This window comes from Acanthochromis polyacanthus, chromosome 3 (assembly GCF_021347895.1).
Source record: "Acanthochromis polyacanthus isolate Apoly-LR-REF ecotype Palm Island chromosome 3, KAUST_Apoly_ChrSc, whole genome shotgun sequence".
Classification (NCBI taxonomy): Eukaryota; Metazoa; Chordata; class Actinopteri; family Pomacentridae; genus Acanthochromis; species Acanthochromis polyacanthus.
In genome coordinates this window covers 44,006,598-44,250,390 of record NC_067115.1, presented here as the reverse complement: position 1 = coordinate 44,250,390, position 243,793 = coordinate 44,006,598, and the positions used below count along the sequence as shown (strand labels likewise).

General features: G+C 41.4%; 8 protein-coding genes across 10 annotated transcripts in view; 5 read left to right on the top strand and 3 right to left on the bottom strand.

Moving 5' to 3' along the window:
* Positions 1 to 596: 596 nt before the first annotated feature.
* On the bottom strand, positions 597 to 63,934 carry LOC110968691 (zinc finger protein 236-like). The gene is made up of 19 exons (XM_051946005.1): positions 63,228 to 63,934; positions 62,449 to 62,579; positions 58,439 to 58,573; positions 55,361 to 55,427; positions 50,884 to 51,718; positions 46,942 to 47,261; positions 43,137 to 43,207; positions 40,578 to 40,689; positions 30,865 to 31,895; positions 29,858 to 29,880; positions 25,345 to 25,652; positions 19,887 to 19,990; positions 19,687 to 19,804; positions 17,577 to 18,301; positions 8,169 to 8,256; positions 6,410 to 7,163; positions 3,138 to 3,177; positions 2,512 to 2,821; positions 597 to 2,258 (listed from the first exon to the last, which is right to left on the bottom strand). Exons 1-19 carry the CDS (start codon positions 63,514 to 63,516, stop codon positions 1,618 to 1,620), a joined length of 6,102 nt encoding a protein of 2,033 aa, XP_051801965.1. The 5' UTR covers positions 63,517 to 63,934; the 3' UTR covers positions 597 to 1,617.
* Positions 63,935 to 72,019: 8,085 nt separating this feature from the next.
* On the top strand, positions 72,020 to 105,456 carry ero1b (endoplasmic reticulum oxidoreductase 1 beta). 2 transcript variants are annotated; one of them, XM_022218635.2, is made up of 16 exons: positions 72,020 to 72,502; positions 77,590 to 77,709; positions 82,334 to 82,417; positions 82,569 to 82,610; positions 85,376 to 85,458; positions 87,302 to 87,375; positions 89,076 to 89,196; positions 91,916 to 91,962; positions 95,388 to 95,399; positions 95,500 to 95,526; positions 95,636 to 95,728; positions 96,225 to 96,471; positions 97,489 to 97,558; positions 97,816 to 97,902; positions 100,510 to 100,643; positions 103,079 to 105,456. In XM_022218635.2, the coding sequence occupies exons 1-16, from the start codon at positions 72,338 to 72,340 to the stop codon at positions 103,137 to 103,139; spliced, it is 1,467 nt and encodes a 488-aa protein (XP_022074327.1). In that variant the 5' UTR covers positions 72,020 to 72,337; the 3' UTR covers positions 103,140 to 105,456. The 2 variants fall into 2 exon arrangements, with proteins under 2 accessions (XP_022074327.1, XP_051801366.1); XM_051945406.1 differs by having other exon boundaries at positions 91,916 to 92,064.
* LOC127533118 (GATA zinc finger domain-containing protein 14-like) lies at positions 92,090 to 95,214 on the top strand. The gene is made up of 2 exons (XM_051945409.1): positions 92,090 to 94,221; positions 94,282 to 95,214. The coding sequence occupies exons 1-2, from the start codon at positions 93,505 to 93,507 to the stop codon at positions 94,864 to 94,866; spliced, it is 1,302 nt and encodes a 433-aa protein (XP_051801369.1). The 5' UTR covers positions 92,090 to 93,504; the 3' UTR covers positions 94,867 to 95,214.
* gpr137bb (G protein-coupled receptor 137Bb) lies at positions 95,866 to 128,825 on the bottom strand. 2 transcript variants are annotated; one of them, XR_007940805.1, is made up of 9 exons: positions 128,267 to 128,825; positions 116,265 to 116,314; positions 115,924 to 116,146; positions 115,618 to 115,767; positions 113,254 to 113,382; positions 112,817 to 112,938; positions 111,049 to 111,243; positions 100,892 to 101,015; positions 95,866 to 97,960 (listed from the first exon to the last, which is right to left on the bottom strand). XR_007940805.1 is itself a non-coding variant. In XM_051945414.1 (7 exons), exons 1-7 carry the CDS (start codon positions 128,660 to 128,662, stop codon positions 111,129 to 111,131), a joined length of 1,185 nt encoding a protein of 394 aa, XP_051801374.1. In that variant the 5' UTR covers positions 128,663 to 128,825; the 3' UTR covers positions 106,074 to 111,128. The 2 variants fall into 2 exon arrangements, 1 of the variants encoding a protein (XP_051801374.1); XM_051945414.1 differs by lacking the exons at positions 95,866 to 97,960; positions 100,892 to 101,015 and having other exon boundaries at positions 106,074 to 111,243.
* Positions 98,295 to 98,867, top strand: LOC127533264 (keratin-associated protein 4-7-like; the record flags this gene model as incomplete). The annotated part of the gene is made up of 1 exon (XM_051945877.1): positions 98,295 to 98,867. A coding segment is annotated over one exon (573 nt), but the record flags the coding sequence as incomplete, so codon positions are not given.
* On the top strand, positions 99,787 to 105,456 carry LOC127533122 (keratin-associated protein 4-3-like). The gene is made up of 2 exons (XM_051945418.1): positions 99,787 to 100,643; positions 103,079 to 105,456. The coding sequence occupies exon 1, from the start codon at positions 99,789 to 99,791 to the stop codon at positions 100,548 to 100,550; it is 762 nt and encodes a 253-aa protein (XP_051801378.1). The 5' UTR covers positions 99,787 to 99,788; the 3' UTR covers positions 100,551 to 100,643; positions 103,079 to 105,456.
* A 9,979-nt stretch (positions 128,826 to 138,804) lies between the features above and the next one.
* Positions 138,805 to 216,557, top strand: LOC110970081 (nidogen-1-like). Its single transcript, XM_051945396.1, has 20 exons — positions 138,805 to 139,130; positions 160,706 to 161,008; positions 161,526 to 161,755; positions 161,836 to 162,659; positions 162,793 to 162,933; positions 163,461 to 163,712; positions 163,968 to 164,168; positions 164,389 to 164,622; positions 176,445 to 176,582; positions 177,460 to 177,588; positions 178,500 to 178,643; positions 185,243 to 185,365; positions 194,920 to 195,162; positions 196,525 to 196,697; positions 197,690 to 197,816; positions 198,747 to 198,918; positions 201,145 to 201,302; positions 201,393 to 201,516; positions 207,803 to 207,915; positions 214,284 to 216,557. The coding sequence occupies exons 1-20, from the start codon at positions 138,924 to 138,926 to the stop codon at positions 214,400 to 214,402; spliced, it is 4,155 nt and encodes a 1,384-aa protein (XP_051801356.1). The 5' UTR covers positions 138,805 to 138,923; the 3' UTR covers positions 214,403 to 216,557.
* A 4,651-nt stretch (positions 216,558 to 221,208) lies between these two features.
* The window catches only part of tbce (tubulin folding cofactor E), a 43,617-nt gene continuing 21,032 nt past the window's right edge, over positions 221,209 to 243,793 (bottom strand). The window contains exons 6-17 of the mRNA XM_051945407.1: positions 241,940 to 242,039; positions 241,730 to 241,832; positions 233,764 to 233,840; positions 233,586 to 233,678; positions 229,761 to 229,825; positions 229,555 to 229,619; positions 229,265 to 229,417; positions 228,422 to 228,560; positions 227,550 to 227,618; positions 227,394 to 227,453; positions 227,173 to 227,264; positions 221,209 to 221,827 (exon numbers count right to left, since the gene is read on the bottom strand). Coding sequence (XP_051801367.1) covers positions 221,732 to 221,827; positions 227,173 to 227,264; positions 227,394 to 227,453; positions 227,550 to 227,618; positions 228,422 to 228,560; positions 229,265 to 229,417; positions 229,555 to 229,619; positions 229,761 to 229,825; positions 233,586 to 233,678; positions 233,764 to 233,840; positions 241,730 to 241,832; positions 241,940 to 242,039 — 1,112 coding nt within the window. The 3' untranslated portion in view covers positions 221,209 to 221,731. The remainder of the gene's footprint in view (positions 221,828 to 227,172; positions 227,265 to 227,393; positions 227,454 to 227,549; positions 227,619 to 228,421; positions 228,561 to 229,264; positions 229,418 to 229,554; positions 229,620 to 229,760; positions 229,826 to 233,585; positions 233,679 to 233,763; positions 233,841 to 241,729; positions 241,833 to 241,939; positions 242,040 to 243,793) is intronic.

The window sequence follows — 243,793 nt, the reverse complement described above, 5'->3', positions numbered from 1 at the left end:
CCATTCACCCATCCAGGCCAGAACATGAACCGGGGATCTCCTAGCTGCATGTTGACGGTGCTAACCACTGAACCACTGTGCAGCCATAAATTAATCAGTACTGTACAAAAAATAAACAAACAAACAAACAAAAAACAGGTTAGTCGAATTTGATTACTAATATTTCAGAATGAATACAGAAATCCATCCATCCTCTATCCACCGCTTTATCCTCATTAGGGTCATGGGGGGTGCTGGAGTCTATCCCAGCTGACTCGGGTGAAGGCAGGGGACACCCTGGACAGGTCACCAGTCTGTCACAGGGCTACATATACAGACACACAATCACACTCACATTCACACCTACGGACAATTTAGAGTAACCAATTAACCTCAGCATATTTTTGGACTGTGGGAGGAAGCCAGAGTACCCGGAGAAAACCCACGCATGCACAGGGAGAACATGCAAACTCCATGCAGAAAGATCCCAGGCCGGGATTTGAACCGGGGATCTTCTTGCTTCATGGCCAAAGTGCTAATCACTCCCCCACTGTGCAGCCCAATACAGAAATCATACAAAATATTTTTAAAGTCAAGATAATGAGACGAGACCGAAGCACGTTCCTTCAAACCTTTATTCTGATTAGAAATACATGATGGCCGTACAGCAGAGCCGAGGAAAAACCAGTGGTCTGAGGAACCAAGGAACACAAACAACAAACTGTGACAAAATAATTAAGTCAAATTATTTTGAAAACAATTTTTTAAAAAAGAAAAAAAGTAATTTATCAAATGAATCAATTAAAACAAGAAGATCTGGAAATGAAATAAGATGACATTAAAAACAGAAATCACCCAAGACTGCTGCAATTGGTCAAGAGTTAGCAGCATTAGACCCGGAACCTGGTACAACTAAAAATCATTTTAGTTATTGTTTAATATTTTAAGAGAATTGCAAAACTATACACGTTGTTGAGGATGAATGTAGTTGAGCCCCAATTCAATGTAAAACTGGCAGTAAAACTTCTTTAAACACACTTTTGGTAACAGAACATCATTAGAATTGAATCTGAATGTTTTTTCAGATACAGCATTTGTTCTTTCCATTTGATCCTGGACAGTGTGGTTGGCATTTTGTTAACAGAAATGAGGAGCAGCTGGGAAGGTAGCCGGTGGTAGTGATACACCATAGAGTGTTTGGTGGTCGAGGCACAACGATGTCACAGATCTTAAGATTACCGTCCTGCAGCATAAACAGTGGTATTGAGTCTCCACGGCTCTCACTGCTCAGTTCTTCTGTTCGCACCTGAGAAACAGCTAGAGGAAGACCAGACAGCTTTTTAGTCAAGTATAGATGGCATTAATACCATGGAGTCCAATTTTTTTAATGGGTTTTTATAAACATCTGAGTGGTTTTAGTGAATGCTTATTTCTGTAAATGTTAAAATGTTGTCAGTGTTAAAAATGAAAATCCTTCTGATGAAGTCATGCAAGTCAAAAAATTTAAACTTTCAAATTAAAGAGTCAGCAGCAAAGTCAGTGCACATCATTAGTAGCTCTGAACACACACATGGTGGTGAGTATCTGTGTGAAAATACAGCCCTAGTGGCATTAACAGTCGTCTCCAATCTGCTGGGATCAGTCCAGTCCTAACCCTCCCCTGGTCTGGGGTCCGCAGCCGGTAGCGGACTGTTGGTGAGTCCTCAGGTTGCAGATCCAAGCGAACCTCTTCCCACAGTGGTCACAGCTGAAGGGTTTCTCTCCGGTGTGAACCCTCTGGTGTTTTTTCAGGTTCCCGGCTTCTGAGAAACGTTTCCCACAGGTGTTGCAGCAGAAAGGTTTCTCCCCAGTGTGGACTCTCTCATGGGCCTCCAGGTTGGACAGGCCAGAGAAAGCCTTACCGCAAGCCCGGCACACGTAGCTCCTCCTGCGACGCTCTCCTGGAGCAGTGCCGGCCGGCTGGTGTTTACTGTGGCGAGCTAGAAGGCTGGCCTGATGACGAGCACTGATGGACACTTCGCAGGCAGATCCCCTGGTAGGTAAGGAGGACTGTGGAGCTCCAGAGCCCCTCATGGTCTTTATGGTGTCGCTACGACTGCTGTTACTGGAGGACAGAGTGCTTTGTGCAGAGGGAATGCTGTGCTGCTGCTGAGAGATTCTGCTGCCGTTACGATGCAGCTGAGAACTTCTAATGATGGCTGGAGATCTGCTCCATGGAGGCTGGAGAGGTGGAACTGGCATCCTCAGGCGTGCAGACCCAGAGTTCTCTGCAGACGGGCCTGAAGCAGAGGAAACGATTCACTAAGATCAGACTCCATCAGAAACTCAGTGGGTTATAGACGTAGACATGGTACTACATCCTGTCAGACACGTTTCCATGGATGCATCAGAAAAATGCTTCAGTCAACAAAGAAAACAGCGTGAAACTGTTGAACAAGCATCAGGACAACAAACCAAACCACTTGAACTGCACATTTGGTCAACATTATTCTAAGACCTGGACCAGGAGAGCAGCATGAAGCCTGATGTTACCTTGTGATGTAGAGGAGGAACTGCTCCCTCCAGTCAGCCCTGCTTGTGACTGGGTCTCTACAATAATAACTCCATCCTGCTCGTAATCTGTTGAGTCTTCATTGGTGAAGGAACACTGTGGGCCGTTAGGAGCCGATGCAGGGTCAGTGTCAGGGGCCCAGCGGGTGAAGAAGGTCTCCAGTTCAAACAGGGAGTATTCACTGCCTCCATGCTGCTGGTCTGTGGAGGGGTTGGAGGGCGTGTTGGTGTCTGGGACCTTCAGCTGAACTTCCACCACCCTGCTGGAGTCCTGGGATCCCAACGCTTTCAGCTGAGTAGCACAAGAGATACCAAGGTTTCAGAAAGTCAGCAGGTTTGACGTTTAGAGAATCTGAGCTGTCCTGCACATGTGAAGATAAAAAACATTTTCATGTCTGTGTGTTTACAGATAAAAATACCACCCCATAAATTAATTTAAAAATCCATGATGAGATGTAACGGGACGGCTTTGACAGGGGGCTGGTCCTGGGCCAAAAGACTGCATTTCAAATCTCACATTAGGAGGTAAACTCCAGCGAACACCATGGTCCTCAGCTTCAACTCCTGCCTAATGTTGGTTTAAAAGTTTAAATTACCAGTAAATCTACGTTCCAGTTCATATTTTTGGTCTTGAGCTTCGAGTACAGACTGGAAGAATGAAATCACGAGTTTATTCATACAGTCACATCCCTCATAAACCTACTGGCACCCTAAAACAATGGTGTAAAAATGATGGACACTTCCCTTCCACAATTAGAGAAACCTGTCAGTTAATCCAGCATTTCACTTCGTAAGCCATCACGCAACAGTATTGCTCTGATCTTTCCATCAGTGGTCTGAAGCATGTCGCCTTACAGTGAAAACCAACCTTCAGCACTCTAAATTATCATAACTGCATATTACCAGTTTTAAAGATGATGACTTTGATGGTTTTTCTATCTTGATATATTTGAGCACTTAGGATAAAACTAATCCAAATATTGCTTGCAACCTTTTTGGACAGCACTGCTTCAGTCATGGAATAACTGTGATTTACAGTGTTTCCTCTCATGATTGATTGGTCTAAAAGCCATTTTGAACTTTACTGAATACTGTTTGTCTGCATGCAGTCCAGTGTTTCAACCAATGTTTACCTGTACAGACTTCTGAACGCTGCTAGAGCTGTAAAAGTCTCCCACCCACAGCATTCATCCTTGGTTTTAGTTTCCTAAACAGAACGGTCATTCTGTCAGAATGAAATCTGATCTAGTCTCATTCAACTGACATGCAGACTTTAAGGGAATCTGTGTGCAATCTTTACAAACTGAATGAGATTTGCTTATAATACTGTGTCACAATTTTGCATAATTTATAATAAAACTGATAATTCACATTAGTGTTTGTAGAGGTTTAATGACTTGCATTGAGTAGCATTTTACTAAACTGTGGCACAATAGAAAAGCTTGTGTTACATTTACCACACACAGCAGCAGACATTGCTTTGAACACACCAGTTAGCCAGAGGGTTTCTGGATTTTTACTGTTTTCTACATTGTTTGGTGAAATATGGAGGTCTAAGGAGGGTGGAGGAGTGTTCTGCTCAGTGTCTTGAAGAACAAAATGACGGCTGCACTAAACTCAGACCACATAGGAAAGAAATCTCCAGCAGGTTCACCAGCGGAGCTCTCGTACAGCATCATACCTCCTCCTCCATGCTTCAGGCTGCTAACCCCACATCTGATCTACGTCTCACAAACAGCAACTGAAATCAAAAGTCTTACACTTGGACTAATCAGACCATCAGTCTTAGTTCCTTCAGCCAGTTTGGTGGTTTTTGAGACAGCACTTGAGAATTAAACTAAAACATGAAATATATGTTTTTGCTTTGTTTTTCATAACTTCGATGTCTTCAGTTTTGTCTCTTACTGTAGAAAACAGTCTGAATACAGGAAAACTGTTCAACAAACTCCTGACTTTTACTGTGTGTCTATAGTAGAATGATATTTAGCACAATAGTCACAGTTTAAAATGAAAGAATCCTCAAGAAAGGATCAATCTTCTAAAACTATGTATCAGGAGTCCTGTATGAATAAGAGAAGATTCAAGACATTTTTTAAAGAGAAAATGTGATCAAAAAGGGTTAAAAAATTGTGCATTATATTGCTGACGAAATATTGTCCCCAACAGTTTCTTTTAACTGAATGCTCAGTCTTACTGAAACTGTCTTGTTTTGTCTTCATAATAGCCCCCCCAAGACACAGCCGTATGAGCGATATTACCCTAAACTGTCAAATAATGGCCCTTTATTCAGCTTGACTGCAGAAAGATCTAGGCCGATATTTAAACGAGCCTTTACACTTGGAGATGTCTGATCTTAGAGGACATTACATCCCACACTCACATTCATTCGTTCATGTGATTGCTGTCAATGAAACCCAAACTTTCCACTAATATTTCACATTCAAAGCCTTTTATTGCCTCAGGTAGGGATCTGATGTGATGAATCTGTCCAGGAAGTGGTGCATTTCATACCTGCCAACTCAACACAGATTAAAAAGAAACTAAACAGAGTTCTGTTCTACTGATCAACCTGCTGCTGAGTTTTCGTATCTCAAACACAAACACCGTCCTCGGTTCTTTAGTTTGATCTCAGGTTACCGTCAATAACACCCAATGAAAATCTTAAAAATTGCTAAAGGGTCTTAAAATCCCTTCTTCTAATGCCAGGGTTCTATTTGATATTGGTGTAGGAAATGAGAATGACATGACTTTGTCGTCATACTAATGAAATCTGTGCACAGAAATGCACATTTTACCACATGGGCTGTTAAGAGTTCCACGCTTCCTTAATGTTCGTGAGGTCCAGCCTCCATTTGTTTGAGATTCAGTCACATAACTTGTATGCATTTAATAATCTACAGTAGTTTAGTAAAATGCTCTGAAGTGATTTCTACAGTTTTTCCCTGATATCCAGTCTGGGTGTAACGGTACACAAAGCTTACGTTTTGCTTGGTTTTGGGGCTGTGGTTCAGTACAGAATAAACAAAAGAAATGCATAAAATATCATTTTTGTCGTTTATTTAGAAAAATGTTACCATTCATCAGCGGCTCGGACCATAATTCTAACTCTTACAGGTAAGGCACTCAAATGAAGGAAGCAAACTTTCAACAATTAAAATATAAATTACACAAACGGTGGTATCGACCCGATGACTCAGATTAGACATAAATCATATGGAAAATGTCCACTAAGACAAATGAAACATGATTAACTTAAAGCTAGTAGTGCTCTATCAGCTCTAGACTTAAAACACTGCCTTCCTCTGCTTCTTGTCAACACTGAGAACACAGCTGGCTTGTTTGAATCAACTTTATTGGAACGGTGTTTAAACTCAGTGTGAGCTCAGCATGCTGGCGGTCAGCCGACCCGTCCAGTGTGAGCAGAGGAGTCCGACAATCTGGCAGCAGGAAGGTCCACTACAACATACAAGTTCAACAGAAATCCCACAGTGTCAGCGGCTTCACAGGCTAACGCTGCTAATATGCTAATGCTGCTAACATGCTAGAGTTGATCACACTGTAGACTTCCATGTCTGGACCACGTGAACAGACAAAATGTTGGGATGGCGGAGTGTACTGAACCAAAGAAGTCTCACCCCAAACCAGACATCGTGGACAGATATACATGTACTGTTACACCCTTCATAGCTACGGTACGAAGATTAACTTCCTGTTGCCTGATTTGACTCCAGGATGACCAGCTAGACTTAGTGATTGTTTTACTGGCGTCTTATGATAAATTTCAATAGCAAAGTCATTTCAGAATATACGGTTTGTTCTCATAACTCTAGAAATGACTCATGTTTATTAGACAGAAGATCAGAGTGCTAGCTACTCCCGCTAAGGTCTTCCTGACTGCATGCCTACGTCCTGTGGGTGGTGTCTCTTCTGGTGTTTTTTCAGGTTGCTCGGGTCAGAGAACCTCTCGGTGCAGAGGGAGCACTGGTATGGTCTCTCCCCGGTGTGGATGTTCCTGTGGATCTTCAGGTTCCAAAACTGGGAGAACTTTTTGCCACAGATGACACAGCCGTACGGCCTCTCTCCAGTGTGAGTCCTCAGATGGGATTCTAAATTTGCCGGGGCATTGAACTGTTTCCCACAAAAGGTGCAAATGTAAACTCTCTTCATGAGGCCCTTTGGGCCCAAACCCGGACCGGGGTCCAGGAAGGGTTGGGGCCCCTGAACAGATGGCGGCCCCACCTGCATCTGACCTGACACCTGACTGGGGCTGGACTCCTCTGACAGATCGATAACGGGAACATTTGGCTCAAAGGAAAAGGGTGGGAAACTTCTAGCGTTTCCAACAGCCAGTTCCCTCTCTGCAATTTTCTCCATTCCCCTCCCAGAACCGCCGGGTTCTGCTCTAAGGATGGAACCCGGCAGGTATGAGAGGGGAGAACAGTGAGAGGACGGCCCTGGGAGGCTGGCATCGTAACTACCCTCCCCATTAGTCCACAGCGAAGAATGGCCATAGCTGACCTCTGAGAAGCCCCGCCCAGAGTCCTGCTGGTCAGACAGCTGATTGGTGGATGCTTGTACGGTGTCGTCCAATGGCAGCACTCCTCTGTAGTCATCTGTGCTCGATTCCACCAAACCTGGACACAAAGAGAAACAGGCTAAGAAATGTTCTCTGTCAGGATTAAATGCAGCATTTCTGGACGCTCTGTCCTCCATGTTGACAGAAAGAACAGATTCTATCATTCTAGTGCATCTCAAAACATTTGATCATCTAAAAATTTCTTCCATCAGTTATTCAATAAAGTGAAAATGTGATTTAATCTAGACTCATTACAAGTAAAGTGAAATATTGTATTATCTGTATTGATTTGATGGTTATGGGTTACAGATCATGGAAATTTCAATCCCAAAGTACTATTGAAAATGAGACCATTCGAGGTGTCAGTGGAATCCATCTGACTCTATGGATCTGACTCCTGGTCACTACCGAAGACTCTCTCAAAAAGAACTGATGGGATTCTACTAGAATGCTACTGAAGGTACAAAACACCTCCTGGAAATCCCATCTCACCAACAAGTCACTATACGGTCCACATCCACACTGGTCTACCATCGTTAGACAGCATAGACCAGCCCTGGATGGACATGTGGAGAAAACCATGTCAGAAGATCCTACTTGGGCTAAGGCTGAAAACACCTGGACTGCTGCTCAGTGGTCAGAAGTTGGGTTTGCAGAGGAAGGTCAAGTTTGCATTTTATTTGGAAAATGAGCTATAAGCCAAAAAAAGGCTAGAAATATGTCACTTCACATATAATAAGTAGAGGATATATGAAAGTTTACCTTCGAGTTTAGCTTGGAAGAAAAATGGCTTTTTCACAACGGTCACATTTTTTGAGATGCTCTAGTATGAGTAAAAAACTGGACAAGAACTACACTCTGACAGGCTCTTATGTTCTCCAATCTGCTGCCATGAAGTTAAAAAGAGGACTTCAGAGTGGTCCAGTATTTAACATGTGATAAAGGTTTTTTTTTAAATTGTCTTTTATGTTTCATTGCTTAGGTAGTGGGCATTTGGCATAACCATACAGGTTTATGTACTCTGTGGTGGTCAGATGATCCCACAGTCTGATGGTCTGCTCACCCTCCTGAATGCTGAGGCCTGTCCGAGGTCCCGTCACCGGCTCCATCTCCTCCACCTTCACCAGCACCACATCTGGCTCCTCATCTTTCTGCACACAATAATAAGAGGAAACATGTCTGAAAATACTGCACCACAGAACAGCAACACATATGACAAAGAGCACACTCTGACTGACAAAGAAACCAAACAGAAAGAACCAACTTCAGTCAAAAACACAGATTATACACACACACACACACACACACACACACACACACACACACACACACACATATTAGGGCTAGGACTTTAACGCGTTAATATAGATTAGCTAATTACAGGTAATAGACCACTTTAAGACATTGAAAGTCTGAGTTTTTAAAAAGTCTGAAAATGTTGAATATAATTGCCATAACTGCAGCTTGAGTTTGCAGTAATCTGTGAATGCAGTAAAAAGATGAAAAATGCAAATAAATATAAATGAAATAAACAGTTTGGTTATACAAGGAGAATCAACATGACCGAGCCACAGAGGCTATGTGCGTTCTGAAGGTTAGCTGGTCATCCATCATGACACCCAAGTTTCCGTCAGACTTCGTGGGTCTGAGTTGTGTTGATTCAAACTGGATGTTGATTTGTGGTTGAACAGACGGACTGGCTGGGAGGACGAGGAGTTCAGTCGGGGAGAGGTTAAGTTGAAGGAGGTGTTTTTTCATCAATGCCCAGGTATCTGCAGGCATAATGAGATCTGCACAGAGACTGTGTGGTCGTCTGGGGTAACGACAGGAAGAGCTGGGAATCATCAGGATAGCATTATATCACATTAAGACATTTGAGTGAGTTTGACAAGGACCAGATTATAATGCCAGAGGACTGGGTCAGAGCTTCTCCAGAACTGCAGCTCTTGTGGGGTGTTCCTGGTCTGCAGTGGTCAGGATCTATCAGAGTTGGTCCAAGGAAGGAACAGAGGAGAACCAGAGACAGGGTCATGGATCATTGATGTACGTAGGGAGGAAGGCTGGTCTGATCCAACAGATGAGCTGCTGTTGCTCAAACCGCTGAAGAAGTTAAAGCTGGTTCTGACAGAAAGGTGTTAGAATACACAGTTTGTTGTTTGTGGAGCTGAAGATCAGTCAGGGTGTCCATGCTGACCCCTGTGCACCACCAAAAGCACCAACAATGGACATCATAACTGGACCATGGAGCAATGGAAGAAGGTGTCCTGGTCTGATGGATCATGTCTTCTTTTACATCATGTGGATGGCTGGGTCGCTTACCTGGAGAACACATGGTACCAGGATGCATTATGGGAAAAAGGCCAGCCAGTGGAGGCAGTGTGATGCTTTGGGCAATGTTCTGCTGGGAAACCTTGGGTCCTCCATCCATGTGGATGTTACTTTTGACAGCTACCTCCTACCAAAGCATTGCTACAGACCATCTACACCCTTTAATGGAAACGGCATTCTCTGATGGCTGTGGCCTCTTTTCGCTCCAGGAGTTTGAGGTGTTGACTTGGTCCTCAAATTCCTCAGATCTCAAACCAATCCAGCATCTGTGGGATGTTCTGGACACACAAGTCCAATCCATGGAGGCCCCACCTCACAACTTCCAGGACTTAAAGGATCTGCTGCTAACATCTCGGTGCCAGATACCACATCAGACCTTCAGGGTCTAGTGGAGTCCATGGTTCACCAACAGTCTTGAAGGAGTTCCAGAGATGCTGAGCATTTGTTGGTCCTTCTACCTTCACTCTGTGGTCCATCTCATCCTAAACCATCTGGATTGGGTTTAGGTCAGGTGATTGTGGAGGTCAGGTCATCTCCTTAATCTCTTTCTGGTCAGACAGTCCTTCCACAGCCTGGAGGTGTGTTTAGGCTCATTGTCCTGTTGGAGATGAAATGATGGTCCAACTAAACCAAACTGATGGGATGTCATGTGTCTGCAGGATGCTGTGGTAGCCATGCTGGTTCAGGGTTCCTTTAGTTTGGAATAAATCCCCAACAGAGACCATCACACCTCCTCCTCCATGCTTCATGGTGGAACCATGCATGTAGAGACCGTCCCTTCACCTTTTCTGGTCTCACAAAGACATGGTAGGTGGAACCAAATATCTCACATTTGGACTCATCAGACCAAAGCCCAGATCTCCACTGGTCTAACGTCCATTCCTGGTGTTTCTGGGTCCAAACTAATCTCTTCTGCTTGTTGCTTTTCCATAGTAGTGGTTTCTGAGCAGCTATTGGACCATAAAGGCTTGATTGGTCAGTCTCCTCTGAACAGATGATGTGTCTGTTACTAGAACTCTGGGTGGCATTTATCTGGGCTCTAATCTGAGCTGCTGTTAACTTTCCATTTCTGAGGCTGGATGAACTTGATGGTACTGATCGAGAGAATACAAGGTCAAGGTTTCTTTATTCGTACCCGTGGGTAAATTTCTTTACAAAACGGAAAGCAGCAATCCCAAACAACCACAAGAGTAAACAATAAAAACACAAACACAAACATTGTCTACCTGGTGCACTATATCTACAGTCTTCATAAAAAGTCACGATACATGGAGGCCTACAGAGGCCTCAAAAGGTGATGAGGTTACTATTCAGACCCCATCCCCCTTTTGTTCAAGTGTGCAACGGCTGCAGGCACAAAACAAACCATGCATTTCAGGGTAAAGGAGATTATTTTATTTCATTAATAAACTGCTGCACACAAACTACAAACACCCTGTAGAATGCTCTGAAAGGTTTCCATAGAGTGCCTGTATATCATTTTGAGACCAGGTAAGTAACTGAATACAATTAAATTCAAAAACAGGTATTTGTAATGAAAATCACAGTAGGTAATAGTCTGATCACATTTTAAAATCACCTACACACCGCTGAAGTGGAAGCAGTTGCTCCCATGGTGCTTTTTCTGTCTTTTTGTTTGATTTTCCATTTTTCTGACTAATCTTTATGTGTCACAGCTGATTTCCATTGAGACTTGGTTGTAAAACTGCAGTTTGCCTCCATACTAACTTTAATCAAACCAACATGCAACGCAACACATTCATATTTTTCCCATTTTAACTGTATTACTGACAAACAAACAGGAGACCCAGGAGGAGCAAAGACGTGATTTCTCACAGGACTGTACCTGAAAAGATGATGTGTGAAATCTCTAAAACACTGCCAAGTTCTGTGTTTGCCATGCATGTACATTTTTTAATCTTTATCATGGATCACGCACAACATTAGGCCAATACTAATGTAAGATTCACATAAATACACTTGGAGGCATCAGTTCATACTGACACTAAAAGGAAATACAAAAAAACCCCTAAACTTTCTGAATTTCACTGCTGTAAAACGTAAGAACGAACCCAGCCCTCCATGGTGCTGAATGCAGGCAGCTGATGAATAAAAGCTGAACCAAGTGCTCTAGCTCCCCTGATGCCATGATTTAGTTCTTGAAATTCCCTTGGGATTAATCAAGTATCTATCCATCCATCCATCCATCCATCGCTCTAAGAAATGTGAATCATTCCAGCTGTAGAATGAGTCTTCTACATATAAATTTTGTTCCCTGTGCATTTAAACGGGTTTTTTGATTGTCAAAATGACTGTAAATGTTTGAATGGAGCAGCTGCTGAGGGGGTGAAGTGGTAGAATAGTGGTTCAGATTCACTGTAGTCAAATCCTCGGTGGTGCGTGGTCAGGAAATAAGCCGACTGTAGAGTACGCATTACAACCAACCACACGGTTTATTTTGATCAACAAGTTACCAGAACCCTACTTCCTAAAACTCTCCATAGAGTCTCAGTCATACAAGCCTGTTAAAGAAAGAAGAAAGACAAACATGTCCCGTTCCTCGTTACACTAAAAATGCTCACAGAGTTCACCTGTTGGTGTCCATGCTAAGGCTATCACTGATGGTGCTTTTCCTCCAGCACCTACTTGGCTCGACTCTACTGGGTTTGTGAGGTTTTCCATCAGGACGTAGTTCCTGGTACCAGCTACTGTTTTAGTTCCTACTGGGCCGGGGTTCCCAGAGAGCTGATTGGAGCCGATAATGTGACGTCTACAAAGTTCAGGCCTCTGATTGGACAGGGAGTGATGACACACCAGAGGGACTCCTTCATCAAAACCAAACCCGACATTTAAAACAAAAACTGGCAACAATGACGATGGCGCATTGCTCCTCATGGAACTTGGTAAAAAATCCACAGACGGAGCAGCAGCTACAACATCTCCTCCATGTCCTTCATTGTTGTGTTGCACACAAATGATGTTAAGGGACTTCTGGACTTTCGTGCTACGACAACTCCACCCACCATGAGGTGGTACTCAACTGGAATGGAAAACCACCTAAACCGATCTGAGTCAAGTAGCTACGAGTGGAAAAGCACCTTTAGTCTGTGGTTGATCTCTCCAGAGTACCACAACATCTTCCTAAAATAAGACACGTCTCTAGCAGAGATACTCCCTCCAAAAAAGCAGAGCCACTGCCACAAATCCAGATATCAGCTTCTTTCCCTGTGGCTAAAGACTAGCGGCTCAGTTGGAACGCAGCACAGATTACCCCAAACAGTGTCTGATGCTTTAAAGATATAATAATATCCAAGATAAGCACCTTAGTGGGCAACAGAAGTGATAGAACAGGAAAAAGATGAACAAAAAAGAAGCAGGAGACCAGCAGTTCAGTCTTAATAAGGTGATCTCATAGAGCGTTGAGGAGTCATGTGACCCTCTGACATCATCATGCCATTTTCTGTTGTACATGTTAAGCTTCAGTGATCTTTAGCTGTGACTTACAGGCTCCCTGCTATCACATGCTATTCATACAGTATCTAACATTTAGCACATATATGTCCATATTCAGGGGCTGCAAAGTGGAATAGTGGTTAGCACTTTGGCCTTGCAGCAAGAAGAATCCCGGCCTGGGATCTTTCTGCATGGAGTTTGCATGTTCTCCCTGTGCATGCGTGGGTTTTCTCCGGGTACTCCGGCTTCCTCCCACAGTCCAAAAACATGTTGAGGTTAATTGGTTACTCTAAATTGTCCGTAGGTGTGAATGTGAGTGTGATTGTGTGTCTGTATATGTAGCCCTGTGACAGACTGGCGACCTGTCCAGGGTGTCCCCTGCCTTCACCGAGTCAGCTGGGATAGACTCCAGCACCCCCCATGACCCTAGTGAGGATAAAGCGGTGTATAGAGGATGGATGGATGGATGTCTATATTCAGTAACAGTAATCCATAATAATAATTCAATTTTCAATCCAATTTTATTTATATAGTGCCAATTACAATTCAAATTGTCTCAAGACACTTTACAGAGCCCATATGCCTGATAGAGCAGCCTAGGTAGCTATTAATATACAACATTTAATGAATATTGGTTCCACATGTCAGTTATCAATCCATTCATGATTCTTTATACTTGATATTGACTTTAACCCCAAAAGAAAAACAAACACTGGCTGATCCGTTGTGTGAGGCCAAATCAACACCAAATATTCCACTTTTAAACACTATCAAAGCCTGATATATCATATTCCTGTCTGTTATTGTCTTCATTAGCTATTTAAAACACACCAATGAGTCTCACTGCTGCACTTTTATACCGTCTTTAAAGCTCAGTGAGGTTTATCACTGTCAACATCCTCATTTCTGTAGCCAAACTATTTCCCTGTCACTGGCAAAGCCCTGCTGTTTGCAACCAGAGCTTGTTTTTCAGTTTCTCTCCTGTTCCATGCTAGTTTAGTTTGCTGTGCACACACTGAGCCTGCACGTTAACAACTATGTCATGTAATACAGCTTTAAAAAAAACAAACAAAAAAACCCAACTCTCCATCCCCAACAATGGAGACCATCAGACTGAATTCTCTTGTAGATCAGTCATGGAAAATGAAGACATGAACTGTGGGAGTTTAACTTTCGTATAAAGCAGCAAAAGAAGTGGTAGCACGATGTGCTTGAGTAAAGTTTCCATACTTCAGATTGCACTTCCTGTGATATGATTAATAATTATTCTTATTAACATTTAGACATCTGACAACCTCTGTAGCAAACATTTGGCTTATTTCACCTCACTGTACCAAATTTTGAAAAAGTTAACGCCAAGTGGTGAATACTCATTGAGTTGACCGAATCTGGGGTCATTGGCCCCAAAAATTAAAAAAAGACTCCTTAAGAGACGTGCGGTCATTTCGACTATTTTGTTGTTTTCTTCACACCAATCTGTGGAGCACCGTTTGATCTGCCATAACTTGATAAAAAATGTAGTTAGAGACCTGAAGCTTCATGTACATATCGTCTTCAATGATACAACCCTGCTTTGATTTGCCTAATACAAACCACTGATGATGATGCCAATCTGCTCCATGTTTTTTTCTGTTCTGATCTTCCACCAACCAAAACTAAAGAGGCTGAATGTTGTTTTTGTGATTAGCACCAATAGGAGCTCTATAGATGTGGAGTATGATGCTGGTCAGAGCCATAATTAATAAGAAAACAATTCAGGTATGACAGGTGAAGCCACTCTGACTGGAAGGGTTACAGAATACTGTTACCATGCCAAAGGAAAAATCAGGCTTTTTTCAACTCAGTGCTGTGAACGATTTTATGAAAAGTGGCACCACTGTGTTTATTATCTACATGCCAACATATTTCTCCTTGTTTTCTTTCTCCAGATCAGTTTTAATTCATTATAATCTTGTTAACCGAGAGAGTCACATAGAAGCATTGCGTTGGGAAAGTTGGCAGCATTAATACACGGTGTAAATCCATGTTTTACAGTCGTTCATGTCCAGTTATCTGTGCTTTCCCTGTTCACTGCCTCTTTCTGCAGTATTGATGCCGATGCTGTTAACCATGAGGACAGATTTTCCAGACTACAGGAGGTCCTCAGCGCTCCGTTTATACAAGTTGATGGAAGTCGATTTTCACCCTAAGTCTGAAGAAAACGTAAACAAATCTGTTCCATGCATCAAAATATCCATCAGTTCCTTATGAAGTCATGAATACCAATGACTTTTATGCATGCATGAACCATTTTACTAGAAGATAACAGAACATGTTGACCTGACATGTGTGGGTGTGTGAGTCTGTGTGTGTGTGCTTGCATGGGTGTGTGCATGTGAATGGCTGTCTATATGTAGGGAGGGTGGAGAGTTGTTTTTGTTATTTTTATTCCTATTTCTAATTGTATTTTTTATAGTCTTTTTTTAATTGCTTGTGAAGCACTTTGTGTTGTTCTTACATGGAAAGTGTTAAACAAATAAAGTTTGACTTTGACCTGTTTTTACAACCTGATCTAATAATGCTGATGTTCGTCGTGTTTCTGTTCAGAGCGTTTTATTAAATCTAATTTGACTTCCATGGTGTGTTGCTCTTAAGGCAGAATTATCAATGCTCTTTTATTTTGAAAAAGCCTTTATTTTGAAGTTGTCTGCTGTCACTTGTCTCTTCCTGTCCACTATTTTGATGTTTAGATTTACACCCATATGCGCTTTTCTGGATGCACGGCTCTCTACTTTGTAAACTCCACAGAGTCGTAAGTAATTAACTTCATTTTAGGACTGACTGGTTCAGTGAAAGGATTCATTTACACGCATTTATGTTGTTTTATTTTGGTTTTGCTGCGGTTTTCACTCTGTAATGTATATCAAGAGCCACAGTAAACCAGTCAAGTTTGCCACGACTCACGATTCATTTTGCGTTTAGTTTAACTAGTTGGATGGCTGCAGCTTTTACCATCACTGTTTTCTTCTTTCTGCCATCAGAAGAGTCTGACTTATGCTGGGAGCCATAATGAAGGACAAAAAGTTAGTGAATGTAGCACAATCCAAGGTGGAGTACAACCAGAGAATGGAAACAAAGCCGTCAGATAGCGCCGCGTGATGACATATTCATCCGCTCTGCTCATCAACTAGTTCCACATGACCAGTTCTGACGTGACGATGAAACGCTGTAGGTAGAGGACGTCGTAAACAGAGGACCTCCTTTATTCCTTTATTATTTATTGCTGATGTCATACAATTTGATTTATATTTTGTGAACATCTGTCATTCCTTCTAAGAACATGATCTGTTGGTGATAAACTTTGTTGTGGGGCATCTTGACAAACCGTGAAAACCAACCGTTTCCATCAATGATACACCTTAAGCATTGTTCTAGAAGCATACAGTTTCAACAATGTGTAAACTGTGAAGCACCATTTCATTCACGCTTGGTTTTGCACCAACCAACCTTTCACTTGACCTTACAGACAGAAAATCAGTCCAATTGAACACTGGAAAGTCATTGCTTTTGGCACCACTCTTCATAAAATCTTTTGAAGCACGATGGTTTTTCTTTCAGCCCAGGAACAAAATCACAGTACTCACCTTCATACTTGCTCAATGAATGTCCCAATGCTGGCCATAAATGCAAAAAAACCTCATTTTAATCATTTTTTTTCTCATCAAATATAGCTCTGATTGGCTCTATACTCCAGAATTTTACACCCTAAAGCTCCTATGTGAGCTCCTGCTGCCTATTTATCTGATTACCACTACTAAACACATGTATATCGTTTGCATTGCTAGTAATTTTCCTTTTTCTTCAAGTCTTGACTTCCAACTGGGACTCGAGTAATAATTTCGTGCCACCTCATGTGAATACGTGTGCTGCCATGACAACAAAGATTCTTAAACCCTATTGCAGCCAATCACAGGAAACAAATCAGCCTGTTAGGGTGAAAAATGAGGGTTTTATGTTGGTGGAATTTCAAAACAGAAACATTGACATTTCATCATGTAACTGGTATTATTCTACCAAAGGGTTGTACCGTTGAAGACTATATGTACACATCAAGAAACCTGCAAAATATCAGGATTCCAGCTGCATTATGTCTCCAGTTCTGGCAGATCAAACATTGGTACAAAGAAAACAATGTGAAAATCGCGTTGATCTCATCCTTCTTTGAGGATTTTTAGTTCAAAAATAATGCTACCTAGAACCCCAGATTGTACACATAAATCAAGATTTAACATTTTTTACAAAATCTATCAAATAGGAGATGGTTGTACGTGGGGCATTCGGTGAATTTAGGTGGAATACGCACATATCTGACTCCTGGTACATGCTGAATATGTGCCAAAAGCTGAAGTTGGAGACGAATCATAGTAGTACCTGTGTTTGGATTTCATCCTTCTGGAAAAACAAAAGCTGCATTTAAGGCCACATTTCATCTTCCTCGCACAGCCCTAACTGTTATGTACATAAAACTATGGCCTCTTTTAGGCGAGCCAGTCAAATGTAAAGGATTCTGCAAACTAAATTAAATCAACATATTCTATTTGTGTAAGAACGTAAAACACTCCAAGAAGGTCCCATCCACAGATCATTTCCATTCTGTGGAGCCAAGCTGCTGCCAGCTTCAGTCTCTGCTGGAGGAAGATGGTTAATTAACATTCTCTTCAGCATAAATTTCAGGGTGGCTCTTTTGCTGGTGTGTTTTCAGGTTTCGTATCCAGGCGAAACCTCTGCCACACATGCCACAGCTGTACGGTTTCTCCCCCGTGTGAACTCTCTGGTGTTTTCTGAGGTTTCCGGCCTCTGAGAACATCTTCCCGCATGTAGAGCAGCTGAAAGGTTTCTCCCCGGTGTGAACGCGCTGGTGGATCTCCAACTTCTTCGGCCGGTTGAAGGTTTTACCGCAGTAGCTACAGACAAACAGTCTTTCCTTGCTGACTCGAGGCGGCGCTTTGCTGGCGTCGCTAAAGGGCTGAGGCAGCGGGAAAGCAGGTCGGTAAGGAGTCCAGCCGTTAACAGAGGAGGACGACGGGAAATCCACTTTCAACGCCCGAGTTTCCACTTCAACGCCCGAGGGCTTGTCAAAAAAGCCCTCAACCAACGAGTTACTACTTCTATCACCGTCACACAACACAATGCCGCCGCCATCGGTATACTGGTGTGGGTTTACTGCTGGCTGGAGAGAATGTCTGCCCTCTACAGAGCCACTCAGTTCACACTTAAGGAGAGGAGAGGAGCCACTGACCTCCACTCCTCTGCTGCTGCTGTTCTGGCTCTGGACCTGGCTCTGGACCTGGGGCTGACTGGAGGTGGACTGGGAGTTCTGGTGTTGCAGTCGGGGCCTCTGAGCTGCGGCACCACGGGGGAGAAGCTCCAGCACTCCTTCAGAGAGACGATGTGGAGGGAGGAAGAGACAGAAAACAGAAATTATTAATAAAAGCAAGATTTTTTCCAGAAATAAGGTGTCATAAGGTGGAAAATATCAAATCCCAAAATGCATCTGAAGACAGAATGAAAGCATGAGTCTAAACCTCTTCAGCAGTCATTTTACCAGCAAACACAGCCTGTGTGTCCTCCATGTACGGCTGCTATTTAGTGCTCACAGCCAGCTCACTTCATCTCACAAAGCTGAAACATCTTCTCAGCATCTCATACAACTGTTTTCTGACATGTTGACCATCGTGTTTAGTTCTCAGTTGTGTATGAAGCTGTGCTTTTAGGGCTTTCAATCACACAGTTTGTTCAGTTTGCTTCACTAAACACTGGAAGGGTCAACTGCCACAACTGATGTGGGTTTCTAGCTGGTGGTGTGTCTGATGGTGGACATATCTCAGCAACTGTTGGACAGACTGACATCAAACTTCATTTATAATCCCCCTAGAATCAATTCTCAGAACTCTATCTCCTTGATAGTATGCTTAAACACTAGAGCGCAACTTATAATGAATTTTTTGAGAAACCAAATATCACATTTTGGGAGTAAATTAACTGTCTAGTCATATTTTTTAAAGAGAAGACGGCTCAGATCGTCCTGTGACACGACGGTTCCAAGTTCCCTCTGAGGAAAATTCAGACAAAGAATCATCAGATGATCTGGTGCTGAATAAGGCAAACACACTCGCCCAAAAAACAAAAGACACAGAACGACAAAAACGAGACTGAAAATGACAAACATGAGTCTGAAAGCAACATAAACAAGTTAAAAAATGACAAAAATGAGGCACAAATCGACAAAAACAAGACTGAAACAACAAAACAAAACACAAAAAAGAGACACAAAATAATAAAAATAAGTCCGAAAACGACAAACAAGACACAAAACGACAAAAATGACAAAAACAAAACACAAAAAGAGACACAAAATAATAAAATTAAGTCCGAAAACGACAAACAAGACACAAAACGACAAAAATGACAAAAACAAAACACAAAAAGAGACACAAAATAATAAAATTAAGTCAGAAAACGACAAACAAGACACAAAACGACAAAAACAAAACACAAAAAGAGACACAAAATAATACAAATAAGTCCGAAAACAACAAACGAGACACAAAACGACAGAACTGAGATCATTTTGTGACTCTCTCATTTAAAATAAAACCGCCCATCTTTAGTTCTGTAAATTACCTATTTATGATCAAAGCACTCATTAGAAGAAGAAGATGGAGAAGATAAGAACACGTGAGCTTTAAGTGTTCATTCTACACTAACACTAATGAACAACAAAGCTACCACAGAAAACAGAGAACAGAATCTGTACTCACCGTCCTCTCCTATCAGCGCTCCGTCTTCCTGTCCCTCTACAACCCGTGACATGTTGGCCTCCATCTTCTCCTCCTTCACCACCAACGTCTCTGGCTCCACCAGCTCCACACCTGGAGACTAACAACAGACCAGGTGTGTCACTGATGTCCAGCACAGGTACAGCCCAGCACTAGCATCATGAGCTCTGGTGGCGTCTCACCTTCCTCTGCAGGCTCTCAGAGAGGACCATCTCACTGGTGGAGGTCCTGCTAGCAGCTCTACCAGACCACAGGCTCACGTCCACTGGTCGCTCAAACACACCGTCTGCACAAAGAGAAAACAGCTGCTTTAGAAGAAGCATGGAAACAAAGGTCAGCATGTTGTTGCTAAGGGATATTCATCAGTATATTACAATTTTTACGCCACAGTAAACTAAGGCTGACGCTAGAGCTGCAACAACGAATCAATAAAATCAATAATAAACGATTATTAAAAGTGTTGACAATGAATTTCATTATCGATTTGCTGTGGCGCACGATTCATGTGTCACTCACCATGTTGTAGAGCTTTACCTGTCTACTTCACCTGCAGAACTTTGTCAATGCTGGCGGACCGAAATAAAGTTTTTATGTTTTTTTGCCTTTAAAAACTTCAACTTGCACACAGTGGTAGTAATAATTTGAAGATTAAGCCTCAAGTTTTAATTTTCTGACAAAGTCTGAGTGAAGACACTGGTCTGTGTTGGAGTGAGGCAGGATGAACTGCATTTAGAGGTTAAAGTAACTGATTACATCTACTCAACATATGGAATGAAGTATTTTTTAAGGTGCTTGTAAATAAAGTATATATACGCTGCTCAAAAAAATGAAAGGAACACTTTTTAATCTAAGTACAGCATCAGGTCAGTGAAACATGTGGGATACTGATCTGGTCAATAAGTAACTGAGGAGCTTTTTAGTCAGTTTCAGCTGCTTTGGTGTTCATAAAATTAACAACAGATGCACTAGAGGGGTAACAATGAGACACCCCCAAAACAGGAATGAGTTTACAGGTGAAGGCCACTGATGTTTTTTTCCTTCCTAATATTTTCTGACTGTTTTTCACTAGTTTTGCATTTGGCTAGGGTCAGAGTCATTTCTGGTATCATGAGGCGATACCTGGACCCTACAGAGGTTCTACAGACAGTCCAACTCCTCCAGGATGAAACATCAATGCGTGCCATTGCCAGAAGGTTTGCTGTGTCTCCCAGCACATTCTCAAGAGCATGGAGGAGATTCCAGGAGACAGACAGTTAGTCTGGGAGAGCTGGACAGGACTGTAGAAGGTCCTCAACCCATCAGCAGGACAGCTATCTGCTCCTTTGTGTAAGGAGGACCAGGATGAGCACTGCAATAGCTCTACAAAATGACCTCCAGCAGACCACTGGTGTGAATGTCTCTGATCAAACAATCAGAAAGAGATGAGAGTGGTCTGAGGGCCCAGCGTCCTCTAGTACCCGCTGTGCTCGCTGACCGGCACCGTGGAGCTCGGCTGGTATTTGCCATAGAACACAGGAATCTGCAGGTCCACCACTGGTGCCCTGTGCTTTTCACAGATGAGAGCAGGTTCACCCTGAGCACATGTGACAGACATGAAAGGGTCTGGAGAAGCCGTGGAGAACGTTCTGCTGCCTGTAACATTGTTCAGCATGACTGGTTTGGTGGTGGGTCAGTGATGGTGTGGGGAGGCATATCCATGGAGGGACACACAGACCTCTACAGGCTGGACAATGGCATTCTGACTGCCTTTAGGTATCAGGATGAAATCCTTTGACCCATTGTCAGACCCTACATTGGTGCAGTGGTCCTGGATTCCTTCTGGTGCAGGACAATGCCCAGTCTTATGTGGTAAGAGAACTCATGCAGTTTGGACAGTGCAAGGCTCTCTGTTTCCCCTTGTAACTCTGATTTAAAGAGGCCATAAGTGGCGTGTGATAATACTAAATGCTACAAGTTATTCTAACAGTATCACAAGTAGTACTGGATTTATTTTTCAGCCTTTTGCATTAAAATGTTTAAAAAATTTTTTATCACAAATACTAGTCTCTGTAGCTGCTGAAAAAGAGCAACAGGGCCACATTTATGGAGGATAAATGTTGTTTGAAAAAACAGTTTTTGTCAACATGAACTTTGAAAAGTGTTGAATAAACACATTAAGTGCATATATATTCCCTTCTTCCTTGAGTCTGTTTGCTCATACAAAATAAAACACAATCAATATAGATTAAAAAGGAATGATATTGAAATTAATCCACAGCAACCTTTTGATTAATCAGATTTTTTTTAAATCATCTGACGGCACTAATATATATTTGTACATATATGTATATAATGGTTAGTTGCAGCCCCAGCTGACACTGCTCTGGGTCTTTGTTCACCAGAACTATTCTGTAGTTGCAGACCAGGTTTCTACAGCTCAGTACCTGCACAGGTGTTGTAGTTTACCTGTGTCTCTACGCATACCGTGGTGAGGAAAAATGTGTTATCCAGTTCTGAACGTCTCAAACATTTTCCGTTCAGTCACAGGCTCTGATGTTTTCCTCCTGACCTAAACAGGAAGTAGAACCTTTTCTAGAATGTTGCTGGTCTACTATTGTGCATTAACAGAGGAACCTTGAGGAACAATGAGCAGCTCTGAGAGACCTGAAGCAGACGTAGACCTCCAAACCAGACTATGGACACTGGATTCCACCATCAGAAGATGGAACTGTTCCACCATCATCTGTATGGACACGGTGGTTTCAGAAATCAGAAGTGAGGACGTTCATCAGAGAAGATCCAGTTCTCTATTCTGTAGGAGTCAGAGTTCTGGACTTCTTTGTAAAGCCAGTCTCTTCTCCTTCTGCAGTTTGGTGAGTCGTGGGGTACGTTGCCGCTTAAAGCTTTCAGCTCAATGTTTCTGTTAAATAACTCAGAGCTCTTAGAAACATCTTCTTAGAAAAACTACACATTTAAAATCATTTCTAGACCGTGACAAGTTGTCTTGACCACAAAGTAAAATACTAGATTGTTCTTTGGTCTTTTGTCATTGTGTGTCTCATTTTTAAAATATTTTGTCTTGTCTATGCTGTTTTTTGTCTTTTCTGTCTTCTTCTGTGGTTGTGATCCTCCAGTAAATCCTCTGGTTCAGCTCCAGATGACTAAATGTTGTGTTCCTTTGCAGACACTCTGTGATCTGGAAGTTGTGATGTGGAAATGATAAACTGAGGATGAATGTTGATGAAACTGAATTTATTATTCTTCATAAATTTCAGTTGTTCATGATGTTTTGTAAAAAGATTTTTGCACTAAAACAAAGCAACCATTTGGAGCTGTGGTTATTTATAGGTTATTATGCTGTGGTTTTACTGGTTGAAATCAAACTGTGCTGAATGTGGAACCTGGACTAGGCTGAGTTTCACAGCCCTGATCACACATAGACCTGCTGTATGTTTACAGGGCTGTACAGTGCGAGCGTTTCACTCGCATATGCGCCTAAAAATAGATCGGTGCGAGTAGAAAAAATAAAAAGGAAGCACGCGTGTGAGTACAGATGTCAACCCTGTCATTCGCATTTGCTCCTAAAATAAATCCACACAAAGTGGATCAAACTAAAAGTCACAGCCTACACCTTCTTCTTCAACAACTTTCTTTCACATCGGCGCGCTACAACAGGACATGGTCAGAAAACCCGTGAGCTCCTCTGACTCTCAGGCCGTCTCCCCCATAGATCTATACAAACATGTATATATCTATGGTCTCCCCCCACAGTACCGAGCATCACACAGACCGACGCACTTTCTTAAAGCGACAGGCTCCTATTTCTGTCTTTAGCTTTTATGAACACATTAACTTGAAATAACCAAATACTGTGTCTGTCTAAATTATAATAATGCAAATGACACTAAATTAAGCATGTAAAAAAGTGTAAATACCATAAAGTAATAACTGAACTAAAATTGTCATCAGTTAACACAATCTGTGCATTCTGCCCCTATAATCAGACTCCCCTAAGAATGCAAGATATGGCCTCAAAATATGTCTGGTATTTATGTATAAAGTCTTTAATATAAGTATAGTTCTTAAGTATAAAGTCATTTGTTATTTTTGTTGTTTTTATTGGGCCAGTTAACAATATAATAGAATTTAAATTCTTTATCCCACACCTGGGAAATTATTTGCTACAACAGCTAAAACACCAAATCATGACAAGTTTTTTTTTGTTTGTTTGTTTTAAAAACTAGTAAATTACAGTCTGTAAGAACAGAAAAATACATAAGGGGCTAAATGATCACAGTATGGCAGATTAAGAACAGAGAGACTATTTCAAAACTAGGACTTTAACAGAAATATGCAGGTTGAGTTAACTGTGCAGATTGTATGAGATGAAATAAAATCTGGAGTCAGATTTTGTTGGGCCACTTAACAAAATATGACTCCACTATTATTTTGGGGATGCAAGAAGTCACAACCTCCAAACTTTCTCAGCTCCATCTGCTCCTCTGCTGCTGCTGTATAAGGTCTTGTGTACATGGTGGCTTCCACCGAGTTTTTTGATTGGAAATTGGAAAAATGTAACACAATGCCATCTGAGCGATAATGGAAAATATGACAAAAGAAAGAAGTCAGTAGACCAATCACACTCCAAATGAAAGGAAGCCATACTGGTGAAAGTTTTGTTTTCTTTTGTGAGAACAAAATCAATAATTCTTTACAAACTAATTACAAAATACACATGCATATGTACACCTCCTTTTATGAGAACAAAATCAAACATAATTCTTTGCAAACTATTTACAAAATACACACACACACACTCTCTAAACATGGGCTTTGGTGTTTCCTTGTGACGGATGTAGTATAGATGTCCATCTGTAAAAATACATTGGTTTATTAGTTCACAAAGTCCTGAGGACAATGAAGCTGATCTGACACTGGTGAGGGATGATAATCTATTTTGTGGGAGAAGCTTTGTTTGTGCAATGTCACTGTTAGAACTGCATCCATTTATTTGACCACCACTGAAGACCTCATGAGGATCAGCTTGGAGGGGCCATGGCTGGAGGACTTTGATCCAAGTCCTGCTGTGGACCACTGGATGAACTCAGCCAAGTGTGCCAGGACGACGAATACAAAAAGATGTGGGACAGGGATGTTCTCTGTGTTAAAGAACTGAGGCTACTGCTTGGCTTGTTGTGTGAATATTGATAATAAAATTGTGTGATTCATAGTGTAAATTCATAGTGCTCCTAATTTTTTTTCTGTGCTCCTAAATTTTTTCATTTAGGAGCACCTGTGCTCCTAGTGAAAAAGCTCAGCGTACAGCCCTGTTTATATCAGACCATCAGAGCTGTTTTCTATCATTCTACCAGTGTTGGAGGAATCCTACAGACCTACTATATGTTTATATCAGACCATCAGAGCTGTTTTCTATCATTCTACCAGTGTTGGAGGAATCCTACAGACCTACTATATGTTTATATCAGACCATCAGAGCTGTTTTCTATCATTCTACCAGTGTTGGAGGAATCCTACAGACCTACTATATGTTTATATCAGACCATCAGAGCTGTTTTCTATCATTCTACCAGTGTTGGAGGAATCCTACAGACCTACTATATGTTTATATCAGACCATCAGAGCTGTTTTCTATCATCCTACCGGTGCTGGAGGACTCCTGCAGGCTGCTGCTGATCTGAACCCTCGGTCTGCTGCTGTTGTTCATGGCGCTCTCCCGAAGCCTCCTCTCTGCGTTCCCCCGGGCCATCTTCAGCTCCAGCAGATGCAGCTTCCTCTTCAGCGCCTTGTTCTCCCTCTGGCACTGAGACATCTGCAGACTCACCACCGCGTAGTCGTCGTCCACTAGCTTACAGATCTCCGCCACCGCCGCGTTAGCCAGGACCTCCATGATGGAGGCCAGCTGGGTCTGAAAGGCCAGCCGGCTGGACATGGTGTCTGCCCGCTCCGTCCTTTAGAGATGCAGCTCAACTTTTACAGGATTAATGCGTAGTAAAAGTACAGTCACAGCATTTTAGAAACACGACGGGGTCAGAAGCTGAATGTATAAACCGTTACTACCGCTAAGAAGGTAAAGCTAGCTTCTACACCGTCCACCGCCGCCTACCGCAAACATAACACGTCACATCCGGTTATGGAAAGCTCACCGGAAAGTGTCATCATGAGTTTATTGTCTTTGTTCATCAATAGTTTCCCTCCTCTATGTACAGTTTTTTGTATTTAAAGATTCATCTGTAAAACCAGTAATTATCATGATCGTAGTGTGTGACCTCGTTATTGTAGTGCGTTTTCATACAGATAGATAGATAGATAGATAGATAGATAGATAGATAGATAGATAGATAGATAGATAGATAGATAGATCAATACACTCAACAAAAATATAAACGCAACGCTTTTGTTTTTGCTCCCATTTTTTATGAGGTGAACTCAAAGATCTAAAACTTTTTCCACATACACAATATCACCATTTCTCTCAAATAGTGTTCACAAATCTGTCTAAATGTGTGATAGTGAGCACTTCTCCTTTGCTGAGATAATCCATCCCACCTCACAGGTGTTCCATATCAAGATGCTGATTAGACACCATGATTAGTGCACAGGTGTGCCTTAGACTGCCCACAATAAAAGGACACTCTGACAGGTGCAGTTTTCTTTTATTGGGGGGTCCACTCCTCTTCAATCTCTGTGTGAAGTTGCTGGATGTTGGCAGGAACTGATACACGCTGTCGTATTCGCCGATCCAGAGCATCCAAACATGCTCAATGGGTGACATGTCCGGTGAGTATGCTGGCCATGCAAGAACTGGGACGTTTTCAGTTTCCAAGAATTGTGTACAGATCCTTGCAGCATGGGGCCGTGCATTATCCTGCTGCAACATGAGCTGATGTTCTTGGATGTATGGCACAATAATGGGCCTCAAGATCTCATCACGGTATCTCTGTGTATTCAAAATGCCATCAATAAAATGCACCTGTGTTCTTGGTCCATAACAGACGCCTGCCCATACCATAACCCCACCGCCACCATGGACCACTCCATCCACAACACTGACATCAGAAAGCCACTCACCCACACACGCTGTCTGCCATCTGCCCTGAACAGTGTAAACCGGGATTCATCTGTGAAGAGAATGTAGTATCTGACCAGATGTGCTGTTAGAATGTGATTCTCATGACTTGAGACGAGTGATGTTGGTGTTGCTGAGCATGTGCTATATGTCAGAATGGAGTGTATCTTCTTGTTGAAAGAACTCAGTGTTGTATTAGTAGTTCCTGTGTCTAGGGAATTAGCCTATGGATTTCGCCACAGGGTTTATCAATGAGGCTCTTGTTTTTTGGTCTTCTGATACAAATCACATGTTGTGACAATGGTTCCACTTGTTTAAAACATATAAAAGTGACCTCCGTTTGCTGTTCGGGGAGATTCATTTGGCCGGATCCTCCCAGACAGTCTCTCTGTCTGATCGATGCTGTTCTTCCTTATAATAAGCTTATTAAGCAAGTCAGTGTCACGGACATTTCTCCTTCACCTGCACATCACGGACATCAGAGAGAAACCACGACAAAAGCAACACCAAATTCACTTGTCTCAAGTCATGAGAATCACATGTCTAACAGCACATCTGGTCAGATACTACAAGAACACCTCTCCAACGTGCCAGACGCCATCCAATGTGAGCATTTGCCCACCTCTGAACTTTAAGCACATCCATCATGGTGGAGGACACAGAAGAAACACTAAAAAATGTCTGAATGTCCAAATATTTATCAGACCACAGCTCAGAAAAGATGAGCACACACAGCACAGTTCATTGCAAACTTTTACATGTTTAATGACACCGATATACTTTGAACACTGGAACATGTCATAAAAGAATACTAAAAGGCAAAATGTCCATCGTAGCTGTTCACCCTACAGCTGGTGCCACTGACATTCAAACATTTACACACAAACACTCTGATATATGCTGAACTTTACATTTTACACATCTTTATTACATATTGAATTCAGAACAAAGAAAGTTTGACATTAAGAAGACTGGTGAAGAAGAGAGACTGTAACGCTGCCCAGTTTCAGAAACAAACCTCAACCTTCTGGACAATATATTCCCCCTCTATTTGTAAGAAGTAAATACTGCTGACAGTCAACCTGACAAACACAGTCATAACATCAGAAGGTGCAGCGCTGTGGGACAACATCTACTCAACAAAATCTCTCTCCAGCTTCTCAGACAAGGCCACTCATGGATGACACTGAATGTGAGGAATATGGAATGGAACACAGTGTTGGGATTGCAGATTTTGCCAGCGGCTTTTAACAAATTGCTATGGTGCTATCTTTCTCGCTAAGAGATTCTTCTGATAAAACGGCATCCTGCTGTGGCTCAAAACAACCTCATGAGGGCAAAGAACAGAGAAAATGATTAAACTGGAAGTTCAAACAGAAATGCTCAATCGGTACATCGCAAAATGTTTTCACGCTGTAACTTGATCCAGTTTTATTCTAGTATTTATTAAATTCTGGTTATTCAGTATCCAACAGATGTGAGTGCATCCATGTGTAAAATCATCTAAATGTGGAGAGGATAAAAATGACATTACCTCTTAAATCTTACATTATTTTTGACACTTATTTACGAGTAATTCCATTCGGATGTTTACCACAGGACTGGAAAAAAAAAAGGACAAACATCTACTGCATGTTTTGTTGATTGAAAGAAAGAAATCTATAACTGAGAAATGACTATAGGAGGATATTCATGTCAGCATGGAGGGATAAAACACTGGATATTTATGAAATGGAAGAGATGACAGCGTTTGTAAACCAAAAACTAGACCAGTTTGTAGCGTGTTGGGAAAAATGGACTGTGTTTATAAAAATTAAAAAGCCCAATTTAATTGTGAGTCTAAAAAACTTAAAGAGAATGTAATGGTCACTCCCTGATGTTACTAAAGATGTTCATGGTTCTGTTTATTTTATTTGATTGTATTTAATTAATTTATTGCTCTTATAATCAATCAAAAACTAGTTCTTTGGACAGGCTATGTTGGAAATACAGGCACCAAAGTAGAAACTCAACGCAACAAACGTGAATCCACCCTGATCACTGACAGACTAGTTCAAGAAATCTATCATTTTTAAAGCAGAATTACAAATTAGTTGTGAAAATGATCACTGGTAGATAAATGTTTTAGATAAATGAAATAATCTGACAGTGAGACTTCTGAACGATGGAAAGCTAGGCGACCAATCAGTGGGAAACACTTCCAGCGAGTATCAGAGGACAAAGAGGTAAAAGTAGTATAAATCAGATCATTAATCCTGCTTTAAAGATGCCATGGACAGTCCACTGCATGCACAGTTCAGCTTTGATCCATGGACAGGTAGCTGTTTTAAACTCTCCAGACTAGTTATCGATGGAATTTAGAGTTTCTGTGACAGGTCAGTGTGAACTACTCTGCACTACATTTATCTCAATAAAGAAAGACGCTTGCTGTTTGGCACAGACTAGCGAGATGAAACTTTGTTAAATATGAATTAAAGCCTGAAGACTACTGGAGAACATTTGTTCTGTTTAGATGGTGTTCAGGATTTCTCTAATCAACTTCTCCAGGCTGACCGCAGTGAACGCATAGTCCCGACAGTGAAGCATGAAGAGTAATGATATGGTGCCGCATGACGACAAACATCCCAAAATACTGCCCTACAAGATGATTCCCAGTTTCCAGGAAGAATATTCCAACATCGTAGTGATGCAGAGCACAACTCCACAACCAGACCAGAGTTTCTAAGGAAGAAGAAAAGGTGCAAACTATTATCTGGGCAAGTTTGTTGTTCTGCTTCAATCTAATCCAACACTTTGGGGTTTTACAGAGATGTTTAGAGCAACACAACCTCTCAAAGAGTGGCTGAAAAAAGTGTTTGATGAACAGCTCTATCCAACGATATGAATCTCAGCAATGAGGGGTGTACTGACTTGTTGCAGTTATTACTACTGGAGGGCCCGTATTTTTAAATACATTATGAAACCACAAGTTTTTAATTTACTTAACAACAAATATCCGACTGTCGATCTGGGAAGTAATTTAATTCCTGCATATAGTCTTTGAATCATTGGGGATGACTAGGTGGTATTACCCAGGGGTGTACTCACTTCTGTTGTGTACTGTAGGTGCTCTGAGGGCAGCCAGACCAGTTTAAAGGTGCTGTAAAGTGTTTAACTGACAGCTAGCATCGATGCTAACAAAATCAACTACATGAAATACAGGACATGGAGCTGTTTGAGTTTGTCTGAGCTGTGATAACTACCGATAACTACCTTCTCATGGTAGCACTTAACGGTGTGTGGCTGATTTACTAATTAATTATAACAATAATACATTTGATCTGTAATGCACTTTTCATTCAAGCAAATTCTTAAAGTGCTAGTGCCAATCTAAATCCTGCAATCCCATTGGTCCTGTACTAACAATAGAGCCCAAAGTGTGTAGAAAACAGAGCAGAAAGGGCAGAAAGAGATTTCTTTTAATGACTGATGGATTCAGCTCATTACTGAAACACTAGAAACTAAAAGCAAGAATAGAGTTTAACAGGTCAAAGATAAGCACAGTTCATAGTATATTTGTGTAGGTAGATAGAGCCTATATTGAATACCCTTTAACTGCCTCTTAGTGAGAAAATGTGTTGAAATGGGAAATTGAGTGAAGAACAGTTTTAATTTGATATCTTGGTAGAGGTGATCAAGTTATGGCTGTTGTTCATCCTGTCTGACTGGGTGGAACACTGGTGGACCACAATGACCATTCAAAACAAGCCAAGACCCTCCTGTCCATAATCAGCCCGAGCCACAGGAACCAGATAGTTGATCACAAACGAGACCATTTACGGGCTAATGGATGAAGTGCTATCTCTGTCTCAGGCACTCTTACACTTCCTTATATGACCCTCTCTGTATGAAACTACAATAAGAAGAGGGTGAGAAGGCTTTAGGAGAAATACACCTTAAACAAAATTCACCAGTTACAGTTATAATCTAAGACAAACATCAAATCTACACATCGTGACTGACAGGATACAGCCTCCTAGTCTTTGTTCACATTAATATAAGATGCACGATTCAGCCTTTCAGAGTCCGACCTGTGAGGGCTAGTGGTCTTTCTACAGGCCGCACTGAGACTGCTGCCGGTGTCTGCGGACGCTACACATCTGGCTGAAGGACTGTCCACAGCGTGAGCAGCTGTAGGGTTTCTCCTGGGTGTGAACGGTGCGATGCCTCTTCAGATGGCTGGATGAGATGAAGCTCTTCCCACACAGCGTGCATCGGTAGCGCCTCTCCCCGGTGTGGATGAGGAGGTGGACCCGCAGGTTGTTGGGCTGGGCGAAGCCTTTCCCACAGTGGGGGCAGGTGTACGGTCTCTCCCCTGTGTGAACTCGCTGGTGCAGCTCCAGAGCAGCTCCACTGGGGAATACCCGGCCACACACCGTGCACACCACGGGCTCTTTAGCAGCCGGAGCACTGCTCCGGTAAGGCCGCCGCTGGCTTGCTGTGGTGGCAGAAGGAGCTGCAGGGGGAGGCGGTGCAGGAGGAGGTGGAGGAGGTGCAGCTACAACGGCGGCGGCGGCAGCAGCAGCAGCCATGTCAAAGGAGGCGGCGAAGGCAGCCATTTCATGAGTGCCCCCAGTGAAGAGCATGGTCGGGGGGCCGTCAAGACCTTCTCCTCCCTGTGAGGTGAACGAGGCTGAAGGGTGTCCAGTTTCTGAGTTGCCCAAACCCAGCTGTGCTACGGCATACGCTGCTCCAAGATGGCTGACCCGCTCCTGCATCCAGGCCAGGTCCAGGCCCAGGCTGTTGAGCCGCTCAGGGCTCGGCTCGTCCGAAGCTACAGGAGCCGACAGCTGAGAGGGATGAGCTTCATCGTCTGTAGCATCATCTGTCTGGACCTCTGGCTTCACAGCACCGTTCTTTAGGCTCCCTGTCAGGTCTCTGCCAGCAGCTTCAGGGACTGGAGGGACCCCGCTGCTGACTGTCAGAGTGCTGCCCAGAGGCTTGGTGGCTTTACGTTTGGCTCGAGGCCTGCAGGTCAGGTCCATGGTGGCCTCAGTGGGGGGGGAGGACGGCTGGGAGGGGGTAGACACGAAGCTGGTGTCCAGAACGATGTCGGTGTGGGGAGGTTCCTCAGTGGGCTCCAGAGCTAAAGGTAAACAGAGAAAATCAGGAAAAATAGAGGAAAAAATTCACTCAGAAACATTATGGCTGTTCTGTTTAACTTCTGGTTTATAAAAAGACAGATCTGACAGATATCAGATATGAGAAATCAATCAAATACTAGAAATGCAGAAAATCAGACCCGAGATACGGTTTAAATGCAGCAAGTAATGCTCAGATTTGTACATAGGGGAGACAACTAGGCCTGCAGAAATCCATTATATTAGTAGTCAAATATTCTATCGAGTATTTTGGTGATTAATAGACTAATCGGATTCTGTGCTGTTGCAGCATCAAAAGAGGAGTGAGCGTGCTGTGCAACAGATTAACCATCCTGGAGGAACACGGACGGACATCTATGATGTACATATATACTGTAGTACAGGTGTATAGTACATGTATAGTGTAGTACATGTATAGTGTAGTACAGGTGTATAGTACATGTATAGTGTAGTACAGGTGTATAGTACATGTATAGTGTAGTACAGGTGTATAGTACATGTATAGTGTAGTACAGGTGTATAGTACATGTATACTGTAGTACAGGTGTATAGTACATGTATAGTGTAGTACAGGTGTATAGTACATGTATAGTATAGTACAGGTGTATAGTACATGTATAGTGTAGTACAGGTGTATAGTACATGTATAGTGTAGTACAGGTGTATAGTACATGTATAGTATAGTACAGGTGTATAGTACATGTATAGTGTAGTACAGGTGTATAGTACATGTATAGTGTAGTACAGGTGTATAGTACATGTATAGTGTAGTACAGGTGTATAGTACATGTATAGTGTAGTACAGGTGTGTAGTACATGTATAGTATAGTACAGGTGTATAGTACATGTATAGTGTAGTACAGGTGTATAGTACATGTATAGTATAGTACAGGTGTATAGTACATGTATAGTACAGGTGTGTAGTACATGTATAGTGTAGTACAGGTGTATAGTACATGTATAGTGTAGTACAGGTGTATAGTACATGTATAGTGTAGTACAGGTGTATAGTACATATATACTGTAGTACAGGTGTATAGTACATGTATAGTATAGTACAGGTGTATAGTACATGTATAGTGTAGTACAGGTGTATAGTACATGTATAGTGTAGTACAGGTGTATAGTACATGTATAGTGTAGTACAGGTGTATAGTACATGTATAGTGTAGTACAGGTGTATAGTACATGTATAGTGTAGTACAGGTGTATAGTACATGTATAGTGTAGTACAGGTGTATAGTACATGTATAGTACAGGTGTGTAGTACATGTATAGTATAGTACAGGTGTATAGTACATGTATAGTGTAGTACAGGTGTATAGTACATGTATAGTGTAGTACAGGTGTATAGTACATGTATAGTGTAGTACAGGTGTATAGTACATGTATAGTACAGGTGTGTAGTACATGTATAGTATAGTACAGGTGTATAGTACATGTATAGTGTAGTACAGGTGTATAGTACATGTATAGTACAGGTGTGTAGTACATGTATAGTATAGTACAGGTGTATAGTACATGTATAGTGTAGTACAGGTGTATAGTACATGTATAGTACAGGTGTGTAGTACATGTATAGTATAGTACAGGTGTATAGTACATGTATAGTATAGTACAGGTGTATAGTACATGTATAGTGTAGTACAGGTGTATAGTACATGTATAGTATAGTACAGGTGTATAGTACATGTATAGTGTAGTACAGGTGTATAGTACATGTATAGTACAGGTGTGTAGTACATGTATAGTATAGTACAGGTGTATAGTACATGTATAGTGTAGTACAGGTGTATAGTACATGTATAGTACAGGTGTGTAGTACATGTATAGTATAGTACAGGTGTATAGTACATGTATAGTATAGTACAGGTGTGTAGTACATGTATAGTATAGTACAGGTGTATAGTACATGTATAGTATAGTACAGGTGTATAGTACATGTATAGTGTAGTACAGGTGTATAGTACATGTATAGTGTAGTACAGGTGTATAGTACATGTATAGTATAGTACAGGTGTATAGTACATGTATAGTGTAGTACAGGTGTATAGTACATGTATAGTACAGGTGTGTAGTACATGTATAGTATAGTACAGGTGTATAGTACATGTATAGTGTAGTACAGGTGTATAGTACATGTATAGTATAGTACAGGTGTATAGTACATGTATAGTACAGGTGTGTAGTACATGTATAGTATAGTACAGGTGTATAGTACATGTATAGTGTAGTACAGGTGTATAGTACATGTATAGTACAGGTGTGTAGTACATGTATAGTATAGTACAGGTGTATAGTACATGTATAGTGTAGTACAGGTGTATAGTACATGTATAGTATAGTACAGGTGTATAGTACATGTATAGTGTAGTACAGGTGTATAGTACATGTATAGTATAGTACAGGTGTATAGTACATATATACTGTAGTACAGGTGTATAGTACATGTATAGTACAGGTGTGTAGTACATGTATAGTATAGTACAGGTGTATAGTACATGTATAGTGTAGTACAGGTGTATAGTACATGTATAGTACAGGTGTGTAGTACATGTATAGTATAGTACAGGTGTATAGTACATGTATAGTGTAGTACAGGTGTATAGTACATGTATAGTACAGGTGTGTAGTACATGTATAGTATAGTACAGGTGTATAGTACATGTATAGTGTAGTACAGGTGTATAGTACATGTATAGTATAGTACAGGTGTATAGTACATGTATAGTACAGGTGTGTAGTACATGTATAGTATAGTACAGGTGTATAGTACATGTATAGTGTAGTACAGGTGTATAGTACATGTATAGTATAGTACAGGTGTATAGTACATGTATAGTGTAGTACAGGTGTGTAGTACATGTATAGTATAGTACAGGTGTATAGTACATGTATAGTGTAGTACAGGTGTATAGTACATGTATAGTATAGTACAGGTGTGTAGTACATGTATAGTATAGTACAGGTGTATAGTACATGTATAGTGTAGTACAGGTGTATAGTACATGTATAGTATAGTACAGGTGTATAGTACATGTATAGTGTAGTACAGGTGTGTAGTACATGTATAGTATAGTACAGGTGTATAGTACATGTATAGTGTAGTACAGGTGTATAGTACATGTATAGTATAGTACAGGTGTGTAGTACATGTATAGTATAGTACAGGTGTGTAGTACATGTATAGTATAGTACAGGTGTATAGTACATGTATAGTGTAGTACAGGTGTATAGTACATGTATAGTGTAGTACAGGTGTATAGTACATGTATACTGTAGTACAGGTGTATAGTACATGTATAGTGTAGTACAGGTGTATAGTACATGTATAGTACAGGTGTGTAGTACATGTATAGTATAGTACAGGTGTGTAGTACATGTATAGTGTAGTACAGGTGTATAGTACATATATACTGTAGTACAGGTGTATAGTACATGTATAGTGTAGTACAGGTGTATAGTACATATATACTGTAGTACAGGTGTATAGTACATGTATACTGTAGTACAGGTGTATAGTACATGTATACTGTAGTACAGGTGTATAGTACATGTATAGTGTAGTACAGGTGTATAGTACATGTATAGTGTAGTACAGGTGTATAGTACATGTATACTGTAGTACAGGTGTATAGTACATGTATAGTGTAGTACAGGTGTATAGTACATGTATAGTGTAGTACAGGTGTATAGTACATGTATACTGTAGTACAGGTGTATAGTACATGTATACTGTAGTACAGGTGTATAGTACATGTATAGTGTAGTACAGGTGTATAGTACATGTATAGTGTAGTACAGGTGTATAGTACATGTATAGTGTAGTACAGGTGTATAGTACATGTATAGTGTAGTACAGGTGTATAGTACATGTATAGTGTAGTACAGGTGTAAAACTAAAACTAAAGCCATGGGAGCCAATCATGTAAAATCCCATAAATCTGTTTTATGTTTGGTCTGTGGTTTAAACTGCAGCTGACAGAACATAAATAAGAAAACTGATCAGTTTATTAGTATTGATTACAGAGAATATTCAATCAGTAACATCAGTTTCACTTTGATTTGCTCTAATTAAAGTGATTTCCTTCATGCTGAGTCAGTGTCAGACCTACATGACCTTCAATACAACACCATGTTTAATATATGAAGTCTGGTAGTTTTATTGTGCAGCTGTGGTAAAATAAATACATGAACACACATTTATCAGTTTTCTACCAGCATTCCTGTCTGACATCATTTGCAGTAGCAGCTTTTTTTATCGTCAGAATTTTTTATATTTCTTGTTTTATATTAAAACAACCTGTTGACTGAAGCAGCTGAGAAGGATCGGTTCATTTTGTGTAGAAAACGAGTCAAACGATCGTTAAACCTCCTGTTTGTGTGACGAGTTTGAAGCAGAAAGTCTGAGTTAAAGAAAGTAGAAAAGCACCTTCATACCTGTTGACTCTGCTGAGGGTTTAGTTGTTGTCGACTCATAAATAAAGTCAGACTGTGTTAAACTTCTTTCATAGTTCAGTCTCTGATCTGATAAACGCCGTAAACACTAGAAAAGCTGCTCCGGTTGAAACAGAAGCGTCTCGTCAAATTTAAAATCGCCTCATATTTTACTGATTATAGGTATGGGTCTGTATTGGACGGAGTCAGTCAGTGATCGGGGGTCTAGTGGAAAGAGGATTAAACGAAGCCTCCATTCAGAGAATTTGGCCTCCAGGAATTTTAGTAATGGAATTACTGGAATAACAGGAGGAATCATTTCAGACCTAACGACAACAACAGTTCCACCAGCAGCTCAACACAGCAGTCAGTTCACCTGCATCTACACAGACACACTGCCTTGCACTTTACCATTAACACACTACAAATGATGCAGGTGGACATCAAGAAAACCTGCAGACTGCAGGAACCTCTTGGTTTAACCTCAGATGCTCCACTGTCCTCGGCTGAGACCAGAACAAATACTACTGGTAGAAAACCTGAAACCAAGTCAGAGACGTACAACAGGGACAGCATGAAACAGGCAAGAAACCCAAATACTACAGTCTAAGACAGAAATATTCCAGCAGAATATCTGAACCTGAAGAGAGAAACTAGATGAGTCCACACCTCAGACAGGTAGAGGAAAAAACAGATAGGGAACTAAGTCTACGACAGAAGGATGTCTGAGCCAATGACTGGCAGAAGAACATCGTCATTCCATATGTCAAGCACGGTGGAGGCAGTATCATGGTCTGAGGATGCATGAGTGCTGCTGGTGGTGGTCATCTCACTGAACTCTGCCAGGTATTGTTCCATTCTCCAAACCCACATGCTCCCTTCTGCTCTGTTCTGTCGAGGTCAAACTGGATGTTCCACCAGATAATTCTCCTTGAACTCATCCAGGACCAGTAGAACTCATCCAGGACCAGCAGAACTCATCCAGGTCTTATGGTTCTTTTCCACCAGCAGCTACTCTACTGGGTTTGTGAGGTCTTCCATCAAGACGTAGTTCCTGGTACCAGCTACTGTTTTAGTTCTTACTGGGCCGGGGTTCCCAGAGAGCTGATTGGAGCCGATAATGTGACGTCTACAGAGTGCAGGCCTCTGATTGGACAGGGAGTGATGACACACCAGACCTGTGGATGAATGAAGAGACTTTTCTGTCTTTGGTGGTGGACCAAAGAATCCAGAGGGAGCTGGATGGAGAAAATTCATCAAGAGGTCTCTGAGCAGACGGCCGTCCACAGATACAGCAGGACAATGAACAGGGTTCTCGCCAGCGTATTTCAGCGTAACGGCCCGTTACGACAGCGTAACCGGTCGTTACGCTGTCAGTTTAAAAGATTACGCTGTTGTTAACCATTCCTGCTGTCTGCTTCCTGACCGTGGTCGGGAAACACAGGGGAGAACCGTCTTCTCCAGACCCAAACACCCAAAAGACAGAGGCCGTTTTGCCGAAGAGAGGGGCTCTTTATTAACTAACTGCACTGTTATCAGCCACATGGGTCATTCCGTGTGGTTTCACCAGATGGTGGTTGCTGCACCATTTTCAAATTATTCCTAAATTTGCATGCCATTAGATAGTCACAAAAGTACTTTCTATGCAAAATTGTAGGCCTGTAGCTCAAATAGTTTCTGAGTTGTGGGGGTCTGAAATGTTCAGAATTTGGACTATAAAAAGCTTCGCCAGCTTTTTTGCATCTTTAAGTGGTTATTTCTCAGCCTCTAGACATACCAGAGAGCTGTGAGTTGGTAAACAAGGCCTCTGCATGTAGCTGGTGCCCCACAAACATCCCCAGGTGTTTCCCTACACTCTGCAGGCCATGGGGGCTTGATAAAAATGATAAAAATTAAGAGACACCTACTCACGAGTGGAGTTTGGGACCTTGAAAGTACTAGAAATACTGCACAGAAGTGTTCTAACACCCCTGGGTTCCATTCTACACAAACTTGTGTGATAACTTAGCAAACTGGAGCTTTCTAGGTACCTCAGTTTGGAAAATATGAGCTCCCAAAGTTGGACGAGATTTTTAATTGGCTATTTTTGGTGGCAAAAATCTCAGTGTGGGACAGGTACCAGAGCCCCCAAATTTTTCTACAAGACAGTTCCATCTGTCTTCTATCACTGTACAAAAAAGCAGCAGGGTTATATTTGTAGTTACTGAGATATTCTTACTCCAAATGGCATGGGTAATGTCAAAATCGCTTTTTGCTTTTCAGTACTTTAAATTGGGATACAAGTATTAGTAGTCATTCCAATGGTGGTATTATGTATGTTTTGTTCTTTTTGAAATGTTAGTTGTTAAAGGTGACTACCTTCAAAAAGTGTAATGGTATAACTTAGGTATACCTAAGTTATAACTTACATGTATGCATTGCAAATGGGTGTCAACATGTCATGATATCTACAGGTATGGCTCTAAACTAGAGCTGACACAAAAAGGACATTACACACCCCCAAGGAATATCTGGTCATTTCACCTGGAATGACCCACATGCCATTGCTCACTACCTGCCCTGGTCACCGTCTCAGTCGTCTCTCAGCTGCGTCTCTCATACACACACCGGGCGTCTACCTGCTCACTCGACTCGTACACCCAGCAGTGCGCCTCGGCCACGCGCACACACTCACTCACATTCACACACCAAGCTGCCTGAGCTACACTTGACAACCAGACATCTCACAACACTGTGATTAGGGCCGCTGCGCTCTTATTTTGACAGATAACGCCATGTGCGTTTGTTTTTATCGACTGGGTGCCTATCTAGGTTAATTTATGTCTCCCCACCTCAGCCGTACTTTCCTGTCGATTGACCCGTTCCCGTCTAAAATGAAGCGTCGCTTCCAATCTGCGTGACGCTCATTGGCTGACATCTGGGCCGGCCGCTAATGAAGGCTATTGCGCATGTGCATCTGGCTCGCGTGCGGGAGGACCTGCCGTTAGGCTGTAAAAAAATCCTGGTGAGAATCCTGATGAAGCAGTTTCTGGAGAAGATGAAGAAGCTTCAAAGTGACTATCGGCCGGAGTGAATCAAACCAGAGGTGGTGGAAGTGGTTTATCCAAATAGACGCCATTTACGGCACCGACCAGTGATCAACGGGAGGAAGAGTGACCTCGACTCCACCACTGGATTATTGGAGACCATGTTGGAGGACGGAGAGTGTTTTAAGACTCCACTCATGATGAGGCGGTGCTCAGCTGGAATGGAAAACCACCTAAACCGAGTCTAGTGGAGTCTAGCTGAATGTGGAAAAGAGCCTTTAGAGTGTCCAGCTCAAACCCAGACATGATTGAAAACCTGTGGTGGATTATCAAAAGGTCTGTTTCAAAGCAAACCAAAGAATTTAGAGGAATTAAAGCAGTAACTGAAGAAGAATTGGACCAGATGATCCCTGAACAGAGTGAAAGGCTGGTGGAGAACATCCAGGATCAGAGCTCTACTGCTGCTCATAGGACTACCAAACACTAATCTGATGACGGGATGCTTTACTTATTTACTGTTCAGTTTTGAACACGTTCTCTGTTATTTGTTGACTTTGATAACAGCAATGGTGAGAACTGACGGATTGAAACTGTCAAGAATTTGTTAGTTTTTCTAGTAAATAATAAGCAAAAAATATAATTTGCATTTGTTTGTGTCTGTCTGATGCAGCCACACCTTTAGAAACAAAAAATGATTTTCACACAAATATGTCATGATAATATTTGAGATTGTGTAAAATTTTAAAGGTGTCCGAAACCGTTTTGTTTGTTTGTTCTAATAGCCAAACATGGTTTAGGGATACAGGATTAAAAATACAGGTTTTCTTTCATTAGAATATCCAAAAATAGTGCAAGAATCTGACCTCTGGTTCCTCATTGCATGAAGAGCACAAATTTAACTAATGACGGTCAGCCAGCTCACTTTCAGCTGATTGTATCTGCAATGGAGACCTGTCTATGGTTGTTGATTCAACTCAGGATATAAAGGATAAGAAACTCATTCTCTCAGGTTCAGTTACCTCGTTTAGTCTTACATTGTCTAAACTCATAAAATAAATGAATTTTTGAGAGCTTATTGAAGAGAAACACGTTGCTAACCTTTTAGAACGTATCCTCCCATTTATCTCCATATCCCATCCATCCATCATGTTTGAATTTTGTTGTAGTCTACAGTGAATGAAGTGTTCAGAGAGCTACACTCACCGGTGGAGAGGCCACACTCTGCCCTGATGTTCACCTCCACCTTCAGGTCCAGGTTGCAATCATCTCTCTCCTCTTTCTCCTGCTTTACCAGTGGAAAAACCTTCACCTCATCCTGCCGGGTCAAAGTGGAAAGCAGCTCAGACATGACGGGACACATCTGACCAAGATCATGATCAAACAGGGCAGCTTTGTTAGCTCCTCCACAACGTGTTGATGAACCCTCCTGTTGTCTTCATTTACAGACACCAAAAAATATTGTTTCTGTGTCTGAAAAAATCCAAAAACTTAGCAAAAAAACTCCCCAAATTTCAGAAAATTTGCAAAGCCTTCAGGAAGAAAATTCCAATGTCATGTGCTAGAAGTTTTATAGAAAAAATATCCCTATAAATGAGTAAAAATCTTCCTGAAAATCCTAAGAAGTGATTACAGTTATATCAGTAAAACTTTTATTTTCTTGAAGAACATTCACATAAAAATCAACCAAAAAGAAACTTTTTTTTAACATTTCTTTTTTTCCCCATCAAAAAATGTTCAAAAAATTTCCCAGTAATGTTGAAAATGTGGACATCAGAAGTTTCACTGTGAAAATATATACATTTTTTCTCCACATTTTCAAACTTTAAAACGGGTCAATTTGACCCGCAGGACGACAGGAGGGTTCAGGAAGACTGTGAGGAAAGCTTGAAGACTCAGTTGTTCAGAGAACACCTGGGCACTTAATCTGACTCCACCTTAGGGGTAGAATAAGTCAGGTGGTCCAAAACCCAGCACTTATTTAGCGCTGACAAAGTTAAAAAAAACAAAAAAAAGGGGGGGGGGGGTTGGCACTTCTTCTGCAACTTGATGGCAACATCTTTGACCAATCGGACTTGAAGCACTTTTGCACTTACTACAGGTTTTTCCTGATGTCTGAATTCTTGCTTGTGTTGTACGTCGCTTTGGACAAAAGCTTCTGCTAAATGAAACTGTAGAATTGTAGAATTGTAGAAAGCTGCAGGAAGGATTTCAAAATGTTTTCCACCAGAACTGGCTGCTTTTAGCTTAGCATCACACTTTATTTTATATTCCACTTTTATTCTTTCATTGGCAGTTTTCGGATCTTTCATGTAAAACATGCTTCAAATAAAAACAAATTAGTATTTAAAAAATTCTCATCTAGACGCTGACAAATGGAGAGGCCATGAGGAACATAAACTACTTTCTTATTTTCTATAGTTTCACATCAAATAAGAATTACAAAACTGTTTAACTCAGACCTTTCCGTACACCAAGTGTCTACAGCATTTTCAAATCATATTATTATTTGCAGTACAGGACTCAGAAAGAAGTCAGAAATAAAGTTTGGTTGAAGTCCAAAAGTCTGAACATGAGAAGATGATCATCACCAAACTCTCTCTCGCTCCGTCTCCATACCAGAAACCAAACATAGAACTTCTAATACCAGGATGGAACGCTCTATCACTGATTTCTGCCTGTAAATGTGGTCACATCTGGGCAGAACTTGAAAGAGTCTTCAAACATTGGGTCATTCCTTGACATGAGATGGGATTTCTTTGTGTGATAAAGCTACTTAGTGGTGATTTAAAAGCAAAAGTCGAGCAAATTTCGAACAAAGATCAGTATTTCAGCAGCTTTATACCAATCGACACATTTCCAAAAACACAACAGCTGAACTTCCTGTTTTACATCAAACTCCTTAAAACTCAGTTGGAGTATTTCCTTCAGTTATGTCCAACTTACTGTTGAAGAACCTCTGATTACAGCTCATAAGAACGAGTGAACATGACTGGTCTCCACTCCGTCAGACTAAACATCCTCCAGGCTGTCTGTCACTAAACCTGACATAACAGGAGTTTAAATCTGCATTTTTGTCCACCTTAGAACACCTGTTGGTCAGCATAACTACCTACCACTGACCAACACACAACCTGACACCTGTACTCAACATGACTAAGCTTTGATATCAACATTCTGAGCTGCTGGAGTTAATAGATTCAGTGCATCCAGCTGCTCTAGCAGCCTGACTGACTGCTGCTCATTGGTTCTCTTGGTTAAGAAGATGTAGAGATATAAAAGGTTAACACAATCTATAGACAGATGTTCCCCAACCTCTTCCCACCACCTAAAAACAATCTCTCCTCAGACCTGCACAGATCTTGTAGGTGAACTTTTATGATTTCACAGACAGATGAGGGATTTCTATCTCTGATGATTCTACAGGGTTTTCTCTGGTGACTGTGATTAAATACCTACATGCTGCCCATGCAGACGAGGACTTCCATGTCCAAACTTTTGGGCTTTGAGCTGCCAAGTATAAAATGTCTTAATTTGGTCGACAAAGTCCTCCATGTTTCTGCAGTCCTGAAGGATTCTAACTTTAATTCTTGGAGGTTTTCACACCAGACTGATCCGAGCTTGGTCTAACTGATGACACTCTTTACCACTAAAGTTCACGCTTAAATTCAGCAGTTCTACAAGGTTAACATTTTGTACGTGCTCAGTGGCTTCCAGAGCCCAGAGAGACCAACTGTTCAGGTGGTAGTCCTGGTTAGTGTTTACCTTTGACAGGTGAAGGAGGGGTTTGTCAGCAGCAGGAAGTGGAGGAACCAGAGGCTGATGATCGCCTGGTCCTGAAAAACAACACAACACACTGAGCACGTCATGTTCACAGATGTTTCCGCTTTTTATGGCTGTTTTAGCTCATGTCTGTCGGTGCTTGACATCTCCCTTGTCAGAACAAGTCTGATAAAGGACAAAGGGACAAAGAGATGCTGCCAGAACACCTGAGTGTGACCTGTTGAAATCTAAGGCCCCTCATTGGACGGGACAAAAAAACACAGCGGGGGATCCCTGGGATGCAGTCATGACGTCACCGATCCTTTACCTGCTGCTGGGCGGCGCCACCTGCTGGGCTGATGGAAGGAGCTCCTGGAAGGCAGCAACATTAATACTACTGTTCAGCTACTCTGTAGCCTAGCCGCGCTAGACCCAGCTCTGAAGACACAAGGGTCTAGGAACGCTTGACAGGGAGGGAGGCGGGCTAAAAGGTTGTCTATCAAATCCCTCTGCAGCAATTGGGTAGGTATACAACCAATCAGCACAACAAATAGGCTGACGTAGTTCCTAGAGCACCGGCGGATTGTGGCTAAGTCCCATTAGCTTCCCAACCACCGGAGCCAACTGGTATATTAAGGATTTGCCATATCCCGTCGGCATAAGTCCAAATACGTCTTTCTTCTCAATGAAATACTTCAGTGCCGTCCTTTGTTTATCTTTCAAGTTGAATTTTAGCTTCAAATCTTTAAGGGCTGTGGCCAAAGCCGAGTCGAAAGATAACTGTTTATTGTGCGCCGGTTGTTTCTGTCAGAATCGTCACGCCTCTGTCGTCACTTAGTTATGCCCGCCTTCTGACTCTACACTTCATGGTGATTGGTCTGGCCAGTTTTAGGAGAATCCAGCCTCGAGCCTTATGGAGGGTAACTAGACCCACCCTGGCAGAGAGTTAAATTCGTTGCCGTGGGTTGTCTAGCGCTGCTAGGCTAGCTACACTGTACTTCAAAGGAACATGAGGACATCTCTGGTGAGGAACACGATGGATGGATGGATGGATGATGGATGGATGGACGGATGGATGGATGATGGATAGATGGATGATGGTGGATGGATGGGTGGATGGATGATGGTGGATGGATGGATGGATGGATGATGGATGGATGGATGGATGGATGGATGATGGATAGATGGATGATGGTGGATGGATGATGGTGGATGGATGATGGTGGATGGATGGATGGATTGATGATGGATGGATGGATGATGGATGGATGGATGGATGGATGGATGGATGATGGATAGATGGATGATGGATAGATGGATGATGGTGGATGGATGATGGTGGATGGATGATGGTGGATGGATGGATGGATGGATAATGGATTCCCTTTAGCTGGTAGAAGTGAAGGATTTTGGTCAAATATTTCTTCAGATGTAATTTCTGATTAATTTTTCTTCAGAATTGCTTCAGTTTAAATCTTGGGTCATCAGTTCTGTTTAACATAAATCCATGATTACAGGCTTCGATATTTTCTAATCACATCATTTCAGTTTAAATTAGATTACATTAGATAAACACTATTATCCCACTAGGGAAATCTGTCTTGGGCAAAGTGCAACATTCCACATCAACATTAAAAAGACAAGGCATAAAACATCAGTCGTAGGAAAGTACAGCATTTTTGAAGAACACTGGCATGTAGGATACACATTCCCGTTAAGCAACACAAGAAAAGCACTAAGTGCAGGTAAAAGTTAAAAGTGACTTATTGTTCCGTCCTAGTGGATAGTGAAACCTTCCACTGGAACGTCCATGTTGGAGACTCACTGGAATGTGAAACATCTGATTGACTCCATCAGTGTGGATTTTTAGAAAATGATGAACACAAAAGCAAATGTAGAGGAGTTTAGGTCAAACATACGGAAGTGAAGGCAGGGGAAGTTTGGTAAAAGTCAGCCAATCAGACCACAGTGATTTTAAAAGCTTCAGTAAAAACATCTGGTCTTCTCTTTAGGTTCTTAAAGATATTTCACCTCAAATGACCTGCATGGCTGAGAACCTACACAGGTATAATGAAGACATTGAGGAAACTTCATCCTACAGGAACCAGCTTTGTTTCAACCTGAGATACAGAAAACACAGACGGAAGCCTGGTCTTCTAAAAGCTGGTCCAGATACTAGTGAGTGAAAACAACAGGACAAGTCCATTTTAGGAACAGATCTTCCAGAAACTGACAGCATCCCAACCCAGTGCACTGATGGAGGGGATTTCTAAGTTCACTGAAAAGGCACCGTTAGGAGAAAACAAGAAGGGAAAGTCAGTCAAAGAACTCCAGAAGAACATTCAAACCAGCCAGAGAAACATAAGAGGCGTCCACCCCAGTAGAGAGTCAAGACATTTGGGTGAAAAACCACAGGAAGACAGGAAGTAACAGAGAAGGACGTCCTAGCCAGAGACTGAACTTCACCTGATTCCTACAGCAGGTCCCCCTGGTGGACCTGATCAGAACCACAGCAACAGGAAACATTCTAGCAGAAGCAAACTGAGGATTCAGCAGCTTGTTTTAGAGCGAAAAGACCTCCTTCTACCCTAAAACCCAGGAAAGGAAGGCAGGAACATCACGAAGTTGAGAGAGGAGCTTCACCGTTTCCTTTTATTTCTGCACAGCGTGTCGTTTTTGTTATTTTTCTTCATATTTTCATCATTTTTGCCTAGTTTGCCTCGTTTGTCCATTTCTTTGTGACTTTGTAACTTGTCTAATTTTTTTTTATCTCTTTTTGGTTTTGTTTCGTGCCGTTTATCTCATTTTTTGTCATTTGGTTTCTCACTTGTCATTTTCATCTCGTTTTATGTTTTTGTGGTTTCATGTTTCCTTTTTGTCTCGCTTGTGTTTTGTCTTATTTTTGCCATTATGTGTTTCACTTTGTTCATTGTTTTGTGGGTTTTTGTCTTGCTTGTGTTGTTTGTCCAATTTTGTCATTTTATGTTACATTTTTGTAATATTTTGTCTTGTTTTTTTGTCTTTTTTGTTGCTTTATTTTGTTACATTTTTTGATCTCTTTTTGTTTTGTTTCTTGTCGTTTGTCTCCTTTTTGTCGTTTTGTGTCTCATTTTTGTAATATTTTGTTGTTTGTTGCCTGACTCTTGTTTCATGTTTTTGTTGTTTTGTGTTTCCTTGTTGTCTCGCTTGTGTTTTTTTTCATTTTGTGCTTTGCGTTATTCGTTATTTTGTGTGCTGTTTTTTTCATCATTTTTGTCTTGTTTGTCCATTTTTTGCTGCTTTGTAACTTGTTTGCTTCACTTTTTGTCATTTTGCATCTCATTTTGTAATATTTTGTCGTGTTTTTGTCATTTTTTTAAGGTAAAATCCTCCATGGTTCAGTTCCAGATGACTAAATGTTGTGTTCCTTTGTAGACACTCTGTGATCTGGAAGTTGTAATGTGGAAATGATAAACTGAGGATGAATGTTGGTGAAACTGAACTTATTTTTCTGGATAAATGTCAGGTTGTTCATGATGTTTAGTAAAAAGATAATTCCTTAAATGTGAACATTTTTGCTCTAAACCAGAGGAACCATCAGGAGTTGTAATTATTTATGGGTTATGATGCCGTGGTTTAGTTGTCTCTCTGGTTCTACTGGTCTCTTCAGATCAGACTGGGATGGACTAAGATGCTTTCAGGAGCTTCATCAGATCATCTGGAGCTTCTGTCTTTTCTAATCTGTCTGATGAGGATCATTAGAGGTGAGCTCAGGTCGGTGGATCTAACAGAACCTCAGCCTGCCTCCTGCCATTTTCCGTGTCTTTACCTGGTGGGGGCCTAAACTGGGCGCTCTCCTCCCTCTGGATCCGTCTCCTCATCTTCCTCTCGTAGCTCCGGATCTTCACGTCCATCTCCCGGAGCTTCAGCCGCAGGGCGTCCTTCTCCTTCTCGCTCTTCTCCCTCTCCTGCTCGATCTGAGCCCTCAGAGCCGCGTATCCGTCCTCCACCAGCTTGCAGATCTCCGCCACGGCGGAGTTAGCCAAGATCTCTATGACCGAGGCGATCTGCGCCTGGAAGCCGACACAGTCCGCCATCATCCCGGCTCCGTCAGCGGGACGCTCCGCTGCTGCTGCTGGGGACGAGCGTCAGCTGATCCACGCACGGATCCGTGAGCGGAGACATGCACGGCTGAGGACCGGTGCCCCTGTCCGTCAGCCTGTCCGCCTCCTTCAGTTTGTCCAGGAATGTTGTCTGTCGGAGGCGAGAGTCGCCGCCTGATGACGTCAGTTTGTTGTTGAGCATGACGTCACAGGCTGCTGTCTCACCTGGATCCACTGTGGACTGAAGTGAAAATACTAGAAAAACAAGCAACAAAATGACAAAAATGAGACAAACGACACGAAACAAAACAAAAAGAGCCAAAAAATGAGACAAATAGTTATAAAGCCACAAAAATGGACAAACGACAAAAACGAGACAAAAAACCCACAAAATGACACAAACGAGACCAAAAATAACAAAAGCAAGAAACAAAATGACAAAAAATAGATAAACAACACAAGTGAAACAAAAACACAAAATGACAAAAACATGAGACAAAAGTGAGACAAAAAAGACAACAAACAACAAAATATTACAAAAATGACACACAAAATGACAAAAGCAAGAAACAAAAATTGACAAAAAAATTAGACAAAAAAGTTACAAAGCGACAAAGAAATGGACAAACCACACAAAAATGACAAAATCGTGAAACAAAATGACAAAAAACATACAAAACAATGAATAAAGTAAAACATAAAATGACAAAAATGAGACAAAAACGTTATAAAGTGACAAAAACATGGCAAACGTCACAAGAGAGACAAAAAAAAGCACAAAACGATTAAAAAGATGAGACACAATACAGACAAAGAGACAACAAACAACAAATTATTACAAAAATGAGAGGCAAACGACAAAAGCAAAATGACAAAAAAATTACACAAACGACACGACACAAAACAAAAAGACAAAAAATTGGACAAAAGAGTTACAAAGCGACAAAAAATCTATGGCAAAATAAATGGCAAAAAAAGGAAACAAAAATAATACACAAACCAATAAATAAAGCGAAACACAAAATGGCAAAAATAAGACAAAAACCACAAAGGAGACAAAAAGGAAAAACAAGATGAGAAAAACATGAGGAACGACAAAAATCAGACAACAAAATAACAAAGACAAGTCAAAATATTACAAAAATGTGACACAAAATGGCGAAGAGTTGCCAGTTGATGACATCAGTTTGATGTTGAGCATCACTTAACCCGAACCCTTCACCCTGGTACCACTGTGGACTCCCAGTGAAAATACTAGAAAGACAAGCAACAAAATGAGAAAAAAGGAGACAAACAGCACAAAACTAAACAAAAAATAGTCAAAAAATGAGTCAAAATATCATAAAGTTACAAAAAATGGACAAACGACACAAGCGAGACAAAAAATACAAAATGACAAAAAGATGAAACAAAAGTCAGACATAAAGAGACAACAAACAAAATATTACAAAAATGAGACACAAAGTTACGAAAGTGAGAAACAAAATGACAAAAATGAGACAAATGGCACGAAACAAAACAGACAAAAAATGAGACTAAAAAATTACCAATGACAAAAATATGATGCAAATGATAAGTCAGCCAAAAAAAGACGAAAACAACAAAAACGACGAAGTATTACGAAAATGAGACAAATCGACAAAAGCCAGAAACACAATGTGAAAAAATGAGACAAACAACACAAAACAAAACAAAAAATGACAAGTTACTTACAAAGCGACAAAAAAATGGACAAACGACAAAAATGCGACAAAAAATTACACAAATGACACAAATGAGACCAAAAATGACAAAAGCAAGAAACAAAACAACAAAAAAATGGACAAACAACACAAGTGAGACAAAAAATCACACAAAACGACAAAAACAACACACAAAACAACAAACAAAGTGAAACATAGTGGGGAAAAATAAGACAAATATTACACAAGTGAGACATAAAGGAAACACAAACGCCAAAAACAGGAAACAAATGACAAAAGTCAGACAAAACACAACAAAAACAATTTGTCATTTTTTATGACAAAAATGAGACATAAATCGACAAAAGAACAAAGAACAATCTACTATTTTACTTTCTGATCCAAACAACTTGTCATGGTCTAGAAATGATTTTAAATTTATAGTTTTACTAATTTACAATCTGCAGTTAATGTCTTCTCTGTAATTTTTACACTTTGAGGACCGGATTGGACCCTCTGGAGGACCACTTTTGGACCACGGGCCTCATGTTGGACACCCCTGGTTTAGTGGATTGTGAATAAAGTTCTTTGGTGGAATACTGTTTGTTTTCTAAAATGTTTTCTAGAGGCACATAAACAGGTTCCATCAGCAGGAGTTAGAAGTCAAAGTTAATCATCTACTGGCTTACAGGAGTTCAGTCACACAGTTACAGAGCATTTAATCAATGCATTATTATCATTTATAACTGGAATATATGGTTGGTCTGTTCAGAGAAACCTCATGGATGTCTGAGAAGAATCCTGGCTTCAGTAAAAAATCAGCTTCACATCTCATCTACAGGAGATTTTAATCATCTTTATTTCTGACTTGTGACTCATTATTGATCATCAGAAGAAATGCAACACATTTTGATTTGTCTGAAGATTCCTCCTTCTTGACATAGATTGTTGTCCAAAGTTTGAGCACTTTAGGGAAGATGCTTCTGTTTGCAGTCGTTTCACAGATTCCAGCTGACCGTATGGCCGCTGACAGTAGGATGGGAGAGGACCAATTCCAGCTGGAGGAAGATGGAGCTCCACATCCCACCAAGGATCATTCTAAGCCAAAATGGATCTCTCAGGATCTGAATTCAAATCTCACTTCTCTGGGTTTGTCTATGAGAATTAACATATAGTCTCTAAGTTCTCATCCCAGGACTACTGCAGAGGTAATGTATATCTCATCTCACATACTACAGCAGGGTTATTCATGCATGATTTCCTTTTAAACAAAGAGTCCTGTCATTAAATCCACATGAACAGTTGATCACAGGGTCAACTTTGTGGCTATAGTTGGTTTCTCGGTCAAACGTAATTCACCACAATGACATTTTAAGGATCCTTTATTTGATTATAATCCAAAGAAGGTCTAAACAGGACAATCAGATGGTTCTTAATGATTGGAATAACCTGTTTGGAGACCAGAAAAGGAGATGAGTGCCTGTCTCAGTCTGTGGTTGGACATCAGCAGTAGATGATCAGAGGTATTTCACATCATCAGCTAAAGATCTTACAAACTGTGAAACAGAAACCCAACAAACCCTTTGGATTCCCTTTGAGCAGCACTTGGAGACAGAGGAAAGAAGAAATAACCTCTCCTTTACCAGAAAGGACCAAAAAAAAAAAGGATAACAGATGGGAAACAGACTGAGGACACCTGAAGACATTCTGGAGACCAGAGACCCAAACCCAGACCAGGAACAGAGCCAATAAAAACTCAATACAAGAAGAAAGGTGCAGAGCAGAGCTTGGTAGAGGAAGAGTCAGGTGAACAAACAGTGATCTACAAACACTGACTACCTACTGGGTACAAAGACTGGTAACAGGTGAACTATTAAACAACTGAACAGAGAATATCCTGTATTTATGAGCCAAGCAGCAGTCTAAACCCGCAGGCCTCATGTTGGACACCTCTGGATCAGACGGAGGGTTTCCACCTTCCTCTACTTGGCCGAGTGCAGAGCCTGATGCCTGATCAGGTTGCTGAGGAAGGAGTAGTTCTTGCCACACTTTGAGCAGAGGAACCTCTTCTCCCCGGTGTGGACGCTCTGGTGGACCTTCAGGTTGGTGGAGGTGGAGAACTGCTTCCCACAGTGGGGGCAGGGGAACGGTCTCTCCCCAGTGTGGACCATCTGGTGGCGCTTCAGGCTGCAGATCTGGCCGAATCTCTTCCCGCACTGGGTGCACTGGTAGGGTTTCTCCCCAGTGTGGACTCGTTCGTGGCTGCGGAGCTGGCAGCGGTGGGCGTAGCGGCGGGAGCAGAAGGTGCAGCCATAGGGCAGGGAGGGCGGAGGCTGGGATGGACCTGACTCCGGCTTCAGACTGCTGGAAGGCTGGTAAAGCTGGTTGGAGAAGTTGTCCGTCTGCTGTACTCCAGAGCAGAAAGGCTGGGACTGCTGGGAGTCCACCATTCCCGTAGCAACAGGGATGCCGTCGGCTCCTCCACCCTGATGAAGTAACAGCAGTGGTTGGTACTGTGTCACCTCATCAGCTCCATCACCTCCACCAGACGTCCAGGACTTGCTGCATTTGTCCTCCGCCACATGAGAGACTGAGCCGACCGCAGTGGAATCAAAGCTGGAAGCTGGACTGTCCTGGTTCATACCGCTCTTAGACATTTTAGAGACAGAGTGGAAACTGAAGGCCAGGCTGTGGCTGAATGAGGAGTTTTCTGGTTTGTACGTAGAGCAGGACGGTCGCTCCGGATCTTCAGCCTCCATGTTCTGCTGCCATTCCAGTTGGTTCTGGTTCTGGAGTGGACTGGACCTCCCTGGAGGGTCTCCTGATGAGAACAAAGAAGCAGAATTAGAACAAATCATCTTGAACTGGTGACTTCACCGAGCCACTTTCCACAGGATCTCATGCTACGATGGGAAAGTCTATGGAGCTCATCATGGATCTGAAGAAGCAAATTAATTACTGAAGTCAGAAAAAAAATCACTTGGAGCCTTTGAAAAGCAGCTCCAGATCTCAAAATAAACTGTGCAAAACAGTTTGTAAGCATGAAGTGAACGGTACTGTTAACCCCATAGACCTCCACCTGCTGCTGACAGACGCTAAAGTCACTTTTCCACCAGCATCTACTCGACTCTACTCGTGAGGTTTTCCATCAGGACGTAGTTCCTGGTACCAGCTACTATTTTAGTTCCTACTGGGCCGGGGTTCCCAGAGAGCTGATTGGAGTCGATGTGACGTCTACAGAGTGCAGGCCTCTGATTGGACAGGGAGTGATGACACACCAGAGCGACTCCTTCACCAAAACTGGAGAGTGTTTTATGACTTCAAGAAACTTTTATGTTATGTGCAGACTATAAGCTGGCGAGTTAGCCATCTACGCTAACTCCATGGCCAGGCCCCGTGCTATGACGACTCAACCATGATGAGGTGGTATTCAGTGTAACAGAAAACCACCTAAACCGAGTCCAGGTGATGCTAGTGGAAAAGCGCCTTTTGTCTGATGGTCAAGATTGAACCAAGAATCAACAAAAAGCAGGTCTCCAATGATTTCTAAGCTGCTGTCAGTGTCCAGCGTGGTTCACACCATCATGGGCTGAGAGGCTGCTGTGCCAGATGGAAGTCCTTCCTCTAATAAGGACAATACTGATCACATCGACAAAGAAAAGGATCTTTGGAGGAAACTTCTATGGTCAGACCAAACAAAAAATTAGCTATTTGTTCTCAATGGCCAGAGGAGATGATGGAACTTTTCCTCGGTTTATGTCCTGTCCTTGCTGGATCTTTCTGCATGGAGTCTCCATGTTCTCCTATAAATGTGTGGCTTTTTTCCAGGTTCTCCAGCTTCCTCCCACAGTCCAGAAACATGCTGAGGTTAACTGGTGATTCTAAACTGTCTGTAGGTGTGAATGTGAGTGTGATTGTTTGTCTCTATGTGTAGCCCTGTGATAGACTGTTACCTGTCCAGGTGTTCCTTCACCCTCAGTCAGCTGGGATAGACTCCACCCCCCATGACCCTAATGAGGATTGAGCAGTGGATGGATGGATGATGGATGGATGATAGATGCTGGATGGATGATGGATGGATGATGGATGGATGGATGATAGATAGATGATGAATGGATGATGGATGGATGGATGGATGATAGATGATGAATGGATGCTGGATGGATGGATGATGGATGGATGATAGATGCTGGATGGATGATAGATGGATGATGGATAATAGATAGATGATGGATGATAGATGGATGGATGATGGATGATGGATGATAGATAGATGATGGATGGGGCTGCATGGCTCAGTGGGTAGAGCGGCCATCTTGCAACTGGAGGGTGGCCGGTTCGATCCTCGGCCCGTCACGCTCATGTCGAAGGTGTCCCTGAGCAAGACATCTAACCCCTAATTGCTCCTGATGGGTCGTGGTTAGCGCCTTGCATGGCAGCTTCTGCCATGTGTGTGTGAATGGGTGAATGTGACGTATCATGTAAAGCGCTTTGGGTACATTGCAGGTATAGTAAAGCGCTAAATAAATACAGACCATTTACCATGATAGATAGATTAAGGAATGGATGGATGATGGATGGATGGATGGATGAATGATAGATGGATGATAGATGGATGGATGATGGATGCATGGATGAATGATAGATGGATGATAGATGGATGGATGATGGATGCATGGATGAATGATAGATGGATGAATGATAGATGGATGGATGATGAATGCTTTGTCTTTGAATACCTCTACAGTTCTTAAATGTCATTAGATCTGATGTTAAACTGTTTACCATCCTTCTAATGAGTCTTCTTGTGTTCATACAAACTGTACTAAAACAGTGAATAAACAGAATATAAGCTCCAGACCAGGAAGGAATAATGATGCAAACGACACATTTTAAATTAGAACCATCTTATTTGGCAGTCAGAATCCCCAGATGTTCACGTTTTTTTACAGCAGTTCTAAGAACTCTGAGGACCACAGAATAAACAGCACGGCTCAGGGCCTTGGAGGCTGATTTCCAGTTGAGCTACTGGAGCTCATGGTTGGATGTACAGAAAGAAATGAGTTCAAACTGACACGTATTTTCCTGTGTTTACCTGCTGTATGAGCTACAACCATCCAGTCTTTAGATTCAACCTTCAGAATGATGCTAATGTGTTCTACTTATTGACCTTCTTTTCATCAGATCTGATTTTATTGTAGGATCACAACCACAAAAGTCAGACAAAAAACAAAACAAAAACAAGACAAAATATGACAAAAATGGGACACAAAATGACAAAAAATGAGACAAACCACACGAAACAAAACAAAAAAAGAGACAAAAAAATCGATTTAAAAGTTCCAAAGCGACAAAAGAAATGGACAAACAACAGAAACAAGACAAAGAATGACAAAAGCAAGAAACAAAACGACAAAAACATGAGAGGAAAGTCAGACAGCCAAAAACAACTAAAACTAGACAAATATTACAAAAATGAGACACAAAACGACAAAAGAACAATCTAGTATTTTACTTTAGGATCAAACAACTTGTCATGGTCTAGAAATGATTTTAAATTTATACTTTTACTAATTTACAATCTGCAGTTAATGTCTTCTCTGGAATTTTTACACTTTGAGGGATTGGACCCTCTGGAGGACCACTTTTGGACCACGGGCCTCATGTTGGACCCCCCTGATGTAGACTCAGGTCCACATGCCATCCTGCTACTACAAATACCTTAAATACTGACTGAAGCACCATTAGAGGATAATCTGATGCTAAAATGAGTCTCCAATAAACTGCACTGTGTTCTCCTGCTGGCTTAATAAATGATTGAGTCTTTCAGGGTCTCGTTGGTTTCGTTTTACCGGATGCATAAATAGTGAGAAATTATTTAAACGCAAACTCTACTGGTTCATCACCATCGTTGAGTTTTTCTACTTTTCATGTGAAGCATCACAGAAGCTGCAGAACTGGACAGAAAGTTGGATCAGTCTATAACTGCAGGACTTTTTATATCATAGTCGACATTTTAGCTGTTTTCAGGCCTAAAACCAGCAACGCTACACGGCATTTTAGAGAAAGATTCTCCTGAATATTAGATATACAGCTGATTAAAACTGAAATTGAAAGTCATTTCTAAAGGTATTGTGGTAAACCTAATTTTCGAGTCATTCTGGACAGGTTTTATTCTGCTTGGATCTCTTCTCGTCATTTTGGATCCTTTTTGTGTCTTTAGGATAATTTGAGTCACTTAGGACAAATTTCATGTCATTCTGGACTAATTTTCTGTAACTATGCATCATTTATAAGTCATTTTGGACCATTTTTTTTCTCAGTTATAGACTAATTAAAGCTTCACTTTAATTAAACTAAAACAGTTTCAGTCGTGTCTGGAGTTCAGGGATGAAGCTGCTTGGTGAGCTGAAATAGAAATTTCCACCACAGCAGAAATTGTGACAGAAAACTCAGACGATACCTTTGACTTCCTCCACGTTTTCCTTCTGGCTGTGAGGGCTGCTTGTGTTAATCAGACATCCCTGGGCCTGGAAAGAGGAGGAAGGGGTTTAGCCGGACAAAAAAAACCCGACGTCTGACACAGAAAAGAGAATTATTTAAAACGGGAGTCAAAGGGATGAGGTTTGTGACTCTGAGTCCTCGTACTGCTTCCACTAAACAGGAAATAATCAGGCATTAAATAACAGAACGATGAAACTCTTTGAAAATATGATTTATTGGCATATGTGCAAAAGTGTAAATTTCTTTTTCTGATTTAGTGAGCTCATAGATTATAATAAAAACACATTAACATGGTCAGACAGTGTTTGTAAAATAAAACAATAAATACAGAAAACGACGTAAAGCAAAGAGACAGAAGTTCTGCAGAGTAAACACGGGAAACACACGGCTCAGTGACGTACTTCAACACGCATGTGGAAAACCTGAGGCAGGTTTGTAGAGGAGCTCATCCTGATAAAATACAGTCCAGAGTATCTCACAGCTCAGAGGAACTCTCATTAGCAAACAAATCCAGATATTATGATGAGAAAATCATTCTCATTTTTATTTATTAGGTGGAAACGAGAACACTCTGCTGATTATTTTCCTAAGTTACTGACATGAAGGACGTCTTTCTTCCTGCTAATGTTCCTCACAGCTTCATTCAGACACGACCAGATGTTACTGGGACTTCTTCTGACTTGCTTTAGCCAGAGAAGCTCTGGTAAAGTCCAGAGGGATGGATTTAGAAACAACAACCTGTCCCTGTGGATAGCTGAGGGTAAGAAAGACCAATGAAGTCTACAGAGATGGAGAGAAGCTGATGTCCTTGGACTTTCCCTTGGTTTCTATTTTCATGTCTCTGAGGAACACACATAATAAAAGATGCTACTGAGGTTCGACATCTCTGCTCCCTTTTCCACCAACCTGGTCCCAGTTCTAGTTCAGAACCAGTTCCTGACTGAGCACTAGGTCTTTGTTTCCACCACCTAAGCACTGACTCCAGGCTCCAAAAACTGGAGCTTTTCAGGCTCTAACTCTTTACTGGACCAGAGTTAAGAACCGTCAGGGGCAGGGGCTGGGGGTGGGGGTACGGTGACCGACGATCAACGGTGAAAACACAGAACCACCATTTTTAAACAGCCGAGCGAGTAGTGGTAGTAGTAGTACTAGTAGCAATAGTAGTAGTATGTAGTGTTTTGAAAACCAGTAAATCTGGACACCAGCAGTGTGATCACAGATGTACCCAGACAACAGCTGACATCTGCCTCATAATTAACCTTAAGACCATCTGTAAAGATAAATACACATATTATCATCAACTTATTGCATTTGTTTAACCCAGGGGTGTCCACCATGAGGCCTGTGGTCCAAAAGTGGTCCTCCAGAGGGTCCAATCCGGTCCTCAAAGTGTAAAAACTACAGAGAAGACATTAACTGCAGATTGTAAATTAGTAAAACTATAAATTTAAAATCATTTCTAGACCATGACAAGTTGTTTGGATCAGAAAGTAGAATACTGGATTGTTCTTTGTTCTTTTGTGTCTCATTTTTGTAATATTTTGTCTGTCTTTGTTGTTTTTTGACTTTTTTTGTCTGACTTTTCTATTTTTTTTGTCATTTTGTTTCTGGTTTTTGTCATTTTACGTTTCCTTTTTGTCAATTTGTGTTTGTCTTATTCTTGTCATTTTGGGTTTTATTCATCGCTTTGTATATTGCTTTGTCGTTATGTTTCACATCTGTAATTTTTTTGTCTCATTTGACCATTTTTTGATGCTTTCTAACTTTTTTGTCTAATTTTTTGTCTCTTTTTTGTTTGTTTCATGTCATTTGTATCATTTTTGGTCATTTTGTGTCTCATTTTTGTAGTATTTTGTCTTGATTTTGTTGTATTTTACTATAAAAAGACAAAACACATCATTCAGTTCCAGACACTCTGTGATCTGGAAGTTGTAATGTGGAAATAATAAACTGAGGATGAATGTTGATGAAACTGAACTTACTTTGCTTCATAAATTTCAGGTTGTTCATGATGTTTAGATCAAAGATAATTCCTTAAATGTGAACATTTTTGCACTAAACCAAAGGAACCATCAGGAGTTGTGGTTATTTCTGGGTTGAGATTAAACTGGTCTGGATGTGGAACCTGGACTAAGACGAGTTTGACTCTCCTGTTCTAGACGGTGAAAGTCTCAAATGTTCTTCGTCCATCTTGTGTTTCTAATAAAAAGTCTTTGAGAATAAGGCTGAGGATTAAGAGTCAACCAGCAGCGTCAGACCTTCCTCTGCTGCCATTGGAGGATCAGGTCCTTCAGTGCTGGATCTTCTGGTGTCTCTTCAGGTTGCTGGGATGGGAGAAGCGCCGGCTGCATACGGAGCAGCTGAACGGCCTCTCTCCAGTGTGAACGTTGCGGTGGATGTCCAGCTGGCTCTGGCAGACAAAGCTCTTCCCGCAGAGCGAGCAGGCGTAGGGTTTCTCCCTGCTGTGCCGGGCCATGTGCTTCTGCAGGTCCGACTCCAGGAAGAAGCGTTTGGTGCAGCTGGTGCAGCCGTACGGCCGGTCCATGACCACGGCCTGGTAGAAGGCCAGCTGGAGGCTGCTGGACGGGGGTTTGTGGGGGGGTGGGAGGTGTTTCTCACAAGAGGAGTTAATGCTGGAGGGTCCTGGAGGGTCCTCACCAGGAAGAACATCTGTCTGATGTGGCTGATGTTCTGCTGAGTCAAAGCCAGCGCACTGAATCATGGGTGATGGAGTTCCTTCAGGACCTACACCTGCCCACTCACCTGCCTCCCCCTCTATGACTATCACCTCAGCCAGGGAGGAGCTAGCTAATGCAGACTGGTCATCTCTGCTTCCATCCCTCACATCCCCACAGGAAGCCGCCGTGGCCTCTCTGAGCGGAGCGGTGTCGGTGTTAGGGTTTAAACGCTGGCTGCCTCCTGTTCTCATGTTACTTCCTGTTAGCTGCAGCCGGGCATTGTGGGAAGCGTCACGGCTGCTGCTGTCAGTTTCAGCTGTCCTGCCGACAACAAAGGAGACGATGTGGGATCCACTGACCTCCGTTTGGCTGCAGCGTCTGTCCGGCTGGATGCTGGGCGGCGTGTCGATGCAGGGATCAGCCGGTCCTCCAGCCTCCGTCCCTCCCTCCACCTTCACGATCAGCAGCTCCCTGTCCTCCTCAGGCTCTGTCGACTGACAGGACAAAACACCCAGGATGACGGTTTAAAGACTGGATTTAGTCTACAATAAATCATCATTAAGAGGATAAAACTGATGCCTGCTGGGAAGGCAGAGAGTCATGACTAAAGCACAAAAACAGGGTTAAAGTTTTCAGGCTGGACAACAGTTAAAAAGCTTATAAAATATCAGTATCATCATATTTATAGGATCCTGTGTGAGAACAGACTCTAGTTTGTAGAACATGTTCTACTTTAAATTCTTCGTGCCCATACAGACCCACTGAAGACCAAAACACCTCCAGGACTTTAGTCTGCTGATGTGTGACGTCTCATCCGACAAAAATGTTTAGTTTTGAGATTTTTACAGTTTTTATCAGTGAGACCAGCAGAGGAGACAGCAGTGGTTCTGGAGATAAAATCAAACTCTAACGTGCTCAAAACATGCACAGAAATATATAGTGGGTCTTTAAATATATCAACAATGTCAAAATCTAACCTCTAACATGTTTTCATATTTTCAATAACCCTGGAAAACTCACTGCTGAAGAAATAAAACAACAGTTATATGTTTTAAAATACTATTTTATATATATGTATGTGTATACACACACACACACACACACAAATGCACATTTTTGTCAAACAGCAATAATTGACACTAAGTATATATGTTCAATTCAAATTAATTTTGGTTGACAGCTGAATCAACGAACAGACATATATGTGTTTATAATCTAAATTTTATAAATTAATACAATTTTAAAATGGGACATGCAGAAAAAAAGTGATTTGGATGATTTAAAGCCTGGATTTAGTTTGTTTTTTTCCACTGTTTTTCTATAACAAAAGCATAAGCAGTTCAAGGACCTTCAGAAAGTTGAAAATCCACAGACTCATTCTGTTTTCATAGTTTCTGGGTCTTGAATGCTACTCTACCAGGACTGTGTAGATGAATGGTGTTCGGGGGGGGCGAATATTCGGATACCAACCTTAATATCCGGATACCGCCGTAGCGAACGGATACTCGGATATTCGGGTCCAGCCCTAGTCGACACCGATAAAAGTGTACTCAGAGTGGTAGAAGACTGTTTTTATTTGGTTTTTCGTCTTATTTTGTGTCATTTCCTCTTGTGATGCATTTAAAGTGACCCAGACAGACCATAATACTGAACACCAGAGGGCTGTAGCACTCACTAGTGGTGTCTGAGCGCCCCCTACTGGTGGAAAACATAAAAATGATCAGAAACGTGTTGTGGTGGTGATACTTTACATCCATAGCACGCTGAAGGCTGTCATACATGAACATTCCTCATTACAGACTTCAAGTTCTCCCAAAGCTTCGATGGCTCGATGAAGAAATAAAGATGTCTAGGTAAGCATGTTTAGTTTGATATATCGAGGTACACCGTTTCTGAAAACTGCTCTTCGGCAATGATTTAGCGCATTAAAATGTGAGATTTTGTTCAAACCACAATATCTGAGCAATTATTAAAGATATAAACCCTGAAATGTAAACTAGCATTTCTCATTGAGCCGTTTATTTAGATTCTGCAGCGTTGAACGAGTTGATTAGATATTCTCTGATTACGGAGATCTGAAAAAAGTTCCATCTGTCATTCAGAACAATTTTAGAATCATTTGGGAGAAATTTCATGTCATTCTGGACCAATTTTCTGTAATTCTGGATCATTTCTGGGTCATTTTGTACAATTTTAAAGTCATTTTGGACAAATTTCATGTCATCCTGCACATATCTAGTAACATAAACCAATGAAATAATAAAGACCACTGTTCTATGATTTCAGGAACTCCTTCCACACACAGCATGTCTGGGTGTTCTGTTCTACAGAGTTTCTTCACACTCAGAGAGTTCTCTTCACTCAGAGCATCAGAAACTCACCCATATGCTTTCAGCTACTCCAAACACACATGGAATCTACCCCAAACACACGTGGGATCCACCTCAAACACACGTGGGATCTACCCCAAGCACACGTAGGATCCACCCCAAACACACGCGGGATCTACCCCAAACACACGTGGGATCTACCCCAAACACACGTGGGATCTACCCCAAACACACGTGGGATCTACTCCAAACACACGTGGGATCCACCCCAAACACACGTGGGATCTACCCCAAACACATGTGGGATCTCCTCCAAACACACGTGGGATCTACCCCAAACACACGTGGGATCTACCCCAAACACACGTGGGATCTCCTCCAAACACACGTGGGATCTACCCCAAACACATGTGGGATCTCCTCCAAACACACGTGGGATCTACCCCAAACACACGTGGGATCTACCCCAAACACACGTGGGATCCACCCCAAGCACACGTGGGATCCGCCCCAAACACACGTGGGATCTACCCCAAACACATGCGGGATCTACTCCAAACACATGCAGGATCTACCCCAAACACACGTGGGATCTACCCCAAACACACGTGGGATCCACCCCAAGCACACGTGGGATCCACCCCAAGCACACGTGGGATCCACCCCAAACACACGTGGGATCCACCCCAAACACACGTGGGATCCACCCCAAACACACGTGGGATCTACTCCAAACACACGCGGGATCTACCCCAAACACACATGGGATCTACTTCAAACGCACGTGGGATCTACCCCAAACACATGCGGGATCTACCCCAAACACACGTGGGATCTACTCCAAACACACGTGGGATCTACCCCAAACACATGTGGGATCTCCTCCAAACACACGTGGGATCCACCCCAAACACATGTGGGATCTCCTCCAAACACACGTGGGATCTACCCCAAACACACGTGGGATCTACCCCAAACACACGTGGGATCTACCCCAAACACACGTGGGATCCACCCCAAGCACACGTGGGATCCGCCCCAAACACACGTGGGATCTGCCCCAAACACACGTGGGATCTACTCCAAACACATGCGGGATCTACCCCAAACACACGTGGGATCTGCCCCAAACACACGTGGGATCTACTCCAAACACACGTGGGATCTACCCCAAACACATGTGGGATCTCCTCCAAACACACGTGGGATCCACCCCAAACACATGTGGGATCTCCTCCAAACACACGTGGGATCTACCCCAAACACACGTGGGATCTACCCCAAACACACGTGGGATCTACCCCAAACACACGTGGGATCTACCCCAAACACACGTGGGATCCACCCCAAACACACGTGGGATCCACCCCAAGCACACGTGGGATCCGCCCCAAACACACGTGGGATCTGCCCCAAACACACGTGGGATCTACTCCAAACACATGCGGGATCTACCCCAAACACACGTGGGATCTGCCCCAAACACACGTGGGATCTACTCCAAACACACGTGGGATCTACCCCAAACACATGCGGGATCTACTCCAAACACATGTGGGATCTACCCCAAACACACGTGGGATCTACCCCAAACACACGTGGGATCCACCCCAAGCACACGTGGGATCCACCCCAAGCACACGTGGGATCTACCCCAAACACACGTGGGATCTACCCCAAACACACGTGGGATCCACCCCAAACACACGTGGGATCTACCCCAAACACACGTGGGATCTACTCCAAACACACGCGGGATCTACCCCAAACACACATGGGATCTACCCCAAACACATGTGGGATCTCCTCCAAACACACGTGGGATCCACCCCAAACACACGTGGGATCTACCCCAAACACACGCGGGATCTACCCCAAACACACGTGGGATCTACTTCAAACGCACGTGGTATCTACTTCAAACGCACGTGGTATCTACCCCAAACACATGCGGGATCTACCCCAAACACACGTGGAATCTGCCCCGGGGCTGTTCTGAGGACGGGTTCTGGGTGTAGGAACTCGTATGAAGGAACTACCTCGGTTTTGGTGGTGGTGACGACCTCCTGATCAGGATCCTGGTCCAGGTCTATCAGAGGGGTCTTCTGGACCGGCTGCTGGGATCCTGAACCTCGGTTCAGGAACCTGGTCCTGGTCTGCAGAGACGGACCTGATGGGACATCAGGAGGAGGACAAGTAGGAACCAATTAAAAAACATTATGACGGAAGTCAAACCTCATGACATTTAGAGAAAGATTCATCAGAGTATTACAGGTACAACTGAGTAAAATTTTTGAGTCATTTTCAATAAGTTTTATGTCAGCTTGGATATTTTCTCGTCATTCTGGATCATTTTTGTGTCTTTGGGATAATTTTCATGTCATTTGGGACAAATTTCATGTCATTCTGGGCTAATTTTCTGTAATTATGGATCATTTTTAAGTCATTTTTGACAATTTTTGAGTCATTTTAGACCATGTTCGGGTCGTTTTGTACAGGTTTTGAGTCATTTTCAATAAGTTTTATGTCAGCTTGGACCTTTTCTCGTCATTCTGGATCATTTTTGTGTTTTTGGGATAGTTTTCCAGTAATTTCGTACAAATTTCATGTCATTGTGGACTGATTTTCTGTAGTTATGGATCATTTTCGTGTCATTCTGGACTGATTTTCTGTAGTTATGGATCATTTTCGTGTCATTCTGGACTGATTTTCTGTAGTTATGGATCATTTTCGTGTCATTCTGGACTCATTTTCTGTAGTTATGGATCATTTTCAGGCCATTCTGGACACCATCTACTACGGGCCCGGTGCTCCGTACCTGCCGGTGAGTCCCTGCTCTGCCGGTTAAGGAGGCGGACTCCGGGGAAGCGGCTGCCGGTGGAGCCCTCCGGTCCTCGGACTCTCTCCGCTCGGTACCTGGCGATCTGCAGCTCCAGCAGTTTGATTTTCCTCCTCAGGAAGTCGTTCTCCTTCTGGCTCCGGGACATTTCCAGGTGAACCACCGCGTATCCGTCGTCCACAACTTTACAGATCTCCGCTACGGCGGCGTTAGCCAGGACCTCCATGATGGAGGCGATCTGGGAGTGGAAGTCTCCGGAGGAGGTCATGGCGGCGGCCTGGCCTTTCTGCTAGCAGGAGCTGGACGGTAAACAGAGCTAACGGCTGGACAAACGCTGCTCCGCTATCTGGAAGCTATACCGAGGAGCCGCTCCTTCTCAAAGAATGAAAAGAAGCTGCTCTTCTTCCTCTTCTTCTTGTTTTACGGCGGTTGGCATCCTCCAGCTCTTGGTGCATTACCGCCACCTTCTGTTCCGGAGTGTGGACCAGACAGTAGACTTAAAGACTTTCCTTTACCGACCTAGTTCAAACGATCATATCTACAAACACACACCCACAAGACCAAAAAACAAACAAACAAAAAAACACTCTAACTTGTACTCTCCACACCCATGGCTGTCAACAATGCCAACTACAAAAGAAGCTTCGACCACCAGGACAGGAAGTCTTTGTATGATGACAGGAAAAAACCATAGATATATACAAACACTAGATGGCTCATGAGCGCTGTCAGCCTATGGGGAGCGACGTCGCCACATGGCGGCCATCTTGGGACAGGGCTGCTCATCACTCATAACATTAAAGTCAATGGAGCATGGATTTTAAAATCACTGTAGATTGCTCAATTTTCAACCGATTTTACAACAGCTTGGTTTGTTATAAACGTCAGAGATGTAATTCTTTTACTGCTTACATAAGAATAATTAAAACCATTGAATTCATATAATAATGAACACAGATATCATCTTTTTTCAGCATAAATGGATGTAAATGTAATTTTAATATTTAACATTGCACTTCTTTATTACTATCAGCTTTCTAATGCACAGATAAAAACAAAGCTCAACCAAAATCAATGCACAACAAACAGAGATGTTGTCTTTTCTTTTCATGAACCCGGTGCCTACATCACCCACAATGCATTTCGGCTGCAGGCTAACTAATCCAGGCATAGATGTATACAAACAATAAGTCTAAGGTCTCAATCAAAGTCTCTTAACACGCAAATAAATACAACCACAACCACAAAGAATGTAATTTCACCTAAAGATTCGGTTCTAAAAAAAACGTTGGTCTCAGGAAAACCTAATAATTGAAAATCAGATTGTGAGTAACACCATCTTCAATGTGAGTAGCCAGGCAGAAAAGACGCACAACTATGCCGCATTTTTCAAAACGAAAAGCTGCGATTTCGGAATTGAGCCTGAATCATTGCCACGTTAATAAGGCTTGTAATAAACTAAACCGTTTGTAAATCAATCAAGAATTGAGCGAGTTATGAGTGTTAAAGAGAGGAAATCATCCACCTTACCATTGACTACAGTACAGTGCGCCAGAGCAGTCCCCTGTCCTAAGATGGCCGCCAAGTGACGACGCCGCCGACTCCGTCTTGAGACATCTAGTGTTTGTATAGGAGCGCGCAAGATGGCGCTGCTGTGAACGGTCGGAGTTTTCAGGGCTGAGGAAAAACTCTGGACAAACCTCACAAATGACAGCTAAAATCCAGTAGAGTTGCTAAATGGATATTTAAATGTATATAGAACAAGACAACCCCTTCAGACTACACCGGACGACTGAAAACTTTGCCAGCAGCAAGACCGAGCCAGAAGCTAATGTTAGCCAAGATGCTAGCCCCGCTTCCAGCCATTGAGGAGACCGTTGTATCCACGGACATGGAGACTGAAAATGTGAGAGAAAAACGACACCGGATCGCTACTCATTCGTATGCTTGTACCTCAAAAGAAAACGGTGAGTGTGACTCTGGTCCAGAAACACCGATTAAGACTGGAGCATCCAAGAAGAAAGCTAAGCATAAAATGGAGAACGAAGCGCCGCTGTCGCTAAGTGAAGTGCAGGACAACATTATTCGCGCTCTCACCATAAAGACAGACGAAATAAACGGCACCATGAACGAGATCAAAAAACTGGTGAATAAAAACACCATGGACATTGAGGACTTAAAGAGGTCTGTTGAGCATGGCTCACTAGAAGTTGATGGTTTGAAAACAGAAAATGGTATGCTGAAGAACAAATGCCAAACTCTGGAAAAGAAAATGGAGGAATTGGAAAAGAAAGTAAATGATGCTGACTCATACAGCAGAAGAATGAATTTGAAGATATATGGCATTCCTGAAGGTCCAGGGGAAGACATTCGCTCCAAAGTCATGAATGTCCTCCTCGCTGTCCTGCCAGACAAAAACAGAGTTGAAGCTGCAGTGGACGTGGTTCACCGACTTGGAAGACACAGTGATGTGAATGGCGGGAATACTGCAAGACCAAGGCCTGTCATAATAAGATTCTCCAAACGGGATACAAAGGATGCAATCTGGAATGCAACAAAGAAAAATGCCTACCTAAAAGCACACCACCTGTGGTTCAAGCTGGATCTGACAGCTGCTGTCAAGGAGAGGAGAGAGCTTCTGTGGCCAAAAGTGGACAAGGCAAGGAAGGAGAACAAAGTCTCCTACTTCGTGGGAGCTCGTGCTTTCGTGGATGGGAAAGAAATTTTTCCTAACTGAATAAACTGGTAACTATTCAACTGGTCAGTTGGTTAGTAATATCCTTCAAGTATGACTCAAGTTTCTTATGAGGAAAGTTTCAAACTTTTGTTCCAGAGATACGCTCGTGATTTATGCACTTTTTTCATTGTTTTGTTCTAAAAGTGTAGAAAGCAACTCAAAATTATTCCAAGTGAGAAGTCCATTTTGGATTAGAATTCATTAATTCATGTCTATTTCATTGTTCTCTTTTAATGCCAGGGGTCTACGTAATATGTTGAAGAGGAAGTCAGTATTTTTGTATTGTACAAGCAAACGCCATGATTTTTACTTTGTTCAGGAAACACACTCAAATGTTGAAGATGTCATGTTTTGGAGGAGCCAGTGGGGTAAAGACATTTGGTTCTCACACGGAAATAATAAGTCTGCAGGAGTAGCTATTCTACATGGTGAGTTCAAAGGCCAAATTGTTAATTTTGAAAAAGATGATGAAGGTAGATGGATACTTTTGGTTGTAGAAATAGCAGATAAACATCTCATTCTAATTAATATTTATGCCAGCAACAACAAACAACAAAACTCTGCAATTTTCTTTAAAATTGAAACAAAAATTAATCAATACCTACTCAAATTTCCATTTGCTAAAACAATTTGGGGAGGTGATTTTAATACATCACTAAATGATGAAGTTGACAGATTTCCACCTAAATCTAGTACTCAAGCAAATGACCTGCAAAATATATGCTTACGGCTTGATCTGTTAGACATTTGGAGAAAAAATAATCCTGACCAAAAAATGTATACATGGAGTAATTCTACTTTCTCTCAACAATCTAGAATTGATTTCTGGTTAATTTCCAGTGATATAGGTGAAAAAGTTCAAACTGTTTCTATTGACCCTTTTGTTTTATCTGACCACAAAGCCATCTCCATAAAGATAAATTTAAATAATGTTTGTCAAGATAAGATATCTAAAAATTACTGGAAATTTAACAAATGTCTCTTAGAAGATGACAAATTTGTAAGAGAAACTAAAGATATTATCACAAAATTCTGGAGACAGGCATGTGTGAATAAGAGTGCATGTCTTAGCTGGGAACTAATGAAATATGAAATAAGAAAACTGGCCATAGACATAAGCAAAGTAACAGCTAAAAAGAAACAAAAGTCGGAGTTAGAAACTGTTACAAAAATAATAAATCTCTCCAAACAGACACAATTATCTTCACAAGATATTGTAGAATTGTCTAAACTACAGATACAATTAGACAACATATATGAATCCAAAGCAAAAGGTGCATTCATAAGATCAAGGCTTAGATGGATGGAACACGGGGAAAAAAATTCTAAATATTTCTTTAACTTGGAGAAGAGACGGAAAGAAATGTCCTCAATAAAACAGCTTACAATCAATAACACAACAATAGAGGATCCAGCGATTATATCAAAATATTTAGTTGAATTCTATCAAAATCTTTATTCTTCCTCTAATCCATGCTTAATTGGAATTCAATCATTCCTAGATGCAATATCTCATAAAGTAAGGAAAATAGATGACCATTTTAAATCAGTTTGTGATAATCCATTTACTCTAACAGAAATTATAAATTGCATTGGAAACCTAAAGGACAATCGGGCTCCAGGAAATGACGGGTTGACCACCGAATTCTATAAGTTTTTTAGAGATCTTCTAGCACCATTTATACTTCTATTATTTAAAGAAGCCTTAAACAAGCAGGAACTACCTCCATCTCTTAAGCAAGGTGTTATAACCCTCATACCCAAACCTAATAAAAACAAATTATACATTGACAACTGGAGACCCATAACTTTATTAAACAATGATTGTAAAATATTTTCTCTCATACTTGCAAAAAGATTAAAGAGTGGACTTGAAGACATAATAGATGAGGAACAATCTGGATTTATGCCTGGTAGGAATATTCATAATAATATTAGACTTATATTGGACATGATTGACTATAATTTCCTTATACCAAATGAGAGCCTTATACTATTTATAGACTATTACAAAGCTTTTGATACTGTGGAACACCAATTTTTGTTTAAAGTAATAGAATTTTTAGGTTTCGGTCCCAATTTCTTAAAAGCTGTCCAAACTTTGTACAATGGTTGCAACAGTTCAGTAAAACTTGAACATGGTACAACACAAAGATTCCAACTCCACCGTGGTTTGAAACAGGGCTGTCCCTGTTCTCCCTTTCTATTCCTTTTAGTAACACAAATGTTAGCTTCATATGTCAAACAAGATCATTTTAGAGGTATTTCAACTTTAGGTACTGAATTTAAAATTTGTCAATTAGCCGATGATACATCTTTGTTTTTAAGGGATGAAAAGGAAGTCTCTAAAGCTTTACAATGTGTTAACCATTTTTCTTGTGTCTCTGGCCTAAAAATGAATCTCAAAAAATCTGTTCTCTTTCCACTCAAAGAATGTTCTCTTGCTCATATAGATGGAATTGAAGTCAAGGAAAATGTAACCTATTTAGGAATCACCATTTGTAAAGATGAAAAGCAACGCACAAAACTTAACTTTGATCCAGTAATAAGCAATATTCAAAAAAGATTCAATTTATGGTTGTCTCGAGACTTATCCTTACAAGGTAGAGTACTCTTATCTAAAGCTGAAGGCATATCTAGATCTGTATATGCCTCACTTTCCTTGGATATGCCCTCAGATATTTCAAAGTCACTAAATTCACACATGTATAACTTCATTTGGCGAAACAAGCCGCATTATCTCAAAAAGAACATTTTAACTAATAATAAAAGTAAAGGTGGTTTGGGTGTAGTTGATTATGAATCCTTAAACCTCAGCTTTAAAGTCAACTGGATTATTAAATTAATTAAAAACAAAAAAAGTATATGGAATATTTTCCCTGAATTCATATTCAAGAAGATTGGAGGCATTGAATTTCTTCTTCAGTGTAATTATTCTGTAGATAAACTTCCTGTCAAACTGGCAAACTTTCATAAACAGGCATTATTGGCATGGTCTCTAGCATTTAAACATAATTTCTCACCCCACGGATATTATATCTGGAATAATCAAGATATTCAGTTTAAGCATAAATCTCTATTTATTCAAAGGTGGTTTGATTGCAATATATTTCTTGTAACACAACTGACCAATGAATATGGATTATTGTTGTCTTACAATGAATTTCTCAAAAAATATGGACTACCTGTCACACCAAAGGAGTATGCGGTGGTGTTTGATGCCATCCCTCAAGGTGCTCTACAGCTTCTCAAGAACAGCCCCAGAAACATGGCACCTCAAGACACTGACTGGAGAAAAAATATTTTTTTGGAAGACTTGGACATTCTCAACAAAAAATGTAGCAACAAAGACATACGTAATATATTTGTTGGAAACACCACTCCTCCTGCTCAGCATGTCTGGATGTCCTTGTACAGCGATGTCGACTGGAAGAAAGCATGGGGTGTCACAGATGCATACTGCCTTACCAACAAGATCAAGGAGGTGTCTTTCAAGATTCTTCACAGAATATACCCTGCAAAGCATGTACTGGAACGATTTAAGCTGAATATTGACTATTCTTGTGATTTCTGTGGACTACATAAAGAGACAGTTATGCACCTGTTTTTTGAATGTATGTACTGTAAAATATTTTGGATTGATGTTCAGAATTACCTATCCCGATCAATTGGACAAATCATTATTATAAATGCCAAAGATGTGTGCATTTACTATGATCAAAAAATGGAAAAAGATGTAAAATTTGTAATTCAGCTTTACATTTTATTAGGAAAATATCACATCCACAAAATGAAATGGGCTAATAAAAAACCAAACTTTAATGAATTTATTGTAGACGTCAACTTATACATTTCTACTATAAATTTAACTAAAAACAAAAAAGCTGAAAGATCCATTAACAACCTTAAAAATTTTAAACTTAAACCTGGCTCCTCCTAATTGTTTTGTTTCTTTGAGTGTCATTTAATTGTTCACTTTATCTCCCCCTCTTAGGTGATGTAAAGTAGTATATCCCTGGCATTTTTCCTCTTTATTGTATCTTTCTGTAAAATTGCAAATAAAAAAAAAAAAAAAAAAAAAAAAAAAAAAAAAATCTAGTGTTTGTATATATCTATGAAAAAAACTACAAACAAATCCAACTCTGATTCCCTGAGACACGCACAGTAGCGCCCCCAGCGTTCAGGAGCAGACTGCATTCTGCTTTATGATGGTCTTATAACGGGGACAAAAACAGGACATTAAATTTGTCCTAAATGATTCGAAAGATATCCCAAAGACACAAAAATGATCCAAAATTACAAGAAAAAATCCAAGCTGACAAAAAATGACAAGAAAATTGTCCAAAATGACAAGAAAATTGTACTGAATTGCTCAAAAATTGCTCAGATAACTTGAAAATGACCCATAATTATAACAAATTAGACCAAAATGACATGAAATTTGTCCTAAATGACTCAAAAATTATCCGGGTCAATCTATAACTGATGGACTTTTGAAGTCCATGGGATATATCTGCATATATTTTTATTAAAACTTTAAAAAACTAATGTATTTATGTTCATTATGATCACGTCTTTACAAATTCCGTAATTATTTATTATGGAAACAATCACTTATGAATAAAAATGACTGGATATCACTAAAATGTGAACTAAATAACCATCTGAATTTAATAACAACCACCTTCTAATGAGCTAAACAATAATAAAATGAGATTATTCGGAAATAGTTGGGATTGTGTTACTTTTATTAAGTTGAGATGACTTAAAAATTGTCTAAAATGACTCAAAAATTGTTCAGAATGACTTGAAAATGATCCATAATTATGGAAAATTAGTCCAGAATGACATGAAATTTGTCTTAAATGACTCAGAAATTATCCCAAAGACACAAAAATGATCCAAAATGAAGAGAAATGATCCAAGCTTAAATAAAACAATATATATGAGGAGTTTGACTCTTTTAGGTTCTCTTAGTGGCCTCTACGTTAATCGATCATTCATAGAAAGTGTTACAGAACACCAGAAAACTAAAAAAAACTCTAAAATGAAGATAAGTAATTTCCATGACTGATACATGGAAACTTACAGTGCAAAATGACCACAAAGAGAAGCAAAACAGCAGCAAAGACATGCAAAATTACCAAAATGACACGCAAAACAGCCTGAAAGAAACAGCAAGTGACCACAAAGACATGCAACACCAACAACATGACACACAACATGGCCTCAAAGAAATGCCAACAGTTTCTAGACAACAGGTACAAAGAAGAAGAAAAAACAACCTGGAAGAGTCAAAGAACAATGAGAGAGATGTAAAATGATGCAGCAGTCTACCTGTTGAAATCAGGCAGGCATCTTCCACTGATGGATTTAAAACTACGCTGAAACCCACCAGTTTACTGCTACAGATGAGTCTGAAACTGGTTGGTTTACTGATGTCCTTTTCGTTCTTTCTGTATGTTTGTGGATTTCTGATGATTTATTGTTTTTATATGTTTTTTTTTTTGTTGTTTTTTTTTTGTAGCTGGGCCGAGTGTCCTGGTTTTCGGTAATCAACATGTGACCACCCAAACTATTATTTTTATTATTATGAGACACTATATGTTGTTTTTTGATTGTTTGTGGCCATTTCCTGTCTCTTTGTGCCATTTTATGCCTTTTTGTGGTCATTTTGAGTGACTGTGGTCATTTTAAGTCTTTTTGTGGTCATTTTCTGTTCTTTTCTAGTCATTTTATGTCTCTTTGTGGGCATTTTGTCTCTCTTTGTGGTAATTTTTTGTCTTTTTGTGGTCTTTTTGACTCACTTTGTGGTCATTTTATGTTCTTTTGTGGTCATTTTTTTGTCATTGTATGATAATTTTATGTTTTGTGGGTTTTTTGTCTTGTTGCAGTGCTTTTTTGTTTCTTGGAGGTCATTTCCTGTCTCTTTGTAGTCTTTTAAAGTCTTTTTGTGGTCATTTTGTGTGTTCTTGTTGTCTGAGACACTTTATATTTAACTCCACTTACTGCAGATGGGCCCACGCATCTTATTTTGAAATTTTGATCCGGAAGCAGAAGTGATTTCTGTTATTCGCACTGAAGTGGAGGCTGCTGGATGACAAAAACTTCTCCAGAAATGTTCCATTTTTACACGGTGGCCCGGCGTCTGTTCGGGGTGTTGCAGGTCTAGATGTCCGTGTGAGGGTGCTCCGTTACCGGGCAGCGAGGTTCACCGGCCCGCTCTGATTGTTACATCCGCTGTTAGCCTGAAGCTAATCGGCTAGCTACCAAGTCGCCACACAGGCAGCCTGACAGACTGCTTCTGCTTTGTTTTTAGCCTCCCTCCGAAGCCCCTCCAGGACAGTGAGTAATGTGGAAAGTAACGTTGCAAGCGTTCTGTGTTTTGCTGCTGGCCTGGTTTTTCGGGAACTTTGTTCTGGGCTGGTTTCAACAGAACAACGTAAAACCTCAAACGCAACACAGCGAACATCCGAGCCGAGCCCCGGAGAGCCAGGACCAGAGCTGCTTCTGCCATGTAAGTGACCCGAACACCAGGCTACTGTCACCCTGATGTCTGAACTGTTTTATCACGGTTTGTATGTGTTCTGTAAAGCGTTTTTTTCTGTGTCATGTTTTTTGTCGTTCAGGAAATTTTCTAGCACTTTCTGCTGTCATCTTAATTTGACGTCACAGTGGGTAACTGTGACGCGCTCCAGTGCTCAGTAGATTCATAGTTTGTTTTTTTTAATCTTCGAGCACTCAAAAAACGCATAAATGTCGAGCTTCCTACGCAGTCAGCTATTAGCTTACGCGACATTCTATTTTTCTTCATAGCTTTCCGATGGAAAACATTTTGAGTGTTCTAACGAGAGAGAAGAAAGAGGAAGTAATTCGCTACACTGCGTGATTGTCGACTTATTTATCTGTAAACATTCCTGTTTTACTTCGTTACCACTCTGCTGCTGCTTTCTGGAATTATTCGGAACACATTAAATGTAAAACGCCGCTTCCTGAAGTCGCAGACAGATCGTGAGTTTGTTGTTTTTCCATTACAGTGTAGAAAAGCGTGGTGTACTCCGATTGGCTGCGGCGGAGCTCCCGCCTCGTGCAGCCTCATGGGAGTTGTAGTCTTTTGTGCCGCAGCTAATAAGCGCTCTTAACGGCCTGATACCCCACAGAGGACTACAAACTGGGAGGCGGCGGTTTGAGAGGCGGGGTTCAGTTTGACAGCTGGTTGTTTGGAGGCGGGGCTCCGGGTGTGCATGGGGCTGGAGGTCTGTAATGACAGCTCAGCCCACAGACAGGCAGAAGGGCTGCTGCTGCTGGGAATAATAGTTCAGCTTTAGGGGAGTTCAACACAGAAAGCTAAAGTTGGGACAGAATGCTGAGAGCATTTTGTCTCTTCCTGCCTTTCGTAGCGCTCAGTGGACTGCTGCACTCAGAGGTCAGCTGTGTTTTGCTTAATATGATGTCATTTATACCACAGAGAGACTAGCAGGTGTTTCTGAATGTCAACGTATACTGAATGTAATAACAGAGAGTCATAACAGCCATCTGTGATTTAACTAAAACCTTTGAGCTGATATATTAGAGAGGGACCATTAGTGTGTCTCCTGGTGTACTACATTATGCTGTGTATCGCTGGTCTTTTTGGTTTTTATGGATATTTTAAATCTTTTACAATAGCGGTGTCCAACATGAGACCCGTGAGCCAAAACCGGTCCTCCAGAGGGTCCAATCCGGTCCTCAAAGTGGAAAAAGTCCAGAGAAGACATTAATTGCAGATTGTAAATTAGTAAAACTATAAATTTAAAATAATTTTTAGACCATGACAAGTTGTTTGGATCATAAAGTAAAATACTAGATTGTTCTTTTGTTGTTTTGTGTCTCATTTTTGTAATATTTTTTCTTGTTTTTGTTGTTTTTTAAATCTTTTTTGTCCGTCTTTTGTCTTTTATGCTATTTTTGCCCTCAAGTCGAGTGTTTTAAACGGTTCTTTAAAGCACCTTTGTGAATGTTTCTCAGGTTCAAGCCTTAAAAGCTGTCTCCATATGTTTGCACAGAACTTGGTCTGATAATTGAGCTTTACATTTGTTTGTGTTTAAACTGTGAATTTAAAAGTGTGTTTTAGTTTACAATCCTAATTTAAAAATGAAAAAAGCCTTTGCTGCCTGAAAAGAGTGACACAGTTTGGCGATAATTATCGGTAAGACAGGAAACTAGTTGAAGTCACAGAACCAGTCGGGTGAAGTTGAAGCAGAAAAGTGTGATATGTTTGGCTGATTTAAAAATTACAGTCATGGTTAATTCATAAATCTCAGCTTTTTATTTGTGCTACTTTTCAGTTAAAAATATAAAGATGCAGACACGTTTTATAAAGTGGATGAACACCTGTGGCTGTCTCAGAGCCGGTGATCAGGTGTGTTAGCTCGTTTGTTTGTCTGTTTGTGCAAACAGAAAACCCAAAGAGGCTCGTAGGATTGGCAGGTCGGACGCTAAAACTACCAGATGCTTTGTACAGCTGCAGTTGTCCAATTGTTTTGATATCAGATTAATTGTTTTGAGTACTTTTTAAGTAGTACTTATGGTGCTTTTCAAGACACTCAAGTGAGCATTTCTCTTTTTTTTCCTCAATGAAAGTAAACAGAATATCTCTCAGTATTGATTACATTTTAAAAATAACCTATGGAATAATTTGACATTTAAATCTGAGCAATAATCTAAATATCATTTGCAATAATATTTTTTCCAACTTCAGTATCATGTGTAATATTTTATTTTCTGACTCAGTATTTAAATTTTATGTGTAATATTTCATTATGGTGTGTGATATGTACTTATAACATATTGTTTTTCTAGTATCTGGCACAGGAATTGCCTTTAAAATAATTATATTTTATCTCACGCTGTCCCTTAATTGACAGTGAAAATACTTTAGTCTCAGCCCTAATAAACTGATTTACTGACTATAAATAACCTGCAGAGACCAGAGCATGAATTATTGTGCAGTAACACTTTAGGTGGTGTATAATAAGGTGTTCTTTCAACGTACATTGTCATTTTAAGGCCAAAGCTGCTCACATCTGATGTCTAAGAAGTGAATATTTTCTGTTTGTGTGTCTTCAGTTACAATAAACGTGTTATTGTTTTGATCTCAATACATTTAAATAGAGCAGGAAAGTGTGCTGATCATCTCATCTTCTGGGTTATCCAGTGCTCAGAGCACAGCAGCTGACCAGTTAAACCAGATAACTACAGGTGATGGGAGGTCACCAGCTGCTGGACTGTACAGCTGTAGAGTTACTGATAAAACACCACAAGCCTGATTACATGAAGGCCTCTTTACTGAACTCATCTGTGTTTGTTTAACCTGTTGGTAGAGCAGAGTTGGAGTCGATCAGGCGGTGCTCTGGATTCTGTCTCACCTGTAGGGGTTCAGGTAACAGCAGTGGAGGATGTATTATGTATGAAAGACCAGCTAGGAGGTAGTTTGACAGCCTGAGAGCCTCCTGCCGGGACAGAAGGACATTGATCTATCTAAGCCTTTTACAACATGATGTAAAAAGTGTCACTATAAAGAGGATTATTGTTATACGTTCATATGAACATAGTTTTTCTGTGCTGCTAAACGGCAGTACGCAGAGACACTCCAACAACAGTTCTCTCCTCATGACTCCGCTTCTGTCTGGAAAGGCTTGCAAAAAATAACCAATTACAAGCCATGGTCCCCCCCACTCCACCAAGGACCTGTGTCAAGCAAACCAGTTGAACGAGTTCTACTGTCGCTTTGAAAGACAATGGTCAGCTGAAGACCCCATCCCCCCACCTCACACCTCCAGCCCACCTCTTCACACCGGCCCCACACCCCACACCCCAGCAGGGGCTCAGAGCCCCCCACAGTCCAACACTCCAGACCCCCCCAGCCCAGAGAGACGTTAACAGGCTATTCAAGAGGCAGAACCCCACAAAGCAGCAGGACCTGACCCTGTCTCCCCCTCCACCCTGAAACACTGTGCTGATCAACTGTCTCCAGTCTTCACTGACATCTTTAATGAATCACTGGAGACATGCCACGTTCCAGCCTGTTTCAAGACCTCCACCATCATGCCTGTCCCAAAGAAGCCAAGACCCACTGGACTTAATGACTACAGACCTGTCGCTCTGACCTCTGTGGTGATGAAGTCTTTTGAGCGCCTTGTGCTTCCTCACCTAAAAGCCATCACAGACCCTCTTCTGGACCCCCTGCAGTTCACCTACAGAGCCAACAGGTCTGTAGATGACGCCGTCAACCTGGCTCTCCACTTCATTCTGCAGCACCTGGACTCAGCAGGAACCTACGCCAGGATCCTGTTTGTAGATTTCAGTTCTGCTTTTAACACGGTCATCTCTGCCCTGCTCCAGGACAAGCTCCTCCAGTTGAATGTGCCTGCCTCCACCTGCAGATGGATCACAGACTTTTTGTCTGACAGGAAGCAGCATGTGAAGCTGGGGAAGCAAGTCTCTGAGACCAGGACCATCAGCACTGGCTCCCCCCAAGGCTGTGTTCTTTCCCCACTGCTGTTCTCCCTGTACACCAACAGCTGCACCTCCAGGCACCAGTCCGTCAAACTCCTGAAGTTTGCAGATGACACCACCCTCATCTGACTCATCTCTGATGAGGATGAGTCTGTTTACAGACGGGAGGTAGACAACTTGGTGACCTGGTGCAGCCGGAACAACCTGGAGCTCAACGCCCAGAAGACAGTGGAGATGGTGGTGGACTTCAGGAGGAACACAGCCCCCCCCCCCCCCCCCCCCCCCACTCCCATCAAGCTCTCTGACTCCACAGTGCTCACCGTGGAGTCTTTCCGCTTTTTGGGATCCATCATCTCCCAGGACCTGAAGTGGGAGATGAACACACCTCCATAACCAAGAAGGCACATGAGAGGATGTACCTCCTGAGGCAGCTGAAGAAGTTCAACCTGCCAAAGACTATGATGGTGCACTTCTACACGGCTCATAGAGTCCATCCTCTCCTCCTCCATCACCGTCTGGTACCCTGCAGCCACCGCTCAGGACAAGAGCAGACTGCAGCGCATCATCTGCTCTGCTGAGAAGGTGATCAGATGTAACCTGCCATCTCTCCAGGATCTGTACACCTCTAGGACTTTAAGGTGTCCAACCAAGATCTTGGCCGACCCCTCTCACCCTGGACACAAACTTTTTTGAACCCCTCCCCTCAGGCAGGAGGCTGTGGTCCATCAGGACTAAAACCTCTCGCCACAAGAACAGCTTCTTCCCCTCTGCTGCACCGCTGATAAACACTGTGTCACTGCTAATCCGCTCTGTTGACTATACTAATTACTACTGTGTAGTAACTGTACATACCTGTCTATTTGTCCATTTTATCCTATATTTCTTACATCTCTTTACTTACTATTTTAATGTACTTACACCAAGAGCACCAGAGAAAATTCCTTGTAAGTGTAAAAACCTACTTGGCAATAAAACGAATTCTGATTCTATAAATCTGGTTGTAATTCTTATTCCATTGATCAGACGTGTTAAATTTCAGAGCCTCATCCTGATGTAGACGTTGTCCTCCAGACAGTAACACGTTGTTTTTTCTGTGCTCTGCTTCAGCTCACAGGCGTCCTGGACGACTGCTTCTGTGATGTGGAAAGCATCGACGTCTTCAACAACTTCAAGATTTATCCTCGCATCAAGAAGCTGACAGAGAGAGACTACTTCAGATACTACAAGGTGAGATCTGCTGCTTCTCTGCTACTACACAACATCTGGAATACAAACTGGGCCACAGTAGGCTGATTGAAACTTTGTTCCATACCGTTTTCAGAGTAATTATTCACTTTATTTTCCATTAACTGTGTTTCTGTCACTTTCTATTAGTGGAAGTTTTCAGAGGAGCACAAGAAAGAACACAAGCGAGACAAACGGAGAAAGACAAAACGACAAAAACACGAGCCAAGCGACAAAAATCAGACAAAAAAACTAGACAAAATATTACAAAAGGGAGATGCAAAAGGACAAATACGAGACACAAAACGGCAAAAAATGGACAAACGACACACAACTATTTAAGAAGTTACACAAATGTCAGACCAAAAACAACAAAAGTGAGAAATAGAATGACAAAAAAGTAGATGAACAACACAAATAAGACAAAAAACAAAAAATGATGCAAACGATACACAAAACAACAAATAAAGCAAAACACAAAATGACAAAAGGAAACGCACAAAGACAAAAACATGAGACAATCGATAAAAGTCAGACAAAAAACAACAGAAACAAAACGAGAGACGAACAATTACACTAAAAATTACAAAATGACAATAAAATAAAACAAAATGCACAAGTGAGACAAAAAGGAAACGCAAAAGGACAAAAACGAGACGAACGACAAAGTAAAAAAAACACAAAAACGGGACAAAATGTTACAAAAATGAGACACAAAATGACAAAAAAGAAGAAACACCACAAAATAAAACAGAATGGAGACAAACAATTAGACAAAAACTTACAAAATGACAATAAAATAAGACAAAACACACAAGCGAGACACACAGGAAAAGACAAAACGACAAAAATGAAAAACAACCATTAGAAAACATGACACATGACAAGTCAGACAAAACACAACAAAAATGAGACCCAAGACAAAACAAAAAAAGGACAAAAAATTGACAAAAACAATTACAAAGCGTCAAAAAATGGACAGAAACATGACAAAAAATGGCAAAAAAGAAACAAGGCGACCAAAAATTGGCAAGTGAGACAGGAAACACAAAACGACAAAAACAAGAGACAATCAACGAAAGTCAGACAAAAATTCAACAAAAATATTACAAAAATGAGATACAAAGCGACAAAAGAACAAAGAACAATCTAGATTTTAAATTTATACTTTTACTAATTTACAATCTGCAGTTAATGACTTCTCTGGAAATTTTACACCGGACAGGAAGTACTGCAGTAGTATGGAGACTCTGTTAGTTTTTTGCGTTGGAGAAGTTTGCAGAACAGGAAGGAAGTGTTGATGAAACGTTGTGTAACTCCAACTGACAGGAAGGAAGACGTTTGCAGTGAATGCTTTAATTCCTGTCACACTCATGATCCTTCTCCATCAGTTTTTAAAGTCGGCTTTGCTGTCTTGTAAATGTCAGCCCACCACTCCTGACGTTTCCAGAAATCGTGTTCATGTTGTGTTTTCTGTAAGCAGAGGCCTTTAATCTAGGTCACAGCAGAGCCACATCCTCATGTCAGAGCAGAACTGGGTGAAGGGATGGTGCTTGTTGTGTCCTTCACAAAAAACAGACCAGTTTAGTCCAGGTTTCATACAATATAGACCTGATGATATCCAATAATACTCAGATGTTCATTTAAACACCAGTCACTTGTGCTCCAAACTAGAAGGATGCCACTAATGAAGGTCTTAAGATCCCTGACCATCACTAGACCCAACAGAGAGCAGTGATTCTAACATCTCTGGGGTCATCAGGTGGAAACCTCCCTTCAGCGGTGTTTCTCCTGTTTAGTCCCACAACACCTCCAGGAGACTGGGATGAACTCTGGCATCCCAGATTCACCCCCCTAGTGCCAGTTCACACTGCTCCTACACAATCCAGCCAGCACCGCCACGTTCAGCTGATCCAGGCCCATTTAGGAGAAGCTCCAGGCAGTGACCAGATGCTACCAGTTAGCTAGTGCGAGATGCTGAATACCTCGTGCCAACTGCTACAAACATGATGAAGAAACTATACATACAGACCAGGAGAGTCCAACTCATTCTAGTTCTGGTTCCACATTCAGACCAGTTTGATCTCCACTGGACCAGTTTTACTATATGATCAAAATGACTAAAGTCAGATAAAAAAAAGACTAAATAAAACAACAAAAACAAGACAAAATGTTGTGGAAATGAGGCACAAAATGACAAGAAAAACAAGACAAATGACACAAAACAAAAGAGACCAAAATTAGACAAACAAGTTACAAAGTGACAAAAAAAATGGATAAATGACGAAAACCAGACAAAAAAACACAAAGCAACGAATAGAGGAACAACCCAGAGAAAGTTCTTCCTCCACTAGTCTTCTTCAACAGCAGAAAGACACCATGCTATTTAAAAACTGACACTGAGTACTTCCTGTACCTTAAAACATCCTCATTAGAGCGTAATGCCAGCATTTAGACCGCACCTTCACCAGGAAACGGTCCTTTTCTCTGATATTCCATCACATTAGGATGAATTTCACATCTGCCCCAGTGCATGAAGGACGTTCACGCTTTATGAACCTAAAAATATTGATATTCATATTGATCAGAAAATATCACCAGCAGAGGCGTTCATCTCCTTCTGTCAGGAAGGTAGCAGCATGTGGTGATGGTGTTCACTTTAACACGTTAACCTGCATGCTAACTCTAGTTTTCTAGGAATAATTATCAGAGCTGTAGAATCAATAGTTGCTTCTCCAGCTTTTAGCAGTTTGGTTAAAAGCTGGTGGTCCGCCCGTGGTCCGCCCGTGGTCCGCCAGCGGTCCACCAGTGGTCCACTTTTTTTCCACCCGTGGTCCGCCTGTGGTCCGCCGGTGGTCCGCCGGTGGTCCGCCGGTGGTCCGCCGGTGGTCCACCAGTGGTCCACCAGTGGTCCACCAGTGGTCCACTTTTTTTCCACCAGTGGTCCACCTGTGGTCCACCTGTGGTCCACTTTTTATCCACCAGTGGTCCACCAGTGGTCCACTTTTTTTCCACCCAGTGGTCCACCCATGGTCCACCCATGGTCCACCCATGGTCCACCCATGGTCCACCAGTGGTCCACCAGTGGTCCACGTTTTTTTTTCCACCCGTGGTCTACCAGTGGCCCACCAGTGGTCCACTTTTTTTCCACCAGTGGTCCACTTTTTTTCCACCAGTGGTCCACTTTTTTTTCCACCAGTGGTCCACCCGTGGTCCACCTGTGGTCCACCAGTGGTCCACTAGTGGTCTACTAGTGGTCCACTAGTGGTCCACTAGTGGTCCACCTGTGGTTCACCGTTGGTCCACCCGTGGTCCACCAGTGGTCCACCAGTGGTCCACTTTTTTCCATCTGTGGTCTACCAGTGGTCCACCAGTGGCCTACCAGTGGTCCACTTTTTTTCCACCAGTGGTTCACTTTTTTTCCACCAGTGGTCCACTTTTTTTTCCACCCGTGGTCCACTTTTTTTTCCACCAGTGGTCTACCAGTGGTCTACCAGTGGTCTACCAGTGGTCCACCTGTGGTCCACCTGTGGTCCACCAGTGGTCCACTTTTTTCCATCTGTGGTCTCCCAGTGGTCCACCAGTGGTCTACCAGTAGTCCACTTTTTTCCACATGTGGTCCACCAGTGGTCTCCCAGTGGACCACCTGTGGTCCACCAATGGTCTACCAGTGGTCCACTTTTTTTTTCCACCAGTGGTCTACCAGTGGTCTACCAGTGGTCCACCAGTGGTCCACTTTTTTTCATCTGTGGTCTACCATTGGTCCACCCGTGGTCCACCCGTGGTCCACCGGTGGTCTACCAGTGGTCTACCAGTGGTCCACCAGTAGTCCACTTTTTTCCACATGTGGTCCACCAGTGGTCTCCCAGTGGTCCACCGGTGGTCCACCAGTGGTCCACCAGTGGTCCACCAGTGGTCCACTTTTTTTCCACCATTGGTCCACTAGTGGTCCACCAGTGGTCCACTTTTTTCCATCTGTGGTCTACCAGTGGTCTACCAGTTGTCCACCAGTGGTCCACTTTTTTTCCACCCGTGGTCCACCAGTGGTCCACTTTTTTTTCCACCAGTGGTCTGCCAGTGGTCTACCTGTGGTCCACCAGTGGTCCACCAGTGGTCTACCAGTAGTGCACTTTTTTCCACATGTGGTCCACCAGTGGTGTCCCAGTGGACCACCGGTGGTCCACCAATGGTCTACCAGTGGTCCACCAGTGGTCCACTTTTTTTCCACTAGTGGTCCACTAGTGGTCTACCAGTGGTCCACTTTTTTTTCCACCTGTGGTCCACCAGTGTTCCACCTGTGGTCTACCAGTGGTCCACTTTTTTTCCATCAGTGGTCCACTTTTTTTTTCCACCTGTGGTCTGCCAGTGGTCCACCCAGCACTGTAGCAACCAGGTGGTGAATCAGATCACTCCGTGTCAGGTATCTTCTTCCCATCCACTGACCACTGCTCTGTATTTGGGATGTAACATGTTCAACATGGTGGTGCCTCCTTTTTAGGGACATTGTAAGTCTTGTAGGATTTCTTCTCGTGCATTGAAAGACCTCGATAATGTAGTAGTAACAACATGACACCAAGCAAGAACTTCCATTTTTCCTCATGACTGTGTGGATCCATGTGTTCTATAGGTGAACCTGAAGAGACCGTGTCCTTTCTGGCCTGATGATGGACACTGTGCCATCAAGGACTGCCATGTGGAGCCCTGCCCTGAGGTTAGACACCAGTCATCAGCCCACTGCATGCACTGTACTGTCTGAATGTGTTTAGTACCGTTCATACATGTAGGAAACACCGTCTGAATGTGTTTATTAGCGTTCATAAATGTAGGAAACAGCATCTCTTTGTGTTTTCTGTGTTTTCCAGAGTAAGGTTCCTGTTGGCATCAAGTCTGGAAACTACAACAAGGTGAGATCAATATACAGAGTTCATGTTAAACTGAGCTACAGATGGAAATGTGGAGAGTTAATGAAGCTCTTCACACATTTTTAATCAACCATAATGTTTTATTTAAAAATTATTATTCATGGAACATGTCCAACAACATGTTAAAAATAACCTATTATTGGTGTTTTTGTCATTTTGTGCCTCGTTTTTGTCATTTTGTGTCTCGTTTTTGTCATTTTGTGTCTCGTTTTTTTCATTTTGTGTCCCGTTTTTGTCATTTTGTTTCTCGTTTTTGTCATTTTGTCCTTTTTTTTTCGTTTTGTGTCTCGTTTTTGTCATTTTGTGCCTTGTTTTTGTCATTTTGTCTTATTTTTGTCACTTTGTGTCTTGTTTTTGTTATTTTGTGTGTTGTTTCTGTCACTTTGTCATTTTTGTCGTTTTGTGTCTCGTTTTTGTCATTTTGTTTCTCGTTTTTGTCATTTTGTCCTAGTTTTTTGCATTTTCTGTCTCGTTTTTGTCATTTTCTGTCTCGTTTTTGTCATTTTGTTTCTCGTTTTTGTCATTTTGTCCTAGTTTTTTGCATTTTCTGTCTCGTTTTTGTCATTTTCTGTCTCGTTTTTGTCATTTTCTATCTCGTTTTTGTCATTTTGTTTCTCGTTTTTGTCATTTTGTCCTATTTTTTCGTTTTGTGTCTTGTTTTTGTCATTTTGTGACTTGTTTCTGTCGTTTTGTCTTACTTTTGTTGTTTTGTGCCTTGTTTTTGTCACTTTGTGTCTTGTTTGTGTTATTTTGTGTGTTGTTTCTGTCACTTTGTGTCATTTTTGTCGTTTTGTGTCTCGTTTTTGTCGTTTTGTGTCTTATTTTTGTCTTTTGTGTCTTATTTTTGTTGTTTTGTCTCGTTTTTGTAATTTTGTGACTCGTTTCTGTCGTTTTGTCTTATTTTTGTCGTTTTGTGTCTTATTTTTGTTATTTTGTGTCTTGTTTTTGTTATTTTGTGTGTTGTTTCTGTCACTTTGTGTCATTTTTGTCGTTTTGTGTCTCGTTTTTGTCATTTTGTGACGTGTTTCTGTCGTTTTGTCTTATTTTTGTCGTTTTGTGTCTTGTTTTTGTCGTTTTGTGTCTTATTTTTGTCATTCTGTATCTCATTTTTGTAATTTTTTGTCTCGTTTTTGTCATTTTGTGTGTTGTTTCTGTCACTGTGTGGTTTTTTTTGTTTTATGTCTTGTTTTTGTGTTTTTCTGTAAAAATGCTACCGTTGATGTGTAAGCTGAGGCAATCACTACCTATTATTGATCAGTATGGAGCAGAAAACTGGAGAAGAGAAGGCTGATTTTTCATGTTTCTAGAAGCCCAAATGTCCTCCAGTTCTGGAATGATCCATAAACTGTGGCATACAGGACCACACCAAGCTGCTGTAGCTTATCTAATGGAGTTCAGCAGCAGCTGCATTCGTTCCACTACTTTCTGTTTTGTCAGCTGATTCAGTAAAGCACACGTACGCACACGCTCAGACCACTCTCCTTATCTCTGATAGTTTCCATGTAGAGACTGAGAACTGAGTGTTTCCAGCTCCTGGCCTGCTTCCTGATGTTTGTCTAGTGATGAACCAGGAGTGTTTGGACATCTGCAGTCATCTCAGTGAAGGTCCAACGTGTTCCATCAGCAGTTAGTGTTCAGCATGAGTCACCTCAGCAGGAGTTCACAACCACACCTGTCTGGAAACTGGCAGGTAGCAGCAGTCCAAGTGCTTTAAACAGTCAGTCTGTTTAGCCCTGAAGAGCAGGTCACATAGAGACACAATACTGCCTTTTTACTTACTTTTAACCAGGGGAGTCAGACTCATTCTAGTCCAGGTTCCACCTTCAGTCCAGTTTGATCTCTAGTGGACCAGACAGTAAAACCACAGCATAACAACCAATAAATAACCACAACTCCTAATTATAATCACAGCTATCTGGATCTGAACAATATAGGATTTTACTTTATGATCAAAATGACAAAAATCAGACAAGACAATACAGTAAACCCCACTAAAAACGAGATAAAATATTATGAAAACAAGACACAAAATACCAAAAACGAGAGAGAAATGACCAAAAAATGAGACAAACGGCACGAAACAAAGCAAAAAAAAATACAAAGAAATTAGAAAACAAAGTTACAAAGCCACAAAAAAAACACAAAACAATGAATAAAACAAAACACAAAATGACAAACGCGAGAAAAAACAAAAAGAGCGTAAAAATTCGAAAGTTACAGAGCGACAAAAAACTGGACAAACGACAAAACTTAGACGAACAAATTACACAAAACGACAAAAACAAGAAAAAAAATTACAAAATGAGACGCAAAATAACAAAAGAACAATCCAGTATTTTACTCTGATCCAAACAACGTGTCATGGTCTAGAAATGATTTTAAATTTATAGTTTTACTAATTTACAATCTGCAGTTAATGTCTTCTCTGTAATTTTTACACTTTGAGGGCCGGATTGGACCCTCTGGAGGACCGCTTTTGGACCACGGGCCTCATGGTGGACCCTCTGGGTTAAATAGTAAAATATAAGTAGAGCAGCAGAGAACATGGGTGGGTGGGTGGGAGTGTCCTGTAGTTCCTCCTCTTCCATTTTGTCACACAGTGATGAAAACAGGTTGTTTTTCAGGTTTTCATCAGGAGGTCAGACGTGTGGTTCAGAAGGTCTCCTCATGTATGTCATGTATGTCATCATCATGGAGATGATGTCGGTATGATTAGCGTGACATGCTAACACCCTGTGTGTCTGCAGTACTCCCACACGGCCAACACCATGTCCGACCTGACGGAGTGTGAGCAGGCCAACGAGCTGGGAGCCATCAACAGCACCCTGAGGTGAGACCAAAGACCTGCTGCTCAATGCAAAGCAGCTGGTCGTAACCACGGCAACCACCTACCTGCTGCTCTACCTGGAGATGCTGTTCAATGCAAAGCAGCTGGTCGTAACCACGGCAACCACCTACCTGCTGTAATTCCAGTCACAACTCACAGCTCCAAACCAGTGGTGGCCGTTTTTTTGCCGTTTTGTGTCTCGTTTTTGTAATATTTTGTTCTGTTTTGGTTGTTTTTTGTCTGACTTTCATGTTTTTGTCGCTTTATTTCTTGTTTTTGTCGTTTTGTTTCTCGGTTTTTGTCGTTTTGTTTCCTTTCCGTCTCGCTTGTGTTTTTGTCTTATTCTTGTTATTTTATGTTTTGCTTTATTTGTTGTTTTTTGTCTCGTTTTTTGTCGTTTGTCCGTTTTGTTGTCGCTTTGTAACTTTTTTGCCTAATTTTTTGTCTTTTTTTGTTTTATTTCATGTTGTTTGTCTCATTTTTGTTATTTTTGTCTTGTTTTTGTTGTTTTTGATATTTTTTTGTCTGACTTTTGTCACTTCTCTCATGTTTTTGCCATTTATGTTTCCTTTTTGTCTTCTTTGCATCTTATGTATAATTTTTTTGTCATTTTTTTCTCGCTTTTGTCGCCTTGTCTCATTTTTGTAATATTTGGTCTGACTATTGTTTTTTGTCCTTATTTCAAAAATATTTGTCTCTTTTTTTGTGTCGTTTGTTAATTTTTTTGTCATTTTGTCTCTTTTTGCAATGCTTTGTCTTTTTGTTGTTTTTTTGCCTGACTTTTGTCGTTCATGTTTTTGTCGTTTTGTGTTTCCTTTCCATCTTGCTTGTGTTTTTGTCTTGTTTTGTTATTTTGTGTTTTGCTTTATGTGCTGTTTTTGTCTCATTCTTGTCATTTGTCCAGTTTGTTGTTGCTTTGTAACTTTTTTGTGTAATTTTTTCTCTCTTTTTGTTTTATTTCATGTTGTTTGTCTCATTTTTTTCATTTGTGTCTCATTTTTTTCAATATTTTGTCTTGTTTTAGTTGTTTTTTGTCGGACTTTGGTCATTTTATGTTTCCATTTTGTCTTGTTTGCATCTTTTCTCATTTTTTTGTCGTTTTCTTACTTGCTTTTGTCTGACGTTTATTGTTTTTTTTTGTCTGTTTTTAAAAATTTCTGTCTCGTTTTGTGTTGTTTGTCCACTTTTTTTTGGTCGTTTTGTGTCTTGGTTTTGCAGTATTTTGTCTTGCTTTTGTTGTTTTTGTCTAACTTGTCGTTTGTCTCTCGTTTTTGTCGTTTTCTTTCTTGTTTTTGTCTCGTTTGTGTCCATCTGACGAAGCCACATCTTTAAACCCGACAGCAGAGCTTCTAATGCTGCTAAGCTGGTTTGACTGGAAAACCTACATAGAATCAGACCAGAGAGGAGGAACGCTCTTCTATGTACCTTTATTTTCTTTGGACACATTTCTGCAGCCTTCTAAGGAAACTAAAGATCACTAAAGCTTATATTCTCCCTTTAACAGTCACAGTTTTAGTTTCCTTCTAGTGCTGGCTTTCCTGGACTGCGCTGTATTCAAACATCTTCACCCTTTTTGCAAATGCAGTGCAGTTTGACAGCACTACAATTACTCCATGTAGGGACATTAATACTGTTCTAACTGGATCAGTACAATAAATAAAGTCACTTTTGTGGCTAAAATGTTGTATTGAAGTGTTCACAGTGGTTTTACATTCATTTCAAGGCCTAAAAATCTGCCTTTCTGTGTTCTGATTTACGTATTTTAATGTCATTTGCATGTCTACAAGTCCCTCTGTCTCAGTTTCTTCTCTGTGATGAATTAACTTCCTGATTCTTTCTGTTCCAGTAACCAGAGTAAGGAGGCGTTCGCTGACTGGGCGAGACACGACGATGCTCAGGATCACTTCTGTGAGCTGGACGGTGAGGATCTGATCCTGTCTGTTAGTCCTACACTTTGATCCAAACAGGAAGTCTAATCCAGGGGTGTCCAACATGAGGCCCGTGGTCCAAAAGTGGTCCTCCAGAGGGTCCAATCCGGCCCTCAAAGTGTAAAAATTACAGAGAAGACATTAACTGCGGATTGTAAATTAGTAAAACTATAAATTTAAAGACCCACCGAGGAATATTTTTATGCTCGTAACAAAGTCTCATATTAATGTGGATGAATCTTCCTTATTTACACTTATTAATGCCCCCATTTTCGATTCATGAATCATTTTGGTTTTGTAAATATTTGTATTTTATGAATTTTTTGTTGACTCGTCCAGAATTTCCTGTGAGAGACGGAGCGATTTACAGCAAATACGGAGCGTAGCAGAGCGGAGCTAGCTGTTTTTAGCAGTAGCAGAGCGGAGAGTTGGTTGAGAAGACGGCACACATGGAGCGCAAAAGGAAGCGAATGGAGCAAAGTCTGCAAGCAGAAAGGTTGTCAGATCGACAACGAAGCAAAAGAAAAGTTCATCTTGGACAGGCGTGAGCTGCTTGCAAGTGTGAAAGCAACAATACTGGCTTACATTTGTGTAGCCTTTTTCAAGGTTATCTGCAGGCTCCATCCTGCAGATAAGCTTTGAAAACACGGAGGGCTGACAAATATGGCATTAGCCAGCCCATTATAGATAACGTAACCGAAGTAATTTCTGACTTTCCTCTGTATGCTTGTCCAAATAAGAAGCTTGCTAGTAAGTTACTCACCAACACAACACAAAACAGAGGCTAAGTGCATTCATTTTCACGGATAAATGCATGAACTATGCAAAATTCCAGACAATACAGACTGTCAAAACGTTATTAGTGTATAACCTCTTTGTTAGATGTACGTTACCTCGTCGGTGGCCATTGTTCAACAATGATTTCAACTCCGCCGGCTTCCCTGAGGCTCGCTCGTTTACGACGGTTTGCGACAGTGCGCGCTGAGGCTCACGGGAAATGTAGCGTTGCTTCAGCAACGCTACATTTCCCCTAAAATCTTCCTCGGTGGGTCTTTAAAATCATTTCTAGATCTAATATTTTGTCTTGTTTTTGTTGGGGTTTTTTGTCTGACTTTTGTCGATTCTCATGTTTTTGTCATTTTGTTCCTCGCTTTTGTCATTTTTACTCTCATTTGTGTAATTTCTTGTCTCGTTTTTGCCTTTTTTCCATTTTTTTGTTGCTTTATAACTTTTTTGTCTAATTTTTTTGTCTTTTTGTGTTTCGATTTTGGAACAGTTTGCCTTGTTTTTGTTGTTTTCAGTCCTTTCTGTCAGACTTTTGTCATTTTCTGTCTCTTTTTTGTAGTTTTTTGTCTTGTTCTTTTCTTCTTCTTCTTTGTTTTGTCATTTTGTGTTTCCTTTTTGTCTCGCTTGTGTTTTTTGGCTATTTTTTGTTGTGTTGTTCCTTTTTTACCTGTTTTTGCTTTGTTTTGTGTCGTTAATCCATTTTTCTCCATATTGTGTCTCATTTTTCTCTTTTTTTTTTTTTTTTTTTTGCCTGATTTGTGGTTTTAATCTAACAGTAAATCCTCTCTGGTTCAGGTCCAGGTGACTAAATGTTGTGTTCCTTTACTCTGTGATGTGGAAACAGAGGAACCATGAGGAGTAGTGGTTATCTGTAGGTTGTCATGCTGTGGTTTTACTGTGTTCCAGATGAGACGTCTCCTGATGCTGAGTATGTGGATCTGTTGCTGAATCCAGAACGGTTTACTGGATATAAAGGACCGTCAGCCTGGAGAGTCTGGAACAGCATCTACGAGGAAAACTGCTTCAAGTAAGATCAGGCATCCTCCTGCTGTCAGTCAATTAAACGTCTCACATCTAGGCCGTACGGAAAAACGTGACAGTCGCAGACAGAACGTTGTGTGTCACTAGGTGCTTTGACAGGTAGAACATAAAAAATAAATTCAAAAAATTGACAGAAACATCCAGAACGGATCACTGATTAAAATCTGGTTAAAGGACGACATCGCATCAGGAGGTTAAGAGAGAAGCTGAAGAGAAAATAAAAGAAATAAATGAAGATCAGGAGGAAGAAATAAAGACAACTTTACTGGAACTTTACTTTTAGAAGCGATTTGAAAGAAGTTCCTGATTTTAAGGCAGGAAGAAACTGATTTTAGGAAAATACCTGCTGAGTATAAAACTCTGACCCACAGAGGTGGTTTTTAGGGCTCAGGGTGAGGTATGTTTTTATACATACAGTGTCTATCCTAAGTATTCCCCCCCCTTTGATGTTTTACCCTTTTATTGCTTTCATAAATCAATCATGGTCAATAAAATTTAGCTTTTTCAACAAAAACATTTATTGTAAAAAACTCTTTAATGTCAAAGTGAAAACAGATTTCTATAAAGTAATGTTAATGAAAGAAAATTATATAAATGAAAATAGTTGTTTGCATAATTATTCACCCCCCTTTTAATTTAATGGTCTAATTCAATAGAGGTCCATCAAATTGTTGCCAATAGTCTCACAATCAGTGAAATGAAGATCAGCTGAGTGGTGTGGGTGTGTTTGAAGTGATTGAGTTGTAAAACATCTGTCTGAAGGGTCCAGAGAGTGGTTGATTAGTATTCCTGGCTACCATTACACCATGAAGACAGAAGAACACTCTAAGCAACTCAGGGAAAGGGTTATTGAGAAGAACAATTCAGGGGATGGTTACAAAAACATTTCCAAGGCACTGAACATCCCCCGGAGTTCAGTGAAATCAATTATCAAGAAATGGAAGGAATATGGCACTTGTGTGAATCTGCCTAGATCAGGCCGCCCTCGTAAACTGAGTGACCTACAAGTAGGAGACTAGTGAGAGAAGCCACCAAGACTCCTACAACTACTCTGAAGGAGTTACAAACTTCAGCTGCTGAGATGGGAGAGACTGTGCATGTAGCAACTGCTGCCCAGGTTCTTCACCGGTCAAAGCTTTATGGGAGAGTGGCAATGAGAAAGCCACTGTTGAAGAAAAGTCATATTAGATCTGGACTAGAGTTTGCCAAAAAGCACGTGGAAGACTCCATGGTCAAGTGGAAGAAGATTCTTTGGTCTGATGAGACCAAAATTGAGCTTTTTGGCCATCAGACAAGATGTCATGTTTGGGGGAAACCAAACACTGCACATCACCAAAAACACACCATCCCCACTGTGAAGCATGGTGGTGGCAGCATCATGCTGTGGGGATGTTTCTCAGCAACTGGACCTGGAAGGCTTGTAAAGATAGAGGGCAGAATGAATGCTGCAAAATACACTGAAATCCTGGGGAACAATCTTTTTCAGTCTGCAAGAGAACTACGTCTTGGGAGAAGATTTATTTTCCAGCAAGACAATGATCCAAAACATACTGCAAAAGCTACACAGGAATGGTTAAAAAAGAACCAGGTAAATGTTCTGGAGTGGCCGAGTCAAAGCCCAGACCTCAATCCTACAGAGAATTTGTGGCTGGACTTGAAAAGGGCTGTTCATGTCTGATACCCGCAGAACCTGACAGAGCTTGAGCAGTTTTACAAAGAAGAATGGAGCAAAATTGCAGTGGGCAGATGTGCAGACTGACTGAGACCTATCCACACAGACTCACTGCTGTGATTGCAGCCAAAGGTGCGTCTACTAAATACTGACTTGAAGGGGGTGAATAATTATGCAAACAATTATTTTCATTTATATAATTTTCTTTCATTAACATTACTTTATAGAAATCTGTTTTCACTTTGACATTAAAGACTTTTTTCCAATAATTTTTTTTGTCAAAAAAGTTAAATTTTATTGACCATGATTGATTTATGAAAGCAATAAAAGGGTAAAACATCAAAGGGGGTGAATACTTATGATAGGCACTGTAGATGTTGAAATAATTCAGTTTATTTGGACTGTGGGTTTTGTTTCATTTGAAAAGTTCCTGAATGGTGGAATCATGTGCCTTCCCAAACAATGAGTAGAAGCTTTGATTCACACACAACACTATGTTTTGTAGCTTTTTTGTTCTGTTTCATGTCGCTTGTCTAATTTTTGTCGTTTTGTGTCTTGTTTTTGTAATATTTTGTCTTGTTTTTGTTGTTCTTTGTCACATCACTGGATAAACACTGACGTAAACTGATGTCCAGTAGATGCAGGACATGCCGTGTATTTGTCAGTACTCTGTAATCCTCGTGGCTAAAGCTATGCTAACCACACAGTTCCAGAGCAGACTGAAAACACCTGCTAGCCTAGCAGCATTAACGCTACAACCAGCTCAGGGTCACATCTGTTTGTTTAAGTCCTGTGCTGACATGAGTTTATGCAAACAGGAAAAAAAATCTGCTGAAACTGAGATAAAAACATTCAGAATGTTTGATGTGTGTTGGTTTTTTACAGGCTGTTATTCTTTGTGTTTAAAGAAATGTTCCTACAAGTAAAAGGGATGACGTGAAGCTGGTTAAATGCTCTTTTATCTGCCAAGAACAAGTCCAGTGTTTGTGAAGTCGTCATGATCGCTGATTAAAGTTTGTTTTTGTGTCGACAGGCCCAGGTCGGTGTACCGACCTCTCAACCCTCTGGCTCCCAGCAGAGGTGAGTCCACTTTACCGTCTGTACCAGCAGGTTACCGGACACTGGAGGATGACTCAGGTTTACTGGATGACAAACGGTTCAGAAGAAGCAGCAGATTATCAGGTTCACTGGCAGGAGCCTCCTAACAGGAAGCTCAGATGCACATCCAGGTTTCAGGTGGTGGAGATGGAGAGTCAAAGCCTGTTTTAGTTCCAACAGGTGGAGGTGGGAGTGAGCATCTAGTGGGTGGATGGAAAAGCAGAGAAATGCAAGGAGGGAAGCAGGAAATAGCTTCCAGTAGGTCGTCTGACCACTTCCATTACCTCCAGTTCAGAGCAGCGCTGTTAAACTGTATTCTAGTGAAACACACACCAGGAAATACTGGTGGAGGAGCTCGACAAATATGGAGCAATCAAAGGAAATAAATGCACACAATAATTCATTACAGGACATCCTCAGTTTTACTGCGTCATCGACCTACAGCGTTTCATCAGAACTTATGTGGAACTAGCTGATGAGTGGAGCAGATGAATATGTCGTCGCGTTTTCGCTATCAGACACTTTGTTTCCATTCTCTGGTTGTTCTCCACCTTGGATTGTGCTACATTCACTAACCTTTTACCTTCATTATGGATCCCAGCGTAAGTCAGGCTCTTCTGATGGCAGTGTAACGACAAAAACAAGACATAAAACAACAAAAACGAGACACAAAACGAAGAGACACAAAACGATAAAAACAAGAGAAAACGATAAAAACAAGACAAAATGATAAAATGAGACAAAACGATAAAAACAAGAGAAAACAATAAAACGAAACACAAAACGACAACAATGAGACACAAAATGATAAAAACAAGACAAAACGATAAAAACAAGACAAAATGATAAAATGAGACAAAACGATAAAAACAAGAGAAAACGATAAAACGAGACAAAACGATAAAAACAAGACAAAATGATAAAATGAGACAAAACGATAAAAACAAGAGAAAACAATAAAATGAAACACAAAACGACAACAATGAGACACAAAATGATAAAAACAAGACAAAACGATAAAACGAGACAAAACGATAAAACGAGACACAAAACTACAACAATGAGACACAAAACGATAAAAACAAGACAAAACGATAAAGCGAAGACACAAAACGACAACAGCGAGACACAAAATGACAACGAGACACAAAATGACAACAACGAGACACAAAATGACAACGAGACACAAAATGACAACAACGAGACACAAAATGACAACAATGAGACACAAAATGACAACAATGAGACACAAAATGACAACAATGAGACACAAAATGACAACAATGAGACACAAAATGACAACAATGAGACACAAAATGACAACAGCGAGACACAAAATGACAACAGCGAGACACAAAATGACAACAGCGAGACACAAAATGACAACAATGAGACACAAAAGGACAACAATGAGACACAAAACGACAACAATGAGACACAAAAGGACAACAATGAGACACAAAACGACAACAATGAGACACAAAAGGACAACAACGAGACACAAAACGACAACAACGAGACAAAATGACAACGAGACAAAATGACAACGAGGCACAAAATGACGAGACACAAAAGGACAACAATGAGACACAAAAGGACAACAATGAGACACAAAAGGACAACAATGAGACACAAAAGGACAACAACGAGACACAAAACGACAACGAGACACAAAAGGACAACAACGAGACACAAAATGACAACAACGAGACACAAAATGACAACGAGACACAAAATGACAACAACGAGACACAAAATGACAACAATGAGACACAAAATGACAACAACGAGACACAAAACGACAACGAGACACAAAAGGACAACAACGAGACACAAAATGACAACAACGAGACACAAAATGACAACGAGACACAAAATGACAACAACGAGACACAAAATGACAACAATGAGACACAAAATGACAACAACGAGACACAAAATGACAACAATGAGACTCAAAAGGACAACAATGAGACTCAAAAGGACAACAACGAGACACAAAAGGACAACAATGAGACTCAAAATGACAACGAGACACAAAAGGACAACAACGAGACACAAAATGACAACAATGAGACTCAAAATGACAACGAGACACAAAAGGACAACAACGAGACACAAAAGGACAACAACGAGACACAAAATGACAACAATGAGACACAAAAGGACAACAACGAGACACAAAAGGACAACAACGAGACACAAAAGGACAACAACGAGACACAAAATGACAACAACGAGGCACAAAATGACAACAACGAGACACAAAATGACAACAATGAGACACAAAATGACAACGAGACACAAAATGACAACAACGAGACACAAAATGACAACAACGAGACACAAAATGACAACAACGAGACACAAAACGACAACAACGAGACACAAAACGACAACAACGAGACACAAAATGACAACAACGAGACACAAAATGACAACAACGAGACACAAAAGGACAACAACGAGACACAAAAGGACAACAACGAGACACAAAAGGACAACAACGAGACACAAAAGGACAACAACGAGACACAAAAGGACAACAACGAGACACAAAAGGACAACAACGAGACACAAAAGGACAACAACGAGACACAAAAGGACAACAACGAGACACAAAAGGACAACGAGGCGCAAAATGACAACGAGGCGCAAAATGACAACAACGAGACGCAAAATGACAACAACGAGACACAAAATGACAACAACGAGACACAAAATGACAACAACGAGACACAAAAGGACAACAACGAGACACAAAAGGACAACAACGAGACACAAAAGGACAACAACGAGACACAAAACGACAACGAGACACAAAACGACAACAACGAGACACAAAATGACAACAACGAGACACAAAATGACGAGACACAAAAATGAGAAACTGATAAAAACGAGAAAAAAACGACAAGACACAAAACAAAAAAAACGATAAAAACGAGAGACAAACCGACAACGAGAGACAAAAAGGAGGTGAGCTAACTAAACATGGCACGTTCACTGACATTAGGTAAATCTGGAACTGAACAATAAACTCTGAAACCTCAACATCAGTCCGTTACAACATTCTGTTATCTTCTAGTAAAATGATTCATATATAAATGAAAGTCGTTGGTATTCAGGACTTTATGAAGAACTGATGGATATCGTGATGCACAGAACGGATTTGTTTATGTTTTCACCAGAGGTCCGACTTGCAGAAAATCAACTTGCGTAGATCTGTAGGAATGGAACTCCAGGACCTCCTGTAATTACTTGAGTATTTGAATCTACCAGAACCCACATTAATCGGATGTAGATTGGTCCGCTCCTCATTACAGCGTTTAATTCCTGCCTTTCTGCTTTAAACATCGCTGTGTTAGACCACATCTAACAGTTTCTTTCTTCTCTCCTCTCTGCAGGAGACGACGACGGTGAGTGAAACTAAAACTGGCTGCATGTGAATTTATTTTTAGTTCTGTTGAAGTAAAGAACTCACCAGGTCTCTCTTGTTTTCTGTCGATCACATCGCAGGAGAAGGTTTCTACAACTGGCTGGAAGGTGAGTTCTACAACATGTTTCTTCCTGCCTTTACAACTTTAGATTTCTGTTCAACATGTGTACTAAAATAATAAATAAATACATCATGTTTAATGAACTCTCTGTCCAGGTTTGTGTTTGGAGAAGAGGGTTTTCTACCGGCTCATTTCAGGCCTCCACAGCAGCATCAACATCCACCTGTGTGCCGAGTACCTCCTGGATGGTACGAGCACCACACACTACACCAACACCAACACCACATGAGGTACCTCAGCTGGTCCCTAACCCCAGCAGCCTCAAAACCACATCATCCTCTGTCCTTTTTGTTCTGCATGGAATAAAGGAAACCAATGCTGAGGGTTAATGGAGACATTTTTTACTATTTACTCTGATACGACACCAGACTTCCAGAGCTCACAGAGTTTCAGTTCATCAAACATAATCTGTTTCATTGAGCTAAAGTCAAATCTAAACTGTTGTCAAAACACAAACAGCTACACACAAACTTTAATGGGGAAAAACACTCTAATCCAGGGGTGTCCAACTGGTTCTAGTCCAGGTTCCACATTCAGCCCAGTTTGATCTGCAGTGGACCAGTTTTACTATGCGATCAAAACGACTAAAGTCACATAAAAAAACAATGAAAACAGACAAAAGAACAATGAGCTACACCCCATGTTGTGTGAACTGCAGCTACTCTTAGTGCTTTTTCTCCTCAGAGGGCTGGGGCCGCTCAGTCTGGGGTCCAAACGTCCAAGAGTTCCGTCAGCGCTTTGACACGGCGGAGACGAAGGGCGAAGGCACCCGGCGGCTGAAGAACCTCTACTTCCTGTACCTGATCGAGCTGCGAGCGCTCTACAAGGTGGCGCCGTACTTCGAACGAGCCATCGTCAACCTGTACACCGGAAACTCTCAGGAGGACGGAGAGACCAAGGAGCTGCTGCTGCAGATCTTCAACGAGATCAAGTAAGACGTTCTAGTCGGTCCTCTAACCAGGAGACTCCAACTCATCTTAGTCCAGGTTCCACATCCAGGACCAGACCAGTAAAACCAGTAAAACCACAGCATGATAACCTCTAAATAACCACAACTCCTGATGGTTCCTTTGGTTTAGAGCTAAAATGTTCACATTTAAGGAATTATCTTTTATTAAACATCATGAACAACCTGACATTTATGAAGAAACATAAATTCATCCTCAGTTTATCATTTCCACATCACAACTTCCATATGACAGAGTGTCTACAAAGAAACACAACATTTAGTCACCTGGAACTGAACCATGGAGGATTTACTGGAGGTTCACAACCACAGAAGGAAGACAAAAAAAGACAAAATATTACAAAAATGAGACACACAATGACAAAAGAACAAAGAACAATCTAGTATTTTACTCTAGGATCAAAACAACTTGTCATTTTGTGTTTCCTTTTAGTCTCACTTGTGATTTTTGTCTTATTTTTGTCTTTCTGTATGTTGCTTTATTTATTGTTTTGTGTATCGTTTGTGTCGTTTTTTGTCTCGATTTTGTCGTTTGTCCGTTTTTTTGTTGCTCTGTAACTTGTTTTTCTAATTTTTTGCCTTTTTTTGTTTTGTTCGTGTCGTTTGTCAAATTTTGTGTCATTTTGTGTCTCATTTTTGTAATATTTTGTCTTGTTTTTGTCTTTTTTTTATCTGACTCTTGTCGTTTAGATCTTACAGTAAAACTGGTCCACTGCAGATCAAACTGGGCTGAATGTGGAACCTGGACTAGAATGAGTTTGACTGTCCTGGTTTCATTTCTGGCCTCTGAACCAGCTCTGATGTAATTCTGGTCTAAGTGCGAGGGACTAACTGCTATCGTTGAGCATAAATCTGACTCATGAACTCCGATGATTTCCATAAAACCAGACCTTTGTCTGATTCTACTCGACGCTCTCATGCCAGTGATGTAGCTGAATGTGCGGTATTTCATGAGCTCTAACGGCTGTCTTTGTCTTCCAGAGCGTTCCCGATGCACTTTGATGAGAAGTCCATGTTTGCCGGACACAAAATGGAGGCCAAGACATTAAAGGTGAAACCCTGAAGACGTGTTACTGCGCACCTTCTCACCTTCACTCATCTATATTATGCTGTATTTTCAGCAAACAAAAAATGACAGTGCAGTTCATCTTTATTTTTTTTAGTTTGGTTTAACCTGTTTGTGTTGTTTATAGGTTTGCCTTCATAATCTCATAATCCATAAACTCTGAATGTGTCTCGGTACTTGTGTGATCTAAAACATTTGAAGTGACAACAGAAAACTCGTCATGTCCTCCGTCTTCCCTCCAGGAGGAGTTCCGGCTCCATTTTAAGAACATCTCCAGGATCATGGACTGTGTCGGCTGCAGTAAATGTCGACTGTGGGGGAAACTGCAGGTGAGCCGCTCCACTCTTTTCATCATTTACACTTTATTGGCTGTAGAGGATTTTCTCCCTGCAGAACAGGTAGACGGAAATTACCATAAAATAGATCTTAAAGTGTTTTGGCGCCTTCGGTGCATCGTCCATGTTTCTATAATAATAAAACATTTTATTTGTAAGCGCCTTTCTGGACACCCAGGGTCACTTTACAGGAAAAACAAGTAGAACAGCACAGATAAAAAGCAGAAAAAGATAAAACAAAAACACACATAGAGATTAAAAAAAGGATACACAGAGAAAGAGGCAGTTAGAGAGAATAAAAAGTCTCTAACACATGAGTTTTAGTCTGGATTTGAAACATTTCTGTGTAAATGACGTAAAACTGGAACTTGATCACGGTTTTTCTAAATGGATCTGTGTGTCTACGTGTTGTGTGTCTGTGTGTTGTGTCTGTGTGTTGCCTGTCTACGTGTTGCCTGTCTACGTGTTGCGTGTCTACGTGTTGCGTGTCTGCGTGTTGCCTGTCTACGTGTTGCCTGTCTACGTGTTGTATGTCTACGTGTTGCCTGTCTACGTGTTGTATGTCTACGTGTTGTATGTCTACGTGTTGCCTGTCTGCGTGTTGCCTGTCTACGTGTTGTATGTCTACGTGTTGCCTGTCTGCGTGTTGCCTGTCTACGTGTTGTATGTCTACGTGTTGTATGTCTACGTGTTGCATGTCTACGTGTTGCATGTCTACGTGTTGCCTGTCTACGTGTTGCCTGTCTACGTGTTGCCTGTCTACGTGTTGCCTGTCTACGTGTTGTATGTTTACGTGTTGCGTGTCTACGTGTTGCGTGTCTGCGTGTTGCCTGTCTACGTGTTGCCTGTCTACGTGTTGTATGTCTACGTGTTGTATGTCTACGTGTTGTATGTCTACGTGTTGCCTGTCTGCGTGTTGCCTGTCTACGTGTTGTATGTCTACGTGTTGCCTGTCTGCGTGTTGCCTGTCTACGTGTTGTATGTCTACGTGTTGTATGTCTACGTGTTGCCTGTCTACGTGTTGTATGTCTACGTGTTGTATGTCTACGTGTTGCCTGTCTACGTGTTGCCTGTCTACGTGTTGCCTGTCTACGTGTTGTATGTTTACGTGTTGCCTGTCTACGTGTTGCCTGTCTACGTGTTGCCTGTCTGCGTGTTGCCTGTCTGCGTGTTGCCTGTCTACGTGTTGCATGTCTACGTGTTGTATGTCTACGTGTTGCCTGTCTACGTGTTGCCTGTCTACGTGTTGCCTGTCTGCGTGTTGCCTGTCTGCGTGTTGCCTGTCTACGTGTTGTATGTCTACGTGTTGTATGTCTACGTGTTGTATGTCTACGTGTTGCCTGTCTGCGTGTTGCCTGTCTACGTGTTGTATGTCTACGTGTTGCCTGTCTACGTGTTGCCTGTCTGCGTGTTGCCTGTCTACGTGTTGCCTGTCTGCGTGTTGCCTGTCTGCGTGTTGTATGTCTACGTGTTGCCTGTCTGCGTGTTGCCTGTCTGCGTGTTGCCTGTCTGCGTGTTGCCTGTCTGCGTGTTGCCTGTCTGCGTGTTGCCTGTCTACGTGTTGTATGTCTGCGTGTTGCCTGTCTGCGTGTTGCCTGTCTGCGTGTTGCCTGTCTGCGTGTTGCCTGTCTGCGTGTTGCCTGTCTGCGTGTTGCCTGTCTGCGTGTTGCCTGTCTGCGTGTTGCGTGTCTGCGTGTTGCGTGTCTACGTGTTGCCTGTCTACGTGTTGCATGTCTGTGTGTTGCCTGTCTGTGTGTTGCCTGTCTGTGTGTTGCCTGTCTACGTGTTGCCTGTCTACGTGTTGCCTGTCTACGTGTTGCCTGTCTACGTGTTGTATGTCTACGTGTTGCCTGTCTACGTGTTGCCTGTCTACGTGTTGCATGTCTACGTGTTGCCTGTCTACGTGTTGCCTGTCTACGTGTTGCCTGTCTACGTGTTGCCTGTCTACGTGTTGCCTGTCTACGTGTTGCGTGTCTACGTGTTGCCTGTCTACGTGTTGCCTGTCTACGTGTTGCGTGTCTACGTGTTGCGTGTCTACGTGTTGCGTGTCTACGTGTTGCCTGTCTGCGTGTTGCCTGTCTGCGTGTTGCCTGTCTACGTGTTGCCTGTCTACGTGTTGCCTGTCTACGTGTTGCCTGTCTACGTGTTGCATGTCTACGTGTTGCCTGTCTACGTGTTGCCTGTCTACGTGTTGCATGTCTACGTGTTGCCTGTCTACGTGTTGCCTGTCTACGTGTTGCCTGTCTACGTGTTGCCTGTCTACGTGTTGCGTGTCTACGTGTTGCGTGTCTACGTGTTGCCTGTCTACGTGTTGCCTGTCTACGTGTTGCCTGTCTACGTGTTGCGTGTCTACGTGTTGCCTGTCTACGTGTTGCGTGTCTACGTGTTGCGTGTCTACGTGTTGCGTGTCTACGTGTTGCCTGTCTACGTGTTGCGTGTCTACGTGTTGCCTGTCTACGTGTTGCCTGTCTACGTGTTGCCTGTCTACGTGTTGCGTGTCTACGTGTTGCGTGTCTACGTGTTGCGTGTCTACGTGTTGCGTGTCTACGTGTTGCCTGTCTACGTGTTGCCTGTCTACGTGTTGTATGTCTACATGTGCAGACCCAGGGTCTGGGTACAGCTTTAAAGGTCCTGTTCTCTGAGAAGGAGATCCAGAACCTTCCAGAACACAGTCCGTCTAAAGGCTTCCAGCTGACTCGACAGGAGATCGTGGCGCTTCTGAACGGATTTGGAAGGTGAGTTCCATGGAGGGAAAGTTCCAGAACGGTGTCAGGAATTAGATCTAAACATACAGGGACATGTGAAAGTCTCTGATGTACGTTTGCTCATGCTAGGGTTAGGGTTCGGTGGTGCTGGGATGCTATCTATGTTTTCATGCAGGAAGGTTTTCTGGGCTATGGCTGTAGATTGAATGATTTGGTGTTCTGCTGTAGATCTGTGAATAAATTAAATGCAGTTTAAAGCTCAAAATGACCAGACCAACCTTTATTTAGTGTTATGGAAGTTCTGACAGAAATATGGGCCTGTATGGATTCCACAGGCCGTCTAAACCCTCCGTCTGCTGGCTGAGCAGCCAAACAGGTCGAATCAAGCGGTCTTATCCCCAACTATAAGATCACAGCAGAGAGGAGCAGGGTTAGCAAACACAGGACATGTCTGTGCATGTACACGGAAAGCAGGACATCAGCTGTAAAGCTAAAACTTAGCTACTAAACACTGGATGATTGCAGCTGTGGACTTTACAACGGTGAGAAAGCTAATGTGTGTCGTTCAAAGTTGAAGACTATTTTTTGTGTTAGCAGTGCTATCAAAGAGTAGCAACCACAGCTGTTAGCAGCTAAAGAATCTGATGTTGCTTTTCAGCTATTTGACTAACTAGCTATTAGACTGACTAGCTATTTATCTATTAGCTGTAAGCTAGCACCGTTAGTGTTTCGTGTTAGCAGTGTCTTTTACAGTTTGGGATTTGCTAACGGTTGTATTTAGCGTATTAGGTAATAAATTCTTTGGCCTGAAAATTATTGTTGATTGCGACGCACTTTTTCTGCTGCACATCTGGAGGCTAATTTACCACGTCAAGGTGTGTTCATGCATGCAGCAGCTAAGAGGATGTTAGCTAGATATTAGCTAAAGCTAATGTGTCTTGCTGTTCAAATTTGAAGGCTTTTTCCTTTTTCCTACCTATAGACCAGATTTTTACCTCCAAATGTCTCTTTGACAAAGTCCAAGGAGAAGAGTCCTCCTGACTGAGGCCTTTTCTTTCATATCAGTGAGATGTGATATGACATAAAACATACGACAAACCCACTGTACCTACCGGACTCCTGAAGTTAAGAGTCATTTTATCTGATGGGTGTCATTTCATTTATTAGCTTATCTGTGACAGATTATTTTCTGTTTGACTGATTTTCCCTTTCAGCACCCCATAATGCAGCCCTCTCTGTAATTACCCTAATCCAGGAGAGTCCAACTCATTCTAGTCCAGGTTCCACATTCAGCCCAGTTTGATCTGCAGTGGGCCGGACCAGTTTTACTGTATGATCAAAACGACAAAAGTCAGATAAAAAAACACACAACAAAACAACAAAAACAAGACAAAATACAGCGAAAATGAGACACAAAATGACAAAAGATGAGACAAAATATTATACAAACAAGTTACAATATTACAAAACTACAAAAAATGAGACAAACGACACAAAATACAACAAAAGACAAAAAATTAGACAATTTATAAAGCGACAAAAAAATGGATTAATGACAAAAATGAGATGTTTTTTTTCATATGAACGCATGAAAATCTTCCGCTTAATGGGCGTGTTCAAAGTACTGGTGTAGTGATGTAGTCATGATGATGGATGGATGGAGGATGAATGGAGGATGGATGGAGGATGGATGTATGATGGATGTATGATGGATGGATGATGGATGGATGGAGGATGGATGTATGATGGATGTATGATGGATGTATGATGGATGGATGGATGGATGGATGATGGATGGATGGATGGATGGATGATGGATGGATGGATGATGGATTATGGATGGATGGATGTATGATGGATGGATGGATGATGGATGGATGATGGATGGATGTATGATGGATGGATGGATGTATGATGGATGGATGGATGATGGATGGATGGATGATGGATGTATGATGGATGGATGTATGATGGATGGATGGATGTATGATGGATGGATGATGGATGGATGGATGTATGATGGATGTATGATGGATGGATGGATGTATGATGGATGGATGATGGATGGATGGATGTATGATGGATGTATGATGGATGGATGGATGTATGATGGATGGATGGATGATGGATTATGGATGGATGGATGGATGATGATGTACGGATGTATGATGGATGTATGATGGATGTATGATGGATGTATGATGGATGGATCCTTTATTAATCCTGAGGGAGATTCCAGATGATGATCAGTCAGAACGCTGATGATCGTGTGTGCTTATATTTAGATATCTAGTTAATTTGATGCACTCTTGTTTTATATTTTTAGCTGTTTTAATGTTTTCTATCTCTGCCTGTGAGTTTGATCATTTAGTTTCCGTTGGGCTTTAACCTCTCATCTACGTTTGCTTTCTCATCCGTCCCATCAGCTGTTCAACGTGTCGTTTCCCGTCTTCTTTCTGTTCCAGGTTGTCCACCAGCATACATCAGCTCCACAACTTCCGTCTGCTGCTGAAGGAGAACAGGTAACAGGAGGTGATGCTCCACATGGCCACTGGATGGCGCCAGCCCTCACAGAACTGCAGCAGTCTCGTTCCCGGCCAGAAGAAGTGTTGAAGCTGACAACAACCTTCCTCAGATTTGATCTCCTTCCCCCCCGTATCCTCCTCCATGTGGTGGACCATGAATGTTCTTCTGCCTCCTCTGGCCTTCAGCAGATGTTCTTCTCTGCTGTCACACCTGGCTGCCAGGTGACTAACTTTCACCTTTTGTTTTAAATAAGTTTTAGTGTCTTTTGGGACCCTGATAAAGCTGCAGTCAACAGACTGAAGGAGATGATGAGATGTTTGGATGGAAGTTCACCCCTCAGACAGACTGCAGTCCTGATGGAGGGTTCAGTAGAAACGGGCTGGTTTCATTTGTCTGTGAGGAGATCTGCTTCATGAATCCTTCCTACAGAACGTCTCTCTGTGGTTTTCTACTCATCATGTGTCTTTACTGAGGATGCAGGAGAACTTCCAGAAGAAGACCTCAGTCAAGATAAAGAGAAGAAGGAGCTGCCTAGTTTATTTTACCGTTTGTTTGTTTTTCTTAGCTGCCTGTCTTATTGTAGCTTTACATTTTTAGTGTCTTTTTATTTTTTATTCCCCTCATGTCCTTCTCACCCAGAGAGGTTTGGACCAACGTGATCATGATGGAACATCTCAGGCCTCGTTTCCGTCACGCTACAAAAGCTCTGTGTGTTAGTGTGTGTGCAGATGGGAGGAATTACCATTATCGAGTGTGTGTGTTTTCCACAGCTAAGGAGAAGTGTTGCAGTCGGTCTGGTGGATCTGATTCTCTACGACAGGAGAGTTCAACTCATCTTAGTCCAGGTTCCACATCCAGTCCAGTCTGACCTCCAGTAAAACCAGTAAAACCACAGCAGAATAACCTGTAAATAACCACAACTCCTGATAGTTCCTTTGGTTTAGTGCAGGAATGTTCACATTTAAGGAATTATCTTTTTACTAAACAACATGAACAACCTGAAATTTATGAAGAAAAATAAATTTAATTTCAACAATAATATGCCTCAGTGTCATCAAAAAAGGAACAAAATGACAAAGAACAGACAAAAAACAACAAAATTCAGACAAAAGGAAAAACAAAACGACAAAAACATGAGACATGACAAAAAAATGACAAAAAATAAGACAAAATATTACAAAAATGAGACAAAATGACACAAACGAAAACAAAAAAGAGACAAAAAAGTCACAGAGCGACAACAAATGAGGCAAATGAAAAACGATACAGAAAATGACAAAAATAAGACAAAAAGGACACAAAACGACAACAAACATGACACAAACGACAAAAATCGGACAAAAAACAGACCAAAGGTTACAAAAATCAGACAAAACGACAAAGAACAATCTAGTATTTTACTCTGATCCAAACAACGTGTCATGGTCTAGAAATGATTTTAAATTTATAGTTTTACTAATTTACAATCTGCAGTTAATGTCTTCTCTGTAATTTTTACACTTTGAGGACCTGATGGACCCTCTGGAGGACCACTTTTGGATCACGGGCCTCATGGTGGACCCTCTGGTCTAGAATGATCTTCAGTTTTTACACAAACCACAGAGCAACATGAGCTGATGTTTTTTGGACTTAGTGGGAGATAAGAGACGACTTTCAGCTTGTTGGAGGTCAGAGCAGGAAACGGTTGGAGTTTGTTTTAGAGGAAGCTGCTGGTGTGTTTAGGGATCATTGACTGTATAAGACTTACAGTTTTTTTTCTGTAAATAATGCAGAAAATGTAGAGGATAAGGTAGTTTTGCTGTTTAATAAGATTACAGATCCCCTTCAAGGTCCATGTTTTCTAAATCAGTGACTAACTGCTGCTTCCAGTGATAGTTTTTATCTGCAGCGTTTAATGACAGAGTGCTAGAGGAGCTGAATCCTAAACGTTACCATCTTTTACTTTTTTCACACATTCCTGAGGCGTGTGATTTCAAACCATGATTATATTTGTGTTTATTTATTTGTCTGGTTCTGAACTATGTCCTCCAGCAGCTGGACTTCCTCTCCTGTCTGCTCTCCAGCCTTAAAACCAAATCACCGCTTTGGAAAAAGACAAAAAAAGTGAAGCTGCTTCAGATCTTCATGTTGAGTTTAAATCTGTACAGTTTGTAAAGAAGAGAAGGCAGCGCAGGTTGAACTTCTGTTTGTTCTGCTTCCAGAGCTCTATGGACGTACATACATACATATATATATATATATACAGCTGCACCATGCTGATGTGTACCTGCTGAGTATATTTATTTGAAAAGGAATAAATATTTCTGGATAACATCAACTATGTTTGCTTCTGATGTTCCACTGAAGCTCATTTAGTTTCTTTCACTCCTGGTTGTCTTTAAGCTTCGTGTCGTCCTGCAGGTCAAAATTGACTCGTTTTAAAGTTTGAAAATCTGGGAAAAAATCTATATTTTCACAGTGAAACTTCTGATGTCCACATTTTCAACATTTTTAGAAAGTCTCTGAGCATTTTTTGGTGGGAAAAAAGAAAAATTAAAAATGTTTCTTTAAGAACATTCACATAAAAATCAGCCAAAATCCAGCGAATTTCACTGGATTCTGGCTGATTTTTATGTGAATGTTCTTAAAGAAAATCTCAGAAGTTTTACTGATATATGTGGAATCACTTTAGATATTTACTCATTTTTAAAAAATATTTACAAGAATTTTCTTGCCTCATTTGGGGGATTTTCTTTTAAATTAAGCCTTTAAGGAACTATTGGAATTTTCTTCCTGAAGGTTTTGCAAATTTTCTGAAATCTGGGGAAATTTTTTTCTGAATTTCTGAATTTCTTTCAGACGAGTAAACCAGATTTTTTGGTGGGCGTAAATGAAGACAACAGGAGGGTTAAATGTGGCTCCACCGCTCTCAGACAGATGAATCGGGTTCAAACCTTTGTCCTGATAGTCACAACTTGTCTTTTTAATGTTGTTTTTTTTTTGTCATCACAAACACACAAACCACAAACACAAAAGAGCTCAACTACAAAATACGTCCTCCCAGCTGTACAAAGAATTTACAAAACCTGCGTCTGGTAGAAATATAGAGTTTAGGCTTTTTCCAGAGCATCATTACAGAAATGTGAACGCTGCAAAACAAGATCCGTTTCCAGCAGAACTTCCTGGTTGGTTCTGAAGCTTCTGGATCATTCAGTTTACATCACTTCTGTTCAACAGTTCAGTCCTAAATGAGAATTAGTTAACAGCTACTATTTATTTTCATTCAACAGGAAGTCCAATGAAACTCAACACGTTAGAAAAGACTTAGAAACGTGGATGTACAACACAGGAGGTGATTGGTTGTCAGCTTATTGATATTTACATTTATTGATCACGTCCAATCAGGTGACAGTGTTTACATCTGAGGTTCTGACAAAAAATATGTGAACAGAAATGACCTGAGGAGTTTCTCAAGGATTATTCAGGGCAGGAAAGAATCAACTATGTCTAAACCAGTCAGACAGCAGTAAAGAGCACGTCTCCGTTAGTTCCTGTCAGTAGGAAGGAGCAGCAGCTCGACTCTGAGCTCCTTCTGGATGTCTACGGCTGAGTCCAGACGTCCTACAGAGAACCTCACTATGGGCTGTTGGTATCAGAGGTTTTGTTCTTTCAGAGCTCATGAGCAGAGCTGAGGTTTGAAACCGATCAGCTGGTAAGTTAGCAGCTCCTCTTGATCATGGCGGTCCGGTTCAAAGCCTACGTTACTGATTCTGATTCTGTACCTTCCCATCTGTTCATTTCACACTGAAGGTTCTGAGACATTTAAACACCTGCTGAGAAAACGACTCACCCCAAAGCCACTAGTTTCTGGCTCAGACCCTCAGCTTCAGACTAGAAGAAACTGACTCATCCAGCTCCACACTGAAACTCTTACAGACAGAAGTACGGAGACCCTGGCATAAATACACCATTTCTCCCAGAAATTGTTGCAGTTACAAATGTTTTTGATATACAGAAGTTTGAAAAAGAAGAGTGGTCCAGAGTTCCATGTGAGAGGAGTAAGAAGCCTGTTGATGGTTACAGGAAGTGACTGGTTTCAGTTATTTCTTCCAAAAGAAGTGAAACCAAAGATTGGGTTGAAGGTTCCAACAATGTTGTCCGGCCCATTTTTTGAATTTTGTGCAAAATTATGTTAATTTTGGCTTTTTTCTTCTGATTTTTTGTGTTTTTCCAATGCACATCAAGGAAATAAACACGTGTATACCAAAAACATTTGTAATGGCAACAGTTTCTGGGAGAAATGGTGGATTTTCAGGAAACATTCCAGGGGTGCCAATATCTTCGTCCATGACTGTAAATATTTGACAGCACCGATGCTTCTTTCACACTGATTGTTTTCATTGGGAGCACTATTTTTTTTACGAACCAGCACTTTTTTAGCATGTTTCAATCAACGATACGGAATGACAGAACAACAACAACAGCCTGAGATATACATGACAAGAGCTACATCGACTCCAAAATCAGTCAGCTGCATGTCCGAAAGATTCCGAAGGAACTAAGGAGAAGATGATGAGGGAATCGAGCAGGTTCAGCGGTGAGGGGAAAGAAGGTGGAGAAGAAGTGGAAATACAAGTCCTGTCTTCCTGCGGTGCTGATGGGGAATGTACGGTCACTGCTGAACAAAATGGATGAACTCTCGGTCCTTAGAAGTGGACAGAGTTAGTATCTGGAGTTCAGTTTACTGTGCAGGATGGAGACAGGTCTGAACAGGAAGGTACCTGACTGGAACTGGGTGGACAGAGTCAAAGCGGTGAGAAGCCCAATGGAGGACTCGCTGTCTTTGCCAACATCAAATGGAGCAACCTTGGACATGTGACTGTGAGAGGGAAGGTCTGTTTGCCTGATGTTGAACCGCTAGCTGTGGGATTGAGGCTGTACGGTCTGCCTCCAGAGTTTACTGCCACCAAGGCTGCTTAACATGTCATCCATTAGACCACGGTGGTTCTTTTGACACCACATCCCAACACCAGACCACCACTGGCATGATGAGGCCCAGAGGAGCTGTAGAGGGGACAAAGGAGCTTGCTGACATCTAAACATGGTTTTCAACAGGCTTAGCTTGCTGATAAAGGATGTGGCGACATCCACCTCCCCTGAAACCTTCACCCACGCTCCCCTCACTGCAACGTCACAAGACCAGACTGGTGCTCTGCTTCCACCAGACACCACGCAGACCCTGAGGAACAACACCTCCACCTCCCTCCAAGGGAAGGATGATGATGGACAGGAGGCTGGACCAGACAGCAGCCCAAACCCCGCTTCACCTCAAACCCCCCTAGTCTTCAGGACCTGTCAGGTGGGATGGGAACCCTCAAGGACCAGACAACATCAACCCGTAGGTGCTCAAGATGTGCTCAGGACAACTAGCAGGAACCTTCACATACCTCTTTAACCTCTCCCTAAGACTGAAGAAGGTGCCAAAGATCTGGAAGACATCCTGCATAGTCCCGGTGCCCCCAGTGGCTTTGATGTCCCACATCATGAAAACCATTGAGACACTGGTCCTGGGCCTGCTGCAGTTTGCATACCGGGCGGACGCTGGTATGGAGGATGTCCTGGTCTACACACTTCACAGAGCTTATTCTCATCTGGAAAAGTCACAAAGTTTTCCGATTCCTCCAGTTGTTTCAACATGGTGTGGCTCTCCAGTTTGGGTTCATGTGGACCAGGACCTTATGGCCTGGACCTCGGACTACCTGACAGGAAGACCGCAGTATGTCAGGCTGCATGGATGCTTGTCTGATGTGGTGATAAATAACACTATCACACCCCATGGTACTGTACTGTCACCTCTCCTGTTCACCCTCTAACCCTCCAACTCCTGATACTGGAAAAAGGTTAGACTAGTTTAGGCACCAAAACGACCGGGCTATGTCGAGGAAAATGGCCCAGTTTGGGTTAAATACAACCCTGTCACAACATGTTCAAAGCTTCTCCTCTCTTTTTCTGTGTTGCCATGGTGATACAGCCCACCCCTTCTAACATGTGATTGGTTGTCTGGAAAGGACTGACAGTAAAGTAATAAAATAAATGGAAAAGTTGTGAAAAGTCACAAACTGTCGTCCAGCAGGAAGCTAGCTGTAGGAATATCCTGGCTGTGTTGGTGTCAATCTCATCTTTGTCTCCGAAGACCAAGAACCAAGTTAGAAACCTCGGCCTGATCTCCAGCGTTACATTCATCAGTTACAAAGTCTGTATTTTACAATCTTAAAGCAGTGAGGATCAGAGCATTCATGTCCAGGCAGGGCTGAACACAAACCAATTTACGCTTCTATGTTCTCTATTTGGGTCATTTTCATTTGAACACTTTGCTTTTCTTTTTTCTTTGTCTGTAAATGAAATGCACCAAACAAAAGTTGCTTTAGATAAAATGGAGAATGTGTCAGATTCATATCGGAGTAATCCTCATTGAAATACTCCTCAAATGATGAAGAAACATTCTTTAAAAGATGCACCACGACATCATCTACAGAGTACGACTTTCAGCATTCTCTGGAGCAGGGTTCCTACACGCTGTTAGTCTGGAAAAAGATTAGGACCAAATTCCTGCAAAGCTCCTCCATTTTAACCACTTCTCAGAACTCAGTTCAAACCAGCATCACAATCAGAGCAAATATCTTCATATTTCATTACAGCTATAACATAGTTGGTTGCAGGTTTTTTGACGTTGCTGTCACCAAATTTAATGATCCGTCATCCTTAAGCTCACTGTGGTAAATGTAAATAGTAACAGAATTTAGGTTTACAGATCTGTTGGTCTCCATACTGCCTCCATGTTGCTTTGATTAAAAATCCTCATCCAAACAATTATAGAGAAATTTAAAGATCTGCAGATATTAGGGTCCGAGCACCATGTAGTAGTATAAAAAATTTGGTACGCATATATCTTTGTACGTCCTGATGAACTCATCAGGATGTACAAAAAAAACCTCTTGCACCAATACCCAAAACACAACAGGAAGTTGGCCATTTTGAATTATGATTCATATTTTGGAGAATTTTGTGTAATTTTTGGACATTTTTTAAAAGGTATAAACTCCAACAACGTAACCCCGAGAGAGTTCAAATTTGGCCAGGATTTACACCAGTCATGATTGACCAAAAGTTACTAAAATGCTCTGCAAAAGTCTGAGGGCGTGGAAATGGAGACCAGCAGAATGCGGTCATTTTGGGTGTTTCACCATCAAACAGGAAGTGGTGTATAACTGGCCTTTACAAGCACCAATCTGCCTCAAACTTTACATGTATGATCAGAGTCTGGCTACAATGGCATCCATAGGCTGATACACGCTCTCAGTTGCAGCGCCACCTGGTGGACATGCGTGAGATAGCGGAACCACAAGGATGCGAGGACCCGACCAACGCTGCTTGAAGCTTTAATTGACATTATTTTTTGATCTATTATCAAAGGCTTTCTGGTAATGCTTTCATTTACTAGTGTGATATTTTTGAGGAAAATTCCATCTATTTTCATTAAAATGACCTAACATCAAGGTGTAAATTCCAATTAATTATAAAGGAAAACGGGAAAGGTTATTTTAATAAGATTTTAAGGCAAAGCTTGGACAGTATGAAAACATTACATCAGTGAAAAATAGTTCATAAATTAGCATCAACATCTCTCTGAGTTTCCTGAAACGAATGCAGTTCCACCAATAAGCTGCAGAAATGCCAATAATCAAGTCAAGCTTTATAAATTATGAGGAGCATATTTTCATTCAGTTAGCTGGAAAATATGGGACCAATAAAGTGTTACGATCTTTGGATCAGTCCTTTACTGTCACACAGAATTAAGGAAACCTGCTTTTGAACCTGACTGTAATCCATGTAGGAACCCTGTTCATGTTTGTTCTGTGACTCTACAAACCTCTACGTCAGTGATAGAACCAAACACAACGACCGACTGGTGTCAGAGTGCAGAGTGCTGCTGTACAGAGGACAGGAGGATCATGGGTAAGGGTGGAGCTCTCCGGCGGTGGCGGTCAGGCGCTGCTCGTCGCTGTTGGTGTGAACGGTGAAGCTGCTGTGGCGGCTGCCCCAGTCGTAGCAGTCCGATGAAAGACTAGGATGGAGAGAAGAAGAAGAGTTAAATATCCTGGAAGATAAACCTTCATGTCTACAGTATTCAGTCCAGACAGGTGAACAGTAAGTTTTATGTGGATATGTCAGCCATGTATCCATTACATTTAGTATTTTTGTGTAATAATTCCACAACTTATATGTAATTTTAGGAGATTATTTTGACTATTTCCTGTTCCTTTACTGTGAACGTAGATATCGCTATGAAAGTCCTTCCAGCCTCTGACAGTACGATCCTTCAGTTTGCTCATTTAAGTCTGTTACTTTTAGTCACCTATTGAACCATTTTACCATCAACTTTACCTTCTAACACTTTAAGCTTTGCATTAAACTTAATCCAACTAATTCAATTTTATCCATTATTTTTTGCCACTTTGGACCATCATTTCCATTACACTATCTACATACAATGCCTGACCAAAAAAACAGTCACACTCTAATATTTTTGTTGGACCGCCTTTGGGCACGGCAATCATTTCCATAAGCTTCCATAATGTCACAGCTTTTATTTCTGTCCAGACATGCATTCATTTTCTACCAAGATCTTCTACTGATGATGGGAGAGTCAAAGTCTTCTCCAGAACATCTCAGAGGTTCTCAGTGGGTCTGAGGTCTGGACTCTGGAGGACAATCCATCTGATGCTCCCTGATCCACTCATTCTCAATGTGAGCCCATGAATCCTGGCATCGTCATCTAGGAACATGAAGAAAACCTCCACTGATGGAAAGACCTGGTCCTTCAGTATCTTCAGGTATCAGCTGACCTCATTCTTTGGGAACATAACGTTGGTGAACCTGACCAACCCCAGATCATAACCCTAACCCCCACAGGCCATGATGAGGGCATCACTTCATCTGCCTCTCTTCTTACCCTGATGCCCCCATCACTCTGGAACAGGGTAAATCTAGACCTATCATCGAACCACATGACCTTCTTCCATTGATCCAGAGTCCAATCTTTATGCTCCGCAGCAAACTGAAGCCTTTTTTTCTGATCAGTGGTTTTCTTAGAGCTACAGCTGTTTAGTCCCAATCCTCTGAGTTCCCTTCATGTGGAAATGTTCTTCCTTTCACTATTAAACAGTCGTGAGTTCTACTGTTGATCTTCTACAATCATCTAAGAGTTTGTTCCTGAAGATGATGGTTCTCCACCGTCCTTCAGGTTTTAATGATGCGTTGGACGGTTCTTAACCTGATTTTAGTCCTTTCATCTCCTTAGTTGTTTTGTTTTCTTGATGCAGCCCAATAATTTGACCCTTGTGAGACAGACTAACATCCTTTCCATGACCACAGGAGATGTCTTCCAACATGGTTGTTGAAGAAATGGGAATCAGCGAGGGTTAAAGAAGTTGTTTCATCACTGCAGTAATTATCCAATCAAGTAATAATTTTTCCTTCCCCACTAAAACTAACTATCTATCTATCTATCTATCTATCTATCTATCTATCTATCTATCTATCTATCTATCTATCTATCTATCTATCTGTCCATCTGTCCATCTATCTGTCCATCTGTCTGTCCATCTGTCTGTCCATCTGTCTGTCCATGTTCGCACCTCGCTGATGCATTCTGGGGAGGAATGCTCCACGCCAGGTCATCATCGCTGTCGTATCGGCGAGGGTTGTCGAAGAAATATCCTCTGGAGGAGAGGATGTGGTTTGGCAACCCAGCGGTGCTCTGTGGACAGATGTAGAGATTCCTGCTTCAGTTTCAGAAATGACAGCGTAAGGATGCAGCACATTAACCATAAAACACAGCACTGTTAAAGATCAAATGATTACGTAGAAGGCACAGTGACTGTTATCAGTGCTGTACTGTGGTGTTAAGATTTAAGGTGAACTTCTTCTCTTCCTCGATGAATGACATTACAAACTCTAAAGTTACTAAAGATAACAAGCAGCGCGTTTTTTTATTGGGGACTAAAACTCCAAACTTTCCACGGTGAATGTGGAACTGCTTTTAGAGTGCATCATAAGAAGCAGGAGGACTGACCCTGTCCTGAGGAGGTCGTCGGACCCTGAAGAAGAAGACGACCAGCGAGGTGGGCAGCAGCTCCCACACAAACAGAATCACTCCGAACACGACGTAGCCGGCATCTCCCAGCGACGAGCGCAAGTCTGCCTGGAAACACACAGATCAGAGTCAGAAAGACACCCTTTAAAGATGACTTTTCAACAGTGTTGGACTCCGTAGTGTTCTCTGGACCATCCACAGTCTGATCAGAGATAACACGCCATCATTCAACCTCTGGCTGTGGAGGTGGTGTCCAGGAAACAAAGAGGGCTTTATAGACGGTTCTGGGGAAACCTGGTCAGACGGCATACAGCAGCTCTCTTATCTAGCAATATGTCCAGATTTATTTGAAACCTAAAACAGTTCAGAGGTGAGACCAGGAAGCAAAGTCTTATACGTTTATCTGCTGCTTCCTTATGGCTCTCACCCTCCCACTGTCTTATCAATCAGGATTGTTCCACTCATCTTAGTCCCGGTTCCACATCCAGTCCAGTCTGATCTCCAGTAGAACCAGTAAAACCAGTAAAACCACAACACAATAACCTATAAATAACCACAACTCTCCATTTTAATCGCAGGTATCTAGAACTAAACATTTAGTATTTTATTTTATGATCAAAACGACAAAGTCAGACAAGAAAACCCACCAAAAACAAGACACAAAACGACAAAACATAAAAAAATGACAAAATAGGAGACTAACAACACAAAACAAAACATAAAAGAGACTACAAATTCGATAACAAAGTTAGAAAGCGACAAAAAATTGGAAACGACGAGACAAAAAACAAAACGACAAAAATGGTGCACAGAAGAACAAATAAAGCAAAATACAAAATGACAAAAGTGAGAAACAAAATGACAAAAAAGTAGACAAACAACACAAGCAAGACAAAAATGAAACACAGAACAATAAAAATAAGAGAAAAATGACAAAAGTGAGAAAAAATGACAAAAAACGGGATAAATGACAAAGAACAAAACAAAAAAGAGACTAAAATTTGACAAAAAAGTTACAAAGCGAGAAAACCATGGACAAACACCAAAAATGAGACAATAAATTATACAAATGACACAAACAAGACAAGAACTGGCAAAAGCAGGAAACAAAACAACAAAAAATAGACAAAAAACAAGCGAGACAAAACAGCAAAAACGAGAAACAAAATGACAAAAACATGAGAAAAACAACAAGAAGATGACTGATTTAAACAACTTTGAACAAATACAGACAAAATTTGACAAAAATGAGACACAAAACAACAAAAGAACAAAGAACAATCCAGTATTTTACTCTGATCCAAACAACTTGTCATGGTCTAGAAATGATTTTAAATTTATAGTTTTACTAATTTACAATCTGCAGTTAATGTCTTCTCTGTAATTTTTACACTTTGAGGGCCGGATTGGACCCTCTGGAGGACCGCTTTTGGACCACGGGCCTCATGTTGGACCCTCTGGAGGACCACTTTTGGACCACGGGCCTCATGGTGGACACCTCTGGATTAGAGACTGTCAACCCTGTCCATCCTCTGCACCACTTTCTAACCCATGCTACATAAATATACTACTTTAACTGGTCCTGTATTATATTTTAAATACGTTCTTTAATGGAGGTCTAGATTGCCTTTTTAATGACTGCTGGAGGACAACACATGGAAGTTGTCCTTCAGTCTGAATCCACCTTCATGTTTCCTCATCAGTGTCTTTGGACAGCTCCAAACCTGAACTCAGGACAGTGGACTTCTATCTGCAGATGTTCTCCACATGATGGCGACCTCCAGACAGCTAAAAAAGCACCTTCATTTATGTGTAGCTGGATTCATGAAATGGCAACCAAAAAAAACAACTTTATGTGCAACCACCTGACAAGAACAGAGCCAGACACGTAGAACACTGGATGAACTTCATGACTTCACTTTTCTGTCAGATGTCGTGCAGAGCGTCCATGCTGTCTTTAACTGTTCACCTCAAAGTTATGGACAGATGAAGAAACGTACATCATCTTCATGCCTGTCTCACATTGACCAAAGAGATGGAAGTCTTCGTGATAAGCTGAGACCCAACCCTCCTGTCCACATTGTCCTCAGGATGTCGGGTCCAGATGGGTTTGGTTTTCCCACAGAGACTGAACCTGTGTTTCACTGTCTGAGACCTGAGTGGATCCAAATGATCTGCCTCTGACTGGACATCTCTTTTATGAAGGCTGGGGTAGGTTTTCCACCAGTCCAAACACCTCTATGATTAGCAGAGCTGCAGTCCAATAAATGAATCAAATATAACCCTAAACAGAGACACCATGTACAGATTTAAAACCAGGTTCCAGTCTGCAGCTGCTCCTACCTGGTCTGAGACGTTGTACCAGTCGTAGTCAAAGGAGTTGATGGTTTCGATGTTGGTCAGGGCGAGCACCACCAGGTTATAACAGGCTCGAGACGCGTACAGTAAGACCACCATGATGCCGATGAGAGTCACCTGACACACTGACGTCCCCTGAACACACACACATCCATTATTTACAGTCTTCATCCACTTGTACACATTTTGTTCATTACCATATGCAACAATATTTACAGGATTCCTTCCAGTGATTCTGAACTAAAGGTCTGTAATGTTTCTTTCAGCTCTCTCTTGTCATCTGGACCACACCTTTGACTCCAGGTAGATGTTGGCCAGCGACATCTTAGCCACCTTGTACAGGCAGACGGACAGCGAGACGGCACAGAGGACGAACAGGCTGTCGTTGATGGTCACCCTCACCAGGACAATGGTCTTCACATCAGCAGCAGTCATCTTCACCAGCAGGGCACAGACCAGATTCACCACCAGGAAGATGAAACTGACCCCCAGGAAGACCAGGTACAGAGGAAGTCTGGAGGAGGACAGACACAAAGATCTCTAGAAGGACCGTCTGAATTCACTGCTCTGAGACCCAACACAGCGTTTGACTTTGGATCTGATTTATGGCAGAATATGTCAGTTGGAGTTACCTGTACTTCAGCAGGGCAGGTGTGTACTTGGACTTGGCCTTGAAGTAAACCTGTAAGAAAAGACAGAAAGCTTACCCACAGACTTCTTCGTCACTTTGTTTCTCGCTTTTGTCATTTTTTTTGTCTCGTTGTTGTTGTGTCCATTTTTTTGTTGCTTTGTAACTTTTTGTCTCATTTTTTGTCTCTTTTTGTTTTGTTTTGTGTCGTTTGCCTGATTTTTTGTTGTTCTTTGTCTTGTTTGTTGTGATATTTTGTTTTATTTTTGTAGTTTTTTGTCTTTTTATTGTCTGACTTTTGCCATTTGTCTCACGTTTTTGTCACTTTGGGTCTCCTTTTTAGCCTAGCCGCGCTAGACAACCCACGGCAATGAATTTAATTCTCTGCCAGGGTCGGTCTAGTTACCCTTGGTAAGCCTCGAGGCTGGATGCTCCTAAAACTGGCCGACGAATCACCATAAAGTGGAGAGTCAGAAGGCGGGCGTAACTAAGTGACGACAGAGGCGTGACGATTCTGACAGAAACAACCGGAAACAACCATAGAAACAAGGATAGACAAGAAGATGGCTGCACACAATAAACAGTTATCTTTTGACTCGGCTTTGGCCACAGCCCTTAAAGATTTGAAGCTAAAATTCAACTTGAAAGATAAACAAAGGACTTGAGCTTCACCCATTGACTGTATAAATAAGGCTTCACCGAACTACCGCATCCTCTGATTTCCGGCACTCTAGGAACTACATCAGCCTACTCGTTGCGCTGATTGGTTGTATACCTACCCAATTGCTGCAGAGTGATTTGAAAGACAACCTTTTAGCCCGCCTCCCTCCCTGTCCAGAGTTCCTAGACCCTTGTGTCTTCAGACCTGGGTCTAGCGTGGCTGGGCTATCTCCTTTTTGTAATATTGTGAAAATTTTCAGAATGTATTTTTCTGCACTAAAACAGAGGAATCATTAGGAGTTGTGGTTAATTATAGGTTATTATGCTGTGGTTTTACTGGTGTGATCCACTTCAGACTGGACTGGATGTGGAACCTGGACTAAGATGAGTTTGAGTCTCCTGCTGTAACAAAATCTGAACCCATCCTTGGACATTAGTGGAGCTCTATGCACTACATGTACTATCTTTGGGCCCATTTTGGTTTTGGTCCCATTCTTTGCTAATCTATGCACATTATGTTCGGGTACTTTTTTCCCAAAAATCTTTTTATTTAATTTTAAATTTAAAAAAAAAACAAATATAACAATGAACAGGTTCGTAAACACAACAACATGCCCTTTTACAGAAACAAGTCCAAAGCAACCTACTACGTCATCTCTCACACTTCAATGTCCTTAACATACAACATAAAAGGTCCCCAGACACTCTCAAAAATTTTTTGTCTGCCCTTCAGCACATAAGTAATCCTTTCTAGTGGGAGGGTAGACATCATCTGTTGTCTCCACTGATGCAACGTAGGCCCATGGATCATCTTCCAACATAACGAAATGCATCTCTTCGCATTTAACAGGCTTATATCTATAAATACTCTTTCACCTTTTGTATTTATATGTTTTTCTGGGTATAAATCAAATAGGAACAGTCTAGGGTCCAACACAATGTTTTTAGCAATTACTTTCTCAATTTCACTTCTTATTCCTTCCCAGAACTGCACAGTTTTTTTACAATACCACATACAATGAACCAGTGTTCCTCTGGATTCATTACATTTTGGACACACATCAGGACAATTCCGATCATACCTATTAAGATCTACTGGTGTTACATAAATTCTCATTAACCATTTGTACTGTATTAGTCTGAGACGTGTATTAATAGATGTGGAATGTGTCAAGTTGCATGCATCTCTCCAATCTTCCTCTGACAACACCAATGACAAATCTTCTTTCCAAGCTTTAAGTCTGCTGTATGAATCTTCTGACATTTTAGATATCATGACATTATAAATCTGTGATATTATGCCTTTTTTCCGACTATCTTTTGTCGTCATCTCTTCTAAAGTCGATGGAGTAGGTTTTGTTAGAACATTATTCTGATTTTTCTGTATGAAGCTTCTGAGTTGAAGATATTTAAAGAAATATTTTTTCTCTATATCGAATCTATCTTGCAACTCCTGAAAACCCATTAGTGTGTCAGATTCAGATACACACGTGGACAAAATTGTTGGTACCCCTCAGTTAAAGAAGGAAAAACCCACAATTCTCACTGAAATCACTTGAAACTCACAAAAGTAACAATAAATAAAAATTTATTGAAAATTAAATAATCAAAAACAGCCATCACTTTTGAATTGTTGATTAACATAATTATTAAAAAAAACAAACTAATGAAACAGGCCTGGACAAAAATGATGGCACCTCTATAAAAGATTGAAAACTATTTGACCAGAGTGACATGATTAACTCAGGTGTGTCATTTAATTGACATCACAGGTGTTTCCAAACTCATAATCAGTCAGTCTGCCTATTTAAAGGGAGACAAGTAGTCACCCTGCTGTTTGGTGAAAAGGTGTGTACCACACTGAACATGGACAACAGAAAGCGAAGGAGAGAATTGTCCCAGGACATCCGAAAAAAAATGATAGACAAACATCTTAAAGGTAAAGGCTATAAGACCATCTCTAAACAGCTTGAAGTTCCTGTGACAACAGTGGCTCATATTATTCAGAAGTTCAAGACCCACGGGACAGTAGCCAACCTCCCTGGACGTGGCCGCAAGAGGAAAATTGATGACAAATTGAAGAGACGGATCGTTGGAATTGTATCCAAAGAGCCCAGAGCAACCTCCAAAGAAATTAAAGGTGAACTCCAAGGCCAAGGTACATCAGTGTCAGATCGCACCATTCGTCGTTGTTTGAGCCAAAGTGGACTTCATGGGAGACGACCAAGGAGGACACCACTGCTGAAAAAAACTCATAAAAAAGCCAGACTGGAATTTGCAAAAATGCATGTTGACAAGCCACAAAGCTTCTGGGAGAATGTCCTTTGGACAGATGAGACCAAACTGGAGCTTTTTGGTAAGGCACATCAACTCTATGTTCATAGACTCAAAAAGCAAGCATACGAAGAAAAGAACACTGTCCCTACGGTGAAACATGGAGGAGGCTCAGTAATGTTTTGGGGCTGCTTTGCTGCATCTGGCACAGGGTGTCTTGAAAGTGTGCAAGGTACGATGAAATCTGAAGACTATCAAGGCATTCTGGAGAGAAATGTGCTGCCTAGTGTCAGAAAGCTTGGTCTCAGTCGCAGGTCATGGGTCTTCCAACAGGACAACGATCCAAAACACACAGCCAAAAACACCCAAGAATGGCTGAGAGAAAAGCGTTGGACTATTCTAAAGTGGCCTTCTATGAGCCCAGATCTGAATCCCATTGAACATATGTGGAAGGAGCTGAAACATGCCATTTGGAGAAGACACCCATCAAACCTGAGACAACTGGAGCTGTTTGCTCATGAGGAGTGGGCCAAAATACCTGTTGACAGCTGCAGAACGCTCATTGACAAATACAGAAATCGTTTAATTGCAGTGATTGCCTCAAAAGGTTGTGCAACAAAATATTAAGTTATGGGTACCATCATTTTTGTCCAGCCCTATTTCATTAGTTTGTTTTTTTAAATAATTATGTTAATCAACAATTCAAAAGTGATGGCTGATTTTGATTATTTAATTTTCAATAAATTTTTATTTATTGTTACTTTTGTGAGTTTCAAGTGATTTCAGTGAGAATTGTGGGTTTTTCCTTCTTTAACTGAGGGGTACCAACAATTTTGTCCACGTGTGTAGGTAAAGATCTTGAATCATTTTTAATCCTTTGGTTCTCCATTGATGAAATACTGTATCATCTCTCCCAGGTACAAATAACTGATTGCCCCATAAGGGACTGAACTGAGACAAACTGTTTGGTTCTTTTAAGTATTTTTTGACATCCCTCCAGACTCTAATCATATTTTTAAGTATTGGGTTTTTTGCCTGTTTCAATAGTTTTGTAATTGTATTTGAGTACAAGTATGGAGGGAGTTCTAAATGCAACCCTTGGCTTTCCATTTCTACCCAGTGAGATAAATGATTTGTGTAATAAAACATCATAGATCTTAACTGTGCACCCCAATAATATAATTGAAAGTTTGGGCATTTCAGGCCTCCACGATCGTATGGAAGATATAACAGAGACAGACGTAGTCTTGGCCTTCTATTATTCCATATAAATCGTAAAAGCATCTTTTTTATTTGAGAAAAGAAGCCAGGAGGAGGTGGTAGGGGAATATTTTGAAACATATAGAGTATCTTTGGTAACGTGTTCGTTTTTAATATATTAATTCTCCCAATCATAGTTATTGGTAACGACATCCATCTTTCAACTGAATTATTTAGGTCTGTGTTTATGAGACTATAGTTTGTTTCTACTATCTGTTTTAGATCTGGTAAAATTTGGATTCCCAAATACTCAAACTGTGAGACAACATTAAATTGTAATGCATCTTGAATTGGATTGGCTCTCTCCTTTGCATTTAGTAACAAGATTGAAGATTTAGTTTTATTTATTTTATAACCAGAAATACTACTAAAAGAGTTTATTATTCCCAGAATAGTTGGTATTGACTTCTTTAAATTAGACAAAAATAAAATTACGTCATCAGCAAAAAGGGAAATTTTATGACTCGTTGGTCCAATCACAATCCCATTCAGCTGAGGATGAGAACGTATTGCAATTGCAAATGGTTCTATTGCTAGTGTGAATAGTAGAGGGGAAAGTGAGCAACCTTGCCTACAACCCCTACAAACATTGAATGGTTTTGAAATGTTTCTATTAGTCTTAACTTCGGCCGTTGGATTTTTATACAATATCTTAATCCATTTTAAAAAAATTTATTCCACACCCAAATTTTTCAAGGACCTGATAAAGGTATAACCACTCTACTCTATTTAATGCCTTCTCGGCGTCTATTGACAGAAGAGCAGTGTCCGGTGCATTATTATTATAATAAATTATGTTTAATGCTCTTCTTACATTATGAAAGCCCTGTCTACCCATTATGAACCCATTTTGATCTTGATCAATTATATCTGGTAAAATGTTTTGCAATCGCCGAGCTAAGACTTTAGTAATAATTTTTAAATCAGAATTTAGCAGACTAATGGGTCTAAAGTTTTCGCATTTATTGGGGGGTTTACCTAATTTTGGCAAAACGGTAATCATTGCTGTGTTCATTGTAGAAAGGAGACAATTTGATTGGAAAACTTCTTTAATCATTTCCAACAAAGGGGTAATTAATGTGTCTTTGAATTTCTTATATAAATCGATGGGGAGACCATCCGGCCCTGCCCTTTTCCCAGATTTCATACTGTCAATTGCTTGTCCTATTTCTTCTTTTGTGATTTCAACATTTAGAGCATTTTTGTTTTCCTTTGAAATCTTAGGTATATCTAATTTATTTAAAAATACATTTATATTCTCTGATTGTATATTTGTTTGTGCTTTATACAGCTCTTCATAATAACTTTTAAAAGCTGTATTTATTTCCTCTGGGTCCAATAAGATTTGACCATTTGCTTTAACAGATGTGATGGGTATTTTATCTTCCAATTGTTTTATTTGCCATGCCAACAACTTGCCAGCCTTATCTCCCTGCTCATAGAATGACTGTTTAAGGCGCAAAAGACTTGACGCAGCTCTAAAAGCAGAGTATTTATCATATTCTGCTCTCAGAATCAATAATTCTTTTTCTAATTGAGAATTATAGCTTCTGTTAATTTTCTCCTGAAGTACTTTTATTTTACATTCTAATTGTGACCTAAGCTCTTGATTCTTTTTAGATTTAAAACTTGAATAGCTAATTATATGTCCTCTAAAAAACACCTTAAATGCTTCCCATTTTGTGCATGCCGTTGTTTGTGTAGTATTAATTTCAAAGAAATCATTAATTTGTTTACCCGAATATTTCACCAAATCTTCATCTTGGAGCCATTTGTGCTGAAATTGCCATCTTGGGGGGTCTCTTTTAAGCTTAGACTCTCTGTAGACTAAACAGCATGGAGCATGATCCGAAATAACAATGTTATCATAAGAGCAGTCGTAAACTTTGGATTGCAAGATGATGGAGACAAGAAAGAAATCTATTCTAGAGTAACTTTGGTGAGTACCTGAATGACAAGAATAAGTTCTAATGTTCTGATTCCTTTCTCTCCATATATCCATTAATTTTAAGTCTTTCATAGATCTATGAATTGTAGCTCTACAGCCAACATGTGATTGATCGGCTCCACTTGATCTGTCCAATTTTGGGTTTAGTGCACAGTTGAAGTCTCCCCCAGTTATATGGGAACCTTGAAGAGTAGAAAGAGTAAAGAAGAGATCACTGTAAAAATTACTGTCATCTGTATTGGGTCCATAAACATTTGTCAAATTTAGAAATTCAGAAAAAAGAATACCCTGGAGAACTAAGTACCGCCCCCTTTTATCCTTAATAATGTTTCTAATTTGAAAGGGAACTGACTCGTGTATTAATGTTATAACCCCTCTTGACTGGGATGAAAATGGTGCTGTGTACACATTACCCCTCCATCTCCTCCTCACCTTCAAAAGACTGTCATCAAGAAGATGTGTTTCCTGTAAAAACACAATTTTTGAATCCATCTCCTTTAATTTATTCATGACTTGTTTGACTTTTTGAAGGCGTTGCAAACCCCTACAGTTCCACGATACAAACTTTAAATCTATACCTTGAGACATAAATACCATATAACGAGTAACTTGGATCTAAGGCTGCTTTGTAATATGTCTCTGTCTCTGTGTTTTTGGGCACAACAAAAGCAAATAGTAGAACATACCTCCAACAGGTAAAACAATAACACTCCCCTTTAACCCCACCCTCCCTCGCTTTGTCTCCCATTATAGCTAAAGACCAGTCCACCTAGTGAGGATTGGTCAAACCACTTCCTTAAATTACCAATCGCTGCTGCCGCTATATAATACTATTGTTTGATTGAACTCCTGCTTAATTACATTTAAACACAGACTATTTATCTAAATGAATGTAGAAAAGTATAAATCAAATGTATAAGATAAAGGGACCACTTAGCCTCTATTATTAATTTGAATCATAAACGTAATGTCAGCATATAAGATTCAAAAATATGAATTCAAGTAGAAAAAGAAACACATATACTTCATGTATAAATTAGTAAAGAGGTCTACAACAAAAAAGAGTATGTGGCATCTACCCTGAGATTAATAACATAAACATCATCAAAGTAACAAAAGTGTTCCATGAAGTGTCAATCACTGCTGTTTACATGACTTATGAGGACCGTCAGTCACTCCGTATTACAGCTCTTCATGACTTGAGTTTTCCTTAATGTTCTTGAGGAACGCATTTGCTTCTGCAGGTGTTTTGAACACGTGTCTTACCGCTATAAGTCACCAGAAGCTTTGCAGGGTAAGCTACTCCATGTCTAATGTTCATCTTTCGGAGCTCCTCTCGTATGGGGTCAAACTCTCTCCTCTGTTGGATCAGCCCTGTGGCCATATCCGAGTAGAAGCGCACCTGCTGGTTGTTGTAGTGGATGTCCTTTTTGTTCCGCGCAGCCTGGAGGACCTCCAGTTTATCCTTGTAGTTAAGAAAGCGCATTATCAGTGCTCTTGGACGTGGTGCGCCGTCCCTCTTCGGCCCGATCCTGTGCGCTCTCTCCAATATGAATGGCGACAATGGCGTCTCCTCTCCCCCCAGCGCCTCCCCTCCCCCCAGCGCCTCCCGTATCCAGCTCTCCAAAAATGCACACACATTGGCTCCCTCAACTCCTTCAGGCATATTCACAAGTCTTAAGTTGTTTAGACGTGACTTGGCCTGCAAGTCCAAAAGTTTGTCCTCTATAACCTTGTTTTTAGCTTGTAAAGTGCTAACTTTAGCCTGTAGGTCAAGCACCTCATCCTCGGTACCTGATATGCGCTGCTCCGCTTGTGTGACGCGCTCATTGCACTCCTTTATCAGGTCTCGTACGGCCGCAGTCATGTTGTCGAGTTTTGTGTTGAAATCCGTTTTCATTGTAGCAATCTCACTCCTTACAGAGGTCAACATGGCCAGCACTTGGTCCATTTTACCTTCCACAGATCTGTCTTCCTTGCCGACGACCGGCTCTCCATCTGCACGTTCTTCATTAGCGTCCAGCGCGTCCTGCGTAGCCATGCTATCATTAGCTTGTGAAGGTTCACTGCTACGAAGGTTACAGTCAAATAACTTCTTCTGTTTAGTTTGTGACTTTTTCCCCTTTGGCGTCTTTTTAACCATATCTTAATACGATATTCTGGCGATAACGTGTTTAAGCAGGAGTTATTTAGAAATTCTTTTAGGAGCAGCAGCAGAGCGAAGTGAAACACGTCTTCCTCGGCAGGCGCCATAATCGAAGTCCATGTTCGGGTACTTTTAACCAGGACCTCTACAGAGCTGTAAATACCGGAACTCCTCAGCTTCAGAAACCTTCTCCACTGATGTCAGAATTGGACAAACCGCCTCCAGTCTTTTCTGGAACCTCCCAAAGCCAACAGACTCAGACTTCATACTACTTATCATCTGTTTTTATTCTGTTCTGTGACTCTATGTGTGTTCAGGTACAACAATGAATGTGCACAGTTATATCCATAATTAAGCCATCATCAGGTTTTACCAGCAATATCTGCCTTACAGTGTTGATGTCTGTGGCCTTTCTACCACCAACCAGCCCAAAGGCACCAGAGTTTTAAGTGAGAAACATTTTGAGGTACCAAAGTCTCTGAGACCCTCCAGAACGGTTCAGGTTTGGTCTCCAGATGTCCTGTGTGAACGCTGCCTCCCAGCCAGCGGTCTACAGCGTTTTATCTCAGCGGCTCATTGAATCGATTCCATCCTGAAGGTGCCTCGTTATGGAATAAGACACCGTAGTGTTTGGCCGGAGAAAATAACCTGCGTCATCTCAGCTCTCAGGGACGAGTGACTGAAAGCTGCTGGTGAAGAGGCTCTTCTAGAGTCTAAAAAAAGCAGAGTCTTTGTTTTCAGGTCTATTTCAGAATCTCCCAGCTGCTGGAGATGAATAGGTGGAGAAGAGAGGCAGCTGCAGCCCTGATCACAGCCCAAACCGACAGAATTCATGACATCTGATTGTCAGCATCGTGTTTTTTCATGTTCGTACTCATTTATCACAAAACAACGACCATGAATCTGAGCAGTGACGACAGGGGCAGTTTTTTTCTAGCTGGCGGGCTGGATCATCCCTTACATGTTGGGTTCAATGCTTGATTTTCAGTTTCTCTTCGTCATACATTGAGCAAAACCCTGACCTCCAAATTACTCCTGATGTGTGCAGAAATAACAATAATATCCATGACTGAAGGACACAACTGTCTGCTCATTAAAGGCAATGATGGATGCAAAGCTGTTAGTCCTAACAGATTAAAGGTGGGTTGAAGGTTTGTGTTGCATGTAAACTCATACATAACCTGACAATAAATGTAAAAAGGTGTAAAGGATCAGTAAAAACTAAGCCCTCTGTCATGTGTAATGTTGGTCATGAGTGTCCTGTCCTTCTTTAGAGATATTTGAAACCATGTGTAGCTGCTAGTCACGTTGGTTTTATTGGTGAAGACAGATTCTCCAGAGTGAACTGTTCCTCCACCTAAACCTGAACGCTCCTAACTCAGTATTGGACCTCTGGCCCTGTAACGTTGCTTAATGTGGAGAGAAAGGAACAGTGCATCTAATTTATTGCTTTAGCCCGTTGAGATGGTCAGTCATTGGTGAAATATAGAAAAAACTCTTGGTAGCTCTGATCTGGAACCAGACTGGGTTCTGCAGAGTTCAGTGACTTTCACACTGTGATCATCTCAGCAGATTTATTTTTTAATTACAAGTCAGTAGCGAGTACTATGGAGTCTATCCCAGCTGACTCGGGTGAAGGCAGGGGACACCCTGGACAGGTCACCAGTCTGTCACAGGGCTACATATACAGACACACAATCACACTCACATTCACTTTGGGGACCAGTGTCCAGATGTACCCTGCTGACCAGAGCACCAGTTCATTTTAAGAAGTATGAACTTTCTATGTTCATTTCAGTGGACTTCAGAGACATCCATCCATCATCCATCCATCATCCATCCATTCATCCATCTATCCATCCATCCACCGTTCCATCATCCATCAATCATCCATCCATCCATCATCCATCCATCCATCCTTCCATCATCAATCATCCTTCCATCCATCATCCATCCATCCTTCCATCATTCATCCATCCATCCATCTATCCATCCATCCATCCTTCCATCCTTCTATTCATCATCCATCCATCCATCTATCCATCAATCCTTCCATCCTTCCATCCATCATCCATCCATCCTTCCATTCATCCATCCATCATCCATCCATCATCCATTTTCCTTAGATCATAAATTCATCCATCCATCCATCCATCCATCCGTCCATCCATCCATCCTTCCATCATAAATCCATCCATCCATCCATCCATTCATCCATCCATTCATCCATCCATCCATCTGTCATCCATCTATCCATCCATCCATCTTTCCATCATCCATCTATTCACCCATTATCCACCCATCATCCCTCCATCCTTCCATCATCCATCATCCTTCCATCCATCATCCATCCATCCCTCCATTCATCCATCCATCATCCATCCATCATCCATCCATTCATCCATCTATCCATCCATCCACCGTTCCATCATCCATCAATCATCCATCCATCATCCATCCATCCATCCTTCCATCATCAATCATCCTTCCATCCATCATCCATCCATCCTTCCATCATTCATCCATCCATCCATCTATCCATCCTTCCATCCTTCTATTCATCATCCATCCATCCATCTATCCATCAATCCTTCCATCCTTCCATCCATCATCCATCCATCCTTCCATTCATCCATCCATCATCCATCCATCATCCATTTTCCTTAGATCATAAATTCATCCATCCATCCATCATCCATTCATCCATCCATCCATCCTTCCATCATAAATCCATCCATCCATCCATCCATTCATCCATTCATCCATCCATCCATCTGTCATCCATCTATCCATCCATCCATCTTTCCATCATCCATCCATCATCCATCTATTCACCCATTATCCACCCATCATCCCTCCATTCTTCCATCCATCCATCATCCATCCATCCTTCCATCATCCATCATCCATCATCCTTCCATCCATCATCCATCCATCCCTCCATTCATCCATCATCCATCCATCATCCATCATCCTTCCATCCATCATCCATCCATTCATCCATCTATCCATCCATCATCCATCAATCATCCATCCATCCATCATCCATCCATTCATCCATCTATCCATCCATCATCGTTCCATCATCCATCTATCCATCCATCCTTCCATCATTCATTCATCCATCCATCCATCCATCCATCTATCCATCCATCCTTCCATCCATCATCCATCCATCATCCATCCATCATCCATCCACTGTTTAATCCTCATTAGGGTCATGGGGGTTTTAGTCTATCCCAGCTGACTGAGGTTGAAGGTTCACCTGGACAGGTAACAGTCTATCACAGGGCTACACATAGAGACAAACAGTCAGACCTAAGGACAGTTTAGAATCCCCAATTAACCTCAGCATGCTTCTGGACTGTGGGAGGAAGCTGGAGAACCTGGAAGAAACCCACACATGTACAGGAGAACATGGAGACTCCATGCAGAAAGATCCAGGAAGGCCGGGACGTGAACCGGGGATCTTCTAGCTGTGAGGCAACAGTACTAACCACTGATCCACTGTGTTATCCACTGTGTTATCTAATTATTGTTACTGTTGCCATCAGGTACCAGAGGGGGCATCAATTCAAGAATGACTTAAAAATAAAGTATCTATGGATCAAACTAACACAGTTCTGGTTCAGTAGACTAAGGCCTGCCAGAGATCCAACCCTACAGGATCTGTCCCCAGAGTCACCAGTAGAACCAGTAGAACCAGCAGCCTGCTCACCTGTGCACAGTAGAGGTTCATGAGGCTGAGGGTGAAGAACTGCAGGCAGACCGGGAAGCAGTAGAGCAGCCAGAAGGCGAAGGGTCCCAGAGCGTTGGCGGTCACACAGTCTCTGAAGTAGAAGGAGAAGAGGAGGGCTCTGAGGGCGGCCCACAGCAGACACAGGAACAGGAAGGCCGTCTGGTAGCTGAAGCGCTTGTGTCGGTAACGGAGCACCAACCAGAGCTGGGCGTAGACGAAGGCGAACAGCAGCGAGTAGAAGATGGTGTAGGCGATGGTCAGACCCAGCTTCACGTAGGGGGGTATAGCCGGGCTGATGGTGGGAGGGGGAGGGAAGTGGGAGCCGTTACCGGCATGCTGCTGCTGCTGGGATGGATTCCCCTCCATGGCCTCCATTCATCCCCCTGAATGGGACGGAGAGGAGCTCAGAGACGGAGCAGCAGGAGATCCTCCTCAGACCAACCAGGAGAAACGTCTCAGCTCCTCAGACGGCCCTTCATCCATCCACTCTCCTCCAGACACACCGTCTGACTCACAGGGATGGAGGAGGAGGAGGAGGAGAGACACCGCCCCTCTTTTTGCCGGTGCCTGCTGGACAGCGATTGGTGGGAGGCGGTCACATGACGCTGCTCTGACGTACGCTATTGGCTGAGCAGGAGGAGGGATGCTGCAGAGAGGAGAGGAAGGACACACACACACACAGTCACACACACACAGCCACACACACACACACACACACACACACACACACACACACACACACACACACACACACACACACACATTTCTACTGATGGCTTTAGATTCTTACATCCTGCAGCTACATTTTTTTTACACTTTTACCCTCCTGTTGTCCTCATTTATGGCACAAAAAATATTGTTTCCTTGTCTGAAAAAAATCCTAAAATTCAACAAAAAATCCTCCAAATCAATAAAAATTTGCAAAATTCCATGAAGAAATTTCCTTCAAAGTTTCGCTTTAAAGTTTCCTTAAAAAAGCAAATTTGGCAAGAAATAAAACTTTAAAAAAAATTCAAAAATAGTAAATATTTTTAAAAAATGAATAAAAATCTTCCAAAAATCCTAAAAAATATCTAAAGTGATTACATATATATCAGTAAAACTTCTAATAGTTTCTTTACGAACATACATAAAAATCAACCATAATCCACTGAAATTTTTCTGGATTTTGGTTGATTTTTATGTGAATGTTCTTAAAAAATATTTTTAACATTTCTTTTTTTCCACCAAAAAATGTTCAAGAATTTCCCAAAAGTGTTGAAATGTGGACATCAGAAGTTTCACTGTGAAAATATAGATTTCCACATTTTCAAACTTTACAAGGGGTCAGTTTGACCCACAGGACGACACGAGGGTTAAGGGATTGTTTTTTGTTTGAGTGAATGAAACAACAAATAAATGAAGAAAAAAATGAAAGGACAAATGAACGTACAAATGAAGGAATATCATATGATAAATAGTAACTAAATGAATGATTTCAGATGAGTGAACAAAGTCAGGGTGGATGGGGAGGGTCATGATAAAAAACTAAAACCAAACATAAAACTAAAACATTTTTGTTCATGTCTTCTTGAATCCAGACGTCCCTCTGAAACGATTAAAACCATGCAGACGTCATTTTGCATCCAACAACTAACCAACCTTTAGTTCAGCAGAGTCCAACTCATCTTAGTCCAGGTTCTACCTTCAGTCCAGTCTGATCTCCAGTAAAACCAGTAAAACCACAGCATATAGATAACCACAACTCCTCACTGAATGATACAGGATTTTACTGTATGATCAAAGAGACAAAAAAAACAACAAAAAACAAGACAAAATGTCACAAAAATGAGACACAAAATGACAAAAATGAGTCAAACAACCCGAAACAGAACAACAGAAACAAAAAAACAGACAGAAAAAGAACAAAATGCCAAAAAAAGACAAAAAATACACAACAGACAAAAAGGAAACATAAAACAACAAAAACTTCAGACAAACGACAAAAACTAGACAAAAATGAGACACAAAACAACAAAAGAACAAAGAACAATCCAGTATTTTACTTTCTGATCCAAACAACTTGTCATGGTCTAGAAATGATTTTAAATTTATAGTTTTACTAATTTACAATCTGCAGTTAATGTCTTCTCTGTAATTTTTACACTTTGAGGGATTGGACCCTCTGGAGGACCACTTTTGGACCACGGGCCTCATGTTGGACACCTCTGGGTTAAATCTTATTTCATATAAAAATCCATGGCATACCAGCCTGCATCCTTCCAATATCACTACAACAACCCAACATGAAAACAAACATGAGAATACATTTTAAAAATAATTCAGCTTATATAGTTTATAAGTGTAACAGACACTCGTACATTTAAGGGTTCCTTCATTTACATGAGTGTGGTTTTAATGAAGTCATTTAACTGGATATTTATGCAGTTCGAATCATGATTTAACTGTTCATCACATTCCTCTTCCTCTTCCTCCTCCTCCTCCTCCGCCTCCTCCTCTTCCTCCTCCCCTTCTTCTTCCTCTTCCTCCTCCTCTTCCTCCTCCTCCTCTTCCTCCTCCCCTTCTTCTTCTTCCTCCTCCTCTTCTTCCTCTTCTTCTTCCTCCTCTTTCCGTTCCTCCTCCCCTTCTTCTTCCTCTTGCTCCTCCTCTTCCTCCTCCCCTTCTTCTTCCTCCTCTTCTTCCTCCTCCTCCCCTTCTTCTTCCTCCTCCCCTTCTTCTTCCTCTTGCTCCTCTTCTTCCTCCTCCCCTTCTTCTTCCTCTTCCTCCTCCCCTTCTTCTTCTTCCTCCTCCTCTTCTTCCTCCTCCTCCTCTTCTTCCTCCTCTTCTTCCTCCTCTTTCCGTTCCTCCTCCCCTTCTTCTTCCTCTTGCTCCTCTTCCTCCTCCCCTTCTTCTTCCTCCTCTTTTTCCTCCTCCTCCCCTTCTTCTTCCTCCTCTTCTTCCTCCTCCTCCCCTTCTTCTTCCTCTTGCTCCTCTTCTTCCTCCTCCCCTTCTTCTTCCTCTTCCTCCTCCCCTTCTTCTTCCTCTTGCTCCTCTTCTTCCTCCTCCCCTTCTTCCTCCTCTTCCTCCTCCCCTTCTTCTTCCTCCTCTTCTTCCTCCTCCTCCCCTTCTTCTTCCTCCTCCTCCCCTTCTTCTTCCTCTTGCTCCTCTTCTTCCTCCTCCTCTTCTTCTTCCTCTTGCTCCTCTTCTTCCTCCTCCCCTTCTTCCTCCTCCTCCCCTTCTTCTTCCTCTTGCTCCTCTTCTTCCTCCTTCCCTTCTTCCTCCTCCTCTTCTTCCTCCTCCTCCTCCTCTTCTTCCTCTTCCTCCTCTTCTTCCTCCTCTTTCTGTTCCTCCTCCTCCTCAGCTTTCTTCTAGCTCTTACATAACAGCATCCTGTTAGGTAATGGAGCTGCTGTGAGCTTCGTCTCTTCTCACCACGCTGATGACGACCAACCATCATCCTGCAGCTCCGTTTTTATCCACCGCTGAGTGATGATGTCAGTCTGAACCACATCATATTGTACCAAAGAAATGAAAGTCATATTCTGTTCTTGCTCTGAATTTTTATGCATTGTTTACTTTATGTGTAATGATTGACTGTAAAAAGACAATTATAGTCAAATTACACTGGAAAAAAGGAAAAACTTCAGTAAAAATAATAATAGATCAGCAGTGTGTCAGAGAGCTGTCCTCTACATGGTTCACAGTGTTTTCCTTTTGATAAAACATCTGACTCCTCTGAAACATGTAGAAAGATCTGCATCACGTCTACCTGGTAGGAGGTGTATGAACGACTTATAAAGTTTCCAAATAACAGGATCTGATGTGGGCTGCACAGTGACTCAGTGGTTAGTACTGTCACCTTGCAGCCAGAAGATCCCTGGTTTATGTCCCTTCCTTCCTGGATCTTCCTGCATGGAGTCTCCATGTTCTCCTATAAATGTGTGGCTTTTCTCCAGGTTCTCCAGCTTCCTCCCTCAGTCCAGAAACATGCTGAGGTTAACTGGTGATTCTAAATTGCCCGTAGGTGTGAATGTAAGTGTGATTGTTTGTCTCTATGTGTAGCCCTGTGATAGACTGTTACCTGTCCAGGTGTGCCATCATCCTCAGTCAGCTGGGATAGACTCCACCCCCCATGACCCTGATGAGGATTAAACAGTGGATGGATGATGGATGGATGGATGGATGATGGATGGATGGATGACGGATGGATGATGGATGATGGATGGATGATGGATGGATGACAGATGATGGATGGATGATGGATGGATGATGGATGGATGGATGATGGATGGATGGATGGATGGATGGATGAATGGATGATGGATGGATGATGGATGGGTGATGGATGACGGATGATGGATGGATGATGGATGGATGGATGATGGATGGATGGATGGATGGATAATGGATGGATGGATGATGGATGACGGATGATGGATGGATGACGGATGATGGATGATGGACGATGGATGGATGATGGATGGATGATGGATGATGGATGGATGACGGATGGATGGATGGATGGATGGATGATGGATGATGGATGATGGATGATGGATGGATGGATGATGGATGAATGGATGGATGGATAATGGATGGATGGATGATGGATGATGGATGATGGATGATGGATGGATGATGGATGGATGACGGATGGATGGATGATGGATGAATGGATGATGGATGATTGATGGATGGATGGATGGATGATGGATGGATGATGGATGATGGATGGATGACGGATGGATGGATGATGGATGAATGGATGATGGATGAATGGATGATGGATGGATGATGGATGATTGATGGATGGATGGATGGATGATGGATGGATGAGGGATAGATGATGGATGGATGTTGTATGGTACAGCTAACAGATGGAAGAGACATGTATACTGATATTTTTCCTTCCTAAAAATAATTCCCCAAACAAGCTGGGGTTTTAAAAGAGTTTCAGAGATCTTGTCTTCAGGACCCCAGTGTTGGACTTCTCCGTGTTTAATATGAGAGCTAATGCTAAAGCTCAGTATGGATGTAAAAACATCACTGAAGTTCACCTCTGTCACATGGAGACGATGAACCGTCCTTGATGCTTCCATACAGGCGTCCACAGCGGTCCATGCAGATGTCCTCGTGCACTGACTGTGCTGTGAGAGCAGGAGTGTGCATGTGAAGCACTACAAACTGCTGCACACAGTGAACAATCCTCCAGTTTCATTCCAGCAGACTAAAGAATATAAATAATAACAATTATGCATCCCTGGTGTCTGCGTCCACAGCAGAGCAGTCAAGAATAAAGCAGGTATAGAAGTGAACTTAACGATAATACATGAAAATCACACCTCACGGGATATCAGTTATAAAACGTTAAAATAAAACTTAAAAAACACACGTAATGGACTGTATCTGCAACTGTTCAAATAAATGCTGCAATAGGTTTTTACAATGACAGTCCTAAAATATGACAGAAGAAGTGTTGTGTGTGTGACCCATTGTATCATTCACTGGTTGACCCGTTCTGCAGGACTTAGCAGGACTAAACACACTCTGACAGCATGAATATTGTAAAGCTCACTGAAGGTTCAGGAAACGTGTTTTTCTGGTGCAGCTGCTGAACCCACTGAACTCTGATTCAGGCTGAGTCTATACAGCACAGAGTAGATATGCAGAGACACAACATTCTGTAAGGACAGAAACACAAGGTTCAAACAAACAGTAAAGACAGAAGAGACTCACCACAGTCCTGAAGTAACTCTGAAAGACGGCCTTTAAAACATCAGAGGAAGTCCTCTTTAGTCCAGACTTTACTCTGGTGATAACCTGAATGTTCTGAAGCTCCAGCAAACACACCTGAAGAACAATTATAGAACCAAATAACTGAAGATAACACAGATGGAAGAAGGTAATTCAGTAAGAAATTCTTGCTTGTGTTGTACGTCGCTTTGGACAAAAGCTTCTGCTAAATGAAATTGTAGAATTGTAGAATTGTAGACAACATGGAGATGTTCTCTAAAGGACAATCCAAGCAACAAGACAAAGAAGCCAAAATAAAAGAAATCTTTTAAAAGAAACAGCAGCAACTTCAAGGAAAATCAGGCAAACCCATGAAATAAAAGGAAAAGAGACACAAAGTCTAAATAAAATACCACATAAATACAACATCAGTGGTACGTTATTATAAGAACAGGATATATTCATGCTGAAGGAGCTGAAGAGTCGAAGATCTCCTGTAAAGTTATTCTAGTCTGCATTTGTTTGGTGCAACGTTTCTCATTTATCTTGAATGAAAAGTGGAATCTGTCACAAATGTTCATGAATTCCAGAATATCTTCCTCTCTGATCACCTCCTTTAATGACAGTACCAGTATGGATTCCACCAGTATGTCCACCAGTATGAACTCCATCAGTATGATGAGCATGTCATCCCGTTAAGGTCCAGTGGAGTCTGGAGGTCTGACATCTGGAGAGTCCTCAGCACTTCTTGGTCTTCCAGTAAAAGCTCTGAGGTGTGTTTGGGATCATCCTTCTCTCTTAAGAATCCAACCAGAAGGTGCAGCAGGTCTCTGAACACTGAGATGCTGCTTCTGTGGATTCAGTACAGACGTCCTGGTGGTGACTGAGCTCTAGCTGGGATTCATCATTACTTCTCTATCATCCACTGTGAAGTTTTGATGTGTCTTAGAGGTGGTCGAGAGCTGCTCCCTGTCCTCTGAGACTCTACTGGACAGCTTTCATTGGACAGGTTGCAGTCTTTGTCTGTTATCTGGTAAATTCTGCATGATGAAGGTGCTTTAGTTTAACGTATTGATCTTCTCACGGTGTGCTCACTGTTGGTGTGCCTGATCATGCTTTGAACATGACTTATCCAGTTTCTACACAGTCTTTCAGAGTACATGTGCTTCCCCTTAAAAACCTTTAGATGGGGATTTAAAGTAAAGAATGAACCGCTTTGTTCAGAACGGCATCCTTTTTTATGGAGGAGACATAAAGGGACTAATCCACGTTAAATGAAGAAAAGTATCTGAGGGTGAGTCTTTTTCTGTTGCTGTACAGACCAGGAAGCAGCACCTCTAGTGGTTGGATCCAATCAGCTGTTTAGGGCCAAGAACAGAACCAAGAGGAGGAGAATGTTAAGTCATGAGTGGACAGCAGATTAGCCTCCGAGGTTCCCTAAGAAGGATCCCAACAATACATACCACCGTTTGTTCTCCATCTGCTATCCTGTCATCCTCCACCCCTCTCATCCCCACCCTCACCCCAACCAGTCGAGGAAGGTGGTCGCCCTCCCCAAGCCTGGCTTTGGTGACAGATTTTCCCCCTGCCTGTTGAAGATGTGTTTTTTGGTTCCCACCTACTGTTGCCAACTGCTTGCTCAAAGGGAATCCAGAGGGAGCTTTGGATTGTTGTGTTTAAAATTTGTAAGGTCTTCATCTTGCTATGATATGACGTGTTGTGACGCTGACAAGTATTTTATTGCGGGTAAACACAGTTTTTAAAAAAAAAATATTATTGTTAAAGTCCATTGCTTCCTGGCTCTGAATCCAGACAGACCAATCATGGATCACAGGAGGCTGGATGTGGATCAGGACTTGGGATGGATGTCATCATGTCTCTAAACTAACAGAAGGAAGGCTTCAGACTGGTTGGATGTAGAGATAAGCTAAAACAAGACATGCTAACAAATGCTACAGAGAAGTAGTTATCTACAGACTGTACTCTGATTGGTTTAGTACAAGATGTTGGTCTGAGGAACGTTCTTGGATCAATGAATGATGTCAGTATGAGCCTCAACCTGCATCACTGGAAGTTTTTTTGTGTGTGTGATGACATCACTTTAAGACTTCAACACTGGTTTAAAGCTCAGAAATAAAGCCTGTAAGTTTACATTCAAGTAGTAATTATTTGGTGAATCAAAAATAGTTAAAGTCCTAAATCTAGACTCTGGGGCTTTGGGGACTTTTTGTTGAGAATTTACAGTTACTCTATTATCTGTTTGCCATAATTCAATCAATCAATCAATCAATCAATCAATCAATCAATCAATCAATCAATCAATCAATCAATCAATCAATCAATCAATCAATCAATCAAACAGACAAACAGATAAACAACAACATTGCCGTTTCCTGTACTATTTAGCCTGATCATAGCTTGCTAATCTGTCTTCAGTAACGTCCAGGTTATTTGTGTGAAGATTTGATCAGCTGAGCTCTTTATGCAGCTCCTGAAGAAAGTTAGAGCAGAGAGGAGGTGAGGAGAAGGAGGGGAAGGTGAAGAACGTAGTCATGCATTTACAGTCTGTGTCCAGTAGATGGAGATGGTGTTCTACTGTAGAATCAACATGTGGAGGTCTGACTGAGCTGAAGGCAGCATCCTGGACCATCATGTCTGCATTACAATGGACTGTCTTCATGAATTTAAATAAAATAATTATGAAGTTTGCCCAAAGTTACTTTTTGTGCAACAAATTTTAAGTGTTTAGTTGAAGTTTTAGTGTTCAGCTGTTACTGATGAATTCTGCCATCACTTCAAATTAAAAGGTTTTCCTGTTGTTATATATTATTTGCTTTAGTTTTTTTGTAGGTTATTACTCCAGAGATAGAGATAGTGTGAGAAGCTCAGACATGCAGAGGGAGTTCGGAGTAGAGCTGCTGATCCTTCACCTCTAAAGGAACCAGTGGAGGCGGTTTGGACATCTGGTTCAGATCCTGGAGGGAGACTTCCTTTGGAGGTTTTCTGAACACATCCTCCTGGGAGAAAACCCCGGGGTAGAACCAGTATGGATATATAGAGATATATAATCCCCTGGAGGGATTATATATCTCATCTGGCCTGGGAACGCCTTGGGATCTTCCAGGAAGAGCTGGAAAGTGTTGCTGGGAGGAGGAACGTCTGGAATGACCTGCTTCATCTGCTGCCTCCATGACCCGATGCCAGATAAGAGGAAGAAGATGGATGGAAGGATGGATTCAGTATCCATCCATATTGTACACATGTATAACACACACCTGTGCTCAGTGCAGGTAATTTTTTATTAAAGATTTCATCTGTCAGAAATGATACGACTGCTCAGTCTTACAGGAGTACTACTGCTCTCTGAGTGCTTTTCTTGTTTTCATTTGTGCTCATTTTAGTTGAATGTTGGTTGATTAAAACAGTAAAACAGTGAACAAACAGCAGTTTTAAACTGAAAGCATGTGTTAAGTTGGTTTGTGTTGAGTTGGTTTGTGTTGGTTTGTGTTGAGTTGTTTGTGTGGGTTTGTTTTGAGTTGTGCTGGTTTGTGTTGGCTTGTGTTGGTTTGTGCTGGTTTGTGTTGAGTTGTGTTGGTTTGTGTTGGTTTGTGCTGGTTTGTGTTGGTTTGTGTGGGTTTGTTTTGAGTTGTGCTGGTTTGTGTTGGCTTGTGTTGGTTTGTGCTGGTTTGTGTTGAGTTGTGTTGGTTTGTGTTGGTTTGTGCTGGTTTGTGTTGGTTTGTGTTGGTTTGTGTTGGCTTGTGTTGGTTTGTGCTGGTTTGTGTTGAGTTGTGTTGGTTTGTGTTGGTTTGTGCTGGTTTGTGTTGGTTTGTGTTGGTTTGTGTTGGTTTGTGCTGGTTTGTGTTGGTTTGTGTTGTTTGTGTTGGTTTGTGCTGGTTTGTGTTGAGTTGTGTTGGTTTGTGTTGGTTTGTGCTGGTTTGTGCTGGTTTGTGTTGAGTTGTGTTGGTTTGTGTTGGTTTGTGTTGGTTTGTGTTGGTTTGTGCTGGTTTGTGTTGTTTGTGCTGGTTTGTGTTGGTTTGTGTTGTTTGTGCTGGTTTGTGTTGGCTTGTGCTGGTTGGTGTTGGTTTGTGTTGTTTGTGGTGGTTTGTGCTGGTTTGTGTTGAGTTGTGTTGGTTTGTGCTGGTTTGTGTTGGTTTGTGTTGTTTGTGCTGGTTTGTGTTGGCTTGTGCTGGTTTGTGTTGGTTTGTGTTGTTTGTGTTGGTTTGTGTTGTTTGTGTTGGTTTTGCTGGTTTGTGCTGGTTTGTGCTGGTTGGTGTTGGTTGGTGTTGTTTGTGGTGGTTTGTGCTGGTTTGTGCTGAGTTGTGTTGGTTTGTGTTGGTTTTGCTGGTTTGTGTTGGTTTGTGCTGGTTTGTGTTGGTTTTGCTGGTTTGTGTTGTTTGTGTTGGTTTTGCTGGTTTGTGTTGGTTTGTGCTGGTTGGTGTAGGTTTGTGTTGTTTGTGGTGGTTTTGCTGGTTTGTGTTGGTTTGTGCTGGTTGGTGTTGGTTTGTGTTGTTTGTGGTGGTTTGTGCTCTTTTGTGTTGAGTTGTGTTGGTTTGTGTTGGTTTTGCTGGTTTGTGTTGGTTTGTGCTGGTTTGTGTTGGTTTGTGTTGGTTTTGCTGGTTTGTGTTGTTTGTGTTGGTTTTGCTGATTTGTGTTGTTTGTTTTGGTTTTGCTGGTTTGTGTTGGTTTGTGTTGTTTGTGTCAGCTGAATTGGAATCACTTGAACCTTTATTTTGAAAGCAGTCAGAGGTGGGTGTGTGGCTGTTTTCCCGCCGCTGTTCCATCCATTCTCTCGTCCTCCCTCCGCCCTCCTCCATCAGTCCGCCGCCGTGCTCCGCTCCTGCTGCCAGTCGCTCTCACCTCCTCCCCGGCTTAGTTATCTGGGAGCCCCGCTGGTCTTCTGAGTGTGTGGAGCTTCAGGCTGGAAATGAGTCCCAGGTCCTGGAGCTGCTGGTGGTTCTGCTGGTTCCTGCTGAGCCCGGTTCTTCTCACCGGGGCTCTGGAGCTGGAGGAGCTGTTCCAGTTCGGAGAAGAAGCCGGAGACCTCCAGCTTGCTCCCGGGTCAGACTCCACCGCAGAGCTGCTGCTGAACCGCTCCGTGATCTTCTTCAGTGAGGAGTCCAGTAAAGTCCATGTGAGTTTAACCTCCAGCTGGATGGATTTTAATGTGAAGTTCATTCATGAAAACTGACGGAGTGCTCCTCAATAAGAACTAAACAGATATTAGTTCTATGTGTGTTTTTTTTTTAACCTTTAAGCCTCTAAAACTATTTTCTCTCAGACAGACTAAGGATTCTCCGAGCAGAGGTTCAGCTGTACTGGTTTAAAAACGAACAAAGAAAACGATTTCAGAATGAAACTGAAATAAATAAATTTAAAAAATGTAACCAAAGACTGTCAGATTTCTCCAGGGATTCTGTATAACAGTTTAAATTTAAAGCTCTGCTTCTACTAGAATAAAAAGTTCTGTAATCTTAATAAGTAGTTGATTAATGTGATAAACTTCATAACTTTAAAGTTTGGAGCTGATTTAATGGAGCCTAATGTTTCAATTGAAGGTATTAAACCACCTCTTCTGGGTTTATTAATGACTATCTGAAAGCTGTGTTTAAAGCTGGAATGATGCTTGACATGCAGGTTCATTTCTGTTTATCTGCCTCTTTTTCATTCTCTTGGTTTTAGTTTGACTGATCTCTCAGTGCAATCTTCACTCTCAGACACTTTGTATTCCAGGTGAACTTTTCTTTTCATACTATTCATATTATTTATTATATTTTATTCTATGACAAGGACATTGTAGCTGCTACAAGAGATGTTGCAGAATGAAATTACGTTGTAGCCCTTGCAATCTTTTATTTTCCGCTCACAGTGATGGAACTTAAAAAAGATTAAATCAGATAAATCTGTCCTCCTAATGTCTGCTTAGGTTTCTTTGTGGATGTGCAGACGGCTGTAGTTGCTGTTAAACTCTATTTCTAGTCCACTTTGATGACTCACATTTCCTACATGTGAGGATCATGTCTTGGTGTTTCTTGCACACTGTTTCCCTGGTTGGATGGAACCACGCTGACACCAGTTGCACACTCTTACATCTTCACGGTGATGGAACGTAGAGTAGCAGCTTCCAAACTTTAAATGTCTCCCGTCCTCTCTCAGACGTCCTCTCTCAGACGTCCTCTCTCAGACGTCTTCACTTGGACGTCCTCTCTCAGACGTCTTCTCTCAGATGTCCTCACTCAGGCGTCTTCACTCGGACGTCTTCACTCGGACGTCCTCTCTCAGACATCCTCTCTCAGACGTCTTCTCTCAGACGTCTTCTCTCAGACGTCTTCACTCAGACGTCTTCACTCGGACGTCCTCTCTCAGACGTCTTCACTCAGACGTCTTCTCTCAGACGTCCTCACTCAGACGTCTTCTCTCAGACGTCCTCACTCAGGTGTCTTCACTCGGACGTCCTCTCTCAGACGTCTTCACTCAGACGTCTTCTCTCGGATGTCTCCTCTCGGACGTCTTCTCTCGGACGTCTCCTCTCGGACGTCTTCTCTCGGACGTCTTCTCTCGGACGTCCTCTCTCGGACGTCCTCACTCGTCGTCTTCTCTCGGACGTCTTCTCTCAGACGTCCTCTCTCAGACGTCTTCTCTCAGACGTCTTCACTCAGACGTCTTCTCTCAGACGTCTTCACTCAGACGTCCTCACTCAGGTGTCTTCACTCGGACGTCCTCACTCAGGTGTCTTCACTCGGACGTCCTCTCTCAGACGTCTTCACTCAGAGGTCTTCTCTCGGACGTCTTCTCTCGGACGTCTCCTCTCGGACGTCTTCTCTCGGACGTCTTCTCTCAGACGTCTTCACTCAGGTGTCTTCACTCAGACGTCCTCTGTCAGACGTCTTCACTCAGACGTCTTCACTCAGACGTCTTATGTCAGGCGTCTTCACTCAGACGTCTTATGTCAGGCGTCTTCACTCGGACGTCCTCTCTCAGACGTCCTCTCTCAGACGTCGTCACTCGGACGTCCTCTCTCGGACGTCCTCACTCGTCGTCTTCTCTCGGACGTCTTCTCTCAGACGTCCTCTCTCAGACGTCTTCTCTCGGACGTCTTCTCTCGGACGTCTCCTCTCGGACGTCTCCACTCAGACGTCTTCTCTCGGACGTCTCCTCTCGGACGTCTTCTCTCGGACGTCTCCTCTCGGACGTCTTCTCTCGGACGTCTCCTCTCGGACGTCTTCTCTCGGACGTCCTCTCTCGGACGTCTTCTCTCAGACGTCTTCACTCAGGTGTCTTCACTCAGACGTCCTCTCTCAGACATCCTCACTCAGACGTCCTCTCTCGGACATCCTCTCTCAGACGTCTTCACTCAGACGTCTTATGTCAGGCGTCTTCACTCAGACGTCTTATGTCAGGCGTCTTCACTCGGACGTCCTCTCTCAGACATCCTCTCTCAGACGTCCTCTCTCGGATGTCCTCTCTCAGACGTCGTCACTCGGACGTCCTCTCTCGGACGTCCTCACTCGGACGTCCTCTCTCGGACGTCCTCACTCGTCGTCTTCTCTCGGACGTCTTCTCTCGGACGTCCTCTCTCGGACGTCTTCTCTCAGACGTCCTCTCTCGGACGTCTTCTCTCAGACGTCTTCTCTCGGACGTCTCCTCTCGGACGTCTCCACTCAGACGTCTTCTCTCGGACGTCTCCTCTCGGACGTCTCCTCTCGGACGTCTCCTCTCGGACGTCTCCTCTCGGACGTCTCCTCTCGGACGTCTCCTCTCGGACGTCTTCTCTCGGACGTCCTCTCTCGGACGTCTTCTCTCAGACGTCTTCACTCAGGTGTCTTCACTCAGACGTCCTCTCTCAGACATCCTCACTCAGACGTCCTCTCTCAGACATCCTCTCTCAGACGTCTTCACTCAGACGTCTTATGTCAGGCGTCTTCACTCACACGTCTTATGTCAGGCGTCTTCACTCGGACGTCCTCTCTCAGACATCCTCTCTCAGACGTCCTCTCTCGGATGTCCTCTCTCAGACGTCGTCACTCGGACGTCCTCTCTCGGACGTCCTCACTCGTCGTCTTCTCTCGGACGTCTTCTCTCGGACGTCCTCTCTCGGACGTCTTCTCTCAGACGTCCTCACTTGTCGTCTTCTCTTGGACGTCCTCACTCAGACGTCCTCTCTCGGACGTCCTCACTCAGACGTCCTCACTCGGACGTCTTCTCTCGGACGTCTTCTCTCGGACGTCTTCTCTCGGACGTCTTCACTCGGACGTCTTCACTCGGACGTCTTCTCTCGGACGTCTTCTCTCGGACATCTTCACTCAGACGTCTTCTCTCAGACATCTTCACTCAGACGTCTTCTCTCAGACGTCTTCTCTCAGACGTCTTCACTCAGACATCTTCTCTCCTTCAGCTCTGTTGTCTCCTACAAGTTCCTAACCTAAGCTCCTTTCAGTGACGTTTAAGTTCACAGATGTGTCTCTGGGAGTTCAGCTGCAAATCTTTGGCAATAAACACACACGGCTTTTTTTCTGGAACTGATCTTATAGTTTATTTTATTCAGCATTTCTTTAACCAGGTTAGTCCCACTGAGATCAGATCTCCGTTAAGGGGAGTCCTGCAGCATTGTCACATTAAAAACAGGAAACAGCAGATAGAATTAACATTAAAACTCCCATGGAACAGCTAAACACAGACCAGGTAGACTGAAGGATTTCACCAGAGCTTTAAACTCACTCAGTGGAACAAGGGCTGAAGTTGAAGTTCAGATTGTAGTTTATTCTCATCATTAGGAGCAGACAAACTAAAGACTTCCTAGCCCAGTTCAGATCGTACTTTGGGGACGAGTTAGTCTTCGTGCTTTAAACACGGTGTGATTGCTGGTGTTCTAGTTTCTGAGGTAAACTTTGTCTTCTCACCAGACCTGTGAGGGTTTCTGCAGACCTTTCCACAGATGTCCTTCTGCATCCCATAATCTGTGTCTGAGCATCTACACTACAGGGCTGCTCGTGCACGTGCTTGGCAGTGGCGTGCACACAAAAATGTAGAACCAAATCTTTAACATGTAAGGAATGAAGTCCTTCCAGCAGATTGTACAGACTAGGAGAGCAGCAGCATCTGACCAGAGTAGAGTCAGATCTTTACTTCATCCCAGACTCGCATCACTGAGGGTTCTTCAGCTGCTACAACACCACATCTTCCACTGTTTCTATTCTACATTCTTCAGCTGCATCCAGCATTTACACTGCTGAGACTAACCTGACATCATCTCCAGGACTGTTCACCTTCCTGAAGACTTCCTGTTTGGTTTTCACTCTTAGATGAGTTCATTTCCGTCCAGTCTTTAGTTGTATTGAGTTCTTTTCGCTTCACCTGAGTGCTAACATTTAAATCCTCAGCTTCACTGAGTGTCTCCAGTTAGAACTGACACATTTAAAATCACTATCTGACCTCCACATCAGCTTCTCTCAGCATGTTGGCTCTTTCAGATAGTTGAAGTGGGAGTCGCTCACATTCCTCTGTTCATGTTCAGTCCAGCTGCTTTTAGACACTTCAGCTCATATCATCGTCCAACCACATCTGAAACCAGCACTTTAGGTCACTCTTCCAACTCACATTTCCACTCCAGAAGACAGTTTAACTGGACTCAAACTTCTGCTGACAGGTCAGCTTCTACCAGAGCTTCCATTAGAACCTGTTCTGTAACCGAGACGCCACTTCAACCTCTTTAAGTATTTCAGATGTTTCAGCTGTGAATGTCCAGCTGGGATCTCACTGATAGTGTGTAGTGTGTGGTGTGTGGTGTGTGGTGTGTGTGTGTGTGCGTGTGTACTTGTTTCTGCTATTCCGGTGGGGACTTCAACCTGACTATTTGCTATATAGATGGGGACTTGTCTTACGGTGGGGACCTAAAATGAGGTCCCCACCGTAAGACAAGTTTAGGGTTCGGCATTGTTTTGGTCTGGGTTAAGGTTAGGGTTAGGGGTTAGATATGAATGGGAGTCAATGGTATGTCCCCACAGGAATGGCAAAGCAGACGTGTGTGTGTGTGTGTGTGTGTGTGTGTGTGTGCGTGTGTGCGTGCGTGCGTGCGTGCGTGCGTGCGTGCGTGCGTGCGTGCGTGCGTGCGTGCGTGTGTGTGTGTGTACTTGTTTCTGCTATACCGGTGGGGACTTTGACCTGACTATTTGCTATAAAGGTGGGGACTTGTCTTACGGTGGGGACCTAAAATGAGGTCCCCACGGGTGGCAACACCGTTTTCTTGGCCATATTGTTGTTAATAAAAAATGTAAAAGTGCAAAAACGTTTGTTTAGGGTTAGGCATTGATTTGGTGATGGTTAAGGTTAGGGTAAGGGTTAGGAGTTAGATATGAATGGGAGTCAATGGTAAGTCCCCACCGGTATAGAAAAACAAACATGTGTGTGTGTGTGTGTGTGCGTGCGTGCTGGTCGACACCTGATAAGCTCCTCTATTGTCTCATAATTACCTTCACACATTCTTCTAGCTGTTTACTAAATAAGAGTCTCCAGTGTCTGAGCTCTTCTGCTGCTGGTTCTGTTTTAGATTCACATCAACTCGCTGGTTTCTAACTGATTTGTGGTTTTGTGGTGATTGTGTCGAACCTCCGGTATTTATGCGTGTTGTTGGCGTGTAAACAGACAGATGTGTGCAGCTGTGGGTGGAGTTCTGCTGCTGTTTCCCATGAATTCACATTAACGGATTGGAATGTGTCGATTAAAACCCAACACAGATCAGCCTTTCATCTCACACACACACACACACACACACACACACACACACACACACACACACACACACACACACACACACACACACACACACACACACACACACACACAGCATTCCTCAGGTCATGTGACAGCTAATCCAGATTGGAGCGTCTACACTCGTTGTTAAACTGGACTGAGATGATCCAGATTAAACTCCAACACACCTGATTCTTTCTCAAATTAGTTTTATTGCTGGTTTGTGTTTGTGATACAGAGTACATTGTTGTCCTGGAACTTCTGCCACTAAAGTCCAGTATGAGCTGAATGAACAGTGAAGTGAATCTCCAGGTTAACTGAAGATGTGAACTGATGGCTGTGGTGCTGATGTCGTTGTGTTGCTGTTTAATGACAGTACCACACTCACAGAAAACACACTGGATGGTGTTGGAGTATCGGTGTGAGCACAGTTTGGCAGGAGGCATTGTGGGAAGGCAACAGCCCCCCCCCCCCCCCCCCCCCCCCAGCACAGATCTCCCTGGGGCCCCATTAGAGTGATCAGACCGAGTCTGTGAGCTTCCATCGGTTAGATAATGAGCAGCAAATAGCACACAGTGATGTCAGGAAGCAGATAGTGGACACAGTGAAGGATTTATCAGCTAATAAGCCTTATATTCCCTTCAGAGGCTGGTAGAGACCAAAACAGAGCTAAAAAAAAGAGGGAATGTGGGACTGAGTCATCAGAGGAACACAAACTGGACTCGTTTGTTAACAAATTGAACATCCCAGTTTAAAAAACCCCCATACTGTGAGCTTCTTCCTTTTCATTAATCTGGCAGCATCTGAATGTGTTGGCTTCATGTCTCACCATAAAAATCCCTCCAGAGTCAGTTCTAGTAGCATCTACTATACAAAATAGACCCAGCACGAGTCTGATGTATTAACAGATAGAGGCATATTCCCACAGACAGGTTGTGTACCAGAATCCTATGCAGACATTGATCTGGAACAACAGCAGGAACTTCATTAACTCCGGCAAGAAAGCCCTCAGAGCTCAGTCCTCCTCCAAAGCTGCTCATTCCCCCATATGTCAGAAAGGCAGCATTTATTTATTAGTTATTGTTGATCAGAAATCACAGCACCATTTAATATAGACATACCCACAAACAAAGTGCTCTGAGCACAGGCGTGTGTTCTGCATGTGTACGTTATGTACGGATACCAGATCACGTGACCTAAACATGTAGCGGGCGGCTCAGAAACACCCCCACAGTTTAATCAGCTGTTCCTTGGATCATTTCTGATGGATAAGTCCTCAGAGGTGGATTTGTAGAAGGATCACAATCATGGCAGCTGATGTAGTCAAAACTGAACATTTTCATCATCATGTTTATCTTTCTGGCTTTTAAATGATAACAAAAGAAAGAAAGAAATCACATCTACCAAAACAAAGCTCTGTGCAGACGACACAGTTCTCTATTGTCAGCTATTCAAATGCTGCACTGAGCATTTTAACTGCAAAATCCACTTTTTATGAAAGTTAAAACTCAACCTCAGTATGAACAGGACTGAATACTTGCTCTTCTCAGCAGCCAGAGGGCGTCTTTTTAGATCAAAACCACATTTAAATTCCATTTTGACACACTAGTCTGTGAGCTACGACATGAAATTGGATGTTTGTCCAGAAATATTTCTCCTTTTCTCATGTTCAGCTTTCGATCTAGCAGCAAACACTGAAGCAACGTAGCGCTAACTGGTTGTCATGGTTACAGTGACGCTGTGCTGCTATCTGGTAATGATACAGAAATCTTGGCACAGTTTATTAGCTCCATTTAAATACTTTTTCCAGAGCAGATTTCAATTTAATCATTTTATTAATGCATTATTAGGCATTATGTCACGTGATGTTGTGTTGTGTTTCCCTTTCCTCCACGGTGTGTTTGTCTAAATGAAACCATGAGAAAAATGATGTCAGAATGATGTAACAGTCACTGACTCATCTCTGCTGCCCCCTCATGGTCAAACACCAAGCAGCAGGCAGTGGTGAGAAAAAGATCAAAGTGTTTGAAAAAGTCATTTAGTGTTTTCTGTGTGGAAATTGTTTAACATTGTTGTCTTGTTTCATCTAAGGGGTCAGTATGAGGGACTTTCTGTATCAAACCAACATGGCCGCCTATAACCAAACACCACATGACATTTAGAGAAAGATTCTTCTAAATATTACATATACAATGGAGTAAAATGTAAAGTTCTTTGTAAAGATATTGTAGTAAACCTGTTGACTACTTTCTATTAAATAAGTCAAAAAGCCTTGGAGTCTAGTCAAGAGCAATTTGTTATTTTCCATATAAAATGTCATATATTGCCTAAAAGATAAATATCTGTCATATTAATTCATTAATATAATAAAATTATTAATTTAATAAAAAGAACAGAGTCCAAACTATTTGTGAATCAGCTCATTTTATTATTGTTTAGCTCATTAGAAGGTGGTTGGTGTTAAATTCAGACGTTATTTAGTTAATATTGTAGTGATATCCAGTCATTTTTATTAATAAGTGATTGTTTCTGTAATAAATAATTATGGAATTTGTAAAGACATGATGATAATGAACATAAAAGCCTTTTTTTTTTTAAACTTTTAATAAAAATGTATGCAGATATATCCCATGGACTTCAACAGTCCCTCAGTTACAGACTGACTCTAAGTACAAAATGTCACAGTACATACATGTTTTACTGACTGTGAAAGGCATTACTGAGAACAATCAGTAAGTAGTACAAACTTATGGAAATGGGTAAGAAAGTTAAGAAACACTCATAAAACATGATAAACATGTTTAAAGAGAAGGCACTTTTCAATGACAGCTGATGCCACGTGTGACTGAGACGTCTTTTTCACCACTTTTTGATGAACCTCCTGGACATCCAGATGCATCCTGGTCCAGAGTGTTTTCAGTCACCTCACCATTTGTTTTCCATCCCCCTGTCAGAACAAAAGGCTTCAGACCACACAGAGCTCCCTGTTTCAACAGGAAGTAGACGGGACCGCTGAAGGTCTGCTTCATACTTCATGTTGTCTCAGACACTGAGGGTCCAGCTTGGTTCATTCTGAGCAGACATGTAGTCAGGTTTAATCAGTTCATCAGCGTTCACACACCGGACAGGAAGTGTTTGGCTGCTGGCTTCCTGGTGGGTTCCTGGTGGGTTTACCCCATGACCTGAGATGTTTGGTGACTGGTTGGATCTGGTTTCTGATTCTCTGTTTTGGTTTGATAATATGATTATAGATGCATAGACACAAAGATGATGTCATTTCTAATACTGTACTTTAGTAAATGTAAGACCAAAGTTCTAAATTGTTGAGTCAAACACAACTTTTGGTACCAAGGTTTAGGTTTGAGCTTCACCCAACAAATGACATTCTACCAAACTAAAATTGTTTGCAAGATATATCCCATGGACTTCAAAAGTCCCTCAGTTATAGATTGACCCAGATCATTTTTGAGTCATTTTCAACAAGTTTTATGTCACCTTGTATCTTTTCTTGTCATTTTGGATCATTTTTGTGTCTTCGGGATGATTTTAGAGTCATTTAGGACAATTTTCATGTCATTCTGGACAAATTTTCTGTAGCTATGGATCATTTTCAAGCAATTTTGAACAATTTTTGAGTCATTTTGGACAATTTTGGAATCATTCTGGGCAATTTTTGTGTCATTTTCCACAACTTTTGAGCCATTTTCAACAAGTTTTTTTGTCAGCTTGGATCTTTTCTTGTCATTTTGGATCTTTTTTTTCTGTCTTTGTGATCATTTTTAAGTAATTTAGGGAAAATTTTAAGTCATACTGGACGAGTCAATATATAATTATGGGACTTTTTGTATCATAGTTGACATTTTAGTGATAAAGTTCTAAATTTAGTGAAACCCAACTTTTGGTAGCTATGTTTGGGTTTGAGCTTCACCCAACAAATGACATTCTGCACAACAACTGACGAAGGTACTTTTCCACCAGCATCTACTCGGCTCGACTCGACTCTAGACTTTAGGTGGTTTTCCATTACATTGAGCACCACCTCATCGTGGGTGGAGTCGTCGTAGCAGGGCAGCTGGCCATGGTGTTAGCGTAGATGGCTAACTAGCTAGCTTATTTTCTCCATACAGGAGACTTTCAACATATACTTGTTTGTTTAGAGAGGGATAAGGACTGTAAAAGTTTCAACCACTCACCGGTTTTGGTGAAGGAGTCGCTCTGGTGTGTCATCACTCCCTGTCCAATCAGAGGCCTGCACTCTGTAGACGTCACATCGACTCCAATCAGCTCTCTGGGAACCCCGGCCCAGTAGGAACTAAAACAGTAGCTGGTACCAGGAACTACGTCCTGATGGAAAACCTCACGAGTAGAGTCGAGTAGATGCTGGTGGAAAAGCGACTTTAGCGTCTGTCAGCAGCAGGTGGAGGTCTTCTAGTATTCTGTTAAGAACATTCACATAAAAATCAACCAAAATCCAGCGAATTTCATTTGATTTTAGTTGATTTTTATGTGAATATTCTTAAGAAAACATGATTTTTTTGGTGAATGTTCTTAAAGAAACATTTCAACATTTCTTAGAAGTTTTACTGATATATATAGAATCACTTTAGATATTTGTAGGATTTTTTTAAAGATTTTTACAAATTTTTGAAAATATTTACAAGAATTTTCTTGCCAAGTTTGGGGGATTAAAAAAAAAAAAACTTTTAAGGAATTATTGGATTTTTCTTCCTGAAGGTTTTGCAAATTTTCAGAAATTTGGGGACATTTTTTTGGCTGAGTTTTTTGATGTTTTTCAAACATCCATCCATCCATCCATCCTCTATCCACCACTTTATCCTCACTAGGGTCATGGGGGGTGCTGGAGTCTATCCCAGCTGACTCGGGTGAAGGCAGGGGACACCCTGGACAGGTCACCAGTCTGTCACAGGGCTACATATACAGACACACAATCACACTCACATTCACACCTACGGACAATTTAGAGTAACCAATTAACCTCAGCATGTTTTTGGACTGTGGGAGGAAGCCGGAGTACCCGGAGAAAACCCACGCATGCACAGAGAGAACATGCAAACTCCATGCAGAAAGATCCCAGGCTGGGATTTGAACCGGGGATCTTCTTGCTGCAAGGCGAAAGTGCTGACCACTACGACACTGTGCAGCCCTCATTTAGTGTGGTTCCATCTAATATTCAGCCTGAATCTTTGGGATCTCCTCTAGAATCTGAAGTCCTCTGAGTTTGTTTGCAGTAAAGCTTCAGACCTGCAGCTGCCACTGATTATCTCTCAGCCTTCTCTGCTGGGTTTTCCTGCAGTGTGAAGCTCTAGCTGGTTGCTGTGAGTCTGCAGTAATAAAGGTGTGACTGACGTCCTGCTGCCTCCCCACTGATCATCATCTCTACAGGCCTCCTCAGTCAGGACTGATAACTCTCTACTGTGTTCTGGCTCGGCTCCAGGTTTTCCTGCTCTGGAAGTTTTCCAGTCGTGATCTCGATCCGTCACAGGAAACGGAATGTTCCTTGTAGTGTTGGCACATCTGGGGCCTGGAGACATCTGTCCTCCAAAACCAGATGGCAGCGCTCCAAGTGTTTCCTCCTCCCACCGTTCTCACACTGAGAGCGATGATGTCAGGGGTCGGACATGTGTGATGTCAGCGACACGCTGCAGAGTTTAATCCTCAGGACTCCATGTTCCTTAGGACATATGTGTTACATAGGAGCCAGAGAAGGAACACACTTCACTCAGTGCATTTCAGCACATAGACCAGGGGTGTCCACCATGAGGCCCGTGGTCCAAAAGTGGTCCTCCAGAGGGTCCAATCCGGCCCTCAAAGTGTAAAAATTACAGAGAAGACATTAACTGCAGATTGTAAATTAATAAAACTATAAATTTAAAATCATTTCTAGACCATGACAAGTTGTTTGGATCAGAAAGTAAAATACTAGATTGTTCTTTTGTTGTTTTTTTGTCTCATTTTTGCAATATTGTATCTGATTTTTTTGTCTTTTAAGGCAGATTTTTATCATTTGTTTCATGATTTAGTCATTTTGTGTTTCCTTTTTGTCTCACTTGTGTTTTTTGCTAATATATGACAGTTTTATAGACCTTTCAGTTCCTATCATAACAGTATTGATTAATATGATTGCAGTCATGTAATATTAAGTTGGGACATCAAACCAGAACATGAACTTTGTAGAAGCAGTAATGCGGATGCAGGTATTTCTGCCTGTTGACTCACCAGAGTCAGTCTTTAAATGCACACATGTACGGCTTCTGAGGAGGTTCCAGGTTCAATCCCAGCTCCTTTTCCCATCAGTGAGAGGACACCTGTGAAGCTCTTTACAGAATTTATCATTTATTTAGTGCATCTGATGAGTTGTTTTTATTGCACATGCATCACCATCTTTTATTTTGAAAATTTTTACCATCATGTTCACTGTCATAAATGGGGTAAAAGATGAAACTGTTGGGAGTTTTCACTTGTATTTACCTTTAGTGTTTACTTGTTTATACCTTTAGTTTTCACTTGTATTTACCTTTAGTTTTTACTTGTTTTTACCTTTAGTTTCTACTTGTCTTTACCTTTAGTTTCTACTTGTTTTTACCTTTAGTTTTCACTTGTATTTACCTTTAGTTTTCTCTTGTATTTATCTTTAGTTTTCACTTGTTTTGACCTTTAGTTTCTACTTGTATTTACCTTTATTTTTTACTTGTATTTACCTTTAGTTTTTACTTGTTTTTACCTTTAGTTTTTACTTGTATTTACCTTTATTTTTTACTTGTATTTACCTTTAGTTTTTACTTGTATTTACCTTTAGTTTTTACTTGTTTTTACCTTTAGTTTTTACTTGTATTTACCTTTATTTTTTACTTGTATTTACCTTTAGTTTCTACTTGTATTTACCTTTAGTTTTTACTTGTTTTTACCTTTAGTTTTTACTTGTATTTACCTTTAGTTTTTACTTGTTTTACCTTTAGTTTTACTTGTATTTACCTTTAGTTTCTTCTTGGCTTTACGTTTAGTTTCTACTTGTTTTACATGTATATGGAATAACTTTAGAAATTTTAAGATTTTTGGAAGATTTTTACTTACTTTTGAAAATATTTACAAGATTTTTTTTTTTGCCAAATTTGGGGGATTTTTTAAAAATAAAACTCTGAAGGGAAACTTTTAAGGAATTATTGGATATTCTTCCTGAAGGTTTTGCAAATTTTCAGAAATTTGAGGAATTTTTTTGGCAGAATTTTTGCATTTTTTTTCAGAGGAGGAAATAATATTTTTTGGTGCCTGTGAATGAGGACAACAGGAGGGCTGAAACCCGCTGTGTTCCAGTGCCTTTACTTCTGTGGAGAGTGAGAATAAGTGTGTGAAGAAGACGTTTGGTGGATTGAATGATGAGTCCTGACAGCTGGGAGACTAAAGTATATAGATTTACTTCAGTGGCAGCAAACCTGTGATTTTTTTTGTCTTTGGTGCTTCCAGTGGTTAAAGTATAAGCAGCAGGTTGATGGGAGGCTGAAGTTAGAGCTGGCTGCGGTGTTCTGCTGAATGTGTGTCTGTTTTTATCTTTAAAGGTCATTTTTAACACATGAACTTTCAGCCCGATCTCATGAAGATTCGTGAAACTGTCACATAAATTTTTGTTTCGGTTTCGTGTGCACCAACACGATTTCGTCATGTTTTTCGTGCCGCTCACAACTAAATGCACACCAATGTATTTTAAACGGCGGACTTTTCGTGCCACTCAGAACGTATTTCAAACGAATGGGTATATTATATTTTTAATGTAAAAGCGTTGCGAATCCAACGCTATATTTTGCATTACATCATTCCTAACCCTAACCCTAACCCTAACCCTAACCCTAACCCTGACCCAACCCTAACCTAACCCTAACCCAACCCTAACCATAACCTAACCATAACCCGGTGGTACACTTACCAATTTGCATAGGAATTTAAAGAATGTCCGACGGCTGCAAACGCGATTACACAAGCAGTATACGCCGATGGACAGCTTAGATTGTCATGAATCCGCCGGTATAAACCACTTTCAGATGTGATTACCACAGTGGGTTTCGTTGTGAGCGGCACGAAAAACATGACGAAATCGTGTTGGTGCGCACGAAACCGAAACAAAAATTTACGTGACAGTTTCACGAATCCTCGTGAGACCGGGTTGGAACTTTATAACAGCCACAGAAAATGTTAGAAAGACAAAAGATGCATCAGGATCAGGACCTCGGACATTACGGGGCGGAACGAATATTCGGATATTCGTCTTTAATAGGGCCCGAATATTCAGAGGCCGGAAACCACTATTTGGGCCAGCCCTAGTCTGGAGGCAAACGGTGGAAGTTTATGTTTGGATCAGAAGGTTGAAATGAAATATCCGGTGGCTGAATTTAGAGGATCTACATCAGAGGTGTCCAGCATGAGGCCCGTGGGCCAAAAGTGGTCCTCCAGAGGATCCAATCCGGCCCTCAAAGTGTAAAAATTACAGAGAAGACATTAACTGCAGATTGTAAATGAGTAAAACTATAAATTTAAAATCATTTCTAGACCATGACAAGTTGTTTGGATCAGAAAGTAAAATACTAGATTGTTCTTTGTTCTTTTGTCGTTTTTTGTCTCATTTTATGATGTTTTGTCTGTTTTTGTTGTTTTCTGTTTTTGTCTGACTTTATTCTCATGTTTTTGTCGCTTTGTAACTTTTTGGACTTTTTGTCTCTTGTTCTGTTTCGTCTCGTTTGTCCATCTTTTGTCCTTTTGTTTCTAGTTTTTGTCATTCTGTGTCTCATTTTTGTAATATTTTGTGTAGTTTTTGTCTTTTTTGTCTTTCATTTGTTGTTCATTGTACGTTACTGCCTTTTCATTTCTTGTTTTGTTATTTTTGTCATTAATCTTTTTTGTCTCATGTTTGTCATTCTGTTTTGTTTTATGCATTGCTTTGTGCAGCGTTTTTGTTGTTTTATTTCTCGTTTTTGTCCTTTGTACATTTTTTGTGTCGCTTTTTAACTTTTTTGTCTCTTTTTTTGTTTTGTTTCATGTCGTTTGTGTCATTTCTTGTCATTTTGTTTCTAGTTTTTGTCGTTTTGTGTCTCATTTTTGTAATATTTTGTCTTGTTTTTTTGTGGTTTTGATCCTCCTGATCTAGAGTAGTGATTTCCATGTGTTAAATATTTAATGAAGCATGAGCAGTGGTAATATTAAAGGACACAAACCTCTTTAGTAGAGTAAGTCACACAGGAACAAGAAGTGCAGCATCTTCAGTGTAACTTCTATGAGCGATTCTGTAGATTTCTGAAACTAACATGAACTGATCTTAAAATGACTGTGTGGAGGTAGACTGAAGACATTTTGCAGGATGTTGTCCTCCATGTCCTACAGATGAGGAGGTTTGAGCTCTAAGAAGACACATCTGAGCGGCTGTTTAGTCTTTCAGCTGGATGTTCATGGGGAGGAAGGATAGAGGACTGTTAGATCCAGTTTATGTCTGGAGCCGTGATACATTCAAGGCCTCGGTTCATGTCTGCAGCCATTCACAGTGGATGGAGATAATTTCCCTTCTTAGCCCCAACAGGTTTAACTCTCTACTTCCTCTCTGTAAAGTCATTTCTAATGAAGTTCACCTGCTTCACTACATGAAGACCACATTCCATCTGAAAAACACCTATGTGAGATGGACACATGTTTTTACTAAAGTGGTTTAAAGTAAATCATTCAGACATTTGAAGCTCTGTCTGTCTGGCATCCACTCCAGTAAACGGTGTCCATCACCACCTACTCCATCGTTCTGTCCGGAGTGTACAACATCCGTCCTGAAAGTTAAAGAAACTTAAAACCATTTTCTGTGCAAAGCGTCATTCCTCAAGTTCAAGTTTGGTCCAAAACAAATCTCTGTGCTGCTGTTCCCATCAGTACTGTCACCAACTAAAGCAGATCTGTGCTTGTAGTCTAATAGCAGAATTAGTTGTTACTCAGAAGTCATGAAGTCATTTTGTCAGCTTTCACTCATGAATCAAAACATTTGAAGCATCTGCCGAATACAGCTCAGACTCATTGAAGCGCTTTTCCACTAGGACCGACTCGGCTCGACTCGGTTTAGGTGGTTTTCCATTACATTGAGCTCCACCTCATCGTAGGTGGAGTCGTCATAGTTAGCGTAGATGGTTAACTAGCTAGCTTATTGTCTGTATACAGGAGACTTTCAACATATACTTGTGTGCTTAAAGTGGGGTTAATAACATAAAAGTTTCTTGAAGCCACGAAACACTCCCTGGTTTTGGTGAAGGAGTCGCTCTGGTGTGTCATCACTCCCTGTCCAATCAGAGGCCTGCACTGTGTAGACGTCACATTATCGGCTCCAATCAGCTCTCTGGGAACCCCGGCCCAGTAGGAACTAAAACAGTAGCTGGTACCAGGAACTACGTCCTGATGGAAAACCTCACAAACCCTGTAGAGTTGAACTGAGGAGCCGCTGGTGGAAAAGCTCCATAAAAGACCTCTGAGGGTGTTTTTTTTTAGGACATTAGCAGAACATTCTTTAAATGAAGTTGGGATGAGTTGTCTCTGCCTGGATCAGACTGGTTCCAGAACATCTAAAGCACTCTGTGGTCGGTCCATGGTTTGTCCTCCTCATCGGTAGCCGCTCACAACTGCTGACTGAAGGCACCTCATGAGCTTCACCATGTCTGGAGATGTTCCTAAACCATTGGAACGTGTCCGTGGTGAAAGTGGCTCTGTCTGTACGTCTACCCTTCAGGGAACACCTAATTGTTGTCCGTGGCTGAAGTCACTGATTACTTTTTGCAGGAAAAAAACCCAAATCTGTGCTGATGGTGGTGGTGATATCTACAGTCCTTAGGTCTGCCCTACGGTGAGAGGCCTCCTGATCTACAGTTACACATTACCCAGCTGGAAATGTGTGGAATTTAAGAAACACAGTCCCATAATCCTCCAGTAAATAACTGTAGCACTTTATAGCCTTTAGTTCAGAGTGGACAGTTTGGTGTTATTGTGGGTCAGGACAGGTAGAACAGCAGAGAAGCCCTGAAGGTTTAGAAAAGCAGCTTTGTAGCTGAAGCAAACGTAGAAAAACACCCAGAGCTGCAGTCCAGATGAGTTTTCATCCACCACCGCTATGTGCACATCACCTGTTGGTTCGTAAAGGTCAGCTGGTGGCTCTAGTTTTAAACCATAGCAGAAGAAGAGAACACAACCAGAGGACAGAACTGAAAGGGCTCCTGTCCATCCTGGTGAAGAAAAACTATACAGAAAACATGATGGAAATACCACAGTTCTGTTAGTTTCAGGGCTTCAGCTCCAACCCAGCCAGGAAGCCAGTAGACCACGCTGTCGATTCCAGGTTCATCCACCCGTCTCCTCCGGTCATGAGCTCTGGGTAGTGGTTTGAAAAAGGACATTGTGGTTACAAGCGGCCAAAATTAGCTTCAGAGCTCCAACATCTGCAGGGAGCTCGGAGTAAAATCATAGAGTCAAAACGAGCCAGCTGAGGTGGTTTGATTCCTCCTGAGCTCTTCCTACTGAAGGAGACCCTGAGGTGACCTAAAACCAACCGGAGGGATTACATATCTCATCTGGCCTATTAACAGCTTGGGATCCCCAGGAGAAACTCCAGAACATTGCCAGGAAATATGAAAGACCTTCTGACACCCTGACCTGACATGGAGAAGCAGAAAAAAGCTTTGGACAGATGGATGTTAGTTTCATCTGATAATGAGAGGAAAGTGTCAAGTTTTAAGAGGTCATTTTTCACCAAACCACACAAATGAATAAATGAAAGCTTTACTGTTGTCCTCATTTACAGCCACCAAAAATATTGTTTCCTTGTCTGAAAAAAAATCCCAAAATTCAGCCAAAAATTTCCCCAAATTTCTGAAAATTTGCAAAACCTCAGGAAAAAAAATCCAATAATTCCTTAAAAGTTTCCCTTAAAAGTTTTATTCAAAAAATCCCCCAAATTTGGCAAGAAAATTCTTGTAAATATTTTTAAAAATGAGTAAAAATCTTCCAAAAGATCCTAAAAATATATAAAGTGATTCCATATGTATCGGTAAAACTTCTGATATTTTCTTTAAGAAACATTTTTAACATTTCTTTTTTTTCCACCAAAAAATGTTCAAAGATTTCCCAAAATGTTGAAATGTGGACATCAGAAGTTTTACTGTAAAATATATTATTTCCCACATGCAGGACGACACGAGGGTTAAAGTGACGAAACAAAACACTAATGACTTTAACTGAATTTGACTTCAACCCGACTGTATTCTTCAGCATAAATATTTTTATTTCTTCATCATGTGTCCATTAATCAGAGGAATTCTTCTAAAATTAATCACTTGCAAATCCATTTTCTGAATCACTGGCATTCAGTGCTGCAAACCTCGTCCTACAGTTCCTGTACTTTCTGGAAGTACTATTATTTTTAGGGTTAAACAATTTGTTTGGAGCTTCATTTAGACCTGGTTACTCTGATGGAAAGTCTTCAGGTTACGTTCACTGTAAATCCACTTGTATACAATGAAAATGAAACAGAGCCTAAAATGGAGCCTTGGGTTCTGATATGAGGGTAAAATGTAAACCACTCCTCAGTCTGACCATCATCCAAGAGTTTACCATGAGCCAAACAACTGAAGGTTTTCTCGGTGTTTGGATGTCTGTGTTTTAATGTTGGTTTAATGCTCTGTAAACCCAGGCTCTACACCTTTAGAGACGTGGTTCTAAACCAAAGCAGAAGAATGGAGTTAGTCAGAATGTTCTTGGTCTCTGCAGAACGCTGCTCTACTTCAGTCCAACGACTGGTCATGTTCTGAAAACACAGAAGTGGAAAAGGTCTTATCATGGAACATAAAATAAAAACCTCTTGACAGTCAGGCTCAAACAGGTTTTTACTCAGAATGTCTCTGTGAGCTGTCACTGGGACATGAGCCGTGGGTATTTCCTCCAAACCTGCAGCCTTGGATGGAGAGGACACACTCACGGTCACGGTTCATGGCGTTCTGGCCTCAAACATCAACTATGGAATTCAGCGTAAGGCAGCTTTGAGTTAATAAGGTTAAAGCAATCCCATTCTTCTGAGTGAAAGGGAAGTTATTGTGTGGAATTCCTGTGTGCCGACAAAGCGAGCAGATCTGAAGGAGAGTCCTGAATGTTTACGGAGTTTAACTGGAAGTCTTTCTGAGGAAACCAGCCGACCTCATGTCTCCTCTCTCTCCCACTGCACCATTTAAAAAATCAACATGATATCTAAACCAGGGGTGTCCACCATGAGACCCGTGGTCCAAAAGTGGTCCTCCAGAGGGTCCAATCCGGTCCTCAAAGTGTAAAATTACAGAGAAGACATTAACTGCAGATTGTAAATTAGTAAAACTATAAATTTAAAATCATTTCTAGACCATGACAAGTTGTTTGGATCAGAAAGTCAAATACTGGATTGTTCTTTGTTCTTTTGTCTCATTTTAGTCAAACTTTGTCTTGTTTTTGTTGTTTTTGTTGTTTTTTGTCTGACTTTGGTCTCATGTTTTTGTAGTTCTGTTTCCTTTTTGTCTCGATTTTGTTTTTTGTCTTATTTTGTCATTTTGTGTTTTGCTTTTTTCTTTGTTTTGTGTGTCATTTTGTGTGTTTTGTTGTCTTGATTTTGTTGTTTGGCTCATATTTTGTCCCTTTTTTCTTTTATTTCATGAATGTGGAACCTGGACTAAAACTAGTTTGACACCCCATCCTACTCTCTCTTTTCTTTGAATCCTAATATTTTCACAGTCTTGGCTGATTCCTGTTCACAGACCCTTAAGTTTTCCCACCAGGTCAGTAGTCCTGTCAGTCTGGACTATGGAAACCTGTAAGAGTTAAATTTTATTTGGAAATACTCCATGATGCCGACCTAGTTTGTTATAATTGTTGGAGTGATTACAGCACAGTGTTTGAAATGATTAAATAGAATTTCAGAAGTGTATGTATATATAAGGCAGTCCCTCCAGGAATTCGCGATGTTGCGATCGCACAAATTCACGCGAAATCAACCAATCTCCACGAATTTTGCGCGGCCTTGCAATTTTATCCAATCACCGCAGCTTTCCCACAATTTTGGCCTCCTGTGAGTTCCACCAATCACAGCAGCTCCCAGTGCAAATGTAATGCACGTACGTCACCGAATTCACTTCCTGTTTATGGTTTGAAGATGCAGACATGTGAGATACTAATGTCTCTCATTTACCAACAAAAATTACTGCTGAAGACCGTGATAAACAATTAATTCACTGATGTTCTTCACCAAAGCCAAACTGTTTTACAACCGTGCAAAACTGTGGTGGAATACAAAAAAAGAAAAAAATCATCGATTGATACACACTTTTTTAAAACATGAAACATATTAGAACGACTGAAATGATCAGACAACAGACCACATAAATCACCATGATGGAAACTGTTGCATCCAGATCCGTTAGAGCCCTGAAAGAATGAAGGTAAATTAGATTATTTATTCCACCAAAGAACACGGCAGAGTTATGTGACGATCAGCGTGTGTGAATCCTTCCTCTGTTACCAACATCACTCAAAAACAGACTCAGGGATTTAAATGAAGTTTTCAGGGTCGGTCAGAAATGACACAAGGACCAAATGATTAGACTTCAGCAGTGATACGGCTTAAAGTTTGGATCCATGGATTTGTTAAGGATTTCCCATTGAGGTAGAGGCACGGCATCTGCTACCTGCACGGTAACCATGGCAACAGGTGAACGCTACCTCAGCAGCCTGCTGACGATCACATGATTGTGATCCTACAACAATCTACCACTGTGGACGTATCGGAAATGATACAAGGAACAACTGATTAAATTGTGGGGGTGTTTCTGAGTCCCATCAATTCCTGTCGCCCCCTACATAGTTAGGTCACGTCATGTTAAACAGTATCTGGCTCCTGCTAATTTCCCACCATGGTGCGCCAGCTTTTGTGGAAATGGGTCCGAACGTTAAATAACTAATTTCGGAATAAATATTGTCAATTACAGCATTGAAACATGTTCTACAAGCTGGAAAAAAAATGCAGCTTTTTAGCAATTGTCACTGTCTCCCGCAACTTTATCGCAATTTTTTAGAAAAGCTGCTGCGAATTCAGGCATTTTCGGCCGCAACAATCACGAAAAACGCCCACGAAATCCTGGAGGGACTGATAAGGTGAGGTAATGGATTAAAATTCAATATAGATCACCAGGAACCACATAAGTTAACAACAAACAGTAATTATTCACATTATTATGATAAACTTAGTTGTTATTATGAGGTAATAAATACTCATTTTTAGATCTGACCTGAAATTCATCAGAAGGTTTGTTGTAAGATATAAGATTCCTCCTCTTCATGGCAGGACTTTCTCATAATTGTTACATACCAGAGAGTTTCTAATTCTCATCTCCATGTGAAAACAACTCCCTCAAACATTCGAACTCCAAAGATACATTTATATGTTTCACTGCTAGACCTTCATCAGCAAAATTCAGAGTTTTTTCAGTTAGAAACTTCAAGGTCATTAGTATGAAACCCATCATAACTACACCATGTCCCAAAAGTTCCTTCTCCCCAGTGGACAGCATGTTTGAATGTTTATCTCCTGAATGGATTCCACCTGGTCGATCAAGTTCTGTTTGGATGTTTAGATTCTCAGTAGATAAACTTTTTGCTTGATCAGAACGCATTAATCTCACAACCAAACTTTGGAAGCCAAGAGTACAGGTGAAGTAGTTCCTCTTCCAGAGTCTGAGATTCGTCTTCAGGACATTACTGTTGGTCAGCAGGAAGCTCAAGTCGTTGGCCAAAGTATCAGTAGAAAAAATAGTTCATAGAATATCTTCAAATGACGTAAACATGTTTACATACAAACGGGACATAAACTGCAGTCTGAGATCCTTCACTAACACAAACACCTGATCTGTCCTGTTCCAGATTAACACCAATGGATTCGTTGCTCTTGCCGAGCCTCCGGCTCAGCAGGAGTACCTGGGGCAGATGCCCAGCGGTTTCAAAATGATCGCGGCACTGTTGGGAGACCTGGACAACAGCGACGGACACGGTAAAGTTTATTACAGGCAGGACAGCAGCCCGGATGTGCTTAATCAAGCAGCTGAACACATTCGACGGGCTTTTCCCAGCGGCAAGGGAGTGGAGCCCACCAGCGCCCTCATCGTCACCTGGGAGAGCATGGCCGCCCGGGGCACATCTGGACGGGGGGATGGACTGGATGCTAAGGTGGGTTAGGGGGTTAGATTAGGGGGTGGTTTTCTTTACATCTCTGGTCTGTGATTCTGCTTTTGCACCAGAGTCTGACCCAAACACCCAGACATTGTTTTGGCACTCTGAGGTAAAGTAAAGAGACATAGTCAAAGTCATCACAGCAGAAATGCTCAAAACAGATCAACACCTGGTAAACTGAGCTTAGCAGCAGCTATGTGAGGTCCTGTCAAAGACACACTGGTCATGTGAGCTAAGTTCTTAGAAGCTGGGTTGCAAATCTGGTTCATAATGATGCTAAACTGGGCATAATATTGAATATTTTCACCATCTTTGTTTCGTGTGTTTAGGATGATGACAGTTAAAGAATTATTACTACTCCTTGAAATTAAGTCTACAAAGTGAATCAATTTTGGTCTGAAAGCTCTTTGTTATAAACGCCATCCTCACCGGTCTCTGTCAGGACAGAAAGTTAGCAGATCTGTGGACCAAAACTAAGAATTGTTGGGGATAAAAATCTCATTTGTTTTTCCAGAGAAACACCTTCCAGCTGGCCTTAGTCTCCATGGAGTTATCCTCTTACGCCATCCTGTTGTACCCCAGAGACGGCCTGCAGTTCTTCTCCACATCGGTAGAGGGAGAAAGTAAGCTGCTGGAGGCTGGCTTCAGTGAAGGGATCGTGTCCGGATGGTTCTGGAACACCAAACAGGGAACGTATTTCCGCACGACCACCGACGATGAGATCTCGATCAGGGAACTTACCAAGTATGAACCTGCACTAGTAGATGGGAAGTGTTGTTGAACTTCATCCACACTGATTATTATTCTTTGCTGTTTTCAACCAGAAAGACAAACGCAGCTCAGAATGGAGTTTGGGTTTATAAAATCGGTGCCAACATCACACCAGGGATGGTCACTCGCTCTCCTGAGGACAACGATACTACCGTACCTCCTGCCTCCTCCATTACCTATGAAACTTACACAACAATGACCCCTGAAACAGCTCCAGAAGAAATAGAGACGCTTCCAACTGTGCTTCCCAGTGAGCACCATCTCAGGTACACAGAAGCTGAAGATGTCACACCGACACACATCATACTAGGTACTGAAGATCCAGAATATGAAGAACCTGACCAAGAATTCCCTGAATCAGAGACTGTTGCACCAACATCCACCAACACTGAAAGGGTTCATCCAAGATATCCAGATCCACTTGAGACAAGCTACCCTGATGAAACTAAGACCAGATATCCCATCCCTGAAATCTCACAACCGAGATACACCAGTCCTGAACCCAGTGAACCTAGATACTCTCCAGTTGAACCACGGTACACCAACCCTGATCCTGCTGAACCACGGTACACCAACCCTGATCCGGCTGAACCACGGTACACCAACCCTGATCCGGCTGAACCACGGTACACCAACCCTGATCCTGCTGAACCACGGTACACCAACCCTGATCCGGCTGAACCACGGTACACCAACCCTGATCCTGCTGAACCACGGTACACCAACCCTGATCCTGCTGAACCACGGTACACCAACCCTGATCCTGCTGAACCACGGTACACCAACCCTGGTCCTGTTCAACTGGTACCACCGCATTCCCATCCCCAGCACCCCCAGATTGTTGTAGTAGATGAGGATGAGACTCTGAATGTGAACGGTAAATCATGAGAGCTCAGATTTTTGTGTTTTTTGTGTTTTTCTTGTAACCGTCTACAGCTTCTGTGAAATTAGTTGAGTTTGAGTTTTACTGAAGCTAAGCTGATTGATGCCCTCATCGGTTCCTTTTACAGTATTTGCGTACAATTTGGAGACGTGTGCAAACAACAGGCACAAATGCTCGGCTTTTGCTGACTGCCGGGATTACAGCCAAGGATACTGCTGCCACTGTAGGCCTGGTTTCTATGGCAATGGGAGGGATTGTGTTGCAGAAGGTGAGATACTTTTGGTATTACTCTTGCAAAGACATGTCATGACTGTTAAGCTCTACAAAACTGCAGTTACCCACTAATTATGTCAGGTTCTCCTCATTATCTGATCTAATAATGAGTTTCTCAATTAATCATGCAAAATGCTAAAAATGGCCATGACTATTTCCTGTGGCCTACAACCTTTAATGTAGTCATAGTAGTCCAAAACCAAAGATTTTCAGTTTAATGTCACAGAAGAAAGTGTTTCCTTTCATGATTCCTCTTTGTAGTTTTGAAAGTTAGTAAGTTACAACTTTTGATGAGAAAATTCACCATATTCTCATTTGATTGCATCCATGAGTCACAAAGACCTAAAACCTCTTGATTTTATTGAAAATGTGATTTTAAATTTGTGTATCAGAGTTTTCTGTCCCTTTTCAACCTGTCCCATGATTGATCACATCTCTGGTTTATCCTCTAGCTCATCAGAAGGCTCCCAGCTCCCTGAATGTGAACTTAATGCTCTTTTGATCTAAAATGTTGTTTTGCAGGAAAACCTCAAAGGATGAACGGAAAGGTGAATGGTCGAGTGTTTGTGGGGAACTCTCCCTTACCAGTGGAGTTTGGGAACAATGATTTACACTCCTATGTGGTAGCCAATGATGGACGAGCTTATGTGGCTATCAGCAACATCAACGGCACCGTGGGCCCCTCCCTGCAGCCGCTGTCCTCCCTGGGGGGAGTCATCGGGTGGGCCTTCGCCTTGGAGCAGCCTGGTTACCAGAACGGCTTCAGTCTAACTGGTGAGGAGAAACAATGCTGTTAATTCATATGTTAATTTAGTGCTAAGTTATTTTTAACCATTCATGATGATGGCTGGCTCAGCATAAATGGACAGGTGTACCTGAATAGATAATCCTTGTGTGTTGAAATCTGTTGGTTTTAAAGTCGGCAGACCAAGAATTCCAGCGTCACTGACTTGAGTCCAGCTCATTGAATGTTCCTGGATCCTGCATGACTCCGTTCAGACAAACATGTTTCCTTCCACATCCATGCAGGTGGCGTGTTTTCACGGCAGGCAGAGGTGATCTTTCAGCCCGGCAATGAGCGTCTCAGCATCAAGCAGCATTTTAAAGGGATTGATGAACACGACCACCTGGTGGTGAGCACCGAGCTGGAGGGACGTCTGCCGGCCATCCCACCAGGATACTCTGTCCAGATCAGCCCGTACAAGGAGATGTACCAGTACGACAGAAGCCGTAAGGAGCTCAGACCCCATACAAATACAACAAGGCTAAAGCTAAGCTAAGCTAAAGCTGTATGTTTAGTACATATTAACAATAGCATGTTCAGATATTACCATTAGCACGTTAATGTAAGTAAAATGTAAAATAAATAAAGCAGAAGCACAGATTACACTGAATCCCTGTCAGGTGTTCTGATGGTGAACCGTTCTTTTGTTTCTCTTCCTCCTCGCAGTGATCACTTCCTCCTCCAACCAGGACTACGTCATCACTTCCCCTGATGGCGACGTCCAGACCAGGAGCTACCAGTGGCGTCAGACCATCACCTTCCAGAGCTGCCCACATGATGAGAGCAGCAGACCAGACCAGTCCACCCAGCAGCTCAGCGTCGACCAGATATTCGTCATGTTTGATGCCGACAACAACCTGATCCGCTACGCCATGAGCAACAAGATCGGCTCCATCCACAGTGAGTTCTGACACCAGACAGCCATTAAATACTGTGAAAAAAGGCATGAAATACAACAACTAAGAGGTATGGATAGATTCAAGAAAAATCCTCAAGATGAAACCAACAACTCAAAAAGTCCTCATGAAATAAAACAATTTCTGATCTGTAAGATGCCAAATGTAGTCAAATCTAATATCACCAATGATGCGCTGTGTTCTTATATCAATGATAACCTTTTCCTGTCATTCTAAGGAACTAAACCAGGGGTGTCCAACATGAGGCCCGTGGTCCAAAAGTGGTCCTCCAGAGGGTCCAATCCGGTCCTCAAAGTGTAAAAATTACAGAGAAGACATTAACTGCAGATTGTAAATTAGTAAAACTATAAATTTAAAATCATTTCTAGACCATGACAAGTTGTTTGGATCAGAAAGTAAAACACTAGATTGTTCTTTGTTCTTTTGTCATTTTGTGTCTCATTTTTGTAATATTTTGTCTGTTTTTGTTGTTTTCTTGTCTGACTTTTGTCTCGTGTTTCTGTCGTTTTGTTTCCTTGTCGTCTCGCTTGTGTTTTTTGTCTTATTCGTGTCATTTTATGTTTTGCTTTATTCGTTGTTTTGTGTGCCATTTTTGTCGTTTTTTTGTCTCATTTTTGTCGTTTATTAATTTTTTTGTTGCTTTGTAACTTGTTTGTTTAATTTATTGTCTTTTTTGTTTTATTTTGTGTCGTATGTCTCAGTTTGTGTTTGATTTTTGCCATATGTTGTCTTGTTTTTGCTGTTTTTTGAGCTTTTTTTGTCTGACCCTTGTCGTTTTGATCAGATAGTTAAAGTGGTCCATTGGAGATCAAACTGGGCTGAGTGTGGAACCTGAACTAAAGTGAGTTGGACAGGCCTGGTATAAATTATATTTTAGAGGTATGGAATTATGGAACTTCAAAGAAAATGCCTCCTCACGTCCTCCTGGACCTAGCTTGTTTTTTGAATTCCTCTGAAGGACTTGTGTGCTCCTGCTCCCCACACATTTATTTTTCTGTTTGAATTCTTTCGAAGTTAATTTGTAACAAAAGCAATGAAAGTGAAGATTAATAATCAGACTTATTTAAAATAAAGTGTAAAAAATAATGAATAGATTACTTGATTGCGAGAAAAATAATTGCAGAAATGAATTTCCTGAGGTGATGGGTTGCTGGTTGGACAAATCTAGACTTTAAAAATTTTTTTTTATCAGAAATAGTTTCCATACAAAAGTCAGTACCAGGCAGTCTACAGTAGCAGAAGTAAACAAAGCCGTCTAATAGCGTTGTGTGACGACGTATTCATCCGCTCCACTCACCAGCTAGTTCCATGTAAAATGTAAACCAAGCCGTTACGTGCATCTTGATATCGATTCATGCTGGAAAGAGGATAGAGAGGGACAGAAGAGGAAGAGAGGTTGAGAGGTAGAGAGGGGAACAGGGAACATATAACATACAGTTGGATACATGTATGATCAGATAGATGATACATACAAAGTAGAAGCTAACATGTAAACTGATCCATAGTTTACTGTTATGATGTACAGCTCTGGCATTAAATCTACTACATATGTAGCTGGTAGGAAACTCAAAAATATGTAGAAGAGCAGATCAAGTATAGTGAGGGTGATGCAGAGCAGACTGGTGGAAATGAGCAGCTGGAAGCAGAGGACTGGAGGAAGGTCAGCAGCAGCATCCCACAGTGGACATGATGGAGACTGGACCAGTTGGTGGAACATCAACCACAGATCTGAAGCATCCAGCTCTGGGACCAGGGACACTCAGAGAAATAGCACAGGGGGAAACAGAGTGAATGTACTGCAATAACGGTATACATATTAAATGTAAAGGCAGATAGAGAAGGGCTCAGTGCGTCAAGAAAAGTCCCCCAGCAGCCTATAGGCCTATAGCAGCATGACTAGAGGCAGAACGAAGGGACGTCCAAGAAGGAGTCAGCTGTGCAATGAAGACACAAGCCGAACCCCTGTGGGTCACCCAGTCAGCCCCAACTATAAGATTTGTCAAAAAGGAACGTTTTAAGCCTGGTCTTAAAAATAGAGAGGGTGTCTGCCTCCAGAACCCAAACTGGGAGCAGGTTCCACAGGAGAGGAGCTGATAACTGAAGGCTCTGCCTCCCATTCTACTTTTAGAAATTCTAGGAACAACAAGTAAGCCTGCAGCTTGAGAGCGAAGAGTTCTACTAGGATAATAAGGTACTATCAGATCTTTAAGATATGATGGAGATTGGTTATTAAGAGCTTTATATGTCAGAAGAAGGATTTTAAATTCTATTCTGGATTTAACAGGAAGCCAGTGAAGAGAAGCAAGTATAGGGGAAATATGATCTCTTTTGCTAACTCCTGTCAGTACTCTAGCAGCAGCGTTTTGGATCAACTGTAGATGTTTGAGAGAACTATTTGGACAACCCGATAATAAGGAATTACAATAGTCAAGCCTGGAAGTAACAAAAGCATGAACTAATTTTTCTGCATCACTCTGAGACAGGATGTTCCTGATTTTTACAATATTACGCAGGTGAAAAAAGGAAGTCCTACAGACTTGCTTTATGTGTGAGTTAAAGGACATGTCCTGGTCAAAAATAACTCCAAGATTCCTCACAGTAGTACTGGAGGCCAATGTGATGCCATCCAGAGTAACTATTTGCTTTGAAAGCGAGTTTCTAAGATGTTTGGGGCCAAATACAATGACTTCAGTTTTGTCTGAATTTAGCAGTAGGAAGTTAAAAGTCATCCAGGTTTTAATGTCCTTAAGACAATCTTGCAGTCTAGCTAACTGATCAGTTTCATCTGGCTTCATAGATAAATACAATTGTGTGTCATCTGCATAACAATGGAAGTTAATACAATGCTTCCTAATAATATTGCCTAAAGGAAGCATGTATAATGTGAAAAGTATCGGTCCTAAGACAGAACCCTGAGGAACTCCATGATTAACTTTAGTATGCTCAGAAGAGTCAAACTGGAACCTGTCTGATAAGTAGGATTTAAACCAGTCCAGCGCTGTCCCTTTAATGCCAATTGAATAATATTTATTCGGAAGTCCTATACAATCTTGTTGTAAATTGAAATGTTATCATAAAATGGTCAGAAGGAAGAGGGTTCTGGGGAAATACTGTTAACTGTTGGGTCTCTACGCCATAAATGAGAACAAGGTCAAGGGTGTGATTAAAACTATGAGTAGCACTGCCCTCCCTGACTCTGAATAGGGAACTTTAATGAAGAATATCAGCTTAGCTTTCAGGGAGGGCTGGTGATGGTCACACACACACACACACACACACACACACACACACACACACACACACACACACACACACACACACACACACACACACACTAAATAAAAAAAATTCTCCACATTTCTGAAAATTTGCAAAACCTCAGGAAGAAAATTCTAAAAATTTCCCTCAAAAGTTCAATTTAAAAAATAAAATCATCCAAATTTGGCAAGAACATTCTTGTAAATATTTTCAAAAAATGAGTAAGAATCTTCAAAAAAAATCCTAAAAATATCTAAAGTGATTCCATATATATCAGTAAAACTTCTGATATTTTCTTTAAGAACATTAAAAAAAAAATCAACCAAAATCCAGTGAAATTTGCTGGATTTTGGTGGATTTTTATGTTCTTAAGAAACATTTTTAACATTTCTTTGTTTCTACCAAAAATGTTCCATGTTGAAAATGTGGACATCAGAAGTTTCACTGTGAAAATATATTATTTCCCACATTTTTAAAACAGGTTAATTTGACCCACAGGATGACACCGGGGTTGATGAGGCTTCCTGCTGTAGCTGTAGTCTGCTATTTTAATGTACAGTCCATTTTTTCAGTGATGGTGGTGCGTGTTGTCCAACCTCAGATGGATTCAGGTCCTCGTCTCCTGCTCGTCTGTCGGGGGAAACTGATGTGTGTTATTACCCAGAGGAATGCACTAAAGCACGCCTCCAGCCGTTTAGTGCCTCATGGTGTTTCAGAGGAACATCAGAGGAAGACAAACAGTAATCTGAGCCGGGCTGTATTTCCTCAGCTGCTGTCAGAGAGGCTGTGAAGGTTGGCAGGGGGTGACGCTCAGCCACAGAGGTCAGGGAGATACCAACCTCCAGTCCACAGCAGATAACAGGGGAGGGCATCAGGAGGATTTAAAAACAATGAAACTAAGGGTTAAAGGTAAAAATGCAGGTGGGGTTGTTGATGGGGGCACTGGGGGGGTTCTGGGTTACACAAGCAAACAGCGCTCAGCTGGGGTTTGTTGGCAGAAAGTGAAACATCTGGGTCGTGTTTCCTGACCAGGAAGCCTCAAACATGGAGGATTCAGCTGCACAACGGGAACAAGAGGACACCAATTCAGTGACTTACTCCTGTCATTTCATCTCCTGCTGAATCACAAGTACTGAAACTGTTTGTTGATTATCAAAGATGCAACTAGAAGATTAAATTCATGTCAGTTCATTGGTTTGATAGAACATCAGGACACGGTGACAGACCATCATACAGCACAACGTCTTATTCTGAAAGTCAGTTTCACGTTTGGCTTCGACTCTGGGGCTGTTCTGGTCCGTTCCACGTGGTCTCTGGGGAGAACATTCAGCCTCAGTTTGTCATTTCCACATTACAACTTCCAGATCATAGAGTGTCTACGAAGGAACACAACATTTAATCACAGCTGAACCATATACTTATGATAGAATTATAAACAAAACAAAAGAGGCACAAAAAAAGACAAAACAACAAAACACAAGACAAAATATTACAAAAGTGAGACACAAAATGACAAAAAAACGGACCAACGACAAAACCGAGACAAAAAACATACAAAACAACAAAAATGAGACAAAAAACAATGAACAAGCGAAACACAAAAGCAATGCACAAAGGAAATGCAAAATGACAAAAACATGAGACAAAATATTACAAAAATGAGACACAAAACGGACACAAAACGACCAAAGCGACCACAAAATTTGACAAATGACATCAAACAAAACAAGAAACAAAAAGTTACAAAGCAACAAAACAATAAACAAACGACAAAAACGAGACAAAAAATTACACAAATGAGACAAGAAATGACAAAAGTATGAAAAACACAACAAAAAATAAACAAACAACAAAAGCCAGAGAAAAACACAAGACTCAAAACAATGTAAAAAGCAAAACACAAAAATGACAAAAAAGCCACAAAACACCTGTGAAACAAAAAGGAAACACAAAATGACACAAACATGAGATGAAAGTCAGACAAAAAATTACAAAAAACAAGAAAAACAAGACAAAAATTACAAAAATAAGACACAAAAGAACAAAGAGCAATCCAGTATTTTACTTTATGATCCAAACAACTTGTCATGGTCTAGAAATGATTTTAAATTTCTAGTTTTACTAATTTACAATCTGCAGTTAATGTCTTCTCTGTAGTTTTTACACTTTGAGGACCGGATTGGACCCTCTGGAGGACCGCTTTTGGACCACGGGCCTCATGGTGGACACCCCTGATGGGTAAAGCACATATAAGTCCTGCAGTGTTCCATCGTCGTCATTGTCAATTATGAAAAAATATCTTCTGCCAGCATTGTATGTAAAAACAAAAGAGTTTCTTAATCCAGTTTAAAAACGATTCCTCAAAGCTACTGAAAAAAGGAGATTTTTGTAATTTAATAATATTAATTCATATCATTTTTTAATGAGCTTTGCAACCAAAAGAAGTTTACTTTTAATTGTTTTTTGGGGTCGGATGATAACAGAATGTTCTACAGAGGTCAACTTTTAGGTAATTTTGCAGCTTTTTTATGTTTAAATGTGAAATTAACGACAAACTAAATGCTGAAGGACTCTTTGTTTATTGTTGACCAGTCAGATTGTATACAGAAACTAAAATTTGAGGATTATAGCTGCAACTGAGAAGCTAAAAAACTGCTTGAAAAGTCTGCTGTTGGATTTCACCGTCATATTTTGTGTTTTTTTGTATGTTTTTTTGTAAAAAATGCAATGGCATTTCTGCTCAGTTGCTCAGTTGTTTTTATGCTCTAACAGTGTTGTTTTTATGTTTCTGACAGTGTTGTTTTAATGTTCTAACAGTGTTGTTTTTAATGTTATAAAAGTGTTGTTTTTATGCTCTAACAGTGTTGTTTTTATGTTATAACAGTGTTGTTTTTATGTTTCTAACAGTGTTGTTTTTATGTTCTAACAGTGTTGTTCTTATGTTCTAACAGTGTTGTTTTTGTGTTCTAACAGTGTTGTTTTTATGTTATAACAGTGTTGTTTTTGTGTTATAACAGTGTTGTTTTTATGTTATAACAGTGTTGTTTTTATGTTATAACAGTGTTGTTTTTGTGTTCTAACAGTGTTGTTTTTATGTTCTAACAGTGTTGTTTTTATGTTCTAACAGTGTTGTTTTTATGTTCTAAGTGTTGTTTTTGTGTTCTAACAGTGTTGTTTTTATGTTTCTAACAGTGTTGTTTTTATGTTTCTGACAGTGTTGTTTTTATGCTCTAACAGTGTTGTTTTTATGTTCTAACAGTGTTGTTTTTATGTTCTAAGTGTTGTTTTTGTGTTCTAACAGTGTTGTTTTTATGTTATAACAGTGTTGTTTTTATGTTTCTGACAGTGTTGTTTTAATGTTCTAACAGTGTTGTTTTTATGTTATAACAGTGTTGTTTTTATGCTCTAACAGTGTTGTTTTTATGTTATAACAGTGTTGTTTTTATGTTTCTAACAGTGTTGTTTTTATGTTCTAACAGTGTTGTTTTTATGTTCTAACAGTGTTGTTCTTATGTTCTAACAGTGTTGTTTTTGTGTTCTAACAGTGTTGTTTTTATGTTATAACAGTGTTGTTTTTATGTTCTAACAGTGTTGTTTTTATGTTATAACAGTGTTTTTTTATGTTTCTAACAGTGTTGTTTTTATGTTCTAACAGTGTTGTTTTTATGCTCTAACAGTGTTGTTCTTATGTTCTAACAGTGTTGTTTTTGTGTTCTAACAGTGTTGTTTTTATGTTATAACAGTGTTGTTTTTGTGTTCTAACAGTGTTGTTTTTATGTTATAACAGTGTTGTTTTTGTGTTCTAACAGTGTTGTTTTTATGTTATAACAGTGTTGTTTTTATGTTCTTACAGTGTTGTTTTTATGTTTCTGACAGTGTTGTTTTTATGTTATAACAGTGTTGTTTTTATGTTATAACAGTGTTGTTTTTATGTTTCTGACAGTGTTGTTTTTATGCTCTAACAGTGTTGTTTTTATGTTCTAACAGTGTTGTTTTTATGTTTCTAACAGTGTTGTTTTTATGTTATAACAGTGTTGTTTTTATGTTCTAATAGTGTTGTTTTTATGTTTCTAACAGTGTTGTTTTTATGTTTCTAACTGTTGTTTTTATGTTATAACAGTGTTGTTTTTATGTTCTAATAGTGTTGTTTTTATGTTTCTGACAGTGTTGTTTTTATGTTTCTAACAGTGTTGTTTTTATGTTATAACAGTGTTGTTTTTATGTTATAACAGTGTTGTTTTTATGTTCTAATAGTGTTGTTTTTATGTTTCTAACAGTGTTGTTTTTATGTTCTAACAGTGTTGTTTTTATGTTCTAACAGTGTTGTTTTCATGTTCTGACAGTGTTGTTTTTGTGTTATAACAGTGTTGTTTTTAATGTTATAAAAGTGTTGTTTTTATGTTATAACAGTGTTGTTTTTATGTTTCTAACAGTGTTGTTTTTATGTTCTAAGTGTTGTTTTTGTGTTCTAGCAGTGTTGTTTTTATGTTATAATAGTGTTGTTTTTATGTTTCTAACAGTGTTGTTTTTATGTTTCTGACAGTGTTGTTTTTATGTTTCTAACAGTGTTGTTTTTATGTTATAACAGTGTTGTTTTTATGTTTCGAACAGTGTTGTTTTTATGTTTCTGACAGTGTTGTTTTTATGCTCTAACAGTGTTGTTTTTATGTTTCTAACAGTGTTGTTTTTATGTTTCTGACAGTGTTGTTTTTATGCTCTAACAGTGTTGTTTTTATGCTCTAACAGTGTTGTTTTTATGCTCTCACAGTGTTGTTTTTATGCTCTAACAGTGTTGTTTTTATGTTCTCATAGTGTTGTTTTTATGTTTCTAACAGTGTTGTTTTTATGTTTCTAACAGTGTTGTTTTTATGTTATAACAGTGTTGTTCTTATGTTCTAATAGTGTTGTTTTTATGTTTCTAACAGTGTTGTTTTTATGTTTCTAACAGTGTTGTTTTTATGCTCTCACAGTGTTGTTTTTATGCTCTAACAGTGTTGTTTTTATGTTCTAACAGTGTTGTTTTTATGTTTCTAACAGTGTTGTTTTTATGTTCTAACAGTGTTGTTTTTATGTTTCTAACAGTGTTGTTTTTATGTTATAACAGTGTTGTTTTTATGTTATAACAGTGTTGCTTTTATGTTTCTAACAGTGTTGTTTTTATGTTTCTGACAGTGTTGTTTTTATGCTCTAACAGTGTTGTTTTTATGCTCTAACAGTGTTGTTTTTATGCTCTCACAGTGTTGTTTTTATGCTCTAACAGTGTTGTTTTTATGTTCTAACAGTGTTGTTTTTATGTTTCTAACAGTGTTGTTTTTATGTTTCTGACAGTGTTGTTTTTATGCTCTAACAGTGTTGTTTTTATGCTCTAACAGTGTTGTTTTTATGCTCTCACAGTGTTGTTTTTATGCTCTAACAGTGTTGTTTTTATGTTCTCATAGTGTTGTTTTTATGTTTCTAACAGTGTTGTTTTTATGTTTCTAACAGTGTTGTTTTTATGTTATAACAGTGTTGTTTTTATGTTCTAATAGTGTTGTTTTTATGTTTCTAACAGTGTTGTTTTTATGTTCTAACAGTGTTGTTTTTATGTTTCTAACAGTGTTGTTTTTATGCTCTAACAGTGTTGTTTTTATGCTCTAACAGTGTTGTTTTTATGTTCTAAGTGTTGTTTTTGTGTTCTAACAGTGTTGTTTTTATGTTTCTAACAGTGTTGTTTTTATGTTTCTGACAGTGTTGTTTTTATGCTCTAACAGTGTTGTTTTTATGTTATAACAGTGTTGTTTTTATGTTCTAAGTGTTGTTTTTGTGTTCTAACAGTGTTGTTTTTATGTTATAACAGTGTTGTTTTTATGTTTCTGACAGTGTTGTTTTAATGTTCTAACAGTGTTGTTTTTATGTTATAACAGTGTTGTTTTTATGCTCTAACAGTGTTGTTTTTATGTTATAACAGTGTTGTTTTTATGTTTCTAACAGTGTTGTTTTTATGTTCTAACAGTGTTGTTTTTATGCTCTAACAGTGTTGTTCTTATGTTCTAACAGTGTTGTTTTTGTGTTATAACAGTGTTGTTTTTATGTTCTAACAGTGTTGTTTTTGTGTTCTAACAGTGTTGTTTTTATGTTCTCACAGTGTTGTTTTTATGTTTCTGACAGTGTTGTTTTTATGCTCTAACAGTGTTGTTTTTATGTTCTAACAGTGTTGTTTTAATGTTATAACAGTGTTGTTTTTATGTTGTAACAGTGTTGATTTTATGTTTCTAACAGTGTTGTTTTTATGTTCTAACAGTGTTGTTTTTATGTTTCTGACAGTGTTGTTTTTATGTTCTAAGTGTTGTTTTTGTGTTCTAGCAGTGTTGTTTTTATGTTATAACAGTGTTGTTTTTATGTTTCTAACAGTGTTGTTTTTATGTTATAACAGTGTTGTTTTTATGTTTCTAACAGTGTTGTTTTTATGTTCTAACAGTGTTGTTTTTGTGTTCTAACAGTGTTGTTTTTCTGCTCTAACAGTGTTGTTTTTCTGCTCTAACAGTGTTGTTTTTGTGTTCTAACAGTGTTGTTTTTATGTTCTAACAGTGTTGTTTTTATGTTCTAACAGTGTTGTTTTTGTGTTATAACAGTGTTGTTTTTATGTTCTAACAGTGTTGTTTTTGTGTTCTAACAGTGTTGTTTTTATGTTATAACAGTGTTGTTTTTATGTTTCTGTCAGTGTTGTTTTTATGCTCTAACAGTGTTGTTTTTGTGTTATAACAGTGTTGTTTTTATGTTCTAACAGTGTTGTTTTTATGTTCTAACAGTGTTGTTTTTATGTTCTAATAGTGTTGTTTTTATGTTTCTAACAGTGTTGTTTTTATGTTTCTAACAGTGTTGTTTTTATGTTCTGACAGTGTTGTTTTTATGTTCTAACAGTGTTGTTTTATGTTTCTGACAGTGTTGTTTTTATGTTCTAACAGTGTTGTTTTTATGTTTCTAACAGTGTTGTTTTTATGTTATAACAGTGTTGTTTTTATGTTATAACAGTGTTGTTTTTATGTTCTAATAGTGTTGTTTTTATGTTTCTAACAGTGTTGTTTTTATGTTCTGACAGTGTTGTTTTTATGTTCTAACAGTGTTGTTTTTATGTTTCTAACAGTGTTGTTTTTATGTTTCTGACAGTGTTGTTTTTATGCTCTAACAGTGTTGTTTTTATGCTCTAACAGTGTTGTTTTTATGCTCTCACAGTGTTGTTTTTATGCTCTAACAGTGTTGTTTTTATGTTCTCATAGTGTTGTTTTTATGTTTCTAACAGTGTTGTTTTTATGTTATAACAGTGTTGTTTTTATGTTATAACAGTGTTGTTTTATGTTTCTAACAGTGTTGTTTTTATGTTTCTGACAGTGTTGTTTTTATGCTCTAACAGTGTTGTTTTTATGCTCTCACAGTGTTGTTTTTATGCTCTAACAGTGTTGTTTTTATGTTCTCATAGTGTTGTTTTTATGTTTCTAACAGTGTTGTTTTTATGTTTCTAACAGTGTTGTTTTTATGTTATAACAGTGTTGTTTTTAATGTTATAAAAGTGTTGTTTTTATGCTCTAACAGTGTTGTTTTTATGTTCTAACAGTGTTGTTTTTTTGCTCTAATGGTGTTGTTTTTATGTTCTAACGGTGTTGTTTTTATGTTCTGACAGTGTTGTTTTTATGTTATAACAGTGTTGTTTTTAATGTTATAAAAGTGTTGTTTTTATGCTCTAACAGTGTTGTTTTTATGTTCTAACAGTGTTGTTTTTTTGCTCTAATGGTGTTGTTTTTATGTTCTAACGGTGTTGTTTTTATGTTCTGACAGTGTTGTTTTTATGTTAGAACAGTGTTGTTTTTAATGTTATAAAAGTGTTGTTTTTATGCTCTAACAGTGTTGTTTTTATGTTCTAACAGTGTTGTTTTTATGTTCTAACAGTGTTGTTTTTATGTTTCTAACAGTGTTGTTTTTATGCTCTAACAGTGTTGTTTTTATGCTCTGACAGTGTTGTTTTTATGCTCTAACAGTGTTGTTTTTATGTTCTGACAGTGTTGTTTTTATGTTAGAACAGTGTTGTTTTTAATGTTATAAAAGTGTTGTTTTTATGCTCTAACAGTGTTGTTTTTATGTTCTAACAGTGTTGTTTTTTTGCTCTAATGGTGTTGTTTTTATGTTCTAACGGTGTTGTTTTTATGTTCTAACAGTGTTGTTTTTTTGCTCTAACGGTGTTGTTTTATGTTTCTACCAGTGTTGTTTTTATGTTTCTGACAGTGTTGTTTTTATGTTATAACAAGTGTTGTTTTTGTGTTTCTAACAGTGTTGTTTATATGTTCTAACGGTGTTGTTTTTATGCTCTAACAGTGTTGTTTTTATGTTCTAACAGTGTTGTTTTTATGTTCTAATGGTGTTGTTTTTATGTTTCTGACAGTGTTGTTTTTATGTTATAACAGTGTTGTTTTTGTGTTTCTAACAGTGTTGTTTATATGTTCTAACGGTGTTGTTTTTATGTTATAACAGTGTTGTTTTTTTGCTCTAACAGTGTTGTTTTTATGTTTGTGACAGGCGGTCCCCCAGAGCAGAATCCATGTTTTACTGGTCGACACGGCTGTGACATCAACGCCGTGTGCAGACCGGGTGAAGATCTCCAGTTCAGCTGTGAATGTGTGACTGGTTTTTCTGGAGATGGACGCTACTGCCATGGTAACACACCCAACCTTGCAGTGATCAAGCTGATGTGGCAAAAAGTGGAACAGGTTTTTGAATAACCTCATTTCTGCACCAGTTACAACTCGCTGTACATGTAGCAAAATATATAAAAAACAAAATAGACTGAATAACAAACATATTTAAAACATGCTGCATTTCTGATAGCATGACATATGGGGGAATGAGCAGCCTTGGAGGAGGACTACACTCTCTGACTACTTTACTTGTTTTCCAAGATGCTTCAAAAAGGTTCCAGAATGCCTGAAGATGTTCCAGAAATGATCTAACACAAAGAAAATTTGCTCAGAATGACATGAAAATAGTCTAAAATGACTGGAAAGTGATACAAAATTGGTCAGAATTTCTCTCAAATTTTCTCTTAAATCTTTACATCCCTCCTCACTTCTGAATGACACAAATTGTTCTCTCCATTTCAGATTTCTCATCATAGCTAGCACCAGTACTGCTGCTACTAATGTTATTCTTCTACTTATTTTTCATTTTATTCTGACCTTATAGCACACATTCTGAGTTGCTTTCATCATACAGTATATGTGATCACTGCCATCAGGTCTGAGTCAGATTCCGTTTGTCCTGCAGATCCCGTCACATTTCCATCAGCCTCACCTGTATTCTGTGTTTATTTCTTATCATGCCATACTAATATGTCTTTTGTATGTGCTGAACTGCATGATGTCCTTATGATGAGTTCTGTGGAGCTGCTTATTTCTTTACACTAAACCTGATCTACGAGCAGTAAGTTACTACTCTAAGATCAGCTGATACAGGTGATCAAACCATCTGTACACCTGTAGAGCCTTTCTAATGCGTAATTCATCACCTTTACATGTGATTGATCTGCTGTTACCAGATATTGATGAGTGCCAGGCAGGTCTCCAGGTGTGTGGACAGAATGCTGTGTGCAGGAATCAGCCTGGAAGCTTCAGCTGTGAATGCTCTGCTGGCTTTGTGTTCGCCAGCGACGGAAAGACCTGCATCGGTACGATTTAACTTTCCGGGAGGGGGGGGCTTTCTGTGTGTGTTTGAAGAGTCCCTTGTTTCACATTCAAATGTTCCAAAAGCGGCCAACAGACGTAAACAATAAAACCCATGTATGACAGTTAAATGGGAGTCATTCCAGCACAGATTGGAAGTTTTACTTTTGTTGTATCTTTGTTTTTTATTATGTCAGTAAGAACTGAACAAATCTTGTGTGCTTTTTAAAAGTATTACCTGAAATTGTTCAAATACTCGAATTTCACAACTAACAACGAACTAACCTCTAGAAGCTAACATGTTAGCTTCTAGAGTCTAATGTGTTGGCTTCTAGAGTCTAACGTGTTAGCTACTAGAGGCTAACATGTTAGCTTCTAGAGTCTAACGTGTTGGCTTCTGGAGTCTAACGTGTTAGCTACTAGAGGCTAACATGTTGGCTTCTAGAGGCTAACATGTTGGCTACTAGAGTCTAACGTGTTGGCTTCGAGAGGCTAACATGTTGGCTACTAGAGTCTAACGTGTTGGCTTCTTGTGGCTAACATGCTAGCTTCTAGAGGCCAACGTGTTAACTTCTAGAGGCTAACGTGTTGGCTTCTTGTGGCTAAAATTCTAGCTTCTTGTGGCTAACATGCTAGCTTCTAGAGGCCAACATGTTGGCTACTAGAGGCTAACATGTTAGCTTCTAGAGGCTAAAATGTTGGCTTCTAGAGGATAACATGTTGGCTTCTTGTGGCTAACATTCTAGCTTCTTGTGGCTAACATGCTAGCTTCTGGAGGCCAACGTGTTGGCTACTAAAGGCTAACGAGTTAGCTACTGGAGACTAGTGTGTTAGCTTCTAGAGGCTAACGAGTTAGCTACTGGAGGCTAGTGTGTTAGCTTCTAGAGGCTAACTTGCCGTCTGTCTGGTTCTGCAGCAGAGAACCGTCCGGTGGATCACTGCCAGAGAGGAAGTCATGACTGTGATGTTCCTCAGAGAGCTCTCTGCAGCTACACCGGAGGTTCGGCCTTCGTCTGCTCCTGTCTGCCGGGGTTTACGGGTGACGGCCGGGTGTGTCGAGGTGAGTTTACTGCAGCAGCTGTGAGTTAGTGGAGTCAGCAGACTTTAGGCTGAGTAGAGGTGTTATGACTCGTATGAGAGTCAGAAATCCATCCATTCTATACACCGCTTTATCCTCACTAGGGTCATGGGGGGTGCTGGAGTTTATCCCAGCTGACTCTGGTGAAGGCAGGGGACACCCTGGACAGGTCACCAGTCTGTCACAGGGCTACATATACAGACACACAATCACACTCACATTCACACCTACGGACAATTTAGAGTAACCAATTAACCTCAGCATGTTTTTGGACTGTGGGAGGAAGCCGGAGTACCCGGAGAAAACCCACGCATGCACAGGGAGAACATGCAGACTCCATGCAGAAAGATCCCAGGCCCAGGCCGGGATTTGAACCGGGGATCTTCTTGCTGAAAGGTGAAAGTGCTAACTACTACGTCGCTGTGCAGCCCTGAGAATCAGCTAGATGGTAATAATTCATAAAGTCTGAGCTGAAGGTCGCAGCAGAACGAAGGCTGCATCTGAGCTGCTGCTTGAAGAACGCCTTGAAATGTTTCCTTTAACCGTAGATCAGATTGGATGAAGTTTGTTACACATACAAAGAAAACAATTTCCTTCTCCAGTGGAGCGATGAAAGAATAAACAGTCTTTCAGACGTCACGGGGAAACAAGGTCGCCTTGAATTCTGGGAACTACAAAGAACTTTTGACCTTCCTTTTTCTTTTATCTACGGCTACGTGCAGCAATGCAAGCTCAAGGTGTGACACTGAATTAGAAGATCATCCTTTCCATATCAAATTGAGCTGTGCATGCTGATAGCTGAGGCTTCATAGAAACATCTGCACTTTAACATACTCTGGAAAAGCGACACCAATGCTTCCTCAGAACTAAACTGGTAATCAGATATTATTATTTCATCTAGAAATCCAAACCATCAGATGATAAATTCATCCATCGCTCCTTTTTTACACCTCAAAGACTTCATCAAATGAGACTGAAAAATAACCCATTTTGTGGTTTCTGTCCAGCCAACACCATTGGTCCTTTCTTTCACTTAGTTTGGCAGTAACCAGAAGCTAACAGTTTATGGAAAAATAACCTCATTACCTAAATCTGATCTATTATAATAACTAAGAGAGAAAGTATTTCACGACTACAGTTTTGATATCGTGCAATAGTTATAAACAACTAAGCAAATAAGAGAGAAGAAAGCAGCTTTTCTCTATGAGATGTGACTCCTGCAGCCCTCAGACCAGTTCTGATCAAAACCATCGACAGGAAAACGTGGAAGAAACACCAGGAGGAGCAGATCAGGACTTCCTCCTCTGACTCTGACAGATCGTAGATGTTTGCACAGAGAAGACAAGAAGGAGAAAGACAACATTAGTGTCACTCATATTCATAACAGAAAAATTAGTTTGTGGAGCTCCAGAACTTTTCTCCAGCAGAACATGGAGGGTCTTTTGAGTCAGTTCTTTAAAGGTGTAATATACTGTAGCTCTGTGGGAACCAGAGAAGACAGGAAATGTTTCCACTGGGTCCAGAACCAGGCCTTCCAGATGTGCAGCTCATCTCTTACATGTGTAGAACTGTGGAGATGTTTGAGGCAATAAACATAATGCGGAGATGCTTTCAAAGGTGTTAGCACATAGGTTGTTCTGCATCTTAGAGAATTTGTTCTTCTGTGGACTCAGTCTGTCTCAGTGTCTTCTGTCTGTTCCTGTAGTCCAGACGGTCCATCAGGTTTAGATCAGGACTTCTTTACTTCTGGCTGAGATCTTTCTGACTCTGGCTTGGTGTTTAAGCTCATGCTGTTCATACTGGACTCTACTGGACAGAGAGCAGCAGAACAGGAGGACTAAACTCTCTGTACACTGTGAGGTTATGGTGGTGAAAACACATCTGAAGACGTTGACCAGTGGTTTCCAATCTCTTCTCTCTAAATACAGCCATGTCTGCTCAGGAACCATCACCATCAGCTGCATGTCGGACAGTCAGCCCTTTTTTTTCAGTCACGATGTGTTTTCTAGCAGATAAAACACTGTGTGGATGTTTTACCAAGGCCTAATAGAGAGCTCAGATGCAGCATTTCTAAACTGGTGGATCTTGACCTGAAGTTGTTCCAAAGAGCTAAAGATCCCTTCAGTGCTTTCTTATCAGTGTTTCCATTCTTATGTTCTGTTGTTGTTCGTCCATCGAAACGATGAGGACCATGACTTCCCACTATGATGTCGATTGGTTCCGGTGTGTCCGGAGATGGCTGGTGAGTCCAATCCGGGCCCGGAAGTCGCGACCACAATGATGGCACTTGAAGTCGCTCTCTGTTGTGGTTAAGGTACTTGCTAACCTTGCTTTCCTGACGGCTCGCTTCTCCTGAGCAGCTAATGTTCTTGCTTGTTCTGAGTTTTTGGCACCGAGATTGATCATGTAGCGCCAGTTTGATCGATCACTGGCTTGAGATTCCCAACTTTCCCAATTGATGTTCATAGCCTTAAGAGAGGATTTGAGGACATCCTTGTATCTCTTTTTCTGACCTCCCACAGTTCTCTTGCCTTTTGAGAGCTCGCAGTAGAAGAGCTGTTTTGGAATTCTGTAGTCGGGCATTCTGTGCAAGTGACCGGCCCAGTGAAGTTGGCTTTTCTGTAGAAGAGTATGGATGGATGGTAAATCAGCTCTCTTTAGGACTTCTGTGTCGGGAACTTTCTCTTGCCAGTTGATTTTTAGGATTTTACGAAGTCTTGTTGTATGGAAATACTGTAGTTTGGAAGCATGTCTGCTGTAAACTGTCCAGGTTTCGCATGCATACAAGAGAGTGGTAAGGACAATCGCTTTATAGACTTTGAGTTTGGTTGCTAGAGTTATACCTCTCCTTTCCCATACAGTATGTCTGAGCCTGCCAAAGGCTGCACTGGCTTTTGCAATACGATTATTGACTTCATCATCTATATGGACACAGCGAGATACTGTGCTACCAAGGTATGTGAAGCTGTCAACAGACTGAAGTTTGGCACCCTTAACCATGATGTTGGGCTCAATATATGCTGTACTAGGTGCAGGTTGATGCAACACTTCCGTCTTCTTGGTGCTGATGGAAAGACCAAAGTTGTCACATGCCCCTGAGAATTTGTCCATAGTTTGCTGTAATTGCCCTTCAGTAGTAGCAATTAGGGCACAATCGTCAGCAAAGAGAAGATCAACTATCTTTGTAAGGTGTACTTTGGTGGATGCTTTCAGACGTCTTGGATTGAAGAGTATGCCATCAGTTCTGTACCGAATTTCGAGACCGAGATCTACGTCAGTGAATGCATCAGAAAGCATGGCTGAGAACATGATGGAAAATAGTGTCGGAGCCAGAACACATCCTTGTTTTACTCCATTGCTGACGAGAAATTGGTTTGAAGTTTGACCATCATCGATCACATGAGCCATCATTCCATCGTGGAACTGGCGTATCATGGTGATAAAAGTTGGAGGGCAGCCATACTTAGCCAAGATTTTCCACAACCCCTCTCGACTGACGGTATCAAACGCTTTTGTCAAATCTACAAAAATAGTGTAGAGATTCTGATGCTGTTCTTGGCATTTTTCTTGAAGCTGTCTTACAGCGAATATCATATCGACTGTGCCTCTACCAGCCCTAAAGCCACATTGACTTTCCGGCAGTAAGCCTTGCTCTAAGTGTTTTATAAGACGGTTCAACAACACTCTGGCTAGTATCTTTCCTGCGATAGAGAGCAGTGATATCCGCTTATATAGGTGAACGATGGAGGCATCCTTAAAGTCTTGAGGAAGGGTTCCTTTACTCCAGCATGATGAGAATAGCTCAGTCAATTTCTGGGTTAGCGCTGGTCCACCTGATCTGTATATCTCAGCAGGGATAGCATCTGCACCAGGGGCTTTGCCACACGAGAGCTGGTTGATAGCTTTGGTCACTTCTTCAGTGGTAGGTTTCAGGTCGAGCTCTTTATTAATTTTTACTTGTGGGAGCCAATTGATTGCTGCTTCATTTATTGCAGAAGGCCTATTCAGAACGGAGTCAAAATGTTCTGCCCAGCGATCAAGAATTTAGGACCGGTCTGTCAGTAGTGTCTTGCCATCAGAGGACAGGAGAGATGAGGATCCAGACAGTGTGGGGCCATAGATAGTTTTAAGGGCATCATAGAATCTTTTTGCGTCGTGTTGATCAGCATACGACTGTATTTCGTCTGCCTTATTACTGAGCCATTGATCTTGTATGGCGCGGAGCTTGAGTTGCACTTTGCGCCGACATTCTGTGAACGCAGCTTTCTTTGCCTCTGAATTTGGGTCGCAATGAAGGGCAAGATGAAGTCTATGCTTCTCATCCAGTAGGGATTTGATTTGCAAGTTGTTTTCATCAAACCAGTCTTGATGTTTCCTTTTAACTAAGCCCAGCTTCTCTAAAGACGTTGTATAAACCAAATTCTTGAGAGTTTCCCACTCCTCCTCTACAGATGCATTCCCAAAGTTGAGGTTAGCAAGCTTACTGTTGAGGTCATTGATGAGGCTATTAGCTGTATGCCCCTCTTTCAACTTTGAGGTGTCCAGTCTCTTTGGAGGCGTTTTCTTTCCTTGTGGTCTACGCTTTGGTCTGATGTGAATGACAATCTTGGAGATTACTAGGCGGTGATCTGTCCAGCACTCAGCGCCACACATTGCTTTAGTTATGCATACATCACCACGATCTGACCTCCGGGTGATAACATAGTCCAACATATGCCAATGTTTGGACCTCGGGTGCATCCAAGTTGTCTTCTTTCTAGTTGGAAGCTGAAATAAAGTGTTTGTAATGACAAGGTCGTATAAGCTGCAGGTTTGGAGGAGAAGAAGGCCATTACTGTTGCACTTTCCTACCCCATGCCTGCCAATGGTACCATCCCACGCCTTAGAGTCAGACCCAACTCTGGCATTGAAGTCCCCAAGAATAAGTAACTTATCTGCTCTAGGAACACATGATATCAATGAGTCAAGTTCTTCATAGAATTTGTCCTTTGCCTCATCAGGATTAGTCATGGTAGGCGCATATGCACTGATTAAGGTTGCATGCTTCTTGTCTGAAAGTGAAAGCTGCATGGTCATGAGTCTGTCATTAACACCTTTTGGTAAGCATTCAAGCTTTCTTACTAAGTTGGACTTAACGGCAAAGCCTACTCCTGCTTCGCGACGTTCTCCACGTTTACGTCCGCTCCAGAAAAATGTATAACCCGCTCCCTTTTCATTGAGTTGTCTTTCGTCAGCAAAACCTGGTTTCTGAGAGTGCAGCAATGTCGACGTTATAGCGCTTAAGTTCGCTTGCAACGAGGGCGGTTCTTCTGTCAGGTCTAGCAGCATTTGTATTGTCTTGTAGTGTACAAACATTCCAGGAAGCTATGGTGAGCCTGGTCACCTTTGTAGATTTCTTGTTAGTTCGACCGCTAAATGGGATCCCTGCCAGCCGCGGTTAGCTAGCCCGGGTATGATGAAGCAGGCAATGTTTAGGTCACCTTTTCTAGACCCTTCCCCATTCTAGGGGATGAGCAGTGCGATCCTAAATAGGGCTGCTCAGTCACTCAGGATGTTGCCGGGTTCCGCTGCTGCTTTGGTCATTGGAAGACGACCAGAGTCCTGAGCCGCCTGTGTGCAGGTTCGCGACTGCAGCTACCAGTGATTCCACACCTGCTACGTCGCCGCGGGCCTGTCGCCACAGGACTTGTGTTAATAGATAATGGATAATGGGATGTCATGACATGCGCGAGACTTGGATTATAGTGTAGAGAACTTGCGCAGCATCGTCCACACTCTCTTGTCCAGGATCACCAAATTCCAGTGGCAAGACATGGTCAAGACGGCTGGGGATGAGCCTGGATGCAGGAATCTGCTGGCAACTTGACAGAGTTTGTACAAGACTCCGCCTACGGGTATCCGCTCCGAATTTTCTGTCAGGGTTAATTTCCCTTAGCCTTAGCCGAACCAACGGCAAAACCACAAGGCAGTGGAGGAAGGTTGTAACCCCAACCAGGGAGGCAAAGGGTGTGCTAACACTTGCCTAAGGTGTACACCCAGGCTAGTGGAGGGAAGGAGGTGCCTTACTTCTCCATTCTAGACCGGCTCCAAGCAAAGTCTAGCCACTGCCCCATGTTCTGTAAACTTTCGCTGATTAGCCTAAATCTAGCTTCATAGAACTGCAGGCATGACTGTAGACACTTGTTATGTAATGTTAGCTTTTATTGTAAGAAGGCTTGTGTGTTTTGTTAATGTCTGTTGTTTAGGAGTAATGGTTTGTGTATCCTTAAGAACAGCTCCGATAGGGATTTTTTTTTATCTCAACAGAACATATTTTTTGAAGAACTCTGCTTGCTGTAGAAAAGGTGGACTAATGGAGACTCTGAAATGTGGTTTCAATTTAAAGTTACTGACAAGATGCACATTCTCAGTTTGAATTAAAGTGAAGTGATTGCAGTTTAGCCAGCTAGCTTCTAGAGACCATCAGTAGGACATTTTAAAACTCTTCCAGAGACACACACCAGTTGAGGACCATCAGTTCCTGCATCGGTGGTTTGTCTTCATCTTTGTTTCTTTTTTTTTTTCTTTTTCTATCTGTTCAGATGTAGATGAGTGTCAGCAGGACCGATGCCACCGTGATGCCTCCTGCTCCAACACACAGGGCTCCTACACCTGCCGCTGTGCTCCTGGTTTCCATGGAGACGGCTTCCAGTGCAGCCCCTCAGGTAAACCCTCAACCCTCCATCACAGACCAACCAACCAACCAACCAACCAACGAACCAATCAGGATGGAAAGAAGCTACTGCAGATTTCAATAAGACTCCGAGCAAAGATAAATAAATACCATAGAAGGAAAATATCAATAAAAGAAATAAAAGTAAGAATAATAAGCACTTCTTGGGTGTTTGCATTAAGATGTGGTTAATTTGGTTTTATAAACCCATCAGGGATACATGAAAGCTGTGTAGATTTGGTAGAGTATAAACAGAGATATATCCTAACAGTACTGTGTGTTCCCAAAGCCTCTTAAACTGCTGCATCATAGAACCAACTATTAAAAACCCATCAGTCCTCCACTGAACAGGACCACACAGTCAGTACAAATACACAGTACCCAGTAGAAATACTCAATAAAGCACCAAATGTAGATTAATCCGTTGCTGAACATGAACTACCATCAACATCTGGACTCACCTTATCATTTAATGTTTTTATCTTCGTGACTATTTCCATTGTAGATTTTCACTGAAATCATAAAACTGTGAATGAACACATCTGGAATTATGTAGGAAACAAAAAAGTGTGACATATGTTAGAACATGTTTTATATTTTAGATTCTTTGCTTTGATTCCTGCTATGAACAGTCTTGGCGTTCTCTCAGTGAGCTTCATGAGGTAGAACCTGAAATGGTTTTCCTTCACAGGTGTTCCTTGTCAAGGTTAATTTGTGGAATTTCTTCCTTCTTAATGGGGTTGGGACCATCAGTTGTGTTGTGCAGAAGTCAGGTTGGTCCACAGTTGACAGCCCTATTTGCCAACTGTTAGAATCCATATTATGGCAAGAACCAATCAGCTAAGAGAAACAACAGTCCATCATTACTTTAAGAACTGACGATCAGTCAGTCTGGAAAACTGCAAGAACTTTGAATGAATCCTCAAGGAACCATTTAGGAACTACCCAGGAACCTATGAGAGCTTTGAATGTGTCTCCAACTGCAGTCATAAAAACCATCCAGCTCTACGACCAAACTGTCTCCATGAGGACCCTCCAGTAAAAGGAAGACCAAGAGTCTCCTCTGCTGCTGAGGAGAAGTTCATCCTAGTTTCCAGCCTCAGAAATATAAAGTTAACAACAGCTCAGATTAGAGCCCAGATAAATGCCACCCAGAGTTCTAGTAGCAGACACATCTCTACATCACCTGTTCAGAGGAGACTGACCAATCAGGTCTTTATGGTCCAATAGCTGCTCAGAAACCACTACTAAGGAAAAGCAACAAGCAGAAGAGATTAGTTTGGACCCAGAAACACCAGGAATGGACGTTAGACCAGTGGAGATCTGGGCTTTGGTCTGATGAGTCCAAATGTGAGATCTTTGGTTCCACCCGCCATTTCTTTGTGAGACCAGAAAATGTGAAGGAATGGTCTCTACATGCATGGTTCTCACGATGAAGCATGGAGGAGGAGGTGTGATGGTCTCTGTTGGGGATTTATTCCAAACTGAAGGAACACTGAACCAGCATGGCTACCACAGCATCCTGCAGTGACATGACATCCCATCAGTTTGGTTTAGTTGGACCATCATTTCTTCTCCAACAGGACAATGAGCCCAAACACACCTCCAGGGTGTGGAAGGACTATCTGACCAAGAAGGAGATGATGGAGATGATTTGACCTCCACAGTCACCTGACCTAAACCCAATGCAGATGGTTTAGGATGAGATGGACCACAGAGTGAAGGTAGAAGGACCAACAAGTGCTCATCATCTCTGGAACTCCTTCAAGACTGTTGGAGAACCATTTCAGGTTCTACCTCCTGAAGCTCATCCAGAGAACGCAAAGACTTTTCAAAGCAGGAATCAAAGCAAATAATCTAACAGAACAGACAGATTTTGAGTCTTTATTGGCATTTTTTAATTTAAACTGAATCATTTTGAAAAAACTGAGTTTTTTTGGGACTTGTTCAGGGTTGTTTGGTACGTCGTTTGGGTCATTTACAACAAGATTTAACAAATTTCGGACATATTTTCAGTCATTTTGCATCATTTTTAACACATTTTGGGAAATTCTGAGTAATTTTGAACAGCTTTGAGGTAATTTAGTACAGTCATTATTGGCAGTTTTTAATTTAAATTGAATCATTTGAAGAATCTAAGATATAAAACATGTTCTGACATATTTCACACTTCTATTTCCTACATAATTCTAGATGTGTTCATTCATAGTTTTGATGCCTTCAGTAAGAATCTACAATGGAAATAGTCATGAAGATAAAGAAAAATCATTAAATGAGGAGGTGTGTCCTAAATAAAGACAGGTAGTATAGTTACTAACAGATTTATGTTCACTTCCTGTTTGCTAAACTATAGTTTTGTGCAAATACATAAAACAAGCAAACGGAGAAAACAGAAATCACCTTGAAACTTCCTGAACTTTAACAAAGCAAAGTTTGAGTAGGGACTCTGATGACAGCTGGACTTTGTAGACTAGTAGATGAGTAACTTTCCACTGCAGAAACTTGTGGTAGATGTGAGGCAGCTGAAACGTTCCCAAGAACATCCCATAATCAGCTGTTCTGTTTCTATTATGGTGGAGGAGCTTCACTGAACAATGACAAGCAGTCATTTCTGGACACAACTCCAGTTTTATGTAGAAGATAAACAATCAAGGTTTATTGTGTTAGCCTGTGGTGGTGTGATGAAGTTTACCCTGAAGATGGTGATGGTTTTACGGTCTGGTTTTATATGTACGCTTGTTGTTATTGTTATTTCATTTAGATTGTTACCAATGCACCGTCCAAGGCCACCTAGTCATATTTTCATCATTCCCTCATGTATGATGGCAATAAAGCTGTTCTAGTTCTAGATTCAGTCCTAATTCTAGTTCTAGTCTGAGTTCTCATTCTAGTTTTAGTCCTAGTTCTAGTCCCAGTTCTAGTGCTAGTCCTAATTCTAATTGTAGTGCTAATTCTAGTTCTAATGCTAGTTCGAGTTCTAGTGCTAGTTCTAGTTCTAGTGCTAGTTCTAGTTGTAGTCCTAGTTCTAGACAGGGGGAAACTGCTACTCGACAAGAACATCCAAAGAGCAGAACATGGTGCTTGTTCAAGGGTTCTAACAGTGGAAAAAGCCTTATTTGCCTCATCAAGAACTCAGATCCTGGAGTTCCTTAGAAGGAGCTGTTAGCAGCACAGTGACCACACTTAATTTCAGTTTTTACAGACAGTATAAGAAGGATGGATGTCTCTTCCTTCTGGTTCCATGGATTTATCCCTTCTTCTATTCCTCTATCAAGCTACACTTGTTTGTTTCTGTCCTTGTCTATTTTCGTGTTTCTTCTTCCCTCCATTTAAGTTCCATTTTTATTCCTTTCTTCATCGTTCAACATGTAGACGACTAGAAACGGCAGCAAACAGTAGCAGAATCAGGAGTGTTATCCAATCCTACTATCGTTTCTCTTTGTTGAAAGTGTCAGATCAGTGCTGCTGCTACAGGATCTGAAGTCTCTGTAATATTCAGCATGCAGACGCCTGATTGGCTGACAGCAGGTGATGTTTTCTGCCTGGTTTGTTGGTGGTGGTGGGTTAGCCGTCATACCAAAGCTTCGTTCTCCTTCATTCCAGGTGTCAGGAGCTGAGAGCTCAGAGTTAATTACAGCTTCACTCCTCTGCACCACAGTTTTGTCATATTTCCATGGTTTTTATGACCCTCCTGGCCTCGAAAGGCATCATTTGGAGTCCTTTGTCAAAACTTGTCACAGCGTCTCTTCTTGTAAGCGGCACTCAGTTTCCTTTTGTCTCAGGAGCTGCTCTTTTATCTTCGTCCTGTCTCAGACTCCTCTGTCTTTGTGTCTGTTTGTTGGGAGACGTGGCATTATGAGGACACCCTGCTGTCTGTAGGCACTATGAGGACAAACTGCTGTCTGTCGGCGTGATGAGGACACCCTGCTGTCTGTAGGCGTTATGAGGACACCCTGCTGTCTGTAGATGTTATGAGGACACCCTGCTGTCTGTAGGCGTTATGAGGACACCCTGCTGTCTGTAGGCGTTATGAGGACACCCTGCTGTCTGTAGACGTTATGAGGACACCCTGCTGTCTGTTGGCGTTATGAGGACACCCTGCTGTCTGTAGGCGTTATGAGGACACCCTGCTGTCTGTAGACACTATGAGGACACCCTGCTGTCTGTAGATGTTATGAGGACACCCTGCTGTCTGTAGACGTTATGAGGACACCCTGCTGTCTGTAGGCATTATGAAGACACCCTGCTGTCTAGGGGCGTTATGAGGACACCCTGCTGTCTGTAGACGCTATGAGGACACCCTGCTGTCTGTAGGCGTTATGAGGACACCCTGCTGTCTGTAGGCGTTATGAGGACACCCTGCTGTCTGTAGGCGTTATGAGGACACCCTGCTGTCTGTAGGCGTTATGAGGACACCCTGCTGTCGGTAGATGTTATGAGGACACCCTGCTGTCGGTAGATGTTATGAGGACACCCTGCTGTCGGTAGATGTTATGAGGACACCCTGCTGTCTATAGGCGTTATGAGGACACCCTGCTGTCTGTAGGTGTTATGAGGACACCCTGCTGTCTGTAGGCGTTATGAGGACACCCTGCTGTCTGTAGGCGTTATGAGGACACCCTGCTGTCTGTAGGCGTTATGAGGACACCCTGCTGTCTGTAGACACTATGAGGACACCCTGCTGTCTGTAGGCGTTATGAGGACACCCTGCTGTCTGTAGACACTATGAGGACACCCTGCTGTCTGTTGGTGTTATGAGGACACCCTGCTTGTCTGTTGGTGTTATGAGGACACCCTGCTGTCTGTAGGTGTTATGAGGACACCCTGCTGTCTGTTGGTGTTATGAGGACACCCTGCTGTCTGTTGGTGCTATGAGGACACCCTGCTGTCTGTTGGTGTTATGAGGACACCCTGCTGTCTGTAGACACTATGAGGACACCCTGCTGTCTGTAGGCGTGGCATTATGAGGACACCCTGCTGTCTGTAGGCGTTATGAGGACACCCTGCTGTCTGTTGGCGTTATGAGGACACCCTGCTGTCTGTAGGCGTTATGAGGACACCCTGCTGTCTGTAGGCGTTATGAGGACACCCTGCTGTCTGTAGGCGTTATGAGGACACCCTGCTGTCTGTAGATGTTATGAGGACACCCTGCTGTCTGTAGACACTATGAGGACACCCTGCTGTCTGTAGGCGTTATGAGGACACCCTGCTGTCTGTAGACACTATGAGGACACCCTGCTGTCTGTTGGCGTTATGAGGACACCCTGCTGTCTGTAGGCGTTATGAGGACACCCTGCTGTCTGTAGACACTATGAGGACACCCTGCTGTCTGTTGGTGTTATGAGGACACCCTGCTGTCTGTAGGTGTTATGAGGACACCCTGCTGTCTGTTGGTGTTATGAGGACACCCTGCTGTCTGTTGGTGCTATGAGGACACCCTGCTGTCTGTTGGTGTTATGAGGACACCCTGCTGTCTGTAGACACTATGAGGACACCCTGCTGTCTGTAGGCGTTATGAGGACACCCTGCTGTCTGTAGGCGTTATGAGGACACCCTGCTGTCTGTAGGCGTTATGAGGACACCCTGCTGTCTGTAGATGTTATGAGGACACCCTGCTGTCGGTAGATGTTATGAGGACACCCTGCTGTTTGTAGATGTTATGAGGACACCCTGCTGTCTGTAGGTGTTATGAGGACACCCTGCTGTCTGTAGATGTTATGAGGACACCCTGCTGTCTGTAGGCGTTATGAGGACACCCTGCTGTCTGTTGGCGTTATGAGGACACCCTGCTGTCTGTAGGCGTTATGAGGACACCCTGCTGTCTGTCGGCGTTATGAGGACACCCTGCTGTCTGTAGGCGTTATGAGGACACCCTGCTGTCTGTAGGCGTTATGAGGACACCCTGCTGTCTGTAGGCGTTATGAGGACACCCTGCTGTCTGTTGGCGTTATGAGGACACCCTGCTGTCTGTAGATGTTATGAGGACACCCTGCTGTCTGTAGGCGTTATGAGGACACCCTGCTGTCTGTAGGCATTATGAGGACACCCTGCTGTCTGTAGACACTATGAGGACACCCTGCTGTCTGTTGGCGTTATGAGGACACCCTGCTGTCTGTAGGCGTTATGAGGACACCCTGCTGTCTGTAGACACTATGAGGACACCCTGCTGTCTGTTGGTGTTATGAGGACACCCTGCTTGTCTGTTGGTGTTATGAGGACACCCTGCTGTCTGTAGGTGTTATGAGGACACCCTGCTGTCTGTTGGTGTTATGAGGACACCCTGCTGTCTATTGGTGCTATGAGGACACCCTGCTGTCTGTAGACACTATGAGGACACCCTGCTGTCTGTAGGCGTTATGAGGACACCCTGCTGTCTGTAGGCGTTATGAGGACACCCTGCTGTCTGTTGGCGTTATGAGGACACCCTGCTGTCTGTAGGCGTTATGAGGACACCCTGCTGTCTGTAGATGTTATGAGGACACCCTGCTGTCGGTAGATGTTATGAGGACACCCTGCTGTTTGTAGATGTTATGAGGACACCCTGCTGTCTGTAGATGTTATGAGGACACCCTGCTGTCTGTAGATGTTATGAGGACACCCTGCTGTCTGTAGGCGTTATGAGGACACCCTGCTGTCTGTAGACACTATGAGGACACCCTGCTGTCTGTAGGCGTTATGAGGACACCCTGCTGTCTGTAGGCGTTATGAGGACACCCTGCTGTCTGTAGACACTATGAGGACACCCTGCTGTCTGTTGGTGTTATGAGGACACCCTGCTGTCTGTTGGTGTTATGAGGACACCCTGCTGTCTATTGGTGCTATGAGGACACCCTGCTGTCTGTTGGTGTTATGAGGACACACTGCTGTCTGTAGACACTATGAGGACACCCTGCTGTCTGTAGGCGTTATGAGGACACCCTGCTGTCTGTAGGCATTATGAGGACACCCTGCTGTTTGTAGGCGTTATGAGGACACCCTGCTGTCTGTAGACACTATGAGGACACCCTGCTGTCTGTAGACACTATGAGGACACCCTGCTGTCTGTAGGCGTTATGAGGACACCCTGCTGTCTGTAGGCGTTATGAGGACACCCTGCAGTCTGTAGACACAATGAGGACACCCTGCTGTCTGTAGACATTATGAGGACACCCTGCTGTCTGTAGACGTTATGAGGACACCCTGCTGTCTGTAGGCATTATGAGGACACCCTGCTGTCTGTAGGCGTTATGAGGACACCCTGCTGTCTGTAGACACTATGAGGACACCCTGCTGTCTGTAGGCGTTATGAGGACACCCTGCTGTCTGTAGGCGTTATGAGGACACCCTGCTGTCTGTAGGCGTTATGAGGACACCCTGCTGTCTGTAGACACTATGAGGACACCCTGCTGTCTGTTGGTGTTATAAGGACACCCTGCTTGTCTGTTGGTGTTATGAGGACACCCTGCTGTCTGTAGGCGTTATGAGGACACCCTGCTGTCTGTTGGCGTTATGAGGACACCCTGCTGTCTGTAGGCGTTATGAGGACACCCTGCTGTCTGTAGACGTTATGAGGACACCCTGCTGTCTGTTGGCGTTATGAGCACACCCTGCTGTCTGTAGGCATTATGAGGACACCCTGATATTCAACCCTTTTACTCTCCTGTTGTCTTCATTTACAGACATCAAAAATATAGTTTTTTGTCTAAAAAAATCCAAAAATTCTGCAAAAAAATTCCCCAAATTTCTGAAAAATTCCAAAAACCTTCAGGAACAAAATTTCAAAAATTTCTTAACAGTTTCCCTTAAAATTTTTATTTTCAAAAAAAAAAAAAACAAATTCAACAAGAAGATTCTTCTAAAATATTTTTTAAAGATGAGTTAAAATCTTCCAAAAATAATCCTAAAAATATCTGAAGTGATTCTATATCAGTAAATCAACCAAAATCCAGAGAAATTTGCTGGATTTGGTTGATTTTTATGTGAATGTTCTTAACAAACATTTTTTATGTTTATTTTTTTGCCACAAAATGTTCAAAAACTTCCCAAAAATGTTGAAAATGTGCACATCAGAAGTTTCACTGTGAAAATATATATTTGTAGACATTTTCAAACTTTCAAACAGGTCAATCTGACCCACCGGACGACACTAAGGTTAAAGGCACTCTTTACTTTGAAATTCTAAATTTCAACCCTAGAGTGTTTTTGGAGGACAGAAGACTGTTTTTCAATTTTTTTTTCATTTTCATGTTAAATTTCAAGGTCAGTGAAGTTACCTTATATGGTTCCTACCCCTTAGAGGTAAAAAAATAAAACTTTCCAACAAATGTATAAATCATCACTGAGCACAGCTACTCAACCCTAAAACGTGTGAGTTTCATCAGCTAGTCATGGTTAGTTTGGATGTTTCCATCGTTAATACGTTAGAGAACCGAGCAGTAAGTTGGTCTTTTTCCAACTTTGGAAAAAAGAGAAAGTTTGATCCGTTCCAGGTCTCTGATTGGTCAGATGCCACAATGTAGAGTAGAGTGATGTTTGCTGATTGGCTGGGTGAAACCGCATGCTTCATGACCGAACTGAGAGGCGGAGCTACGCCATATTTAATGTGTGGAAGTTACCAGATATGGGTAAGATGAGACCTGTGTGGAGCTGCTGCAGTTTGTTATAGAAGGAAAGTGAAATTAATGTGGATGCAGAATTTCTCTTCATGTTTTTTAATACCTGATTAATCGTTAGGTCTGTAAAGGAAAAGTAAAAACAAAGACCATAATGCTTCTCCTCAGCTGTTTTCTTTTATCCAAACAACAGGACAAAATGCAGCTATATTCCGTTTACTCATGTAGAACATCAAATCCTCACCTTTCCAGTCTAATTCATCTGCTAACAGACACAAACTGAATATCAAATGCATCAGCACTGGTCAGAAAAACAGAAAATAAAATAAGAATACAATGAAAAATACAACATTTTTTAGTGGGGAAAAAGAAATATTAAAAAAATGTTTAAGAAGATTCACATAAAAATAAACTTAAATCCAGTGAAATTTGCTGGATTTTGGTTGATTTTTATGTGAATGTTCTTCAGGAAAATATTAGAAGTTTTACTGATATATATGCAATCACTTTAGATATTTTTAGGATTTTTTGGAAGATTTTTGCTCATTTTTTTGGAAATATTTACAGGGGTTTTCTCCCCAAATTTGGGGGATTTTTTAAATAAAACTTTGAAGGAAAATTCTGAAGGAATTATTGGAATCTTCTTCCTGAAGATTTTGTAAATTTTCATAAATTTGGGGATTTTTGTGTTGAATTTTTGTATTTTTTTTTAGACAAGAAAACTATATTTTTTGGTGCTCGTAAATGAGGACAACAGGAGGGTTAAGGTCAGTTTTGGGGTGGAGCTGCATGTCTCACAGTTAGCTCAAAGACAGTCTGGAAGCTGGAAATGTAATGATTATTCATACCTAAATATTATTCCTGTGTACACTTTCTGAACCAGAAACCCCCAGTCTTCTCCCCATGCTGTGTCTGGTGCAGACGTCTCACTCTGACTGTTATTCTGTGTCCTCAGAGCCCGAGCAGACCCAGTGTGAACGCCATCGACAGAGTTCCCAGCCGGCTCCGTCCTCCGGCTCCGGCTTCTTCTCCTTCTTCCGTCCTCGGCCGGCCGTCGGTCAGTACGTCCCCCAGTGTGACGAACACGGAGCCTACAGACCCACTCAGTGCCACCAGAGCATCGGGCAGTGCTGGTGTGTGGACGCCAATGGCCAGGAGATCCCCAACACCCGAACCGGACCCGGCAGCACGCCTCTGTGTGAGTCCTCCGCTTAAAGTGAGAGGAATTAGACAGTGGAGAGATACACCAGCAGAAATGAAATATTAGGATTAACAGACTTTTAGAACAGATAGACCTGAGAAATGTGACTAAAAATTATACAATTAGAGAATATATTCTGAAATAATCACACTTTAATCCAGGAGAGTCCAACTCATCTTAGTCCAGGTTCCACATCCAGTCCAGTCTGATCTCCAGTGGACCAGGACCACTAAAACCAGTAAAACCAGTAAAACCACAGCATGATAACCTATAAAGAACCAAAACTCCTAATTATTAGTGCAAAAAAGCGCATTCTGAAAATATTCACATTTAAGGAATTATCTTTTTACTAAACATCATGAACAACCTGACATTTATGAAGAAAAATAAATTCATCCTCAGTTTATCATTTCCACATTACAACTTCCAGATCAGAGTGTCTACAAAGGAACACAACATTTAGTCACCTGGAGCTGAACCACAGAGGATTTTACCTTAAAAAAGACAAAAAAGAGACAAAAATACTGCAAAATGAGACACAAAACAACAAAAGCTAGAAACAAAATGACAAAAATTAGACAAATGACACAAAACAAAAAAGAGACAGAAAATGTTGACAAAAAAGTTACAGAGGAACAATAAAATGGACAAACAACACAAAGAGACAAAAAATGACAAAAGGAAGAAACAAAACGACAAAAACAGCACACAAGGCAATGAATGAAACAAACATAAAATGACAAAAATGAAATAAAAAATATAAGCAAGATAAAAAGAAAACACAAAACGACAAAAACATGAGACAAGTGACGAAAGTCAGACAAAAAACAACAAAAACAGACAAAATATTACAAAAGTGAGACACAAAACAACAAAAGAACAATCTAGTATTTTACTTTCTGATCCAAACAACTTGTCATGGTCTAGAAATGATTTTAAATTTATAGTTTTACTAATTTACAATCTGCAGTTAATGTCTTCTCTGTAATTTTTACACTTTGATTGGACCATCTGGAGGACCACTTTTGGACCACGGGCCTCATGTTTTAGGCTATATCATGGTCTGCTTTCTCCATAACTCATATATATTATATATTCTGTTTAATGCATAGAAATACAACACGATCTACATATGATATTTGCCCCAATCATTGGGATTAGCTGATAAAGACTGGGCTGAATCTGGTTTGGTTTAAACTCAAATTAAAGGAGTGAGTCATCGTGTTAACAGTAACGTTGGTATAAAACCAGTTGGAACATAATTCCGATATCCTGCATCCCTAATTTAAATCCACTCATAATGTATTCAGTAATTATTTCATGCTGTAACATGTTTTTAAACCCTCCCGTCCTCCACAGGTATTGACCACACTGTAACTCCTCCTCCCATTGGTCCGACCCCACGGCCGAGTGTCCATCCCATCGCTCCTGGAACACACCTGCTGTTTGCTCAGAGTGGGAAGATCGAACACCTGCCGCTGGACGGATACAGGATGAAGAAGGAGGAGGCCAAACCTCTGCTGCACATCCCAGTAAGGCCAGTCTGCCGCTAACATGGGAGGCACTGCAGGAGGTCTTTTTACTGAGAAAATAAACCACCTCACCATGGAAGTGAGGTGGTCTGATGCTGGTACAGCTGCTATTTATTTACTCTATTTAGTTTTTGTTTTTCCCATTTTCCATTTGTATATAAAGACCATTTTTTATGTATTTCTCATGTCCTTTTGGTGTATTTATATGCTAGAAGACACATTATTGGTGGAATGAGCAGTCATTTCCACCTTCAGACTGCACTGTACTGATGAGAGCTCAACAATGGAGTGAGACTTCTGGGGTTTCTAAAGGTCCAGGGTGGGGTTTCTACATCATCCTTCTTCTTCTTCTGACAGCTTCTGCTTTGAACATGTGTGACTGAATGACTCCAGTGTGAACCACAGAGCAGTTTTATAGCGTTTGTGCAATCAATAATTATGGAGAGGAGACACAGTTTTAAATCATTTGACATTAAAGTGATGCACAGCTGTAGTTCTATACAATAATTACTGAGGTTTAGGCACATGCTGACGTAACTACACTAAATTCTGGCCTCCACCACCAACACCAGCTTCTACTTAGTTATGCAAATAACTCAGAGTGAGACTCTTATTACTGTCACCAATGATGGACACGCTACAGAAACAAGACCCAAGCTACAAAACTCCTTTAACTTTAACCCAAACCAAAGCCTTTCAGTCAGAACATCTCTGGTCTGGAGGGTTTCTGTGGTCCTTTTATGATCACATGTTACAGGATGTATGGCGTCGCTGTTTGAGCTGCTTGTGGGAATTCTTGTCTCTGATGAAACAATCGTCCAGTTGTTCAGCAGATTTCGGCATGAGAACTCTTTTCTTCTCCTTCATTTAGCCTGTAAATCATCTGCAGCAGAACATGGACTTCTCCGTGAGCGTGGGCGTCTTCCAGCAGCATTCTGTCAGTCGACACAAAAGACTCTTTGAAAAATGAATGAATGTGTGTCTTCTGTCAGGACCGGGTGGTGATTGGTGTAGCCTACGACTGTGTGGAGAAGATGGTTTACTGGACAGACATTACTGGACCGGCCATCAGCAAGGCCCGTCTGAGTGGAGGAGACATCATCCCGGTCATCACCAAAGGTACAGCAGACACCACAGAGCCATTACCTAAACCCAGCATTCCCACAAGTACCTCTACAAGTACCTCCATATCTACCCTCAGTCCTGTAGTCTCAATGATTCAAGAAGAAGAGGGTTATAGTGTATAGTATAGTATCGTATTATTAATATTAATAAATTAATAGGGTTATTAGTGTCAAACTCATCATCTCTGCTAACCTTCATGTGATGTTCAGTCTACAGCCTACACCCATATCAGCCTGGAGGAACGTTTGAGGTCTTCTTTTCAACTGTTGTATTTCAGTATTTAGAGTTTTTGCATGTCTTGGATGTCTTGTATGATTCTGAAGCTGCCCATTCTATTATTGATTACTAGACACAAAATTCATTGTTATTGTTTTAGAACTGCACAGACTAACGCAGGACAAAGCCATTCTGTCTGAATAAACCTGAATTCTAATAAATCTAGCCAGGTCTGGGTGCGGGGTTTAAGCTCCACATGCTGGTTTGTATATCAGAAGCAGAGACGTTGTGGTATCTGGCTGCAGGAAGGCCAGAAGCTGTTGTAAGTTAGCAGCTTTAAAGGCTAACTCTGCTAGCATGCTGTAGCTGACAGACAACAAACATTCAGCACCAGGTCATCATAAAGAGATTTGTGATAGGACTGTTTGGATCGTAGGAAGTACACCCCGCACACCCGGACAAATGAATCATTAGAAAAGCGCAGCTACATGGATAAAGTTTGCCCATGGTTTTGCTAATCCTAAATGGTTCATCCTCTGGAGAGCAGGAATGTGTCCAGCATAGTGGAGACATCTTGTCTCCAGGGACATCTTGTCTCCAGAACTCAGATGTTGCTGCTAGAAGACGGGGCTGAGGCTGATCTTCAGTTCCTCCCTAATGGATGTTTCCATCGTCTGAACTTCAGTGTGTCTGTTCCTTCTTCCTCAGAGCTGGAGAGTCCTGAAGGCATCGCCATCGACCAGGTCTCCCGTCTCCTCTTCTGGACCGACTCTATGCGAGACACCATAGAAGTGTCCAAGTTGGACGGCAGCCACCGGCGGGTCCTGTTTGACACCGACCTGGTGAACCCTCGACCCATCATCACAAACTCCGCATACGGGTGAGACATGGAAAATAAAAAATAAGCCATCCAGAGCAGGAATATGTTTCTAAACCAGAATGTACCTGAACCCAAGTCAGGATCTACAGGAACTTTCACTCACTGGAAAATAAATACTAGTTGCTTTAACATGAGTACATGTAGGACTGGGTGATAAATCGAATTAATTTGATTAATTCACATTTTTAAAACCTGACGATTTGAAAATTTGCCAAATCGTAAAATTGAGGCGAGCTTAAATATATAACAATACAGATTCTTCTTCTGTCTTTCACGACTTGTGCACTGGCGTTTGCTTCCGCCTCTCATCTCCTTCCACCAAAACACTCACACCCCCGTCATGGCGGACAGAACAGCAGACGAAGAGTTGGTGGCAAGAAAAGGGCCTCATGTTACATCGATTATATGGAAGTGGTTCAACTTTGACAAGACTGACACAGAGCAAACTACAGTCATGTGCAAGGTTTGCAAAAGTACTGTGAAAACGAAGAGTAGCAGCACAACTAACCTCTTTCAGCACCTCCAGCAGAGGCATCCTCAAGAATGGGAAGAGTGCTGCAGCTACGGGAGTGCAGCATGGCTAGCACTAGCCATAGCAAACAGACCGCAAAGAAACAACAAAAATCCATTAAAATCGTAATCGTCCAAGATGACTAAAAAAAATGGAGATTTTATTTTTTGGCCATATCATCCAGCCCTCAGTACAAGTAGTACCAGTAGCAGTAGTACAAAGGCAGTAGTAGTAGCAGCCTGACAAACTGTCTGGAGCAAATAAACACCTAGATGAGAGAGAATTATCTACAATTAAATGAAGATATAAACACGCTCTGCTTAAAACATCCCCCGCCTCATATATAGTACCTCTAAGTGCAAGAAATAATATATACTGGACGATACACCTACAAAATGATACATCTTCACTACAATAAAAAACAGTCAGGTGAAGGTCATACACCCCAAAAGGCACATCTACATTACCAACAGGCTGAGTGTGCACAATATGAATGAAATCCCTCAAGTAGTTTGTAAGATATGATCCGGAAACCAAAAAATATTTGGAGTGGCTCACTATGACCTTGAAAATCAGGTAAAGGTCATACACCCCAAAAGCCACATCTACACTATATAGAGATGGCCTGGGTGCAATATGAATGAAATCCCTCAAGTAGTTTCTGAGATATGCTCCGGAAACGAAATGCGTACGTACGTATGTACGGACGTACGGACATACGGACGGACGGACATACGGACGGATGTACCCACACCAATACCCCCCTCCGTGCCTACGGCTGGCGGGGGATAAAAACTGAGACTCTTCTGTTTGGTGGCAAAGACAAGAGGGTCAGCATTCGTAAACATCTGGAGACTCTTAAAACTACCGACCAAGCTGTTAAACTTGGAGTGTTATAGACTCAGCTTTGACTTTTAACAGCCGTATCAAAGCCGTCACCAAAGCAGCTTTTTACCAACTCGAAAACATCAACAGAATTAAAAGTTTGGTCTCCCTGAAAGACCAGGATAAACTCATCCATGCGTTCATCTCCAGTAGACGAGATCACTGTGATGTTATTTTTACAGAACTTCAGCTTCAGCTCATCCAGAACGCTGCTGGTGGAGTTTAACCAGGACTAAGATCTGAACACATCACACCACTTCTACAACCTCTACACTGGCTTCCAGTCAGTTTAGAGAACAGATTTTAAAACCTCACTGGTTTACACATGGTTTACAAATCCCAGAATCCATCTGTGATCTGTTCGGAGAATCCGAACTCAGCGGGGCTCTTAGATCCAGGACTCAGGTCTAGTAAAGGCCAGAGTCCAGACTAAACATGGAGAAGCAACATTTAGGTGTTCTGGAACAAACTGCCAGTGGAGATTAAACTTCCACCAGATGTAGACACTTTAAATCCAGGTTAAAACGTTTCTTTTCTCACATGCCTGTGCATGAAATCGGCACGGTGTCTTTTAACTATCTGCACCTCACTGTAACGCTCTGAATGTTTTATGGAAAGCACTTTGAATTGTCTTTGAATTTGTCTTGCCTTGACTAGTAAATAACTTCATAGATATAATGTCAGTAGCTTGAAAGATCCAGTAGCAGCTGTAGGGAGTGTTCTAAATGCACCTGGAGCAGATCTGTGTTCTGTGGCTTCAACAACTGTCTGATCAGTAGAATCCCAGCAGCAGCAGCTTGTTCTAACTGGTTTGGTCCTGCTGGTCTCAGGCGGCTGTACTGGGCAGACTGGAACAGAGACGGGCCTAAGATTGAGATGTCCAACATGGACGGGACGGAGCGGACAGTCCTGGTCAAGGACGACCTGGGCCTTCCCAATGGTCTGACCTTCAACTCTGTGGACCAGCAGCTGTGCTGGGCCGATGCAGGTGAGACGCTTCTTCAGATCAGTGGAGAACGTTCAGAGGAGATACCTTCACTCTCATGGTCCTGACTGACTGGTCTGTGCTGATCTGCAGGAACTCGGAAGGTGGAGTGCATGGACCCTCACCGCCGGCTGAGGAGGCAGATAGTTGAGGGGATCCAGTATCCCTTTGCTCTGGTCTCCTTTGGAAGGAACCTCTACTACACCGACTGGAGGAGGTAAAACATCAGCAGGTCTGAGAGCGCCACACTGACTTCATTTAAGGGTCTTAGAGCACCACACTGACTTTATTTAAGGGGTTTAGAGCGCCACACTGACTTCATTTAAGGGTCTTAGAGCGCCACACTGACTTTATTTAAGGGGTTTAGAGCACCACACTGACTTTATTTAAGGGGTTTAGAGCACCACACTGACTTTATTTAAGGGTCTTAGAGCGCCACACTGACTTTATTTAAGGGTCTTAGAGCGCCAGACTGACTTTATTTAAGGGTCTTAGAGCACCACACTGACTTTATTTAAGGGGTTTAGAGCACCACACTGACTTTATTTAAGGGTCTTAGAGCGCCACACTGACTTTATTTAAGGGGTTTAGAGCACCACACTGACTTCATTTAAGGGTCTTAGAGCGCCACACTGACTTTATTTAAGGGTCTTAGAGCGCCACACTGACTTTATTTAAGGGTCTTAGAGCGCCACACTGACTTTATTTAAGGGTCTTAGAGCGCCACACTGACTTTATTTAAGGGTCTTAGAGCGCCACACTGACTTTATTTAAGGGGTTTAGAGCGCCACACTGACTTTATTTAAGGGGTTTAGAGCGCCACACTGACTTTATTTAAGGTGTTTAGAGCGCCACACTGACTTTATTTAAGGGTTTAGAGCGCCACACTGACTTTATTTAAGGGTCTTAGAGCGCCACACTGACTTTATTTAAGGGTCTTAGAGCGCCACACTGACTTTATTTAAGGGTCTTAGAGCGCCACACTGACTTTATTTAAGGGGTTTAGAGCGCCACACTGACTTTATTTAAGGGGTTTAGAGCGCCACACAGCTGACTTTATTTAAGGGGTTTAGAGCGCCACACTGACTTTATTTAAGGGTCTTAGAGCGCCACACTGACTTTATTTAAGGGTCTTAGAGCGCCACACTGACTTTATTTAAGGGGTTTAGAGCGCCACACTGACTTTATTTAAGGGTCTTAGAGCGCCACACTGACTTTATTTAAGGGGTTTAGAGCGCCACACTGACTTTATTTAAGGGGTTTAGAGCGCCACACTGACTTTATTTAAGGGTCTTAGAGCGCCACACTGACTTTATTTAAGGGGTTTAGAGCACCACACTGACTTTATTTAAGGGGTTTAGAGCACCACACTGACTTTATTTAAGGGGTTTAGAGCGCCACACTGACTTTATTTAAGGGGTTTAGAGCGCCACACTGACTTTATTTAAGGGTCTTAGAGCGCCACACTGACTTTATTTAAGGGGTTTAGAGCGCCACACTGACTTTATTTAAGGGGTTTAGAGCGCCACACTGACTTCATTTAAGGGTCTTAGAGCACCACACTGACTTTATTTAAGGGGTTTAGAGCACCACACTGACTTTATTTAAGGGTCTTAGAGCGCCACACTGACTTTATTTAAGGGGTTTAGAGCGCCACACTGACTTTATTTAAGGGGTTTAGAGCGCCACACTGACTTTATTTAAGGGGTTTAGAGCGCCACACTGACTTTATTTAAGGGGTTTAGAGCGCCACACTGACTTTATTTAAGGGGTTTAGAGCGCCACACTGACTTTATTTAAGGGTCTTAGAGCACCACACTGACTTTATTTAAGGGGTTTAGAGCGCCACACTGACTTTATTTAAGGGGTTTAGAGCGCCACACTGACTTTATTTAAGGGGTTTAGAGCACCACACTGACTTTATTTAAGGGTCTTAGAGCGCCACACTGACTTTATTTAAGGGGTTTACAGCGCCACACTGACTTTATTTAAGGGGTTTAGAGCGCCACACTGACTTTATTTAAGGGTTTAGAGCGCCACACTGACTTTATTTAAGGGGTTTAGAGCGCCACACTGACTTTATTTAAGGGGTTTAGAGCGCCACACTGACTTTATTTAAGGGGTTTAGAGCGCCACACTGACTTCATTTAAGGGTCTTAGAGCACCACACTGACTTTATTTAAGGGGTTTAGAGCGCCACACTGACTTTATTTAAGGGGTTTAGAGCACCACACTGACTTTATTTAAGGGGTTTAGAGCGCCACACTGACTTTATTTAAGGGGTTTAGAGCGCCACACTGACTTTATTTAAGGGGTTTAGAGCGCCACACTGACTTTATTTAAGGGGTTTAGAGCGCCACACTGACTTTATTTAAGGGTCTTAGAGCACCACACTGACTTTATTTAAGGGTCTTAGAGCGCCACACTGACTTTATTTAAGGGTCTTAGAGCGCCACACTGACTTTATTTAAGGGGTTTAGAGCGCCACACTGACTTTATTTAAGGGGTTTAGAGCGCCACACTGACTTTATTTAAGGGTCTTAGAGCACCACACTGACTTTATTTAAGGGGTTTAGAGCGCCACACTGACTTTATTTAAGGGGTTTAGAGCGCCACACTGACTTCATTTAAGGGTCTTAGAGCACCACACTGACTTTATTTAAGGGGTTTAGAGCGCCACACTGACTTTATTTAAGGGTCTTAGAGCACCACACTGACTTTATTTAAGGGGTTTAGAGCGCCACACTGACTTTATTTAAGGGTCTTAGAGCGCCACACTGACTTTATTTAAGGGGTTTAGAGCGCCACACTGACTTTATTTAAGGGGTTTAGAGCGCCACACTGACTTCATTTAAGGGTCTTAGAGCACCACACTGACTTTATTTAAGGGGTTTAGAGCACCACACTGACTTTATTTAAGGGTCTTAGAGCGCCACACTGACTTTATTTAAGGGTCTTAGAGCGCCACACTGACTTTATTTAAGGGGTTTAGAGCGCCACACTGACTTTATTTAAGGGGTTTAGAGCGCCACACTGACTTTATTTAAGGGGTTTAGAGCGCCACACTGACTTTATTTAAGGGGTTTAGAGCGCCACACTGACTTTATTTAAGGGGTTTAGAGCGCCACACTGACTTTATTTAAGGGGTTTAGAGCGCCACACTGACTTTATTTAAGGGTCTTAGAGCGCCACACTGACTTTATTTAAGGGGTTTAGAGCGCCACACTGACTTTATTTAAGGGTCTTAGAGCACCACACTGACTTTATTTAAGGGGTTTAGAGCGCCACACTGACTTTATTTAAGGGGTTTAGAGCGCCACACTGACTTCATTTAAGGGTCTTAGAGCACCACACTGACTTTATTTAAGGGGTTTAGAGCGCCACACTGACTTTATTTAAGGGTCTTAGAGCGCCACACTGACTTTATTTAAGGGGTTTAGAGCGCCACACTGACTTTATTTAAGGGGTTTAGAGCGCCACACTGACTTCATTTAAGGGTCTTAGAGCACCACACTGACTTTATTTAAGGGTCTTAGAGCGCCACACTGACTTTATTTAAGGGTCTTAGAGCACCACACTGACTTTATTTAAGGGGTTTAGAGCGCCACACTGACTTTATTTAAGGGGTTTAGAGCGCCACACTGACTTTATTTAAGGGGTTTAGAGCGCCACACTGACTTTATTTAAGGGTCTTAGAGCGCCACACTGACTTTATTTAAGGGGTTTAGAGCACCACACTGACTTTATTTAAGGGTCTTAGAGCGCCACACTGACTTTATTTAAGGGGTTTAGAGCGCCACACTGACTTTATTTAAGGGTCTTAGAGCGCCACACTGACTTTATTTAAGGGTCTTAGAGCGCCACACTGACTTTATTTAAGGGTCTTAGAGCGCCACACTGACTTTATTTAAGGGTTTAGAGCACCACACTGACTTTATTTAAGGGTCTTAGAGCGCCACACTGACTTTATTTAAGGGGTTTAGAGCGCCACACTGACTTTATTTAAGGGGTTTAGAGCGCCACACTGACTTTATTTAAGGGGTTTAGAGCGCCACACTGACTTTATTTAAGGGGTTTAGAGCGCCACACTGACTTTATTTAAGGGGTTTAGAGCACCACACTGACTTTATTTAAGGGGTTTAGAGCGCCACACTGACTTCATTTAAGGGTCTTAGAGCGCCACACTGACTTTATTTAAGGGGTTTAGAGCGCCACACTGACTTTATTTAAGGGGTTTAGAGCGCCACACTGACTTTATTTAAGGGGTTTAGAGCACCACACTGACTTTATTTAAGGGGTTTAGAGCACCACACTGACTTTATTTAAGGGGTTTAGAGCACCACACTGACTTTATTTAAGGGGTTTAGAGCGCCACACTGACTTTATTTAAGGGGTTTAGAGCGCCACACTGACTTTATTTAAGGGGTTTAGAGCGCCACACTGACTTTATTTAAGGGGTTTAGAGCACCACACTGACTTTATTTAAGGGGTTTAGAGCGCCACACTGACTTTATTTAAGGGGTTTAGAGCGCCACACTGACTTTATTTAAGGGTCTTAGAGCACCACAATGACTTTATTTAAGGGGTTTAGAGCGCCACACTGACTTTATTTAAGGGGTTTAGAGCGCCACACTGACTTTATTTAAGGGTCTTAGAGCGCCACACTGACTTTATTTAAGGGGTTTAGAGCGCCACACTGACTTTATTTAAGGGTCTTAGAGCACCACAATGACTTTATTTAAGGGTCTTAGAGCACCACAATGACTTTATTTAAGGGGTTTAGAGCGCCACACTGACTTTATTTAAGGGGTTTAGAGCACCACAATGACTTTATTTAAGGGTCTTAGAGCGCCACACTGACTTTATTTAAGGGGTTTAGAGCGCCACACTGACTTTATTTAAGGGGTTTAGAGCGCCACACTGACTTTATTTAAGGGGTTTAGAGCACCACAATGACTTTATTTAAGGGTCTTAGAGCACCACAATGACTTTATTTAAGGGTCTTAGAGCACCACAATGACTTTATTTAAGGGGTTTAGAGCACCACAATGACTTTATTTAAGGGTCTTAGAGCACCACAATGACTTTATTTAAGGGTCTTAGAGCACCACAATGACTTTATTTAAGGGGTTTAGAGCGCCACACTGACTTTATTTAAGGGGTTTAGAGCACCACACTGACTTCATTTAAGGGGTTTAGAGCATCACAATGACTTTATTTAAGGGTCTTAGAGCGCCACACTGACTTTATTTAAGGGGTTTAGAGCGCCACACTGACTTTATTTAAGGGGTTTAGAGCGCCACACTGACTTTATTTAAGGGGTTTAGAGCACCACAATGACTTTATTTAAGGGTCTTAGAGCACCACAATGACTTTATTTAAGGGTCTTAGAGCACCACAATGACTTTATTTAAGGGGTTTAGAGCACCACAATGACTTTATTTAAGGGTCTTAGAGCACCACAATGACTTTATTTAAGGGTCTTAGAGCGCCACACTGACTTTATTTAAGGGGTTTAGAGCGCCACACTGACTTTATTTAAGGGGTTTAGAGCACCACACTGACTTTATTTAAGGGTCTTAGAGCGCCACACTGACTTTATTTAAGGGGTTTAGAGCGCCACACTGACTTTATTTAAGGGGTTTAGAGCGCCACACTGACTTTATTTAAGGGGTTTACAGTACCACACTGACTTCATTTAAGGGGTTTAGAGCACCCCCTCTTTACCTGATTTATTACACCCTTCAGAAAAATGCGGGCAAAAATCCTTGATTCCGCGGGCTAAAATCCTTGATTATGCGAATAAATATGCAGGGTTTTATGCCATTTTATGCGGGGAAATTGCGGAAAGTTGCAAAGTATGCGAATAGTTGTGAAATATGCAAAAAGAACTGGGGAAAAAAGGTGATTCTTCTCCTACATCCTGTCACTAGGCTACCCTTTTCCCTTCCGTTTGTCCTCGCTTCTGAAGTGCTGCAACACGGTTGATTTTCTTCGGTGCTCCAGAACGATGTTGCACGGGGTGCAAAAAAGTTTCCCCCCACTTTCGTGCAGTAAATCTGGGTACTGTTTTGCCCGGTCTCTGGCTGAAATATTCGTAGGTAAATGTGATCTTTGAGCATTCGCCATTCTTGTTTATCGTCTCTGAGCGCCGCTCCACATCAGCTCGTGCTTCTAGTGTGTGTGTGTGAATGCGCGAACTGATGACGTCAGGCCAGGCGTCACGTAAAAAGTCACTCACAACTCCATTTATATCGGTTATAGTTTTCTCATTTTATGCGGAAATTGTGAAATCAAGCAGGACCCACATATTTCTCTTATTTTTCGTGGAAATGTGAGATTCGTGCGGGAATTATGCGCTGTTTTGCGGGGATTGTGCGGCCTTTTGGGAAATAATTGACCCCCGCATAATCAGCGGCATTTTGGTGATTAATGCGGGAATTCATGCGATCGCATAATCATGTTTTTCTGGAGGGTCTAATTTATGTTTGGTTCTTCTACAGGGAGGCAGTAGTGGCCGTGGACCGTTACTCTGAGAGGGAAACAGAAGAGTTCCTGCCTCAGAAACGTTCTCGGGTCTACGGCATCACCACGACGCCGATACGGTGTCCTCAAGGTAGAGCTCTTCACCTGTCAGTCCTCCAGAGCAGTCGTAACGCATAGAGATCATCAGAGGTTTTAGTAATGTGGGAGATGAGACTCTTTACTTGTTTCTGGTGAGGTGGAAGGCTGGAGTCTAGTTCTAATCAGAAACATGCTGAGGTTAACTGGTGATTCTAAACTGTCTGTAGGTGTGAATGTGAGTGTGATTGTTTGTCTCTATGTGTAGCCCTGTGATAGACTGTTACCTGTCAGGTGTCCCCTGTCTTCACCCTCAGTCAGCTGGAATAGACTCCACCCTCCGTGACCCTGATGAGGATTAAACAGTGGATGGATGGATGATGGATGGATAATCAATGGATGATGGATGGATGATGGATGGATGGATGATGGATAGATGGATAATCAATGGATGGATGGATGATGCATGGATGGATAATCGATGGATGGATGCTGGATAGATGGATGGATGGATGATGGATGGATGAATGATGGATGAATGATGGATGGATGATGGATGGATGATGGATAGATGGATGGATGATGGATGGTTGGATGGATTTGTATTTCCTGCTGTGGCCAGTCAGAGTGTGCTGTGAAGAAGGGCTGCTGGTGAGCACAGGTTCTGGTTCTGGACTCTGTGGGGTCCAGGAAGCTGCACATAGCTCCCCCTAAACCCATCATCTGGGTTTTCTATTCTCTTGTTTTTAGTCAGATAAAGCAGATCCACCGTGTTCAGTGTGTGATTTTATGGCAGCTAGCACAAGAATCATCAATTATCAGCCTGGTAGTTATTTAATCAGATCCCAAAAAACAGCATCATTAAAGGTGTTTCTAAACAAATGAAAACATAAGTTTGAATATCAGATTCCACTAAATCCTACACGCTGGTCCTTCAAGGCCCGTTCACCTGGGACATGATGAAATTACTTCATTCCAGTATAGATTCAGCATTTGTCTGTAAATCAGAAAGAATCACCGGGTTCTAACTCTCCAGGGTTCTGTTAATAAACCATGTGATATTTGGTTATGTAAATAAACCAGATCTAAGGTTAAAATTAGAATGTTTTACCGAAAGCTATTTATTCTACATGTCTTACTCAGAAATCTCTCCTAAATAAAGCAGATCCTGTAGAAAACTTTGCTCCTCTAGGTACTATAGAAGAAGTGTTGGGTTTCTATGCAGTTTGGTCCAGCTCCAATGAGGAGGAAGGAAGTCTGCATAAAGGATGTCACAAAGCCCCAACAAACTAAATCAGTCAAGCTTTTTAACTTCAAATCACTGAAGAAAGGTTAAAAGTTTTCTGCCTCTTTGAGATAGTTCAGTTTGTCGTTGAGGACTTTCAGATCACTTCACAATGAGGCTCTCTGAGGACATTATCTGATTCATTACAGAACTAGAAATGACTTATTACTGCTGGGAAACGCTGCCGGTAGTATCAGTTTGTCGTGCTAATTGTTAGCTGTGAAAATACAGTATTGATATTGTAATTTCAATATATTTAAAAGCCCTGGATTCCATTTGTGATCACTACAGAGCAAACTTTTTGGTGGAACTCTATATGTTCTCCTGTGGGGCTGGATGGTCTGATCATCAGGGTTTAACCCAGTGGAAGCAGAACTCGGCTCAGTAAGTGTAGTAATTGATTCCAGAGCTTTAAAGCTATAAGCGTGGGAACTCCAGGCCGACGGGGCCTCAGGGAAGCCAGCTGTGGACATGGAGCCTCACAGCTGGCTCTGAGCCCTGAACTGTACAGCAGCAGGGTGTTCTGGGAAATGATTTCACCTGCAGGTTAGTCTGGAACATGAACGGGTGAATGAGTTTCAGCTGCAGATGATGAACTCTTCATCCACTTCCTGAAGCCGCAACACCAATATTTATATCTGTAGCTGTGTTTCTACACTCTGAGCCACCAGCCAGCAAGACATTTAATAAACACAACCAGTCAAAAGTCTGGACACACCTTCTCATTCAGTGGTTTTATCTTCACGACTATTTCCATTGTAGATTCTCACTGAAGGCATCAAAACTATGAATAAACACATCTGGAACTAGATGAGCCCTCAGTAGAGGGCAGAACCACGCCCTCTGCTGGCGAAAACCCTGTCCTCCCTATACAACCAATGCAATATGTATCAATTTTGATCATCCTACGTATCTCCCTCCCTACTTGATCTGCTGACCTGTAACTCCACAACTGAGCAGGGGACCTCAGACTGATCTTCAGTGCCAAGTTTGATTATCCTGACTTCCGCGGTTGCAGAGATATCGGACCGGACATAGCCACATGCATACATACATAAATACATACATACTTACCCAGCCAGATACCGCACCAAATACAATAACCCCGCCGACGTACCCGTCGGGCGTGGTTAATTATGTAGGAAACAGAAAAGAGTGAAAAAAGTCAGAACATGTTTTATATCTTAGATTCTTTAAATTCATTTGTAGTTTTGATGCCTTCAGTGAGAATCTACAATGGAAACAGTCATGAAGGTAGAACTATGAAATGAGAAGGTGACTGGTAGTGTAGGTGTAGATGACAACATGGTGGAAACCTCACATCTTTAACTGACGTCTCTCTTTGCAAGGAGTTTGGTGTTAAACTCAACAGCTTCACACTAGAAAATGGTTTCACTTCACAACCCTGAGCTTAGCTAGTTCAGGACTTAGATTTGGTAAAAGACATGACAGGAGGCTCCACATGACTGATCTAAGAGCAAGAAGTAGGATTTCTAGAAACACACTCATGAAGAATGAACACTGCCTCTAAAGCAGGTGTTGTGGCATTTTAAGGTTGAACAAATGATAAAATCAGACCAACAGCACATGTGAATCAAATTTAAGAACTAACAATGATAAGATTGGAAGATGTAACGTCTCAAACGTAGTTATGAAGACACTAAATAGTCCTGTGGAAAGCCCATGTAAGACATAAGACAGGAAGTTCAGGCTGTCTCTTCATCTGAACTCGTGAGTTGAAAACCAAGGTCAGCAGAAATAATGCCAACCTCAGTCAGTCAGTAGCATCCGATGAAATCAGCGACATGAATGAAGTTCTTCATCCAGCTCCTTCTGTCCAGCATTGCATTCAAAAGTTCTTTGACATCCAGACCAGTGTCTTCTTCTAGAACCTTCCAGCTCTACTGATAGTATCAGGTTTCCATGACAACGACCAGCTGCTTTCGTTGTGTCTCCACATGTCCATCCTGGGCTGGTCAGCATTGTCTAATGATGATGTAGACCATATAGCAACTTGTTGGTGAGGTGTGATTCCCAGGAGATGTTTTGTTCCATACGTAGCATTCTGGTCTCAGATCCACCAATTCTTTTTGAGAGTTTAATGCCCCCAAGCTTTACCAGTTTTGGTTTCTATATCATGTGCTGTGTTGGTGGAACCTCCAAGGTCTAGGAAATTGTCAACGTTTTGGGATTTCTGATCCATCTAGTGCTGCAATGTCTCCTCAGATGTTGGATTAAGGTGCATGAACTGCGTCCAATCTATCTTGTTTCTCTACCCGATGCAGAAGGTCTTCTGCTCCACTGAGAGTGTTTTCCAGGAGGGCAATGTCATCTGTCAATGCAAGTTCTGGGAGGACTTCTTCAGGGAGTCTTCTACTTTGACGACGCTTTAGGGTCAGACCATCGGAGGGTAGATTGCATTCCACAGTGTACAACCCCTAGCATAAAGTATGGAATCACCAGTCTTGGACGAGCACTCACTCAGACGTTTTATTCTGTAGATCAAACTCAGATAAAAAGCATGAAACAGTCGTAAGGTCATTCCAAAGTGCAACATCTTGGCTTTCAGAAACACTAAAAGAAATGAAGAAAAAACATTGTGCTGGTCAGTAAATGTTACTTTTATAGAGCAAGTGCAGGGAAATAAATATGGAATCACTCAATTCTGAGGAAAAAAATATGGAATCACTCCATTTTGGACAGCTTTCTTATCACTTCAATTGAAAAAATGTTTGGGGATGATGAAATCATTTTCCAAGATGACAATGCATCATGCCACAGAGCAAAAACTGTGAAAGCATTCCTTGGAGAAAGAGGCATCCAGTCAATGTCATGGCCTGCAAATAGCCCAGATCTCAACCCAATTGAAAACCTGTGGTGGAAATTGAAAAAAATGGTCCACAGCAAGGCTCCGACCTGCAAAGATGATCTGGCAACTGCAATCAAAGAGAGTTGGCACCAGATTGATGAAGAATACTGTTTGTCACTCATCAAGTCCATGCCTCAGAGACTGCAAGCTGTCATAAAAGCCAGAGGTGGTGCAACTAAATACTACTGATGTCTTTTGATTGTTTTTTCTTTGTCTGTTTTTCATGATTTCATATTTTTTCCTAAGAATTGAGTGATTCCATATTTTTTCCCCTGTGCTTGGTCTATAAAAGTAACATTTACTGACCAGCACAATGTTTTTTCTTCATTTCTTTTAGTGTTTCTGAATGCCAAGGAGTTGCACTTTTGAAGAACTTCATTATTGTTTCATGCTTTTTATCTGAGTTTGTTCTACAGAATAAAATGTCTGAGTGAGTGCTCGTCCAAGACTGGTGATTCCATACTTTTTGCTAGGGGTTGTATACTCTGAGCAGAGGATGAAGAGGAAAATGTGTGAGAGGGTCTCCTTGGAGAAAGAGCCGGGTTCTGCTCAGGGTTTTTTTCCCTGTTAAAAGGGTGTTTTCTTGCCACTGTCGCCTTGGGGCTTGCCCTGGGGGTCAGGCATATGGGTTCTGTAAAGCGTCATGAGACAATTTGACTGTAATTGACGCTATATAAATAAAATTTAGTTGAACTGAATTGAACTGGATTGAATTGACTTGAACTCTGGTGTCTATGGAGAAGAGATCTGTGAGGCCCTCAGGAGCCTTGACTACCAGACGTGTTAACAAACATAACTTTTATTGGTTCAACAATAGGAGGAGGGATTCCATGCCAGTAGAATTTGGAACGTTTTGTTTCTGTCAATTGAGTCGAAAGCCTTCAGTGAAAACCAGTATTGCTTCCTTCTTGTGGTTTATTTCCTCTTCAATGATTCTTCTAAGAGTAGTTGAGTGAGGTTACATAAATCCATTTCGACCTGGAGTAGATCGTCAGTGACTGCTCTGATTCTGTTGAGGATCATCAATGCTAACCTAGCAGAGATAAAAGAGAGCCAACTTTTCATACGACTACATCATATATATCCTGATTGGGTTGTGGCTTCCAGAACAGAGCAGGAGTGTTTAGATGAAGTTTGCATCGGTATAAAAGACGATGTAACGCTTTGTGTAGTCAGTTCAAATCTGGAGGTTTTGCTCATGTTTGTTCTTCCAGCCTCTTGACTGAATCGACTTTATTCACATCAGACTCTGAAGACTCTTGAAAACTTTCTGAGAACTCTGTTTGATCCAGAATTGATTTTTGACTATATTTTGTAGACATGCAAAGCTGCCTGACCATCACCAGCTCTTAGCAGGCAGACTGAGTCACAACACTGGACTCATGTCTGTTAACCTGACAGCCTGTGAATCAGTTTCATGTTTAGCTGGTTACCCCTGGAGCATCACAGACAGAACGTCCTGGGTTCTAATCGGCTCCAGGGTGGACTCCACCAACATCCCTGCATCCTTTTCCATCTTTGTAAAGACCCACAGTCAGATTTTCCAGTTTCTCTGGTCTTTCCATGAGGATAGGTTCAAACTGGAGAAAGTTCTGGTTTCCACAAGTCATTTTATTCTGACATTCATGCAGTTTGTATAACCGGAAATCTCAGTTTCAGTTTAGTTTCAGTGATCCCATGTAAACATGATTTTTAGTAAGGTGTGTGTCAGTGATCACAGGTGTGTAATACTACATTAGGCGCTTTTCCACCAGCATCGACTCGACTCATTTTAGGTGGTTTTCCATTACATTGAGCACCACCTCATCATGGGTGGAGTCGTTGTAGCACGGCGGCCCGGAAGTCCTTTAACGTCATACATGTGTGACACAAACGTGACACAACAATGGAGGACATGGAGGCGAAGCTACACCTGCTGCTCCGTTTTTGGCTTTTTGTCAGATTAAAGTAAAAGAAGAGTCAGAGAACCATGACTGTTGCCAGTTTTTGTTTTAAATGACGGTTTGGTTTTGGTGAAGGAGTCGCTCTAGTGTGTCATCACTCCCTGTCCAATCAGAGGCCTGCAATCTGTAGACGTCACATTATCGGCTCCAATCAGCTCTCTGGGAACCCCGGCCCAGTAGGAACTAAAACAGTAGCTGGTACCAGGAACTACGTCCTGATGGGAAACCTCACAAACCCAGTAGAGTAGCTGCTGGTGGAAAAGCTCCATCTGTCTTTGTAAAGTGTCCTGTGGTGTCCAGACCTGCTAACTCTCCTCTCCTTCCAGTCTTTAACTACTGCTCCAACAACGCCGGCTGTTCTCACCTGTGTCTGCCGCGGCTCGGAGGCTTCACCTGTCGCTGTCCGGACGCTGCTGACGGTCGGTGTGAGGAGAGGAACCCCTGAGCTGCTGCTGGAGATAAAACACAACACAACTAACGGATCTCTTTGTGTTTTCTACTTTTCTTACTTGAAGTGAACGTTTCTACAATCATTTAGAGTCTGGTGCTTAAACCGCTCTGGATATACGACATCATGATTTCACTGCTGGAGCGGCTGACTCCAGATCAGGTTTTATCTGCTTCTAGTCTCCTTCTTTAGGAGTTCAGTCCAAAATAATAATAAAAAAAGACAGATGACAGATTTTCTCCAGACAGCAGGTGACTGACCAGGTGAGACGTTTTTTAAAAAGGTACTGAATGGTTCAGGTTTTGTTTATAGCTTTTATTTTTAACTCGTCTTTTCTAACATTTCCGACAGATTTGTGTGAGAAACACAAATGTTTGACGTGTAGAGAAATGCCTTAAAGGTTTGTGAGAACGTCTTTTTGTTGTTTAGTTCAGCAGGATGTTCTGTTCAGGTTAAAATGAAGTCTTTCAACCACATCTCTTGACTTGATCAGAACTCCATGTCATGACTTGTTGACAATTCCACCAAACAAACGGTGCTTAAAGTGGTTCTACTTCAGACAGATCTATGTGACTCACTTCTGTTTAATAACGGATGATAAACCACTAACAGCTGTGATCACAGATGACACTCTTCCTGTTTCATTGGTGAACATTAATGAGAACAATCTCACCAAACACCAAGATTAGATGATCTGCTATGAGTAAATGTTTTTCTTGTTATCAGTATAAATGTATTCTATAGTTTAGCATTCCTACATGATCAGATTATAACTGTTTTTTATAGTTGCTTTCTCTGCTTTTTGGAGGTTAATAGAACCACTGGGCAGGTCTGAAGGCTTTTAAAGACTTACAGGATTCATTTAGTGTTTATTCTAAAACCTGCAGTGTATTTTTGATATGAACTTGTAAATAATTACCTGATATTCTCAGACTGTTTTAAATGGTGCTAATGTTTTCCTGAAACCTACATGATGATGATGATGATGAGTGCAGATCACATTTGTTTTACAGAGATGATTCGTCTCCATCACTGGTACAAATCATCAACAGTGAAAGTACAGACACAACTATTCTAACGCTTCTGAAGCCATATTTCTAATCATCGGGTATGGAAGACACTCACTGCTACGATTAAAATGAAAAGTTTTCATCAAACAGAATCAGATGGTTTTGGTCATAAATCAACAATCTCAACAAGGACTGTTTAGTTTCCATGAGAAATCAGAAAAAATGCAGTTTTTCTTTTAGTACTCATAGTACACTGAAAACTTTCATTTAAATTGAAATAAAATTACAAAAAGTAAAACAAACATTTTTCAATCATTTCATGTTAATATTGCTTCCAAAGCTCTGTCATAAATAAAAATACTTCCATCCTCTGCACCAAAACAAACACTGCGTTGTACCGTAAAGTCCAGATGTTCTGTTTTAGATCGAAAAACTCAAAACCTCAACCAATATCAGATAGTAAAGTCAAAAACAATATTTAGTTTTATAAATATATTGAGACTATCATCTTGAATATGTTCTTTTTTGTTGTTTTTTGTTTTATTTTTCAAACCCTAAAAATCCATGTTAGTCAAGAAATATTTAAATTTGGTCATTGATCAGAAATATTGACTAAGACATAGGTCAGTGTTCTCCTTCACATGACAGAATTCATCGTTCCTTTGCTCATGTTTTCATTGGATTTTTGGTCTCTTAATATTCTCTGTTTTATTTCTCCAGTACTTACAGACTCCATCAGTGATCTTAGTCTCTGTTTAATCAGATCTGGCAACATGTTAGGAAACTATTAGAGAACTTTCAACCTAAAACACAGGAAAAAAAAACAATGAAAAGATTTGTAAATGGCTGATAGATGGAGTTCTGTGACTCTAGAGCTGCTCACTTGAAGTCAAATATTGTCCAGATTATGATGTCATATTGTTCAGTTCTTAGCCACAGTTACAGCTCAGTTGTTCACAGCAGGACATTGCTGAGTGTTGTTGTAGGGACCTACAGGCTGGTTTTATGTTTTCTGAGCATCATGTCAGGTTACAGAGCTGATCCAGGAGCTACAAGGAGCTACTTCATGCGTTAACTGACCGTCTGCCAAAGAGGTAACACAAACAGTCTGTACAGCCTCAATAAAACTGTTTTTTTCAGTATATCAGTCTGGTGTCTTCTGTTTCATGTAATCTCTCCTTCCCTATTGGCTGGTTAGCTTCAAATCGCAACTGAAAATTGAATATCAGATAGTCTTGAAAGGTCTCCATCTCCATGACTGTGGATTTTGACCGAGGCCCAGACTTAAGGAAACATCATCAGAAGCTTCTGCTAGTGTTACCTGCTTGGGTTATGGTGCAAAGTGGTGGGACCAGTTGGGCGATGGTCGGGGACCAGTACCACATGGGTACCAATCAGCCGCCCCCTAATGGCGCTTTTCCACCAGCACCAGCACCAACTTGACTTGGTTTAGGTGGTTTACCATTCCAGTTGAGTTCCACCTCATGGTGGGTGGAGTTATCGTAGCACGGTGGCTCGGTCATGGAGTTAGCGCTGATGGCTAACCAGCTAGCTTAGTGTCTGCAAACAGGAGACAAAAAGAAATAAAACCAATAAAAACCACTGAATAAGAAGGTGTGTTCAAACTTTCGACTGGTTCTGTACACCGTGTCCCAAACGTTCCTTCTCTCCAGAAAAACAAAGCTCAAAGACTGATAATCAATAACCAGTATTTCCTCCTTCAACTCTGATCAGTCTTCAGTCTTTTGTGGATGGTTCTCTCTTCTAGAGTTGAGGTGTTCCATGGAGGTCGGTGGTGGACTGGTAAAGATGTTCAGGGGTCTCCAGCAGTTCTCAGTTGGGTTGAGGTCAGTCTGGGTTCCATTCCTCCTTAAATCCAGGTAGAAGCTCAGAACACCGTTACTGAGTCATACTGGATCCATCTACATAAAAACCAAATCTGAAATTTGGAAAAGTGATATTGATGTTCCCTCAGAACTGGAAATCTATTTGGTCCAATATTGTCATTTCATCTAGAAATCCAAACCATCAGATGATCCACTATAAATGTATCCATCGGTTCTATTTTACACCTCAAAGATTTCATCAAATGAAACTCAAAAATAACCCATTTTGTGATTTCTGTCCAGGCAATGCCATCAGTGCATATTTTATTTAGTTTGGCAGTGCCCGGAAGTTAACAGTTTATGGAAGAACATTTCAAGTATATTATCTGATGTAATGGAGAGAGCTGTTCCTTCTTCACTGTCTTTACTATTATTTAATGACATTTCTTTTCTGAAATTAACACGAAATAAAAGCCGTCTTCTGTTGGCTGGACCCACAGCAGTCAAAAGGATGATCGCTTGCCGCTGGAAAACCCCACATAAACTGTCAACCAAGGAATGTCTTTCTTCTTACAACGACATCGCACAGCTAGAGCTGACCACCGCATGATTACAGTCAACTAAAGCACAAAATATTAACTGTTGGTCAAACCTGATGGAAAAAATGAGAGCTTATTATGAGAGCTATGCTTCAATTTTAATTTCTGGGTGTGCAATGAATTATATCCTTATTTTTTTGATTTTGTTACCTATACAAGATACCGTACATATGTGTTTGCATGAACTGATGCATTGTTATGTGTACAGCCATATTGAGATTTCTGGGTTAGGCTAGAATGAGTGAGTGAATGAATGATGTATGAGGATTTGTGTTTTTTTCTCTGCCCCTTCATTGCGTAGGCATGTATTTTATTATTATTTTTATTTATTTATTTTTTTGCTTGAATAGTTTTGTGCATTTCATATGGTAGCTGGGAGTAGAGTGGGTGGACGAGGGTTAATTAGGTGAAAACAAAGACAACAAAGGCAGTTACCTTCTATTAGTTAGGCGGATAAGACCCAAATTCGGGGTCGATAGTTCACTTTTTCAGGAAAGCACCAAATTTGGTACCGACATAGTATATGATCATACAATTGATTTAAGAGGAGTATCCCAAAAATCTAAGCCCCCTGGTGGTCGCCATCTTGAATTCAAATATGGCCGCCTTGCTAAACCTATTTATGTAATATCTCCCTTAATACAGCAGATACAAAGTTACTTTCAAGATCTACCCCCATTGTTTAAGGGTCTGCGGATTCAATAAAGCCATTTATAACAGTGTTATATATAACAGCCACCAGGGGGCTTAGATTTTTGGGGTACTCCTCTTAAATCAATTGTATGGTCATATACTATGTCTGTACCAAATGTGGTGCTTTCCTGAAAAAGTGAACTATCATTTGACTTATCTGCCTAACTATATGCTAACCCTATCGCTGGGTTTATTTTCTTGTCTTTCCATTTCCTTTCTCATTTGTCTTAACTGCTGTCTGTTAAAAATCAATAAACATTTGATCACAAAAAAACAAAAAACAAATCTGAACGTCTCAAACATTTTCCGTTCAGTCACAGGCTCTGATGTTTTCCTCCTGACCTAAACAGGAAGTAGAACCTTTTCTAGAATGTTGCTGGTCTACTATTGTGCATTAACAGAGGAACCTTGAGGAACAATGAGCAGCTCTGAGAGACCTGAAGCAGACGTAGACCTCCAAACCAGACTATGGACACTGGATTCCACCATCAGAAGATGGAACTGTTCCACCATCATCTGTATGGACACGGTGGTTTCAGAAATCAGAAGTGAGGACGTTCATCAGAGAAGATCCAGTTCTCTATTCTGTAGGAGTCAGAGTTCTGGACTTCTTTGTAAAGCCAGTCTCTTCTCCTTCTGCAGTTTGGTGAGTCGTGGGGTACGTTGCCGCTTAAAGCTTTCAGCTCAATGTTTCTGTTAAATAACTCAGAGCTCTTAGAAACATCTTCTCCAAGGTTCTTCAGCCTCTAACTGAGTCGCTGGTATGACTGGTGTCTTTTACCCTCCACCTTCTCATCAGATCCTTGGTTCTTAGTCCAGATGGACGTCCTGAGTGAAGCGAGTCTTTGAAGGATCCTCCTTTGTTGGACCTTTGCCACCACTTCTGCTCCCAGAGGATTCTTGTACCAAGAAGAAGGGATTCTTATTCTACCAAGAACTTCAGCTTCCTGATGACCACTTTTTCTTGCATTTAAAGACCAATGTCCTGTAGACAAATCTCAGACTCGGGAAGAGGAACTTCTCCACCCTTACTCTTGGCCATAGTAACATTTCCAAAGTTTGGTTGTGAGTTTAATGACTTTGGTCTAGCAAGAAGTTTATCTACTGGGACCTGACAGTTTGACCAGACCAACAACCAAACCAGATTGAAAAGATGAACCGGATTAACCAGGTGGAACCCATTTAGATGACAAACATCTAAATACAGTGAACCCTCGTTTATCGCGGGGGTTACGTTCCAAAAAGAACCCACGATAGGCGAAATCCGTGAAGTAGTCAGCTTTATTTTTTACAGTTATTATACAATACTGCACCTGGGGGAGCGCTGCAGCTGCAGCCAGGTGGACGCCGCGGCGGTACTCTTGCCTCAGAGAGCGGCCGGCTGAATCAATCGGAGCAGTCGGGGGTGGGGAAGGCTCGCGCCTGCGCTCTTCTCCTGGGGAGCGCGGCTGCAGTGGCCAGAGACGGCTGGGGACCACGTCCACTGTCCGGTTGACGGCGGGGGAAAAGAAGGCTGCTCCGTCAGCTCCGTCTTTCAGGGTGTCTCACTACATGGAGAACAAGGAGAGAAATGATCCAGCGCTCCACAGCAGGCAGCGCTGGCCTGTATGGCAGAGGAGACGAGGCGCGGAGACTGTTCACGTTGGTCAGTCCCTGAGCCAATCAGGACGCAGAACACAATGAACTGTTTAAAAAAAGCATAAAAAAACTGCACTAAAAAAATCCGTGAAACAGGGAAGCCGTGAAAGGTGAACCGCGTTATAGCGAGGGTTCACTGTACATCATAGATGTAGTCCAGTGGGGAGAACCAACTTTTGGAACTCGGCGTCTACTAACTTTTTCTATGTAAGCCTGAAGCGATCTTTAAAAGTCTCTCATGGTTGGTAGAAGGTATATTTTTAATAGCCTGTGTAACAGGCTATTGGTCGTTAGGGGCCAGACTGAGGTGGTTGTAGCCTCCACTGCACATCAGACATGTGTTCACTGTCCACAGACGTCCTCAGTAGGTCTAAAACTATGTTGGTCCTCACAAACATATCTATGAGTACATATATACACAGTCATATCTCTGTTACTTCAGTGACTTACAATCATTCCTGGAGACCGATCCTGTAAACCAAGACTTCGCCCCAACATTGACTGCTTTATGTTGTTTAGTCTGTAAACATCCCTAAAACATGAACAATCCAAAAAGACATTTGTTCCAAGTGTCCTTGAGACCCTGTAGAGGGATTCAACTCTGAAAATGTGTCCTCTGCTGCCATCTGCTGGTAAACGTCACTTTGCTCCATCCATCACTGGACACAGAAAGATATGTACTGCAGTAAAACACAGGTGGTTTCTCTGTGTTTGCAGCTCATAAAAGTTTGATCAATTACCAGTAAACTTTAGGAGATCCCATATTAAAGCCCTGTCTGCAGTGAGAAGAACCTCAGCCGAGCTCTCTCTGAAGAATGCAACGGGATACAGTCAGAAGGTCAGAAACCTCCAGAAAGGGAAGCATTTGGAACAGCAGGGTTGGCATCATCTGAGCTAAGTGCTCGCTAACGTCCAGATACTGATCAGGATGGAGTCCATCAGGTGATTATGGAGTGCTGTTTATGTTCTGTAGCTTGCTTCACACAAACTGTAAAAGAAACCATCTGAAATACAAACACTCAACTGAACAAACAGAAGCCAGTAAAAGGTCTCTGGTTTATTAGGTTTTTAAATGTCATTTCATTTGATATGATTCTGTGATGACTGACAACACAATCCTGAACGAAAATCAAGCCGACAAATCAGCATGCAGCAGAAAACAGTTATTATTATTATTATTATTTCGGCTGTAGTAGAAAAGTTGCTGCATGAATAAAAACTAAACGCCTGAAGCCCCATTCAGAGGTCATCTACGTGGAGGTGGGGTGGCTTTAATAGGACTCTATTCCACTCTGCAGCATCTACAAGTCCTTTTCAGGCCTGTCCTCAGGATTATTTGCTGCTGAAACCTCCGTCTCTCAGTGCATTTGCTGCTCATGAAGTCATTTAAATCCTGCATGTTGAAGTGATCTTCTACACTCCACCGTGGAACACGTCTCTGCCAGTCTGATGGAAACATCTCCTGCAGCTGATCCTCCTCTCAGAGTCAGTCTGTGGTTCTCCTCCAATAATGATGGAAGACAGAACCAGCTGAGGTCCATCAGAAGACTCTGGTCTGGGTCAGGACCAGCGGACCAGAACCTGGTCTCCGTCCTCGATGGAGTAAAACTGGAGCGTCTTCAGGTCGCTGTCGATCTCAAACTCTGTCCCCACCATCTGCAGAGAGGAGAGACTTTTCATCTTTAAAAGTTCTGGTGATGTAGAAAGAAGGAAGTTCTTCCTCCAGAAACACCTTAAAGCTCCACTGAAGTCTGCTGCTGATCACATGAACAAAGAAAAGACTTGGAGAAGGTTCTGAATGACCAGAAACATGTTTGGAGCACAATAAGTGAAGAACACCAACGCTACCACCAAGCATGGTGGTGGCAGTATCATGCTCTGGGCTGTTCTGTTGTCAGTGGAGCTTTGCAGAAAATAAACAGAATAATGAAGGAAAACCTTCATATTGTTCAGGAAAACTAAAAACCATCAGCTTGAAAGTTTGGTCTTCCAACAGATGATGATCCCAGACACATGAAACGGATAAATCAGACCAGAACTAAGGTTCTAGAACAGACTGTAGGTTCTGGACGTAAACCCATTAAAACCTGTGGACTGTGATGAGGAAACCAGTCTGAGTCTGAAGGACAACAGTCTAGTTTAACTCGACCAATTCTGTCTAGAGGAACGTTCAAAGATGCACCAGAAGCTCATGGACGGCTGACAGAAGGTCACTGGATGTATGTTTATGACCCAACAGGTTTAGATTATATCTAACAGGATAGTTTAGTGTCTTTACTGGAGGTCCAGGTGTCGTACTTAGGTAGTGCTGGACATTTCTTACTCTTTTTAAATGTATTTTTCAAACCACTTTATATTGAGTTGTTTACAGTGTGTCAGTACAGTATTTATTCATTTTCATTTCTCATGCTTGTACATATTGTTAAAATTATTACTATTTCATTATTGTTTTCTTATTATTGCTATGTTTATTTGCTAAATATGCAATGTGAATTTCCCCAGGCGTGGGGAGCAATAAAGGATTATCTTATCAACAATTTACATTTTTAATAGAGATTGATCGGAATTAATTGCATTGCAATGCATCAAATTAAATACGTCATTTCAAAGTAATGTATTCTGCACTTTAAAGTTCTGCTATATGAACACAAATGCAGTCACATTTGGTTTGCAAACATTTTAAACAGATAAAGAGCTTTTTAACAGCAGTATTCCCGTTACACAGCAGCAGTTAAAACATTTCTAGTAAATCTCAACCTAAACTTTAACCCTCATGTCGTCCTGTGGGTCAAACTGACCCGTTTTAAGGTTTGAAAATGTGGAAAAATAATATATTTCCACAGTGAAACTTCTGATGTCCACATTTTCAACATTTTTGGGAAATCTTTGAACATTTTTTGGTGGAAAATAGGAAATGCTAAAAATGGTTCTTAAGAACATTCACATAAAAATCAACCAAATCCAGCGAATTTCGCCGGATTTTGGTTGATTTTTATGTGAATGTTCTTAAAGGAAGTATTAGAAGTTTTACTGATATATATGGAATCACTGTAGATATTTTTTTAGGATTTTTTGGAAGATTTTTACTCATTTTTTAAAAATATTTGCAAGAATAATTTGGGGGATTTTTTAAAATAAAACTTTTACGGAATTATTGGAATTTTATTTCTGAGGGTTTTGCAAATTTTCAGAAATTTAGGGATTTTTTTTGCTGAATATTTTGGTCTTTTTCATACAAGGAAACAATATTTTTTGGTGCCTGTAAATGAGGCCAACAGGACAGTTAATGGAATCAAACTGAAGCTATTTGCCCCAGCAGGGCATTAAGGTTTATCTGGTTTGTTGTAGAAAAAAACGTTGACCTCAGAGTCCAGAGATCAGACCATCAGAACAGGAACCCAGCAACAGAAGGTCAACATTTCTAAATCTTATTCTGATTTGTCTGAACAGGACCCAGCAGAAACAGTTTTATTTTATCAGGAAGCAGCAGAACCAGTCTGTGGGGAACAACGTCCTGTTTCTGGGTCGTTCAACCTCAGAACGTTCCTCAGACCAACATCTTCCACTAAACCAATCAGAATACAGTCTGTAGATAACTACCTAGCTGTAGCATTTGTTAGCTCGTCTTGTTCTAGTCCATCTCTACTTCATCCATCCAGTCTGAAGCCTCCTGGTAGTTCAGAGACGTGATGACGTCCATCACCAGACCTCATCTTCTCCACCAAACACCCTTTATTAACATCTAGTTAATCTGTGCAAGTGTCAGTTTTCTACACCCAAGAAACATTCATTTGTGTCTTAGAATTAAATTAAAAAAGAAGTAATAATCTGGAAACCATCGTATTCTTCCAGGAAATATTCCAGATGTGGATTCATCTGCTGAATCACCTCCATGTTCCATCTATCAGGTCAACAGATCTTCATTAGGGTCTTTAACCTCTTAAATTAGACTCAAGAATCTAAACTTTAAGGCACAAAGTGGAACAAAAAAAGTGACAAATAGACAAAATGGCAGAAACATATTTAACGTTTTGAGCCAAATCAACTAAAGTCTAAGAAGTCGTCATTGTTTCTACATTTTATTCAAATGTCTTAAAGAAAACATGTCGATGCCGTCAAGACTTCTCTATCAGGGTCTTTATTAAACTCTAAAAAAATGTGGTTCAAGAATCTAGAATGAGTCTGAAATTCATAACTTTCCAACATTTTCAATGACACATTCTTTGTGTCTGTAGTTTCCAGAGTCTTTTTCAGGTTATTATCTGACACTGAGTCTGGTTTTGTTCTGGTTTGTGGATCCAGACCTCCTGATCCACGGTTAGTCTAGATTCAGAGCCGGAGAGCAACAGACTCTCACTAGAATAATGATAGAAAAATGCGTTGTTGTCGTTTTGTTTCTCATTTTTGTCGTCTTGTGTCTCATTTTCGTCACTTTGTTTCTTACACTGCTCAAAAAAATTAAAGGAACACTTTGAAAATACATCATATTTCAATACGGGGGAAAAACGCTTGGTGCACTTGAGAATGTGCTGGGAGACACAGCAAACCTTCTGGTAATGGCACGCATTGATGTTTCATCCTGGAGGAGTTGGACTGTCTGTGGAACCTCTGTAGGGTCCAGGTATCGCCTCATGCTACCAGAAGTGACTCTGACCCTAACCAAATGCAAAACTAGTGAAAAACAGTCAGAAAACATTAGGAAGGAAAAAAATGTCAGTGTCCTTCACCTGTAAACTCATTCCTGTTTTGGGGGTTGTCTCATTGTTACCCCTCTAGTGCATCTGTTGTTAATTTTATGAACACCAAAGCAGCTGAAACTGACTAAAAAGCTCCTCAGTTACTTATTGACCAGATCAGTATCCCACATGTTTCACTGATTTGATGCAATACTTAGATTAAAAAGTGTTCCTTTCATTTTTTTGAGCAGTGTATTTTTGTTTTGTTTCTCATTTTCGTCGTTTTGTCTCATTTTTGTCATTTTGTTGTTTTGTGTCTCATTTTTGTCACTTTGTCATTTTTGTCGTTTTGTGTCTCATTTTTGTCACTTTCTCATTTTTGTCATTTTGTGTTTCATTTTTGTCGTTTTGTGTCTCCTTTTTGTCAATTTTGTCATTTTGTGTCTTGTTTATGTCATTTTGTGTCTCATTTTTGTCACTTTGTTTCTCATTTTTGTTGTTTTGTTTCTCGTTTTTGTCGTTTTGTCTCATTTTTGTCACTGTTTCTCATTTTTGTTGCTTTGTTTCTCATTTTTGTTGTTTTGTTTCTCGTTTTTGTCGTTTTGTCTCATTTTTGTCACTGTTTCTCATTTTTGTTGCTTTGTTTCTCATTTTTGTTGTTTTGTTTCTCGTTTTTGTCGTTTTGTCTCATTTTTGTCGTTTTGTGTCTCATTTTCGTCACTTTGTTTCTTACACTGCTCAAAAAAATTAAAGGAACACTTTGAAAATACATCATATTTCAATACGGGGGAAAAACGCTTGGTGCACTTGAGAATGTGCTGGGAGACACAGCAAACCTTCTGGTAATGGCACACATTGATGTTTCATCCTGGAGGAGTTGGACTGTCTGTGGAACCTCTGTAGGGTCCAGGTATCGCCTCATGCTACCAGAAGTGACTCTGACCCTAGCCAAATGCAAAACTAGTGAAAAACAGTCAGAAAACATTAGGAAGGAAAAAAATGTCAGTGGCCTTCACCTGTAAACTCATTCCTGTTTTGGGGGTTGTCTCATTGTTACCCCTCTAGTGCATCTGTTGTTAATTTTATGAACACCAAAGCAGCTGAAACTGACTAAAAAGCTCCTCAGTGACTTATTGACCAGATCAGTATCCCACATGTTTCACTGATTTGATGCAATACTTAGATTAAAAAGTGTTCCTTTCATTTTTTTGAGCAGTGTATTTTTGTTTTGTTTCTCATTTTCGTCGTTTTGTCTCATTTTTGTCATTTTGTTGTTTTGTGTCTCATTTTTGTCACTTTGTCATTTTTGTCGTTTTGTGTCTCATTTTTGTCACTTTCTCATTTTTGTCATTTTGTGTTTCATTTTTGTCGTTTTGTGTCTCCTTTTTGTCAATTTTGTCATTTGTGTCTTGTTTATGTCATTTTGTGTCTCATTTTTGTCACTTTGTTTCTCATTTTTGTTGTTTTGTTTCTCGTTTTTGTCGTTTTGTCTCATTTTTGTCACTGTTTCTCATTTTTGTTGCTTTGTTTCTCATTTTTGTTGTTTTGTTTCTCGTTTTTGTCGTTTTGTCTCATTTTTGTCACTGTTTCTCATTTTTGTTGCTTTGTTTCTCATTTTTGTTGTTTTGTTTCTCGTTTTTGTCGTTTTGTCTCATTTTTGTCGTTTTGTGTCTCATTTTTGTCATTTTTGTCACTTTGTTTCTCATTTTTGTTGTTTTGTTTCTCATTTTTGTCATTTTGTCTCATTTTTGTCGTTTTGTGTCTCATTTTTGTCACTTTTTCTCATTTTTTCATTTTGTGTCTCATTTTGTCACTTTGTTTCTCGTTTTTGTCGTTTTGTGTCTTCTTTTTGTCACTTTGTTTCTCATTTTTGTTTTGTCTCATTTTTGCCGTTTTGTGTCTCATTTGTGTCATTTTGTGTCTCATTTTTGTCACTTTGTTTCTCGTTTTTTTCATTTTGTGTCTCATTTTTGTCACTTTGTTTCTCGTTTTTTTCATTTTGTGTCTCATTTTTGTCATTTTGTCTCTCATATTTGTCACTTTGTTTCTCATTTTTGTCACTGTTTCTCATTTTGGTTGTTTTGTTTCTCATTCTTGTCATTTTGTCTAATTTTTGTCGTTTTGTGTCTCATTTTGTGTCTCATTTTTGTCGTTTTGTCTCATTTTTGTCATTTTGTGTCTCATTTTTGTTGTTTTATTTCTCGTTTTTGTCGTTTTTGTCGTTTTGTGAGCGACGGACTCTCAGTCTAATAATAATAAAACCCAGTAACTCATTGTATTGCCCAGCCCTGATTGTATGCAGTTTCCTTTGTGGATCTCTGGTACCTTGGGGCTGGAGTAGGTGAGCTTCAGATCTGCTGCAGGGACCTTCAGCAGTCTGTACAGGAGGCCCTTGACGTTCTGGACCACCATGGAGGCTACGGAGCAGAAACACAAGCATCCTTTAACTCTGCTGCACACCAGTTCAGACAGTTTAAACTGGTTTAAAACCAGACGAGGGCTTCAGTGAGAGGTTTGGAACAATCAGCTCTGCTTCAAGTCTTTACCTGGAAGTTTCTTCTCAATCGGCTTCCGGCCAGCGTCCTCCGGAAACACAAACGTAATCTCTGGAAAAAGAAAAAGGAAAGAAAAGATGAAGTTTTCAGAAAATACCGCATCTGCTCTGGCTCTGCTGGAACTCCATTCAGAGAGCTGGAACTTACTTAACAGCTGATTTTTGAGGGTAGAAGGCTCCATCTTCTTCAGCTCACCTTCTTCAGGAGCTCCATACTCTGAAAACAGACGAACATCATCAGAGGAGACTTTTGAAGGCAGATAACCTCCAGTCTGGGAGGAACAGTGTTATCTAGGTAGAACCAGCAGCGGTGAAGAAAGTCAAGCAGTTTGTTCTGTCTGATTGAAATGTTTTACTTCTGTCAGGCTGTTTTTAAAGTGGAATCTTCTCATGTGGAGGCGACACAAACCCTGGAGTTTCCTCTCAGTTCCTGCAGAGCTGCAGCTCACTCCACTAACAGAGTGAAATAAGGAGTTCTGAGGACAGATTGTAAACATTCAGTTATTCTGACTCAGTTATCTGTGAGAAACCAAACCTGTGATGTCGTTTTTGTCATTTTGATTCTTGTTTTTGTTTTCTTTGTGCTCATTTTTGTCATTTTGTTTCTCGTTTTTGTCATTTTGTGTCTCATGGTGACAGATTTCAAACATCAGAATCAGTTATTCTCACTCGGTTATCTGTGAGAAACCAAACCTGAGATGATGATTAACTCCAGCTGACGTTCTTCATTTTGAATCTTTCCTTCCAGACTTTCTCTTCTATTTCTTCTGTTCTCAACTCTGGGTTTGTAACTAAACGTCTTTTCTAGAAACTGTGATTCCAAGAATCCTGAATCAGAGTGTATGAAGTTTATCAGGTAAATGTGTAGATTAGCCCCAAAAACAAGGACTGCTCTGCTCTGCTTCTGTCTGATGTGTTGGAGTTCATCTGCTTTACTTCACATCTCACACCCAAACAGAAACCATCCAGGTTTCTTCTGTCTGTCTCAGCGAGTCATCGAACTACGTCAGAGTGTCTTACTGTCAATGAGTTTCTGGTAACGAGGATGCTGGGAGCTGAACTCAGCGCTGATCTGACTCCGCCCCCCAGCCTTCAGCCACGCCTCTCCATACATCTTGATGTAGTCAAGCTCCGCCCCCCTCCTGTCCTCATGGTGGATCTACAGCAGGGGAGTCAAACTCATTTTAGTTCATTCTGAAGTGGACCGGAGCAGTTAACTTACAGCAGAAGAACCCGAAAAAGTCCTTTGTTTTGGTGTGAAAAAGTATGTTCTTCAAATGTTCACATTTAATGAACAAAACATCATGAACAACCTGAAGTTCCTTAAAAAAATAAGTTAAATTTCACCAACATTCATCCTCAGTTTATCATTTCCACATTACAGCTTCCAGATCACAGAGTGTCTACAAAGGAACACAACATTTAGTCACCTGGAACTGAACCAGAGGATTTACTGGAAAAAAGACAAAAAACAACAAAAGCAAGACAAAATATTACAAAATGAGACACAAAATGACAAAACAACAATCTAGTATTTTACTTTCTGATCCAAACAACTTGTCATGGTCTAGAAATGATTTTAAATTTATAGTTTTACTAATTTACAATCTGCAGTTAATGTCTTCTCTGGACTTTTTACACTTTGAGGGCCGGATTGGACCCTCTGGAGGACCACTTTTGGACCACGGGCCACAGATCAGCATGAACACACATTCCACATCCTCTCCCTCACTTTAACCTCCACGACTCAGTGATCCTAACTTTAACCCTAAAACCTCCAACAGATCTCAGAAAATGGAGACAAAGTGAGGAGTTGTCGCCCTCTGGTGGTCTAAACCTCAAACAGAAAAGAGTCCAGCTCACCTCACAGCTGTTCAGGGTCACCAGTTGTCCCAGTTTGGCGATCAGCATCTGATTGGCTGTTCTGGGGTTTCCGTCGCTGCTCACCAGTCGGTTGCCACGACACGAAAACTGAACCAAACTGGGAAGCTTGTCCAACTCGTTCACCACGTCCCACTGGTGGACAGACACAGAACAGAGCTCGGTTATCCTACCATGAGTCCAACAAGTTCATTAAACTGCGACTAACCAATCAGTTTGATCCATTTAACAACAGAAATCTGCCTCCTTTTAGCTGAAACAGGAGCACTAACCTCAGTGATGTTGTTGTTGTCCAGGTTGAGATTCTTCAGAGCAGGAAACACGGACGTCTGAGACCCTACAGAGAACCCAGAGAGTCTCAGCTTTAACTGGATCATCAACACCAAACCCTAACTCTATGTATTTACCACAGATGAGGTGGAAATCAAACACTACATCTGCTGACATGAAGCATTCAGTCAGAGTGAAGTCTTTTTACCAGGAGCAGCGTCTTCCAGTCGAAGGACAGACACACCGGTGTTGGACAAACTCAGCTTCTCCAGTCTGTGATCAACCAACAGAGAGTTAGCTTCATGTACTTTCATACAGGACAAAACCAAGTTTATGCTCAAGAAAAAAACAAAACAACAACAAGAAAAGCCCTCAGAGCTCAGTCCTCCTCCAAGGCTGCTCAGGGTCATTTCTGATGGATAAGTCCTGATAAGTCCTCAGAGGTGGATTTGTAGTAGGATCACAATCAGCTGATGTAGTGTTCACTGGTTGTCATGGTTACAGTGACACCGTGCTGCTATCTGGCAATGATACAGAAATCTTTAACTAATCCATGGATCCAGACTATAAGCTGCATCACTGCCAGAATCTGATCACTTGGTCCTTGAGTCATTTCTGAGCTTCACTGAGTAATGTTGCTGACAGAGAGACAGACGGACGGACGGACGGACGGACGGACGGACGGACGGACGGACGGACGGACGGACGGACAGACAGATAAACGAACGGACAGACGGACGGACGGACGGACGGACGTTCCCTGGTGGAGGAACATCATGAGATCGTCTGACGCTTCATTCTAAGTTCTAGAACAGGTTGTGTGTAGTTTCTGCTGAATGTGAACCAGCCTAACAGTCATTCATGTTCAAAGTGTTTTTCTGTGTAAATACATATATAAATATAAAATACAAATACTCTAACAGGAAGCCTTCTGGTTTCAGCATCCTGCTGTGTTAATGTGAATACGTTCAGTATTTGTACTTGTACGGTTCCCTGTTTTTCCAAAACAAGTCGAGGTTTAAATTAAAAAAAGAAATCCCCTCAGAGTTAGCGTATACATGGTGATTACAAATCAGAGGGAGGACATGGAGGGTCTGAACGTATGAAAGCTAATGTTTCTCTCTCTGAGACGGTTCTGTTTCATCCACAGAATCAGTGCTGCTGGACTCACATTAGTGTTGTATGTTTCAGAAACAGAGTTCATGGTTACCTGATGGAGGTCAGAGAGTGGACAATAATTCCTAGAATGATTTACGTCCTGCTTTACTGATCTGGCAGCAGTTTAATCTGTCACTTTACTGCAAAAAGCATAACAGAAATCTCACTCAGAACAAGGATGAATAAATCCTGCTGCATGGACACAAGAACCTCTCCAGTGTTTATTCTTCTCCTATTCGTCTGTTTCTGTGTGTTTCTCTGTCCCATTCTCCATTTCTTTACCCTCAACACAGAAGACCAAAGAGTTTTTCCTCCACAATCACCAAAAACTTCTGAGAAACAACGTTTGTAGTTGGTAAGTTTCTCTCTGTATCAGCAGCCTGTAACGTCCTCATGTCAGTTTGTAAATGTTGAGATGATTTAATAATAAACCTGAACAGGAGAAGAGGACCCACATGTTCTGTAGATATAAAGGGATCCTTCTAGTTATTTTGGGTTGATTCTGCACTCATGAAAACACACTTATCTACAAACATCCTGCAGGCTGGTCCTGAGCGGAGAATTCAGTTTTACAATTATTCAGAAACTGTAAACTAAAAATGAACCCTAAAAGATGGAAAATGACTCTAAAAGATTCAAAAACGACTGCAGAAAAATCCAAAAATGACCCCCAAAAATCCAAAAACGACACCAAAGGTGGAAAAGTGACACTAAAAGATCCAAAAAATAATGAAAAAAATCCAGAATGACACTAAGAGATGAAAAATGACACAAAAAGATTAAAAAAATATTTCAAAAAAATCCAGAAATTACCCCAGAAAAACCAAAAATGACACTAAAAGATGCAAAAATTACCTCAAACAATCTAAAAAGGACCAAAAAAATCACCCCCCAAAATTCAAAAATGAAACTAAAAGCCGGTAAAATGACGCTAAAGGCCGGTAAAATGACACTAAAAGCTGGTAAAATGACACTAAAGGCTGGTAAAATGACACTAAAGGCTGGTAAAATGACGCTAAAGGCCGGTAAAATGACACTAAAAGCTGGTAAAATGACACTAAAAGCTGGTAAAATGACACTAAAGGCTGGTAAAATGACACTAAAGGCTGGTAAAATGACACTAAAGGCTGGTAAAATGACGCTAAAGGCCGGTAAAATGACACTAAAGGCCGGTAAAATGACACTAAAAGCTGGTAAAATGGCACTAAAGGCTGGTAAAATGACACTAAAAGCTGGTAAAATGACACTAAAGGCTGGTAAAATGACACTAAACGCCGGTAAAATGACACTAAAAGCCGGTAAAATGACGCTAAAGGCCGGTAAAATGACACTAAAGGCCGGTAAAATGACACTAAAAGCTGGTAAAATGGCACTAAAGGCTGGTAAAATGACACTAAAAGCTGGTAAAATGACACTAAAGGCTGGTAAAATGACACAAAAAGCTGGTAAAATGACACTAAAGGCTGGTAAAATGACGCTAAAGGCTGGTAAAATGACGCTAAAGGCTGGTAAAATGACACTAAAGGCCGGTAAAATGACGCTAAAAGCCGGTAAAATGACGCTAAAGGCCGGTAAAATGACGCTAAAGGCCGGTAAAATGACGCTAAAGGCCGGTAAAATGACACTAAAGGCCGGTAAAATGACGCTAAAGGCCGGTAAAATGACACTAAAGGCCGGTAAAATGACGCTAAAAGCCGGTAAAATGACGCTAAAGGCCGGTAAAATGACACTAAAGGCCGGTAAAATGACGCTAAAGGCTGGTAAAATGACGCTAAAGGCTGGTAAAATGACACTAAAGGCCGGTAAAATGACGCTAAAGGCCGGTAAAATTACGCTAAAGGCCGGTAAAATGACGCTAAAGGCCGGTAAAATGACGCTAAAAGCCGGTAAAATGACGCTAAAAGCCGGTAAAATTACGCTAAAGGCCGGAAAAATGACGCTAAAGGCCGGTGAAATGACGCTAAAGGCCGGTAAAATGACGCTAAAGGCCGGTAAAATGACGCTAAAAGCCGGTAAAATGACGCTAAAGGCCGGTAAAATGACGCTAAAGGCCGGTAAAATGACGCTAAAAGCCGGTAAAATGACACTAAAGGCCGGTAAAATGACACTAAAAGCCGGTAAAATGACGCTAAAGGCCGGTAAAATGACACTAAAGGCTGGTAAAATGACACTAAAAGCTGGTAAAATGGCACTAAAGGCTGGTAAAATGGCACTAAAAGCTGGTAAAATGACACTAAAGGCTGGTAAAATGACACTAAAGGCTGGTAAAATGACACTAAAGGCTGGTAAAATGACGCTAAAGGCCGGTAAAATGACACTAAAGGCCGGTAAAATGACACTAAAAGCTGGTAAAATGGCACTAAAGGCTGGTAAAATGACACTAAAAGCTGGTAAAATGACACTAAAGGCTGGTAAAATGACACTAAACGCCGGTAAAATGACACTAAAAGCTGGTAAAATGACGCTAAAGGCCGGTAAAATGACACTAAAGGCCGGTAAAATGACACTAAAAGCTGGTAAAATGGCACTAAAGGCTGGTAAAATGACGCTAAAGGCTGGTAAAATGACACTAAAAGCTGGTAAAATGACGCGAAAGGCTGGTAAAATGACGCTAAAGGCTGGTAAAATGACGCTAAAGGCCGGTAAAATGACACTAAAAGCTGGTAAAATGACACGAAAGGCTGGTAAAATGACACTAAAAGCTGGTAAAATGACACTAAAAGCTGGTAAAATGACACGAAAGGCTGGTAAAATGACGCTAAAGGCTGGTAAAATGACACTAAAAGCTGGTAAAATGACACGAAAGGCTGGTAAAATGACGCTAAAGGCTGGTAAAATGACACATAAAGACCTCTGATCCAGCTGCATACCGTACCTGGGCAGAGCTGAAATGCTGAGCACACTGTCCTGCTCTAGAGGGTTTCTGGACAGGTTGAGACTCTTCAGGGACTGCAGAACTCCCTGTGGCCTGTCAGACGTTAAACACATGAGAAACACAGACGTTCAGGATGACAGGAGTGAAAACATCCCATAATGAAGGATTACAGCGTCACCTCTGCAGCTCTGTGATGTCGTTGTCCTCCACACTCAGATCCTCCACCTGTGGCCACATGAGGGCGCTCTGCAGGATCTGAGCAGCAGGACAGAAGACAAGGTGATGAAAGGTAAACCACTAGATCAGCAGAGTCCAACTCATCTTAGTCCAGGTTCCACATCCGGTCCAGTCTGATCCCCAGTGGACCGGACCAGTAAAACCAGTAAAACCACAGCATAATAACCTATAAAACTCCACATTATAATCACAGATATCTGGATCTGAACCATACAAGATTTTACTTTATGATCAAAACGACAAAGGTCAGACAAAAATAAAGACAAAAAAACACAAAAAACATCACAAAATATTACAGAAACAAGACACAAAACGACAAAAACACGGAACAAAAGATAAAATATGAGACAAACGACTCGAAACAAAACCAAAAAGAGACAAAAGATTAGAAAAAAGTTACAAAGCAACAAAAAAATGAGGAAACAACAAAAATGAGAGTAAAAATTAAACAAATGACACAAACAGGACAAAAAATGACCAAAGCGGGAAAAAAAAGTAACAAAAAAGTAGATAAACCACACAAGCGTGACAAAAAGGAAAGACAAAAGGGCAAAAACCCGAAACAAGATGACAAAAGTCAGACAAAAAACAACAAAAATATACTTACAACACAAAAGGCTTATTCAAGGAGAATTCCCCATTCATTTTAACCCCTGTAAGTTTTTCTACAGAGCCAGAGCTCTTTCTGGACCACACCGATAGGACGGCAATTTAAGGGCTGTTTGTGTTGCCTATTGTGTTAATGCTAAAGGAAGTAGCAGCATTTATCGCCATGATGGACGACGGTAAAGACGTGAGTACGAACTGTGAATTGTTTTATTAGTTTAACTTTATAAAACAAACAAAAGATTGATTTGGAGCGGTTTAAAGTTTAACGTTATAAACACTTCTGCTGTTTTCATTTCTGGAGAAAAGTTTTTAACCTGCTAAACTGAGGAACAAGCTATGTTTGAGCTCGTCATTCACTAGCACAGACGACCACTTTTATATAGTTCCGCTGCTGTAAAACCAACGCTTAGCTTGTTTAATAATTTGTTTAATTGAGTTCTAGCCAGGGCTGCACAGTGGAGTAGAGGTTAGTACTGTCGCCTTGCAGCAAGAAGATCCCCGGTTCAAATCCCGGCCTGGGCCTGGGATCTTTCTGCATGGAGTTTGCATGTTCTCCCTGTGCATGCGTGGGTTTTCTCCGGGTACTCCGGCTTCCTCCCACAGTCCAAAAACATGCTGAGGTTAATTGGTTACTCTAAATTGTCCGTAGGTGTGAATGTGAGTGTGATTGTGTGTCTGTATATGTAGCCCTGTGACAGACTGGTGACCTGTCCAGGGTGTCCCCTGCCTTCACCTGAGTCAGCTGGGATAGACTCCAGCACCCCCCATGACCCTAGTGAGGATAAAGCGGTGGATAGAGGATGGATGGACGGAGTCCTAGCCAGATCACGGATTTTTTTAGTGCAGTTTTTTTATGCTTTTTTTAAACAGTTCATTGTGTTCTGCGTCCTGATTGGCTCAGGGACTGACCAACGTGAACAGTCTCCGCGCTTCGTCTCCTCTGCCATACAGGCCAGCGCTGCCTGCTGTGGAGCGCTGGATCATTTCTCTCCTTGTTCTCCATGTAGTGAGACACCCTGAAAGACGGAGCTGACAGAGCAGCCTTCTTTTCCCCCGCCGTCAACCGGACAGTGGACGTGGTCCCCAGCCGTCTCTGGCCACTGCAGCCGCGCTCCCCAGGAGAAGAGCGCAGGCGTGAGCCTTCCCCACCCCCGACTGCTCCGATTGATTCAGCCGGCCCGCTCTAAGGCAAGAGTACTGCCGCGGCGTCCACCTGGCTGCAGCTGCAGCGCTCCCCCAGGTGCAGTATTGTATAATAACTGTAAAAAATAAAGCTGACTACTTCACGGATTTCGCCTATCGTGGGTTCTTTTTGGAACGTAACCCCCGCGATAAACGAGGGTTCACTGTATAAAGATATCAGCCTCCTGGCCTGCAGGAGTCCAAAATCGATGAGTGTTGATTGACTTGAAGTGAAAACACAGTTCTCTGGAAATATACCCAACACACATGTCCTTGCATGAAGAGGCACCCTCACACCAACAATCTTAGACAAAGTTTGTATGACTGATTTCCAGAACTTCTGTAGTTTTGAGCAGCCCCAAACACAATGAAACAGAGTGCCCTTTCCTTCTAAACATTTGCTGCAAGTATCTGGGATATTGGGCGACCAGTGATTCAGTTTGGTCGGAGTTATGTAAGTTCTCATCAACCACTTATATTGGAGGAGTTTCATCCTTGTATTAATTGATTGAGTTTGGGCTTTTAAACATGCATTTTCCCAATCTACTTCATGTATATCCTCTTGAAGATCAGATCTCCATGCATCCAGCCTGTCAGTGGTAGTTTCCTTATCATGTGCCAATAGAGTTGCATAAAATAAAGAAATTTGACCTTTCTCCTCTAAGTTTTGCAGTGTAAGGTTCTCCAGATGGGATAGCGGAGGTTCAGATATAATGTGTTTGTATTTTGACATAATGAAATGTTTTACTTGTAAATATTTTAAAAAATGTTTCTTTGGAATGTCATATGTTTGACATAGTTGATCAAATGTGAGGAGACTACCATCCTTATAAAGGTCTGCCACCTTCTGTACACCTTTATATGCCCAAGTTCTGAAACCTCCATCCGCTCTTCCTGCCTTGAAGCACATGTTGCCCCATATAGGGGAGAGACGTGAAATAGGAGGAAGATCGCCAACATGTAGATGTGCCCTATACCAAATGTCTATGGTATTTTTAAGGAAAGGGTTGTTTGTTATTTTCTTTAAGCATTTGGGATTTGCAGAGTACAAATACAGTTTCAATGCAAAGCTCGGTACTGATGTTTGTTCAATGTTTACCCAGGCTGGGGGTATCTCAGTTGAAAAGTAAAACATGGCTGAGCGTAATTGCGCAGACCAGTAATACCATTTCAGATTTGGCAATTTTAGCCCTCCTCTTTCATATGGCAGGTACAGCAAGCGAAGTCTCAGCCTGGACTTTTTATTATTCCAGATGAAAGCATTAAGAATACTGTTTATTTCATCAAAGAATAATTTTGGTGGTGGTAGAGGGAGTGACTGAAAGAGGTATAAGAACTTTGGTAGCACGCTCATCTTAATCATGTTTATTCGGCCAATTATTGAAATGGGCATTGTCATCCATCTATCCAGAGTTGCCTTCACTTCTCTGATCAAAGGGTCGTAATTTCTTGCAACGGTGGTTTTAACATCAGGGGTAATTTTAATTCCTAGATATACAAATCCCTCGTATGCATTAATAAACGGGGTTTGTATGATTGGTTTTAGCCTTTCGTCCTCATTTAAAAATAGTATGGAAGATTTTGAGTCATTTATAGTATATCCAGAAAACTGTCCAAATAGTTTAATTTGTTGCATTAGGCTTGGTATGCTGATAGACAGTTTTGTTAAGAAAACTATCAGATCATCAGCATATAGAGCCAATCTATGTTCTTGTTTTCCTATACGGATACCAGACAAGTCTGTATGTGTTCGTATTGCCATAGCCAAGGGTTCTATAGCCAGTATGAATAGCATTGGTGATAGTGGGCATCCCTGGCGTGTGGAGCATTCTAATGTAATTGGTTTTGAAACTATATTGTTTGTTAAAATACTGGCCCTGGGTTCTGTGTACAAAATCCGAATCCATTTAAGAAAGTTGTTTCCAAATCCAAATCTTGGCAGAACGTTAAATAAATATGGCCATTCTATCCTATCAAAGGCCTGACGGGCATCCAGTGATAATAAGGCTGTATCCTTTGCATTAAATCTCTCATAAATTATATTGAGAACTCTCCTAATATTGTGGAATCCTTGACGTTTTGGTACAAAACCATTTTGATCATTATGAACCAATTGTGAGATGTAGGAGTCTAATCTTTTTGCTAAAACTTTACAAAGTATTTTAGTATCAACCCCCATCAGACTTATTGGTCTAAATGAAGAGCATTCTGCAGGGGGCTTACCAGGTTTTAAGATCAGTGTGATCATTGCCAGTCTCAGAGTCGGTGGCAGAATTCCATTTTGATAAGCTTCTTCATACATTTTAAAAAGTGGGATTGTTAATTTTCCTTGAAAAGCTTTATAAAATTCGATCGTAAATCCATCCGGTCCGGGGGCCTTACCACTGTTAATGTTTTTGATAGCCTGTAATATTTCTTCAGGAGTTAAATTTCTGTCTAATTCCTTTTTGGAATCTTCTGCTAGGGTCGGGAATTGAAGTTGGTCTAAAAATGTTTCCCGTTCCTCTGAAACTTGAGGGCATTCTGACTTGTATAGATTTTGATAAAACTCTCTAAAGCTGTCATTGATTTCAGATGGGTCTACTGTTAAGTTCCCTGAAGAGGTGATTATGCTATTAATCGCTCTGTCACTCTGCATTTTCTTAATTCTCCATGCCAGGAGCTTGCAAGCTTTTTCTCCCTGATCATAATAAGATTGCTTTAACCACAATAGATTTCTCGCGGCCGCATTGGAGGATAATTTATTATACTCAGTTCTTAAAGTCTAGTCTAGTTCCAAAAGTTTGATCTGTTTTTCCAGAATTTCCATCTGTTTCTTTTGTTTTTTTGGCCTTCGTACTTGTGAAACTGAGAATTTCACCTCTAATGTATGCTTTAAACCATCTCATCGAGGCACTAGTTTGGTCTGTATTTAATTCAAAATAGCTATCTATTTTTTCCCCTACGAATTTAACAAAGTCAGGATTCTGTAGCCATCTAGCTTGAAATCACCAGTTAATGGGGTTATTGGTAAATTTCTCTATGTGGACACTCAGTGAGATCGCTGCATGGTCACTGATCACTATGCTATCATACCGGCATCTTTTGATCCTTGATAAAAGTCCTCTTGAGACCAAAAAATAATCTATACGAGATCGTGATTTATGTATACCGGATTGACAGGAGAATTCTATTTTGTCTGGATTCTGCTCCCTCCACACTTCCACCAGATTAATATCTGATATATATTGATTTATTACTTGTCTAGTTTGCGTTTTATAAATGTCTGAGCCTGTTGAACGATCTATAGTTGGGTTTAAAGTGCAATTAAAATCTCCTCCAATTATGTAAGATCCTTGTAAAGTAGATATTGTAAGAAAGAGATCTTCAAAAAATGTAGGGTTATTTTCATTTGGTCCATATATGCTCACTAGATTTACTGCAAATGAAAAAATATTGCCCTGAGCGATTACATACCTACCAGCAGGGTCTTGGATTGTTTTAGTCATTTGAAACGGTATGGTTCTATGGATCAGGATAAGTACCCCTCTGGCATAGTTATTGTATGATGCATGTACAACTTGACCAGACCATCTGTTCTTTACAAGTTTTACATCAGACATTGTCAAGTGTGTTTCCTGAAGAAAAATTATTTTGGATTTAAGCTGTTTGATCCTGCTTATAACTTGCTTCAATTTAATCAATTTTCTGAGTCCCCTGACATTCCAACTTGTAATTTTTATATCAAACATGTTCTGGATATTTGCTTGTTCCATAAGTGGTAGTTTGTTCTGTAATTTGAATGTGCTGAGACCCATTGCTGATGCTGCATGAACGTAAAATACATAGAACTACTTCAAAACCAACAAACAAAATATACCTGTCATTGGCTCATAATACTCCAAGTCCCCACCCTTACTCAGAACAGTGAACAGGGGCTGTGCTCTTTTCTAGGTGTTCCTCTGTTGTCATGATTCTGTGCTCAGCTTCTTCCAGTCGTGCAGCATTGGCGGCAACATTTTGCTTCACTTCTGCCATGCTGTTCTCCAAAGCGGCCACCGACTTAGTCATTTCACCCATGAGACTACTTATACTGTCCAGTTTAGTTCCAAATCCACCGAACTCGGAGCAAAGTGACTGTAGTTCAACTAGTACCGCCGTGAGGTCGGTTGTGTTGCTAAGGCTAGCGGCACTCTCGCCGTGCGGATCCGGTGGTGGACTATCAGCTTTACCTGGTTTTTGGGAACCGCGCTTTCGGGTGAAAATATCACAGTCCTTAATTGTAGTCGTCTTGGACATTTTCTCAGTTCAGTTGGCTTGTCTAATGTAGGGTTATTACAAGTTTTTAAGGCGGGTTACACGAAGCATCCACGTTATGCTGCCTTCCGGGTCCCTGGCTCCATAGTGCCCCCACAACTTCTGGTTTTCTTTATGTTGCGCTCTTGGGTCCATATTGCGTATCGCATTTTATTGTGTTTTGTCTGTTGTTTGCTGCTAGCTGCACCAAAAATTGCCCAGCGGGGACAATAAAGACTTCTTGATTCTTGAGCCGAGCTGAGAGATGAACTCTACAAGCAAAAGGTGAAAACACTATCTAAAATACAGTATTTATTCTCTTTTTCCTTTTAGGAGTTATTTATGTACTGTGATGTAACCAAAAACATTGATGTATTGTATTTTATAGGTTCAGGTGATTAGGAAATTATGCAGGGAATGTGGACTGGATTCCTCTGGATCAGGCACTGACCTCCTCGTGAGATTGACCAATGAAATGAAATCAAGACAAACTTACAAGGTTTTTCAGAAAATATGGGCTGCTTCAGGTAATAGGGCTGGGCGATATGGCCAAAAAATAAAATCTCGATTTTTTTTAGTCATCTTGGACGATTTTAATCGATTTTTGTTGTTTCTTTGCGGTCTGTTTGCTATGGCTAGTGCTAGGGTTGCCACCTTTCAGAAATGAAAACAAAGGACACCCACCACTAGGGCTGCAACTAACCGCGTCGATGAGTCGTCTGAGCACGATACGTCATCAGTGCTCAGACGACTCGTCGGCGCGTCGTTAGTTGCAGCCCTACCCACCACGACTCCTCGGGGCCTCAGTTCAGTAAAACTGAAAAGACATTCACAGATTCAGACTTCCGGCATCAATAACTCTTTAGACATACATCAAAACATAAACGATGCCTCTTTCCCATCTTTGTAAGGCACACAATGTGCTACAAGCCCAGTTTTATCAAAGTAGCTGTCTATCAAGCTGCAGGAATAACACTGGTGTCAACTGGAGCCAATTGAAGGCTGCAGTGATTCTGGTGACACTACAGTGTATCAGAGTGAGGTTATTGATTATTTGTGTCTCTCTTCACTGTTGCAGCAGTTTTGCAATTTGCAGGCGGTCCCTGTTCCCTCCATAGACACCAATGTTATTTCTGCAACTTCTGGGAAGTTTATTAACCCTCCAGTGGCGGCCTGCCCAGTGGTGGGCTGGTTGCCGTTCCTCCGGTGGGGCGCTCTGCCCCTGTGTCTGGCTTCCTGACTGTGTGGGGCCGTCGGCCCCCTTGGGGGTGTGGGTGGCGGGTGGATCCTCTTGCCCTGGGCTGCATGGGTCGATTCTGGCGTGCTGGGGGTGTCGGTAGCTGCTCCCTCTTGTCCTCGGGGTCCGTGTGGTTCACGGTGGCCCCGGTTGCTCCCTGGGGGCCGCCTCGTGGCTCCTGTTGCCCGGGGAGGAGGGGCTCCCTGTCAGCTTGGCTCTGCATTGCCGTGATAGCTGTTCTGGGCTTCGGGGTCCTTCACATTTGCGTGTTTGATCAGGTCTCTCCAGCTCCTGTCGAGTTCCACTGTTGAGCAGTGACGGGACCAGAATGTGCTGAGACTCATTCTCTCTTTCCCTAGTATCTTCTTCTGGCCTATTCTATTCTATACTGTCAAGACATCCACAATTATGGTGTTCAATACTGTTCATTTATTTTTTGATTTTTTTCTTTGCTTTGTTGTTTTTTTTGTTTTGTTTTATTGACGGGTAATTAGTAGTCGGGAATAACATAGCACCTGACACTCTTCAGTTGCAATACAAACAAACAAAAAAAGAAATACAAAAATACATCTAAACTAATGATGCTGGGGTGTCTGGTACATACCTGTGGCCAGGTGAGCTGGCTGCTGTTGAGGACCAGGACCTTCAGACTGCAGAAAGCGTGGCGGTGAGCCAAGCAGTCGGAGGGCAAAGTCAGTCTGTTGGAGCTAAAGAATGATGGAACGTTATATTATTATTATTATTATTATATTATCATTACTATTAAGATAGGAGGAAGATAAAGGCCGTGAATAAACCCAGAAGGAATCTGTACCTGAGCTGTAGTCCTTCCAGTCGGACCAGTTGCTCAGTGATGGAGGACACGTCCTCCCAGCAGGACAGCAGTGTCCCACTGAGGTCCAACCACTCCACGTCTGATGGCTGCAGTTAAAGAGTTACTGAGCAGCTGGAGATCAACAACTACCAACAAACACAACCTGGTATCAGTCTTTAAACCACTCAGACCACATCTGAGCCATTTCACCCACACAGTCCTCTACCCACAACTAGTTACAGTGTTAGTAATCATCTGGTTCTTAGTTATAAGTTCTTCTTTAGTCATCAGAGCTTCATTTTATTAGTCTGATGTCAGATCAATAGAGTTGGTTTTTCAATCAGCTACAGGTGTCCAGAACACTGCTAACATGCAGCTAAATGTAATTAAATACAGCAAACATGCAGCTAAATGTAGCTAAAGGCAGCTAAATGTAGTTAAATACAGCAAACATGCTGTTAAATGCAGCTAAATGTAGCTATATGCAGCCAAATGTAGCTAAAGGCAGCTAAATGCAGCTAAATCTAGAGTCTGTGAGGTTTGTCCAACATGTGGAGTAAAATGAGAATCTGAATGTGAGAACCTGCTGGAGTTTAACTGGAAGTAATGAAGCATCCCAGCGGTCTCTGCCATGGTGCCCCATGCTAGCTAAACTCCCACCTCAGATCCACAACAGTCCAGCTTTAAATCACCAAACTAACAACTATTCTGAGCCTTGAGAGGCACTGAGCGTTGCCTAAGGTTGGAATCGTCCACTGAAGCAGCTCCGGCGGTGTTTCTGTTCCTCTATCTGTTTTAAGGACAGTTTTTGTCTCCTCCGTCGCCTAGCAACTACAAAGACCCCTAATTGGTTTAGAGCAGGCATGGGCAAACTACGACCCCCGGGCCACATACGGCCCGTTGAGCTTTTCAATCTGGCCTGCGAGACAATTTTGTCATTATTAGAACTGACGAAATTACAGTAAAGACCACATTCATTTGGCCTTCTCCTGCAGTACCCAACATTTCTGGTGATCCCACTAGATGGCGCTCCAGACACAAGTGACCTTTGTTGCTTTATTTTCTCTTCTTCTACTCTGCAGCTGCATTGAGCCCTGCCATAACAATGAGTGGATCAAAGAAAAGAAAAGTCGACAGTGAGTGTCGAGTGTTTCAGAAGGAGCGGACTACTAAATATTTTTTCGCTAAAGTCCATTCAAAGGCTGTATGTCTTATTTGCAATGAAACCGTTACGGTTTTTAAAGAATACAATATCAGCCAGCACTTTTCCATGAAGCATGCTAACTACGCTAGCAACCAGTCAGCACAAGAACAGACAGCTACACCTCAGAGGCTGCAGCCAGTTTACAGACTCAGCAAAATACGTTTTTTCTGTAAACTACGATTCAAGAGTCAAGCACGAAGGCAAGTTATTTGCTAGCATTCAAAATAGCAAAGGCTAGCAAGCCTTTCTCTGAAGGGGAGTTTTTTAAAGAAAGTATGGTAGAGACAGCAGATCTCCTGTGTCCAGAAAGCAAAAACTAATGTGAAAAACAGTTTATCAGCAGGACACTTACTCGCCATGTTGAACTAATCGACAAAGCCTTAACCAGCTCACTGAACGAAAAAGCGGAGTTTATTAGAGGGATTAATGAACATTTTGAGACAACGGAGGAACTTTTGACCATGGAATCCATGAAGGGGAAAACACGAGGAGGACTGTAGGACAGGGTGTCTGGGGTCATCCAGAGGATGAAGCTGCTGCGGTGGAAACTCACCAATGTCACCACGGATGGATCGCCAAACCCGACAAGAAAAAACGTCGGGCTGCTGAAAAGAATCCAGGATAAGGTGAAGGAGGAAAACTCTGAGCTG

Bases quoted from the DNA above. Each gene is read 5' to 3' on its own strand.
- ero1b (XM_051945406.1), top strand. From the start codon at position 72,338: ATGTGGAAAGTAACGTTGCAAGCGTTCTGTGTTTTGCTGCTGGCCTGG. The intron at 77,710-82,333 runs GTGAGATCTGCT...TGTGTTCTATAG, and splicing joins ACTACTTCAGATACTACAAG to GTGAACCTGAAGAGACCGTG. The intron at 85,459-87,301 runs GTGAGACCAAAG...TTTCTGTTCCAG, and splicing joins GCCATCAACAGCACCCTGAG to TAACCAGAGTAAGGAGGCGT.
- LOC127533118 (XM_051945409.1), top strand. From the start codon at position 93,505: ATGACAACGAGACAAAATGACAACGAGGCACAAAATGACGAGACACAA. The intron at 94,222-94,281 runs GCACAAAATGAC...AATGACAACGAG, and splicing joins CACAAAATGACAACAACGAG to ACACAAAATGACAACAACGA.
- LOC110970081 (XM_051945396.1), top strand. From the start codon at position 138,924: ATGAGTCCCAGGTCCTGGAGCTGCTGGTGGTTCTGCTGGTTCCTGCTG. The intron at 195,163-196,524 runs GTGAGTCCTCCG...CGTCCTCCACAG, and splicing joins ACCCGGCAGCACGCCTCTGT to GTATTGACCACACTGTAACT. The intron at 201,517-207,802 runs GTAAAACATCAG...GTTCTTCTACAG, and splicing joins TACTACACCGACTGGAGGAG to GGAGGCAGTAGTGGCCGTGG.
- LOC110968691 (XM_051946005.1), bottom strand. From the start codon at position 63,516: ATGACCTCCTCCGGAGACTTCCACTCCCAGATCGCCTCCATCATGGAG. The intron at 47,262-50,883 runs GTAGAGGAAGGT...GTGGATCAGCTG, and splicing joins CAGGCTCTGCACTCGGCCAA to ACGCTCGTCCCCAGCAGCAG. The intron at 25,653-29,857 runs GTGAGTACACCC...GCATCTCTAAAG, and splicing joins ACCTACAGTACACAACAGAA to GACGGAGCGGGCAGACACCA.
- LOC127533122 (XM_051945418.1), top strand. From the start codon at position 99,789: ATGTCTACGTGTTGCCTGTCTACGTGTTGCCTGTCTACGTGTTGCCTG.
- gpr137bb (XM_051945414.1), bottom strand. From the start codon at position 128,662: ATGGAGGCCATGGAGGGGAATCCATCCCAGCAGCAGCAGCATGCCGGT. The intron at 113,383-115,617 runs GTAGGAGCAGCT...GTGTGTTTCCAG, and splicing joins GGTACAACGTCTCAGACCAG to GCAGACTTGCGCTCGTCGCT. The intron at 111,244-112,816 runs GTGCGAACATGG...TCTCCATCCTAG, and splicing joins CCCCAGAATGCATCAGCGAG to TCTTTCATCGGACTGCTACG.